Source organism: Carcharhinus amblyrhynchos, chromosome 16 (assembly GCF_965287045.1).
Source record: "Carcharhinus amblyrhynchos chromosome 16, sCarAmb.v2.hapA, whole genome shotgun sequence".
NCBI classification, from domain to species: domain Eukaryota; kingdom Metazoa; phylum Chordata; class Chondrichthyes; order Carcharhiniformes; family Carcharhinidae; genus Carcharhinus; species Carcharhinus amblyrhynchos.
In genome coordinates, this window is record NC_137339.1 from 34,274,920 (window position 1) to 34,527,221 (window position 252,302).

The 252,302-nt window shown below is 41.1% G+C and overlaps 2 protein-coding genes across 3 annotated transcripts; one reads left to right on the forward strand and one right to left on the reverse strand.

The window, feature by feature from the left end:
• Positions 1-54,457: 54,457 nt before the first annotated feature.
• On the reverse strand, positions 54,458-147,066 carry LOC145353948 (beta-1,4-galactosyltransferase 5-like). 2 transcript variants are annotated; one of them, XM_080204968.1, is made up of 9 exons: positions 146,695-147,066; positions 93,858-93,992; positions 86,157-86,270; positions 82,861-82,985; positions 76,100-76,216; positions 71,700-71,887; positions 70,200-70,322; positions 61,130-61,231; positions 54,458-57,482 (listed from the first exon to the last, which is right to left on the reverse strand). In XM_080204968.1, the coding sequence occupies exons 1-9, from the start codon at positions 146,795-146,797 to the stop codon at positions 57,335-57,337; spliced, it is 1,155 nt and encodes a 384-aa protein (XP_080061094.1). In that variant the 5' UTR covers positions 146,798-147,066; the 3' UTR covers positions 54,458-57,334. The 2 variants fall into 2 exon arrangements, with proteins under 2 accessions (XP_080061094.1, XP_080061095.1); XM_080204969.1 differs by having other exon boundaries at positions 93,864-93,992; positions 146,695-147,065.
• Positions 147,067-159,048: 11,982 nt separating this feature from the next.
• On the forward strand, positions 159,049-223,542 carry slc9a8 (solute carrier family 9 member 8). Its single transcript, XM_080205222.1, has 16 exons — positions 159,049-159,335; positions 167,723-167,907; positions 170,405-170,485; positions 172,946-173,004; positions 175,996-176,079; positions 189,025-189,126; positions 191,990-192,024; positions 194,451-194,594; positions 194,945-195,083; positions 196,465-196,570; positions 202,905-203,021; positions 206,933-207,015; positions 212,966-213,077; positions 213,888-214,108; positions 214,537-214,683; positions 221,626-223,542. The coding sequence occupies exons 1-16, from the start codon at positions 159,049-159,051 to the stop codon at positions 221,731-221,733; spliced, it is 2,010 nt and encodes a 669-aa protein (XP_080061348.1). The 3' UTR covers positions 221,734-223,542.
• Positions 223,543-252,302: the final 28,760 nt, after the last annotated feature.

Genomic DNA, 252,302 nt, shown 5'->3' on the forward strand with positions numbered 1-252,302 from the left:
AGATGATTGATGAGGGTAAGCAGTAGATTTGCCTACATGGGCTTCAGTAAGGCCTTTGACAAGGTCCCTCATAGCAGACTGGTGCAGAAGGTGAAGTCGCATGGGATCAGAGGTGAGCTGGCAAGGTAGATACAGAACTGGCTCAGTCAAAGAAGACAGGGGGTAACAGTGGAAGGGTACATTTTTAAATGGAGGGCTATGACAAGTGGTGTTCCTCAGGGATCAGTGTTGGAGATGTTTCTGTTTGTAATATATATATATATAAATGATTTGGAGGAAGATGTAACTGGTTTCAGAGTAAGTTTGGGGAAGACACAAAAGTTGGTGGATTTGAGGATAGCAATGAGGACCATCAGAGGATACAGCAGGATATCGATCAGTTGGAGACTTGGGCAGAGAGATGGCAGATGGAGTTTAATCTGGATAAATGTGAGGTAATGCATTTTGGAAGGTCTAACACAGATAGGAAATATGCAGTAAATGGCAGAACCCTTAAGAGTATTGATAGGCAAAGGGATCTGGGTGTATGTGTACACAGGTCACTGAAAGTGGCAATGCAGGTGGAGAAGGTAGTCAAGAAGATATACAGCCTGCTTGCCTTCATCGGCTGGGGCATTGAGTTTAAAAGTTGTTCATGATCAGCATTATAGAACCTAAGTTAGGCTGCCCTTGGAATACAGAGTTCAATTCTGGTTGCCACACTACCAAAAGGATGTGGAGGCTTTGGAGAAGGTACAGAAAAGATTTACCAGGATGTTGCCTGGTATGGAGGGCATTAGCTATGAGGAGAAGTTGGAGAAACTTAGTTTGTTCTCACTGGAACAATGGAGGTTATAGGGTGACCTGATAGAAGTTTATAAGATCATGAGAGGCATAGACAGACTGGATAGTCAGAAGCTTTTTCCCAGGGTGAAAGAGTCACTTACTAAGGGGCACAGGTTTAAGGTACGAGGGGGCAAGGTTGAAAGGAGATGTACGAGGCAGATTTTTTACACAGAGGATATGGGTGCCTGGTACCTGTTACCAGGGGAGGTAGTGGAAGCAGATACAGTCGTGACTTTTAAGGGGCATCTTGGCAAACACATGAATAGGATGGTAATGGAGGGATATGGTCCCCAGAAGGTAGGGAGTTTTAGTTAACTCGGGTAGCAAGGTCAGTGCAGGCTTGGAGGGCCGATGGGCCTGTTCTTGTGCTGTTATTTTCTTTGTTCTTAGTCTAAACAGTGCCTGGAAACAACAGGGTCACTTAGTCCGGGTTACCATGTTGACATTCCTAAGCTGGTAGATTGGTGCTTTGTGTCCCCCCATATCCAAGTAAGTGTTTAGAAAGGACCAGGATATGACCCTCAGCATGGTATAAAATAAAAAATGGACCCCCACAGGGTGACATATGGGCAAGGTGGTAACCATCCTGACACTCGTCATGTATTTATTGATCAGAATAGTTTGGATGGATCTTTGACACTGACTAAGTTACCAGCTCCCAGAAAAGAATCTATATTAACAAGTGCTCAGGCACACTGTCAAGGGGTGTCATTGTGTGGTTGCAGTGCTCACCATCAGCTGCCATCCTTAAAACTGGTAAGGAGAAAAAGACCACTCTGTATCAACAATTTGTCCATCATCAGGGATCAGTAAACTGCTTTTAACTGTCACAGGCTGTATACTTCTTCTGTTTAATCAATTCATCAGTATCAAACTGTTGTTTCTTCATAAACTATCTTAAAATTATTTATAAATAATCAACTGCCTAATTAGGTATCTTTGGCCTCAAAGCCCGTAATCTTACAAGAGGAATTTGCAAAATTAATACCAAACTGTTGGTAAAACAGGTAAAATTTCAAATATTTCTTTAGAGTCTTTCCAACCATGAAAAATGGTGTAGTACTCTCAAATCTGTTCATTTATCTGGACAAGTACTGTTTAATGATCTACTTCATTGACTGTGACTTCTTCTGGAAAGCCAGGGTTAGTCCCCACTGTACCTCCTGTTAAAGAACAAAGAACAAAGAAAATTACAGCAGAGGAACAGCCCTTCGGCCCTCCAGGCCTGCACCGACAATGCTGCCCAACTTAACTAAAACCCTCGACCCTTCCAGCGACCATATCCCTCTACTCCCATCCTATTCATATACTTGTCAAGCCGCCCCTTAAAAGTCACTACTGTATCTGCTGCCAATACCTCCCCCGACAAAGAGTTCCCAGCACCCACTACTCCCTGTGTAAAAAATTTGCCTCGTACGTCTCTTTTAAACTTTTCCCCATGCACCTTAAACCCTAGTAATTGACTCTTCCACCCTGGGAAAAACCCCTGACTATCCACTCTGTCTATGCTTCTCATAATCTTATAGACTTCTATCAGGCTGCCCCTCAACCTCCGTTGCTCCAGTGAGAACAAACCAAGTATCTCCAACCTCTCTTCATAGCTAATGCCATCCATACCAGGCAAATCCTGGTAAATCTTTTCTGTACCCTCTCCAAAGCCTCCACATCCTTCTGGTAGTGCGGCAACCGGAATTGAACATTATATTCCAAGTGCGGCCTAACTAAGATTCTATAAAACTGCAACATGACTTGCCAATTTTTGAACTCAATACCCTGGCCGATAAAGGCAAACGTGCTATATGCCTTCTTGACTACCTTCTCCACCTGCATTACCACTCTGTGTACACGTACACCCAGATTCCATTGCCTATCAATATTCTTAAGGGTTCTGCCATTTATTGTACATTTCCAATCTGTTCTATCAGTTTGCTACAACTAAGAGGCTTCCTAAACTGAGTCAGAGGTTACTTAAAGTTAGCTACATTGCATGGTGTGGGTTTAAAGTCACAGGAAAAACAACAGCACTGGACTGGTTTACGTTTCCATTATTGGACCCAGTTGGATTTATAAAACTACAGCAACCCAACAACCATTTTTTAACTGAATTCAAATTCTAAAACAGCCATGGTTAAGATTTGAATTATTTTCCTGGATTATTAGCTCAGAAACATAATCACTGTGTCAAATGTCAACAGCTACTCATAATCTGTACTAAACTGTGGTGTGGATTTGACAGAAGTGTTTGAAAATAGAAATATAAAAACATTGAAAATAGGAGCAGGAATAGTCCATTCATCCTTTCGAGCCTGCTCCACCATTCAATACGATCATTATTGATCCCTTATCTCAATGCCATAATTCTGCACTCTCCCCATAACCTTTGTCATCTTCAGAGTCTAGAAACATATCTCCTTTCATCTTAAATATATTCAGTGACTTGACCCCCACAGCCTTCTGTGGTAGAGAATTCCACAGGTTCACGAGGCTTTGAGTGAAAAGGTTTCTGCTCATCTCCTAAATGGACGATCCCATATCCTAAGACTTGTTCTAGACCCTCAGCCAGAAGAAACTATACCCTTGCATCCAGTCAGTCCAGCCTTGTCAGAATTTTATGTGTTGATCAGCTCCCCTCTCATTCTTCCAGATTCTAGTCAATATAGTTCCAGTTGATCCAATCTCTCCTCATATGACAATACTGCCATTCCAAGAATCAGTCTGCTGAAACTTTGCTGCACCCCTTCTGTGGCAAGTATATCCTTTCTTAGACAAGGAGACCAAAACTTCACATAATATTCCAGGTGTGGTCTCACCAAGATCTTGTACAGCTGCAGCAAGGTATCTTTGCTCCTGCACTCAAGTCCTCTTGCAATGAAGGCCAACATACCTTTTTAACTGCTTGCAGTACCTGCATGCTTGCTTTTAGTGACTGGTGTACATCCCTTTGTATGTCAACATTTTTCAGTCTATCACGGTTTAAATAATACTTTGCCATTTTGTTTCGACATTATAATGCATCTGCCCTGTATTTGCCCACTCATTCAACTTATCTAAACCATCGTGAAGCCTCTTAACATTCTCCTCACCATTCAAATTCTCACCAAGTTTCATGCTGTCAGCAAACTTGGAAAAATTACATTTGGTTCCTTTCTCCAAATTCTTGATGTATATCATGAATAGTTGGGGCCTGAGCACTGATCCCTGCAGGACCCCACTAGTCACCATCTGCCACTTTAAAAAAGACCCATTTACTCTTACTCTTTGTTTTCTGTCTGCTAACCAGTTCTCAATCCATACAATAATTACTTCCAATCCAACGTGCTTTAAATTTTGCATGCCAACCTCTTACAAAGGACTTCATCAAAAACTTTTTAAAAATCCAAATATATGACATTCAATAGTCACCCTTTTCTATTCTACTAGTTATGTCCTCAAAATACTCTAGGGGATTTGTCAAACATGATTTCCCTTCCGTAAATCCATGTTGACTTTATCTAATCATGTTCATATTTCTAAGTGTCCTGTTATTTAACATTTAAAAACAAACTGAACAGAAATTGTTTTTTTTAAATAGAATTCAATTTAAATTAAAGAGATTAGAAAAGACAAAGGAGAAGTATAAGTAAAAAATTGAACTTCAAACAAAGTTTGATTGATATAGAATGAAGAACATCGCAGATGCAAAAAAGAGTGAACAAAGAGCAAACGGGATGAAAGGATGAGAGAAAATTTGGCAAATTCGAGGCCATTGAGTAGGAGATTGTTAAATTCTCTACTACTGAGTTTTATCTTCAAGAACTCACCCCACAGATAAATGTCAGGGAACAAAGGTATTTATTGCAGGTTTTACACACTCCAAACTGGGGAGGTGCTGGCCAAGTGTGTTATCACTGGACTATTAATACAGAAACTCAATTAATGTTCTGGGGACCCGGGTTCAAATCCCGCCACAGCAGATGGTGGAATTTGATTACAATCAAAATATCTGGAATTAAAAATCTAATAATGACCATTGTTGATGGTCAAAAAAATCCCACCTGGTTTACTAATGCCCCTTAGGGAGGAAATCTGCCATCATTACTTGGTCTGGCCTACATGTGACAACAAAGCCACAGCAATGTGGTTGACTCTCAACTGCGCTCAGGCAACTAGGGATAGTCAAAAAATGCTGGCGAACCAGTGACATCCATATCTCACGAATGAGTTTAAAAAAACATTCCAATCTACAATTACATCTCATGGCAGGTCACCCCACACCCAGGATCACCTGACCTATTCCCTTAAAGGAGCTACCCCACCCCACATACATAACAGAGGCCACCAGCATCAAGTTAATGAGGAGGAAATTGCTTGCGAACTAGCAGAGAAACGTGCATAAACTTTGAATCTGATAAATGAAGGACATTTTCTGATCCCGTCACTGGGGGAATCATTGCGGCTGGCACAGAAAATTTGTCAGACTATAGGTCCGTTGACTTTGGGTGGGAATTTCTGGCTTTGGGGCAGGGGGGACAAAGGATCCACTATTTTAATCAAATCTTCCATCAAATTTGAAAGAGGCAAGTACTATCAATGGCTTTATCTGGCAATTTGAAATATTTGGCAGTAACCACAAGTGTGACAAAGGCAAATGAGTCAGTCAACCTTCAACTTCATTGCCAGAATTTACCTGCCTCGCTCACCCTAGGTTCCACCTGAAGCTAATGGACAAACCATTCTGTGAGTCTCGTCCACCCCAATTCTGGTAGAATTCCAGCCTATTGTGGATAGGCACTCACCCTCATCATGCCAAATTTGCTGAAGGCTTGCACTTTAATGATGAAAAACACAATATACCCATTCTCCAGAATATAACCACTGTTCATGCCAGTGGGACTTCCCTATCCCATTGCAGTGAATGGAGGTTTGGCTGGCCGCCAAATTCTCCGACTTTGATGCAGCGGTAGTGTGGTGTGCATGGGCAGTAAGATTGCATCCATGATATTTTATTTAACGACTGAAGCACATATACAGACATTGAAGAACCCAAGTCAGAGTCAGTTTAGTACTCATTAGAAATGGTTATTAAGTTCAACATGCATGAAAAATATGGCTGGAAAGCAATACAAATCAACAAAGGTCTTTGCCATTTAACACTACGAGGTGGAATTTGTATTGCCTGAACCACTTGCCAACCCAGCTCAAAAGGATAATTGGCAATTAAAATATTTTAAAAAACTAAGAAGCTTATCCACTTAATTGTATGGAACTAAGAAAGGAGTATTATTATCTGAGATATTATTGTTATTATCTGAGATACTGGAAAGCTTGGGTATATTGGAAGTTCATTTCATTGTTTTCTGCTATGCCCCTATTTCCCTATGTCTATTCCCTATTTACTGTATAACTGCCTCTCTGAACTTGTCAGGCTGTTCTTGCAGTTATTGCGTTTAAGAGATCCGTGGATAGGTTTATGGACGAGAAGGGATTGGTTTAGATTAGTGGGTCATTGTTTTTTAACTGGTCGGCGCAACATCGTGGGCCGAAGGGCCTGTTCTGCGCTGTAATGTTCTATGTTATTATCACAGTGGTTAGCACTGTTGCTCACAACACCAGGGACCTGGATTCAACTCCTGCCTTGGGTCACTGTCTATGTGGAATTGCATGATCTCCCCATGTCTGTGTGGGTTTCCTCCAGGTGCTCTGGTTTCCTCCCATAATCCAAAGATGTGCGAGTTAGATTGATTGGCCATGCTAGTGTCAGGGTTAGCAGGGTAAATACATGGAGTCAAGGAGATAGAGCCTCGGTGGGATTGAGGTCGCTGCAGACTCGATGGACTGAATGGCCTCCTTCTGCATTGTAAGGATTCTATTCTATTCTGTTCAATGATATGTTACACTGTTCCCCAGTCCAAAGCCTTAAATACAACTATTAATAGAAAGATTTTCAGCATGTTAGATTTACATAGGTAGCTTCCATTATAAATGTAGATACAGGATAATAAAGAAAAAAATAGTAACTTTTCAATGACACCTGCAGACTAGTTCATCGACAGATCCTTCTTTGTGATTACTATTATTCTAAACACTCCATGGATAATGCCATTGTTGACCCAGTGGTATAAATAAATACATAAAATCATAATCGACTTTACCAACCAGTAGTTATCAGCTTGAGCTAAAATCCTAATGCAACTGCAAATGATGTTTTCATCTTTTTTGCGTTAATTCTACTTACATGTTTCTTCCTAAAATGCATTTTCCTGCAAAAATCATGATATAAAATCAGAATGCTTTACTTACTGTGAGAAGGAAAAACAGCAAGATTCTTGTGCCCATTCTGTTGTGCACGATGCTACAGTGACTGCAATATGTAGAAAACACGTTCAGTCTCCAATTTATCTATGGGAGAAATCAGATTCGCTTTACAAAAAACAAACCATTTCAGCAAGTTTCAGCATGGATGAGATGAGGAATGGATGACTGCCAATATAGAATGTTTCCTCTGAAGGAACTTCACCCATTTTTCATCTGAAATATTGTAAAGGAATTCAAGTTGGCAGTATATATTGTCTCAAAACATTTAAAACATATTCATCACCTATTAGTAAGCAAGTGTTTGAAAGGTGGAAGCAGCTTCAATATCAATTTTCAAAAAAAGAGTAGCATAAATATTTGAGGAGGGGAATTACAGGGTGTTAAAGTAACAGTAGGGAATGGGACTAATTGTGTAGGTGTTCCAAAGAACTCACACAGGCACAATGGGCTATTTGACCTCCCTGTGAGCTGCATCGTCCAGGGGTCTAGTGCATTGAGATGGGGAAGGACTTAAACTGCAAAATTGAGCTCTGTAGCACCCACTTTTGGGGATCATTAGGCTTTGAGCATGACCACAGCAGCATAGAGCAGCCTAAAATAATCTGGGCTTCCTCTGCAGCACTCAGTCGCTGGCAAGTTGTAATTAAAGCTGAAGCGTACCCATCAGTGACTGGATAATGGCTCACTTCTCATATATTGGTGGAAATGGAGTCATAGAGGTTTACAGCATGGAAACAGGCCCTGCGGCCCAACTTGTCCATGCCGCACTTTTTTTTTTAAAAAGACCCCTAAGCTAATCCCAATTACCTACACTTGGCCCCTATCCTCTATACCCATCCTACCCATGTAACTATCAAAATGCTTTTTAAAAGATAAAATTGTACCCGCCTCTACGACTACCTCTGGCAGCTTGTTGCAGATACTCACCATCTCTGTGTGAAAAAATTGCCCCTCCGGACACTTTTGTATCTCTCCCCTCTCACCTTAAACCTATGCCCTCTAGTTTTAGACTCCCCTACCTTTGGGAAAAGACGTTGACTATCTACCTTGTCTAGGCCCTTCATCAATTTTATAGACCTCTATAAGGTCACCCCTCAGCCTTCTACGCTCCAGAGAAAAATAATCCCTGTCTATTTAGCCTCTCCTTATAAATCAATCCATCAAGTCCCAGTAGCATCCTAGTAAATGTTTTCTGCACTCTTTCTAGTTTAATAATATCTTTTCTATAATAGGGTGACCAGAATTGCACACAGTACTCCAAATGTGGCTTCACCAATGTCATGTACAACTTCAACAAGACGTTCCAACTCCTATATTCAATGTTCTGACCAATGAAACCAAGTATGCTGAATGCCTCCTTCACCACTCTGTCCACCTGTGACTCCACTTTCAAGGAGCTATGAACATGTACCCCTAGATCACTTTGTTCTGTAACTCTTCACAATGCCCTCCCATTAACTGAGTAACTCCTGCCCTGGTTCAATCCACCAAAATGCATCATCTCGCATTTATCTAAATTAAACTCCACCTGCCATTCGTCAGCCCACTGGCCCAATTGATCAAGATCCCATTGCAATCCGAGATAACTTTCTTCACTGTCCACTATGCCACCAATCTTGGTATCATCTGCAAACTTACTAACCATGCCTCCTATATTCTCATCCAAATCATTAATATAAATGACAAATAACAGTCGGCCCAGTACTGATCCCTGAGGCACACCGCTGGTCACAGGCCTCCAATTTGAAAAACATCTCTCTAAAACCACCCTCTGGCTTCTGTCAACAAGCCAATTTTGTGTCCATTTAGATTCCTCATCCTGGATCCCGTGAGATTTAACTATATGCAACAACCTATCATGTGGAATCTTGTGAAAGGCCTTGCTAAAGTCCATGTAGACAACATCAACTGCACTGCCCTCATCTACCTTCTTGGTTACCCCTTCAAAATACTCAATTAAATTTGTGAGACATGATTTTCCACTCACAAAGCCACGCTGACTGTCCCTACTCAGTCCTTGAATCTCTAAATGCCTGTAGATCCTATCCAATAGCTACTAGTTCATGTTAAATAGGATCCAAACTCTGTGACAAGCCCTGTTCCTGGAATAGTACGCTGGACTACTTCATGCTCCTTGACTTTGGGTGCCGTTTTGCTGGCAATCACCAAAATGCACCAAGTATGTGGACAAATACAGCCTTCAGTCTTTGTCTGCAACCTGGCCTATCGAAGTCCTGTTCTGAGTGCGCACAGCACAACCCAGTGATCTAACACTCCCGTGAGCTGATTCTTGTGCTACCCTTTCCCCAGTCCTTGCTCAGTGTCTCACTCCAGACAAATTCTTTGTCTATGCTATCCTGTAAGTTACACATTAATCTGGATTTTCCTCAGAGCTGGAGGCAATTTTGGAGGCAAGTGCATGAGATAATTGGAAAGGGTAAGTGCCGGGTCAGCTCCTCATCATAATGCCATCCTCAACTGCTTTTCCCAAACTAAAATCAGCAGGTGTTATGGCAACCCACCCAGCACTGGCAGGAAGCCAAATAAAGTGAGTCATTTGGTGTAATGAACTTGCTTACTGCTGACCAAAGGGACATGCTGATGAAACTTTTTGTCTTGCACTCATCAGGATCCAATTGCAAGAAGGACAGTCATTTTAAAATAAAGGCACTGAAAGAAAGGAAGACAATGCAAGTTAGTCAGCCAGTAGCAATGGATGAATGTGATTTATTGAGAGTCAGAATATAGACAGCATAGTTTTAATAAGCTCAATCTTATGTGGTATGGAAGTTGGGAGATCATCCAGGAGAGCCTTGGAATAGTTGAGTTTAAAGATAATAAAATTATGGATGGGAGTTTCAATAGCAGATGAACTGACGGTGGAGTCAGATGATGTTTCTTTATATTCATTTTTAGGATGTGGGCATCATTGGCAAGGGCAGTATTTATTGCCCAATGCTAATTGCCATTGAAAAGGTGGTGGTCAGATACCATCATGAACTGCTGCAGTTCATGTGGCATAGCTATACCATCCTACAATTTTCTCTATAATAGGTTGATAAAGCTGAATAGCTTGTGAGGTTATTTCAGAGAACAGCTAAGAGTCAACCAGCTCTGATGAAGGGTCATCCAGACTCGAAATGTTACCTCTATCCTTTCTCACAAATGCTGTCAGACCTGTTGAGATTTTCCAGCATTTTCTGCTTTTGGTTAAGTTAAAGCAGGGGTTTTGTTTAAAAGATAGTCTAAGCTCAAATACTTTGCAGCTGTTTCTTTCATCACGGAGCTGCTGAATACAGATTCTCAAGCAACTTCAAGTCATAAAACCATTAACTGGCAGCATCGGTAAGGAGAGAAAAGAGCTGACGTTTTGAGTCCAGGTGACTCTTTGACAAACCCAAAGCTTTGACAAAGGGTAATCTGGACTCAAAACATCAGCTCTTTTCTCCCCTTACAGATGCTGCCAGACCTGCTGAAATTTTCCAGTGTTTTCTCTTTTGGTTTCAGATTCCAGCATCTGCAGTAATTTGCTTTTATCCTTTAACTGTGGTTTCTCATAAGCAGCTGTAAAGTGCCTTAACCGCCAATTTTCTCACAAACAGAAATTCAAACCAAAATATTTTTTAAGAAGCTGAAAATAAAATCCATAGATGTTACGTTCAGAACATCAACAACCCCTAAAGAATTGTAGTACAAGCAAAACATTGTGACAGTTAACTGCCAAATATTTGTTTAAATTCTAACCAGGCAGCTCAACTCTGATTGGTCAAAGCATTGCCATGGGTACTGAACCAGAGAATGGCTGTCCTCCAAGCGTTTGTATAGTTGTAAAAGAACATAAGAACATAAGAAATAAGAGCAGGAGTAGGCCATCTGGCCCTTCGAGCCTGCCCCACCATTCAATAAGATCATGGCTGATCTGTCGCTGCTAAGTTCCACTTTCCCGCCCTCTCCCCATAACCCTTAATCCCCTCTCTTATCAAAAACCCATCAACCCGCTTCTTAAAAATATTTAGCGAGGCAGCCTCCACCACTTCAACGGGCAGGGAATTCCAGAGATTCACCACCCTTTGAGTGAAGAAGTTCCTCCTCAACTCCGTTATAAACCGCCCCCCCTTTATCTTGAGGCTGTGCCCCCTAGTCCTACTGTCTTTTTTGAGCGGGAAGAGTCTCTCCACCTCTATCCTATCCATCCCATTCATCATCTTATACGTCTCAATGAGATCTCCCCTCATTCTTCTAAACTCTAACGAGTACAAGCCTAGTTTATTCAGCCTCTCCTCATAGCTCAACCCCCTCAACTCCGGTATCAGCCTAGTAAACCTCCTCTGCACTCCCTCCAAGGCCAAAATATCCTTGCGCAGGTGCGGCGCCCAAAACTGCACACAGTACTCCAGCTGCGGCCTCACCAATGCCCTATACAGCTGCAGCAAGACCTCCCTACTTTTATATTCAATCCCCCTCGCTATGAAGGCCAGCATCCCATTCGCCTTCCTGACCACCTGCTGCACCTGCAGGCTGGGTTTTTGCGACTCATGCACAAGGACCCCGAGGTCCCTCTGCACCGTCGCCTGCTGCAGTTTTTCGCCACATAAGTAATAGTCCTTCCTACCATTCTTCCTACCAAAGTGGACCACCTCACACTTGCCAACATTAAATTCCATTTGCCATTTCCTGGCCCATTCGCCCAGCCTATCTAGATCCTTCTGCAGACTCTCCACACCCTCCGCACAATTTGCCTTTCCCCCAATCTTGGTGTCATCAGCAAATTTCGACACCCTACACTCGGTTCCCTCCTCCAGATCATCTATATAAATGGTAAATAGCTGAGGCCCCAGCACCGACCCCTGGGGCACCCCACTAGTCACCAACCGCCAATCCGAATAGCACCCATTGACCCCCACTCTCTGCCTCCTATTTGACAACCAATCCTCTATCCACGCTAACACCCTACCCCCAACTCCATGTCCCTCGACCTTCTGCAGTAACCTCTTGTGAGGTACCTTATCAAACGCCTTCTGAAAATCCAGAAAGACCACATCCACCGGCTCTCCTCTATCCACCGCCCTAGACACATCCTCATAGAACTCCAGTAAATTTGTCAGACACAACTTCCCTTTAATGAAACCGTGTTGCGTCTGCCCTATCAAGCAATTCCCTTCAAGATGCCTCGCAATTTCCTCCAATGTGTGGATATACTCCTTCTGTCAATGAAGGACAGGGTTGTGACTATATGCATCTTCTCGTACATCTAAGGAACCAACATGCCAAAACCTACTGATAAACAAACTGATTGTTTGTGTAATTCTTGGTACACCCAGGATTGTTCAGTAAATTGAAAAAGGTGCAAGTGAAACACTGCTTAATCTAGGATGGATGTTTTGGACGTTGGATGGTGAACATAGACGAGGTAAAGGGACAGGTGTTATACCTTCTGCAATTGCATGGGAAGGTGCCATGACAGAGAGGTATTGGGTATAGTGGAGGAGTGAACTAGGTTATCCGAGAGGGAACAGTCTCTGTGGAATGCTGACAGAGGGAGTGAAGGGAATATATGTTTGGTGGTGGCATCACACTGGAGTTGGCGAAAATGGTGGAGGATTTGCATGCAGAGGCTGGTGGGGTAAAATGTGAGCACAAGTGGGACTCTATATTTGTTCTAGGAGGGAAGGGAAGGGGTGAGTGTCATGGCGCGGGAGATGGACTGTATGCTGTTGAGGGCCCTATCGATAACTGTAGATGGGAATCCATGGTTGAGGACAAAGGAGCTCATATTAAAAGCACTACTTTGGAAAGTGGCATCATCAGAACAAATGCGATGGAGGTGAAGGAGCTGAGATAGTTTATTGCTAGAAATGAAGACAGAAAGGTCAAGGAAGGGAAGGGAAGTGTCTGAAATGGACCAGGTGAAGGCAATGGAGGAGCGGAAACTGGAAGTGAAGTTGTTGAATTTTGAGGTCTGGACGATGGCAGGAAGCAGTACCAAAATAGTCATTGACGTACTGGTAATAGAGTAACGGGAGTGGGCCTCGGTAGGCCTGGAAGAAGGAATGTTCCAAGTACCCCATAAAAAGACAAGGGTAGCTAGGACCTATGCAGGTAACCATGGCTACTCCATTGATTTAGAGAAAATGGGATGAGTTTAAGGAGAAGTTGTTGAGAGATAGAACGAGTTCAGTCAGTAGGATAAGAGTGGTGGTGGATGGGAATTGTTCAGGCCTCTTTTCAAGAAAGAAGTGAAGAGCTCTCCGGCTGTGCTAGTCTGAGATGGAGGACAGAGGTACCTGATCGCGCCATTGCAGCTTGCAAGCTGCTAAATCTCTGTGGGACCCGTGTACCTTGAACAAAATTCCAAACGCTGTTCAAAATCATAGTTAGTAATTCCTTAACAACTTCAGGTGGGTGCCTACCACTTGCTGGTGGATTCCTGTTCCATTCTGGGCTGCCCAATCACCCAATGGTGTCACAGTGCTATCCCAATGCATTCTCCCACTGTTAACCAACTTTATCGCCATCCCAAAGCCTTCCCCTCTGTCTCCAACACTGTCTCGATTCAGTTAAGGATAATCATAGAATCAATCATACAGTGCAGATCTAGGCCCATCAAGTCTGCACTGATGTACAAGAAACACCTGACCTCCGACCTATTCCCATTTACCAGCACTTTGCCCAAAGCCCTGAATGTTATAATGTGCCAAACGCTCATCCAAGTACTTTTTAAAAGATCTGAGGCAATCTGCCACACCCATCTTCCCAGGCAGCTCAGTCCAGTCCATCATCATACTCTGGGTAGAAAAGATTTTCCTCAAATGCCCCCTAAACCTCCTGCCCCTCACCTTGAACACATGTCCCCTCGTGACTGACTCTTCAATTAAGGGAAACAGAAGCTCCCTATCCATTCTGTCCATGCCCCTCATTATCTTCTACACCTCAATCAGGTCTCCCACCAATCTTCTCTGCTCTAACAAAAACAACACAAGCCTATTCAACTTCTCTTTACAACTTAAATGATCCACCCCAGGCAGCATCCTGGTGAATCTCTTCTGCATGCTCTCCAATGCCCTTGACATTCTTCCAATCACATCCTTCCTATAATGTGGTGACCAGAGCCACACACACTACTCAAGCTGTAGCCTCACCAAAGTTCTATACAACTCCAACATGACTTCCCTGCTTTTGTAATCTATGCCTCAATTGATAAAATCCCATATACTTCTTTCACCACCCTACTAACATGCCCTACTTCAATAACATTATAGTGTTATGACTGGCGTCAAGTCAAGCATTAGAATGCTCCCACATTATGGAGAGCAATGCCAAGACAAGAAAGGGCTTGTCAACAATAACGTTGACAGTGCAATTTGAGGAAATGATTATTATGAGAGTTAAAGTGATGACACAGCTATTGAATGTTACAATTGAGGATAATGTGATTAACTCAGCTATATCTTAATGTTTCCAGGAAGGGTGTGCAGTGGTTAGCACTGCTGCCTCATAGCGCCAGAATCCCAGGTTCAATTCCAGCCTCAGGTTCGCCCCATATCTGCATGAGTGTTCTCCCATTGTCCAAAGATGTGTGGGTTAGGTTGATTGACTAAATTGACTTCTGTGTCAGGGGGATTAGAAGGGTAAATATGTGGGGTTATGGGGAATAGGGCCTGTGTGGGATTGTGCTTGGTGTAGACCCAATGGACTAAATGGCCTCCCCCTGCACTGTAGGGATTCTATGGTCTTTAAAAAAATCATGAAGTTGAAATGAAACATGAAAGCAAAGTAGATTTCAATGTGCTGCCAATTTGCCAATTATCAAAACTGATTTTGTATATAGTGCTTGTACATACTGTTTAACTAGCATGAAATATACTGATTAACAGCTAAGAATTCAATAGTCCCATTATTGGGTTAAGTATGTGTTTTTGTTTTTTTTATTCTTTCATGAGATATGGGCTTTGCTGGCTGAGCCAACATTTATTGCCCATTCCCAATTGCCCTTGAAAAGTGGTGGTGAGGTGCCTGCTTAAGCTGCTGCAGTCCATGTGGTATAGGTACACTTACAATGCTGTTGTGGAGGGAGTTCCAGGATTTTGACTCAGCAACAGCGAATGAACGACAATGTATTTCCAAGTCAGGAATGGCTTGAAGGAGAACCGCCAGTTGGCGATGCTCCCAGGTATCTGCTGCTCTTGTCTTTCTAAATTGTAGTGCTCGTTTGGAAGATGCTGTCCGAGAAACCTTTGTGAGTTTCTGCATTGCATTTTGGAGGTGGTACATGCCGCTGTCACTGTATGTCGGCAGTGGAGGGAGTGAATGTTCATGGAAGGGGTGCCAATCAAGTGTAACATGCCACTGGGGTCACCTGGACTCGAAACGTCAGCTCTTTTCTCTCTACAGATACTGCGAGACCTGCTGAGATTTTCCAGCATTTTCTCTTTTGCTTTTATTGATTGTATTACCAGGGTTAGGGTAGAGAAACAGGACAGGTAGAGGTACTAAGTAGAGGGTAGGTGCTCATTCACATCTCTAAGGTAAAGAGCCTCTGGAATTGAAGGAATTTCTGTTTAAAAACAATTTTGAGCTAAAGAATGTAAAAGATGGAAGATTTCTCTGAAATTGTCTTCTGGCTAACACAATCTCTGAGCAACACAGAGATAAAGAATTCTAAGCTATCTTAAATCATCTCTGAGATCGCAGTGCCTTCCTGGTGTCTGGCCTGAATTTCAATAGTCTGGATTCTATTTTTCACCCCAACGCAACACAGCCACTTGGTTCAAAAATCACAGGATCAAAAGCACTTCAATGACCTTGTAAGGGCTAACAAGGTGAGTGGCATATATACGGGAAGATGATCAGCATGTATGATCAATATGGTAATCATAGCCATGCACAGCAATGCTGGATAGGTAGAGGTACTAAGTAGAGGGATGCACAGGGATTCAACAAGGATTAACATGTGCATGAGGATGGAGGGTAGTGTCACACCACAACACCATGGCCAATCATTAGCACTTGCTGCAGTGTAAACACTGATGAACACATGCAGCAGAGCTCTGGGTTGTGAAATGATGGCTTGAGGTTGATGCAGACACTTGACCAGCGTAGGGCAGGGGTGTTGTTTCTCTTTTAGTTGTTCAGAGGATGTGGGCATCATTAATGGGCTAGCACTTGTTGCTCATCACTAATTGCCCTTGAACTGGCTTTCAGGCCACTTCAGAGGGCATTTAACAGTCAACCACATTGCTATGCTTCTGCACATGTCAGCAGAACTAGGTAAGTATAGCAAATTTCCTTCCCTAAAGAGCACATTCTTTCTCTGTATCATGGTAGGGGCAGAGAGATCATAATGCAAAGGAGCAGAGATAAATGAGTGGTTGGTGCCCCTTCTTTCCGTTATAAAGCAGGTGGGGATTTGATAGCTGACAATAGGCCAGGTTTCTGCAAAGGCAAGGTGAGTGTGGAGGGCCCAGCAAAGTGAGAGATGCAATGGCAGCAAATGTCAATCTTTCCTTGCCTTCATCGGTTGGGAAACCATATTGCAGCTATATAAAAGCTTGGTTTGGTCGCATTTGGAGTGTTGAGAGTAGTTCTGGCCACCATATTACCGGAGGACGTGAAAGTTTTTGAAAGACTGCAAAGAAGGTTCGACAGGATGTCGACTAAGCTGTGATTGTTTTCTCTGGAAGGATGGAAGCTGAAGGGAGACCTGAGAGAGGGCTACAAAGTTACGAGAGGCATAAATAGATTGGTTAGTCAGAGGCTTTTTCCCCAGAGTGGAAGTATCAATTAGAAGGGGGCATAGGTTCAAGGTGAGGGGGGGAAAGTTTCAGGGAGATGTGTGGTTAGTTTTTTCATGCAGAGAGTGATGGGTGCCTGGAACACACTGCCAGAGGAGATAGTTGAAGCAGGGACATTAGCAACATTTAAAACGCATCTGGATGGATACATGAACAGGGAAGGAATAGAAGGATATGGACAGAGACATTTGCACACAGTACTCCAGCAGCTGGAGTACTGAGTGCAGTTTTGGGCACTGCACTTACGCAAGGATATTTTGGCCTTGGAGGGAGTGCAGAGGAGGTTTACTAGGCTGATACCGGAGTTGAGGGGGTTGAGCTATGAGGAGAGGCTGAATAAACTAGGCTTGTACTCGTTAGAGTTTAGAAGAATGAGGGGAGATCTCATTGAGACATATAAGATGATGAATGGGATGGATAGGATAGAGGTGGAGAGACTCTTCCCGCTCAGAAAGGACAGTAGGACTAGGGGGCACAGCCTCAAGATAAGGGGGGGGGCAGTTTAGAACGGAGTTGAGGAGGAACTTCTTCACTCAAAGGGTGGTGGATCTCTGGAATTCTCTGCCCATTGAAGTGGTGGAGGCTGCCTCACTAAATATATTTAAGACGCGGGTAGATAGGTTTTTGATAGGCGAGGGGATTAAGGGTTATGGGGAGAGGGCAGGAATGTGGAACTGAGCCACGACAGATCAGCCATGATCTTATTGAATGGCGGGGCAGGCTCGAAGGGCTAGATGGCCTACTCCTGCTCCTATTTCTTATGTTCTTATGTCTTTTTCTTTAGTTAGGGCATCATGATCGGCAGAGGTTTGCAGGGCTGAAGGGCTGTACTTATCTTTGTTCTTTGCTCCCAGTTTTCTTTTCTGTGCTGTCTCTGCGATCCATGATGATCACATGCAGTTCATGAACATGTACAGGCAAGAACATAGAACATTACAGCTCAATACAGACACTTTGGCCCTCGTTGTTGCGCCGACTGCGAAACCAATCTAAAGCCCATCTAACCTACACTGTCCCAATATCATCCACATGTTTATCCAATGACCATTTAAATGCCCTTAATGTTGGTGAATCCTCTACTGTTGCAGGCAGGGAATTCCACACCCTTACCACTCTCTGAATAAAGAACCTACCTCTGACATCTGTCCTATATCTATCAGCCCTCAATTTAAAGCTATGTCCCCTCGTGCTAGCCATCTCCATCTGAGGAAAAAGGTTCTCACTGTCCATCCTATCTAATCCTCTGATCATCTTATATGCCTCTATTAAGTCACCTCTTAACCTTCGTCTCTCTAATGAAAGCAACCTCAAGCCCCTCAGCCTTTCCTCATAAGACCTTCCCACCATACCAGGCAACATCCTGGTAGATCTCCTCTGCACCCTTTCTAATGATTCCACATCCTTCCTAAAATGCAGTGACCAGGACTGTATGCAATACTCCAAGTGCGGCCACACCAGAGTTTTGTACAGCTGCAACATGACCTCATGGCTCCGAAACTCAGTCCCTCTACCAATAAAAGCTAACACACTGTATGCCTTCTTAACAATCTTATCAACCTGGGTGCCAACTTTCAGGGATCTATGCACATGGAGGTCTCTCTGCTCATCCACACTACTAAGTAACTTAGCGTTGGTCCAGTACTCTGTCTTCCTGTTACTCCTTCCAAAGTGAATCACTTCACACTTTTCCGCAATAAACTCCATTTGCCACCTCTCAGCCCAGCTCTGCAGCTTATCTATGTCCCTCTGTAATCTGCAACATCCTTCCGCACTGTCCACAACTCCACCAACTTTAGTGTCATCCGGAAATTTACTAACCCATCCTTCTGCGCCTTCATCCAGGTCATTTATAAAAATGACAAACAGCAGTGGCCCGAAAACAGATCCTTGCAGTACACCACTAGTAACTGAACTCCAGGATGAACATTTTCCATCAACTACCACCCTCTGTTTTCTTACAGCTAGAAGTCTGACAACACCAGGTTTAAGTCCAACTGATTTATTTGATAGTAAACTCACAAGCTTTCGGGGTTTGTCCCTTCGTCAGGTGAATGGAGAGTTCTGGCCTCAGCCTGACTTCTTACTGTGTTTACCCCAGTCCAACGCCAGCATCTCCACATCATTCTTACAGCTAGTCAATTTCTGATCCAAACCGCTAAATCACCCTCAATCCCATGCCTCCATACCTTCTGTAATTGCTTACAGTGGGAAACCTTATCAATTACTTTACTGAAATCCATATACACTACATCAACTGCTTTACCCTCATCCACTTCTTTGGTCACCTTCTCAAAGAATCAATAAGGTTTGTGAGGCACGACCTTCCCTTCACAAAACCATGTTGACTATCCTTAATCAAATTATTCCTATCTCTTATAATCCTTTCCAAAACTTTGCCCTCCAGAAAAGTAACTCTCCCTGGTCTATAATTACCAGGGTTGTCTCTACTCCCCTTCTTGAACAAGGGAACAACATTTGCTATCCTCCAGTTTTCTGGCACTATTCCTGTAGACAATGACGACCTAAAGATCAAAGCCCAAGGCTCTACAATTTCCTCCCAAACCTCCCAGAGAATCCTAGGATAAATCCCATCCAACCCAGGGGACTTATCTTTTTTCATACTTTCCAGAATTGCTCCTTATGAACCTCAATCCCATCTAGTCTAATAGCCTGTATCTTAGTATCCTCCTCGACAACATTGTTTTTTTCCTGTGTGAATACTGTCAAAAAAATATTCATTTAGCTCCTCTCCTATTTCTTCAGACTCCATGCACAACTGTCCTTGACTGGCCCTAATCTTACCCTAGTCATTATTTTATGCCTGACGTTCCTATAGAAAGCTTTAGGGTTTTCCTTGATCCTACCTGCCAAAGACTTCTCATGTCCCCTCCTGGCTCTTCTTAGCTCATTCTTTAGGTCCTTCCCGGCTAACTTGTAAGTCTCAAGCGCCCTAACTGATTCTTCACATCTCATCTTGACACAAGTCTCTTTCTTTCTCTTCACAAGCACTTCTTTAGTAAACCATGGTTCCCTCTCTCAACCACTTCCTCCCTGCCTGATAGGTACATACTTGTCAAGGACACACAGTAGCTGTTCCTTGAACAAGCTCCACATTTCAATTGTGCCCATCCCCTGCAGTTTCCTTCTACATCCTGTGCATCCTAAATCTCACCTAATCGCATCATAATTTCCTTTCCCCCAGCTATAACTCTGCAAAGGAAGGGGAAAACACAGGGATGTTGTTAATTGCTTTTGTCTCTCCCTCAAGACCAGCGCAGTGCAGCAGATGCCACTGGAGTCAGTAGAGGCCATAGAGGAGGCTGCACCATCTGAGGATGTATTGTCACATCAGTTCAGTGCGTCATCCACCAGTGCAGATACTCTCATACCAGTACACAGGACACGCATTTACAACGAGTGACTCCAGTGGTCAATGTAGTCGTACACATGCAGGAGCATATGACCAGGATGTGATATCTGTGGCTAGTGCCCATCAAATGATTGAGAACGAGCCCAGCAATGCTCCAATCCATGCAGATGCTGAGCCTCAGGGGGTCATCAGGTGAAGTATGCGCTTAGAAAACAGCAGCAGGAATAATGTGGACATTTATTAGACTTCCCCAGAAATTGTTCACTCCAATGCATGGATGTTGGAGGAGTCCAATGATGCCATGAATGGTGCCATGTCTCCGGCTTATAAGATTGTGGCCTCCAGCATGGAGAAGGTGGTGACGCCTATGGAGAGCGAAAGATGGCAGGACATTGAAAGGATACCAGATGAGTGCACCACCCCTCCTCAATTCATCAACAATGAGCACTGAGTTGCTGCAATTACCCAGAGATGTATGGACCAGCTGCACAATCTAGCTACAACTCAGGTTTCTTCTGGTGTAGTTACACACGATCTAACATTCAGGAAGTCAAACTCCCTCCTATCAACAAAAGTAGCTGGTTCCTCTGAAGGAATCCTTAAGCCCCTCAAGCCTGACTCCAGTTCTTATAATGTTGTAATGCTGTAGAAAGATAGAAAAGAAAGGGCTACTATAAAATTGCCAGACTCTGCTAGGGTTTTTGTTTAATCAATTTGGATGTAGAATTCACTTTATCAATAAGGAGCAAGTTTGTTACTAATTGTTACTATCTGTTATTTTAAATACTTTGTAGTTTTAAAGGTACATGTAATACCGTTAATTAATCCATACATATAATTATATCTTCCATACCCTTTTAGAAGTTAAACAAAGAAACTTTGATGCACAGTTAGAGTGCCCCTTTGATACCAAACAGATGTTAGAAATGTTACTTTAAAACACCCAACTGTTGGGATCACAACGCCATAAAGGACACTTAATTGCCTCACCAGACACCTTATCAGAAACAACTGATACAAGAGTAAGTTTTAATGAAGCTGCCTTCAGTTTCTCATCAAAGCAGAGTCAGAAAGATATTAATGTCTAAGCTAACAAGAGAGTTATGGCAGGGGCCTGATTGGGAACTGACAAAAATTAATGATAACACAATGACGCCCCTCAAAATTGTAGGTGGTGATAGAAAGCTCAGTCACTAAATTGAAAAGCAATATAAACATGAGTTTCATTATTATGGCAATAAACAAACTTATCAGGGCTATAGTCAGGGAATATCCTGAAAGCAAGTTGAGTTGACCACATCCCTTAGAGATTCAGTTAACTTCACTGACAAGGCCATAAAATACTAATGGTTTTTGTGGGCCCCCTTTATCAATTAAAGGATGCCCACGTGAGACTGTTTTAGTGAGGATGTTTTGTGAGGCTGCTACCAAAATAGAGACATGATATCTGATTAAGAGACTAGAGGACAGGCTTAGGGATGATATATTAGGGTATCCTACGAGGTATCATGATCTCATAGATCAGGGTGGTTCAATATTTTTTCTATTGGATCAATACATAAAGTATGTCATTTTGATTGACTTGTGTCCAACTGACTGTGAGCTGCAGAATTGTATAAACTAGGGTGGTTTTATTTTTCCAGTGGAATGGTGTCTCTGACCCATTGTGTCAAGACTCTCCCCTTGCTAGCAGTAAATAAAAACAATCTGTCAGTTAAGTATCTTGTCTTAATGTGTGTTTGTATTAAAGTCAAACTCAGAAGTCGAGATTTCAACAGAGCAGAAGTACTCCTTTGCTCTTGTGTATATGGCACCTGCTTGACTATTATGTGTAGAGCCTGTGTACTCAGTAGCACATTCAGTTGTTGCATGTCTTATTGCCCCCTATGTATCCTGTTGTGGTGTGTTCCAGCACATGTTGATGCTGCTGTGCCCCCATGCCTGCTGCAGCCTTCCCAAGTGCTGCCGTTCCTCTCTCTCATTCACCTCCGAACTGAAGAAAACAAATTCTGAATACAGGACACCCATCTCTGTTTGCCGCCTCAATGGGTGCCATCCACTTGCCTTATCTGACTATGTTGCAAGAGTCCTGGGAAGAAACCTCTCAGTTATTGGCCTCTGCAGCCATCCTTCCACATGAATTGCATTCCCTTCCAATGGTAACTGAGCCTTTGTGCTTTCAGTCAATCACCTTGCACTGTGCTCTTGCCCCATTACAGCTCACAAGCTGCTAACTCTCTATGGGACCCGTGTACCTTGAACAAAATTCCAAACAGTGTTCGAAATCATAGTTAGTAATTCCTTAACAACTTCAATTGGGTGCCTGCCACTAGCTGGTGGGTTCCTGTCCCACTCTGGGCTGCCCAATGACTGGTAACAGGAAAATGTCACAGTGCCATCCCAAAGCCCTTCCCACTGTTTACCAACTTCATTGCCATCCCAAAGCCCTTTCCTCCAACTCCAACACTGCCTCGATTCCGTTAAGGATAATCATAGAATCAATCATACGGTACAGATCAAGGCCTATCGAGCCTGCACTGATGTACAAGAAACACCTGACCTCTCACCTATTCCATTGACCAGCACTTTGCCCATAGCCCTGAATGTTATAATGTGCCAAGTACTCACCAAGTACTTTTCAAAGGATGTGAGAAAATCTGCCTCCATTATCCTCCCACGCAACCCATTCCAGTCCATCATCATACTCTGGGTAAAAAAGATGTTCCTCAAATGCTCCCTAAACCTCCTGCCCCTCACCTTGAACATATGTCCCCTCATGACTGACTCTTCAATTAAGGGAAACAGAAGCTCCCTATCCGTTCTGTCCATGCCCCTCATTATCTTCTATGCCTCGGTCAGGTCACCCATCAATCTTCTCTGCTCTAACAAAAACAACACAAGCCTATTCAACTTCTCTTTACAACTTAAATGATCCACCCCAGGCAGCATCCTGGTGAATTTCTACTGCACGCTTTCCAATGCCCTTGACATTCTTCCAATCACATCCTTCCTATAATGTGGTGACCAGAGCCACACACACTACTCAAGCTGTAGCCCCACCAAAGTTCTATACAACTCCAACATGACTTCCCTGCTTTTGTAATCTATGCCTCAATTGATAAAATCCCATATACTTCTTTCACCACCCTACTAACATGCCCTACTTCAATAACATTATAGTGTTATGACTGGCGTCAAGTCAAGCATTAGAATGCTCCCACATTATGGAGAGCAATGCCAAGACAAGAAAGGGCTTGTCAACAATAACGTTGACAGTGCAATTCGGGGACATTATTATCATGTTATATTATTGAGAAATAAAGTGATTTATAGAGCTATTGAACTTTACAATTGAGGACAATGTGATTAACTCAATGACGCGTTAATGTTTCCAGGAAGGGTACACAGTAGTCAGCACTGCTGCGTCATAGCGCCAGAAACTCAGATTCAATTCTGGCCTCAGGTGACTGTCCGTGCACTTTTCACATTCGCCCCAAATCTGCATGAGTGTCGTCCCATTGTCCAAAGACATGTGGGTTAGGTTGATTGGCCATGCTAAATCGAACTTTGTGTCGGGGGATTAGCAGGGTAAATAAGTGGGGTTATGAGGAATGGGGCCTGGGTGGGATTGTGCTTGGTGTAGACCGAATGGACTAAATGGCCTCCCCCTGCACTGTAGGGATTCTATGATCTTAAAAAAAATCATGAAGTTGAAATGAAACATGAAAGCAAAGTAGATTTCAAATGTGCTGTCAGTTTTCCAATTATCAAAACTGATTTTGAATATAGTGCTTCTACATACTGTTTAACTGGCATGAAATATACTAATCAACAGCTAAGAATTCAATAGTCACATCACTGGGTTAAGTACATATCTTTGTTTTTTTTATTCTTTCATGAGATGTGGGCTTTGCTGGCTGGGTCAGCATTTATTGTCCATCCCCAGTTGCCCTCGAGAAAGTGGTGGTGAGCTGCTTTCTTGAACTGCTGCAGTCCATGTGGTGTAGGTGCACTCACAATGCTGTTGTGGAAGGAGTTCCAGGATTTTGACCCAGCGACAGTGAAGGAACAGCAATGTATTTCCAAATCAGGATGTTGAGTGGCTTGAAGGAGAACTGCCAATTGGTGATGTTTGTAGTTATCTGCTGCTCTTGTCCTTCTAGATGGCAGTGCTCATGAAGATACTATCCAAGAAACCTTGGTGAGTTGCTGCATTGCATTTGAGATGGTACATGCTGCTACCACTATATGTCAGCAGTGGAAGGAATGAATGTTTGTGGAAGTGGTGTCAATCAAGAGTGCTTTGTTTTAGATGCTGTCACGCTTCTTGTGTATTTTTGGAGCTGCAACAGCAGATTTACAAATTAGGGCCCTGTGCTCTGCTTCATTTTGGGCCTTTGCAGGACATCCCCCTTCCCCTCCCACTGCCCCCCAACCCCTGACACGAGCCAAAACTATGAGGAACTGGTTACTTCACAGTCTCTTCACAGTCACATAACTACTTCAGCACACTCAGTCAAAAAACCTTGGTGCCTCTAACAAGGTCATGCAATTTGAAATGCGTATGGAAACGATTGTTGCTTCCTCTTGTGACACAGTCAGTTAGTTAACACATGGCTCTCTAATGGAACGTGGATTGAGGCATGTGCAATGCCCAGGTTTTGAGTTCAAGCAAAATGGGCAGCACGGTGAAAGAGTGGTTAGCACTGCTGCCTCCCAATGCCAGGGGCCAGGTCACTGTCTATGTGGACTTTGCACATTTTTCCTGTGTCTGTGTGGGCTCCTCCAGGTGCTCCGGTTTCCTCCCACAGTCCAAAGTTATGCAGATTAAGTTGATTGGCCATGTTGAATTGATGCTGGAGTTAAGGGGATTAGCAAAGTAAATATGCGGGGGTTACAGGAATGGGGCCTGGGTGGAATTTTGGCCATTGCAGACTCGATGGGCCAGATTGGCTTCATTCTGCAATACAGTGATCCTACAATTCTGTTAAGCGGACAATGCTACAAAGGTGAACTTTGACTGGGTACGGAACAGGACATGGTACAATCTCACAATAAATTCATTCAACTGGAAGAGATAAGTTTTTGAGGAATAGGTGTCCCAATCAAGTGCAGCTGCAGCCGAGTGTTTTGTTTTCTCCAAATTAAGTAAAGCAAAAATGAGTAATAGGTTACCAAGAAAACCACAAATCCTGCAGGCAGCCCACAGGATGGAAAGAAAGTATTACATTTAAAATTCATTAAACGTTTTACCTTTGCTTACCTTTTGAAATTTCTGCTGGGTGATGCATTGACTGGATAAATATAAAGCCATGGAATAGCTTCATTGAAAACAATAAACTCTGAGGCAAAGAAGATATTAACAAATCACACAAATGAATCATTCATTGAATCATAGAACCCTACGGTCCATCAAGTCTGTACCGACCACAGTCCCACCCAGGCCCTACCCTCATATCCCTACATATTTTACCCACTAATCCCTCTAATCTACACTTCTCAGGACACTAAGGAGCAATTTTAGCATGGCCAATCAATCTAACCTGCACGTCTTTGGACGGTGGGAGGAAACCGGAGCACCCGGAGGAAACCCATGCAGACACAAAGAGAATGTGCAAACTCCACACAGACAGTAACCCAAGCCAGGAATCGAACCCAGGTCCCTGGAGCTGTGAAGCAGCAGTGCTATCCACTGTGCTATATCCCTCCCCAACTTTACAATACGCAGACGGGCAAATTGCCAGCTCGTAGCTGGTCTGACTGCCCTATTAATTCAACTTTTAGTTCGTCACATGTATTAGTATACAGCGAAAAGTATAGTTTCTTGCATGCTCTACAAACAAAACATACCATGCATAGGGAAGGAAAGGAGTGCAGAATGCAACATTACAGTCATGGCTAGGCAGTTGAGAAAGACCAACTTAATGTGAGGTAGGTCCATTCAAAGTCTGATAGCAGCAGCTGTTCTCGAGTCTGTTGATTCATGAGCACATATTTTGTATCTTTTTCCCGATGGAAGACTATGTTTTTGAACTCATGGTCACATCCCATATTCACAACTGCTCTCAGATAAACATACACTAGGAATGCATATCAATTTAAAAAACTTGTGACATTGTACCGAATACAAGGTTTAACAGTGTGTGTAGGTGTTTTATCACTCCAACTTTGCTTTTGCTATTTGTCTCTGAATCCCCAGCTACCATTTAGTGCAGTAATCAGACTGCAGTGAACACATGCTCCTCTCATCAGGAGTTTAATAACTGGTAATTTAATCATTAATAATAAACAAGAGTGACTTGGCCAGCTTGGTCTGTGGTGGTAATTCTGAGCCATTCTTGATGATTGGCATTGAAGTCCCCCAACCAGAATATGTTCTTGCCCTTGTCACCCTCTGTGCTTCCTCCAAGTTTGTTCAACACAGTACAGTTTCCATCAGCCGGGGGCGGGGGTGGGAGATGAGGCGGGGGCGGGGGGTGGGTGGGGTTGTTTCTTGCCCATGTTTGTCCTAATGTCATGAGTTTTCATGGAACCCAGACTCAAGGGGATCCCAGGGCAATTTCCTTCCAAACATATACCACTCTGCCCCTACACCGCTGCTGTGTCTATATTGCTGAGAGGATAGGGCATACCTAGGGTGTTCGAGACATTATCTGTAAGATATGATTCCATGAGTATGACAGTGCCAGACTGTTGCTTGACTAGTCTGAGAGACAGTTGGATTTTAGCACAAGCTCCCAGATATTCATAAGGAAGATTTTGCAGGGCCGACAGGGCTGACTTGTTGTTTCTGGTGTCTACGTCAATGCGAGGTGCTCCAACCAGTTTTGTTCCTTAAATGACCTCCGTTACACTTGGTGCTCAGATGAGAGTCCCCAGATTGTTAACCTGGATGAGACCCTGCTGTTTGTTAACTTCCAGCTATGACACCCCCCAATTTGTTATAAGTTGCGAGAGAGACAAACTAACCTCCTCTCTTTATTTGGCCTCTTCTGCCGGTCACAGCAAGATTAATGTAACAAAGAAACCACCCCCTTGAGGCTAATTTTCCCATCCCAATGTTTATGGTTGAAAAGGAACCAATTTAACAAGATTTTCTTGAATTAAGGAAAGAATGAGCACCAAATGCAAGAAAGTGATAACACACACACGTATTCATTCATACAGATTAGAAGTGATAAATGAATCCAAAGTAAGTTGTAAAATAAGGATATGAAATTGTTCTCGACTTGTCTGTGAGGAGTACATGATGAAACTGCAGCAGGTGAATAGTCAGTTCCACAATTCCAGTGTTCTGCAGTTTGGCTGAGAAACTGCCTCATTTCTGTTTCAGCTGTGGCTTAGCTAACGTGCCTTTCCTCAATAATCTGAGCGAGAGCGGGAGAGGGCAAGGGGAAGAGTGGGAGGAGGCGGGGAGGGCAGGGGGAGGGCGGAGAGAGGAGAGGGGAGAGAGGGGAGAGGATGGAGGGGTAGAGCAGGAGCAGGAGCGGACGGGCGATAGAGCGGGAGAGGGCAGGGGTGAAGTGGGCAAGCGGGAATGAGAACGAGAGGGAGCAGAGGGAGCAGAGGGAGAGGGAGCAAAGGGAGAGAGAGAGAGAGAGGGAGCAAAGGGAGAGAGAGCGAGAGGGAGCAAAGGGAGAGAGAGCGAGAGGGAGCAAAGGGAGAGAGAGCGCAAAAGGGAGAGAGAGAGAGAGCGCAAAAGGGAGAGAGAGAGAGAGCGCAAAAGGGAGAGAGAGAGAGAGCGCAAAAGGGAGAGAGAGAGAGAGCGCAAAAGGGAGAGAGAGAGAGAGCGCAAAAGGGAGAGAGAGAGAGAGCGCAAAAGGGAGAGAGAGAGAGAGCGCAAAAGGGAGAGAGAGAGAGAGCGCAAAAGGGAGAGAGAGAGAGAGCGCAAAAGGGAGAGAGAGAGAGAGCGCAAAAGGGAGAGAGAGAGAGAGCGCAAAAGGGAGAGAGAGAGAGAGCGCAAAAGGGAGAGAGAGAGAGAGAGCGCAAAAGGGAGAGAGAGAGAGAGCGCAAAAGGGAGAGAGAGAGAGAGCGCAAAAGGGAGAGAGAGAGAGAGCGCAAAAGGGAGAGAGAGAGAGAGCGCAAAAGGGAGAGAGAGAGAGAGCGCAAAAGGGAGAGAGAGAGAGAGCGCAAAAGGGAGAGAGAGAGAGAGCGCAAAAGGGAGAGAGAGAGAGCGCAAAAGGGAGAGAGAGAGAGCGCAAAAGGGAGAGAGAGAGCGCAAAAGGGAGAGAGAGAGAGCGCAAAAGGGAGAGAGAGAGAGCGCAAAAGGGAGAGAGAGAGAGCGCAAAAGGGAGAGAGAGAGAGCGCAAAAGGGAGAGAGAGAGAGCGCAAAAGGGAGAGAGAGAGAGCGCAAAAGGGAGAGAGAGAGCGCAAAAGGGAGAGAGAGAGCGCAAAAGGGAGAGAGAGAGCGCAAAAGGGAGAGAGAGAGCGCAAAAGGGAGAGAGAGAGCGCAAAAGGGAGAGAGAGAGCGCAAAAGGGAGAGAGAGAGCGCAAAAGGGAGAGAGAGAGCGCAAAAGGGAGAGAGAGAGCGCAAAAGGGAGAGAGAGAGCGCAAAAGGGAGAGAGAGAGCGCAAAAGGGAGAGAGAGAGCGCAAAAGGGAGAGAGAGAGCGCAAAAGGGAGAGAGAGAGCGCAAAAGGGAGAGAGAGAGCGCAAAAGGGAGAGAGAGAGCGCAAAAGGGAGAGAGAGAGCGCAAAAGGGAGAGAGAGAGCGCAAAAGGGAGAGAGAGAGCGCAAAAGGGAGAGAGAGAGCGCAAAAGGGAGAGAGAGAGCGCAAAAGGGAGAGAGAGAGCGCAAAAGGGAGAGAGAGAGCGCAAAAGGGAGAGAGAGAGCGCAAAAGGGAGAGAGAGAGCGCAAAAGGGAGAGAGAGAGCGCAAAAGGGAGAGAGAGAGCGCAAAAGGGAGAGAGAGAGCGCAAAAGGGAGAGAGAGAGCGCAAAAGGGAGAGAGAGAGCGCAAAAGGGAGAGAGAGAGCGCAAAAGGGAGAGAGAGAGCGCAAAAGGGAGAGAGAGAGCGCAAAAGGAAGAGAGAGAGAGCGCAAAAGGAAGAGAGAGAGAGAGCGCAAAAGGAAGAGAGAGAGAGAGCGCAAAAGGAAGAGAGAGAGCGCAAAAGGAAGAGAGAGAGCGCAAAAGGGAGAGAGAGAGAGCGCAAAAGGGAGAGAGAGAGAGCGCAAAAGGGAGAGAGAGAGAGCGCAAAAGGGAGAGAGAGAGAGCGCAAAAGGGAGAGAGAGAGAGCGCAAAAGGGAGAGAGAGAGAGCGCAAAAGGGAGAGAGAGAGAGCGCAAAAGGGAGAGAGAGAGAGAGAGAGAAAGGGAGAGAGAGAGAGAGAGAGAGAGAGAGCGCAAAAAAGAGAGAGAGAGCAGAAGAGAGGGAGAGGGAGAGGAAGAGGAAGACAGAATGTGTGTCCCACACTTAAACATCCAGCACTAGTCAACCCTGACCAAGCTTTGCAGCTGCTTTTGTCCCTGACTTTATACGTTTCTGGAAGACAAAACCCCCAAATCCATCTGGAACATTGCTCACCAGATATCATCCGTGCTGGGATGAATCCCATCTCCCATTGTCCCCATAGGAAACTGCAATTACTTTCTTGGATGGCTTTCACTCATCTTTGTCTGTGAGCAGGGTGTGATTCCATTCTCACTGTCATCTACTGGCAATTAAGCCAGTGACAAAATTTATATCCTTAGCCATAGAATCCCTACAGTGCAGAAAGAGGCCATTTGGCCCATTGAGTCTGCACCGATCATAATCCCACTCAGGCTACCCCCACATCCCTACATATTTACCCACTAATCCCTCTAACCTATGCACCTCAGGACACTATGGGGCAATTTTAGCATGGCCAATCAACATAACCTGCATGTCTTGGGACTGTGGGAGGAGACCAGAGCACCCAGAGGAAACCCACTTGTTTTCTCTGTGTTGGCCATCTTTAGTTAATGTCCATATTTTAAAATCCATAAATCTTAAATTCAATATTTTCTGCACAATACAATGGCCCATAATTTCCATAACCTGGCAGTGGAAACCATGGGCCACCAAAAACAGTTTATTTTGTGCACTTACCAAAGTTGAAAAACTGTGAACTCATTCCTGATGGGAGCAGCAGCCTTCAGCGGGACAATCCCAGTCGCCTCCAAAGTGATGTTAACTCCAGCCATAGCCCCTGTTGGCGGGACCTGACTGATAAGGCCCATTGAGGTCTGGCTTTGGGACAGCAGTTTTAAAGTAAATATAACTAGATTAAAATTATTTCCTCCTATAATAAAAGTACATTGTTTTTTTTGCTATTTCTTTTGAGCAGTTAATCCTATCATTATTGGTTCATTTAAAGTGTATTTTTAGGTATAAGTTAACAGTTTCACAGATACAAAAGAAACAAAGGCTTTTAAATCTGCATTATGTTATATAACTTCACATTTGTCATGAAGCGTGTGTCTTAATTTTGAATATGGAAATAAAATATAATTGGGAAGAGAAGTCAGAACTTGTCAGATCATGATTTGGATAGCTCATTGCACGAGGTTGAGCAAAGGAGCGTTCACATTTTGGGCTGTGAAAAATTTAAACCACAGCATGTTTATCATTAGCATTCTTCGGCCCTATTTAACTTATTTATAATTATCTCATATTTAACTGTTGTGTTTTGATGGGTTTAATAAACCATTTGTATCATTTCAGATTTTGAGTCAGAGTCATAAAGGTTTACAAGCCCTTCGGCCCAACTTGTCCATGACGCCTTTTTTTTTTAAAGCCCCAAAGCTAATCCTAATTGCCCACATTTATCCATCTCTCTCTATACCCATCTTACCTATGTAACCGTTTAAATGCTTTTTAAAAGACAAAATTGTACCCACCTCTGGCAGCTTGTTCCAGACACTCACCACCCTTTGTGTGCAAAAGTTGTCCCTCTGGACACTTTTGTATCTTTCCCCTCTCACCTTAAACCTATGCCCTTTAGTTATAGGCTCCCCCCGCTTTGGGGGAAAAATATTCACTATCTGGCTGATCTATGCCCCTCATTATTTTGTAGACCTGTATAAGAGCACCCCTCAGCCTTCTATGCTCCAGACAGAAAAAGGTCCCAATCTATCCTGCTTCTCCTTATAACTCAAACCATCAAGTCCCAGTAGGATCCTAATAACTCTTTTCTGCACTCTTCCTAGTTTAATAATATCCTTTCTATAATACGATGACCAGTATTCCAAATGTGACCTTATCAACGCTTTGTTGATCTTGAACAACACGTCCCAACTCCTGCATGCAATGTTCTGACCAATGAAACCAAACATGCTGAATGCCTTCTTCACCATCTGTCCACCTGTGACTCCACTTTCAAGGAGCTATGAACCCCTAGATCTCGGTCCTGTAACTCTCCCCAATGCCTACCATTAACTCAGTAGGTTCGATCTACCAAAATGTATCACCTCACATTTATCTAAATTAAATTCCATCTGTCATTCGTCAGCCCACTGGCCCAACTGATCAAGATCCTGCTGCAATCCGAGATTGTGCGAAGGCGGCCTTTATGACACACAACAACACAGAGTTGCTGAGCAGACACTGATAGCCAAGTTCTGCATACGTGAGGACGGCCTCAACCGGGACCTTGGATTCATGTCATACTATCTGTAACCCCCATGACTTGCCTGGACTTGCAAAATCTCACTAACTGTCCTGTCTGAAGACAATACATATCTCTAACCTGTGCTTAACGCTCTCTTCACTCACATTGTCTGTACCTTTAAGACTTGATTACCTGTAAAAACTCACATTCCAGTCATTATTTTGTAAATTGAGTTTGTGTCTTTATATGTCCTGTTTGTGAATAGAACTCCCACCCACCTGATGAAGAGGCAGTGCTCCGAAAGCTTTTGCTACCAAATAAACCTGTAACCTGGTGTTGTGAAACTTCTTACTGTGTTCTGCCATCAAGCCAATTTTGTATCCATTTAACTACCTCACTCTGCATCCCATGAAATTCAATCTTATGCAACAACCTACCATGCGGTACCTTGTCAAAAACCTTGCTAAAATCCATGTAGACATCATCAACTGCACTGCCCTCAACTAAAATCTTGGTTACCCCTTCTAAAAAACTCAATCAAATCTGTGAGACATGATTTTCCACTCACAAAGCTATGCTGACTGTCCCTAATTAGTCCTTGTGTCTATAAATGCCTGCAAATCCTGTCTTTCAGAACACTAACAACTTACCATCACAGATGTGATGCTCACTAGCCTGTAGGTCCTAGGCTTTTCCCTGCAGCCCTTTTTAAACAAAGGCACAACATTTGCCACCCTCCAGTCTTCAGGCACCTCATCTGTGACTATCGATGATTCAAAAATCTCTGCTAGGGGACCCACAATTTCCTCTCTATTCTCCCACAATGTCCTGGAACACACTTCATCAGGTTCCGGGGATTTGTCCACCTTGATGGGCTTTAAGACTTCCAGCACTTCCTTCTTTGTAATATGTACACTCCTCAAGATGTTTCCTAACATCCATGCTTTTCTCAACAGTAAATATCGAGAAATATTCATTTAGGATCTCATCCATCTCTTGTGGATCTGCACAATAATGACCTTTTTGATCCTCAAGAGGCTCTACTCTCTCCCTTGTTACTCTTTTACCCTTTATGTATTTGTAGAAGCTCTTTGGATTCTCCTTTGGCTTATCTGTCAAAACAATTTCGTGTCCCCTTTTTGCCCTCCTGATTTCTCTCTTAATTCTACTCCTAACCCCCTATACTCTTCAAGGGATTCACTTAATCCGAGCTGCCTATGCATGTCATGTGCCTCCTCCTTCTTCTTGGCCAAGGCCTCAATATCCCAAGTCATCCAGGGTTCCCTACTTCTACCAGCCTTGCCCTTCACTCAGAGGAATGTAATTACCCCGAACCCTGGTTAACACACTTTTGAAAGCCTCCCACTTACCAGACATCCCTTTGCCTTCCCACAGACTCCACCAATTAACTTTAGACAGTTTCTGCTTGAAACCATCAAAATTGGCCTTGTCCCAATTTAGAATTTTAACTTTTGGGTCACACCTATCATTCTCCATAGCTATCTTAAAACTAATAGAGCAATGGTTACTGGTCCCAAAGTGATCCCTCACTAACGCTTCTGTCACCTGCTCTTCTTTATTTCCCAAGAGGTCGTTAGGTTTTGCCCTGTCTCTAATCAGGTCATCCACACACAATGAGAAATTCCTCCTGAATACATTCAACAAATTTCTCTCCATCCAACCCTCTAAATACTGTGGCTGTCCCAATCAATGTTGGGAAAGTTAAAGTCCCCTACTATCACCACCCTATTTTTCTTGGAGCTACCTGTAATCTCCTTACATATTTGCTCCTCAATTTCCCACCAATTATTTGGAGGCCTATAGTACAACCCTATCAGTGATTTCTGCCTCCTTATTTCTCAGTTCTACCCATATAGACTCAGTGGCCGGATACATCCCCTGTCAGCACTGCCGTGATGTTTTCCCTAATCAAAAATGCAACTCCCCCTCCTCTTACTTCCTGTTCTATCTTTCCTTTAACATCTGTACCCTGAAACATTGAGCAGTCAGTCCTGTCCCTCCCTTAGCCATGTTTCAGTAATTGCTTCGATATCCCAGTTCCACATACCCATCCATGCCCTGAGTTCACTTGCCTTGCCCATCAGGTCTCTTGCATTGAAATAAATGCAATTTAATCTGGACTTCCCTTGCTCTCTGTCTTGCTTTTGCCTGATCTATCTGGTACTAGGATTGCTGACACTGCCTTTATGACTTAATGTGCTTTCTTTAACATCTGTGCTGTCCTCAACATTCTGTTCTGTCTCCCTACTGCTTTGGTTCCCACCGCCCTGACAAACTAGTTTAAACCGTCCCAAGTGGCTCTAACAAACCTCCCCTACAGGTTTAATTTAAATGTTTTTTAATGTTTCAGTAAAGCATTAGATGAATTTTGTGAAGGTTAATGGAAAACATTTATTAACAAAAACAATGTTATAAATACAAAACTTTGATACCATGTTAAGACTTTACTTTAGCAGCACTGACATTTTGTTTAATTAAGACTTCAAACATTTCTTTTACTTCAGCACAACAGTTCTTTTGTCCCTGTGAACAAGGAGATAAGGAAGGGAGTGAGCAACGAATGGGAGGGCGGCTGAGGGGAGGGGAGGGGAGGATTTGGACATATTAATTGTACATTTTACATGTAGTCCGTCTCTTCTCCCATGATTTCTGCACTGCTGTCGAAGCCTCAAAAGAACTTCAGTGATTTTAAGAAGCCCAGCTAAAAGTGTGATGTACCAGCAATGGTGGAACATGAGTCCAAATGTCCAATCTGCACTGGATTCTGCAATACCTATCAGAGAGATAGTTCACATCAGCTTACAGGTGTCTTGCATAAGTCATCTTAAAGAATACACTTTCCTGAAACGTTTGAAATAGCCAAGTTACATATTTCTCATTGTGAATGCAAAACTCATTTCATCCAATGTCTTAAAAGGGCATAAACAACACTGCTTAAAATACATAGCAAAATTTCAATGAATTTTAGTAGAAATTTATTAGACACTGCAAATCTACTTTGTTATAGATGAATGTACTTTTTACTGCAATTAACAGTATGCCATGACAAAGTGAAAAAAGTTCTGTGCATTACATATATTTTGAACACATTTACAAAAAGGTAACCCACCCAAAGAATGTCTGCCACTTCTAGTCACTGCAGCTAGAACAGAAAAAACATATGCAAATAAGTAAGCATTATACTCTCTTATTATCAAGGCAAGTAAGTAAAGTTAGGGGGACACTTCTGTATGGTGCATCACTCGTGACAGGTTTAAAAAAAGTGATCCGGAAATTTAGACACGGCACATTTCAGCACACGTGTTAGTGCGCTGGGACTTCCATTTTGTCCAAATATGCAATCCCTGTAAATCGGGATTCAGGCCAATATTTTCTTCCTCCGTTATCACAACACATTCAAGAAAATTAATATAACCGAATGGCTTGTTAGGCCACTTTGGACAATATCCAAGTCCTACGTAGTGCTCTGGATTTGGAGAGTCACATGTGGGGCACACCAAGTAAGGATAGTTATTTCCTTCCCCAAAACGCATTGGTGAACTGCATTACAACAATTGACAATGATCCTCATTAGGCTTTTGATTCTAAACATTTTGCCACTGAATTCAAATTCCACCGCCTACCATGGTGGGAGTCAAATCCAGGCCTGTAGAGCATTGGCCTAGATCACTATATCACCACAATACTATCCCACCCTTAATTCAAACTGGCACGCCTGAAAGAAAATAAGGCATGGAATTTCTCTTCATTAAAAAGCTTAAAAACAGTCACAGTTAATTCACAGGAGCAGCTTCCCAGTGATGGAAAGGTAGAGCAGCAGAAAGAAGCCAGAGCTGTTTTTCCTGATACGTGCTGCCACCTTATGACTGAATGATTAATAGACCTCCAAAACGTAAGAATTACCTTGAGCAGGTAGATTTTTAACACCATCAGCTAGGGCTCCTCAATCATGAAAAAAATTGAATGGGAAGTAATGCCGACATGCCACCCGCGCACTAGAAACATTCAAACATCGGCAGATTGCAATATCGTTCAGCGTCTGGCACACTAGCTATTTTGGCCTTCACAGTTCATATCAAACTCCTGTCTTAAATATGAGGGATCACCACTCCACCTTCCACCCATTCCCTCCCCACCACCACTAATGGTGGAGTGCTTAAAGACATCAGTGTGGAATGTTTAGGTGAAGTACTTTTTTGACTTTATGTTGCTGTTTCAGAGCTAGAGGAAGCAACGTCTACTGCATTGCAGTAAAATTTCTGAAGAGTTTTGGAATCAGAAGGGTGAGTGCTGAAATTTTCTACAATGTTTGCTGCCAGAATCATGCATCTGAAATACAAATAATTGAGGGTGAATAACCTCTTCTTCAGTGCTTCCTAATTGTTGCCCTGGTACAGAGTCATCTTTAATGTAGTTCCCTTCATTTGTCCACATTTCTCACCATCATCATTCACTATTATTACGGAATAAACTGGGAAAAACATTTGGAGTCCACACATGGAACTAGCCTTAAGAAGTGCGGGAAATTCTCTGCAGACTTGACAGCATCTGTGGAGAGAGAAACAAAATATAAAGTTTTAGTGATAAACGAGGGGAAGAGCATCCAGTAGAGGCAGCAGAAGGACTTCACTGGACCATTCTGGAAGGAGTTGGCCCAGCAACATCTATTAAGAGGTGGGAAGCAGAAGCAAAGATATTTTACTGCAGCTATACAGAGCCCTAGTAAAACCACACCTGGAGTATTGCATGCAGTTTTGGTCTCCCTACCAAAGAAAGGATATACTTGCCATATAGCGAATGCAGCAGAGGCTCACTAGGCTGATAACCAGGGTTGGTGCAATTATCCTATAAAGGAGAGATTAGTGAATATAGGCCCAATCAAGCCAGAGTTAGAGAGGATGAGAGAAGATCTGATCGACACAAAATTGCAACAGGACCAGACAGACTAGATGCAGGGAAGATGTTTTCTCTGTTTGGGAAATCTAGACCCAAGGGGACACAGTCTCAGAATATGGGATAGATCATTTAAGACAGATGTAGAAAGATTTCTTCACTCAAAGGTTAATGAACCTGTGGAATTCTCCACCACAGAAGGCGGTGGCAGGAATAACAGATGTGTAGAGTATAGGGCTAACGGTAGGACTCTGAATAGTGTGGATGAACAGAGGGATCTAGGTGTATGTGTACTTAGATCCCTGAAAGTTGGGAATCGAGTAGATAGGGTTGTTAGGAAGGCATACGGTGTCTTGGTGCTTATTGGTAGGGGGATTGAATTTAGGAGCCGCAGCGTCATGTTGCAACTGTACACAACTCTGGTGCAGCCGCACTTGGAGTATTGTGCGCAGTTCTGGTCCCGACATTATAGGATGTGGAGGCTTTGGAGAGGGTGCAGAGGAGGTTTACCAGGATGTTGCCTGGTATGGAGGGGAGGTCCTATGAGGAGAGACTGAGGGATTTGAGGTTGTTTTCGTTAGAAAGGCGGCGGCTAAGAGGGGACCTTATTGAAACATACAAGACGATTAGAGGTTTAGATAGGGTGGACAGTGATAGCCTTTTTCCTCGGATGGAGAAAGCTAGCACGAGGGGGCATAGCTTTAAATTAAGGGGTAGTAGTTATAGGACGGATGTCAGGGGTAGGTTCTTTACCCAGAGGGTGGTGAGGGATTGGAATGCCCTGCCTGCTGCAGTTGTAAATGCGCCTAGTTTGGGGGCGTTTAAGGGATCCGTGGATAGGTTTATGGATGGAAAGGGATTGGTTTAGGTTAGAGGGTCATTGCTTTTTAACTGGTCGGCACAACATCGTGGGCCGAAGGGCCTGTTCTGCGCTGTAACGTTCTATAAGTCACTGAATGCATTCAAGAAAGTGATAAATAACTTCAGAATGTAATGGCATCAAAGGAAATGGAGAGAAAACAGGAATATGACATTGAGATTGAAGAACTGCCATAATCATGTTGAAGGGCCAAATGGCCTATTCCTGTTCATAGTTTCACATTTCTATCTTTCAACTGTTCATAAATAAAAGAGGGAGGAAGTGACAAAAGAAAGAGAACCAACATTGGCTAGCCAGAGATCAAATTCTATTGTATAGGTTACTCAGTTTAAACAAAAATGGGCTAAGTAGCCTCAACTGTAAACATTTCACAAAACATGTGGACAATTGGCCTCTATTCCTACTTCATACTGTATAAAACAGAAAAGGTTTACAAAATTAATATTCCTTTAATAAGCAATACTTCCTACAGTCAGCCTTTAGTTTGGACATATTTCACTACATTTCATATTAGTCCCAAAAGTCAGTTCAAAATAGTGGTGCAGCAGCCACAATCTTCAATCGCCTGAGCAACTCATTCTCCAAGATACCACTGAACATACCAATGTCATTCTCCAAGTGAAGGATCGAACCAACTTAGTTTTACTGGAAGAAAATCAAAATGACAAAAATTGTTGCTATAATCAGTATCTGAAGAATTGTGAACCAGACTACATATTCTCAAATAAATGTTGAGTGATTAAAATGCCACCAGCAGATGGCAGATTGCATCTTACACCATGCAGTTGAGACACTGCATATTACTTTGCAGCCTAAATACTGCACCACAGAATTAATGCAAAGCTTGCGAATAACTATTATTAATTTTCAATGATTATGTTAAGTGATCATTTCTGATCATACAATAGTCTATTTAGAGAGTGTTCATATACACCAACAGAAATGAACTCATTTAGTCCCTCAAACCTATTCCACCAATTGGATTGGACCTGGTCTATTCAAGGTAACTATTGGCAAACATTTTTAATGATATCACCAGTATACTATGTGTGACCACATGCAGTGTTAAAAATAACAGGCCCCCCATTTAAATGGAGATGAGGAAACTTTTCTCCAAGTGTTATTTGTCTGTGGAATTCTGTTGCCAGAGAGCAGAGAAGGCAGGTTCATTGAATTTTTTAAGGCTGAGTTAGATTGAGGGTATAGCGCGTAGGCATGAAAGTGGATTGAGGCCATAATAAGATCATGTATGTTCTTATCAAATGGCAGAATAGGCTTGAAAGACTGAATTGTCTATTCTTATTCTTGGTATGTTTGTATAGACATTTCAATCCCTTTGTTCACCCACAGTTCCTAATCTCTCAACATTAAGATATTCCAGTTTAGGCCTCCCTACTTGAGCATATGCTTGGCATAGAGCGAGTGCAGTGGAGATTGTTAGGACGAAATCGAAGCGATGGACGCAGAGTGGTTACCTGGCACACAAAACGGACTCTGGGAAGGGACATTAAGAGACACTGACTTTGGGCACAGACATTTACACAGAGTTAAAACCTGTAGTGTTTAAATCGCTGCAGGAAACCGGTCAGACCTTGAGGCACCTTAAAACTTGAGATAAGATCAGACCCAGAACAATGAGTTTGACAACAAGATCAGCCACAGATGGGAAATAAATGTATATAACAAAACCAGTCATTGAAAGAGGACATAACTGCATAAATGTATCTACTCTATGTACAATGATATGTTGCCTATCAATGTCTGTACCTGTCTAGTTATAATGATGTGTTAATTGTCGTTGTCCGTATCTGTCTATTCAACTTGTAACGATGTGCTAATGGCTAATTTCCGTACTGTCTATTATTTTAAAAGTATAAAGATGCTCAACTGCCATTGTGTAGTTGAGAAGGTGGCTGCCAGTCCTGCGGAGTACCAACGCTTCTCCCAAAGCTTTGTCCGAATAAAGCTGTTTAGTTGAATCTCCAAGTCTGACTCCAAAGTGGTGAATTTCCCACAAGGTTCACTAGATTGACACTGGGGTTTGAGAGATTATACTACAAGGAGAGATTGGTTCAACTGGGCCTGTATTCACTAGAGTTTAGAAGAATGAGAGGTGATCTGACTGAAACACAAAATTCTAACACGGCTGGACAGACTAGACGCAGGAAGGACGTTTTTATTTAGAACCAGGGGACTGAGTCTCAGGATATGGCATAAACCAATTAGGACTGAGATGAGGAATTTTTTTTGTTTCAAAGTGTTGTGAACTTGTCAAATTCTCTCCTCCAGAAGATTGTGGAGGCCAAATCACTGAATATATTCAAGAAAGAGATAGATAATGTTTCAGATTTTAATGGCATCAAGCAATATAAGGGGAAAAGCAGGAATATGGCATTGAGATTGAGGATCGGCCATGACCATATTCAATGGTGTAGCAGTCTTGAAAGGCCAAATGGCCTACTCCTGCTCCTAGTTTTTATGTAAATGGACAGTTTCAAGCACAATGCTTACAACCCGACATTCTCATTACTCTTCTGGGACACTGTGGACTTGCAGTCTATTTAGTGGTAGCACACAAGCTGTTGCCATTGTCTCCAAATATAAACACCTTGTACCTTCTGCCCAGTAAAATAATCTGGGCTCCCTTTAATTTTGAACAATTAAACCACTCAAGTTTGCAGTCAGGCAGACTTCAGAACAGGTCACAAGACCTTCATTTAGTCTAACAAGACCTGCCCATCATAAATCCACGTTGACCGTCTTTGATTCCAATACACTGCCCACAGTAGATGTTAAGCAGACAGAGCTGTTGGCTATTTTCTCTCTTCTCTCCATTCTTAAAATAGTGGAGTGGCACATTCAATGTCCAATGGCACAATTTCTAAACTTGGAGAACTTTGTAATATGATTTTAAATCTCCTTTCATATTTAATACCAGCAGTAAAGACTATTATCTTGAACATTTGTCCATTTAAATTGTTACATTCTCCATTTTATTAAAATTTTAGTACATTTGCTAACAATTTATTTTTGACTTACTTACAGGTTTCTCAGCAGTGCTGATATTGTCTTCTTTCTACACAAAGTATTCAGTTTAAAAAACTGCTATTTTCTTATTAGTCATTCTCACCTTCCCTGCAGCCTTCTTTCATGGGCCCACATTCTCCTTTATCACTTCTCAATGTACTAAAATTTTTTGCTGAAGGCTTTGATATCCTTTTATTTTCCATATTCATTTTTACATCTCATTACTTTTTTTGTAACCCTTTGATTCTTTTTATATCTCTTCCAATCTGCTGGATTTCAATTTTTGGTGCATATAATTTTTGCTTTTTAGCCAAAACCATACACCCAGTGTGCCCGTATACCCAGATCCCTTTGCCTATCAATACTCTTAAGGGTTCTGCCGCTTACTGTAAATTTCCTATCTGTATTAGGCCTTCCAAAATGCATTACCTCACATCTGTCCCAGAGGAGTACTTACGCAGAAATTACAACAGGTTTAAATTGTTCAAACTTTTTCGGAGCAACTATAAGCGTAACCAAGGCCAAACGATCTGAAGTTAGCAATTTAAACTGTATTTTTAGTGAACTCCCCCAGTGCAGAGCAGCACAATTGTTAGCAATACTGCCTCAACTTCAGGGAACCAGGTTCAATTCCAGCCTTGGGTCACTATCTGTATGGAGTTTGCACATTCTCCACTTGTCTGTGTGGGTTTCCTCCAGGTGCTACAGTTTCCTCCCACAGTCCAAAAATGTGTGGGTTAGGTTCATTGGCCATGCTAAATTAACTCTAGTGTCAGAAGGATTAGTAGGATAAATATGAGGGGTTAAGGGGATAGGACTGGGATGGGACTGTGGTCGGTCAGAATCGATGGGCTGAATGGTCTCCTTCTGCACTAAATATTCTAAGTAGTTAGTATTTTTTGGCAAGTGCGATGCAAACCCTTACCTGTAAAATTCCAAGGTGGATTCCCCAGTGCACCTTTGGGAAACCCCTCCCAAATCTAACACTGGGAAGCTATGCCCACTTGGCATCCTGTTCACTTCTACTGAAATTCCTGCTTTCTACTGTGGATAATGTCTTTTATCAACATTACTACTTCTCATCCCTTTCCAAAATACATCTCCTTCTTAAAGGATGTGGATCTAACAATATTTAGTTCCCCATCATGCTCAGGTATAAACTGCTCTCTTTAATGGCCAATGCACCAAATCCTTCTGGCTGAGCTTCTACATCTAACTCACATGTTTTTACATCTTAAATGCTGTACGAGAAACCTCATCTTTCCTACCTATAAAACATATCTGACATTTACATGGGTAAAATGCAAGTATGAGGCAATTGGGACTAGCTTATTGGTTATAAAAAAGGCAGCATGAACAAGTTGGGCCAAAGGGCCCGTTTCCATACTGTAAACTTCTATGACTATTATGATTCTGATGATTAAACATCAGAATCATAATAGATGGGTGCATCAGCCATTGTATTTTACTAAGCTTACAAGCAGTATGACCACCATACAATTAACTTAGAAAATAAAAGCATTATTTATCTGGGTTTAAGCTCAACTGATATTTTATCAGCTGCTTGCTAACTACCAAAGTCCAAGAGAATTAAATTTTACTATTTAAACTTTTGAGCTTCTGGCATGCCATAAGGAATTCTGATCCTCCTCTTCAGTTTTTTAAAAAAAATATTGGTTACAACTACATATTTAGTTATTGCTGAACGCCCAGACCCCAGGGTGAAATCTGTCTCGGCGATCATGAACTTTTTTTTCCTGTTGTGAAACCAAGGAGGAAGAGCCACTGACCCCAAAAAGCACAGGACTCCAGTAATACCTTTTAGAATTTTTTTTAAAAAGTTAATTTAAAAGATAAAAATCCAAAGCACAAAAGATAAAAAGTTACCGTTAAAACAATCTTATTGAATAACTCCCGAAATGTAGTTGGTCAAAAGTACACCATCAAGCTTTTTTGGCAACAACTCCTTACAGATTTTAGTCATAAAAATCTGGTAAATATTACCAAAGCCAAGAAATTGTGTAACTTTAATAAACATACAGCTCATGATTTCTGATATGGAATTTCAAAACAGGGCTCAAGAAAAAATTGCTTCCTAAAACAAATCAATGATTCTAAATATTTTTCTGGCTTAACATGTGGTGGCTGCCTCCAATTCAAAACTTATGCAGTTTCTCAGGCTTTCCCCACAGCAATGTTACTCAGTTAAACATCCCTTTCTTTAATATGTTACTAATTTCATTGAGTTTAAATACCTCTGAATTCATCTTCTCCAAATATAAAAATGTTTTCATGTTTTCTATTTGCTTGTGCTTTAATATACAAACATCCTTGTCTGTCTCATTTTTGAAATTCAACAGCTGAAACAAAAAGGTTTCCCAGGTTATCTCACGGTTACCCCTACTGCTTCACAGCTCCAAGGACCTGGGTTCGATCCCTGGCTTGGGTCACTGTGTGGAGTTTGCACATTCTCCTTGTGTCTATGTGGGTTTCCTCCGGGTGCTCCAGTTTCCTCCCACAGTCTGAAGATGTGCGGGTTAGGTTGATTGGCCATGCTAGAAAATTGCCCCTTAGTGTTCTGAGATGCATAGGTTAGCTGGATTAGCAGGTAAGTGTGCAGGGACATGGGGGTAAGGCCATTTGGTTGGTGCAGACTTGATGGGCCAAATAGCCTCTTTCTGCACTGTAGGGTTTCTATGATTCTAATGATTCTCAATGCAAATTTTAGATCCAACCCATAACAAACCCACCACAAATCTCTCATTACAAATACACAAACACCTTTAAGCTTTAATTGCTTAAACAATCTAGCTCTAGAAACCTTACCCCCATTCAATTAACCTTGCACCCTATCCCCCGTCACAATTTTAAATGCACAGAAAATATAATCTCAGAAATATACAGCTCTAAACAATATCAGCTTGTAAAGCATAATTTTAAAAGATTTTGAGATACAAATAGTGAGGAGATAAACAATGCTTACTGTAATAGTGTAAAATCAGACAGTGGCCTTTGATATCTCAACATACACAACTAAACATAAAACATTGGAAATTGCTATCAGAGGCATCTTGTTCCTTCACTCGGTGCATCCTTGCATTGCTCATGAGACTTGACACTGAAAATAGCTTAAGTGTTTGAACTTGGGGTGGTTATCCGCTACAGTCATAGAAATGATTCCATCCCCATTGCTGGATCAAAATCCTGGAATTCCCTCCCTAATGGCAACATGAGTCAACCCATGACACTTGGACTGCAGCACTTCAAGAAGGCAACTCACCACCACCTTCAAGGACAACTAGGGATGCGCAATAAATGCTGGCCAGACAGTGATGCCCATGTCCCATGAACGAAGAATAAAACAGTCATAAGGAGGCCATTTGACCAACGTCCATGCCGCTTTACAGTGCAACAACTTAGCTACATCCTCTCAACCAATTCTCCAATTTTTTCCTAAGATAATTACCCAATTCCTTTCTGAAAGTCATGATTGAATCTGCCATCACCAAACTCTCAGACAACACATCCCAAAATGTAACCTCTCACTGCACAAAAGATACTCCTCATGTCATCTCCCTAGGTTATTTTTTGTCAAATCACTTTAACTTGTGTCCTTTGGTTCTTGACTCTTCCGCCACGGGAACAGTTTCTCCTTATCTATTCTGTTCAGACATGACTTCCAATATCTCAATCAAATCTTCTGTTACTTTTCGCTGCGTTAAGTAGAACAGCCGCAGCTTGACCGATCTACGTAACTAAAGCCACCTATCCCTGGAGCCACACACTTTTGCTGCATCTTATCCGATGCTTCAAGTTTTCCTTCCCAAGTGCCGTGCCCAGAATTAGATACAAGTGGGGAGGGGGGGGGGGGGGGGGGATTCTCCCAAAAGTGCTGAATTGGCAGAAAACTGTTCTAGATCGCAATAGTTCTGACAGTTCAGCTTCTCACCCGAATCTCTGTACTCTGTGCAATGCAGAGGGCCCGTTTGGGTATCTCATTAAAAACCCAAGGAGGACAGGGCATATACATGCCGGAGTTTGACAGTTCTGGAGCTCTGCACATGTGCAGTAGCCCCAAACTGTCAAACTCCCATTTGCTGGCAAGCCTGGGAACTCTGCAATGCTACCCCTCCAGCCCCCCTCATGGCCCAATCACAGCCCCCACAACAATCCCCGGTCAACACTGAATCCTCCTCTCCACCCCCCCGCCACAGAGTCCTGATGCTCAGGCCCCAACACCTCGGCAGAACCCCCCTCCCCCACCCCCCGAGGCAAGTCCAACCCCTGACCACCACCGGCCCCCCCCCCCCCCAACCCAAACCAACTCCAATAGAGTGGCAGAGGGACACCCCGCGCCCATCCCCACCCCTCACAGCTCTTCATTCCTGCACTCAGTTGTAGAACAAAACAGCACAAAAACAGACCCTTCAGCCCAACCAGTCCATGCCAACCATGGTGCCCTCTCAGCTAGCCCCAGTTGTCCACGTTTGGCCTATATTCCTCTAATACTTTTAGAATTTTATCCTTCATGTTGTACTGACCCTCATTGTTCTTCCTCATTTGTCTGACCAAAAAAAATTCACTTCATACATCTCTGCATTCATTTTTCATCCATCACATGTCCACCCATTACACCAGCTCACGTGTTTTCTAAATCTACACCCTTATTATAGTTCAAAATACTTCCAGGTTCTGTGTTACCTCCAAATTTTGAAACTGGTGGTAGCAACACAAACCTTTGGGACACCCCACTGTATAACATGTCCAGTCTGAAAAAAAGACGCTCACCTATTATCCAGGCTTTTTCAGATTCATGTTACTACAGTCCTTTTTTATTTTATGGACTTCTAACTTACTGCCAAGTCTATTAAGTGGCACATCAGACACCATTTGGCCCTCACTGTAAACTGCATCATTACATTACTCTCAACAACCCTGTGTTGGCTCATTGGAAAGCTCAATCAAATGAAACATGATTTGCCTTTTACAAATCCATGCTGGCTATTCTTAATTAAGGTGTGGAGATGCCAGCATTGGACTGAGGTAAGCACAATAAGAAATCTCACAACACCAGGTTAAAGTCCAACAGGTTTATTTGATAGCACAAGCCACATACCTTCTGAGTGCTGCCAAATCCCCAAGCTTTTGTCGCAACACTACGGACTTCCTACAGAAACTCAGCACACAGGGAGCAGTTGAACCAGGAGCACTCATCGTCACAATGGATGTCTCAGCACTCTACCAGCATCCCCCACGATGGTGTTGCTGCAACTGCCCCAGTACTCAACGCCAACAACTGCCCATCTCCAGATGCAATTTTACAATTCATCTGCTTCATCCTGGACCATAATGTCTTCACCTTCAAAAACCAGTTCTTCATCCAGACACACGGAACAGCCATGGGGATCAAATTCACACCACAATGCGCCATCATCATGCAGTTTCAAACAAGACTTCTTCACTGCACAGGATCTTCAACCGATGCTATGCACTAGATACATTGTTTACTGAGTCCAAAGGAAGAAAATGTCATCAATCACTAAAACAACTATATGACATCAACAAGTTCCATCCTACCATCAGGCTCACCATGGACTACTCTCCGGAATTGGTTGCATTCTTGGACACACACAGCTCCATCAAGGATGGTCACCCCAGCACTTCACTGAGTGAGCCCATGAATAACTTCATGATGCTCCAGTTCTCCAGCTTCCACCCTAAACATGTTAAAGAAGCCATCCCCTACGGACGAGGCCTCCGTATACACAGGATCTGCACAGATGAGGAGGATCACAACAGACATTTGCAGATGCTGAAAGATGCCCTCATAAGAGCAGAATACGGCACTCAACTCATCGATCGACAGTTTCAACGTGCCACAGTGAAAATACTCACCAACCTCCTCAGAAGACAAACACAGGACATGGTGGACGGAGTCCCTTTCATCGTCCAGCACTGCCCTGAAGCAGAGAAACTACGATATCTTCTCTGGAGCCTTCAACATGTCATTGATGAAGACAAACATCTCGCCAAGGCCATCCCCACACCCCCATTTCTTGCCTTCAAACTGCACAACCTCAAACAGACGATTGTCTACAGCAAACTACCCAGCCTTCAGGAGAATAGTGACCACAACACAACATAACCCTGCCAAAGCAACCTCTGCAAGACATGCCGGATCATCAACACTAATGCCATCATCTCATGGGAAAACACCATGTTGCATGGTATGTGGTACGTACACTTGAGACTTGGCCAATGTCATCTGCCTGATATGCTGCAGGAAAGGATGTCCCAAGGAATGGAACATTGGGGAGACCATGCAGACAACTAGACAACGGATGAATGAACACTGCTCAACAAATCACCAGGCAAGACTGTTCTCTTCCTGTTGGGGAAACACTACGGCCAAATGCCCGTGACTGCTGATCTTCGGGTAAGCGTTCTCCAAGGCAGCCTTCACGACACACAACGCAGAATTGCTGAGCAGAGACTGATAGCCAAGTTCCACACGAGGACGGCCTCAGCCAGAACCTTGGGTTCATGTCACACTATCTGTAACCCCTACGATTTGCCTGGGCTTGCATAAATCTCACTAACTGTCCTGGCTGGAGACAACACATCTCTTTAACCTGTGCTTAACCCTCTCTCCACTCACATTGTCTGTACCTTTAAGACTTGATTACCTGTAAAGGCTCTCATTCCAGCCATTTTGTAAACTGAGTTTGTGTCTTTATATGCCCTGTTTGTGAACAGAACTCTCACTTACCTGATGAAGGGGCAGTGCTCCAAAAGCTTGTGCTACCAAATAAACCTGTTGGACTTTAAGCTGGTGTTGGAAGATTTCTTATTCTTAATTAATCCAGATTTGTCCAAATAACTTGTAAATTTTGTTCTGGATTATAATTTCTAAAAAGCTTTCCCCACCAGAGATGTTAAACTGATGGGGATTATCCTTGCACCCTTTTTTCAAACATGGCATTTGCTAATTCCCAGTCCTCTAACACCATCTCTAACTCAAAAGTGGATTAGAGGATTAAATTTGATGCGTCCATAACGGCCACCTTTATTTCCCTTAGTATCCTCAGATGTAGCCCATTCAGTCCTGGGTGGCTTGTCAACTCTAGGCACAGCCAACTCAACATCTCAGCAACTTTTTGCACTCATCCATGTCTCAATTACATCTGCTTCACTACAAATTGGGCAACATCTTCTGCATTGGTAAAGGAAGAATACTTCAGTTGTGCCCACTACTTCAATGCGCAAATCATCTTTAGTCCTAAATTAGCCCTACACCTTTTAAGATCCCTTCATTATTTATATGGATATAGTAGATTGCTGGCTTCTTTTATGATGGCTATAAATCTGTTCTCACATCCGCTACTGTTCTTATTTATTTTTCACTTTTCTCACACAGCAGACACTTTCACATTCCTTGGGCCCAGTGCATCCGTATACAAAAAAAAGGCAGGTAAGGTGGCCACAAGCAGAGAACCAAAGAGTCCTGGGAAAAGATCCCAGTTCAGTTGGAGAGGAGCAGAGAAACAGGCTCCAAATAGGAAAAAGGGACGTGGAGACTAAACTGGAGGTGGAGCAGTCAGCCAGAAGTTAGTGACTCTGGTGTGCTGCAAACCATTGAAGGCAAAGGTTCCCCTTTGAAACAGTTGTGTATTGCTTAGTGCCATTGCAGAGCTGAAGTTGTGCTTACAAGTTGCCATTTGACTGCATACACAGAAATCCAGAACAGAAGGTGGAATTTTCCTGTCCCATCTACCACAGGAATGGTAGTGGGCAGGACAGAACCCTGCAAAGGTCTGTTGACCTTGGGCAGCATTCTCTGTCCTTGTGGTGATCATGGCCAGAAAGTCTCACCCAGAATCTCAGGTGATGAGATTGAAATCCTGCGAGGTGGACTGCTTGAATTGAAGTGACCTTGAAGAATTCCTAAGTTAGATCTTCAAAAGCTGAAGACTGGAATTCCTCATTAGAGCTTCAGCAAGATGTGTTAATGCAGTATTACTGATATCAGGGTAGGTTGTTGAGAAATCCATGAATCATCTTGACCGTGTCTTATCAAAGTTGGCTCATTAATGCAAAAGTATTTCATACTTACCCTGAATCTTAGATCTGCCTGATCTTGTATAGTCATGTTTATCTGTTTATTCAAAACCCATGGAATCCTTGGGACTCTATTCATTGAGAACATATTTTAAATATCAAATCTTAACTACTTTAAAAAAACCTCTTGGCCTTTAACCGGTTTTTAACCAAAATCTTGAGGGGCCGTGTGGCCTGGGATCATAACAACCAGTAAATTTAATTTGGATGGTGTCACATTTCCCCAGAACAATTTGCGTTGAAGGTGGGCAAGGCCTCTGGATGAGGTGCAGCAGGCTCTGTGGGAAAGGTGGTATCCAGTGCTGAGGAAGAGACCTCCTCCTGCAGAGGGAGGTAGGGAGAATCCCATGGATGAGATAGGCAGTTAGTCAGGGAGGCTTCTGGGAGATGAGGGATGTGGTGGGAATCAGTCTGGCTCTGAACAATTGTTATTGAGAGGTTAGAAGTAGTTTTAGTCCTCTATTCTCTACTAGGCTGTCAGAAGCTTTTTCTCAGGGTGGAAGAGTCAATTAGAAGAGGATGTAGGTTTAAGGTGAGGGCAATTTAAAAAGGAGATTATACAAGGCAAGTTGTCTTTTTAAACCACAGAGGGTGGTGGGTGCCTGGAACTCACTGCCGGGGGAGGTCATGGAAGCAGATATGATAGTGACTTTTAAGGGGCGTCTTGACAAATACACCAATAGGAAGAGAGAGAGGGATATAGTCCCTGGAAGAGTAGGAGGTTTTAATTCAGTCAGGCAGCAGGGTCGGTGCAGGCTTGGAGGCCCAAAGGGCCTGTTCCTGTGCTGTACTTTTTTGTTCTGTTTTCTGGAATTGTCTCTGTAATCCATGATGATCACATGCAGCTCATGAACATGTACAGGCAAAAGGAAGGGGGAAACATGGGGATGCTGTCAAATTGTTTCTCTCTCTCTCAAGGCCAGTGGTAAGGGCAGCCTAGCAGATGCCGTTGGAGCCATTAGTGACCACAGAGAAGGCTGCACCATCTGACAATGTATTGTCACATTAGTTCAGTACACCATCCATCAATGCAGATACTCATGCCAGTTGGCAAGATAGACATGCAGGAGCATATACAAGGATGTGATGTGACATGATGTGATATCTGCGGCCAGAGTCCATCAGATGATTGAGGCCAAGCCCAATTCTCCATGCACGCAGATGCAACGTCAGCATGCGCCACCTTCCCCCTCCGCAATGCCTACCTCCCAGTTGAGCAATTGTCATGTAAACTTTCCCTGGGAATTTCAAGGGGATTCTTCAACATTTCTCTGGAGTTTTGTCAACTTGCAACAATTCATTCTTTTCTGGCCTCGGGTGACTGCCTGGGTGGTGTTTGTACCTTCTCCTTGTGGCTACATGGGTTTCCTATGGTTTGCAACCGCAGTCCAAAGATGTGTAGGTTAGTGGATTTTCCACGGAAAATGCGTGGGGTTACGCAGATAGGGCAGGGCCTGGGTAAGATGCTTGTTTGGAGAGCTGTGCAAACTTGATATCCAAATGGCCTCCTTCTGCACGGGAGGGATTTGATGAATAATTTTCTACATTTTTACTGTTTATACGTTAAGAGACGATCACAATTTACTTAGCTGTTTCACTGAAAGTATCATTTTAAATCAAATTTGAATTCTACATATTTACTATAACTTCATATTTAAAACAATAAGCCATCTTACAGACCATAAATATCACTGGCGATACAAAAGCAGCAAAAGTTGATGCTTATTCCTGCAACGAATGGAGAGCCTAAAAAAGAATTGTTCCCCCAAAGTCATTTCAGCAGAACCAGTTCCATTCAGGCACAACAGCTGGCATTTACACTGTTGAGATTTACTGATTTTTTTTTTGCAACAGCAACTCTGATAATAATTTAAAGTACAATTGATGTTCATCACAGATTTGTATCTCGACAACTTGCGGTTCCACATACCCAAAGTGACAAGTAGAATTACTGGTCTTGGATTAACTGCTGTTCAAACCTTTCATTCAGGTGTACTTTCCATTGGATTCTATCCCATTTCTGCTCCTGGTCATTTTGACATTTTCAAATCATAGGTAATTCATCAGGACACTCATGCAGATTAACTTTCCTTCTTATGATTGAGGATTCTGTCAAAAGTATCACCAATGTGGACATGAGGATCATTCTTCTCTGGTAATAACATGGACGTTTTCTTTCGCTCTCTAGGCAGTCACTTATTTTCTTGTACTTACCTTGTGGCCATTCAGTATTTTCCACACACTTGTTAAGATATATTAAATGCTTTTAATTTATACAATACATAATATTAAAACCAGACTCTTGTAAAGATTAGGGCACCACCAATAACTTTATCAGTATTCTGAAAATAAGAAATGAATTACCAACACGTTGAAGTGATTATTTCTTAGATTGGTGGGGAAAATAATCATATTCATTTTGGTGATCAATGTTGCTAACACTCACTTTTTGAACTAAGAACCAACTTACAGAACCATAAATCCAATCCATGGGAGCTAATTTTTAATACACACTTAAGAATTCCAAGCATGCAATTTAATTGGATCTCTTTGCAGTCAGAGCTTGAAATGATCCAACAATTCTGTCACTTAATTAGCAGGTGAAGGGGCTGTCACATTCAGAAACTTTTATAAATATGGATAGATTTGGCATTAATCTGGTTACTATGTTAACCATCTAGAATAAAGCTTATACACACCCATTAACACATACAAAGGAAAATGTCCCAAAATGTCTCAGCGATTCACAGATTAAAATTGACCCAAAGGGGTACCTTGGGTCACAGAAATAGAAGGGTCAATGCTATACTTTGAGAATTAAGAGGGGAAAATAATGAGAGCAACAATTTAGAATGTCCAGTTATCATTCAGACCAAGAAAGTAAGTAGGATGGTCAGCAGTTTATTGGGAATAAAATCAAGAGAACATTTGGGCTTGATGTTCAGTCTGAGGTCAGAGGGGGTACAAAATGCAGAAGCTTCCAAAATCTATAGAATTAGGGGGCTAGGATGGGGAGAATCTTGGGAGGGCAAGGACAAGAGGTAGCTGAATGAATAATCATTCAATTGTCTTGGCAACAACGTGCATGAGCTCCTCATACTCGTTTATGAAGAGGATGGAGGGGGATGTGTTTAATTTCTTTATGCAAAGAATTATCTTTGAATAGCCTTCCAGGAAGATCCATGTGATTCAAATGGATCAGCAGATTAGAAGAGGGGATAGAAACGTCACTTCTCTTAAAAGTTGAGCTAAGATGTTCAAAAGAGCATCACACTTTTATCTGTGTGCTATCAAATGGGTTATAAGCACTTTCTGCATGCTTGCACCATTCCAGATGTTCTGGACCAAACAAAATTCGTGAAAGCTCCACCATCTACCACATTACTGGTTCAGGGACAGATATCACTTTTTATTTAGTGCAATTAACAGAAGAAACTATAGAATTGAGGATGCGTTCATTCTCTCTGGAAGATCTATTATCAAAAATCCTATCACCATGTCCAATTTTACATCTTCCTGGAACAAGCTTCTCACTTTCTGTGTGAATGAGAGGTATTTACTCCGTCGAATAGCAATTTATTTCACAAGGTCACAAGTGTAAGATAGTCTTAAGTAATCCTGTGATGCAGTGGTACTACCTCTTTAATACTGGTAGTACACTAGCACTAAATATTTCTGCTTCCAAATATCAAAATGATATCAATGGGGAGACCACATGAAAGGGATATTTTCCCAACATTCTATTCTGACTGCAGAACTATACTGATATACACACTTGTCCACAGTAAAGCAAAGATCATTTTTGACCCAATTTTCATAACTGCCTCACCTACAAATAGTACAGGAGTCTCTAGCTACTTTAATCAAAATACCATCAGTCCAATCAAACTAAAAATAAGGGCATATTGCCTTCCAAACCTTATTTTTGCGAAAATGAACAAGCAGGACTCTTCCCCTTCTACTCAAAACTCAACTTTTTCCAGGAAACCCACCACTAAGTGTTCTTGGCACAATAGCTAAAGTAAGTGGTATTAAATAAATGAACCATGCATCACAGAATGTTGTTTACCAGAATGGAATATGAAAAGGTCTATGAAATAACAGCTAGCAGTTTATCCAAGGTAGAAGTCAATTTTAGCCTTATTTCCTAGGCAACTAAATTCAGAATTGTTACAATGCAATAGGCCATTCGGCCCATAGTGCTTGCATCAGCTCTCCAAATGACTCGTCATTTTTCTGCTCATACGTTTACACGCTGTTTTCATTCAAAATCGTCAAATGACTCGATTGAAGCTGCCTCCATCACACATCCAGGCAGTACATTCCTGAAATACTAGTTGGAGAAAATTCCCTCTCTCATCACATTTGCTCGTTTTGCTAATCACTTTAAATCTGTCCACTTGCTCTCAATCCTTTTACGAGTAGGAACAGTTTCTCCCCATCTACTATATTCAGCCCTCTCACCATTCTGAACCCCTCTCTCAAATCTACTTTTAACCTTCTTCTCCAATCTAGCTTCATAACGGAAGTTTCTCATCCTTGAAGCCATTCTTGCATTTAGACTTGTCCTATACTGTGAAAGAACAAAGAAATAACTGCACAGGAACAGGCCTTTCAGCCTCCAAGTCTGCACCGACTGTGCCGCCCGACGGAACTAAGTCGGGTGCCTAGAACGGTACACAATACTCGAGCTGAGGTCCAAATAGTGTCTTGCACAAGTTTAGCAAAACCCCCTTGCTCTTGTACTCTATGCTCCTATTAATAGGTCCAGAATGCTTTAACTGTTTTCTCCTCCTATCATGCCATCTTCAATGATCAATGGATCTATACACCCAGGTCCTTCTGCTCCTGCATCACCTTAAGAATTGTGCCCTTCATTTTGTATTGTCTGCCCGTATTCCTCCTATCAAAATGCATTATCTGCAGCTTTTTAGTGCAATTACTGAAAGACGGTTGGAGTGGCAGTGGTTATACAGTGGGTGGGGGTTGGGCAAGACTCCACATTGGAGATGAAGAGCAAAGGCAGCCATTTAATCCTTTGAAAGAGCCATCCACATAATCCCACTCACCCCTCTCTTTCTCCCCCCCAAATCCCTATATTTTCTGTTGTATTCAGCACTGCAAGGTTACTGCAGATCATGGTCAACCAAGACTGGTACATGTGAATTAAGAAGTCCCTTAACTCCACAAGCAAGGATGAATGCTATTACATCAATGAATTTTGGAAACCAGAGTACATTCTGGAATTAAAACAGCAATAACCATATAATATTTTCTGAATGATCAGTTATCCAATAACACCTTGCAGTCTCGCCTCAATTCTTCCTCTATAGAAAATAACTGCAGTAGTGGAGGCAACATACTTACTCAGGCATCAGGCTGAGACAAACATTGTCACATTGCACGAACTGGCATCAGACAACAATGAACCAATTGTCAAAGCAAGATTTTTCATAGTACAGTGATCGATGTGGAGACTGGGGGTCAGATACTCTAAATACATCTATTCATGTTATACAAATTAATGTGGCTCAGTCAGAGCACTTTGTGTAACATTTTCTACAGAATTTTTTTTAAACTTCCCTCTTCACAAGGATATTTAAAATGTTTAATTTGAATTGTCTCATGGAATAAATACCCTGACATTTATGAATTAGTTGTAATCTACACATTGACTCATGGTGTCTTTCACATTTTATTGAAAAAATCATCCATAAATTAATACAAAAATGTATAACAAATGATCAAAGGTGTGAAAGGTGGGACAGAAGGCTTTGAGGTGAAAACTCTAATACTTTTCAATGCTTTTCAGTGCACAGGTCTAGAACTTTGCTGATCCGTCCCATTCTATTTGGAAACATGCAAAAACTAGACCATACAACAAAAATTTAAAAAGGAACCATATTCAATAACCAGTGCATGCCAACATTTGAAAAAAATTCTATCCAATTAGGCCTTATTCCTGCACACAAGTTTGATGGTTTTCTACTCTCTTGCATATTTACCAACTTACTTTGCATGCTATTTGGCTCACATACTAACATATTGTGAGTCTTGTGCACCAAATATGGCAAAAAGTGATCCAAATCAGGATTATCCTTCATCCCCACAACATGGAACATGTTTGTGAAATGGACAGGGGATTTTACCCAGTAGCTACATTGGAAAATTAAAATCTGTGGTTTGAATTGTTTCACACTGACTCAAAAGCTAAACCTAGTAAATACCTTTCTCGATGATTTTGAAGTTATTTTTTCCTCCCCAATTCTTAAACTATGGAATTTTTCAGAATGTTTTCTATATTATGTTGGAACATGCACATCACAATTTTCTCCTTTATACAAATACACAAAAACTCATTGGAGAGAAATCACCAAAACATGACCAGTACATATTTAAGTGCTTCATCAAAGCCATTTTGGGGAAGGAGTGGGAGTGGATCAGAAGGAAAAAATATAGAGGTGGAAAAAAGACAAACATATGGTTACATATAGCTATCAATCGAAACAAAATACAATCACAATTTTATTTCTGCAGTAAAGCAATATATCAGATTCAGAAATAGCAACACAAGTTACCATTGACAGCTGAAAATGAAACAAATCAGCCTTCTCTTTATTGCTATACACTCTTGACTGCATCATATTTGGTCTTCAGGATAATATCTGCAATATTCCTTTGTGAAACATTAGCTTTCAATGTGAACATAAAAACTAAATAAGGCTAGCAGCCTTTCAAGGACAAGTCTAGGAGCAAAATTCTTTACCTTGAGAATCTTTAGCAAAACAGGATCAGCAGAGAACAAAATAGGAGTTCTATTTTGTGTTCACACTAACAATTTAGCTAAAAAAATGGACAGGAGAAATTTCATCCTTAGATGTCCTTTCATATGGACTGATCATGACCTTGCAACAAAAGCTTCCATGCCGACTCACTTAGGTTGTTTCTCACTGCAAACAGCAGGGCCTGTGTCATCTCCCTACCATTTATTGTTGGATGCAATCATAAGACTCATAAAAGGCGTAAACTAAAGATTGATACAAAAATATACATACATATATACATATACACATATACATATACATATACCCCCACTTTAAAAAAAATTCTCTTTTCCCCCATCTCTTATCCTGGCACTTAAAGCAATGGATCACCAGCAGTTGTGTTAAAAGTTGCATGGTGTGCTCATCATATTTTACGTAACACTTCATTTATCCTTGGCATAAAAAACTGCAGAATCACGTGTGCAGTGCCACATCCTACCATTCTTGAGCAGTGATCATCTACAACATCTAATACTATAAACCATGTTTCTTTTAAAAATGGCTGAACAATTTAAACAGGCAATGGGCTTTAGCACCAAACTCATTAAGTTGACATTCTACAAACATGGTAAGGGCAAAAGGAGCTCACCAATTCAGACAGAGAAGCTGACATTAGCAGCTAAATGCCATAAACTAAGGAAGGCAGTTGAACCCCCAAATGCAGAATGTTAAAAGAAACACAGGCTTGACTTCACAAGTGCTAGGTGTTGCCATAAACCCAATTCATAAAGGTGGAAAATAGCTTTCTACATTTTAAGTGTAGTCATTTGAATTGATAGAACAAAATGCTACAGTGTTATTGGCACACATTTGCTTTTAACAAAACACTGATATTTCAAATATAATCAGTTACATTGAATAAAGTCAAGCAACCACAGTTTAACTAAGGCATGCATAAAACTGCCAAATTTTCTCAGAACAATCCATGAATATCAGCAGCATGAGAGAGTGTAGCAGTAAAGAGGGCTGAAACGGAACACTCATTAAGTCATATATTCGGGAACACATGCTAATAAAATCACCTCATGTTTACAAGGGGATTGTATTGTGTGTGTTCTGTGCCTTACATATACAACAGTGTCAGACTTAAATTGTTGATCTCAACATGTAAACCTTGTGGTTCAGTAGACTATAAATAAAAAAATATCTGGCAATTCACAGCTTATTTACAAAAACTTCATCCACTAGAAGTGTGTTAACAATTACTAGTGAATAAAAAAAGGTAATGGTATGCTTTTCAGCTAATTTAGTATTTGATCACAAGGTGATTGGAAAGGAAACTGCTCACTTCATTCCTATTGGCATCCAATGCCAAAATATGATACAATAGCTTCCAACTAGATCTGCAGTCTTGGAATTCAGTTTGATTCATTGCTCCAATGCTGCTATGTGGATTCACCAGTTTATTTTTCCTTCTTGATCAATGATGTACTATTATCCAATTGGAAAAGTGGGAATGAGGGGTTACACTCATGAAGTTCATGACACAAGGAATTTCAAGCCTGATTTTATCATGCTCACCAGCGCTTCTGCATAGGCATTGACCATTACCCAACCCGTTGTCAGAGTAAAATCAGGAGTGCTGGCCAATTCCACAAGACCACGCAACGGAACTTTTGTGTTGTCTCATTGCAGATTTTTTTTTTAAAAACCAGGTTTACAAGTCCATCAATTTTTTTTTCTGAGCAAGCAATCCTAACCCTCACTATACCATTATGCCTATTATAACTTAATAGTCACTCACTGGAGCCAGCTCCGGTGTCAAGTTTACAGTTATATTTTTATACAAGACTTCAACTGTGATATTTGGAAAGTACTTCAAGTTTTGCAGGCCATCAAGCTGTTGCCTCTCTTTAGAATGTCTCAACAAAGCATATCTGCAACAACAAATCAAAACGATAGTAAAACAGTTTGTTAAGGCGCTCATAACAGTTCAATGTTACTGAATTAACATGCAACTAACAATGAGCATTAGACAAGATAGATAGGTTTTTGGGGTCAGAGAGAGAGGGACGTGCCCACTTTCCTTCTTGTTCTCTTTTCATTTGATTCATGTCAAACCTTTGGTGACCCTTGTGATGCCTTGCCCTCATTGTGGCTTGTTGTCGTCTTGTCTCCTGGACTTTTTCCTTTGTTTTTAATGACTCACGTCAGTCTTTTCTTGTGAGGGGTAGTGGATGGGAGGAGGATGGAGTGGGTATTCTTGTTTATTAGGACATGGTGGGAGTTTCGGTACCTGAGAGAGATAGTAAGCCATGTGGAAAAAGGGGTGGGGGAGGTGGTGTTGGTCAAGGCCCTTGAAGAAAGGGAGTAATGGGTGTGTAGGTTCTGTCATATATTTTAGGTGTTTTGGGAGAGTGGTTATTGAGGTGGTGTGTTGGGGGAGGGGGCTGTCAGGTTGGGGACTTTTATTCAAGATAAATAGGTTCAGCTTTGCAGAATTAGAATCCTAACACCATTAGTACAAGTGAATTATTTACTTTAATTTTTAAAGTTTGTCCTAAGTATCTATTTACACAGCTATTTGCTGAATAAGTGGATATTATATTTTGTGGATGGGGGCGAGTGTGGCAAGAAGCATATTAAATAAGGTCAAAAAACAGAAAATGTTGGAAAATCTCAGCCGGTCTGATAGCATCTGTGAAGAGAGGGAATAGAGTCAACTTTGAGTCTGGGTGACCCAGAGTCCTGAGCTGTTCTGACAAAGGGTCAGCCAGACTCAAAACATAGGCTGTATTCTCTCTCTGCAGATGCTGTCAGACCGGCTAAGATTTTCAAATATTTTGTTTTTTGTTTCAGATCCCAGCACCCACAGTATTTTTTTAAAATCCCAATTCAATCAAGTCCAATTCAGAGTCTCAACAAGTTGAGACATTCCCGATCCAAGCTGACAAGACAGCACTCTCACCTCCTATCTTGGGCTTGATCTACATGATCCAAGCTGATTGGAGTAGGCATGGCATCTCCTCCAAGGCTTGATCTCTTCTGCATCTTAGCCAAAAATTTTAAAAATTGCTTGAAATGAAGCTAAAATGTAACCTAATGACTTCAACCAAGCACAGCACTTTGATACTACACTTGAGCTTAGCCAAAAGGCCAAATAAGATCAATTTTGGAATACATTTTGTTTATGTCACAATATCACATGACACCCAACCATTTGGTAAAATTAACAGCAAAGAACTGAAAATCAGCTCAATTATGAGTGACTCAAAAAAACCTACAATCTATTTTTAGTCCAAATGGTTATTTACTTGTTGACATTTGTTCTCCATTTGCCCAATAAAAGGAACAGACTCCAAGTCAAGAGATCAACAGTTTTGCACTATTAATAGGTTTATGTTTAAGGTATCCAGCACTATCTCCCACCAAATATTTGGATATTTCCAAAGGGAGTAATTTGTCATGAGATGTTAAGTGAAAATGAAATAAATAATTCACAAAACTGAAGAGGATAAACTCAAAAATCACACTGATATTCAGCTGTGTTCTACATTTGTAGAATGAGTGCTATGGAGACAAAATGCTTTGATGTTAATGTTGCCTTAATGATCAATGCACAATAAAGAAAACATTGGCCTGGATTTTGCAATGACAATGATAGCAAAAATGTCAGCAGCATCATTATACTCCACTGATACCAACAGTATCCAGGAGTTTGTATGTGTGCAGAATAATGTAAAAAGTCCAGAAGGTGACCAATGCTCCTCCAGGGGATGTGTTTTGAAGTCCCCTCAAACAATGAATTGACTGAAACATCCACTATAAGTTCTCTTCAAATATTACTAATTTCAATGGTGCACTAGCTAAACACCCATACTAAACAGGAAGAAATTTTATATTTGAGGAATGTGATAAAAGATTCTACATACTTTGAAAAAATAATCTTGTTATATTTATATTACAGCTAAACCCAATCATTAAATTTTGCTTGCTGAAAGTTTAAATTAAAATGAAGGATCAAGTACTTGGCTAGCACTGCTGCCTCACAGTGGCAGGGACATGGGTTCAATTCCTGGCTTGGGTCAGTGTGTGGCAAATCTGCATGTTCTCCCTGTGTCTGTGTGGGCTTCCTCTGGGTGCTCAGATTTCTTCCCGCAGTCCAAAGAAGTGTGGGTTAGGTTGATTGGCTATGCTAAATTTCAAGGGAACTAGCTAGGGTCAAGGCATGGGGTTATGGGGATAGGGCCTGGGTGGGACTGAGATCAGATGCAGACCTGATGGGCCGAATGGCCTCCTTCCACACTGTAGGATTCTATGATTCTAATTCCTGATTTGCTGTCTGAGAATATTTCAATGTAATTGATTCCTTGTTCTGCCTTATTCACTTTACTGCTTCTCACAACCAAAGTCCTCATCTTGATAAAACATTTAAAATGTTGCTAGGCAAGGGGAACAGCTACAATTTTATGGGCAGCTTTTTTCGTAGTCAACTGCAAGCACCACTGCTATATTGCTGACAGCAAAATCAAGCCTTTACTTCCCAAAAGTCAAATTGATAAATATGCAATTACTCCATTTACTGTCATCACTGTACTCAAGGGATTCAGAGTGAGCTGACATTGCTGTATAATAACCAGTCCTAATAATACACGCTCACCAAATGTTCACTGTGTGATGGCCTACCAAGACAAAGATGAATATTCTGAAGCCTGTTGGTAATATATTGCTTGGTGAGTGAATACCTAATTGTTTGCTTTCTGGATAAAGACAAATTTCACCACTCGTGCTGCATTCACAATTGAAGGATACTCTAGAAAATCTCAGTACTGAAACCCACCGTGATCAGGTTGTGTACTTGCTGTGCACTGCCAATTTAATCCCTATAGTTAAGAGTAACTCATTTACAACCCTTGTGCTCCAGGCCTGAAGATGTATGTTTATGCTTGGGTTTCCAGTATAAGTTTCTGCACTTCATTGATAAAAATGTGTGGATTTTGAAACAATAAGGAATAAATTAGACTAACCCACAATAGGCATGCTCTTAATTTAATACAATTCAGTCGCAATGCAAACCTCTGTGCCCAGACTTTACTTAATTTGCTTTACAATCTGATATGGTTTAGGGTTGTGTTGCCTAGATCTCAATGCTCTAAAAGGTTGGGAGCCTTAATGCCCATTCCTTGGATCAATTGCTGAAAGGGAGGGCTTAGAGGATTACATATGGTTACACAAGGTGGTAATTAAGTTCATGCATGCATGGAATGGAATTATACAAAAGGAGAGCTTTTTCAGATCAGCTTACCATTCAATGTTACGACAATAGCTTGTCTATAATGTAGAAGCGTGAGGAACACCATTCTTACAATAACTTTTTGAACATTTCATACGTGATACTAGAAATCACTGAGAATTTTCACTTTATTGTAATGTTAATATTGCCAAGTAGTGTTGTGATCAATATTTATTTTGAAATCGTTTCATAACCTTGGACAAGCCATTTTAAGAATGTTTTCTACCATCCCCTCTGAATCCAAATCCAGTAAGTACGTTCAAGCACAGTACCTGAAAAAGTGATACTCACCTTCCCAAGAACTGCACTTCCCCTCGATGGTGGTGAGGAACAGATTTGTATTTTCCTAAATCACCCCCTGGTCTTGTCACTGTCAGGCCAGCAAACTGAACCCTAAAAAAGCCACATAGATTCTTAAACACATTTTTAGCTACATCAAAATTAATGCACTTTATTTGAAGCAAGGCCAGAAAATTTATTCATTTTCAAAACAGGGATTTTTGTTGCAAATGATTAAGTGCAGCACATTCAAATTTGACAAAAATAGTCTGAAAGTATAAAAGGTTATAACCTTTGGCAGCTGTGCTGTTCATTCTTCCAACTTATTCTCCATTCACCAATGTATATGAGAAGGTGAGGAGGAAAACAAAGAACCTCATCCTAAAAAATGCCTTACTAACTATACTTACGTGATTCCCTCTCTGCAAGTCCCTACATGATATTGCTATCAATAATCCAAACAAAAAAAGGTGCAATTTCCTTTTTAAAAATACAGAGCACATAATTCCTAACAATTACTGGATAGGGATAATGTTTTGTCAGACCTGTCTCAAAGACAAACGAAAACAGATATACATCATGGCAATAGTGTAATTTAGAACTGCAAGGGAAATGACCAAAATTAACCCCATGTCTCTATTCATGGTAATTTAGCAATGACAGAGGCAGAATAACTCTAATATGTTCATATCTACAGTACTCAAATTCCACCAACTGCAGTAGCAATGACAACTGGATTGATCCCATACAGTGGCACGTTTGTGCCTTCAGTATTCCTGGAATATTTCATGTTCACAGCAGAGCCCGAGTAGTTGAATGGTTTCAAAAGGGTGGTAGACATAATTCTAATAAAAAAAAAGAGGGAAAGAGGGATATGGGGAACAGGTGGCAAGTTGGATTTGAGATGAGGGAGAGATCAGTCATGATCTGATTGAATAGCAGAGCAGGCTTGAAGGGCTGAATTTGCCCACTTTGATTCCTAATTCTTATGTTCCTATGTTCATTTCTAACAAGATATCTATCTGGACTCTAAATAGTTATACAAGTGTATCAGCAGGACTTACTGCCTGCATAATATATCCACCACATTTCAGCTCAGGAGAAAAATTCAAATGTCAATTTAACATTTACTCTCCATCTAGTATTCCCCCTCTTGTGCATGGGAATAAATACCTCGACTTCACATAGCATCACTGCAAGCAGCTTAAATCAAAATTGAACACCATGGGAGGTCAAACCTTCTTCACAAACCCTCTCCTTGGCCCTTGGCAATGGTAGCAGACAGCATTATATTCCACAACTTAGAATGAAAACCAGCTGAAATCTGACAAGCTCTTTTAATATCAAACTGAGAATGCTAGAAATATAAATTAAAACATTCTGTATACATAGGAGGATTGTCAGCATTGAAAGAGATCTAAAGCTAATGTTCCTGGCAAGACCATCCAGTAAAATATAAAAGCTTGAATAACAAGCATTAGCATGACCTGACTTTTGAACTTCCTTTTCCTTGTGTCAAGTGCTGTCTCCCCCACTGAAGTCAGGATGGTGAGCTGGGGACTTCTCCATCAGTGCAGCCCCTCTCCCTGACATTGTGTACCCTCTTCTACAAGGACAGACAAGAGAGATTAGGCAGTGCTGGCCCCTCTTCCCCAATTTCAGCAACTAATTTAAATGTGATGCTGCATTTAACAGTGCTGGTAGCTCTTCAGTTGTGCCAGAGATTTCAGCTTTGCTGATGGGTCAGTAATTACCCTGGGTACACTCCCATGTTCAGAAGAACCGTGCATCCTCTGTCTCTGCAGCTAGTGTGTCTGCTAGTGGCCGCAGACCAGGACGGCTATCATCCAAGTGTTGTGCTGCACTTAAAGGGCAGCATCACTAAATCATGGGGCAGTCCTGTCACAATTACCTAGTCTCTAACCCTTCTCCTCGCTTCTATCTGCCATTGCATTACAAAACGTGGCCATGATACTGGCTGCCGTTGTTGCTTTAAGCTGAGCCTGAACACTCGGCCTCCCCCACCTGCCATCCCTAATTGGCCACCAAACCTATCTTTAGAAAACTTCCAGGAAAATTGCGGCCTTTGACAGCTTCCTCCCTCGGAGTGTGGTCAGAACGTGGAAGTGATACTGACTGGTTGCAATCCTAAACAATTAATCTCGGTGTTAAAATGTCTTTTAAACTGTTCTAATGTCATGGAACTTTATGTATATGTATAGTTGAGTATCATACACAAACAAGTGCTGCTTCTCACATAGTATGTAAATCAAGGGTGCATGGAAGGCAATCATGTATGCACTGAAATTGTTTGATAGAGCAGACGCAGCACGGTTTTGTTAAGGGGAAGTCGTGTCTGACAAATTTATTGGAGTTCTATGGGGATGTGTCTAGGGCGGTGGATAGAGGAGAGCTGGTAGATGTGGTGTTTCTTGATTTTCAGAAGGTGTTTGATAAGGGGCCACACAAGAGGTTATTACAGAAGGTCAGGGGGCATGGAGTTGGGGGTAGTGTTAGCATGGATAGGGGATTGGCTGTCAAATAGGAGGCAGAGTGGGGATCAATGGGTGCTGTTCAGATTGGCGGTTGGTAACTAGTGCAGTGCCCCAGGGTTCGGTGCTGGGGCCTCAGCTATTTACCATTTATATAGATGATCTGGAGGAGGGAACCGAGTGTATGGTGTCGAAATTTGCTGATGATTCCAAGATTGGTGGAACGGCAAATTGTGTGGAGGGCGTGGAAAGTCTGCAGAAGGATCTAGATAGGCTGGGTGAATGGGCCAGGAACTGGCAAATGGAATTCAATGTTGGCAAGCGTGAAGTTGTCCACTTTGGTAGGAATAATGGTAGGAAGGACTATTGCTTACATGGTGAAAAACTGCAGCATGCGACGGTGCAGAGGGACCTCAGGGTCCTTGTGCATGAGTCGCTAAAAACCCAGCCTGCAGGTGCAGCAGGTGGTCAGGAAGGCGAATGGGATGCTGGCCTTCATAGCGAGGGGTCTTGCTGCAACTGTACAGGGCACTGGTGAGGCCGCAGCTGGAGTACTGTGTGCAGTTTTGGTCGCCGCACTTACGCAAGGATATTTTGGCCTTGGAGGAAGTGCAGAGGAGGTTTACTAGGCTGGTACCAGAGTTGAGGGGGTTGAACTATGAGGAGAGGCTGAATAAACTAGGCTTGTACTCGCTAGAGTTTAGAAGAATGAGGGGAGATCTCATTGAGACATATAAGATGATGAATGGGATGGATAGGATAGAGGTGGAGAGACTCTTCCCGCTCAGAAAGGACAGTAGGACTAGAGGGCACAGCCTCAAGATGGGGGGGGGCAGTTTAGAACAGAGTTGAGGAGGAACTTCTTCACTCAAAGGGTGGTGAATCTCTGGAATTCTCTGCCCGTTGAAATGGTGGAGGCTGCCTCGCTAAATATATTTAAGACGCGGGTAGATAGGTTTTTGATAGGCAAGGGGGTTAAGGGCTATGGGGAGAAGGCGGGAAAGTGGAACTGAGCCACGACAGATCAGCCATGATCTTATTGAATGGCGGGGCAGGCTCAAAGGGCTAGTTGGCCTACTCCTGCTCCTATTTCTTATGTTCTTATGTTCTTATGAAATAGCTTAAAAAAATCAATTATTTTACACAAATAAAAAGTAGTGTGCAACACCATATCTTGTAGTGAGGTTGTAGGATTAATTGGATGTTTTATTTTTAGTGCTACAGTATGCTACAAGGGGAGTTCTAGATGGAGTGTAAATGTTATACTAATATTTGAATTTTTCTTTCAAGCTGAAGTGTGGTGGGTATATTATTAAATTTAAGCTACTGAAAGAGTTTCCAATGGGATAGTAGCAATGATGTATGATGCCATACATCATCAGTAATGGAGAGAAGGTTTATCACCTTGGTCTGTTTGTGAAGAGTTTGGTCACATTGTGACCCAGGGTAGTTTTAAAGAGTCACATGCTTCTTAGGGTACTATCAAGTTGAGGCTGAAATCAGTATGTATTCCAGCTTGCAATCTATTGGATTAGAACTACGATACCTTGAATGGAGTTGTTCCAACTCCCCCTTTTGGAAGAAGGCAGAACCAGGTCTATTTTTGTTTGTAAAGCCAGGGGAGAGTGGGAACGCAGTCCTCCACTATCACAAATTTTGCAGTGGAGTATCCCGCATTTGGGGTCATCGCACGCATCAGCACACCCAAAGTGCAATGGGCTAGTCTCATCCTGGGCGAACTACCTGCTTAGGGACATATTCCTTTCCTCTACATGATTCTTGAACCTGTTGCCTTCCAGATCCGTAACCACCTCTCTCACTCAATTCCATTTGAAACTCTCCAATTTGGTTTCTACTCCTGCCACAATTCCAAACTTATTCTGATGAAACTCAAAAATGACATTCCTTTCAAAGCTGCCAGAAGTTATTATCCCACCTTGGCCTCATGCTCTGGATTCCCCCTAAAGCTCTGTCTCCCTCTCTCTCATCCTTTAAAAGATGCTTCTTAAAAAGAGTCACAAATTTGCATAAAAACTGGAGTAAATCATGCTACTTTTTTTCTCCCCCGCCCCCAGTAAGAAGTCTGACAACACCAGGTTTTAAGTCCAGCCGATTTATTTGATAGTAAGCTCACAAGCTTTCGAGGTTCCCCCCTTTGCCAGGTGAATGGAGAGTTCTGGCCTCAGACAGTACATATAACAGCACAGACAGTTTACAGATTACTGATTAGAACGCAAATCTTCACACCTAACCTGCTATTCAAGTCTTAAAAGTGGCTGACAATGTGAGTGGAAGGAGCACTGAGCACAGGTTAAAAGATGTGTATTGTCTCCAAACAGTACAGTAAGACTTCTCCAGAGTCTTCAACATATCATTAAGGAAGACGAACATCTCGCCAGGGCCATCCCCACATCCCCACTTCTTGCCTTCAGACAACCACGCAACCTCAAACAGACCATTGTTTGCAGCAAACTACCCAACCTTCAGGAGAACAGTGACCACAGTACCACACAACCCTGCCACAGCAACCTTTGCAAGACATGGCAAATCATCAACATGGATGACATCATCACACGTGAGAATACCATCCACCAGGTACACAGTAAATACTCTTACAACTTGGCTAACGTGGTCTACCTAATACGTTACAAGAAAGGATGTCCCGAAGCATGGTACACTGGGGAGACTATGCAGACGCTACAACAACGGATGAATGAACATCGCTTGACAATCACCACGCAAGACCGTTCCCTTCCTGTTGGCGAACACTTCAGTGGTCATGGGCATTCGGCCTCCGACCCTCGGGCAAGCATTCTCCCAGGTGGCCTTCACAACACACGACAGCGTAGAGTCGCTGAGCAGAAACCGATAGCCAAGTTCTGCACACGAGGATGGTCTCAACAGGGATCTTGGGTTCATGTTGCACTATCTGTAACCCCCATGACTTGCCTGGGTTTGCAAAACCTCACTTACTGTACTGTCTGGAGACAATACACATCTCTTTAACCTGTGCTCAGTGCTCCTTCCATTCACATTGTCAGCCACTTTAAGACTGGAATAGCAGGTTAGGTGTAAAGATTCGCATTCTAATCAGTAATCTGTAAACTGTCTGTGCTTTATATGTACTGTCTGAAGCCAGAACTCTCCATTCACCTGACAAAGAGGGGAACCTCAAAAGCTTGAGTTTACTATCAATCAAATCGGTTGGACTTGAACCTGGTGTTGTCAGGCTTCTTACTGTGTTTACTCCAGTCCAACGCCAGCATCTCCACATCATGACTTTTTTTCCCAGCAGGACTTTTAAAATGAATCTCCCACACTGCATTTTGGCAAATCACACTGCAAGTCAGTGGGCAGGGCTTACTCCCGATGATGAGACCAATAGCATAGTGCTGAGTGGGTCGCTGCATAGGCACCAATCAGCACTGAGATCAGCATATGAACCGCAGCCCCGCACTGGCCAGCGGCAAGACCCTGTATTGCCAGCCATGTGACACCCCTACGACTGATCGCTGGCCTCCCAGCCCTGACTGCGACCACCCCCCCCGCACCCCCAAGAGTCTTGACTCCCAATCCCACACCACCCTCCCCCCCCCTCAAATTTGAAACAGCATTTCATAATCATCTTTGAGAAAGATGCTGGATATTAAACTACCGGTGCTATATAAGATGCTGATCTTTCTGCAGCTTTCAACATTGTAAAATCGCACTCTGATATCTTCCATTAACTTACTAGCTCAGAAGCCAAAGAATCATAGAATCCCTACAGTGCAGAAGGAAGCCATTTAGCCTATTGGGTTTGCACTGACTCTGACAGAACTTCCCACCTAAGCCCTATCCCACAACCCCACGTATTTACCCTTCTAGTCCCCCTAACCTAAACATCTTGGGACATTAAGTGGTAACTGAGCAGGATCTATCCATGTACCTGCATGTCATTGGACTGTGGGAGGAAACTGGAGCACTCGGAGGAAACCAACCTAATATTGCTCTTTCTTGATTCTATTCTCAGCCATCTGACTGTAGCCAGAGCATTACCAGCAATGATGCTCTTCCAAACTGTTCAGACATCAGGAAGGGGCACGCTTTCCCTCCTCCGGCACTTTAGCACAGTGGTTGGCACTACTGCCCCTCAGTGCCAGGGACTCAGGTTTGATTGCCAGCTTGGGTCACTGTCTGTGTAGAGTTTGTACGTTCTCACCATGTCTGCATGGGTTTCCTCCAGGTGTTTCGGTTTCCTCCCACAGACAAACAGATGGAAGTTAAGTTGACTGGCCATGCCAAATTGACTTAGTGTCAGGGGACGTGGGGTTAAGGGGATAGGATCTGGTGGGATTGTTGTCAGTGCAGACTTGATAGGCTGAATGTACTGCACCATATGGATTCTATGATTCTCTTCTTCCTCATTTGTACATCAGGAGTCGGCTTCTATAATAGTGGTGGCACTCAGCAGCGCTTTCTGATTACTATTTTTGGACTTTCAATTCTAAAGGAACTGTCTTTTACTTCAGTGAAACAATAGGAAGACCAAAGCTATAGTTCCAGCTCCAACAACAAACTTCATAATCTTACTACCAATTCCGACCTCTCCCACTGATCACCTCAAAATAAACCAGACTATTTAAGCCTAATTTCTATTTAAAATTCCAAATTCACTGCACTGAAAAAAAAAATTTCCCCGACAGATAAAATCATTACATTCAAACCTTCCAACCCAATGAACTCAGTCTGGTCACCTACACTTCACCCTTCTTAAATTTCAGCTCACGTTAAACTCTTGCATGGGCCCTATTCCACACATTGCTCCCTTACCCATCATCTAAGTTTGCGCAGATCCAAGTTTAATTTTGAGATATTAGGAGATCAAAAGACAAACTTTTCATTATTGTATTCAAATCTCTCAATGTCTTAATCTGACTGCATTTATAACCTTGCAGCCTTACTCACTTACCCCTCCAAATTTTACTCTTGAGTCTAGCTTCTTTTGCTATCCTTTCACCACATCAACACATTAAAATAGAAGAGTGCTCCTAAAGCATGCTTCACATTCCATACAATTCTGATTGAGTTTTTGCCTCAACCCAAAATTTTCTTGCTTGCTCCTCCCCACATCTTTTCATTCCCCAAGAGATCAAAGCTCTATCAATCCCAGTCTCAAACATATTCAATGGTGGCACATAGACAATTTTCTTGGGCACATAGACAATTTTCTTGGGCACATAATGCCAAAGACTCATGACCCTCGGTAAGAAATTTCCCATTTTAGTCCTCATTATGAGGCTTAGCCCCATGTTCTAAGTACCTCAGTTAAGGGAAACAATTTCTTGTGCAGCACCAGGAATAGTTTTCTGTGTGAAAAGAAAGCACTACATTGAAGTCATCCGTATTGCCACCCTGATGCATGGAAAAATATTTAAAGTTGGAGAAGGTGGCAGGAGATGGGGAAAGATTTGTAGTTGGTGACTGCATTGCAGTGTGAACTGTCCAGCTTCTTTAAAGAATAAATCACTCATCATACACAAAAATATGTATTATTTCAGGAAAATATCTAAAAAGTCAGCTGCTAGAGCTCATGACAAGTTAAATTACTTCAATGTACAAACGACAACTTTTTATTTTCATCCATCTCAGAAAGCTACCAATGCCACAATTGCAATATTTGTATTTTGTAGGGGTAACAAACATGAATGCACCAATTATTAAATTTTATTATCTTTAATAAAAATTTCAGTCCTAAATTTCCTAGGTCTTCAAGATACAAGTTTTGGGCAGATTGAGGGAAGGGCAGAATTTGGAGAGGTAAGCTACAAGCTTAAATCCTTCTTTTCAAAAATGGAGATTGTTTTGGCAGATATTTCTTGCCTCTGCCACACTCACTGTACTGTTAGACGAGGTGGTCAACTTGGGGTAACATGAGCCACCATTAACTCCAGCAGTTTGCTCTCCTCAGCACCCAACCCCGCAATGTCAAACGAGAGTATACTTGCACAGGGCAGGCATACTTGCACTCACAGGTTATCTTGCTGATAGAAGTGGTGGGACCCACGATGCCAATTTCTTTAACATGATTGACCATCTCAAGGAAAAGGAGCTGCTCCATGATCAATATTTCTTGCACATTACTGCTGAGCGATTGGCCAGATTAGTGCACTGGCTTCCCCCAAACCTTCCAACAAAAGGTGTGGGATGGAAATTTTGCCTACATCAGGGCAGGTGCCCAAAATGCACCATAGATTTTCCAAATGATCATGCCCCAAAGGATTCAGGACAGTTAACCCCAGGGCAAACTGCCTGTTAGAAACCTGCCACACCACATTTCCAACAGCAGTGCAACTCTCCAAGATTTTCAGGCCCAATATATTTATGAACCTTTGATCTGTCCACACACACTAACAGTTCACTGGCTGTGATTTGAATACAAATTCAAATCCACTCGTTCTTGCTGGAGAAATCTAAGTCAAGCAAGATAACTTTCAACATGGTGTTCATTTGAATACACTTTAATTCTATCCATATGAAATGCGGTCTGGTTTAGTGACATATATGTACAAACTTAGATGCAACTCATTATTGTGTCATGCCCAACTAACCTTTTCCAGAGATCATCATCTTCACCTCCCCAACCCCAGAAAGCATTCGGGAATCCATTAATTTTCCTAAACTGTTCCACTGTTAATCCACTCACTCCACCAAAAAATTCATTATAAGGAAGCCTGTAGAAAAAAAACAGAACTATTAAAAAAAATGGAGGGGTCTGTACAGTTGCAGTTGAAGGAAAACAATGATTGAACCAGGGTGTGTCTACTACACATTGGAAGTACTAATTCATGGGTGCATCAGAGCAACCAACAAGGGAGTCACTGACAACTTTTCATGGCTTTCTTAATGATCTTACATGGAAGTATAAACATGGCTATCAGAACAAGCCACTTGCTTACAGCTTTCTGAAGAACTCAATTCAAAATGAAGGTTTGCTAGAATTTCACAAAGCTATATAAAGAGTAGGAATTAAAGGGTGCTTTTCAAATCAGCAGGCAGTCAATAGTTGGGTGCCAAAGGGATCGGTGCTGGGATCCCAGCTATTCACAATATAGATTAATGATTTGGATGAGGGAGCAAAACATAACATCTCAAAGTTTGCAGATGATACCAAGTTGGGTGGGAGGCTGAACTGTGACAAGGATGCAGAGATACTTCAGAATGATCTGGAACAGGTTGGTGAGTGGGCTAATCAATGGCAGATGCAGTATAATTTTGATTAAAATGTGAGGTTATTCACTTTGGAAGCAAAAACAAGAAAGTAGATTACTACCCAAATGTCTAAGTTGGTAGAGGGGAGAGTGCAGCGTGACGTGGGCGTCATTGTGCACCAGTCACTGAAGGTAAGCATGCAGATATAGCAAGCAGTAAATGGCATGTTGCCAGAGGTTTCGAGTACAGGAGCAGGGATATGTTGTTGCAACTATACAGGGCCTTGGTGAGACCACATTTAGAGTATTGCGTGCAGTTTTGATCTCCTTTTCTGAGGAAGAATGTTCTTGCTCTCGAGGAACTGCAGCAAAAGGTTTACCAAGCTGATTCTGGGGACGGTGGGATTTATGTCGGAGGAGAGATTGATTAGGTTAGGATTGTTTTCACTGGAGTTCAGACGAATGAGGGGACATCTCAGAGACTGATAAAATTCTAACAGGTCTAGGCAGGATAGATGCAGGGAGGGTGTTCCTGATGGTGGGGGAGTCCAGGACCAGGGGTCACAGTCTGAAGATTCAGGGTAGACCATTTAGGTGAGGAGGCTTTTCTTCACCAAAACTGGTGAGCCTGTGGAATTCATTACCACAGGAAGCAATTGATGCCAATCATTGAATGCATTTAAAAAAAAGGTGGCTGGATATAGCACCTGGGGCAAATAGGATAAAAAGGTTATGGGAAAAAGGAGGATTAGGCTATTGAGTTGGATGATCAGCCATGATCATAATGAATGGTGGCATAGGCTCAAAGAGCCAAATGGCCTCCTCTTCTTCCTATTTCAATGCTTCTAGTTTTCTAGTTCTATGTCTAGCGATTATCACAGATTAAGCAATAGGACGTACAGGTACATGTATTTATCTAACTTGGCTGCAAAGTGCCTTGGCATCTGTCCACAACCATAGTAATTGCGATCATTTTCAGGTATGTGATCAACATCATGAAAGATTATGCAATCCCAGTCCAAGTCTTTCAAAGCCTCCAGAAACCCAACATTGAAGAGCATTGCACGGTTAAATGGTTGAAACCCAGCCTGTAAGAGAGAGAAAACAGTTCATTTCTCCAGCAATGAGAACATTTTAAACAGCCAAGACTGGGAGGGATTCTTTTCTGTGTTACTTGCAACAAAATTGTAACTAGGTACATAAAATTGTTTACAAGGGGCTGCAGAGTTACAAGCACTGCTGCCTCACAGCGCTAGGGACTTGGGTTCAATTCTCAGCTCGGGTCACTGTGTGCACACTCTCCCCCGTGTCTGTGTGTGTGAGTTTCCTCCGGATGCTCCGATTTCCTCCCATAGTCCAAAAGATGTGCTGTTTACATGCAATGGCTCCAAATTCTCCCTCAATGTACCCAGAGTGTGGTAACTAGGGGATATTCACAGCAACTTCATTACTGCTATGAGTCTACTTGTGACGAATAAACAAACTTTAAAAACTTTTAAGTGAGCTCAAAGAAAATCTCAACTATCTTGACACATATTCTACCTGATCTTAAAATTTTGGACACTATGCATATCTCTTATCATTAGAATAAGGACATCTACATGGTGCAATATTAAAAAAACCAGAAAATGGAATAAAAAAAATTACTGAAATCATAGTAAACTTTGGTTAACATTGCTGAAAAGAAAGTGCAGTCCTGTTGCGAAGTTTATCAATGAACTCTGGCCAAAATTCTCCAGCCATTCAAGCCAGCAGGATTCTCTAGTCCTTTCGGCAGTACACCCCCACCTGCAGATTTCCCTACTGCGTGGGGTGGTTTCAATGAAAAAGCCCATTGATAGAGGCAAAAGCAGAGAATCCCACCGCCAAGGAACAGCAAGGCACCAAGAAACGTGTGGCTGATGGTCTGGAGAATCCTGCCCCTTAGTTCAATTCATATTGCAATTAATGGCACAAATAAATGGAAGAATGTACAGAAGAACAGTAAGGTCTGAAAGAAAAAAAATTGCACTTCTTTCCAGTAATGAAAAGTGCTAGAAGTGTTTTACAGCAGTCTAATCTAGTCACTGTAGTAACGCAGAAAACACAGCAAACTCCCAAAAACAATACAATAATGACCAGATAGTCTTATTTTATTTAAGATGTTGATTGAGGGATAAAAATTGGTCAGAACATAAAGGCTCTTAATAGTGCCACGAGGTCTTTTACATCCACTGTGCAAGCATGTGGGTGCTGGGTTTAAATTCATCAACCAAAAGAAGCAAAAAAAGTGTACCATTGCACAAGGTACGTTCTGTTGTAAAGCTCGATTTTATCCATAACCAACTAAAGTATAGTAATTGCAAGGCAACTTTTAAAAAGCCTTAATAAAACTATTTAGATACTTATTCCATTTTTGAATTTTAAATGCTTACATGTTATTTCAAAATTTTAGTTTTGAGGTGCAATATTTTTTCTTTAAACTAGGATGGGCAATAAAAAAATCTGGCCTGGCCAGCAACACTCAAATCCCATTAAAAAAACTAAGTCCTTCTGTGAATACAACTTGGATCAGTCATGCATACATCTAGATTCTGGGCAATAAACTGGAGAGAAAAGCTAGATGTGGGCCTCCAAAGCATGTTGAGCCTGAAGCCAGTTACTCCACAAAGACAGTGACCCAAGCCTTGAACAGTAACCAACTAATCCCTGGAACGGGTATGTTGTCTTATGAAAAAAGTTGGACAGGCTACTTGATTGAAACATAAGGTCCTGAGGGAGGATATTGACGTGGAGCTAACGTTTCCTCTTATGGGAAGATTAGTACGAGGGGCCACTGTTTAAAATGAGAAGTCATCCATTTAGGACCGATGAAGACAAATGTTTTCTCTCAAGATGGCTGAGTGTCTCTAAAAATCTCTTCCTGAAAAGATGGTGGAAGCAGATGCTGACTATTTTAAGGGAGAGGGTGAAAGCTTATGTGGGGTATGCAGGGTTGAGTTTACAATCAATCAGAAGAGCTTTGATCTGATTGAATGGCAGAGCAAGTTTGAAAGACCAAGTGGCCTATTCCTGCTCCTAGTTTGTATGGTCGCCCAACCACCTGATAATGACTGGATCAAATTGCACATTGCAGAGACCTTGAATTACTCTGCAGCAGACAGAATCAAATAACACATTCCAGACAAACTATAGGGTGTGACTTGCCTTCCAAAATGAATCAGAAATATGGTCTCGCCCACAAGCGCTGCAAATTGGCACAGACATAGCTTATGGATCCAACCCGTGTGTTATATACCCAGTTACACAGCTCCTCTTTACTTCTCACATCAAAATGGTCACTCACTGGAATTTGCCACTTCAATTTAATTTATGCTCCCCTTGTTATAACATTCCTCCACCAAAGGGAGGGGCCTATTTTTCTAGTATGAGAAACTGTACAAAGATTTGGTTCCATTCACAATTTTACATGCATTATACTTCTTCCACTGGTTCTCATTTAATGTTTTAATAAATTTCTAGGTTTAAAAAATCCTATCCCACCAGTCACAAGATAGGGAGAAATTGTTGGGCAATCGAGAACTGGACAGGCAAAAAGAGATTTATGTTAACTGGTTAAAGTGACATAAGCAAAATGTTCTCACACACTAAGTGATTAAGGTATGGAATCCACCATCTGAGTGTAGAGGAGGCAGATTCAATTGAGGCATTCAAGAGGGAATCAGCTGATGGTTTGACAAGAAACAATCTGCAAGGTTATAGGGAGAAGGCAGGAGAATACCCATAGGTGAAGCGCTCATTCAGAAAGCTAGTGGTGACAAAAATGATCTCCTCCTGTGTTGTAACAATTTGGAGATTGTGATTCACACTTTTGGTGATGATCCTAATATTTATTGTTCCGATTACAAATTCATCAGTTAATGGAAATGGTATTTGCAACGCACTGCAAACACTTCTGAGTGCCTTGTTTCTAACGAATATAATCCTTGCTCTATTATCTGTATATAATTAAAGCTTCTCATCTCTTCTACAATTATAATAATATCTTCTGCGGGTGCAAATGCATTTATCTTTTCAAAAGTAATGCTAAAAAAATTATTGTAGTATTCAAACTGCATCCAAATTTCTTTTATTACATTGGTTTAAATCATTTGGATTTTGCATCTTCTGCTGTGATTTATAGGATTTAGAATCCAGATATTGCCCCCCACCTTTGAAATAGTAGTTTAACTGTATCCTGATATTTCTCTGCTTCTTGCGATGTTTTATCAAAACTTTTACTCAAAATCTGTCATCTCACAATTCCCTGCAATATACCCATCATCTGCCCCATCAACTATGCTGTTCATTACTTCCTAAAGTCATTTACAGTTCTGATCAACCAAACACACTATTTTCCTGTCATCTTTAAATTTTGACTTGGTACCATTATAAGCAATTTCAGATCATTGTTTATAATATGCACACTATGAAAATGATAGCTGTTAATCACATCCACAAGATGATTCAAATATTAGGAAATATCTAATGCAGTAAGCTGCAAACAATACTTGAAAGCAATGTTCTCAGCAGTAAAATAGTTCATGTTAAAACTATTCATTGCTGATCATACAGGTCTTTGTGAATGGACAAAATAATACATCTCCAATTTCACCCTTTATGCTCTTGTTTGCAAGAGATTTGCTTAAGGGGTACAAACCTCAAGCTGGTATAGAGAAAACTCTCTTAACTTTGCAGATTAAAAAAAAGGAAACAAAATAAGCTTATTTTCCTCATGGACTGTGTAGTAGCAGCAAGGTACCCTGGAAGGCCAACATCTGGACAGTTTCTGAAGGGCAACTAGGGATGGGCAATAAATGCTGGCCTAACCTGTGTCACTCACATCCCATGAATGAACGATACAAAAGCTTTAGTGGGTTTCATCTGTTTTAAAAGAAGTTTCTTTACTTTTCCAAACACCTCTTTAATCACTAATGAGCCTCAATAGTGAGGATTAGTGGACAATTTGATAAAAGGTCACAGCAAAGATACATCTTCACACATTCAAATTTAAAATAAACTTCTAAATGTACTTCCAATTAACAAAGAGCCTGTAATTTACAGTGGTCAGTTGCAATAGTAATGATAGACTAGAATCCTGATATGATGAAATGCACAGGTGCACAACCTGCTCAACTAGAAGGTAGATATTTTGCAGTACTGGATAGTGACTAACAATCTGCAATTTATAAATTTGCCAGGGTTCACATCCAAGGGGGATATGCTGAAAATCTTGCATTGCAACCATGAACCATGAAACATTTCTTTTAGTCACCACTCACCTGTTCGATAACATAAAAAGCAAACTGTAAGCGTTGGTTCTGCAGCATTGGAATCAGATGTCTCAGCAGGATTGGGAGATGCTCATGACGATTGCGGAACGGGATCAAAATTGCAACCTGTAATGATACAGCTCAAATAAAGTTGCTTGCAATAACAGGTTGGCAGAATTAGGACAATTCTGGAGTCTCATTCAGAAGCTTCAAACACCCTGAAAATTAATTATTGCCAATGCTGCAAAGCACCGGAGAGACCGAGTGCTCCCTGGATCCTGCATTCTAGGAGGTGGTGACCCCATAGGCGGACAAAGAGGTGGGTAACCATTAGGGACAAAAGGGAAGAGGCAGGAAGTGCAGCAGTTTTTGGAGTATGGACCACTTTCAAACTAGTACTCAGCATTTTAGACTACTGACTGTGACAACACTTGAAAATCCAGACCATGGCGTCAATGGAAAAGATATGCATGGGACGGACACAGTAAAGTGTAAAACGTTGTTATAGAAGAATCCATAGTTAGGGGAAAGACAGGCATTTCTGTAACTGTTATGTTGAGTCCCACATGGCATGTTGCCTCTCTGGTGATAGGGTGAAGACATCACAGAAGGTGTGCAAAATATTCTACTGGGAGAAGGGAATGAGTTGTGGTACACATTGGTACCAGTGACAGGTGGCAGACATTGATATCCTACAGTCAGATTTTAAAGGAAGTTATCCCTTTTCAGATCCTACTTGTTAAATTTCTGATTACTCCCAATGCCACAGACTAGCAAGAGTATGGGGAGGTTAGGAAAGGTCAAAGTGCAGTTTCAGACATGGTGCAAGAGGGAAGGCATCAAATGTTTGGGCATTGAGACCAGTTCTGGGACAGGAGGTACCTTTTCCAAAGGGACAGGTTGCACCTCAACTGGATAGGGAATAAAGTTTATGTGGAGAGGTTCACCACTGTGGTTGGGAAGGGCATAAAACTAAACTGGTAAGGGTTTGGGCGGGGGGGTCAGCAGTATTTGGAATAGAAAAATGGAATAAGGTGCATTAAAAAAGGAGTGAACGTTGGATATAGAGTTGGACATGTTATCAGGTTAGATAGGAACAGACAAAGAAAGGCTACAAAAGGAAAAAGATGGGTTTACAATATGGTGAATATAGCTAAAGAGCTACAAGCACAAATAGCTGTGTGTAAACACAATGGGAGGGGCAATAATTAAAATGTGGCTAAAAAATGATGAGGACAGGGTGCTTAATAATCATCTTAATAATATGAAGTGCTCATTAGAAGTGTGGCAGGATGGCAGTACTGATTAGGGTACTGTTGTGTTTAAAAGAGGGGATTTTTGAAGAGCAGAAAAGAATGCCAGTGGGCAGCACAATGGTTAGTACTGCTGCCTTGCAGTGTTAGGAACCCAAGTTTGATTCTCAGCTTGGGTGACTGTGTAGAGTCTGCACGTTCTCATCTCTGCATGGGTTTCCCCCCCACGTGCTCCAGTTTCCTCCCACAGTCCAAATGACGTGCTGGTTTGGTGCACTGGCCATGCTAAATTGTCCCTTAATGTACCCAAGCAGGCGTCCGAGTGTGGCGACTAGGGAATTGTCAGAGTAACTTCATTGCAGTGTTAATGTAAGCCTCCATGTGGCACTATAAATAAATCTCTTAAACTTTGAATTCAGACACAAGAGGAATGACCATGCTACTCAGGGCATTCTACATTCTGGCAGAGTTGGGCAAGAGTGCCCATCACATCACATGAAGAGGAGCAAAGCCAATCTAAAGCTGACTTCTGAATTGGAAGAGGGCTAACTAGGGATTCATCATTGAGGCGAGGGGGAATCCAGCTGGTGTAAAATGGCTCCAAAGACTGACAAAGAAAACTAATGGAGCAGCAGCACGGTTTTGTTAAGGGGAAGTCGTGTCTGACAAATTTATTGGAGTTCTATGAGGATGTGTCTAGGGCGGTGGATAGAGGAGAGCCGGTGGATGTGGTCTTTCTTGATTCTCAGAAGGTGTTTGACAAGGTACCTCACAAGAGGTTATTGCAGAAGGTAAGGGGGCATGGAGTTGGGGGTAGGGTGTTAACGTGGATAGAGGATTGGTTGTCAAATAGGAGGCAGAGAGTGGGGGTTAATGGGTGCTATTCGGATTGGCGGTTGGTGACTAGTGGAGTGCCCCAGGGGTCGGTGCTGGGGCCTCAGCTATTTACCACTTAGAGAGATGATCTGGAGGAGGGAACCGAGTGTATGGTGTCGAAATTTGCTGATGACACCAAGATTGGTGGAACGGCAAATTGCGGAGGGTGTGGAGAGTCTGCAGAAGGATCTAGATAGGCTGGGCGAATGGGCCAGGAACTGACAAATGGAATTTAATGTTGGCAAGTGCGAGGTGGTCCACTTTGGTAGGAATAATGGTAGGAGGGACTATTACTTACGTGGAGAAAAACTGCAGCAGGCGACGATGCAGAGGGACCTCGGGGTCCTTGTGCATGAGTCGCAAAAACCCAGCTTGCAGGTGCAGCACGTGGTCAGGAAGGCTAATGGGATGCTGGCCTTCATAGCGAGGGGGATTGAATATAAAAGTAGGGAGGTCTTGCTGCAGCTGTATAGGGCATTGGTGAGGCCGCAGCTGGAGTACTGTGTGCAGTTTTGGTCGCTGCACTTACGCAAGGATATTTTGGCCTTGGAGGGAGTGCAGAGGAGGTTTACTAGGCTGATACCAGAGTTGAGGGGGTTGAGCTATGAGGAGAGGCTGAATAAACTAGGCTTGTACTCGTTAGAGTTTAGAAGAATGAGGGGAGATCCCATTGAGACATATAAGATGATGAATAGGATGGATAGGATAGAGGTGGAGAGACTCTTCCCGCTCAGAAAGGACAGTAGGACTAGGGGGCACAGCCTCAAGATAAAGGGGGGGCAGTTTAGAACAGAGTTGAGGAGGAACTTCTTCACTCAAAGGGTGGTGAATCTCTGGAATTCTCTGCCCGTTGAAGTGGTGGAGGCTGCCTCGCTAAATATTTTTAAGACATAAGAACATAAGAAATAGGAGCAGGAGTAGGCCATCTAGCCCTTCGAGCCTGCCCCGCCATTCAATAAGATCATGGCTGATCTGTTGTGGCTCAGTTCCACTTACCCGCCCTCTCCCCATAACCCTTAATCCCCTCTCTTATCAAGAACCCATCAACCCGCTTCTTAAAAATATTTAGCGAGGCAGCCTCCACCACTTCAAGATGCGGGTTGATGGGTTTTTGATGAGAGGGGATTAAGGGTTATGGGGAGAGGGCGGGAATGTGGAACTGAGCCATGACAGATCAGCCATGATCTTATTGAATGGCGGGGCAGGCTCGAAGGGCTAGATGACCTACTCCTGTTCCTATTTCTTATGTTCTTAGATGCTTCAGACACAAACTAAATTACATTCCAAGAGGAATAGTAGGAAGAACCAAAGCCTGGGCTCAAAAGGATGTTGCGAAAGCGAGCTAGAGAATATGAAGAAACAAAAAAAGGGACGTATTATTCTCAGCAGGTGAATTGTCAAGGAAGAAGCAGGTGAAATACAAAGAGTTGAAAGGGGGAACAATGAGGAAAATGTGGCAGCAAAGAGAGGAGAGTAAAATGGGAATCAACATAAAAACAGGAACCTAAAAAAAAACTTACCAGTAACCCATGTGAAAAAAAAGAGTAAATCAGTAATCAAAAGGCTGCCATGGCCTATTAGAGACAAAGGGGCCAATATATACCTGGAGGCACAGGACGTGGCTTGGATTCTTGCTATCAGCATTTACTAAGGAAGGGGATGCTAAAAAATGTACAAGTGGAGATGGTAGAGCTAATAGTTGGGGTGAAAATGAATAGGTAGGATGTACTGGAAAGGCTCGCTATGCTTAAAATAGATAACTTACCAAATGGTTTACCCAGGCTCCCCAGGGAAAGAAGGATGGAGATAACAAAAAGGATCACCATAACCTTTCAATCAGGTCTGATTGTGTTATTTTTCAGACGGGAGGGTGATAGACGTTTGTAATCGTGATGGTCAAGTGACAGAGCCACATTATGTCGAGTCTGCACTGACTCTCTAACAGAGTATCTTATCCAGGCCCTTCTCCCCCTCTATCCCCATAACCCCACACATATACCATGGTTAACCCACCACCTAACCTACACATCTTGGGACACAAAAGGGGCAATTTAGCATGGCCAATCTATCTAACCTTCACACCTTTGAACTGTGGGAGGAAACCAGAGCACCCTGAGGAAACCTATGCATGATGTGGGTATGCCAGCATTGGACTGGTGTAAACACAGTAAGAAGTCTGACAACACCAGGTTTTAGTCCAACCTATTTATTTGATAATAGACTCAAGCTTTCAGGTTAGTCCCTCCATCAGGTGAATGGAGAGTTCTGGCCTCATACGGAGCATATAAAGCACAGACAGTTTAGAGATTACTGATTAGAATGCAAATCCTTACACCTAGGTGTAAGGATTAACCTGAAAGCTTGTGAGTCTACTATCAAATAAATCGGTTGGACTAAAACCTGGTGTTGTCAGACTTGTTACTGTGAAACCTATGCAGACAGGGGGAGAATGTGCAAACTGCATAAAGATGAAAGACAGTCACCCAAGGCCTGAATTCAACCCAGGTCCCTGGCACTGAGAGGCAACAGTGCTAACCACTGAGCAGATAGACTGTCAACAACTTTTAGAGGAAACAAGATGGGAAATAAACTTCTAGGGCTAAGGAATAGAGTGTGAGGAATGTGATTGACTGGAGCACTCTACAGAAAGCTGGCATGGACTCAGTTGACAAAATGGCCTCCTTGTGTGCTGCAATGATGCCATGACTGCTATTTTTGGCACAGAAATAGGTCAGTCCCACAAGTGGAACTTTTCCACAAGTGAGCACAATGTCTACTGTACAAAACAATGCTAGACACTTTCTGAATGTATGAAGGCACAGACACTTGGCAGGCAAGGACTAAACAACACTATTATACAACGTTCTTGTACATCAGAACAGGGCACAGTTTAAGATTAAAAAAGGTGCTTAAATGACAACAGACTAGATTTTAGTTTGATAAAATAACCATGGTTTGAGAAACAAGGGGTCATAAAGAAATTGAAGGCTAAATTTCAGGAGTAAAAAAAAAATCAACATTTACAAAATTAACTGCAAAACTAAGTAAATCCAGCATTTTTATCTTTGAAGTTAGATTTCATGGATAAATGAATCAGTTAGAATTCCATATTTGTCTAGAAAAGCATAGCTTAAGTGATTTTGATTAGTTCCCTCAATTAATTTATCCATCATGTGAATGGACAGATGGTTTGTGCTTGTATTGTGGGTAATGAATTGATCATAAGGAACATCTCCAATACCAAACGAATAAGTGTAGCAAACCACGTCTGCCATTTCTCAACTTTTTTAAAACAAAATGGTGAATGAATCGAGCATGGCTAATCTGGGGAAAAATTCAAATGCCAGTGACTTCTATTTGAAATGTAATCTTTTATGGCTGGCTCTTGTGCACCAGGGGTTAAGCACAATAATTAGGGATAGTGGACAAGCTGTGAGAGCATGTACAGGATAACACAGGAATTAGCATGAGCCAAGGAGAAAATGCCAGTACTGTCACTACATACACAATAGGGATTTTCTTCTGTTTGCAGAAGTTTAATGAAGACAGATGTGAGCAAGATTGCACCAACAGAAGGTTACATTTATCTTTATAATATTAGTTGAAGAAACACAATTGATTCATGCCTCATTTCTCAAAAAAGTTCTTTCCACTGCAATATGATCTTGCCCAGCCCGAGTCACTGCTCTCACAACAGGCCTCGTACAGGTGCTGGAATCATACAATCCCTAAGTGCAGAAAGAGGACATTCAGCCCATTCAGCTTGCGCCAATAAAAATCCTACACAGGGCCTAGCCCTGTAACCCCATGTATTTACTCTGCAAATTCCCTGATACTGAAGGGCAATGTAGTACAGCCAATCAACCTAACCTGCACATCATTGGAACGTGGAAGGCAACTGGAGCACCCGGAAGAAACCCACGCAGACAGGGGAAGTATGTACAAGCTCCACACAGACAGTGACCGGAGGCCAGAATTGAACGCGTGTCCCTGGCGTTGTGGCAGCAGTGCCAACCACTGTCACCATGCCACCCCATATCTCTGGTTGATAGCTCTCGCATAAAGTGAAAGTCCCACATGAAAATCCAAATTTAATTCTCTGCAAATAGGCAGACACTTGCCATGTGTAATTACTGGATTGGAATTAGGAAGGAGAATTCAGATGATAATGTACAAAAAAAAAACTAGTATCGCAAGGTTCAGCAGTAAATTTCATGTGTGACTGCCGGATTAAAACATACCAACTCCTAGCCAATTAAGGGTACCATTTTGCACTACAATATTACAATTCTATGGAATAAATATTAAATTCAAAGTGAATGGATAGCTGTTACAGAAAGTACAGTTGACAAAGTCCAGAGACCTCAAAATCAACAATGTCTTTTGCAATAATCATCTGAATTTTAAAATACACCCATAGCTTACAGACATTTAATTCACGTGTGCACAAATTGTCTCTGCTCAATACATTGACTTTTGCAGTTTCTAAAATAGAAAAGTATATAATATTAATCTAAAAATATGATTAAACTCTTAAGGGTCACAAGTTCAGCTTAGTGTCTATGCAAGTTCACATCTTTCAAACATGCTAAAAAGTTAAGGAAAGGATCATTGCTTCATAACCATGCACCAATTTATTACCTTCCAACGAGGTATACAATCTCTTGGCTTCCAGTGACCACCAATCTGGATATAAGGATCCTTAGCAAATGATTCCTGAATCTCTTCCAATGAAATTTCAGTCATGTTTACATCGATTGGACCCGCTGTTTGGGAACATTGGAAATGAAAGTTAAGCTGCTCCAAATGTTGTCACCAGTCTATGTTGACTGCAGCATTTAGCAATTCTAGAATCAATGGCATACTACCCATCCAAGGATATAGCTACAGGCCCAAAGCTCTGCATCCACTAGGCACGAGAATTGTGCACTACCAAAACGCACAAGCTTACGGCTCAGCATATTCCTCACTTCTCCACCACTATCAACTTGTCAATGGGAAGTGGAGAGAAAGTGTGCCAGGTGCATTACCAGGCAAGGACCAGAAAGTAAGCTACAGCATTGAGCTACCTAGATACTAATTATCAAAGAGTTCCACAACTAACGGGTTAAAGAAAAGCTCTGTGTGATCTTACCATATCCAGCGAGAATGATGGTAACTAATGTTAGGAAGAAGCTCCATAAACATACATAGTTCTGGTGGAACATAGCATGCGAATGAAAGAGACCAAACAACATCTTCAATCAAAAGCTCCAAATCATAAAATGTCATTACTATCCACTGGTGTTGTTACATTTTGGAAGCTCTTTCTTCAGGCTTTTAAACTGCACATTCCTTTCTCCCCCCAAGATCCTAATCATAGATGCCAGTATTATGCCCATTTGCTTCTCTCCACATGACTTCAAGAAACTGAACAACTATCAAACCTGACAATATCTTTCGTATAGTAAAATCTTGCATACGAGAATTTGGTACTTCCATCGTTGAGCTATTCCACTGCAGCTGTGATACTGCTATCGCCCAGAAATGACATTTACGTAGGGTACATCCTATTTGTAAAGGCAAGACAAATCAAACTTGAGCAATTACCATCATCAGGTTCTTCCCAATTATCAATAAGGGGATTAAAGGAATCAACAATTATGCCGATAAATGATATCTACTCAGTATTATGCATACTGACCCTTAATTTCAGTTCTTCCTGAACCACTTGGCTCTAGATGTCAGACTCTTAAATAAGCAATGGTTGCAAGGACTGATTAATAAAAGGACACAAAAGCAATTGCATTTAACACTGAAAGCAACATGAGTGCAAAGGAGCCTGCATAATGTTGAAACCAATGGGAGGTCGCAATGAAAGTCTGTTCATGGCTGTAGACAGACATACTTCACAGGAATTAAAGGATGATTGACTCTATGATAAATTCAATCACTGTAACAAAAGTTCTTAGAAACTGATCTTGGTCCAACCATCATTGCCTTTCCCTCTATTACATTAGAAAAAAAGTGATACAGTTCAACAGCAATTCCACGGTATTCATACACCATTCACAACTCCTCCCATAATTAACTAACACAAGTTAGCCTACAGCAGGACCATCCAATTTTGAGGCACAAGTGACAAGCAACATTCACACCACAGGTGCCACAAAATGACCATATCCAACAAAAGGGAAACCACCTCTCGTCAGCCTTCAACACTGCTAGGTTCGCCCATTAACATGAAGGTTCAATCACTTTAACACAAGAGTAGGGCAATGAGTAGTACACACTGCACTTATTAAACCATTTACAAGACTTGATTTAGGCAAGTGGTCAATATTGCAACTACACAAGTGTAGTTATAAAGAAACTCATGAAGCATGACTCCATTTATGTATGAGTAGTTCACTTGATTGGCACCCCTGTCACTGGATTCCATATCCATCCTCACCTACTGTTAGGTAATTATCAAAAGGATTCATTACAGCTACATGTTAACAACACCTGTCAATCCTGTGGCCTCTACCATAAATAAAAGGTCAACAGCAGAAAGGTCACAAACTCCAAGTTCCTCTCCAAGTCTCTCACCATTCAGATTTGGACATAGGCCACCGGTTGCAAGCTTGTTGCCAAGTCAAAATCCTCCTGTACACTACCCAAGATGGGATCACCATTAGCACAAGGTTTGCAGTGGTGAAGGAAGGATTCCCACCTTAGGTAAATAAAGACAGCCAATAAATGGCAGTGTCATCTATATATTTGATAATAATGCAAGACAAATGAATTTCCTGAACTTATTGCTTTAAACTAATTGTCTAATCTGTGCAAATACAAAGTTACCAAAACTAACGCTAAATAGAATATTTGGGTTTGTATACACTCACACTGCAAACTTCCTTGCAACATACTCATGCTTACATTTGGTATAAAAATCATAGTATAAAATTGATATTCTACTGCTTTGCAACCAAAAAACCAAATATCTAATTCCATGACCTAAAAAAACAGAAAATGCTGGAAAAACTCAGCAGGTCTGACAGCTTCTGTGTCGTGTAAAGCAGTCACCCAATCTGCACTTAATCTCCCCAGTGTAGAGGGGACCACATTGGAAGCAGCGAGTACAGTAAACCAAATTGAAGGAAGTGCAAGTGAAGCGTTGCTTCACCTGAAAGGAATAGTTGAGGCCTTGGATGGGCAGACGTTGCACCTTCTGCAACTGCAAGGAAAGGTGCTGTGCTAAGGGATGAGGTATTGGGGTGATGGAGGAATGGACCAGGGATATCTCGGAAGGAGCGGTCCCTACAGAATGCTGATGGAGGGAGGCATGGTGGCAGCATGCTAGCGAATTTGCAGAAATTACATGATGACCCTTGTGAATGTGGAAGCTGGTGGGGTGAAAAATGAGGACAAAGGGACCCTATTGTGGTCCTGGAAGAGAGAGGGCAGAGTTGCAGGAACTGGGTCAACCATACTGCTGTGAAAGTCACATATAGGCCAAACCAGGTAAGGATAGCAGATTTCCTTCCCTAAAGGGCATTAGTGAGCCAAAAGGGTTTTTCTGACAACTGAATGGTTTCATGGTCATCAGTAGATTGTTAGTTTCAGATATTTTCCATTGAATTCAAATTCCACAACCCGCTAATGGCGAGGTTCAAACCCGGGTCCCCAGAATAGCTGCTGAGTTCCTGGATTAAGAGCCTAGTGATACTACCACTAGACTAGCGCCACCCCTTTGGGTTTAATTTTGCCATTACATTCAATACAGTGATCAATTTATAGATTTCCATCCACATATTCTATTGAGTGTTTTGGAATCGATGCTCAAATATTGTGGTATTTCTGTACTAGAGAAACACTTAGCTATAATTTGGAATTCATAATTTACATAGGTTAATTCCAACAATAATTTGATGTCTCATTAGTTTCACACTAATTTAACTCGTTCACATACTCACTCATAGAAGGAAGTCTTTCAGGACACACGAGGTTTGCTTGGTAGGTAAAATCTTCAGGAAGAAATGTTGTGGTTTGAAGATAAGTTTCACTATGGTTTAAATCATCTGGATAATCTGAGAAGAAGGTTGACAGCACTGTAAATTTCAGATCTTCAGGCATATTATAAGTAAAACTGCAACACAGTGATACTTGCAGGAAATCCTGACAATATTAGGTTAAACATGTTACATGCCATTCCAAATCTCCAACTTCACTTGCAATCCATTAAACATTAGGGATATCTAAGGGTTTATTATCTACCCGTTACATATGTGCAAAGATTTAAAGAGAGTACAAATAACGTCCCCCTACTTTATGCCTGTATTCCTGCTAAAAAGCAGAAGTACATTTTTGAATCGTCTGGAATAATTACAAATCAGTGTGATTCTCAACTTCATTGGGCAAAAAAAAAATAGGGAAATACGTGCGGAATGGAGGAAGTTGCTACGGCATAGAGGAAATTGCCTTTTCAAATTAAATTTGGATTGGTGCACTAATGGTGAAGTTGGTGTAATTTTGGGTAATCCTATTCTGACAATATTGTCTCCCAATTCATAGCTTACGAATGAAACTGGACCACGTGGCATGCTGAAGACCTTCATGGGCTGAATGGCCTCCTTCTGCACTGTAGGGATTGTATGTTCCAAGTCCTCAGTGGGTAACAAGGGGTGTGGGGAAATGGGAAAAATCACAAAAGACCAGTCACTGACCACAAAATTCGAAGCTGGAATGTTCTGTCAAAGCACGAGTGACACTTTTCTAGTTAGTTGAGTTATTTTTTCCCTTGCAATATTCTTGTACTATGACTTTCTAGCTATGATCTGGTAGAAAAATGTAAGACAAGACAGACGACCATGAGTACCAAGCTAACTGAGCAGAATTCTTAGCTACACCTTGCGCAAACAACCTGATAGATTCCACTCCAAACTTTTAGCAAGTGAAGAATACATTAGTAATAAATCTCAAAACAACTTCCAATTTGGAATTTGCACCTTGGATGGGAAAATTTAACATCTTTAAGAATAATGGGAGAGAGAAACCAGGTACTTACAGACCTGTCAGTCTAAATGTCATCTGTCATTGTATTATGGACAGGATTTAACTTAAACAGCCCTCATTTCTCCACTCACCATAAGCTCAAAGTATTTTTGATTTCTTCATTTTTTGAAGTGGTGGCACATTTTGCCAACTCCTCAGTTTAGGTGTGATCCAATTCTCTATTAATAACCCCACAGCAAACACACACGCAAAACACAGGAGGGAGTGTGACTACAACCTGTGGCACTTGCGTACAATAAAAGTGGGATAAAGGATAAAGTATAGGGCAAAGACCACATAGAAGATAAGAATTATTGTTTCACATGGATCCAGAATCAAATTTCAATGCTAACTTCTTTCAGAGTTGGCAGGTTGATGACTTGTGCTGGATAATTCACTTGTCCAGGAAAGATGACTTCCACAATGCAAAGGACTGACAGGGATGAACTAGTCTACTTAAATACTTAACCTTAAGAGATTAGCCACTTTAAATTGGGATTCCATTAAAAAAAACACTTTCCTCCTAGCTGGTTACCTATTCGATTCAAACAGCAGAATAATCTGAGGACCCATCATCAGAACTTGATCAAATTGGCCCTTGGTGATATCCAACAGTACAGAAGGAATTCAATAAACCACAAAAAAAGGGACTTGCTCTAGCTTGGAGAAGTCACAAATTATTAGAAAAGTCTCAAGTGAAAAGTTTCTCAATTTAATCTAATTCTCTAGAAACAATTCTGCAATGTCACTCAGGTTAGCAAAAGGAGAGACTTATTTTATTGACTTATGGATGTGTTGGGCTCATTGATGTAAAAGAAACCTGACTCTGAATGGAATAAGACCTGGCTAAACCAAGTATGTATGAAGGCTGCAATCCAGCAGTTACTCCATCCCTAAGTGAGCAGGAGTAAAGCTACAATATATTTCAGCTGGAATGATAATTTGTATATCTGCAATTTCTCTACTGTGGAGTCACCCGCATGGTTAAATTGTAACTATAAAAAGTACAGGAGGAACAATGCTCCTACTTGTTACAACTAAGGCTCCATTTTGTACTCGCATGGTACAGGAATCATTGGTATATTTCAACCAACATGAAGTTTCTGCAGAGACAGAACCCACTAAAATGTTATTTTGGAAAGGAAATAGAACATGACCAGTATCAGGAGTTTGGTGCATTAATTTTAGCCTTCATTTGAGTTTGCACATGCTTTGTGACAACTTGCTGAACTGGTGATCATAAAACTACTAGTGCAACCAATGCATCATTCCATCGCGGAGACTTTCAATCTGACAGGCTAACAGAGAAACAGTTCCTTTCTAGATATCTCTTGCAAACTTCCTCTTGCTGGGCCTGATTACGAATATTGGTTAGAGCAACAAAGTTGCATCTTTAGTCAGAATTGAGAACGCATTAGTTATGTTCACCAATTGTGCAACATTAGATGTCCCACACATCAAGGAAACTGTCAAGGTAAATGCAAATGCTGCAAGGTTTTACCTCTTCGATTTAAATATTGATTCCAACGAATCAAGAAATATAGTTAATAGAAGAAAATTAGAATACAATTTCTGCTATAAGAAAATTTTGCAACACTAACTAATAACGAGACTCTTGACTTTCCTCACCTGCACCTTTGCCTTAGGATCCAAAAGCCTCTATCTTTGCAGGTGTTTACTCAAGGGATTAGCAAGTGCTCCGTTGTGATAATTTGTTTAATGAACATAATGTATTACATCAACAAATTCCCTTTGGAAAAGATGGTGGTTATCACATCAGTTAACAAACTAAAGCAAATATAATTGCAACTAGTGATATGAGCCACAATAACTCAGCAAATACATGAGAAACACTCAAGGTTATAAAGAATTTCCCTTAGTCTTCATTGACAAAGATTTAAAAATTATTGATCAAATTTGTTTCTGAACAGTAAAATTAATCCATTTTTACCCTGAAAAAACAACTAAATTTTCATCGAAGGCGGCTTTTTCTCCCCCTCAGATGTGACAGCAACCATGCAGAAGTCAGTGAGGGAAACTTTGCCTGAGTGGGACAGAGGCCGAGTGAATATATTTAGGAATTTGTTTGAAAGTGGAATGATGTACTTCAGCTAAGGTTAAGAGTGCTGAGAATTGGGTAATTAAAGGTGTAAGGGAAGGACGGGCATGCGGTGTTCATATGCTTTTTGCTTTCCAACTTTGGCAATCTTCAGGATGTGGCCTTACAGGAGAAGCAGCTAATTATGGCAAGTGATTGCCATTTATTCTAACCCAAAGATTCAAAATAGTCTCAATTTGTAATATGATTAATAAAATACATAACAGCAGAAGTAAAACATACAATTGAATGAAATAATTAAATAGTTAATTAGAACACATTAAGGTTGGCATGACAGGTGATGTGTCACAGTTGCAGCACGTGGGAACTCGGGGTGCCAATTCGATCCAGGGTAAATACAGCCACAGAATGTTTAAACATGAGCAGCTGTGGCTCAGAGTTTATGAACTGGAGGCTGAACTACAGACACTGCAACATATCAAGTAACCTGGATTCTTTGTATCAGGAAATCGTCATATCTCTTGGGACAAGGTCTTCTGAATTGGTCAGTGGTCAGGGACAGGAGAATGAAGCAGATAAAGGGACTGAGGGCTGGTGTACATAAGAGACTCAACCTTTACAATTTTTGAACAGGTTTGAAGTCTTTCACGTTGTTTGGATGAAAGTGGGGACTGCAGGATAAAATCACCAACTGACTACAGCACCTTGGTATAAGAAGCCATTCAAAATGGGGAATGCAGAAAGAAAGGGAGTGGTAATAGGGCTAATATCGTCAGAGGGGTTGACATCATTCTCTGCAGCAAAGAATTCAAGTCCAGACAGTTATGCTGCCTGGCCGATACCAGGGTTCAAAACATTTGATCAGGGCTGGAGAGGAACTTGTAGTGGGTAGGGGGAAGATCCAGCTGTCTTGATCTACTTGGGTACAAATGACAGGAAAAAGAGTTCCTGCATAAACCAGTATGAAGACCTAGGTACCATATTAAGAAGCAAAACCTCAAAAGTCATAATCTCTGGATTACTATTAGCAACACACAAATTGGCATGGGGGGGGGGGGGGGGAGATAAAAAAAATTGGATTAGAGGAGATCTGAAATGCATAACTCAAAGAAGGGTGCGGGAGAAGAGAGTTCCACTTCGAGAGGCACCAGGACTGGGAAAAGTGACATCTGTATGTTGGGATGGCGTACATCTGAACTGTGCTGGGGATCAGTGTTCTTGTAAGCCACAAAACTAGACATTTAAAAAAAGTTTTGCATTCAAGGTGGTATTAGATTATTGTTTTACTTCAAATAACATGCAGCAGTTTGGGGAAAAGGGCAGGGAATGGCATTAATTCATGATGCTCATTTGGAGAGATGGTGCAGACACGATGGGCCAAATGGCCTCCTTCTGTGGCACAACAATTCCATAATTCTGAGAATTAGACTTTGAAGATCAAGACCTCTATTTGAAAATTACTGCTCTTTACGTAGATGCTAGATCTGATATTTCAGATGTTCCAACTTTGCAAATCTCAGCTTAAATACAAGACACTGATTTAAGCATGAATACTTAACAATTGGCAACCTAGACAGAGGTACTAACAATCCATTTGCTCCCTGAGTGGTGGAACGAAGATCTTTGTATTGGAATGCCAGTGTATTGGGCCACATGAAGTCCCTTTGTTAAATGCTGCAAAGCTATCTGATCTTAGGATACACAATCAGTTCACAAGTCCCAGTGCAAAACTGATCCGTTCTAGTGAAGAATAAAGATCCCCAATTCAATAGACAGTGGAATTGGGAGGATTACCAATTTTTAGAATATTCATAAATGACACCACATCTAGGTAGAAACAATATCAAAACACGAATGGAGCCGGACATGTTCTTGATTGATACTGGTTAACCTCTTGTTATGGAGTCCTTGAAAACTACCATTCCACCCCACCCCCCACCCCTCCAAACAGATGGGTTTTGTTTTGAGGGTTTGAGGATTTGAACAGGCATAGTAGCAATGGAAAGACCAAGTTTGGATTGCCAATTATGACTGAAATAATAGAATCCTACAGGGCAGAGAGAGGCCATTCAGGTCTGCACCCATCCTCCCAAAGAGCAATTGACCCACAATTTAGTGTCCAAAGCCATGTAGATTCGGTGGATTAATCATGGTAAATACACAAAGGGGAAAATTTGGCATAGCCAATCGACCTAATTTACTTATAGACTGTGGGAGGAAACTGGAGCATTTGAAGGAAACCCATGCAGATACAGGGAGAATGTGCAAACCCCACACAGATAGACAGTCAAAAGACCAGAATCGAATCTGGATCCCTGGTAGCAGCGCTGACTGCCACTGTAAACTTCACCAAACTCTTTAAGGTTCGCAGATGTGCAAAGTCAAAACCTCGAATGAAGTAAACTCAAAGAGGAATTGTGAAACACAACAGAAACTGAATGCATGAGCTAGGGGCTGCTTTCCCTTGTGACAGCAAATCGTTGCGCTTAATACCATACCAAACTATCCAATAAACTGCAGCAATCCCACGCCTGAATAATAGCTTACGATTTGACAACGCAATGCTATATAACGTCAGACTTGATACACAGTTAACTTGCACTGAAGCCATAATTCTGCAAACGTATTGCATTTTGCAACCAAGACCTGGCTCTATAATTCCAACACATCCTCCCTCTTCTCTATTTAGTTAGAGACTGAGCACAAGATGACCTTTTTTCCATGAGACCATGGAAATATTAGATAAAAGCTGAAAATTTGATTCTTTAAAAAACAAAGCAAGCACGATATATAAAAATTTTCCAGGCTGCAACTTAATTTCTATTAAAGCTGTAGTTCCTCAGGAGTACACAGATGGCAGCCTGAATAAACACATCAACCTTCTGATCCAGTTTAAAATTTTCCATGGGGAAGGAATGCATTCACATTAGATTGGAAAACAATGCACTGAAAAATTTACTAGATTTAGGTAATGAATCCATTGGCCTACAGACTTCATGCTAGGCAGTTATTCTTTTCATAGGACAGATGACATAGGACCTGGGAGTAGGAGTAGGCTATTTAGGCCTTTGAGCCTCCTTCACCATCCATTAAGATCATGGCTGATCTGGTTGTGGTCTTCACTCCACTTTATCTGCCCACTCCACCCCCCCAACTGCACGTAACTTTGGACCCCCTTATCAAACAAGAATGTAACTCTGCCTTGAATAAATTCAATGACCTAGCCTCCACTGTTTTCTAAGGAAGAGAATTCCACACACTGAGCAGGCAGAACAAAAGATTATCCTCCTCTCCATCTCAAACATTTCCCAGAGAATAGTGATCTTCAGGTGTACTGGGTGCCAATTCTTCAAGAGATAATAGTACCAGTTCTTGACTGAGGCCGGGATCACATTATTTGGAGGCCAAGTGCCTTTATAGATAACACTTGATCCATGTGATCCCCTGAATTGTTTTTGATCGCCTGAGGGATTTGGAAAGAAACGTTAGGGAATAATCCCCCTTGTTATTCTGTTTTATTCCTGCATCTCAGTAAATTGCATGGGTGACAAAAACCAAAATACTCAGGGGAAATAACGTGATATGAAGTGCTACATTTTGCATTCAAAATGCACTATATGGTCTGCCACCTTTCAGTACTTCTCAAGCTGCTGCACGTGACCTTTGTGCCTTTAGCAGATTACACAAATGTATTCAACTCCTCTACAAAGGATGAAAAATGACCTTGTGTTTATTTACACCTGACCACATCTTTCAAAATTCCCAAAGAACTTTACCTTTTGATGTGCAGTTACTTATCTAGGGGAATAAAACAATAGCCATTTGCACATAGCAAGATTTCATATCAGGTTGCTGACAAGTAGATGGTGTACACTGCTTGCCAGGGCATGGCAATGTCCCAGCTCTTCTTCAAATAGTGCCAGGAGATCTATGTCAGCATGAACAGACACAACTTTGGTTTTAACATCAGCCAAAAGCTGGCGCCAATGCAGAACACTGCCAGTATCACACTGAAGTGTCATCCAGATTAGGTGCTCATGTGAGTGAATTGACTTTAAATCTCAACTTTAATAAATAAAGGCAAAAGTGCTACCAACTAAAGCAAATGGAAATACTTCAAAATGAATAAATTAGATTACAAAATCATTGATGAATAGTATTTAATATGGAAAATAATTCTACTAAAGGAATTTTATTTTCACTGAAAAAAAGACAAACTTTGTCTGCACTCATCAGAACATTTACTACTAATATCAAACGTGTTTGCAATGCCTCTGCTAGTGTCCACGTACCAATTAGCACTCTTCTCATGAAGTATAATTACTGTTCCCTTTATATTTGGTGTCCTTGCAAATGACTTGATGAGTGCAAGATGAAAGCTTCGATGCATCATTTTTCCCCCCAAACAATACTCAAATTCTGTAACCAAACAGCTATTTGTGAAGAAATTATCATCTTTTTCAGGTGTACAATATCTATAGATGTTCAACAGAAATCAGTTATCCTGCACAAGTAGAATATATTTCTCCATTTTAGTTTGTTACCGTGGCTACTGCATAAATACCTGTACCATTAAGGCTGCTGTTCATCTTGGCATAAGTGCCACGAACCACCTGCTCATACATTTGGGATCCCATTGTTTTCACACTCTCTCTGATCATGATGCCTTGGGCTTGCATCATAAATAGATACGTGTTTACTGGAAAAGAAAACAAAGTGCACAATTAAATACAGTTCAGCAAAATTGCATAACTGGGAATTGCAGTTTTAATTAAGGTAAAGAGCAACAGCTGAATTTAGAAATAAATCAAATACCTCATTAAAATCAAAAACATAACTCAAGTCCAATAATACAAATTCAAAAACAGGTGCAGACTAACAGGGTGCATGCTCAAGTTTCAGACTCTGTGCATTACATTCCTGATCTCTGCCAAACTAAACGAGGGTTATGGGGAAAGGAATCTATAGCTATTCTAACAGCAGTCATAGAGCAACAGACACCCAGCAAGAGGTAAACACAACTCAAAAGGGAGTGGAAAAAAAAAGCTCCAATCCTTAAAGAGTCAAGGAAACAAAGGGCATTGGAAGGGTTCATAACAGACATCAAGAAACTCTTGTTCTCTATCAATACCTGGGGCATGCCATTAATCCTCTCTCAAATAAATCTGATGCCACTATGAGCCTCAACATATCAGTAAAGTGTAGCTCCAGTCTCAGGGAAGGCACCCACACATTTGCCTAACTGCCTTAAAAATGAAGGAATTTTGGGGCAGCAAGCATTCACTTGCATCATTGTTTTGGGGATCAGTAAGCAGCTCAGCAGTTGAGTTTCTCTCATTTCTCTTTTGAGATAGGGCATTTATATAAAAGTAGGGAGGTCTTGCTGCAGCTGTATAGGGCATTGGTGAGGCCGCAGCTGGAGTACTGTGTGCAGTTTTGGGCGCCGCACCTGCGCAAAGATATTTTGGCCTTGGAGGGAGTGCAGAGGAGGTTTACTAGGCTGATACGGAGTTGAGGGGGTTGAACTATGAGGAGAGGCTGAATAAACTAGGCTTGTACTCGTTGGAGTTTAGAAGAATGAGGGGAGATCTCATTGAGACGTATAAGATGATGAATGGGATGGATAGAGGTGGAGAGACTCTTCCCACTGAAAAAAGACAGTAGGACTAGGGGGCACAGCCTCAAGATAAAGGGGGGGCGTTTTAGAACGGAGTTGAGGAGGAACTTCTTCACTCAAAGGGTGGTGAATCTCTGGAATTCTCTACCCATTGAAGTGGCGGAGGCTGCCTCGCTAAATATTTTCAAGAAGCGGGTTGATGGGTTTTTGATAAGAGAGGGGATTAAGGGTTATGGGGAGAGGGCCGGAAAGTGGAACCGAGCCACGACAGATCAGCCATGATCTTATTGAATGGTGGGGCAGGCTCGAAGGGCTAGATGGCCTACTCCTGCTCCTATTTCTTATGTTCTTATGTTCTTATATCTTTAGCTGACAACATTCTGAATTGGGGAATGTAGGACCAATCTATAAACAGAAACTGCTCCCTCAGCTAATGAGTAATGAACGTGCATGAAACAAAATGAACCAAAAGCAAATCAAAAGGCAAATCTTTACAAATCACTTTAGGCCTCAGCTGGAGTACTGCATCTGATTCTAAGCTCCAAAATTTAGGAAGGACAGAGGGCTACTTTGTCAGAATGTCACCAAAGATTGAGGAATTCAGTTATGTGGAGACACAAACTTTTATTCCTGAAAGAGAAGATTGAAGGAAGATTTGAAGGGCTTTGGCAGAGTAGATTTGGAGAAAATGTTTCCAATAGCAGTATTGGTAATCAGAAGAGACAGATGTAGAACAATTGGCAAAATATCCAGGAGAGAAAACTTGATTTTTTTCTGGCTACAAACACAGTTACCATCTGGAACAAATCACCAGAAAATGGAGGAAGTAAATTCAAAAGCAAAATTTCAAAAAAGGGAGATTGCGTAGAGTGTACAATAGACCGAAAGAACTCAATGACCCTCAAAAGGAAACATGAGATGATCCTGTGATAGTTAGCATGGTGGCAAATCTCAACCATACTAATAATACAGCGCCTTAGGTGAAGATGATCAATTCTAGGTCAATCTCCAAGAGCAAAGCATAGCCTTAGGAGATTGCTAACGACACGTCAAGATAAAAAGAGCCACACTTCGTAACTGTGGCTACATACATATGTTGCGTCTCAAGGGGTGCCAGCAAGAAGTGTTGAGTAACAAAAGGAAATATTGGGAGGGGGGCAAAGAGAATTTGTTAGCTGTTTCACTCAGACTGGTGTTTAAATCAACTGTTTATACATTTTAGTTTAAAGATTTCACTAAGCCAATTTTTAGCATGGGCCTTTATTGGTTAAATCAAAGATTCAACAGCAAAACATCCCAGAAGATAACATCCTATAATCCAGCTAATCTTCAACAGGGAAAAAGAACGTAGCAGATATTTCAAACCTGGCAAACATTTAAAAACCTGCCTGAATTAATTCTCTTTCGTATCCAAGGGCCATGTACTGGAGCTGCTCATATTCTCTCCATTTTAAACCAAAACATTCAGTACTCAGTCTCAGGTATGCACAAGTAAGGACATGTTTACCCATTGGAACAAATAATTAAGCACAAGTCCACATAATGCACAACGAATGAAAAAAAATTAGCAGTCCATATCTTAGTTCACAGCCTGGGAACAGCATTCTTGCAAAGAACATTGCCTTGAAGCAGTCAGTTTCCGATATCAGAGAGCAAACAAGAACAGCAGCTCACCAGGCTGGCCTCTGCTCCTGAGGCAAAGCCAGCTGCCTGCCATGATTAGCAGTTGTGAGAGTTCCTGTCCTACAACAGAGCCGGGTCTCCAGTCATCTCCGATCTCTCTGCTTTTGGACCAAGACCTTTCTTTGTTGGGAAAGCGTGGCAGTTGGAGTGCATCAGCCATCCCACGTTACGTTACGTTACAAGAATCCATGCACAGGCTTCCTTCTGGGAAAGTGCCTGGAAAATAATCTTGTCGTAATGTTCAGTCAGAGGAGCAAGTACAAGATATTATGGCAACACTGCCATTCCAAATGGACACCTAATAGACGTATGCCATTATCCAAGGGAAGGAATGCCAGGAAGTCTATCTCACCCGCACCATGACTGGAGCTAATGATGGCCGAACCAATAACTCTAACTCATTCTCCCAACTCCACCAACATGACCACAAACTGGCAGAGGCAGAAAAAAAAAACAGGAGCATTAAATCACTGGATTCAAAAGACTGAGAAGCAAGATCGACTAAACCAACACCTCGCAACTAACCTGGCAGCCACTGCCAAGCCATAGTGTCCACAACAGCTGGTCCACCCTAAAAGCCACCATAATCAGCACCTGCATGGAGACGTTCAGTATCCCAACCAGGAATCAAGACTGGATCGGTGGGCACATCAGGAAATTCAGCATCATTTTTGACCACAAACACATAGCTTTTCTCAACTGACATCTCCACCAAAACTTGAGCAGGAGGACACAAACCTACAGCAGCTGAAGGCCAAGGTGCAACAAATAACTTGTGGCCTAAATAATCAATAGTAGGTGGAAACCAACTTGCCAATATCCATGACAAGTATAGCTTTTTCAGCACAATTAAAATCAGTTATGGCCTGAGTACCCAAGGGCCCACCTCGTTGAGAGCCAAAAATGGAGGCATGCTTAACATCAAAGAGGTAGCCAATGTCCAGTGAAGGGAATACTTAGAGGACATCCCCAACCAAGGTACAGACCTACACACGTTCCCTGCCACCATCTCCACACAATCTAGCTCACTGCGAGATCGTAAAAGCCATCTGACAGCTGAAAAACAAGGCCTCTTGTGTAGATGGAATCCCCATTGAAATACTAAAACACATCTTCTGTGAACTGGAAGAAAGAGACCATGTTGGGAAATCTGACACCCTGCAGTCATGAGCAGCCATGATCCCCACCGCCCCCGCTGTATGCAGAAGACAGGCAATGTACAAAAGACACATTAAATCCCTGGATATATAACACCAACACTGCCTCTGCAAAATCCTACAACACATTGGTACATTTGCCCTACCAATGTGGGCATTCTCTCCCAGGTTAATACTCTCAGTATCAAGGCACCAGGCATCTTTGACTAGCTGCAATGAGTGGGCCACATTGTCCACACGCCCAATACAAGACTCCCTAAACAAGTGCTCATTACGAGAGCAGATGCACCATAAAAAGGACACTGAAAGCCTCCTTAAGTGTGCGCAATATCCCCACTGACACATGGGAACGTTTGCCCTAAAAAAACACAAACTGGGGCAGCACTTGCTTCACAGCGTCAGGGACCTGGGTTCAATTCCCAACTTGGGTCACTGTCTGTGCAGAGTTTACATGTTCTCCCCTTGTGCTCCAGATTACTCCCACATTCTGAAAGATGTGCTGGTTAGGTGCATTGACCTGACCAGGTGCTGGACTGTGGCGCCTTGGGGAATTTCACTGCAACTTCATTGCAGTGTTAAGGTAAGCCTTATTTGTGGCCAATAAGTAAAATTTAACTGGAGAAGTATTCGCAAAAGGCACCAACGGCCAAGTATCACCAGGTGGAGTATTTAGAGGCCAAGTGTGCACAGTGGAAAGACAGCACAGAAATCAGGAGCGTCTCACCCACTCACCTCATCAAATACCACCTGCAATAGACTATGGCTCCAGGATTGGACCATTCAGCACCACCGCCACACCCCCACACAACAGAAGCAAATCCATCTCAACCCAGAGAGAATGCCAAAGAAAAACAAAGCTCACAAGACACTTGTTCTTTGTACTAGCAAGCAGCAGTGATCTCTTTGCACATCGGATTCTTTCACCATCTGGATATTATCCATCACTGGGTACTTGTCACCTACCGAGTCTATCCTTTATACTATGTTGCCCCAGGTTTCAATGTTTTCATCTCATCTCTCCAGTATACTGCATTTCAATGTTAACTTTAACTGTGCATATATCAGCTTTGTTTCAGCATTGGCATTACATTCTCCTGCGGTCAGAGGAATTTGCAGTCAGTGGCATACAAGAACACTTGCCCTCATATGTTTAGTGATGTTGGTGAAAACTTTTAACTTCCTCATACTGCAAAGATTGCAGTGTCTTTTTTTAAACTGTACATTCATGGAACAGCAGCGATATCATCAAGCTGTCCAAGCAGCCAGTTATAATGAAGAATTTTCACACACCCAACCAGGAAAAGGGAAGGCACGATAATAAAATTACAATTTTATTTTTGCAAAGAGCAAATCAAAGATTGGGGACATACAAACTGGGTGAAGGCAGAAGCTGCAACATTAAAAAACAGTTTAAAAATCTAATTGATCATAATGATGACAGATAACAACAGTCCGCAAATATAATTTGATTTCAGGTTGTATAGCAATAGTTTGATTAGTTCCAATAATATATGGAGAAAGGTTGAAGACACCGGATTTAGCAAAGGTTATGGGCCCTGACCACATCCCAGCTGCAGCAAGACTCATGCTGCAGGACTAACAGCTCAATTGCACAGTGGTTAGCACTGTTGCCTCATGGCACCAGGAACCTGGGTTCGATTCGCAGCTTGTGTCACTGTGTGGAGTTTGCAGGCTCTCACTGTCTGCGTGGGTTTCCTCCCACAGTCTGAAAGATGTGCTGGTTTGCAGCATTGACCTGAACAGGTGAGGGAGTGTGGCGACTAGGCAAATTTCACAGTAGCTTCATCACAGCGTTAATGTAAGCCTTACTTGAGACTAAAACAAACTTTTAACCTTGATCATGCCCTTAGCTGCACTGTTCTGGTACAGCTACAAGACTAATAGCTACTCAACACTGGAAAATTGCCCAGGTACACCCTGCCCAAAAAGACAAATCCAGTTAATTATCCCCACTCCCCCACATCAGTTCACTCTCAAATCACAAGACAGTGAAGAAAGGTACCATCAACAGTGCAATCAAATGGCACTTACTCAGCAAGAAAGTGCTGACAGGCACCCAGGCCTCCCAGCTTCAGATTTCATTACAGCCTTGATCCAAAAAGTGTTGAACCATTGAGGTGAAGAGATTGCCCTTGATATGGCATCCAGAAACTTGATCAAAATCACTTCAATGAAACGCAAGGAAAATCAAAAGATCAGAATTTGGAGGCTAATAAGCCCAGTTCCCAGCAGGCCTTGGGGGTTTCTGCACATGCACTAGTGTGGAAGGAGTGCAAAACTGTAGTTCATTCTTTACAATCTTTGGGCTGTGTTCTTGCTAGAGAGTGGCTGGTGTTTTAGGTTTCTAGGTTGGGATACACTGAGTTCACTGCTTTCCATATATTCAGATCAGGAAGTCAGCTTTGCACCAGTGTAGAAGTGAAACAAAGAAGAAAGTGAAACAGTGCAAAAAAGTCAGATGACTTAGAAGAGGAATGCCATTCTGAAGATTTTCAAAAGGACTATGATATGGAGAGCAGGTCACATTATGCAGGTCTAAAACCAGGGAGTGGGACAGAAAGAGGTCCCAATAAGACTAGTTAAGGGACAGGAAACTGAAAAAACGCCCGCTGACTGAAGTTAAATGTAAGGATTAGAGAAAAGGACACCAACTTAGAGAAAGAGCTGCAGGGAGCAGATTAAAGTCAAGCAGGCTCAAATTAAGTCAGAAGATCAGAGCAGGCAGCCAAAAGTTGAAGACTACTTAACATGGGTTGGAGCAAAGGGGTTCTGTTTGGCATGGCCAAAAAATTGAGTGTGCATAAAAATGAAGCCCCATATTCATACTGGGTTCCTGGGGAAGGGAATATCAGAAGAAGAGGTTGAAAACCTGGAGCTGGATCCTTGCTGAAAACATTCAACTGAATATATGTCACTTGGGAGGGAATTGCAAGGCATGTTCTTTGCACACCAAGATTGGAAACCCTCATGTGGCATTGTCAGTGTAGCAGTGAGACTCATTGGCTCATGGTGTAACAACTCCAAGGGAAAATGAGAAGACCATAGAATCTGTCATCTGGGTTGGGGGTATGGCATGTCTAACCATTATCTGTCTATTAACTTAGACGAGAATAAAGATTTGTAAATTGTGTTATCTTTACAAATTTGTATATGTCTGTACAGATGAAAAAAGCTATCATAGTCCAAGGGAACATCAGCTGTTCTTCCCTTCCCTGACAAGTAGTTATTTACTAGTGGTTACCACACCTCAGACAAGGGAGCAAGTTGAGAAGGCAGGGCCTTCATGGATAACCCTTGGCAGATATGGGAATTGAACCCACTGTTTGTGTTACTCTACATCATGAGCCAGTCATCTAGCCCACTGAACAAACTGCCCCTTGTAGTTGGGGAGAGGAAGTAGTGCAATTTGACACATTTATTGGTATTTGTATTGAAATTGCCTGCATTTTTGTCACGTGTGATATGTTTTGTTTTGGTTTAATAAATGTTTTATTCCTTTGTTAAAAGTATACTAATAGATTACTGAGACTGTGTTCAATAACTACCCTTCATGGTTTTGTACAAGTTAGGATTTATCAAGCCAGGTACCACCTAGTTTGTCAAGTAGTAACATCAGCAGAGATCACGAGAAAGCCCTCGGAATTATATCTAGCACAAAAGAGGCTGTTGGAAACCTTAATCCCCGGGTATATCACTACAGCAGGTCCCAAGGAAAGTGTCCTAGACCCAAATATCTTCAATTGCTTCAAGTGATATTGCCTTCAACAGAAAGGGCAGACGTGGGAATATTCAGAGGATTGTAAATTTGAACTTTTGAACAAGTACCATTAGCACCACTTTAAGTACTGAAGCAGTTAGTGCCTGTATGCAGTAAGATTTGGACAACATCCAGACTTGGGATTTTAAGTGGTAAAGAACATTTGCAGCATCTCTCTCTTTGACTTTCAATAGCATTACCACTGCTGAATCCCTCACCAACAGCATTCTGGGGTTGCAAACTGACCAGAAACTGAACAAGACCAGTCACACAAATACTGTTCCTATAAAAGGTAAGTCAGAAGCTAGGAAATTCTGTGGCTACTTTCTGACCACTTCCACCTAAAGTCTATTCACCATCGACATAAAACAAGTTGATAGCATGATGGAATACATTCAATTTGCAGCTCTAACAGTCGAATCTTGTCACCATCCAAAAAAAAACTCATTTGGCCAAAACTATCCATAAATATTTACTTCCTCTACTACTGGTGCACAGACAATAATATTCCTCATCTACAAGATGCACTATAGCAACCTGCCAAAGCCATCCAACTCCACAAATCCTACCGCTAAGAAAGGATACGATGCATGTGAACACAACACACACGATGTAGGTTCCGCTCCATGCCACTCACCTAGCCACGTGGAACTATCACACATCCCTTCATTGTCACAGATTCAAAAATCTATAACTCCCTTGCTATCAGTACTAAGAGTGTACTTGCATCATACGGGCTGCAGTTCATCCCCACTTTCTCCACGGCAATTAGGGATAGGCAATAAGTGCATGTCTTGCCCACAACACCTAATCTTTTTTATAAGTGTACTTACGTCACCTTTAAAGACCCAGTTACGCCCAACTGAAAAATGGGCAACATTTTAAGGGTTTCTAAAAGTGATGCGAACATGGACAAGGAGAGATTCTCACTAACCTCAATGCTTTCAGGCTTGTGGTGGGAGGGGTCCAAGCACAGCCTCTGATGGAGCACTGGGTGACAAACTGCAACTTCCGTGCTAATCTGCAGGTGCATTATATCCTGGGAGTTGCAGGAAGTTTGAGGTGTAATAATGATAGCAAATACCAGCAGAACCACTCCCCTTTGTAAAATCCACACCCTTATGTTATTCCAGATTCCCACGGCAACTTTTCCTCCCTTCTGTAACCCTGGGGCACCAGAGGTATAACTGACCTCTTGTGACTCCTGCCCAGGCCAAGAACATTGAATGTAGCAACTGGCAATCTACCCTACCTATCCAGCTCAACTGGGAGATTAAGGTCACTCACTCAAACACAGGAGAAGTTGAAGTGGAATGTGCCATAACCTAATCCAATAAGAATGCTCATATTTGTGACCTCATTATTCAAAATGTACAACAGGAAATATCATTAAAGATTTAATCACCACCAGACACCAATGGTGGCTGGACTCACTAGTGACAAGAAATATCTTAACATATAGGTAAACACCACCAGACACCAACGCTGGCTGCATTCACTAGCTTCTAACTTCAGACCAACACATTTTATTGCACACTAACATTGTGAACTGGCACTTCAATGGAAAGTTCTGAGCCCAGTGTTTGGTCATTTGTAGTATTTGCAAATCACATCAATATGCTCCAAAAATATCCAATATTTGAAAATGCTGCAAAGGTATTTAACAAAGCACGAAAAAGTCCAAGCATGGCAAGTAAAAAACAAAACTGCATTAAGTTTAAGAAACACTAATCAATCCAGGATTGTTAACGAAGCAATTATATATGCAAGTACAATTAAAATTGAGTATAATTTTAATGGGCATAATTTATTGTAACAAATTACATTTACTGTTGCAGCCTTTTGCACTGAAACTTAATGAATGTAATCATTGATATCCACTTTGCTATATAAGTAAACAATATTTATGTTTGAAAACAGAAACTGCTCAAATACTCAGCAGGTCTGGTTTATCTGTGTGGGGAGAAACAGAAGTAACGTTTCAGGTTGATGACTTGTTGTTAGTTCTGATATTTCAGGTCAGTGCCTCTCATCACAATTGACAGAGGGTCATTGACCTAAAATGTCAACTTTGTTCATCATCTCACAGATGAGTCAGACCTGATCATTTCCAGCATCATTTTCAAAGTTTCCAGAATCTGCAGCACTACGCTCTTGCATTAGTGCCAGTGTTTGATTTAATATGGTCAGAATGCCTGCTAACAAAAAAAGTTAGTAAATAAGCAAACTTTTATTAGGCACATTGGTAAGGGGCTGTAAAGAACTTAGCACTTAAACCAAGAAAATTTGACCTTAGCATTAGATCTCCAAGTCTCCAAAATAAAAAAAACGTACATCATGAGTCAGTACGAAAATGACTGACTTTGAAATTCTTAAAAAGTGTGAACCAAACACATCAAACAATGCTGAACATGGCTTATATTCTACAAAGAGATTGGCCTTGTGACTTTGTTCACAAGTTACAGTTCATACCATGAATACTGCCACACTTAAACACTAATAAATTTCATGTGGAGTTGAAGGACAGTTCAAAGCACATCATAGGCAAGCTAAAACTTTTGATGCAAGCATTAATTTCAAAAATGTGAAATATAATGATACCAATTTGACAGTGACTCTGTTTGCCCCTACAATTTTATCATTTCCAAACCCCTTCCCCGCAATTAAAAAAATCCTTTTCAAAATGCAATCCATTTCGTGAAATGTAAACCTATTGAAATGTGTCATGTGGCAGCTTTTACAATGTACTTGCCCAGTCTGTACAGTAATGAAAACAGTTTTATTAATCTGGTACATTTCCATAAGATTTTCCAGCTAAAATCCAAATCACGTGCTTTCTTTCCTTCAATTCAGAATATAGTGAGTGATCTTGTGCATGCAATTTTGCCACATTTATACTGTATGGAATACGATGTGGAACTCTGAACTAAGGAAAGCTCTGGTATCCTCCATTGCCTGTTACCCAGCATGGTATTCAAAAACATTTCAAAAATTTCTGAAGCAGAATTTGAGATGCGAAGCAATTCATCGACTGCATGTTAACTGATAATATCACATGGCAAGTATTAAATAGCTCAATTTAACTCTCACCATTCAGTCTAGTACCTGCAAACTAAATTGTCATTGGTACTGTTTGCTAAAAAGTAAAAGGACGCCTGGCGTGTTGGGAAAGGGCCTTTCATAACTGCTTACAGTCCATTCAATTTTTTTTAATGAAGTCCTGTCACTTCCTGATATGGGGAAAAACACTGATGAAAATTTGCAAATAGAGGTACAGATGGGAAGGAAATTTTGCAATTATGTTCCACACTGTACAATATTCCCTATTTGTTTTATAGTGCAAATCCACCACCGAAGATAAATCTTATTTATTAGTCACAAGTAAGGCTAACATTAACAATAACTTCATTGCGGTGTTAAATTCCCTTAGTCACCACGCTGATGCTTGTTCGGGTCAATGCACCCAACCAGCACACTTTCAGACTGGAAAGAAACCAGACTACCCGGAGAAAAACTACACAGACGTGGTGAGAACGTGCGAACTCCACACAGTGACCCAAGCCAGGAATCAAACCTGGGTCCCTGGCACAGAGGCAGCAGTGCTAAACACGGTGTCACGTCTTGGTCTTCCCTGTCACCTTTGTCTCCAATATTGCTGAACAAGTGTCGATTCCTCATTAAGGATTTGACTGCACAGGTACCAGACAATCTCTGGCACAGATTTCAATGCACAGTTTAATCTGCTACACTCAGTGAGTGTTGACATTGTGTGGCTTGAGTGAACAGGGGAAGTCCTGCATTGAATTTGATAACTTCCGTTGGCAACTTAGGAAGCCAATCCACAGCACACAGAGCAAAAGATCAAAAAAACAAGCTTTTGTTAATCACTAACAAAGTAGTCAGAGTAAATGAACGTCTTGACTACTGAAAGTGATTATTTTAAGCCATTAAGAAACTGCTCATATTTAAGTGATTTCAGTCCCATCATGGGGAAAAGCCATGATTATGAAACAAGTAGTGATAAAAAAAACTTACTGAACCTGTTGCATTAATTCCTGTATTACATACATTAATTTACAATTTAACCCATCTCATTGGAGTAATATTCAGTCCATAAGAATGGAGAAATAAAAAGGTGGCAACATCAGAGATGACAGTTTCTAGTGCACATAATTGGTGTTAGTATCTTGTGCCAGGGTTATGCCATTGCCATTATTTAACTTGATATTGAGCATAAAAGTGCTGGAGAAATTACACAAGTGGCAGCTCTAAACAAGTACACTGCTAGTGCAGACTCATTTGTAACACTGCCACATTTGCCTTGGACAGAAAACAATGCATGTCGAAATAAGTAACTGTGTGAAGCGTTTGAAACAAGAACCTGTATAAATGAAAGAATTTTATTCAATGTGTGAGTAGGATCTCTTTCTTGGGGAAGGAATTAGCAAAAATCAAATATTGTAACAAATGACAGATGATCAGATTTAAACATGAGTCTTCACAATGCCATAAATTTATAATGTCATTGGCCACTTAAAAAGCTGTGATCTACAATTTTAAAAATTCTAGCGCTGACATCACTGACAGTACCAGCAATTGTAAAGTTAGCATCAGTTATCTATAGCAAATCTGTAACCCACATTTTGTGGTCAGCAGCAAAAAAAAATGCAGTTCTCCATTCATAATGCTTGATACTGTTTAAAAGCTTGATATGACCATCCAAACATATGGATCAGCAGCAGGTGGTTCAGCTGCTCAAGCCTGTTCTGCATTTCAATAAGATCATGACTGATCCAATTGTGGCCTTCGCACCACTTTCCTCCCTGCCCCTTACCCTTCAATTCCCTTCTTAGTCAAGGATCTACCCAATTCAGCCTGAAAAATATTCCATAACCCTGTCTCCATTGGTCTCTGGGGAAGAGAGTGAAATCACTTTATACTCAGTATTCTGGAGAGTGAATTAGAATGATAACAGATTAACAAGGTTTCAGCATAAATAAGTGTTAACATGCAAACGCAAAAAGGTTGTGAAAGTTAATCTGAAGGACACAGATGGAACGTTGCAAAGTCGTCGTGGAATCTTGAAGTGTTCTGGTTTTCTCCCACAATCCAAAGATGTGCAGATTAGGTGGATTAACCATGGCAAATGTGCAGGATTACAGGCATAGTGTTAGTGGGCCTGGGTAAAATGCTCTTTGAAAGGTCAGTTCAAACCCAAAAGGAGGGTGATGTAAAAGCCTGGCTTCTCAAGAACAGAAGACATAAAACTCTAGAAGCACTCAGACGCTGGATAATGCAAGGGTGGGCTTTGACCCCATGGTTTAGACAAAAGAACCTGATATTATCCAATATCTGAGTGCTTCTAGAGCCTTTACACACTTTGTTCTTGAGAAACCAGGCCTTGACATCACCCTCCTTAATTCATCCAATTCTGTTCCCTCATGATCATAGAGCTATAGCACCCTTAGAGTGCAGAAGGAAGCCATTCAACCCATTGGGTTTACACTGACTTTCAAAGAGCATCTTACCTAGGCCCACTACCATCCTATTCCTGAAATCCTGCACCTTTAAGTCCTGTCAACATTCTGGGGCCACAAGTAATCAGTTACGCACAATAGCTGCCCTGCCCAATCTGGATCAGTAGTCGTGACTTGTACCACCAAAACACACAACAGTGACAATTAATTTGTTGTATTTGCTGATTAAACGTGACATATCCACCATATTGATTGCAGTTGATCCTGACTGACTAGATCACCAACTAAGTGTGCTTAAACCAGTTAAAATGTTTACAAGTTTAAAAGTTAAACAAGTTAAACATGGTTAAAAACTAACACCATTTACTGACTGCTCCCAACATGAGTTGACTTTGTAATTCAAGTATTTCAGCTTCACAAATAAGATATTGCATCACTGCTATACAGGAAAAAATTATTCTGTTTACAAAATGCCAATGGCCATAAATTGGGTGTGACTTTCAGCGATACAAGGAAACTAATCATCTTAACAAGATCACAACACAAATGAAGGAAGCTGCTTTGCCCATCTCAGCTCATCAGAAGAGTAAATTACATTTCCCCCATTACAAATATGTGCAACACTTCACTTCTCCAATAGTAACATTTAAAAAAAATCAGACCGACTACAAACTACAATTTATACCTTTTCCAAATTTAATGAAGGCTTGTTATTAATAGTTCAGAAATGAGCAGCAACTTGTCAAATTTTCTCCTGCATGTAATTGTAATGGAGATAAAACAAGATCGAGAGAAACGCAAGTAATTATGCTTTATTATGAAATCAGTAGCAGCTTTATGAAAATGATTGCTCTCACCAGCTAAGAGGAAGCAAAATAAAAGATATGAACAGGTTTCTCTGAAGCACTGAATAACAAAAAAAGGTAAGGAGCACTCCAAGCACATTTAAAACAATGTTTAATATGCAAAAATCAGTCCTGCATTATTTAATTAACACTATGAAACACAACTTTTCAATATTAAACTTTTCTAATGCAGAACAAACTGACCAACTTCTACCTCAACAATACCTTTCCATTAAAGCAAAATTGTGGCATGCTTTTTCCACATCACATTACAATTATCTGACATTTCCAACCAAAGACTCAAATAAGTTGACTCAAAGCAATTTGTCTTCTCATTTTTTACTACTGCCAATACAAATGCTGGTCTCAAGCCACAAAAGATGACACCAAAGAGGCTATATAATGAAATACATTTTTACATTACAAGATAAAATGTTTTTAATTTTGGGTGCAGCGTTAAGTACAAAATGAACATACACCTGCATTTATGTAGAGTCTTAAACTTGGCTTCCTCCCAGCACCCAAAGATGTGCAGGTTAGGTTGATTGGCTGTGCTAAATTGCCCCTTAGCGTCAGGGGGACTAGCAGGATAGAGCCTGGGTCGAATTGTGATCAGTGCAGACTCAATGGGCCAAATGGCCTCCTCCTGCACTGAAGGGATTCTACAGCTAAACTAGCCCAAGACAGTTTACAGGAGCATTATCATCAGGCATACATGAGGAACCCGATGGGTTTTTGGATCAGACTGCTGATTGGCAGCACATAGATGAGAAAGAGAGGATAGACTGTTGGGAAACAACAGAGGTAATCCTGCAGCAGGCAATTCTCAAGTTCCTAAAGGATAATTAAGAGTAAAACTAAGTGACAGCAATCCCACAGAGTTGGGCAATGGGGGAGATAGTATGCTCAACCATGTCAAAGCCTCCGTGTTACAATGATCAAGGAGAGTTACTTCACTATGGTCAACAGTGTCAGAAGATGTCAAGTGACTGCCGAGGGTCGTTTTGATAACATGGCAGAAACCTCATTGTCAGAATACAAACCAATTGTGGATTTTAGAAGAAAGGGAAGTTAGAAATTGGGTGGCAGTTTGCAAGGACTAAAAGATTAAGGTTTTTGTTTTAAAAAGAGAGAGTGGTGATTGTAGACTTGAAGGGGAGGGTGATTAGTATCTCGGAGTGGAATTTTTTTGGCATTTAAAAATATGAGGAGTCACATGTAATTAAGCTGGTGTTTAAAATTCTTCAATCAACTTCCACGGGGACCAGGAAGGGAAGTTGGGTGGTCTGCAGATTAGCAACTGAGACAAGGGAGACAAATATTACTTATGTATTACTGTTTGTGAAAATTCCAGAGTCAAAAAGGCAAGTACCTCCATGCTGTTCAACCTAGCAGACACATGGTTAGAATCAGCCAATCAGTAAAGCCAGATGCAACCAGGAAATACTGGCCAAAAGTGCCAGAAATCATCATGCTTAGGCTTCATAGCTCAAGTTTCCAGTAAAACATTTGCACAACCACAAACTTAAAACACCTCGAGTATTCAAACTTGTAACCTTCTGCCAGTTTAATTAAGCCTACTTTAAGCACTTAACACCTGAAACAAGCATTTTAGAAATTGCCCACTCCTCCACCTTCATACACATTTGTAACCTGAGTGAATTAAACACACACACACACACACACACACACACACACACGTGTCCAAGGGCAACAACACAATTCAAAGAGCTTTCTCTGATCACAATATCAATGCTTCCCAAGAGGAGCATTTATTTTGTGGCTGGGCTGTAAAAGATTGCAAAAAATATCAGGAAGCACAATTCCTATGTTTAAATTTTCCTCAATCTTAGGTACTCTGACATTTTGTCCTCTGTACCAATGGTTCCTAACCTTTTCAGTAACAAGGCACACTTCAATGGGACAAGCAATTCCATGGCCAAATACACTTTTTTCCAGCTGAATCAATTGCTCATAAACTTGACATTTGCTTGCATTTCCTTTGGTTATTTTTACTGGACAGGTTTGCAACATACAAGCTAAATTGCAATAATGCTTCAGATCCACTACAGAATACACCGTCCTCAACAGCAAGGAAAGACATTTTCAAAATCTACTCAACTCAATTATTTCAAACTAATTATAGCCCTAAATTTGTTCCCCATGCAGCAACTGGTTTAAGCATCTACATTTTAATCAGCTTGTGTTATGAGTTTCAACTTGTAACTATTCAGGTATAACTTTTATTAAACAATTGAACTAATAAACAATTGAAAAACCAGTGGATCAGAGCAAAACGCAAATGTAGAGTAAATAGCAACTTACTGGGATAGTGGGAAATCTTATCCATTACTTCATGGATCCAAGCAAAGAAATGTGGATATGGTAAATTTTGCTGCATCTGCCAGTTTGCTTTTGTCTTATTTTACTATCAATTTAAAAAAAAACACACAAATGCCATTGCTTGGTTTCTATGGTGACCAGCAAAAACTAGCATGCCATCTCAATTTCACCCACCTGTGTTTGGAATGTTCCTATTTCAGAATTGCAAGACCGATGCTTCACTTTTACACTATTTGATGATTAATGTTATGAGGTGTAATTTTTGTTGGATTAAATATTAAGAAACAATATGGGTTGTTTCACATGGATTTTCATTACCACTGCACAATATTATGCCAACATAACTGGTGTAAATCAAAGGTAGAGGTGGACTAACCTTGGTGAAAGTTGAGCTGGTGAGAGATTCAAACTTAGTAGGATTGGAAGAGAAATGGGGATGACTAACCAGAGGTGATGGAGAAGTGTGATCAAACAATATTGTGGCAGCCCCAAGAAAAGGAGAAGCCATGAAATGATAATAACTTTTTGATTTGTCACATGTATTGGGATACAGTGAAAAGTATTGTTTCTTGCATACTACACAGACAAGGCATATCATTCATTGGGTACATAGGGGAGGAGAGGGTGCAGCATATATAGTGTTCCAGTCACAGCTGGGGTGTAGAGAAAGATCAACTTAATATAAAGATAGGCCCATTCAAAGGTCTGATGACAGCAGGGAAGAAGCTACTCAAGTCGGTTGGTACGTGATCTCAGACTTGTGTATCTTTATCCCGACGGAAGGTAGTGTGCAAATGAGCAGAAACTCTATCCCAATATTTGAAGCATTCATTAACTGGTAACACAATAATCTGAACAATGACTAAATTAGGAATAACTACATTCAAAACTGAGGTGAGTTTAACAGTGGACATGTCTCTCTCATTTTATAACATTCAAGACTTCACACCTAGAGAGAACTTGGAGTTTTGGTCTCTTTACTTAAAGAAGAATATACTTGCAATGGAAGCAGAGAAAATTCACTCAGCTGATTCCTGGGACAAGGGGTGGTCTTATAAGAAAAGGTTGAACAGATTGGGTCTATACCCATTGGAGTCTAGCAGAATGAGAGGTGATCTCATTAAAACACAAGAATCTGAAGGGATTTAACTGAGTGGATGTTTGAAGATGTGGTAGAGACTACAGTTGGAACACAGTTTCAAGATAAGCAGTCTCACATTTGAGCAGAGGAAGACTTTCTTCTCTTTGAAAAGGAAGGAAACCAGAACTAGAGGGCACAGCCTCAAAAGAGGGGGACAGTTTAGAACAGAGTTGAGGAGGAACTTCTTCTCTTAGAGGGTGGTGAATCTCTGGAATTCTCTGCCCATTGAAGTGGTGGAGGCTACCTCATTGAATATGTTTAAGTCACAGGTAGATAGGTTTGATAGATCAGGGAATTAATGGTTACGGGGAGCAGGCGGTAAAGTGGAACTGATCCACTTCAGATCAGCCATGATCTTATTGAATGGCGTGGCAGGCTAGATGGCCTACCCCTGCTTCTATGTTCTTAAAACATAGGAAATAGAATGAGGCCATTCAGTCCTTCCAGGCCACTCCACCATTTGATGGGATCATGGCCGATCTTTCTGCACTATAACACGAAACTGGTCTCACAGCTGTCTTCTAGACTATTCCTTTCAAATTTAAGCATACTTTTCATCCAAGACTTCACTACACTTCCAATTAATCCAACCAAGCTAATTCATTGTATAATTTCCAACTGCACACTTCCATCTTCTATCACCACTGACCCAGGCTACTTGAAACTTGAAAACACATTTTCTCTAGACTTCACCCATTATCTTTACTCCTTCACCCAGATGCCTTTTTGGCATTATCCTTATATCACTTGATAATATGTAAAAATCTATTGATTTCAGTCTTAAACATATGCCCCCTGGCAAAGACATACCCAAAACATCTTCCACCCTCTGAATGATGAAATTCTTCCTCATCTCAGCCCTAATTGGTCTGCTCCTAATTCTGAGACTAGATTTCCTGATTCAAGGCCCCCATCCAGGAAAACATCTTTCCTGCATCAATCATGTTAAACACTGTCAGAATTGTGCATGTTTGAATGAGATTACTCTAAAATTCTTCTATGTGCCAATAAAGACGCAGTCCATTTAATCTTTCCTCACAGAAAGATCTTCATTCCAGGAATTAGTCAGGTGAAATTTTCTTGCGTGCAGTTTTGGTCTCCTTACCCAAGAAAATTATATACTTGCCACAGAGGGCATGCAACACTCCAGATGCGGTCTCAAAAGGTTCATATAATAGCAGCAAGGCATCTTTATCCCCATACTTGGCCCCCTTGTAATAAGGGCCACATACCATTTGTCATCTTAAATGGATTGAAAGTTAACATGCAAGTACAGCAGAGGGTCAATGGTCGATGGAAATTTCTTCCACAGATCAGAAGAGACTGGGTTATTGAAAATTTACAAGGCTGAGCTCAATATATTTCTGATTAACAAGAGAATCAAGGGTTATGGAGGAGACAAAGCGAAATAGCATTAAGGCCATAATCATAGAATCCCTATATTGCAGAAAGAGGCCATTCAACCCATGTCTGCACTGACAACAATCCCACATGTTGACCCTGCTTATCCTTTTAACCTATGCATCCTGGCACACTAAGGGGCAATTTGCCGTGGCCAATACACCTAACACGCACCTCATTTGTATCGTGGGGGAAAACCGGAACACCCAGAGGAGACCCACGCAGACACGGGAACAATACGCAGACTCCGCACAGTGACCCAAGCTGGGAATTGAACCCAGTTCCTTGGTGGTGTGAGGCAGCAGTGCTAACCACTGTGCCATGCTACCCAGATCAGTCACATCCTATTGAATGGTACAGCAGACCGTGGGGCCAAATGGCTTACTGCTGCTCCTATTTATCTTAGATTCTATTTATCCAAATGACCAGGCATTGCACAATTTATTTGTGCAACCTGATGGGTGAGGAGGAATGGCAATAAAATGAAATAGGTATTAAGACATTTAATAAAAACCAGTTGGTTTTCCCAAAGGATTTCTCTGTCCAAAATTATAAAAGTTTCCATCTTGGTGTTACTTTCCACTTCCTGCTGTCCTCTGTCATGTTTTAGAAACACTTAAAAGCTACTTGAATAGTTTATTCCATTCGCTCTCCTCTTCTCCGTCATGTCTTTCCTCCCCTTAGTCTTTCAACCACTATTTGATTTCTCTCTTTACATATTTCAGTTCTGTTTACTTAATGCACTAACAATTAGAATTAATTATCCTGAAATTTACTTACAAGGCACAGCGCTGCATTTGTATCTTTAAATTTTGGTTTCTATGACCCATTTTTCTCTGTTTCATTACATCTTGTAGCACAGAAGGCCACCATTCAATCCATCGTGCTTGTTCTGATGCTTTGAGGAAGTTACTGGTATCCAATTCATCATACTTCCCTGAGCTCTCCCCGAAATTATTTTCCATTCAAGCATTTATCAATTCCCCATTGAAAATTATGATCAAATCTGGTTCCTCCACCTTTCTAGGTTAGTCTATCGCATATCCTTCCATGCATTCATTCAGGTACAAAAGTAAGAAAAACTGGCAGCACAAATGTGTTTTTTTTTTAAAAAAGAGAGTACTGGGAGAGGGAGCCAGAAAACCAATTCTTACATTTGGGCCAAACTTGTGGAAAAGGATGCTGCAGGGCTCGGAGGCAGGTTCGACAGCATAGCTTAACAAGTGGGAATACATATCAAGAAGGACAGTGTGATGGAAATGGTGCTTAGTGGTGGAGCTCGACCCTCAATACACAAGAGGTGATGAATAAATAGGTAACGGTGTGCGAGAGAATTGGAGAGAGAACCAAGTTAACAGAGTCTTTACGAAAAAGTCACATGGACTCAAAAGGGGCAAATTTTCCCATTTCGTCCACCATGGGAATCCGGCAGGTGAGGGGCAGACCATGGAAAGGTCCGTTAACCTGATTTCTGGTTTTGGGGCGAGAGCAGCCAGAAAATCCTGCCCAAAATGTTTGCTTCTGTGGAGAGGAGACCTAGTGAGATTTTCCAGCAGTTTCTTACTTTTACTTTAGAGTTCCCTATAGTACAGAAGGCGGCCATTTGGCCCATTGAGCCTGCACAGACAACAATCCCACCCAGGCCCTATCCCCATGACCTCAAGTATTTAACCTGCTAATCCCCCCCAACACTGAGGGGCAGTTTAGCATGGCCAATCAACCTAACACACATCTCTTTTGGAGTATGGAAGGAAACCAGAGGACCCAAAGAAAGCCTACACAGACACAGGGAGAGTGTGCAAACTCCATATAGACAGTGGCCCAGGGTCAGAATTGAACCCAGTCCCTGGCGCTTTGAGGCAATAGTACTAACCATTGGATCACCATGCTGCCCTAACTCCAGCATCTGCAGTATCTTGCTATTATTTTAAAGCATGCGAAAGAGTGAATAAATAGGCAGCAAGAAATAACAAAGTACATTGGGGTCAATGAGGTAAACGTGATGTGAACCAAGGATAAAAACTAACTCCATTTCTCTGTACGCATTAGAGATTTGAAAGTTTGGGGTCTGTATGGTGTGGTCACCTAAAACAAAACAACTTGATGCTTTAGGAAACTGCATTTTACAAGGAAGGGAGCTCAGTGTTAATACTAAAATTTTTCAGAGATTAGATTCACAGGACAGTCACATGCAGGGCTTGTGGATCAGACAAAGCACGTGTTCAATGAGTTCAGATGGCTTCTGATAACTGGGGAGGTAGGATGACATTAAAACATTCCAGGAACATTCAGAAGTGGGAATTAGAGATTTGGTGCTTTATTACATTAAATTACTGCCAGCAAATAACAAGATGCTTTGTGCATGTATTGCTGTGTAAGCTAGGCAATGGGAATCCTCATGCAGTTATTTAGCTTAGCAACTGTTCAGCACACTTAACTGATGCCTAAAGGGTCAAATCAAGAGGTTTGGCAGTACTGGTCCCAAGATAGGAATTTCTCTGCAGGCAAGCTGAGCAGTTTATCAATGCAAAAAAGAACTGAAGCATTGCAAAGGGATGCAATTACAGCACAAGTTTACACAGGCAGGTTTCATTCGAAGCATGGACACAGGAAGTTATAATGGTTAAAGGAGACAGAAGTGCATGCAGATGTTAGCATCTTCATGACAGACTGGCTGATCATAAACCTGCCCTAGTATCAGAATAGCATTTTAGAATTTCTAAACAAAAAAAACTGGAAAGTATATTGGAAAAACGTTCCTATTTTCCAAGTGACCTGAAATCTCACATGAACAAGAATTCTTTTCCAAGTAAAATGCTGGCAAAAAATGCCATCTTCTGAATTCTTGAAAGAATGTTTTCAACTTAACCCAATTCTACCACTCCCCTCAACTGCTTCCTTAAACTGAACTCTGGCTTGCTAACTCATTGCTAGTTCACCGAACATATTCAACTCAATGTTACCAGGACCGCCTATTTGAATCACTTTGAGAAATGCTTTTATGACATCCCAAGGCTCAACCTTGTCAAGACTCTTTTCATCAACACATTACCTTCAACCTCCTAATCATTTGAGTTTCTCCTGCCCAAATATATTGCTTTTGAGACTGGACTGTGTCTCCCACCTTCACTATTAATGAAGGGGCTTGTTGCCTTCAGCTAATAATGATCATCAATTCTTGTGGGGGAAAAAAAATACTCCAACTGTGTAAGAAAATTTCTTTCAACTTCCCTTCTCACTTTGAATTGCAAGTTTAAGATGTAAAATTGCTTATCATCCCTATTCACTGTCAAAACAAGTGTGAAAGCTCCTCAAGTTTCATTGAAAATTGACCCAAAGTCAAATGTGTTCATATTGCTAGCTTCCTTCATTTGGCATTATCCAGACAATATATCCCATCAGGCTTTCATGTCCTTTATATAATGGGTCCCCAAAAACCTGTCTTAAGACAGGTGGGTGAAACAATTAAGCAAGCATGAAGAAAAATAAAGAGAAGAAAAGGAGAGAAAGGAGGGACAGAAAAAAAGAGACATATTTCTCCTAGCAGATCCCAAACAGCAGCCTCCAGAGACAGATAAACAAAGACACCTCTTGCTTCATTCAGAAGCTGGTAGTAACTGCCTGCTTTTCTCTTTCAAGTTAGCTCTTCACGTAAGCAAATTACTTCCTCCATCAATCATCCTCTGAAACCCCAGAGAAAAACCAAGAACAGAAATGCATCAACTCAGATTGAAGCAATGGAATCGGCTGCCGTCAGTGGTGGTGGAGGCGAACTCGCTGGGGTCTTTTAAAAGACTTCTGGATGAGTATATGGGGTTTAATGAGATTGAGGGTTATAGATAGGTCTGTAGGTAGGTAGGTGATGTGATCGGCGCAACTTGTGGGCCGAAGGGCCTGTTTGTGCTGTAGTGTTCTATGTTCTATGTTCAAACACATCCCTGGGTAAAATCATTAGCCTGCATTCTCAGCATTAGAGTTACCTGGTCCCCACACAAATTGGCACCATGAAAATCAGAGCTAAAAGTTTAAATATGCCCCTTACAAGAAACACGAAAACATGTCTTAAAGGCACAGTATCATTACAATATTGAGGGGCCAACAGGAAAATATACAATAAGTGATAACACTCCAGAGAAAGCATAAATAATTCAGATAAATAAATGTTTAAAAGACAAGCAAATAAATTGATACAAGTGTGGATGCAAACGTAGGAGGCAATACAGAGATTACAGTTAGATTACTATAACCAGGGTTGAATGCACCAAACAAGAAATTTACAAAGCTGGTACCAAAGATGAAGGTGGTTTTAATGAATGAGACGAAAGAAATCAGACATTGGAAAAAGCAGATCTGATTGAAGTATTTCAATTAACTTATTTAAGAATGTAGTTAAGAGAAAAGCTCAGCCCATCGGCCATGATCCTGCTCATGCTTTATATCTTCAATTTGAAAGGTTCCCTTCAGTCTGGTACTTCAGAATGCCTTTTGCCAAGAAAAATTTGTTCAAGAAGTCTTTTGTCCCAGTTCCATAAGCTTACTAAATAACAATGTAAATTCAATCTGCTGAATTTATTTATTTATTCCACTACAGTAAGTGAATTGTAGCAGTATAATATATACACACACACACCCCCACCCACCCACCACAGGAAAGTCATGTTTTTAATTAATGATTGTATGTTATACTGGAGGTGAAGCCAAAAGACAAATTTCTACTTTTGCATGGAGAATAAAGCTCTATTCTTATTGACCCATCAATTATACTAAAAGGCAATAAGTCATGTTGACCAATAAAGCATGCAAAATATTCTACCAATATAGTGAAAGCAAAATGGACAGACTTCTATAAAAAAAAAGGAAGATTTGAAAAAAATATTTGGAAAGTGCAACTAACCAGATAGCGCTGACACACAAAAATTATCTCCTTCTGTTGTATAAAGTTCGTAGATTCAAAGGTTTAGAATAAAACGGAGGTGTTTGAAGGATCGTCATGAAGTGTAATGGGACTAAAAACTGTGCAGGTTGATAAATGGAACAATTTTGCATTTGCTTTTGCTATAATACTGTCTGCAGAATATTTAAAAAGGCCAAGTCACTCATTGCAGCCTTACACAATGTCTGCAAATGCAAACACCATTTAATTAGTTGGCTTGCTTTACCTCTGACAATATAATTAGAACCCAGAAAATACAACATGTACATTTGGCAATCCATGTAAACCCTCCCTTTCAGGCCAACTACCCACTGTGTTAAATCAGGCCAGTCATCAACCCAAGCCACATTTGTATTCTTCAGGTAACTCAGACATTGTTTCATCAGTTTGTTTCTAAAGAATGTACATTTGAGAAATGAAAAAAAGAGATTAAATTTAATTTGTTGAGGCAGGAAACATGGATCTTAAACTTGAAGGAAATTAAACAGTTCAAAATACAATCTATATTTAAAATGCAGCTCGGAGGAGAGAGAGGCTCAACTCTAATAGCAGTTTCAAGGAGAAACATTCATCACCCTTAGAGTTGTGCAACAATGCCCAGGAAGAAGGCAACAGAAGTGGCAGATTTTAGAACTGGGAAGGAGAAGAAACAACACATTGCAAAGATAGTTGGCAGATTTGTGAATTTCCTGTATTCTGGTGCTCTAATTCAAAATTGAATTCTACTACAAATGATCTAAGTTACACCACAAAACTGTTTTTTCTTAAGAATGCCAGAATTGTGGGTTTTGGTTGTCAGATAGATCTGTCAGCCCTCTTGCGTGACATGCATGCAGGAAATTCGAGTTACTATCTTTTTTGTGAAGCGGTTAACATGTCCTCCACTGCAAACCTTTACACGCAACTTAAGTTCTGCAAACCAAATCACTTACTGAAATTGTAAAAATCTACAATATAGGCCAATTTAAATTCTTCTCACTTTTTTTTGACAAACACTGGTATTAGGGTTCCATCGTATCAGCGGCTTGTGCGAAATGCTGGCAAATCCAGCAAGTATTGCCTGTCCCTTTATTCTCAAGAAAGTCACAATGGGCTACCTGCCTGAAGCACTCCAGTCTGTGCAATACAAGTATCCCCAAACAACTATTGGGTGGGAAGTTCCAGAATTTTGACACAGCTGCAAGAACAATATATTTTGAAGTGGGCACAAAAGGGTATTGGAGATGATGTTCTCCGTTACCCTTGTTCTTTCAGTAGTCAGAATTACAAGCTACCAAACAAGCCTGAGTTGCTGAGGGACATCTCGTAGATGGCGCACATGACAGCTGCCTTGAACCAATGGTAAAAAGGAGTGAAAGGTGGATTGCCATCCAGCAAAACATTTTTATTCTGGGTGGTGTCAATTTAGAGTGTTTTTGGAGCTGCACTCATTCAGGCAAGGGGATGAGTATTCCATTACGCTCCTGACAAGTGACGTGCATTTGCTGGAGGGGCTCAGCAATGAGGAGGTAAGCCACCCACAATAAAATATCCAGCCCCTGTCTTACTCATCACATTATTTATGTGGCTAGTCCAAGTAAGTTTCTGGTCAATGGTGAACCATGTTAGCAGTGGGGGGATTTGACAGGTGGTTAGGTATGCTTCTTTGAGATGGTCATTACCTGGCACTTGTGGGATGTGGATGTTACCTGCCACTAATGAAGATGCTGCAGCAAACAGGCAAAAAGTGTTTCAATATAACCAGCAAACACTTCGAAGCAATTGAAGATGCTTCAGTTTAGGGTACTGCTTCGAAGACCAACTGCAGCAATACCCTGGACATTGTTTCACGTATTTTTAAGGGGGAATATTTCCAGAATTAATTTATTACAATGTTACATATTGCATCTAGCTATATCCATCAGATTTGGGAAAGAGACTCATTTATGGCTGGATGGTGTTGGCAGAACAAAGCACAAGATTGGCTGCTGAGACATTTGAATCAAATAAGACTTGTCTTGAAGCACCTCTCAATTCCATTCTGTGGACATATTGGGTTTTCATCTGCTGTATTACTAAAAATACCAGGAACATTTGTGATGGGAAAAGGAAATCAGTACGTTCCTATTGCAGTTTACAATATCTTTAAAGGCCCCGATGCTGTCAACTTCACTCTTCAACATAGGAGGTACATAAAAAAATCCAAAACACACAATTCAAATGGTGCATTCTCATGAAAAACACAGATAGGACAATGTGGCATTGCTTGTGTGCCTCAAAATTTAAGATATTTCATTACAGGAAGCATCCCTTGCAAAATCTTCTCCCCTGCATTCCAGAAAGGATCATCTGTGCTGGGTTATGCACTTCAAGGTTTCCTGCAGGCATCACCCACCAGACCAGTCAGTCTCAGCATCTTAATTGATAATCATGGACAATACAGAGAAATCAAATGTTATCTTTACATACTGCATAGACCTAACATTTTGCACTCAAGGTTAATTGACAGTTTGCTCTCATGACACTTACATCACCACTCCCCTTAACCCTACCCCATCCAGGACACTGGTGTCCCTCAGAATCCAAGTCCAGCTAATGCAGCTTTAATTGGGATCTTCCAACTCTATGGCTCTGTGCTATACTACACCAAGTATTTGCCCACTAGATCTTCAGAGCTTATTTTTGCTACTTAGTAATTACTAAACAATTCCATGCAAAAAGCCTTCAACAATTAAACAAAATACGCTGCAGATAATTTCTTTTATTCTTCCACAGATCTGGGTGTCACTGATGAAAGCAGAAGTTGTTGCTTCTTTGGAGAACATAAACAAATTGACATTTCAAGTGTGAACTCCATCAGAAATTGAACATTTTTCAGAATAACAGCATTTTTCAAAAATGCAAAATGAAATGGAGAGAACATGGAGAAACAAACACACGCTTACACAAGAGACAACATGAAGTACAGGAAATGATTCAATGGCAAATTTGACATTCATAAAAAGAGTGGAAGTCATGACAAAATTCACAAGAATGAGCAGGTGCAGAAAGTGTCAATCATGGAATGGGTTCAGAGGCAAATGTACCTTGAAGAACGAAAAGCTGGCAAAGTGGCAGATGACAGAACCTGGAAGAAAAAGTGCAGGGTGGCACAAATTGCAGACTGTCATCTCAGTAGAACATTCACATGGAAATTACCTCTAACAGCATAACAGTCCGACCACGTTCCACTCATCCTGCACTATCAGCAGCTCCTTAAAAAGGTCTGAAGTTATTCAAGACAATGTAGAGATGCTAATATTGGATTGGGGTGGGCACAACACCAAGGGTTACTTGGAATCATAAGCTTTCAGAGTGCTGCTCCTTCATCAGGTGAGTAAACTTGTTTCACTTTAACCTGGTGTTGTGAGACTTCTGACTGTAAAGTTATTCAAGACAGTACAACGGTTAGACTGCTATTAGGTCCCAAATAGGTCAACCAATAGGGAGTTTGAGATTATGCAAGTGGACAGAACTGTGTCTTTATTCCAATCATTAAGTCATCTTACACTGTCATGCAACCATCCTATTTTCTTTCTCACTGAAGAAATGTCTGTGTATGCATGTGCCAATATTTATTTTTTTCTCTTTGTTGTGTTTAGTTTTTTTTCAAAAAAACACACTTCATCTGAAATATCTTCCAGTTCTAGCAAAGGGTTCACAACACAAATATTAATCTCCATGCAGAAAAAGACAAGTTGCGCTTACATGTTTCCAAAAGTTCAAAACAACACTTGGCTAGATAAGAGCAGATCTTTAGTTGAGTACCTAGAAATTTACAGGTAATTTGTATTTACAAGAAACTTATGTTATCATTCACCTCAAGATGCCAGTTAGTAATATGGTTTTATTTTGAAAACAAATCTCTCTAAACATGATCAGCAAGTAATGTGGCACAAACACATTCAAGGAAAACAATTTCAAGGAAGATTAGATATCAAATACATGTGCCAATTTATTTCAAGTCATTTGTGACAGAAAGGAATATAATTCAAAGTTTAAGAGCAGCTTACGGTTCCAACTATCAGCAAAACAAAATCTTCACTAATGTGATAATCTCTGGTCCAGAATCCAGCAGGCTAACTGATTTGTACGTTTTCATAATAAATTGCCACGTCCTCATTTGTTTTCTTGTGGTAGGAAGGTTGTATCTTCTTTGGTATAAATGTAATTACATTACAATGGAAACTGTCTATATAAAAGTTATAAGTACAGACATGGGAACTTATAATGGAACATTGTGACAAGTACTGCCAATCTAAACCTTAATACAACATTTAAAGATATTACAGATTTTGTCATCAAGAGACACTCCAGCCATTAGCTGGCTAGAGTGGATGATTTTTGTTCTTGCATATTGCTGACAAAATAGGCAAGGTCTCCAATGTAAGCAAACAACATGACCTTTGAAGCAGTGAGTTTTATTAATTTGAAAAGCAGAAAATAGTGGTGTGTCACTTGACAGGATTTGCAAGTTATGTTCAGATGTGGATTTCTATAAGTGTGATTTAAAAATATAGTTTCATTATAATAATGGAGCCAGTTCTGCTATAAATACATTGTGTCAAAGCTGTTTATACTAGTTGTTGACTGGGAGAAAATAATCCTAAAGGTAATGGTGCTGCACAGAACAGGTGTTAAACGGTGATTCCCTGCAGCATCAGGAAATTGCTAGTATAAAAGCAAGATACTTTCCAATATTTTTGCTCTGTTGACTAAATTGAGAAAATCTTCTCATTTGCAGCTCAGGGAGGGTGACCAATGAGATGATATCATTTTGTGAACAATTTTCTGATGTAGGTTCAACAGTTGGTCATCTTTCCTTAAGTTAGCTACCAAAAGGTTCAAACTCAGAATCCCTACAGTGCAGAAGGAAGCCATTCGGCCCATCAAGTCTCCACTGACAATAATCCCACCCAAGCCCTATCCCTGTAACCCCATAACACTTAGGTTAGGTGGATTGGACATGCTAAATTGCCCCTGTGCACCTTCAGATAATTAATTAAAATTACTCACCCACTAGCTGATTTCAAAATACCTGGGTATATAAAGTACAAAAATCTAGATCATGTAAGGAAAAAAATAAACAGGAAAGTACAGTATTACATATCAAAAATTGCAATGTTTAACAGGTTATGAATAAAATCATAAGGCTTGGTCAGAGTTCCATAAAAGGAGGAGAGGAAATCAAAAGTTTAGGGCCTCAGCAGATTACCCAGAGAAAGATGGGGGGGGGGGGGGGCGGGGTGGGGGGGAACCAAAATATAAAAGGAATTTGAAATAGGCAACAAATTTAAAAATTGTGGGATGAAGGAGAGAAAAACCTTCATCTTTTCACAATAAAGAGTAGCTCAAAGTCTTTGCACATGAGATAACGAAAAAGCAGACAGTAATTCATTTACCAGACCATAAAAGATTAAGTAATCATAAAATTAACAATGTTTCCATTCTGTAGAATACATGGAAAAGATATTGAACAAAGAAAATGCTGGAAAATCTCAGCAGATCTGGCAGCGTCTGCTAGGAGAGAAAAGAACTGACACTGGACAAAGGGTCATCTAGACTCAAAAAAATATTAAAAAGTATTAAAATAAAGATATTAATCTCAGTCCAAAATGTTGCACTTGTACAGGATTGCATAAATGTAGACCGTCGCCTTAAAATACATCAGTTGAAAATAACGGGCACTATTGTTCCAATTTGTGTAGCTTCAGGTATTCAGTTGTTTCCCCATGTAGAAAAGAGTTCCCATGGTGTTTTATCTAGTTTGAAAAATATTCCATAATGTTGGTATAGTATAATCAGTAAAATATCAGTGCTTTTGCCTCAAACTACATGAGTAAAAGTCAAGCATCTTAAACTGTTGATTTCACACTTCCAAGGAAGACAACCTGTCAATGCATACATATTTAAACACTGTAGATGAGGTAATGAAAGCTGGAGGGCACACCTGTTGACACTACCTTGTTGCATTATTATTTAAAAGGAGGATCACTATCAAAACCAGTATCCAATCTACAGTTAAGTATCTAAACAACCAGAGCTGTGACGTTGTATTTCTTCATTTAACACTACTAAAAAGTCACAAAATAAATTAGACAAACGATTACTTGATAATCAGTAGAAAATTAGTAGTTTAAACCTTGGGAAGAGGCATTGCAACTCAGCTTCAAACTTAGCAGACAAGATTTCTTTGTTACATAGTTCTGAAGACTAAAATTCAAAATACCTGCCAAGTTATTTACTTAACCACAAAATACAATCCAGCCTACGTGTGGTAGCAGACTGTTGAATTGCCTATTTTCCCAACCTCCATTTCAAATCATAAACTATAAGACAGAACACATCAGGATGAAATTACAATTAAATCACCGCACAAACTGTTAATCTCCCTTTTCTAATGTTGACATACCTGTACATTCCCCAACATTTGTTTTTATTCAAAACAAGTAAAATGCAAAATGAAGGTCAATGGGGATAGAATGTCATTTCTTTTCTACTAAACACCTTCCTAACATTCACAATGGAAAATGCCAAATTGTCCTTTGCCTGATTCAAGGATGGCATCGACTCAGCATCATGAGTTTCTGCTGTGGGTCTTCTTATGACTGAACAGGTGGACTGTTGACTTGCAGATCATTGAGCGTATGAGGCAGGATATCCCATGAGGTGTGAGATTGATAGCACAGGATTTGGTTTCTTTTCTTTCCTTCTCTGCCACTGCTCTGCCTCATCATAAAGATATTGGGACTGTGATGCAGCTTGATGGACAAGTTGTCACCATTCAGAATGATTGGTAGCAAACTCTTCTCACGTTATTGTCAACGTTGCTGCGCTTAAAGACCTTCCTCTTTGAAGCATTTTCTTTGCCCTCTCCTGGAATGTTGCCCGTGGAAAGTTAGTACAACAGGACCTGGCTAAACAGTGGCTGACAAACCAACCGGAGATAACCAATACTGTGTGAACATTGAATTATTCTCCTTTCTTCCAACTCCTCACTCGTACAATTTTTCCTCTCAAAATGGTAGTAATTCAAATGGCATCAGGGTGAAATTATAATAAAAACTCCATCCACGATGTTATTTTGACTTGTAAAAATCTTTTCATGCCTGCATTTTTAACACATGCAGGTTCTGAAAATAAATAAGGACAATAAAGTTCAGGGAAGTCCTTTTCATCATCAATTGGTGAGCATTGCTGCCTACAATGGTAAGGATTAGAAAAAAAAAGGTGTCAGGAAGTGACATTAACACCACAAAGTTCTCGTGATCAGCTTCGCATTATTTAGGGAGACTTGCACGTAAAAGGAGGAATCTGGACATTTTGAAAAGGGCAGACGTTTGATACTCTTCAAAATGTATTATGAAATAAACCATCCATGTTTTGAACCAAGCTTTGCCATGCTTATTATCTTGATCAGCTTTACAGAACTGTTATGGCACCAGAGGCCATTCAGCCCATCTCATCTGCACTGGCTCTCTGAATGAGCAATTCACTTAGTGGCATCATCCTGCCTTCTCCTCACTGCAAAATCTTCCTTCAGGAAAGGAAATCTGCTATCCCAACCTGGTCTGGCCTACTTGTGGACGCCTCTTAAATGCCCTAGGGCTTGGGTGGGATTGTTGTCGGTGAAAGTTTGATAGACCAAATGGCCTCCTTCTGCACCTGTAGGGATTTGACGAGTCTATGAGAAATGGCCTAGCAAGCCACTCAGTTCAAGGGTAATTAAGGATGGGTAATAAATGCTGCTCCAGCCAGCAACACCCACATCCTATGAACAAATTTTTAAAAAGACCAAGATTAAAGACTTCATTTGCCAATTACTTCACGTCTGTGCCTGCTAGTTCTGAATCCTTCCATGAACAGAAAGGGATTTTGCAACCCCTCCCCCACAACCACCCCCCCCCCCAAAATCAACTTTGTCCAGTCCCTTCAATTTTAAAATCAAATCTCCTCTCACCCTTCTTTTTACCACCCCCCCCCCCCCCCCCACAGGGGAGCAGTCCTAACTTCTCCAATCCATTTTCATACCTGAAGTTATTCATCCCTAGAGCCATTTTCCTGAATTTTCCCTGCACTCCCTCCAACACCTTCACATCGTTCCTAAAAAGTGTGACACCAGGAAAAGGCCAAAAGACTCCAGATAAAAGGCAGAACTAGCATCATACACAAGTTTAACGCAACTGCTTAGCTCTTGTACTCTATGCCCCTAATAATGAAGCCTATGGTGCTGTATGCTTTATCAATCATGCTCTCAATGTGTCTGGCCACCTTTGATGACTTCCACACAGATTCCTGTCCCTGTACTCATGTTAGAATTGTGTCCTTCATTTTATATTGTCTTACTATAGTCTTCCTATCAAAAAAAAAATCAATCACTTCACACTTCTCCACATTGGGAGGACATGCAGCAGACTAAGAACATTCTTGTCTATGACCTTAAGTTCTATACTATCATAACGCTTTGCGTCAACTGCAAATACTGAAATTATGCACCATGGTTTAGGCCACCAATATACATTTGCTCAAGTGCAAGTCATCAAGTGATCTAATTGACAATGTTATTAAAGAGGTTAATTGGATAACAAGAGAAATTATTTCTTCTGTTTGGAGCAGGTTTGGCAGGGGGTAGGGAAATCAGTGGCGGAAGGGGTTGTTGTTCCAAAATGAGGATGAGGAACCTTATGTTAGAGCTAGGCTGTTCAAGGTAGATAATCAGGAAGCACTTCTTCAAACAAAGACAATTGTAAATCTGGAACTCCTGAAAAAAGCTGTGGAAGCTGGAAACCAATTATAAATTCAAAATAGTATGATTTCTGTTGGGCAAGTGCACTGAGGGTTATTGAATAAAAGGTGGCCAAGAATAGAATTAAAATTCCATTCTTAAGATGATCAGTCAAGATCTAACCAGGATAAGTTAGACTGGTTGAATGGCATCCTTTGGTTCCTCTGACAAATGCTTTAAATGTGTTCAAACCAGTTTGTTCTTTGTGAAAGCATCGCCTAGGAGATATGACCAGGCCCATTTCCTCACACGTGCATATTTTCCTACCGGTGCTCTATAAAAGACCGGACGCGAATAATGCTTGTTTTTCTATATCCTTCAAGTAGCAAACTATATTCTACATAAATAAAAATAATTTAAAAAAACATGAATTGCTGACTACCTGAAATTTAAGTAGAAAATACTGGAGACATACAGCAACATTCTCGTCATCTGATGCAGTACTAAAGCAAGTCATCTCCACTGAAATGATAAGCTGGGAGGAAATTTAACGAATGTGTCCAAAATCATTTTGTAGAATTTCAAGAAATACAAGTTCACAAACCTAGATGATCTTTTATTACTTCCAGATCACAATTATACAATACCAGGCAGAAGTCCCATAATCATAGGGTAACATTTTAAGGTTGGCACATGGAGAGTTGACATGTACAGGGGCTGCTCCATGAGGTATCAAGCATGGTAGAATTGGGTTTAGCAGAGCACCAATGTCTCAGAAGTCAGAGGGCCCCATGTCCTGCCCAACAGGCAGAACAGTTTATTTCTCTCTCTCTCTCTTCTATCCTATTCACACCAGTCTATAAATTGAGGCCATTGATCACTTACAATCCTTAACATGTAAGTCACCCAAAGCCCTGCCAGCTGAACAACAAAATCTCATCCATATAATTTTACACTCCCCTCAACTTCAGAGTTCTGCCCATAAACTGTTCCAATCACTTGTGGGATTAATTATGCCACTGAACAAAAGGGACCACCAATGTCAGGCCCAAATTATAGCAGAATAAGACTTTGTTCTTAAATTTTCAGGGAATATAATGTGCTAGTTATTCAAGGTTCTTTTGTTCTTTTCAGGATATTTGACTGAATTTAATCAACTTTGCAGCTGTACCAGGGACTAATCCAACAAACTAGTTTAACATCTCACAGAAGAGAATCAACTGGTATTGCCTTCAAGAGTAAATTTTAACTGCATCAGTCTTGCAAATTTGATTATTCCAACTGAATTAGTTCTCCAGTTAGCCAAAAGGAGAACCGATTTGTAACCAACTCCCAGCACACAAAACAACAAAAATGCTAATTTTCAATATTTCACAGTAATAACTGCTTGACCTCAAGAGTCGGTGAAAACTGTAGAGAAAATTGCAACAGATCGCTGAAGTCATTTCTAAATGTCCAGCTAACAGAGGAAACAATGGGTTCATCAAGTTGACTTTTAAAAAAAGCCTCAAGTTCAATCCTCAAAACTGATGCATTATTCAACTTTTGGCACAGAAGATTACACTTATTCCAAAATCCCAACACTGCTCCGAGGGAATTGAAATCAGATAACACTTCTTCCAGGTCATGATCAGAACAAGCTACATTGCATACCAATCATTTTAATGAACTAGCCATCTATAAAAGGATAACGCTGATCAGTAGTTAAATTCAACCTATCCAGAAGTAAACAATTCTAATGCCTAGCTTAACAGCAGCTTTGTCTAAAAAGAGAGATAGAATAAAATTTGCAGCCCAGCGATTGATCTGCAGTACTGGTACGAAATAATTTACATACTTGGGATAGAAGCGTCATCGCCTTATTACAAAGCATAATCATAAACATGAAACTCAAAATCATCTTGTAACATTTTGAACGGTACCTTTAACTCAAAGTGTAGAATTCTGGATAACACGGAGACAAGTCAACGTTATCAGGTTGCCAATAAGGAGAAAAGTCAAATGGAAGTTTACTGCAGTTCAATGGCCTTTGACCCAGAAGCAATAGTTGTCATTACTCCAAATAATTGGGGACCATATAATTGTCACGTTTGTCAAAGGACAGAGTTTATTTCATTTATAAAGAATTCTGAACAGAAGAAAAATTGGTCTTGTAAAATTGTAAATTTTTTAGATAAAAAATACTTTCCACCTGACCTGGTAACCCTTACTCTGGATGCTGTGCCAACTTGAAGTTAAATTACAGAACCCATATGGCACACAGACAAAAAAGAGAGGAGAAAGCTGGAAACAGGAGAGGTGGTCAACAAGCAAAATCAGAGGTGGAATCCTGAGTGGTTGGAAAACGCATTTTGGAAATGAAAGAAACAATCCTAACGATTGAATGCCAAGAATCAGCCATAACCGTGTGAAGGTAAAGACGGTTCTGGTGGAATAATGCCATCCCACCACTTGTCTGTAATTTCCACCAATTCAGACTAGCAGTGAAATTACAAAAAAGTGAAAGCTTGTCTGGTAATTTCTTCACTTAGGGTGGGGTGGGTCATTCTGTAAATTGTGTTACTTTGTTTAATGAATCCCTCCACAGGGACTGTAACAGCAGTAGACTTATCAAATTCAATGCATCTTCCTTACGAAGTGTTCAGTTTTTCTACACTTACATGCTGACTATGCTAGTGACAGAAATATCCTTAGATTGTTTTTTTTATTTCCGTTTCCTTCATTCATTCACAGGATATGGGTATCACTGGCAGGGTATTGCTCATCAAGGGATGATGAGATGCCTTGTGGAACTATTATGATTTGTTTGTTGAAGGTACTCCCACAGAGCTGTTAAGCAGGGAGTTCCAGGATTTTATCCCAATAAGGCCTCTGACAAGGTCCCCCGTGGCAGACTGATGCAGAAGGTGACGTTGCATGGGATCAGAGGTGAGCTGGCAAGGTGGATACAGAACTGGCTCGGTCATAGAAGACAGAAGGTAGCAGTGGAAGGGTGTGTTTCTGAATGAGGGGCTGCGAAAGCAGCATTCCTCAGGGAGCAGTGCTGGGACCTTTGCTGTTCGTAATATATATATTAAAAATGATCTGAAAGAAAACGTAACGGGTTTGATTAATAAGTTTGCGGATGACACAAAGGTTGGTGGATTTGCTGTTAGCAATGAGGACCAGAAGACATAGATCAGTTGGAGACTTGGGTGGAGAGGTGGCAGATGGTGTTTAATCTGGACAGATGTGAGGTAATGCATTTGGGAAGGTTTAATAAAGATAGGAAATATACAGTAAATGGTAGAACCTGCAAGCGTATTGCTAGGCAGAGGGATGTGGGTATACAGATCACAAAGTGGCAATGCAGGTGGAGAAGGTAATCAAGGAGGCATACAGCATGCTTGCCTTCGTAGGCCAGGGCATTGAGCTTAAAAATCTGTAAGTTCTGTTGCAGCTTTATAGAACCTTAGTTAGGCCGCACTTGGAATATAGTGTTCAATTCTGGTCATCACACTACCAGAAGGATGTGGAGGCTTTGGAGAGAGTACAGAAAAGATTTACTAGGATGTTGCCTGGCATGGAGGGCATTAGCTATGAGGAGAGGTTGGAGAAACTTGGTTTGTTCTCACTGGAACGATGGAAGTTGAGGAGCGACCTGATAAAAGTCTAAGACTATGAGGCACATGGACAGTGTATAGTCAGAAGATTTTTCCCAAAGGTAGAAGAGTCAATTACTAGGGGGTATAGGTTTAAGGTGCAAGAGGCAAGGTTTAAAAAGATTTTTTTTTTTAAAAAAACACAGGATGGTGGGTGCCTGGAACTCACTGCAAGGGGAGGTAGTAGAAACAGATACAATAGTGAGTTTTAAGGGGCGTCTTGACAAATACGTGACAAGAATGGGAACAGAGGGGTACAGTCCCTGGAAGGGTAAGAGGGTTTTAGTTCAGTTGGGTAGCATGGTCTGTGCAGGCTTGGGGGCCCGAAGGGCCTGTCCCTGTGCTGTAATTTATTTTGTTCATTGATGAAGGAAGAGCAATATATTCTCTGCTAAGGATAGTGTCCAGAACAAGATAGCAGCGATCCCATGCACCTTGTGAGGTTGTCCTTCAGTTGGTCAACGTCATAGGTTTGGAAGGTGCTGTCAAAGAAACTTCAAGTTGCTGTCATGCTTCCTGTGGATGCTACAGGAAGAAATGCCTTTATCCAAACCAGCAAGAATGTGAAATCCACTGGCATGGGGCAGTATTTGAGGTAGTGAGGAATAAAGAGTAATATTGAGAGTGAGAAGAGAATGGAAGGGATGGACTCGTTGCAAATGGTCTGTTTCTGTGCTGTATGGTCCAAGTAATTTTATTTAACACATTGTAGCCACATTGCAGTAGTGGCAAACACAATTTGCATTCTGTGCAAATCTGGTTTTCACAACTTGTTTAAACATCACCCCAGAAGACAACCTCATCCTCAAAAACACCTGCTGGAGGAGTCAAGGAGCTCCCACACTCTTAAAATTAAGCTGGTCCTTTTGGGCACAAGGGGTAATCGGCACATTTTAAAAGATTTTGAGAAGTAAGTTTAAAACTAAAGAAACTAACCATAGTACCCCAAATTAATGAGCAAGTGCTTATTTTCCCTAATGGCCATTTATGAACTGCAGAGGGGTGCAGCTGGTGCAATTGTATTTCAGCTAAGGCTGTGGTTTTGGCAAAGAATGGGGCATCGTGTCTAAAGGAACAATAGCGAATGAGTACATAAATGTGAAAGTGTTCAAAGAGCATTAGTATTCTTCTGTTATTATTTGCATTAGTATCAGATATGCACAGTATTGACTCACATCTTCCTGAACCTGAGAGCTCTGAGATCTATTTAGTGTAGGTGGAGAGGGAGGGATGAGGTAGAATGCTACTTGCAGCACATGGTCTTTGAAAATTGGTATCAACCAGCTTTCCAAATCAAACAGCATTAAGTCACCACAAGTGAGGGGATAGTTTTTAAAGGAATGTTTAAATTAATGTTTTAAAACACTGCCACGGGGTTCATGTGGCATGATGCAAATGAGCACCCAAGAACACAAGAAAAACTTCTCAAAACAAGAAGAAAAAAATGCCAATTTCACCCAAAATGAAATTTTTTTTTCTGTTTAGCACACACCATGTGCTTTAAAATATTTTTAGCATGCATTCATAGACATTCATACTATAACTTATCTTCCCTGAACTGCTTTGAGTTTATGAAACTAAAGATCAGTCATCTAACACGTTATTGACATCATACATACTCTCGGAAGATGACGCAAATGCATTATTTGCACACAAAGTGTAACGTTTCCCACACGTACATGGAGCTTTGCATATGGCTCTGCCCTTCTTTGGCAAGCTGGTTGATAGATTTCAAAGATCATACGCTGCAAGTAGCATTCTACCTCAACCCTCCCCATCCACCTACACTAAATAGATCTCAGGTCCAGAAAGATACAAATCAATACTGTGCATGTCTGATACTAATGCAAATAATAACAGAAGAATACTAACACTCTTTCAACATTTTCACATTTGCATACTCATTTGCTATTATTTGCTCCTTTAGACATGATGTCCCATTCTTTGCTGAAATACAATTGCACCGGCTGCACTCCTCTGCAGTTCATAAATGGAAATTTTCATGATGAATCTAGACATGGAAACAATGAGCCATTTGAATGTGAAAATCACTGTAGCTCGAATCTTTGCCCAACATGTACACACATTCAAGTAGGTCTCACTGGGACTAGGTTAAATGCACTAGGATCAAATACCTGACAGTTTGCCTCAGCTATTCCAATCTGTGATGTGCCCTTTTAATACTAACACTACAGAATTTAAAAACTGAACAGTATCTTACACCATTACTTCGTACTACATAATAATCTAATGAGTCATTGAAAGAAACAAAGTCAAAATTAAAAAGTGACCACTGAGCAGCTGCACAAAGCACCAGCTCCAGGAGAAGGGACATTAAGTCTAAAGGAGCAAATTGGAACATGGATAGACAATATTGAGAAGAAAAGGAATAAATGGCACTGAACAAGTGTACAAATGTAAAAATGATAAAAACAAAGGATAAAGTTCACCAACATTTCATTTTGTCATTTGCACCACAGAGAGATCACCCCTTTTCTGATAGAGGAGCTATTTGATGCAGAAATACACAAAAAAAGCTCAGAACAATATTTCAATGAAGCAAAACTAAAAGTCTGTTCACAGATAATTTCCTTCTCACTGCAAAACACATTCACGAAAGGGAATAAAGTGGAGGAGCAGAAAAAGGAAATTAAATTTAATGACTTAAAATATTTCAAACTTCACAAGTTTAAACATCTGAAAATTATACAGCCAGAAAAGTCAAATTACTGGTTTATTATAACTCTTAAAGATCATGTTACAACATGAGATTACTTGCTGTAGATGAAAGTTGATAAACTGCCTTTGGCCAAACCATATTGCTACGTGGCTGTTATTTTCAAGAAGTCTACGTGCAGTCTCTTCATAATAGTAGAACACTGCAGTTCTTGCCCTGGCAGCACATGATCAACATCCAAACTTTTTCAAGTGATAAGCAAACCAACTGCATACATTTTGGGCATTGATAGGATGATACATTAGGGAAAACGCATTGCGTCTGAGCAAATCAAGTGGCGACACAACTTTGCAATAAAGTAGTCAGGTTTAACTGCATTTGAATTAAACTTCTTGAAACATGAAATCAAAACTGCCTACAGTAAATTTGATGTGGATATGCCAGCGTTGGACTGGGGTAAACATAGTAAAAAGTAAAAACCTGGTGTTGTCAGACTTTTTACAGTAAATTTGCCTTCCGTATTTAAATGTACCTCAAGGAAAATCCAGGGAAGTGCAAGAGGATGACCAGGGAAAGAGTGGGGTCCATCCAAGACCAAAGGACGTGTGTGGTGCCAGAGGACATGGGCGAGATCTTAGTGAATATTTTTCATCTGTATTTACAAAGGAGAAAGATAATGTCACTGGAAATTTCAGTTGGGATGGTGAAATTCTAGAGTACATTGACGCTGATAAGGAGGAGGTATTAGATGTTTTAACAGGCATAAAGGTGGATAAATCCTCAGGGCCTGATGAAATGTGTCCAGGCTGCTATAGGAAGCAAGGGAGGAGATTGCAGGGACCCTGGCAGAGATCTTTAAATCTTCACTGGCCACTGGTGAAGTCATGATGTGGAGATGCTGGTGTTGGACTGGGGTAAACACAGTCAGAAGTCTCACAACACCAGGTTAAAGTCCAAAAGGTTTATTTGGAGGCTGTTGCTACCAAATAAACTTGTTGGACTTTAAGCTGGTGTTGTGAGACTTCTCATGGGTGAAGTGCCAGATGACTAGAGTAGAGCTAATGTGGAACCTTCATTCAAGAAGGGCACTAGGGATAAGTCAAGTTATTACAGACCAATTTAGTGTTTAGTTTCAGTGGCAGGTAAACAATTTGAAAAAAACTGAGGGACTGGGTAAATCAACACCTGGAAAGGCAAGGATTGATCAGAGATAATCAGCACAGGTGATCCTGTCTAACTTGAAAAGGTACATAATATATTGATGAGGATAGTGCAGTTGATGTACATGATATGGACTTCAGTAAGGCCTTTGACAAGGTCGCTCATGGAAGGCCGGTCCTAAAGATTTGTGCCCATGGGAAATTGGCTGGTTAAGAGGGCGATTCTAGAGGGCTGTTTTTATGATGGGAAGCCTGTGGCCAGTGTACAATAGTGATCAGTGCTGGGACCCTTGCTAATTGTTATATACATTACCAACTTGGATGTGAATGTAGAAGATATAAGTTTGCAGATGACAAAAATGGCTGTTGTTTATAGTGAGAAGGATAGTCTACAGACTGATATATCTTAGCTGCTAAGTTGGGCAGAGCAATGGCAGATGATGTTTAATCTTGATAAGTGTGAAGTAATGCATTTTGGGAGGTCAAATAAGGATAGGATAGAATATACACAATGAACAGTAGGGCCCTCAGGAGAATCAAGGAACAAATGAACCTTGTGTACAAGTGAAGGTGGCAGCACAGGTAGATACGGAGAAGGCGGCATATGGAATGCTTGCCTTCATTAGCTGGGGGCTTTGAATATAGGAGCAGGGAGGCATTGGTACAACTTAATAAAACATTGGTTAGGCCACAGATGGAGTATCGTATGCAGTTCTGACTGCCACTATATTGGAAGGACATGATTGCACTGGAGAGGGTACAGAGGAGACTCACCAGGATGTCACATAGGATAGAAAGTTTCAGTTATAAGGAGAGACTGAATAGGCTGCATTTGTTTTCCCTGGAGCAGAGGAGACAAAAGGGCAATCTGATAGAGTTATACAAAATTACGAGGGGCATAGATAGGGTAGATTGTAAAAATCTTTTCCTGATGGCAGAGGCATCTAAGACCAGAGGGCACAGGTTTAAGGTGAGGACTAAGTGGTTTAGAGGGGATCTGGGGAAAAAAAACAAATCACCCAGAAGGTAGTGGAAATGTGAGATGTGCTGCCTGGGACGGTGGCAGAGGCAGGTACTCACATTTAAGCAGCATTTGGATGAGCAGTTAAAATCACCAAGGCATAGTTGGCTATGCTTCAAGACCTGGTTAATGGGATTATTTGATAGTCAGAATAGACATGGTGGGCTGATGGGCTGTTTCTGCACTGGATAACTTCACAAGGCATTACGTACAAGTGCTTGAAAGCCAGGCTGCAGCATTAACTGCTTTATTTGATTTTCTCAGGCAAGAACGGGGGAAAAAAAAAGGGCATTTCAGTAAGTAAAAGTATGGTTCGCAAATCATTTCCACTTGCAAATACTGGGCTGAAAGCTTGCCTTTTGATCTAATAAAAAGCAAGTTGTAGCCAAGTCTACAAAAGAAAGTCTGGCAATTCAAGCTCAGCTGAGTACTCCAAACAGTTTTTGTCCCTGTCGTATATTAGAAGTTAAAGTGGATTTTTTTTTAAAAACCACTATACCTCTTGCTTCGCACTGCACTTACGGAAAATGCGCAAACTCTAGTTTAGTTCATTCAGGTTGATAACCTTAAAGTTTATTAGTGTCACAAGTAGGTTTACATTAACAGTAATTTCATTGCAGTGTTAAAAAAAATCCCCTCGACACCACACTCTGGGGCCGGAGGGAGAATTTAACATGATCAATGCACCTAAGCAGCAGATCTTTCAGACTGTGAGAGGAAACTGAAACACCTGGAGGAAACCCACGTCAGGACACGGAGAACATACAAACGCCACACAGAAAGTGACCCAAGCTGGGAATCAAACCCAAGTCCCTGGCATTTTGAAGCAGCAGTGCTAACCACTGTGCCATCACACAAAGAACTTTAACCAAGATACTGACTAAAAAAACCCAAAATACCTCCACCCTCAAGTGGAGAGACAATAGCAGATTCTTGAAACAGATGTGGTGAACTCCCAGATCCAATTAGAATATTGTATCAAGTGCCAAGTTCCTTCCTTCCTTAAATGGAAAGGAAAGTCAGTGCAACACTCAAATGTCTACCAGAAATTAATTACAAAGTGATCTATAACAGGATTTGACTTCCACTCTGGTGTAAAAAGTATCCATAAAGTGTGCATAAATTAAAACAATCTTAGGTTTAACCTTATGGTCACAAATGTAACTTTAAAAAAGTTATGTCACGAATAATGAGAATGTCGAGCACAAACTATTTAGTGGAGGTGGGAAGGTTCACGAAAGGAGATTTGGGAAGTTGAGAAAGAAAAGGGGCAGCACGGTGGCACAGTAGTTAGCACTGCTGCCTCACAGCACCAAGGAACCGAGCTCAATTCTAGCCTCGGGTCACTGTGCGTGCACGCAGTGTGTTTCTTCCAGGTGCTCCAGTTTCCTCCCACAGTCCAAAGATGTGCAGGTTAGTTGTATTGACCGTGCTAAATTGCCTGTTAGTTTCCAAAGATGTGTATGGTAGGGGGATTAGTGGGGTAAATACGTGGGATTATGAAGATAGGGTCTGGGTAAGATATTCTTTCGGAGAGTCAGTACCGACTTAAGGGGCCAAATGGCCTCCTTCTGCACTGTCAAGATTCTATGAAAAGAACAAGACAATCATGCCGGGTAGCGATCCGATCAATGATATCCAGAGGATGATTGGAAAAACAGTATATAAGCTTACCAGTGCACCAGCGAGATCACTGTAGGGAAAGTAAAGGTAAACATTCAGATTGTAAGTCTCTTTATATAAATGCACATAGCATTTGTAACAAGGTGGATGAATTGTAAAAATAAAGATGTAGTTGCAAAGTGACTGAAGATGGGGCCCGAATCCTCAAAAGGATATTTAATAGTTCAAAAAGACAGGAAGAAAGAGGAAAGAGATGAGGTGGCTCTTTTAAGGGATGAGGCCAGTACAGTGGTGAGCTATGATCCAGGTTCAGAGTATCAAACATAGAATCAGTTTGGGTGAAGGTAAGAAACAACCAGAGAAGGCAACATTGGTGGGATAGTTTGCCCCGTTGATGGTAACTATACTGTAGGACAGGAGTATAAATAAATTTATAAGAACTTGAAACAAAGGCACAGCAATAGTTACGGGAGATTTGAATCTCCCTAAGAAGAAATAGGAGCAGGAGTAGGCCATCTAGCCCTTCGAGCCTGCCCCGCCATGCAATAAGATCATGGCTGATCTGTCGTGGCTCAGTTCCACATTCCCGCCCTCTCCCCATAACCCTTAATCCCCTCGCTTATCAAAAACCCATCAACCCGCATCTTAAAAATATTTAGCGAGGCAGCCTCCACCACCTCAACGGGCAGAGAATTCCAGAGATTCACCACCCTTTGAGTGAAGAAGTTCCTCCTCAACTCCGTTCTAAACCGCCCCCCCTTTATCTTGAGGCTGTGCCCCCTAGTCCTACTGTCCTTTCTGAGCAGGAAGAGTCTCTCCACCTCTATCCTATCCATCCCATTCATCATCTTATACGTCTCAATGAGATCTCCCCTCATTCTTCTAAACTCTAACGAGTACAAGCCTAGTTTATTCAGCCTCTCCTCATAGCTCAACCCCCTCAACTCCGGAGTATCTACTCAACAGTATCTACCTGGCTTTCCTCTGGGTGCTCAGGTTTACTCCAAAATTTTCTTCAGATATGGGGAATCTAGCGTGGTTTCCAATAAAAACAGGAACTACCATTTAAGATAGAATTTCTTCTATCGAGGGGTTGTTAGTCTTTGGAATTCTCTTCCATAGAAAGCAGTGGGGGCTGAGTCATTGAATCTATTCAAAGCTGTGTTTGGCAGATTTCTGATCAACAAGGGAATCGAGGGTCATGGGAGGGCAGGCAGGAAAGTCGATTTAAGGCCGCAATCTGATCAGCCATCGTCTTATTGAATAAGGAGCAGGCTTTTGGCTTCTACTTGTGATCTTATGAGAATAAAGGAAAATATTGAATGTAAAATATATACACACACAAATCCCATATCTTTTGACTCAAATGCTAAATATTACTGAAGATTAATGGTCAATATTCGGTGTAAAGATGTTATAAAAATAAACAATGATGAGTGCTAGAGAGGACTGCTGTCAAATGTCTACAGGAATAGAATCCTCCAAGTCACAAAGTCAAGAAATAATGCAGCATAAGGCTATTCAACCCATCTGTGCTAGCTTTTGTCATAGAGCAGACCAGTGGGCCAAATTAAATGTCTCTTTCTCCACATCCCAATATCTCCCCAATTTCCTTTCAAAGAAAACCTTAATCTATTAACTCCAACCTATCAAGCCATATCGTCTAAATCCTAATCACTTATTATCTTAACTCTTTTCCCTCTTATTGCTTCTTGTTATTCTGCCAATCCAACACCACAGTAACACTTATTAAAGTGTAATCTATATAGTGATAACTCAGTTTAAAAAGTAAGCCTTGCAAGTTTTCAATTTTTAAACATGAGGAATTCACTTTTGTTTCAACCCAGCTTACTCCTTTTGTTCTGAGAGCATGGAGCTTTGAGCAAGCCAAACATCTGACCAGTCAATAGCAATTTAATTAGAGACAATGATTTAACAGATTGCCTCAAGAGGGGGCACAAAATTACCTATTTTATTTTCCTATTACTGACATGATTCGAGTGATCTGGTGATTTCAAGAGATAATCGTTTTGTAATTATTCCAACTGATCATTGTAGAACACGTGTCATCAAGTGCCAGTCACTTTCGAATACGCTGACAAATAAAGCAGGAGCAGCAAGTGATATTTTTACGGCTTGTAGAGAACTGGGCAGATATACAGCTGATTGTGTTACAACAACCTTCAGGGATATCTCCATAAGACTATGGAGAGATAATCTTGATCAATATGTTCAATCACCGGCTTTGCATTAAAATGACTTTATTTAAACAGTGCTTTTCAAAGTCCATATTGAAAGAGCTAGTTTAATTGTAGATTAGTTTAAATTTTGCATTTAAATGACTGAAGTTAGAGAGTCTGCAAATAGTGTAAAGGCAATTCAAAAGTGAAGTAGTTTAACCAGCTACTTATCCAATGTTAATGTCAATCAACTTCAGGATTTATAATCAGCTTTGAATACTTGATGTTTGAAACTATTCGGAGGATTATCTTCTGAACATATGAAGCCATAATAGCTATCAACTTCCCAGATGAATGGACAGAGTTTTAATGTTTTTTTAAAAAAAGCTACAATTTAGACACAGGATTTTTGCCTTATCCTAGACTGAATTACATTCACTGTCTGTATAAAAAGTGTCCCAATCAACCATCAGCAAAAAGCTGTTAGTAACTCAATTAGATTTAAAGTACCTTACTCAGAGTCTATGGGTAGTCTACATGCAAAATAAAATGCAGGTCATTTTGGCTCAGATGATAGCTTTCTGATCAATTACAGTTCAAACCCCCAAGCCTCAATCCAGGGCTGTCGATTCCAACCAGTGCTGAGAGATTGCAACATTGTGGGAATTATCGAATGCTGTCCTGACTCCAAACTGTTATCCATGGCATGCTGGTTGCACCATGAGTGAGGATGTCAGCACACACACCAGGAATGGTCAGAAGTATGCAGAGTTGGCAGCCCTGACATCACCCTGCAATAGCTGGAGCCTTGAGCTCCAAAAAACGTCCTTTTCTTAACCTTGTACAAATAAACCACCAGTTCAGCAAGAGGTTCCTCTCACCAAACACTGCTTAAAAAATTCAACTGCTTTCGGATTAGTTGCTGATTGTAGACGCTCTTTGTAGTTTCCAATCTCAGGAAAAGAAAGCAATTTTTTTTAAAAAGTGTTGCTGAAGTGTACGGGAAGTTGTGTGACACAATGAAGTTTGCCCTGCCTTTAAGGATTCACCACAGAACACTTGTTCTCAAGTATGGATGCAGTAGTTTGTACTCACTGACAGGGAGAATGAGATGAACACAGAGCAAGGCAAGGTACCAAAAGAGGAAGGATTGAAGATGGGGTGGAATGGGGTCTCAGTACAAGGCTGTAATCACTTATGCTGTTCAACAAGCAAATCTCCTACCTGTACGTCAGTAAGGACCAGTGTAATGCTTTTATTTTGTGGAGGCCCAATGTGCCATTTACGTTTGAACCATCGTAACAAACCAAGAAAATGACTACTGGATAGCAAATGGTATTCAATGGCACAAACTCCACAGTACACAACTCAGCACATGGGTTGTGTGCCTATAGCAAAAATCAATTCCACCACACGACAAGTAATTGAGCTGATCATCAGGGTGCTTAAGTAAAGCTCAGTTGCCTGGACTGCCCTAGACCCCTACAGTACACAGTAAACTGCACAAAATTTATAGTGAGTCTATATCATGTCATACAACTTTTCCAATGAGGCAACAGATCGTCAATCATCAGCAGCAGAAAGGGGAGGAAAGGAGAAAAGGAATAAACAGGCTTTTCTGGCCTAGTTGTCAGTGATTAGCTCATCTATAGTACCAGTCAAAGTAACTCCAAGGCAGCTCAGTGGCTAGCACTGCTGCTTCACAGCATCAGGGACCTGGGTTCAATCACTGTCTGAGAGGAGTCTGTTGTGTTTTCATGGGTTTCCTCCCACCGTCCAAAAGACGTGCTGGTTAGATGCATTGGCCATGCCAAATTCTCTCTCACTTGTCCCGAACATGCCCCAGAGTGTGGCAGCTATGACACTCTGCAAGTGGGGATGCGCTGATGTAGTGGTAATGTCACTGAACTAGAAACCCAGAGGCCCAGACTAATACTATGGTGACATGGGTTCAAATCACATCATGACAGCGGGTAGAGTTTAAGTTCAATCAATAACATTCGAATTATAAGCTAGTCTAACAGCAACCATGAAATGATTCTCAGTTGTTACAAGAACCATTTGGTTCACTAAATGTGCGCAAAGGAAGGAAACAGCCTGAAACATCCTTACCCGGTCTGGCCTACACGTGACTCCAGACCCACAGCAGAGATTGACGTGCCCTATAAAGCCACTATTATCAAACTGCTATGACATTTGTAAGGAATGTAACCAGATGGACCACCTGGCATCAACCTAGGCACCAGGAATGACACCTGCAAACACAGCTTGATAGCACTGTCAGCAACACCTGATGAAGTGTGGAGTAATTGGCCAGGTTGAATTTGTCCTGCTTTGTGAACAGGACATACTTGGGCCATTTTCCACATTGCCAGGTAGATGCCACTGGGGCACAGCTAGTTCCAGAGCACAAATCTTCAGTACCATTGCCAGAACGTTGTCAGGACAGTATTCAGTGTCTTCAGCCATTTCTTGACATCACGTGGGGTGAATCAAATTGACAGAAGATTGGCATCTACAAGGCTGGAGAGCCTGGGAAGAGGCACTGCAGGCTGAAGATGGTTGCAAATTCTTCAGCCTTCTTTTGCGCTGATGTACTGGGCCAACCCATCACTGAGGGCTGGGGTATTTGTAGAGCGGCCACCTCCTGCTTTAACTGTCCAGCATCATTCATGATTGGATGTAGGACTTCAGGGATTGGATATGATCAAGTGGTGGTGGAATACTTAGTCCTGTCTACTGCATTTGTATTGTAGATTCAGGTTAATGCCTTACTTTTTAAGGTATGCCTGGTATGCCCGGTGTATTCAGTGAACCATCTACAATACATATAGTCAAACACAATTCTGTTGTGCCTGATGAATGCCCATCTCAGTTCAAGAATATCATTGCAGGTGTTTCTCAGGGTAGTGTCCAAGGCCCAACTATCTTGAGCTGTTTCATTAAATGACCTTCCCACCATTATAAGGTCAGAAGCAGGAATGTTAACTGATGACTCTTGGCAGATAACAACAATGGCCACAAAAAGCATTGTAATTTGCTAGGAGTGAAGGACATTTCAGATAGCAGGACAATGAGAAATGTTATATCAATGCAAATTCTTCTACACTTCAACTAGGACATTATAGGTTTGAGGAAAAGAAGCTTTGGCAGTGTTAACCAATGATGGCAAAAATGGGAAATGTGGAATTCCTTGAACATGAAAGAATTATAAAAGCCTTAATTCAAGAACATTTGAGAAACATTACAGGGAATAGTACCAAACAAATTTGCAAAGCAATATGTTAGATTTAAGAGCTAATTCATACAATCTAAACAAATACAACAGTAACTGATTTTAAAATAATCATGTGCTGACATACAAACATTGAAATATGCTATTTAGCAAATGAGAGCACAGCTATCAGGAAGTTTTCTTTACACAAAAAGCTATCCTTGCTTGAACAAGATGCCACATCTGGTGGTGAATGTTAATTAATTGCAACAGTTCAAACAGGAACTGGACAAAATCCTTGCCATGGTGAATACCAGCATGTATAAAAACTGGCAAGATATCAGCTCTTTGTATTATGGCCACAACTCCCAAGTTCATGGAGAGAGCGTGAGCGCGCGAGAGAGCCCAGATGTTTTTTCCCCTTGAACTAACCTAGGATACTTGTGTATTGTTTCTCATCCCACACAGACATTACACACTGCAGACAGGGGAGAACTTGAGTTTTGAAGTAATAACTGTTTGGACCAGCCCTTAAGACATAGGCCAATCTTGTTCATCTTTTCACATGTTGCATATGCAAGAGCTTTGTGATAATTCCAATATATTTTTCAGTTGTGTTTTTCTTCCATGATTTTCCTATGTAAAAGTAACTTTCCAAAACAAATCCACATTGCTATACACTTTCAATATCATCTCATCCCATGATCCATGGCTCACGTGGCTTAGATTTCTGTTTTCAATCTGACCATTAAAGAGGTGGTAATGAAATTAAATTATAGTATCTTTCTAATGACTAGAAATGTATTCAGCATCCCCATCTAATTATATTCTTAAAAATAGTATCTGCAACACAAAGCCCAGTCTTCTGACAAGCTTCAAAGTGTGACCATTTGTAATTAAAATCTTAGCTCAAACATAGTGGCACTGGGGTTAAATACCAACTATACAAACAAACAACAGGCCTCCTGTCAGAATCCTAGCAAGAATAAATTGAACAGGCCTGAAAATATATGATTATTAAGCTAGGTGGTTTGATGGTCTGGTGGATTCTGTGCACCAAATTTAACTGGTAGCATGTACTTGGCTGAAAGATAGCTGGGAAAAAAAAGGATGGGGCAGAAAAAAAAGAGAAAATTACATGACCAATATGTTGGAAAGAAGATGATACATGTTTTGCAGTCTTAATCTCAGAGTTGCCAATTAGCATATGATCAGAGAACAGTGACAAGGGGATTAGCAGGGTAAACACTTGGGGTTGCAGAAATCGGGCCTGGATGGGATCATGGTCGGTGCAGACACGATGGGCCAAATGGCCTCCTTCTGTACCATAGGGATTCTATGCAAGACAATCCCTTTGTACCAATAATAAAAATAAATTCAGTATTTATGGAAAAAGTTATTCTTGCTGTAGTTGAAACATACATCCTTCTGATTTCACCCCTTTTTTGCATTTATTTCACACTTTATGACAGTCAGAAAACTGAGGAAGACAAAGTTATGGTGCCTCACCTACACAATTCTATGCTCATGAGTGTATGGGTGCTCCAGCAGTTCCTTTTTAAAACTGACAGGTATACTGTTACTTCATCTTGTAGCTGAGTAGCCTTAACATCAGCAAAACTTAAACTAACTCAAAACCTCAAAAGGAAATTGGTATTGTCAACTTGCACTTCTATTTAAAAATAAATATCATACCAAGATAACACTTTTGTTGATGAATATCAACAGTCGAATACTTTCTAGATAAATGTTTTTGACTCCTTACAAAATAAAAAACAAAATCACATTAATTGCATCAACATTTTCTCCACCGAACTCAGCTTGTGTGTCAATACTTAACATGTCAAATTGTTATAGTGGATGCCTGAATTTCACACCATCTCCAATAGTATTTTGTTTCAGGGAACCTTCACATAATGCATTAGTAATACAAATGTTAAATCTGCCTGAAATGGAACGTTGAATTAAAAAAAAACGCTTTCAAATGGTGAAGTGAAATAAATGCTATTAATTTCAGTTGAGATACTTTCAAACATTCATTTTCAAATTAAATTACATTGCTAAATTTAGTTGCATGTTGTATAGTAGATTAATAGTTTTTCATGCCCTTGTCTAATCTTAAAGTGTCTTAGTGGATAAATTTGTTTTTTCCAAAATGCTGACATGACTGAGATTTGCAATGGAACCTAGGTTTAAATCCTTACTGCCAATATTCAGGTAGTAATAATTTGGCTTTGTACCATTCTATCATGTTCAATCTAAAAAAAAATTAAAACAGTTTCCTTTCATGTCCCTTTCCCTATAAAATCCGAAACAATGGCTTATCGCTAATGACAGAGAGAAGGGAACTCTACTGTAGGGCCAGCCTTACACTAGACAATGTCAGTATATGGCTAGAGATATCACTAAACTTTTTGAATTTGCAACATTTTTCTAGCACACTTCCTCTCCGTCACTGTGGCATAACTACTGGAGTTAAGTGGGGAACAATGACAGCAGACATACAAAATGGTATAATTGCATAAAATTTCATTCATAATTAAAGTTATTATGTAACCCCCCTAAATTTGCAGAACTAATGGTCTCAGCTAAGAACAGTAGAAAGCCATTAATTGGCCCGAGTTTGAGCAGGTAAGAGGAAGAAAGCAAGAAAGGTAAAATTTGCCAGTGGTTCAACTTAGATCGGAAATAGTGAATCATAGACAAGGACATTGCCAAACAGCAATGATCTGAGATCAAACATTCCACTGATAAAGGGTACAGCCTCAGATGAGGACTGGTGCTGGTGTTTGTTGAATGGAACCTTAGTCAAACCTACTGGCTTCAGAAAAGGGGTCAAATGGTGGTTAATGGTGGCAGGGGAGTGGCAAGTATAGGTGATTTTTTCCAGCACAAACCCTGTTAAAGTAAAAGCTTGAAAACAATGCATAAAAGTGTGTCACCATCTCATCAAATAACCAAGTTCAAGGTGGCAACCCTTGCAACCTACACAGTGGGCTCAATTCACAACTGGCACAGCCTGTCAACTTCAACTGGAGCTGTCCATTCTTGACCACAATTTCTTCGTATCCATTTTCAAATACTCAGTTCTCTATTCAGTTGCAGAATAGTGTCAGTTTCATTAGTCAACTCAGTTAACATTACATTAATCTTCTATTAAAATGTTATAACTCCCAACATTAACCACAACCAAAAATTCACAAAACCATGCAAGAGTAAAATTTAAAAGTAACTTTTCATTCAAAACAGACATTTACAAAAACCCTCTGGAAAAACAAGTGGGGAGTTAGACATTTTACAGAATGGCAGTTTCTCCAACGGAATAATAAAGAGCAAGAAAGTCAAAGACAACCCTGATAAAGTTAAAACCCCAAAGACAGGGTAATAAAGAGGAAGAAAATTGCCTCATTATCAGAATCTTCACCATGTTCTGCAACAATCTTCTGATCTTACTAGCATTAGCTGGTTTTCATTTTCTTTTTGCTTAATGTGTACTTCCCACCATCCCAAATTCAAATCGAGTCAACCTCTCCAAATTGGACACAAAGAAAAACTCTTAGCTGACCTTGACTAAACAACATTTTTATCAGCTACAACTTTATGGCCATACACAGCCTTCTTAAATAAATTCAGAGCAGATAGGCAGCTCTTATGTCTGCAACTAAGAGATTTTTAATTTTTTTTTCCTGAAGCCAGTCCACGTATGGGTTTTAATTATTTTGTCTCATTAAATTAGCACTCATCATTCTGGAGGGTTCGAACTTTACAGGCAGCTTTGCGTGACTCCAATCCACAAGCACAACATCTTGGACTTTGAAAGATCTCTCTGTGCGAGTACATTTTGTGTAGGTTCGTACAATCATCCATGTTGTGACTGGCCACGCTGCTATCCCATCAGGATACCATTTACTGAAGGAACTAACTATCCTATCTGGAAATTTCTCTGCTCAGCTGACAAGCTCGTCAATCTCAGGGTTTGTGAATGACTCAGTGCACCAACCCATCGCAGCCCACCCTCCCCCCCTCCCTCGCCGAGGGCAACATTTTAAAGGCGTTAATTGTCTGCTGAGAGTTGCGAAATTCAACAATGTGATTCAACTGTTTCTAGTTATTTAAAAAAAACTTACGCAAACCAGGGCTGGCTTGGCTACAGCGTTTGATGAGGAGAGATACAATATGTATCAAAATGTTTTTAAAAATGTATAATTGAACGACACGGAGTCACTAAGGACAGGGCTGGAAATGAAATCTGTGGCTATGCTGATTTTATTTTAAAAAAAGACAAAACGTGTACGTTTTTAATCTGAATCCTCTTCTTAAAAATAGACCCATTCAGTAATGTAACGAAACTGTTGTTTCTTAGGGCGTCTCTTTTCAGCTCATGTCCGACCCAACCAGCACTTCCGCTAAAACCGCATTGGTTTCCCCATGTGTGTGTGTGTGTGTGTGTGCGTAAAAGAAAATCAATTCCTGTTCCCCCCACCCCCCCTTTGGGAAAGGCCATTCCCGGCTAAGAGCCTCAGATGAAGGTGACTGGGTACCCCGACCCCTTTCCTCCCTCATCTCCAGCAGGGTCTCCCCACCCCCCGCTTGCTTGTCCACTGGGCCCTGGGAATGTGACAGTCAGCTGCGTCTACCCCAGCACCCTCCCAAAAAAAATGACACCGGAGAAACCTCAGAAAATACAGATACACACACACACACACACACACACAGAAAGAGAAAAGAGAGAAAAAAAAATTAAAAAAAAACCAACTTGGCACTCACCTAATCCGGGCGCTACATATATGAAGTAGAGGAATGATGATGACAAGGAGAAGAGGAATAACAGAGCAAACACTGAGCGGTTCGGGATGCGTAAAATTCTCATATTACGCTCTAAAATAAATATGGGAAAAATTGCAGTCGCCCCCCGCCCCGTTAGAGAAAAAAAATTAACAAAATCCCCCCGCAGGCTTTATGGCGAAGAGGTCGGGGGGGAAACGCCAGCGAGGTCGGATTCAAGGGAGGGGGTAGAGCAGGGATAGCGGCAGGAAGGAAACTGCTCTCCGCACTCATGAATAAGGAGGAATCTGCCTTTAAACTGAGGGGGAATGCAGATCTTCCTTCAGCTTATTTTTTTCGAGCACTTCCGGCTGCGAGAGCCGGGACCGCCCTCTTGTTTAGTGAAAGGAAAAGGAAGAATTATGAGTTTCGGACGCAGTAATGCGTTTCCTGTTCGAAAACAATATTTACTTGTGATTAAACACACACCTTTACCCCCCGCCCCTTGTGAAATTGCAGCCTCCCCCTCCCATTCATTTTTTTCAAGGTTAAGGGCTCCCAGTGTCGCCCTTCCTCATTCATGTTGGGAAGGACAATTATTGCAACGCTAACAATTTCATTGGAAATCTACACGTGACGCCAGCTTTCGTTTTCAACCGTGCTTTATTCTCTTAATTGCTGCTCCTGATCTCACCGGGTTTCTAGGTGCCCGGTGTGTGTTTTTTTTGCATTATTCTGCTCATACAACCAGCGCCTCCCGCAAAGAAAAAGTCATTTTTCTTTCCAAAGCGTGGGTGTGGTTTTTCGGATTCCATGCGTCAAAAGCAAATGACACTCCAAAACGTGATTTCCCCTCTTGATAATGACTCAGGGCTCAACGTAAAGGGTGGCACAAACTTCCAGCACGTTTCACTTCAATGAGATCAATCTGGACGAGCCTGTCTGATAAAGGAAATCTTTTTTATAACAACAGCCACGACTTCATAGTAAAACCATCCATGACCGTGCCCCCTGTCGTAACTTCACTTGGTCTGTTCCAAATTTTTTTTAAAGTAGGATTTCTACTTGTTGGTCACCGAAAACTGCGACTGATTTAAACCAGGAAGTGTATAAAACTACAGTGCCTGTCACAACGCCTTGTTTCCCTTTTCCCCTCTCAGAACTTAAGGGTAGATTCAGAAAGAATGTTCCCAATGGCGGGGGAGTCCAGAACTAGGGGTCGAAGTTTGAGGATAAGGGATAAACCTTTTTTGAACTGAGGTGAGGAGAAATTTCTTCACCCAGGGGATGGTGAATGTGGGGAATTCACTATCACTGAATGTAACTGAGGGCAAAACGTCTGATTTCAGGAAGAAATTAGATATAGCTCTTGGGGCTAAAGGGATCAAAGGACATGGAGGGAGGTGGGGATCAGGATATCGAATTCGATAATTGGCCATGATCAAAATGAAAGACCCGAATGGCCTACTCCTGCTTCTAGTTTCTATGTTTCTATAAAGTTTTGTTTTTGATCAGCACCAGTGCGCTAAGATCAGGACAGGAAAGAGGATGCCTGCAGGAGAAGCAACAAAAAGGAGTTCATGGAAAATGCCATCCATAGCTCCGTAACACTGGAAACAACAAAGGGCACAGCAACCCCAAAGTGAAGAGGGCAGAGATGCCCAGTGCACCCAGCTCCAGGAAGCAGCAACTTCCTCGAGGAGAACAGAGTGGGAACATAGCACCAACAGATAACATCAAACATCCCCTCTGGCATGGCTCCTGGATGTCTCAAGGGAAGAACATCACTATCAGGGTAGACCAAGGTAGCTTTCTCAGCGCAACAATAATGAAACTGTTTATGGACACTATGGGCATGTGGGGACACCCAAGGGCCAGATGTATGGCAGAAAATTGATAAGCAACACAGTTTTAATGGGTCTAAAGATTGCCTTCATTGACATGTATCACGTTAAGTGTACCAAATAATGGGTTTCGACATTGGGGTATCTTATGAAGATCAAAGCTGACCTGCTGTTTCTGCAGGAGTGTGGAATACTGTACCTCACCACTGTAACCAATAGACAACAGTCACCATGGTGATTCCACAGGTATCGAACTAGTCAAGAGGAGATTATAGCCATTCCTCTAGTCTTCATGTTCTGCGGTGGGGAGACAACTTCACCCTAACAGGCATGGAGTGTGGCGACTAAGGGATTTTCATAGTAACTTCATTGCAATATTAATGTAAGCCTTCTTGTGACTAATAAATAAACTTATCTCTGAAATCTCTCCATCATAGAAGATATACAAAAGCGCTCCAAGGTAGTTAATCAATGCGTATATCCTGGCGAATATTGAGTCTGGCCAATGCTTCAGTCAAATTGACCATGCCATCCCACCTGTCCCTTATGGAAAAGTTTGTGCAGAAAAACAGCTTTAACCATGTCCATCAGGCAGTGGTCAACAAGTAACATCCTCAAGGGCCTGTGGGAAAAGGTGGATCCTGTCAGACGATTCTCTGAATAGATGGTTAAATTCATATGGCAAAATATTTCATCACCAGAACTTTCAAACAAACTCCAAGGCATAGCTTGGCTGGCAGTGAGAGGGGCCCTCCATGCCAAATTTTCCCTGCATTCCAGGGTCTCATCACCTCTGCAATGAGGAAGAGGTTGTCAGTTAGCTCCTAGAATGTGCCCTTTCAAATAAGCTTTGGAAAGAAATGCAGTGTCTTTTGTGAAGATACACCCCAAGCAGTTCTGTAAACCAGTATGGGCTGTTATTAGCAATGCACGCCAAGATAAATGCTACTGGAGGACTAACAACTTTTTGGTCTCAGGGAAAGTTGCTGATCTTCCAGTGTAAACAGCTGTCAAAGACTGAGTCTTGCGGACTGATACTTTCCAACTACATGCTCGGGGTCACAATAAAGGTTGGGGCAGACACCACAAAAGGTAAATGGGGAAATGCCACTGTCTTCTGCTGTTCTGCTGTTATCTACTGAGGGGCCGGACCATGTAAAACCACTCATGCTGTATGTTTCCGTGAAGTAAATATTGGGAATATAACCTGTAAGTGTAGTGAGGTACCTCAGAATGCCACATAATGCATGGAAAGATATGATTTGTTTTGGACTTTTACATCATATTAAATCTGAACTATTATATACTGGACCTTTTCAAATTTTATAGAGTATCCATTTGGGAAAAAAAAGTCAATGCACTAAAATGTTAAAGATTTAGAACACAACAAAACTGAAGCAGCAAGATCATATCCCATTACTCTGTGATACTTTGTTTTACTTTAGCAATAAAATTCATCTGATTTGAATTTCAAAATTCTAATCTCACTAGAACATAGGCTCATTTGAAACTCCTTCCATGCTTCATTCTTCCACAGAGCTGCCAAACATGCATCTCTTTCCTCATATTATGTATAAAAATACAAAAATATCCCATCTGCTACATATAGCATTGTCTTTATAGGAACTAAACACATAGCTAAACATGCATACCTGCAGATTTCAAGAGGGTGGTTAGAGATCCCAAGTACAAAATACTTGACCACGACTTATAAAATGGGCAGAGAATTGAAAGTTCAGATTTAATTTGTGGGTGGTGCTGTCCCAGATGTGGACTATGTGTAATTCCAGGCACACACCAATGTGGATTGGCTCTTAACAGTCCCCCAAAATGTAGCAAACAGCTATGCAAAAGTCTAATGGGTGGCATAGTGGTTCGCACTGTTGTCTCACAGTGCCAGGGACCCAGGTTTGATTCCCAGCTTGGGTCTGTACGAACTCTGCATATTCTCCCCATGTTTGTGGGGGTTTCCTCTGGCTGCTCCAGATTCCTCCCACAGTCTGAAAGACGTGCTGGTCAGATGCATTTGCCATGCTAAATTCTCCTTCAGTGTACCCGAACAGGCATTGAGTGTGGCAATTAGGCGATTTTCACAGTAACTTCATTGCAGTGTTAATGTAAGCCTACTTGTGACAATGATAAATAAACTTAACAAAACTTAAATAAACTAAAACTTAAAACAGAAAAGCAGGATAAGCCACCAGGCATCAGTCAAGGCACCAGACATGACAAAGGTCAACCCAATACTGTATGTTCAACAAAATCCTTCTGAATAATATCTGGAGACTTGAGCCAAAACAGGAAGTGGTGCTGAGGATAGTCAGGGCAAAGGATGTACTATGGGTGGAGAATTTGAGTGTTCATTAACAAGAATGGCTCAAAAGTACCACTATGACTAAGGCTAGCTGAATCCTGTAGGATACAGCTGCCAGACTAGCAATTACTGAGAGAACCAATCTACCTGTTGCAGATGCATATGTTCGTGACAACATTGGTAGGAATGCAAGCGCACAGTCAACTGTAATGATTCCAGCTGATGTTACTACTGGACATGTCAGATCCCGGGTGGAATCCAGCTTGACCTGTCTTTTGTTTAGGTACATGGAGGGCAGCTACTGGCCAGAATCACAGGAGTCAGCAGGTGAACTTTTAACAAAAGAACAGAACATTTATTAAACAAGAAAAGATTAACTATATTACACTATTGCTTCACTCTTAACTGTACCTTTACAGCTAGATAGATTCCTAAAGATAACACAAGTTATAAAATCTACCTTATACTCACAACAAGTACGAAGTCCATGCAAACAAATAGGTGAACTGTGGTCAGATACCACACTCTGAAATGCAAAGCAACTTCTACAGGTTTCTGATCAACTCCCCACGCAGCACCACCACCCCCCCCCCACCCCGCCCCAGCACTTGTCACATTGAGAGCAAACTGGTATCACAGAAGCCTAGTTTTTTAACTTTGCTGAAGTTCAAAGGACCTATCTCACACATGTAGTGGGTGAAGGACAAGTACTGCCCAAGCTGCAAAGGTATAAGCTGTAGCACAGTCCCCCATTCCCTCAATGAAACAGCAAATCATGAGGTTCTTTGGAATATGTGGATTTTACTGCAAGTTTGTCTCAAACGTCAGCACAGCGACTGATAGACCTACCACAGAGAAAGGAAAACAAAGGTTGTATTGATTAAGAAATGACAGCCAGCTTCTGAAAGCCTGAAGGCTATTTTAACAGTTGAGTCTATAGTTGCAGCTCTGAACTTTAACCAAATATTTAAAGTAACCATTGATACAACTGACATTGGGGTAGAAATGCAATGAAAGAAATGCAATGTAAACACAATGTAAAAATTGCTGTCATCTCCTGTGGTTGCAGAGATAATGGAGGCTGATTACCACCTCATGAGAAATCATCTCCTGTGAGTTATATCCCAGGATGTGGATTTGAGTTGGAAGAAAGCAGTTCTGAGCAAAAGACATGTTTGTTTTTTTTTCCCCCACCCAGGAATATATAAGAAAAAGGATTAAAAACCAACTGCAATCCTGGTCTCTTTGAGCTCATCTTGTGTTTTGGTTCTACTATACGAGTGTATGCTGTGAAAGTCACAGCTGAAGATCATCCACCAGGCATCCCCGCGCTTGGAGATAAAAATGTCTCTCCCTCTCCAATTGCTGGAAGCAAGTCACAAGTCAGCAAAGTCATAGTTGAAAAGGAAACAGGTGAACTCCTTTCAGCTAACCTGCAGAACCAAGAATCACCAAACTAACTGCTCAACTGCCAAAGTCAGTGCCACCGGAATCACCCAATTTAACAACTGCAACATTTCACCAGCTACTCCTCACAGACAAGCCAAGGATTGATTCATGTATTTTTTTTTAACTTTTATTTATGGACTCACTTCTTGTTTTTCATCTTGTGTTTGTGTGTTTCATTTTTATTATTTTTTTCTTGCGTTTTAGTAACTAATAAATTTTTTATTTAACTCAAGAGAGCCTGGTTAAATTGGCTCCTTTTAATATCATTTGGGGGCAGCATGGTGGCACAGTGGATAGCACTGCTGTCTCACAGCACTAGGGATTTGGGTTCAATTCTGGCCTCAGGTTACTATGTGGACTTTACACGTTCTCCCCGTACCTGCATGGATTTCCTTCTGGTGCTCTGATTTCCTCCTGCTGACCAAAAATGTGCAGGTTAGGGTGATTGGCCACAAAAAATTGCCTTTTAGTATCAGAGGGACTATCAGGGTATATATGTGGGATTATGGGGATAGGGTTTGAGATTATTGTCACTGCAAGCTCGATGGGCTGATTGGCCTCCTTCTGCACTGTAGGGATTCTATGATTTGGAATGACAAAAGGAGGGAAAGGATCCTTTTTTAATCTCCTTGTTACCAACCGAGGGTGCTAAACATTGATTGGGTGACAGTTCATCCCTCCTCAACAAGGAGCTTAACAATTTGGGGGTCCAATTTCTAGTCCAGAATCATAACAAATTGGGGGAGCTCACATGGTGACGGGCATTACAACTGCTGCCTCGGTTTTAGAAAATAATTAGCATATTGAACCTCAAACCTCTTTCTAGTCCCCTGTGGCCTCTGTTGCTAAGCAACAGCCCAGTTTTTATGCTCTGTGTTTGCTTAAACTTCCCTTCAAGGAAAACCTAATTAAAAATGCACGTTCCCTGCTCTGATGAAATTGATCGAGCTGTTGGATTCAATTCACTGAGTTCACATTGACAGACGAACTCAGGGTCTTCTTGGTACAAAGGTGGATTGCACCTGTCCTCTTCCATCATCACAGGTTGTAGGCCAATTGCGGCTTCGCTGGGGCCCTTCTCCAGATGTCTGTTTTTATCCCTTTCTCCAAGCCTTTCTGGAATGTTTTCTGGCTTTCAGCCAATGCAGTCACAGGGCAGGTGTCACAGCATCCAATGAGGGTTAGGCCAGGTCACGAAAGTGTCTATTTCTTGGGTGTAACTGACAGACCTATATCCCCCTTCTAAATTTTACACATTAGTGTCAGAGGTATGCTTGCATTATCACTGCAATGAAGTTACTGTGAAAATCCCCTAGTTGCCACACTCCAACTCCTGTTCGGATACACTGAGGGAGAATTTAGCATTGCAAGTGCACCTAACCAGCACGTCTTTCAGACTGTGGGAAAAAGCTGGAGCAGCCAGAGGAAACCCATGCATACACAGGGAAAATATGCAAACTCTGCACAAGATATGGTTCCAAGGAATCTGGCTGAAACTAAGGAATATACAAACATCATGTCTTCTATTCTGCTACCTGAGTACCTTTTGATGGATTTCGGGCCATAACGACTCTTCCATTGTTAAGGTTGAGCACTTCTATTCAATATGTAGGACAAGTCTGGGCTGGTCCCTGTTGACTTTTGACATGTTGTAATCTTGGCCCATTTGCATTCCGTCAGGCCTTGCTTGCAGAAGCTGTTTAGTTGTGTTTAATTTAGTGTTCAATTCTATGTTGGGTCTAGTTGCTTAGGCCATTGGCCACTTGGCCACATTTCCAGAGTGCAGTGCCCAGAATTAGAGACAATGCTCTCATTGAGGCTAAACCCCTGTTTTATAATGGTAAAGTACATCATAATTTCCTTGCTTTCATATTTTATGTCTCTATTTATAAAACCTAGGATCCCATTTATCTTTTTTAAAAACACTTCCTCAACGTGCCCTGCTTCCTTCAATGATTTGTGCAGATCAACCTTAGGATTTGCTGTTTCTGCACCTCTTTTAGAATTGTACCCTTCAGTTTATAATGCCTTACCTCATTCTGCCTCCAAAAATGTAGCACTTTGTACTTCTCTGCATTATATTTCATCTGCCATCTGCTCATCATGTGCTCTCTTACATTACTGTGTGGGTGCGGTGTAAGGGTCTATATGTGCCAGACCCTTACACCGCACCCCCAAGTCTTTATCTAATACATTTTAAATGATTCACAGAATCATAGAATCACTACAATGCAGAAGGAGGCCATTTGGCCCATCAAGTCTGCACTGTCTCTCTGACCTAGGTCCACCATTCCACCCTATCTCTGCAACCCTACACATTTCCCATGAGTAATCCATCTAATCTACACAACTTGGGATATGAAGGGTCAATTGTTTAGCATGGCCAATCCAACTAACCTGCATACTCTTGGACTGTGGGAGAAAACCGGAGCACCTGAAGGAAGCCTATGCAGACATGGCGAGAACATGCAAACTCCACATAGACAGTCACCCAAGGCCAATTGAAGCTGGGTCCCTGACACTGTGAGGCAGCGAGGCTAATCATTGTGGTGCCCTAAATTTATAGTGTACACTATGTTTTGTATTGTTATTACTATCACATTGTCATTTGCCATCTTATCCCTTCACGTCCTTGAATTCGAAGGTTCAGGTGGTCTGAAGACCATAAAACCCTTCCATATTTAACTTGCACTAATATCAGAGGAGTGGTGTCACTGCTGGTTCTTTCTGTAGGTTTGGAGGATGTTTTAGCATCTGTTCCTCGCAACCTCCCCATTGCACATTGAGGACAAGCAGTCTATCGATGAGGTGGAGACTCTTGTTTCTCCCAGCTGTGTTTCCTGTAGTGCCAGTCGGGTAGGAATAAGATTGGTCCTCATCTTTTCCAATAACAGTACCTTTTCTGTCAGTGTGTTTAAACCACACCTTGTCACCTTTCTATAATTGTGACAAGTGTTCGGTATAGTGCCTAGTGGAAGCCTACTTCTGCCTGCTTACTATGATGTCCTGGTAGTCCTTGGTTATCAGCATTGGTGTGAGTTTTTTTGGGCAGAATTGGGGGTTGTATCTTGAGTTTCCTGCCCATCATCGAATAAGGACAGATCTCATAGGAAAAGCATGGGCCTGTATGTGAGCGGTGCTGTGGGCAAGTCCTCATTCTTTTTCTGGGAGGACTTTTACTTTACGGGTCCCTCTTTCAGCCTCCCCATTTGACCGTAAGCATCTCCCATAGAGCTGGTGCAGTGGTGAAAGCTGGATGTGGTGGTAATGTACGCAAAGTACTCATTTGTAAATTGTGGCCTTATGCTTTGTAGTAGGCCTATTCCTGCTCCTAATTCATACATTTGTGCCCAGGTCCAGAATGATATGGCTCACAAAGAAAGCAAAATGTTTGACTTCACTTAAGAAGAATGCCTTTGTGTCTTCTGGGCTTGCCGTCTCAACTTTGTGGGTAACTTTAATGCATATTTGGACAGCACAGTGGTTAGTACTGCTGCCTCACACTGCCAGGGATCAGGTTCAATTTCCAGCCAAGAGTGACTATTTACGCGGAGTTTGCACATTGTCCCTATGTGTGTGTGGGTTTCCACCGGGTGCTCTTTTGTTCTCACACTCCAAAGACGCATGGGCTTCATTGATTAGCTGTGCTAAATTGCCCCTTAGAGTCAGGGGAACTGGAATAGTAAATATGTAGAGTTATGGGGCAGGCCCTAGGTATGATTGTTGTTGGTGCAGGTTCAATGGGCTGAATGGCTTCCTTCTGCACCATTGGAATTTTATGATTTCAGAGTTTTTGCCTTGCACTGTTTTCCATGGCATCCAATCCTATTGTATTGAAAGCTTTGGGCTGAACTCGCAAGGCATTGATCTCATCCGAGGGAGCACTTCATTTTATATTGTTCCATTGATCACTCTGCTAGCCAGATAAGGTATTGCTCTTCTTCATGTCAAGTGTCCTTATGTCATTGTTGTTTAACTAGCTGGATTAGGATTGACCTCTGCATGAACCACAATTTATTCTCTCCTCTCAAAATGATCTTGTGCGGCTCTTGAAGTTCTGACTGTCTAACTATCAGGTTGGTTTTTCCAGAGTTAGATCTTGCTTTGCCTGCAGGAGACAAAAGGGTGTGTCATCCAGTACTCCTATCATTCTTCTGTCTTTGATGTGTTGTGATTTCAAAATATCCGTACTTGCAACCTTCTGCCATCCTGTACAGATCATTGATGAATGAATCAACAGGATTTCCTGGCCATTGGATTTAGCTCTTTCAAGTATTTTATTACTTCATAGATTAAAATAAATGTCAAATGATTTTAATGGCCAGAACTCTACTACCTCGCCCACCTCAGAATCGGGTCCAACAACAGAAATCTCCATTGACCTCGGGTGGGAGTTTCCAGTCTCGCTCCAGCGAGGCCATAAAATCCTGCCCTGTGCCTCTTTGAATTTTGTAGATGATTCATTAATTCCTTCTTGCATTAATGCAATGCACAGTCAGATCTATAGAGTAAGGCAGCATGTTCATCTGCTCTTCTGACTTTTTATTTAAACATGAAGCAATGCTGTACTTTAAGAATCCTTTCCTCCAAAGTCCTCAATTTTGCACTTGATCTGGGCCTTGGATCACAGTCTGAACTGACTCGGAATTTTGATCCATGTTCAAAATTTTAAAAGTGTATGTTCTGCTTTAAGAGCTGTCTGACTTTTAAGAGGGCATCACTGTTCACTCAAAGACAGAGATTGCCCACACTTGTCGGGTTTGGTGGGCTCTGCAGCAATGGCAATGGCACTCAGTTTGAATTTATTTTAACAGTGGCCGCCTACAAACTCTTGTTCTGCATTTTACTTTTTGCCTTGCGAGTCAGTCAAATTCTAAATTCTACTTGCTTTTTACTAAATTGCACATCCATGATGTTCCCAAAATATTTAGTAATTCTTCCTTTTTTTCCCCATTTCTGGTAAGTGCAGATGCCACATGTTTGAAGAGTTGACTACTGGAACTATTTAAAATATACAGTGAAGGAAACATGCTAGGAGCTGTATCCATGCAGCTATGTTCATGTGGCTCTGTCCAATACCACACTAACTCAAGGGCGTAGGTCATATGCCCTTTTACATCATTGTGTAGGTGGTACTGTATGCAGTCTCACATTAACCCATTTGTGCCATACCTTTATACCACAGTTTTAAAACTACTCTGTAATTAATAGCATTTAAACTATTAGTCAACAGCTGTCGCAGATACAGATAAAACACTACTCTGTAATTAATAGCTGTTGAACTATTAGTCAAACTTCCCATGCTGAACTCCTTAATAGTTAAGGTATATGCAGCTCATTAGCAAAAAAAAACTTACAAAGCTTTCTACTATTTATTTTTTGGGGATACCTTAACCACTGGTAATTTAATTTGATTTATTATTATTGTCACCATGTATTGGTATGGAGTGATAAATATTGTTTCTGGCACACTATACAGATAAAACATACTGTTCATGGGGAGAAGGAAAGGAGAGGGTGCAGAATATAGTGTTACAGTCACAGCTAGGATGTAGAGAAAGATCAACTTAATAGGTGGGTCCATTCCAAAATATGATGGCAGCAGGGAAGAAGCTGTTTTAGAGTTGGCTGGTATGTGATCTCAGACTTTTGTATCTTTTTGCTAACATGGTCATAGATGTGCCATCAGATCTATGCCAGCAAGCTGAATGAATGGAGTAGAAGAATGAAGCAGGTTGGATGGCACGGTGGCACAGTGGTTAGCACTGCTGCCTCCAGCTCAAGGGACCTGGATTCAATTCCCGGGTCACTGTCAGTACAGAGCCTGCACATTCTCCCAGTGTCTGCATGGGTTTCCTCCGGGTGCTCCGGTTTCTTCCCTCTGTCTGAAAGACATGCTGGTTAGGTGCATTGGTCACGCGGAGTTCTCCCTCAGTGTGTCCGCACAGGCATCGGAGTGTGCAAATAGGGGATTTACACAGTAACTTCATTGCAATGTTAATGTCAGCATACTAGTGACACTAATAAATACATTTCAACTTACTATTTTCACATGTATTGAGAAACAGTGAAAAGTATTGTTTCTTGTGTGATATGCAGACAAAATATACCGTTTACAGAGTTCATAGGGGAGGAGAGGAGAGAGTGTAGAATGTAATGTTACAGCCATAGCTAGGGTGTAGAAAAAGGTCAGCTCAATATATGGTAGGTCTATTCAAAAGTCTGATGACAGCAGGGAAGGAGCTGTTCTGGAGCTAGCTGGTCTGTGATCTCAAACTTTTGTATCTTTTTGCTAACATGATCATAGATGTGCCATCAGATCTATGCCAGCAAGTTGAACGAATGGAGTAGCAGAATGAAGCAGGCCGGACGGCACGGTGGCACCGTGGTTAGCACTGCTGCCTCACAGCTCAAGGGACCTGGTGAAGAGGCTGTTCTGGAGTTGGTTAGTGCGTGTCAGGCTTTTGTATCTTTTTTGCTAACCTGAACATAGATATGCCACCAGGCTTATGGCAGCAAGCTGAATGAATGGAGTCGGCTGGAAGTGCCAATGCTGTGCTGAGCATGCCCCACAGGTAAGTGACTCTGCCCAGGGGCACTCTGGGATTTGTAGTTCTCCTCCCGGCGGGCGGACTACATCTCCCGGCAGGCTGTGCTGTGACCGGACGTGGTGAGACAGGCGGCCGGAGGCTGCGGTGGGATTTACTGATGAGCTCTCCGTACCTGCGGCCATAGCACCCAGCGGGAGGGATGGCGGCTGTGGCAGGGGCCGGGAGTTGCGCTGTTAACCTCGTGGCGGTGGTGGTCGCCGTCTTACTGGCGGCTCGTTGCAGCAGGTGCGACTGGCTGCTGGCGGACGGTCAAGCCGGGGCCGGGCAGGTAGCGGCTGGAGCTGCGGCACTGCCATCGCCTCACCTGGACCAGCCCAAGAGCAGTCAGCAGCGGGATGCTCTTCCGTCCCAGCCGGACCCTAAACCTGCCAGCGGCCACACATCTGCCCAAGGTGGCGGCTCAGCATCCAAAGGACACGCAGACAGGTGAGGCAGAAAATGGACAATAAGGCCCCAAAGTGGCTGCTGCCAGGAGGGTGGTTAAACTCCTCCAACTTGTATTTTGTTGTGGTTTGTAAAATCATTCACAGTCTTTTAAAGCAAGCTGTAAGAAGCAGAACCAAAACTTTTTCACGACTTTTAAAGATGTTTTGCGATGCTTTTGCATATTTTAAACATGAATGCAAAGTGACTTAGTAGAGTGGCAGTTAACATCGGGGCAGCACGGTGACACGATGGTTAATGCTGTCTCTCAGTGCCAGGAACCTGGGTTCAATTCTGGCCTTGGGTGATATGGAGTTTGTATGTTCTCCTCATGTCTGCGTGCGATTCCTCTGGGTGCTCCAGTTTCCTTCCACAGTGCAAAGATGTGCAGGTTAGTTTGATCAGTCATGCTATATTGTCCCTTAGTGTCAAGAGGATTGGCAGGGTAAATATGTGGGGGCTGCGGGAACAGGGCCTGTGTGGGATTGTTGTCACTGCAGGCTCAATGGGCCCAATAGCTGTCTTCTGCACTGTAGGAACTTTGGTTCACTGGTTTCAAAATAAATTACTGAACAATGCTTGGTTTATTCGTATTGAATTGGTGACCAGACCATTTATATACTTCTAACGTGCTCCTTCACTGCTTTCAAATTTTAATTTTTGTACAGGAATGCTAGTAATCTGTTGAAGAATTATTCATTCACTATAACAGTGCAGTGTTGTGAAGACTTCAAAGTCTGACATGAATACTGTCAGCAACTCTTGTACAGACTTAAGTCAGCTGAGAACCACTGGGTTGAACCACTGCTTTGTCGGTGGCAAGGTGGCACAATTGTTAGCATCGTTGCCTCATAGCGCCAGGAACCAGGGTTTGGTTCCTGGCTTGGGTCACTGTCTTGAGTGGAGTTTGTATGTTCTTCCTGTGATGTGTGGGTTTTCTCCAGGTGCTCTCGTTTCCTCCCAGAGTCTAAAGATGCGTGGGTTAGGTTGATTCGCCATGCTAAATTGGCCTTAGTTTTGTGGGGAAAATTAGCAAGGTAAATATATGGAGTTACGAGGATAAGGTGGGATGGCTGTCAGTAGAGGCCCAATGGGCTGAATGGATTCCTCCTGTACTATATAGGGATTCTATGAAGTCTTCAGTCATACTTTCTAATTTGGGAATTTTGTTCTCAATACCGAAGATCCTGGCATGAAATTGTCTTGATGTATATTAGGACAAGACCTATTGCTGACTTTTTCTTGGCAATGCAGTGCAATTTATTGAAGGTGCTGCTATTTGAATAGGATGACACGTCACTTGGTTACACCCAGAGATACAACAGTACTCTGAATTTTTTTAACTGCCTCCATTTTACCAAGTAATATTGCTTTGGATTGACAGGATTGTAAAACTAAGTAGCATGCTATCCTCTGAGTCATAAGGTTCTCTGTTCGGGCCCCACTCCAGGAAGTAGAAATTTCAGAGTAGCACTTCATTGCTGAATGGACACAGTACTGCTCTGTCAATGCAGATAAGATGTTAAACCAAGAGTCTGTCTTTCTGGTTGGTGAATGTAAAAGATCCTAAGACACTCCAAAGATTAGGGAAATCTCTCATCCCTCAACCAACTGAAAATTGATTACCTGCCCATGTATTTTATTGCTCTTCATGGAACCCGTCTCTATACAAACTGACTGCCATTTTTCCTACATTGCAATGATAAGCACATAGCAAGATTACTTTGACAGCAAAAGCATTTTGTTGCCTCCTAAGACCATGTAAGATGCTATGTACACTCAAGTCCTTTCTTCAGTCATCAATTAATAAGTCCAATAAAAGCAATGTCGTAGTTTTTCAAATAGATTCTGTACATTCTGACCTATACCAGGCCATTGTGATTTATTTGGCTGGTACAAATACCTGGGAACTATTATATTACATATCATTTGTCAAACCCTTCCAGCAAATGTTTCAATAGATGTTCATCGCTTGAACTTGCTGATATAATTATCCACTACTGATGGCAGTGCATTCCATGCATATGTCACCCACTGAGTAAAGTTGCAAAATCTAACTTGACTCTCCAACCTCTCCTTGAAGTCATTACTTCTTATAGAATTGACGTAACTAAACCAGTCTGGAATTTAAATAAGCCATGGCTGATCCGTAGCTTTTAGTCCACTTGCCAGGCTTTGTTTCATATTACTTGACATTCTCTTAATCTATGAATTAAAAATGTAAATCGATCCAGAATCCTCTCAGTGGAGGAAAACATGACATCCTTTGTGCAAAAGTCCTTCCTGATTTCACTCCTAAATGACTAGCTCTAATTGTATGATTGTATCTTCTTGTTCTGGATCCCCCCAGTAGGACAAATACAGAAGGTGAATCTTCCAACCTTCCCTTCCTCAATCTCTTGTTGTTCGCTACTTTAAGGCCTCACTCTTTTTGACCTTCCTCCCAAGTGGAAGAGGCCTTCACCCCATCTGGGCACAGCTTTTCTCATAGGCCTTCAATATAAGGGAAAAAGTTAGGCCCACTCAAACTGAAAATAACGTACATCCTGGAAGGACTCTGGCATTCACTAGTGAACCCAGACTCTTGGCCCTAATCCCCTTCTAGTGCTTTAGGACAAAGAGATGCACGCCTTTACCTCATTGACACAAGATCTGGGATTCGGTGGCAACTGAAACACACAAGTCAGACATGAGCAGTAGCTGAGAAGCATCAGAGCTTTCCTCAGAGTTGTCAACATCTTCCTGCATTGATCGGCTAAGCATGCCCAAATGCTCCCCAGGCCTTGCACCCAGATGAGATGGGTGGTTACAAAGGTCTTGTGGGGCGGAAGCGGGGGGGAGAGGAAGAGGAGGAGGAGTGCTTGTAGAGCTGTTGGACAACATTGATGGTTTTATTGTGCGAAGCGGGGAACCATTACGGCATCCCTGATCCTCTTGCCCATGCAAACCCTCACCTAGCCTCCATCTTGTAGCTTCTCTTCAGCCTCTCCATACGCTTCCTACTGGACATCTTCCTCATCGGAGGAAGCGTTTAGCTCTTCCTGGGGGAAGCACCTGCTGCTACGCTAAGTTATGCAGCTCTTAGCAAATAGTTATGATGTAGGACACTCTCTGGCAACTGTACTGCAGGGCCCCACCAGACCTGTCAAGCAGAGAAACATATCTGAAGCAAGCTGATGAACCGCTCGATCGCAGACCAGGTGACACTGTGAACCTCCTTGTCGCATGGCTCTACCTCAGGCCTCTGCACTGGCATCATCAACCAAGACCTCAGTGGGTATCACTTGACACCGAAGAGCCATGTCTGCGGCCTGGGGTGGATATTGAATATCACAGGGATGTATGACTGCCCAAGGATAAAGCTATCATGCACACTCTCTGGATAATGTGTACACGTGTGCACAATCCTCACCTGGTAGCCACACAGCAGCTGGACATTAAGGGAGTGGAATATCTTCCTGTTAATATATGGGACTACTTGATGCCTTGGGATGCATAGTACCACAAGTGCCATCGATGATCCTCCTGCACCTGTGGCACACCGGTTTTTGTGACAAATCCCACAGCCCTTGTGTCCTGATGGGCCTCGTTCAGCCCCTCACCCCTCCCCGGCTTATACTGCAGCCAGCCTATAATCCTGGCCTGCGCATTCTGGCCTCCTGGCTGCTTATAGTTGCTGGAGTCTATGCTTATCTAGCACAGTTATAAGCAGAATTACTAACTCCACTGGTTCCATCCCAAAACATCTCGGAAAGCTGCAAGAGATGAGATAGTTTGGTATCCCAGACAGTTAGCTTTGGACCCTACCAAAATCCTTTGTCTTCCTGGTCCTGGAAGCAGCCAGTCCTACATCTGATCCAGTGGCTGTCACTGACTTGCATCCCTTTGAACTTTATCGCTTGACCGACCCCAATCAATGTCTTCGCCCCTTCAGAGTCAGTGTAGCTTTCCATCTGGTTGTTTCCTCCCTTAATCTCTTCATCACTGAGGATCTGACAGGCTGTTTCAATGGTCTCCCATTCCTCATGGGCAGGGTCAATTGGATGTCTACGTATAACTTGAGGGCTAATGGCAGGCGCTGGGATCCAGCGACTATGCTCACATGTTCCCTGTCGATTCCCTGTACTCAAACATCAACCTTGAAACGTGAGCTTTCACCCGTATCCTCAACTTTGAGACTGTGGGCAGCTGACATAGTTAAGGCCAATTTGTTTAAACATGAGTTTCAGGAATGTTAAAGGGCACAAATACTCAATTATTCTCTGAACCAGGGTTAGGAAAGGTTAATGGGCACCATTCTTTCTTGGGCTGCACCATTCTGACACTTCATTGCTGTTATACCTTTATACTTAAGATTCCTGGACAGCCACTACATGATTTCAAAATGCTTGCCAATGCCTGGTTCCCCAATTTAAAAAGTGGCAGTAAGTTGTGCCCATGTAACATCATGCTGATGGACAAGAAGATTCATTGGTGCCTGAAGATTTGACTGTAACCTCATTAAAGCCATTGAAATGCATTCACATCTGATTTTCACACCTTCCTGGGCATGAACCTGATAGCGTCATCAGAGAGGGCCTGGAAGATCACGATCAGAGATTTCGCTGGCACAACCTCATTTCTGGCCTGTTGCGATATTTTGCGGCCATGATGGAATTTGTGCCTGCGACTAATGGGCCCACAAAATCATGCCCCTTGAATAAAGTTTCCTCGAAATTACATTACATAATTGAGCAAATTTGCACATTAGCTGGTTCCGTGAAGGTGCTTCCTTTTGGGTTGTTTGCCAAAATGTGTAAACATGAACATTAGGTAATAAAGTGAAGTGAATGATGCAATTAGAAGTAAAGGCAAATGTTAAGATAGCTTTGTTATTCATCAGATTATTGTTGCTTTCAATGTTACATTCAATGTTTGCAGAATTGAAACCACAATGATTGCATTGTCAAAGTACTAAAAGTCTTTGAGATCACATTGCACAATTTCACTTTGGTAACTGTTCATATTGCTGGCAATTACAATATCTCCATTGTATGAAGTTCAGATGTAAAGAGCTAACTTTTGAAAGGCAGAAAATTAGGTGGGTTTTGGATGTAACATTTGACCTAATGGGTCAGTGTGAGGAAATAAACAAATTGTTTAGTATTTTCCGGGTAGTTTTTCCTATCTCAGTATTTCAGCCTATTAGCATAGTTACATACAAAAATAGAAAATAGGAGCAGAATGAGGCCATTTGACCCTTTGCACCCCATCTGCCATTCATTATGATCATGGCGATCATCCAACTCAGTTGCTTGATCCTGCCTACCCCCATCCCATATCCTTTGATTTCCATTGCCCCAGTTGCTGTATCTAGCTCCATCTTGAAAAGATTAAAGGTTTCGGGATCAGCTGCTTTCTGTGGTAGCGAGTTCCATAGATTTACTGCAATCTGGGTGAAGAAATATCTCCTTTTAATCCTAAAAGGTTTACCCTTTATCCATAGATTATGATCCCTGGCTCTGGACACTCCCACCATTGGGAACATCCTTCCTGCATAGTCCAGTTATAATTTTATAGATTTCTATGAGATCCCCCCCCCCCACTCATTATTCTAAATTCTAGCGAATATAATCCTAACTAACTCAATTTCTCCTTGTACGTCAATCCTGTCATCCGAGGAATCAGTCTGATATAACGTCTGTGCGCTCCCTCTGTATCAAGAACATCATTCCTCAGATAAGAAGACCAAAACTGCACATTGTATTCCAGGTATAGCCTCACCACCAAGGCCCTGTATAAATACAGCAATGATGTATATAAATACAGCAATGACGTCACAGGTGGATAGGGTTGTGAAGAGTGCTTTTGGTACATTGGCCTTTATGAATCGGAGTATCGAGTATAAAAGTTGGAGTGTTATGGTAAGGTTATATAAGGCCTTGGTGAGGCTGAATTCAGAGTATTGTGTACAGTTTTGGTCACCTCGTTACAGGAAGGATGTAAATAAGGTCGAAAGAGTGCAGAGAAAGTTCATGAGGATGTTGCCGGGACTTGAGAAGCTGAGTTACAGAGAGAGATTGAATAGGTTAGGGCTTTATTCCCTGGAGCTTAGAAGAATGAGGGGAGATTTGATACAGGTGTATAAGATTTTGATGGGTATAGATAGAGTGAATGCAAGCAGGCTTTTTCCACTGAGGCTAGGGGAGCAAAAAACCAGAGGGCATGGGTTAAGGGTGAAAGGAGAAAAGTTTAAAGGGAATATTAGGGGGGGCTTCTTCACAGAGAGTGGTGGGAGTGTGGAATGAGCTGCCGGATAAAGTGGTAAATGCGGGGTCATTTTTAACATTTAAGGAAAACTTGGACGGGCTCATGGATGAGGGGTGTGGAGGGATATGGTCCAAGTGCAGGTCAGTGGGACGAGGCAAAAAATGGTCCAGCGCAGACAAGAAGGCCAAAAGGCCTGTTTCTGAGCTGTAATTTTCTATGGTTCTATGTGGAGATGCCAGCGTTGGACTGGGGTAAACACAGTAAGAAATCTCACAACACCAGGTTAAAGTTTATTTGGTAGCAAAAGCCACTCGGGCAAGTGGGATTTCAGTTCACAGAGCATATAAAGACACAAACTCAATTTACAAAATAATAGCTGGAATGTGAGCCTTTATAGGTAATCAAATCTTAAAGGTACAGACAGTGTGAGTGGAGAGAAGGTTAAGCACAGGTTAAAGAGATGTGTATTATTTCCAGCCAGGACAATTAATGAGATTTTGCAAACCCAGGCAAGTCGTGGGGGTTACAGATAGTGTGACGTTAACCCAAAATCCCAGTTAAGACCGTCCTCGTGTGTGGAACTTGGCTGTCAGTCTCTGCTCAGCGACTCTGCGCTGTCGAGTGTTGTGAAGACTGCCTTTGAGAACGCTTACCTGAAGATCAGAGACGAATGCTCGTGACCGCTGAAGTGTTCCCCAGCAGGAAGAGAACACTGCAGGAAAGGATGTCCGAGGTATGGGGAGACCCTGCAGATGCTGCGACAACAGATGAATGAACACTGCTCGACAATCGCTAGGCAAGAGTGTTTTGTTCCTGTTGGGGAATATCTCAGCGGTCACGGTCATTTGGCCTCTGATCTTCGGGTAAGCGTTCTCGAAGGTAGCCTTCATGACACACAGTAGTGCAGAGTCGCTGAGCAGAGACTGATAGCCAAGTTCCGCGCACGAGGACAGCCTCAACTGGGATCTTGGGTTCATGTCACACTATGTGTAACCCCCCATGACTTGTCTGGGCTTGCAAATCTCACTTACTGTCCTGGCTGGAGACAATACACATCTTTAACCTGCGCTTAATCTTCTCTCCGCTCACTTTATCTGTACCTTTAAGACTTGATTACCTGTAAAGACTTGCATTCCAGCCATTATTTTGTAAATTGAGTTTGTGTCTTTATATGCTCTGTTTGTGAACTGAAATCCCACTCACCTGACGAAGGACTAATGTTCCGAAAGCTAGTGGCTTTTGGTACCAAATGAACCTGTTGGACTTTAACCTGGTGTTGTGAGACTTCTTACTGTAAATACAGCAAGACATCCCTATTCCTGGACTCAAATCCTCTTGTTATGAGGCCAACATATTATTTGCATTCTTTACTACCTGCCTGCTTACCTTCAGCGACTGCAGTATAAGAACACCAGACCTTGTTGCATATTCCTTTCTTAATTTATAGCCATTCAAATAATCTGTCGTCCTGCTTTTGCCACCAAATTGGATAGCCTCACGTTTGTCAACATTATACTGCATTTTGCTCACTCTTTCAGCTCATCCAAATCACCCTGGAGTATTTGTGCATCTCCTCACAGCTCACCCTCCCACCCAACTTTGTATCATCTGCAAACTTGGAGATATTACATATAGTTATCCTACTAGGTAATGGTTCTTTATTGCCAACCAGAAAAGTTCAAAATTTTAAGAAGCACCTTTAAGGATGAAAGAGAGATTAAGGGAGTGAATTCCGGAGCTTAAAACCTAGATTGTTAAAAATATAGTAATCATATTGGAGAAATTGCTATCATGGATGCTCAAGAAATCAGAATTAGATGGGCGCAGATATGAGGGTTCTGGATCGAGAGATTGCTGAGAGAAGGAGGGGTGAAGACATGCCAGGGTGAATTTGAAAACAAGGATGAGTATTTTAAAATTGAGGTGTTGCTTGATCTAGAGGCAGTATAGGTCAGTGAACACAGAGGTGATGAGTGAATTGTATTCTTTGTCTATCTGGCTTATTTAGACACATTTAATTTGGGAGTCAGTTAATTGGATAAATATCCAACATTTATAAGTGACAAATGTTTGTATTGTAATCAGCGCCAAAAAATGAGCCAATTGTTTTCAAACCAATGTTGCTGTTTCATTAATTTCAGGTTGTCAAGTAACACTACAGAACAAAATGTCACCCTGCAAGCCACCTCAGTTTCTATTACCACCGTCACTACTCCAATTCCACCAACTCCACCAAAACCGATATTGCCTCTGCAGACAGGGGCTGAAGCACAACAAGAAGAACAGTCAAGTGGAATGACTATATTCTTTAGTCTGCTTATATTAGGTTTGTCACAATGCATAAGACTAACGTGTTCTGAATTTTCATTTCATGTTTTCTCTGAAGTCTTAATCATCAAACTCTCGAATAAAAGCAAAATTCTACGGGTGCTTGAAATCTGAACTAAAAACAGAAAATGCTGGATAAACTGAGCAGGTCTGGCAGCATTAGTGGAGTGAGAAACAGATAATGTTTCAATCCATATGATCCTTCTACGGAATAGTTAACTGTTTCTGCTGAGTTTATCTGGCATTTTCTGTTTTTATTAATAATCATTAAGCTATTGTCTATGATTAACCCCATTGACCCTAAACTAGTAATTTTTTTCCCTGCTGTCAAACTAATGCCGAGAGAAATGTTGATGTTTAGTAATAAAGCTCCTCAGATATCAGTAATTATACAATTATTAACTGTTTTCTTTGATCTGATATTGTCTATTCTAATTGGGCGGCCTGGTGGTACAGTGGTTAGCACTACTGCCTCACAGCGCCAGGAACCCGGGTTTCATTCCCAACTTGAGTCACTGTCTGTGCGGAGTGTGTTCATTTCCCCCCATGTCTGCATTGGTTTCCTCTGGGTGCTTTAGTTTCCCCCCTCAGTTCGAAAAAACATGCTAGTTAGGTGCATTCTCCCTCATGCTAAATTCTTCCTCAGTGTACCCAAACAGACGCTGGAGTGTGGTGACTAGGAGATTTTCACAGTGACTTTTTTGCAGTGTTAATGTAAGCGTACTTGTGACTAACAAAAAAACTTTACTTTTACTTTTAAAAATAATGATGTAGAATGGTTTACTGCAATAGGCAAAAATTATATGTACTGAAAATTCTATCAATGCATGAATGACAGTTCTTCCAAAAGCCTCATTGTTCATTTAGAGAAGTAAATAACTCTTACAAACAATCTTTGTGATTACAAGGTTGTTTTAATTCTGGCTGGTCAAACTCTGAGAAATGATGCATTGACTTCATACCTGTAAAGAAGTTTATTTTTTCCTCTTATGTCTTTGTTAACACACTTGTCCCTTAATCACAAGGTTTAGGTTCAAGACCCACTCAAAGCTTTGAGCATTACAATCTAGGCTGCACTCAAAGGTGCTGTCTTTTGGTTGAGATGTTAAACCAAGCCACTGACTTTTCTCATTTTTATTTTGTTAGTCTCACAAATAGGCTTACATTAACACTGCAGTGAAATTACTGGGGAAATCCCCTAGTCGCCACATTCTGGCACCTGTTCGGGGACACTGAGGGAGAATTTAGCATGGCCAATCCACCGAAACAGCACATCTTTTGGAGTTGTGGGAGGAAACCGGAGCACCCAGAGGAAATCCACGCAGACACGGGAGAACATGCAGACACTGCACAGACATTCACCCAAGCCAGGAAACAAACCCAGGTCTCTGGCACTGTGAGGTAGCAGTGCTAACCACATGGACTAGTGGTTCAACAAAACAGCTTGCTGCCACCACCTGATGGGCAATTAGGGATGGGCAACAAATTGATGGTTGAGCCAGTAACATCCAAGTCCCATGAAATACTTATTTTTTAATCAGTCTTTGAGCCTGAAATGGCACAATGACCTGTGCTTATTAAAATCATCTGTTCTGTAGCATTATTACATATTTGGCACAGTTTGTTTTGTGGTTTCGGTAATGGTCTTAAGTCTTTGCTACTTGCAGATTTTCTTGGCAATTCATACAAAACTCTTAACTATTGATGTAACATTATGCTTCATAATTCTGTATCGTATTTACATAATTTAAACTGTGACAATTAATGAATGCCATTTGCTGCATATGTTATGAAGTATTGTTTTCTGAAAGGTACTGCAGTCATTGAGCAGTGTGTTGGCTGTTTAGTTCTGGATGCAGTAAATGGGCTTATTTACAAACTACTATGAAAACTAAGGAAATACCAGATAATTTCCCTTTTGAGAATTATTGAAATGTGCTGTTGTGGCATGCAGGCAGTGTTTTAGCTATATTAGGACAGTTTTGTAAACATAGGATAAAGCCTGCCACTTGCGTTTTTTTTCTAAGTCAAGTTTATTATGATTTCCTTACAAATTTAGTTAGAGACTTTTTTGGACAAAAATCAATAACAAACAGTTGTTGGTAGTTCTGTGTATCTAGTCCGATGTACTGATGGTAGTTGTGTGTATCTAGTCCAAACAAAGTCTTCATGTTTGCAGATTTGAAAAATTACAATCTATAACTTTATTATGCTTAGCATGTTGTTAACTATGTCTAAATATCAAAGTAGTGTAATTTTGCATTGTGGTTTGAGTAGTTGCTTTTGTGCAGTGAACAATTTTTGAACTTGTAGAAAGTTGATGCACTGAACAATTGAATTTTGAAAATTCTGAGGTTGGTTTTATAGGAAATACTATGTATAGGAAGTAGAGTGGACCTTTGTCCAAAAATAATGTTTACTTGAGGTGCTGAGATATTGACATATTATGTATGATGCTATTTATGCATAACTTGCATTGTATTTTAATTTCACAGCTATTTGCATCATATTGGTGCGACTGCTGATCAAGTATAAACTACATTTTCTGCCAGAAAGTGTGGCAGTTGTGTCATTAGGTAAGTGAACTGTCATTTTTTTAAAATTTAATGCATTGAACAAGATCATTTTTATTTTTTAGGATGGCATTTATATGCTTAAAGGGAGCCTTTTTTCTATAAGCTACTTGAAATTCCATAGCACGCAATAGGTGTATTTGATATTTACAATTCTTGACTTGGGCATCTTTAAATTGGAGTCCCTTCTGTGTGACCCAAGTTCTAATTGCTCTTTGAAGCCACATTCTCTTGGTACAGCCAGTGTAATTGCAATATCTTACCATTGCTAAGATTAGAAATAGTGGATCATCATGTAAAGTAACCAAACCATTAACTCTAACTTCAAAAAGACATGACCTTATCATTGCATCAAGTCAGGCAGACCTCCTATTCTGATTAGGCTGATGACCGAGATAAAAAGGAGTTTTTACCAAAAAACCCAAGTATGATCTGCTGGATATAAAAATAGTACACAGGATAAGTTTAATTAGCTATGGAAGATAGAGAATTGATGCTTCTATGAAGTCTTGACTTGTTCTATTTTAAGCATCGTAGCCCTCTGTTTTTTGATCCACTGTTGCACTATATAGTTACATAAATCTTTTTATGGTTGCTACTACTTTCATAAAATCCATTCATGTGTGTACACAAAATCAATAAAGGCAATAAATTATTTTGTTAGAATTTTCATATCTCGGCTTAAAAGGAAAGAATTGCATAACCTTCGGTGTGGTTTACCTCTTTTTGTGTTGCATGGAGAATAATCTGTGTTGAAAATAAGAGTAGACAATCTAACCATTTTTATTTTTGCCAAGAAATACCAATCCTTTCCTTAATGTCCTCTCTTCAACCTTTGATCAGAAGTGCAAATAATTTGAGTTGTACTAATGTGATGGGGAAGATCATGGGATTGTTTGGAAGGAAAGGAGAAAGAGTCATCAGTACAATTTTTTCCCCCTACTGGCTTACTGCCAAAATGTTGACACTGAGAGGTTAGTTTATAATTAAGCAATAAGAAAGTAATGACTCTTTTAAACAAAGTATCTTTTATGAACTTTGCTCAATATGCACCAACCAAAATTGTTCTCAAACAGCCTGCTTTGTTTCACAATTGCAATAAACTTCCATCTGTTTTTCACAATTTGAAGGTTTTGTGATTTGCAGTCCTACACTGCATTGGGGAACTGAGCGGTTTGAAGAAACAACATTTCACAAGCTGATTGTTCTTAACGGTGATGGATGCTGTGGCTTGTTTCTTTGTGGTTAAATAAATGCAATGGAGTAACTTCAGGGAAATGGGAATGTGGGTAATTCTTGCAAAAAATTGCACAAACAGACCAAACAGCCAACATTGTAAACTGTAAAATTCTTTGATTTGTATTTTAGTTTCCATTCCTTCGGTGAAATGTACCTCGCCAAATGCACCGCTTTACAATACAGTGATGTAAAAAAATATCTCTGCTCACTATTCTGAAGCTCTACTGCACTGGATAGCACCGTCAAAGAGGACAGAAAAGAGCAGTGTGATACTTGAATCAATAATATCCAGCCTGATATAACACCTGTTGCTTTAAAATGAACTCTCTGGAAATATTATGGTTTTATGCAAACAGAAATTGAATATCTACTTCTGGTTGTACTATATTTTAGTACTACTCCTTTGGATACCAGTTGAGAGAGTTATTGAAACCAAAAGTGTAGAAAGAGGCCATTCAATACATCGAGGCTACTCTGACGGAATATTTTAACCAGGCCCCTCTCTCAACTATCCCTGTAACACCACATGTTTACCATGTATAATCCATCTCACCTCAACCTCTTGGGACACTAAGAGGCAATTTTATCATAGCAGAGGGGAAGACGATAGCCCAGTGGTATTATGGCTAGAATATTAATCCAGAAAATTCAACTAATGTTCTGAGGACCCAGGTTTGAATCCTGTCAAAACAGATGGTGGAATTTGAATTCAATAAAAAATGTCTGGAATTAAGAATCTATCAATGACCATGGAACCGTTGTCGATTGTCGAAAAAACCCATCTGGGAAGGAAATCTGCCGTCCTTACCCGGTCTGACCTACATGCGACTCCGGAGTCACAGCAATGTGGTTAACTCTCACCTGCCCTCAGGCAACTAGAGATGGACAATAAATGCTGGCCAGCCAGTGACACCCTATCTCACAAATGAATTTTTAAAAAAACCACCTAACCAGCACATCTTTGGACTGTGGGAGGAAACCAGAGCACCCGGAGGAAACCCATGCAGACACGAGAAGAACGTTCATATTCTACAAACAGCCGCCCAAAGATGGAATTAAACCCTGGAGCTGTGAGGCTACAGTACTTGCCTCTGTGTTTTAATTGGTTTCAGATCATGTGTCCAATTTAAAACAATTTGTTAATTTATTTAAGAGGACAATTATCTAAGATGATCGTATTGCAATAATATCAATATATTGTTACCCTTTTCTTTTTTTTCTCAGGGATCTTAATGGGAGCCGTGATTAAAATTATAGAATCTCAGCACTGGGCTAACTGGAAGGTAGGTTTTCAATTGTTGTGTGATGAAACACAAAGTAGATAATTAATCCCAATCGTGAAAATCAGATCAGAATCTTTATTTTAGGATGGAATTTATGTATTTTTGTTACTTATTCATTCCTGGAAAGCTTGAATTGACACCTCTAGCAACGCTAACCAAACAAGTTGCTCAACCAAACAACACTTTTAAATGAATCACCTAAATTTGGGTAGTGGTAACTTGTGGCCACAATTTTTCACATCTTAAAGAAATTTGAAAGAGAACTTTTTTTCCCAATGTTTTTCTTTTTAAAGAACAAATGGCTGTGATTTGTAGACATGAAAATCATGCATTACACAAAATCCCATCTAGAGTTCTTGCTTGATATGTATAATATCTGTCCACTTAGCATTGGCTGGGGATTAAACAGATTCCCCGTTGTTACTCCCCCGGTCTTCTAGTTTTTCAATATCAGAAAAATAACCACGATCAGATTTTGACTTGATGTGTGAGCTACAAACCAGATTTATTAAAAGAAGATGTTAAACAATGACATACGTTCAGATTTGATTTAAAACATTTAACTTCATTTCCATGGAAATTCAGAATCAACAGAAAAGCACCACTTTGCAAATTCCTCTGTTCATAATGTGTCATTTTGGAGATTTTGTCTATTTTGTCAGTCTGGTCTATACCTGTCACAATTATTTTAGCTTAATTTGAAATCAAGAAAGCAAAATGTTCTCTTCATAGTTGTTCAACTATGCAGATATTAAAAATTGCCCCTCAACTCTACCTAGATGCGAGACATGAGGTGGTTTTTACACTTTACAAAACGCTGAAGCTTTAAATTGGTTTCAAAATGAAGCAGTGTAAAATGTCTTTTAAATGTCTCTTTGTCTTTTAGGAGGTTCACTAGGCTGATACCGGAGATCAGGGGGTTGGACTATGAAGAGAGACTAAATAGACTGGGTCTGTACTCGGAGTTTAGAAGGATGAGGGAGGATCTTATAGAGACGTATAAGATAATGAAGGGGATGGATAGGGTAGAGGTAGGGAGATTCTTCCCGCTTAGAAAGGATAGCAGGATTCGAGGGCACAGCCTCAAGATAAGGGGGTGGGGCAGTTTAGATCAGAGTTGAGGAGGAACTTCTTCACTCAAAGGCTGGTGAACCTCTGGAATTCTCTGATGTGGCGGAGGCTACCTCGCTAAATATACTTAAGTCATGGGTAGATAGGTTTTTGATAGACAAAGGAATTAAGGGTTATGGGGAGAGAGCGGGAAAGTGGAACTGATCCACTTCAGATCAGCCATGATCTTAATGAATGGCGGGGCAGGCTCGAAGGGCTAGATGGCCCACTCCTGCTCCTATTTCTTATGTTCTTATGTCTTTTACTTAATCATTATGTAATAAGCAGATGGTGTTTTCACTGAAACCTGCCCCATGCTATCCTATCCCACTCGTAGATGCCCGGATCTTCAGCAGAGATCAGATATAACCCTCACTCCTCAAAATGCACATCAGAACCTGCGAAGTCCCAACTCAGAGTACAAGGGAATTAGCTGGGAATTGAACTTAAAATGCCCTTAAATTCCCATGTTCTCCAGGGTGCTCCAGAAATTTTGACTGACTTACCAGGAAATGTTACGCCAAAAATCCTTGTCTAATTCCTGGGGAACTATGGAATCCATTTAGTGCAGAAAGAGGCCATTCAGCAATCGAGTCTACACTGACAAGAGTCCCATCCAGACCCTATCCCTGTAACCTCACACATGTACCCTGCTAATGTTCCTGACACTAAAGGACAATTAAGCATGCCGATTAACGTAACCCGCACATCATTAGACTTATGAGGCAACCGGAGCACCTGGTGGAAACTCTCTCAGGCAGGGAGAACGTACAAACTCCACACAGTGACCTGAGGCCAGAACTGAACCCAGGTGCCGTGAGGCAGCAGTCCCAAGCACTGTGCTACCATCTTGCCCCTGGCATGCCACTTGATTTTTTTTTCCCCCTTGCCAATGCACTCCAATAACAACCTGACTAGCCCCTACCACCTGAATCCACCCCCTCAATCCACTTAGATATTCCAGACCATCGTATCAAGAAGGCAGTACAGCTGTTTGGACTTGCTCTTGGCAGCAGACAACTGTGTATATTACCAATGCTGTACTGTCTTGTACTACCATTGCATTCCTCAAAACTCTCCCTGTTTGGTTTCCTGTACAGTGGTAAATTTGCTCATCCACTTTCATCGATGCATGTTGCAAGAGCCTTGAGCCTCTTGGCCAGTTGTAAAGGCTGAGAATCCTCTACTTCTACCTTCTAGGCCCCAGTACCTGCTGTCTCTTGCAGTTAAAACCTCCTTTTCTTGACCACTGACCAAACCAAAAAATTCTATCTTAAGTGGTGTGCTACCTCCTGGTACAAAGTGTTCAGTAACTTTTCCTCTCCCAGATACATCACAGCTTGGCCTCCAGCTCAGCGACTCTTGAGTCAAAGCTCCCAGACAGTTACTACAGATGTGTTTTCCATGGATTACACGGGCATGAATGAGAACCATGTTCTGTAGTTGTAACACTTCACCTGCCTTGCTGTCTTTATTATGTGTTAATTAATTAATTTACAATTAATGAACACTGCTGTTCCCACCACCCTTTACTATTACTAATATATTTTAGTCCAAGCGCAACTTGCATTTATATTACTCTTGTTGCATAAAAAATCATGGGTAAGAGTATTGGCGGGGCAGAGTGGGGGCAGCATAAGTAGCCAGCAGCTATCTGCAGCTATATCCTTGCAGCATTATGCTTCCCCTTCCCCTAGTCTATGCAGCTTCTATAAATGAGAAATATAGTTATGCTGGAAGAATTTTTAAGTTAGTGGACAAGGAGAACAGCGGGTGACCAAAAGTTTTTGTTCATCAATGTCCACCCGTCCTTCCCTGCTCTACAAGAACTGTGGGGCCATAGATCTTCAGCCATTATATGTTTGATCTCCTTCTGCACAGGAAGAAGAAATGTTTCGACCAAACATGTTCTTTCTGCTGTTGCTTCCACCCATTATATTTGAGTCTGGATATTCATTACACAAGGTAAGTGAGACAGTGAAACAAGTGTGAGAAATCATAAGGACACAATTGTGTTTGTGTGTGCTAGTTTATTTTGTAAATAGTATTTTTAAACCAATTTGGGAACAAAAAATGCGTAGTGTTATTCCTGTGTTTGTTTCTTGCATAATTGTACAACTGATTTAAAATAAGGCAATTTTGGGGTGAATGTTCAGCTTTAGATCAGTGCTGTGTCCTTTCCTTGCTTTTACCCCTGTCTCCCGTAATTAAAGCTGCATCTCAAGTAGCACATCTGCTTAACTATTTCAAACGTCGTGCTTCCAACACTACAGAAAAATCTTCAATTTGTGATTTGCAATTAAACTTAATTGGCAGATAAAAACACAGTTCCGGATCTATTCTGAGTTAAGTACTTTTGAATATTATCCATTTTGTACTTGACAGTCAGTTCTTGCTAAGAGAAAACACAATTTTGGCTAAGATCAAGAGCAAGATGTGATGCAATGCCTCATTTTGTCAGCTTGAATCTTGTTTGTCTTTCTTATGGGGACCTTAAATTGGACTCAGTTGGATTTTGAATTTGGTGTTTGCTGCAAGCAGGAAATGGATTTGGGTTTGCCCTGTCTATAAGGAGCATTGGCTTTGTAACTTTAAGGGTGCAGTAAAAAAAAATTTAAAAATGCACAATTGTAGTGAGTTGGTTACTGAGCTTAATTAACCTTGTAGTTTTGTACTTCCATCTGAAGCACTTTGTATTTTGAAATATTGCTGCCTAGATCAAACCTGTGATGTCTAAAGGTTTTTTCATAAATTGCAAACAAAGATGCATGTGAATTAGTTACATTAAAAAGTACAGTACATAGAATTTTATGGAAAAAGAGCACTAGAGGTTGTGTTGTTTTTTTTAAAGATCTCTGCAGTACTTGAAAACTGACTTCCATTTTTGGGTGGTTGCAGCTATTAATCCAAATTATAGAAAATGTTGGAGAGAAATCAAGTGCAGAGAGGACCAAAGTGGGGATGAAAGAGGAGGGTTTCAGTGAAAGAGGTAAGGGTAGAGCTTGAACTTCCCAATATTCAGTTGGAAAATCATAAAGCAAGTTATCACTACATCTGGCAAGTTGCCAGATGTAGATGTTGCCTACATCTGGCAGCCATTCTATAGGTGATGTCACTGAGGGATAGATGAGAAAGGGGGTACCTAATTATCTTCTTTAGCAACTGTGATGGTGAACAAGGAAGTGAACACATTTACTCGATTTGCTGGCTGCACTGGCACAGGCATAACTAGCAGCATGTGAAGACAGTCCACAATAGTGGACTGCAGAAGAGAGACATTGTGAATGATATAGGCACGCAAATCAAGTATTTTGGAGAGACTGAGGAATGAAAAGAAGGTGGATGACATCATACGCAGAGAAGGTGTCGCTTGTGACTTTGGCCAAGTCGTTTTAGTACTCTTAGCAAAGTAGAAACCGAAACTAAGGCATTTGAGAAAAAGTTTGGAAGAATTGGGAAACATTCAGCCTGCTTGGAAAGGAAAGGGAACTTGGTAATGTGGCAATTTTAAACAGTGAGGGATCAGGTTAGACCTTTTGACAAAAAAGTGATGGTGAATATAAAAAGATTAAGTATTAAGTAAGTGCACTAGGCTCCAGGTGGGGCATTTGACTGATCAGGAGTTGAGTGAAACAGGAAATGAGCAAAGATATTCCCCCACACTTTGAAGTGAAAGACAGACAGAATTCAGTTGTAAAGGAAATGGGATGGTGCAAGAGCATAGCTCTGCATATTTGTTTCACAGATCATTTTTTTAATATGGTTTGAAGTAGATATTTCACTGCACTCCCTCCACTCAAGCTTTGGAAATGTGATGTTGAAGTGTTAAATTCATTATAAAATACTCATTCACTTAGGCGCATGCAAATTGGCACAGAGTGCATCAAATTAGAGAGATGAATATGTGGCTCAAAGGTGTGGGAGAAGTGTGTTCTAATTTTTGGTGTACTGGCACCAGTATTGGGAAAAGCGAGGACTTTACCGCTGGGACAGTCAACACCTAAAGCCTGCTGGCACTGCTGTTCTAGCAAGCTGCATAACTACGGAAGTAAAGTGAATTTTAAACAAAATACTGCCGACAGGGGATCAAATTTTGGAAGATATGGCAAGAGTTGAGACATGGCAAAAAAGAAAGCTGCTAATATTATAAATGACCATGTCAGGAAGATGCAGGTAGATAGAAGGAATTGATTTAATTTGGTGTCATGCTCAGCACAGCATTGTGAACCGAAGGGCCTGTTTCTGTGCTGTACTGTTCTATGTACTATGCTTTCAGGTGGTCATAATCACCTTTATTACTAGTCTTAGACCCACTGTGTCCCTCAAATTGAATGTAAAACTCAATCATATTATGAGCACTGCTACCTAGAGACATCTTCACTATGGGATCATTAAACATATCTTGTTGCACAATACCACATATAGTTTAACCTGGTGTCTGGTTGGTGCCAGAAACTACCCAAAATAGTCTATGAATTCCTCACCCAGGTTATGTTTGGCCATCACAAATCCACGAGTACAAATCAGCAGATAATGCTAGCAGTAATAAAAAATTAAAATGACAAACTAAAGGTTTTGTATCTGAATACATATATAATTTGAAACAAAACAGATGAATAGACATTGCTATTAGGAATAAATACATATAATCTGAAAACTTACAAAGACAAGGCTGCAAAAAGACATCGATCAGGGCCTGAATATTGAAACATACAAGGACAGGAAGCTGGGAAAAATTGGAAGGGTGGCTTTTTTCATTAAGGTTGGTGCTAAAACAATAGAGGGTGACCTAAAGTCAGGAAACCAGGATGTGGAAGCAGTTTGGATAGAGATGAAAAATGATAAAGGCAAAAGTCACCTATGGAAGTGGTGTACAGGCCCCTTAACAGTAACCATGGGGATTTTAATCTACATATAAACAGGAGAAACCAGATGGCCAAACATAACCTGGGTGAGGAATTCATAGATTATTTTGGGCAGTTTCTGGCACCAACCTGACACCAGATTAAACTATATGTGGTATTGTGCAACAAGATATGTTTAATGACCTCGTAGTGAAGATGCCTCTAGGTAGCAGTGCTCATAATATGATTGAGGTTTACATTCAATTTGAGGGACATGGTGGGTCTAAGACTCGTAATAAAGGTGATTATGACCACCTGAAAGCATAGAACATACAGTACAGAACAGAAACTGGCCCTTCAGCCCACAATGTTGTACTGAGCACAACACCAAATTTAAATGAATTCTTTCTGCCTGCCCTTGGTTCTTATCCCTCTATTCCTTGTATAGTCATGTGCTTATCTAAAAGCCCCTTAAACACTCCTATCATATATCTGCCTGCACCACTACCCCCTGGCAGCATGTTCCAGACACATATCACTCTGTGTATAAAAGTTGCCCCTCACATCTCCTTTGAACTCTCTCTCTCCCCCCCCCACCCCCCACCCCACCACCACCCCTCACCTTAAGTGCATGCCCCCTAGTATTTCAACTCTGGGGGAAAAAGGTTCTGACTGTCAACCTATCTATGCTCTCATAATTCTGTAGCCTTCTAACAGGTCTCCCCTCTGTCTCTGCTGCTCCAGAGAAAACAACCCTAGTTTGTCCAGCCTTTCCTTAAAGCTCATAGCCTCTGAGCCTCTAATCTAGGCAGCATTCTGATAAACCTCTTCCCACTCTTTACAAAGCTTCCACGTCCTTCCTGTGATATCAGAATTGAAAGCAATATTCTGCAGCCTAACCAAAATTTTATAAAGCTGCAACATGACATCCTGACTTCTGTACTCAATGCTCCAGTCAATAAAGGCAAACATGTCATACACCTTCTTTACTACACTATCTACTTTCAGAGAGCTATGGACTTGAACCTCACGATCCACACTGTTCAGCATCCTGTTATTCTACAGTTAGCTTTTAACATTTGATCTCTCAAAGTACAGCATTTCAAACTTTCCCAGATTAAACACCATCTGCCATTTCTCTGCCCATTATAAGACCATAAGACACAGGAGCAGAATTAGACCAATCGACCCATCAAGTCTGCTCCGCCATTCAGTCGTGGCTGACATTTTTCTTATCCCCATTCTCCTGCCGTCTCCCCATAGCCCCTGATCCCCTTATTAATCAATAACCTCTGTCTTAAAGACACTAATGACCTGATCTCCACAGCCTTCTGTGGCAGAGTTCCACAGATTCACTGCTGTCTGGCTGAGGAAATTCCTGTTCATCTCTGTTTTAAAGGATTGTCCCTTTAGCCTGAGGTTGTGCCCTCTGGTTCTAGTTTTTCCTACTAGTGGAAACATCCTCTCCATGTCCACTCTATCCAGGCCCCTCGGTATCCTGTAAGTTTCAATACGATCCCCCCTCACTCCCATCCCTCTGAACTCCAATGAGTACAGATCCAGAATCCTCAACCATTCCTCATATGACAAGCTCTGCAACATCATATCTACAACTGATCAATATCCAGTTGTATCCTTTGACAACTTCTACACTATCCACAACTAGCAAGAAATGTAAAGAAATATAGTAAGGGGTTCTATAGATATTTTAAAAAGAAAGTTAACAAGGAGCATTGGTCCTATAGGAAGTCACTCTGGGGAACTAATAATAGAAAATAAGGAGATGATAGATGAATTAAACAGGTATATAAAGGATACAAATAATATCCAACAAATAGCTGTAAATCAGGAAATGGAAGAGAAGGAGAGACCCAAGAAAATTGTGCAATCATCAGGAAGTGTTACTGAGCAAATTGTTGGAGCTGCAAGCTGACAAGTCCATGGGTGCTGAAGGATTTCATCCTAGGAACTTAAAACAGTGGATAGGGAGATAATTGAGTTTGTTTTAATTTTCAAATTCCCTATGTTTAGGGCAAGTGACTTTAGATTGGAAAATAGTGAATATAACTACTTTTACTTAAAAAGGGAGGGAAACGAAGTGGGAAACTATAGGCCTGCATAACATCTGTCATTGGGAAAATTTAAAAAAAGTGTTAGAGTCACATTAAGGAAGGGCACTTGGGAAAAAAAAATCCAAGAAATTGGGCAGAGTTGGCATGGTTTTGTGAAAGGGGAATCATGTTAACCAATTTATCAGAGTTGTTTGAAGAAGTCACGTGCTGCGGCTAAATAAAACCAGTGGATACACTTTCCAGAAGGCATTTGACAAAGTGCCACTTCAAAGATTATTGTGATGTTAAGATTACAATTGATGTTAGGGTATTCCAAATTCCAGAAAGGAAGTTTGAAATGCCTGCTCTCAACCATATTTTGCAATTTGGTATAATGAAAAATGTGAAGATCAGTAAGGGATATCCCTAATCTTTTTGTGGTGGTTTTAAACAAAATAAACGTTTATTAAACAATGAAACACAAAGTCAACCAGAAATGCACTTAACTACCTTGTTGGCTATACACAGTGGATGGAATTCTCCCAAAAAAAATTCTAAGGGCTGAATTCAAATAAAAACTGGAGTAAATCCCAGTGCTGTTTTCAGCAGGATTTTCAAAATGAATCTCCCACGTCTTGTGTCACAGAGCACAAACGTGAATCAGATTGGAAAGCTGGGGCAAGGCCTATTTCCACTGGAGAGCTGGCAACATAGCGCTCAATGGGCCACTGCACATGCGACGGTCTGTCAACATTGAGATGGGTGCATGTTCAGGGGCGCACGCTTAGTAGCCCTTCACTGATGGCCAGCCCTGTGACTCCTGCAATGCTGTTCCTCTGATCCCCTCAACCTCCTGATAGTGGTTCTCCAGGCCAGCTCTGATCTCCTGATTTGGTCCCCCCGCCCCTCACCCCGATGGACAGCCTTGGTCATTGTCCTCCCTCCCTCCACACCGATCCCGACTGCAGAATGGCAGTGAGTCCGTTCCTCCACCACCCCCCCCCCCCCCCCCCCCCACCCCAACAATCCCCTTGACACTGCTTGATGCTCGGTGGACATTGCCACTTTGCTTCTTGGGCAGTGTCAGGGGCCCGGCTGCACTGTCAAGCTGGAAATACCAAGGGGGCACACCCCCTCTTGCCCCGACCACCGGGGGGCTTCATGGCACTCCCCCTTCACTCTAACAGGGTTGGGCCACCAGCATCCTGCTATTTGGAAGCTGTTGTAAACCCCACTGGAGTTAAATAATCCTGCCAGGGATGGAGGTGCTGGTGGGCCCAAAGACTTCAGTCCTGGGTCCACTAATTGGATGCAAAGCCTGATTTAAAGAAGTTATTCAGCTCTGCGTCGATTTGTCGAGCGGAACTGGTGATGCTGGAAATCTGGCAGCTGGAGACATGGGGAGACTCTGGCACCCAGTGCGAAGCCCACTACGTAGCCTTCACTGATGTCTCCCAGCCCACTATGCTAAATTGGGAGAACCCCCCCAGTATCTTTAAATTTACCCAGTTCCAAATCCCTCCAAATTTTCCTCATGCAACATCCCATAAGTTTTAAAACAAAGGCGAAATCCAGCAATAGTACCGTATCCGGCAATTGCATGTTTTGGGGTTGCTTCTGACTTGGGCTGGGACCAGAAGACATAGGAGCAGAAATAGGCCATTCTGCCCATCCAGTCAGCTCCACCATTCAATGAATTCATGATTGATTTGATATGATAATCCTTAGCTCCACTTTTCTGCCTTATTCCCGTAACCCTTGATTCCCTTACTGATTAACAATCTGTCTATCCCAGCCTTAAATGATCCAGTCTCTACAGTATTCTGCGGTAAAGAATTCCATGGATTTGCTACCTTCAGAAGAAATTCCTCTTCTGTCTTAAATGGTGATCTTACTCTGAGATTATGCCCAGTGGTCCTTGACTCTCCCACAAGGGGCAACAATTTCTCAGCATTTGCCTTGTTGAGCCCCCTGAGGGCTTCTATGTCTCAATAAGGTCACCTCTCATTCATTCTAAACTCTGAGTACAGGCCCAACCTACTTGATCTGTTCTCAGAAGAAATTCTCCCCATTCCAGGGATCAACTTAGTGAACCTTCTCTGACTGCCTCCAATGCCAGTATATCTGCTCTTGGACAAGGGGACCAAAACTGCACAGCATGCCAGATGTGATCTAACTTGTGCTTTCTGTAGTTTTAGCAAGACTTCCCGGGGTTTATATTCCATTCCCTTTGAAATAAAGGCCAAACAAGAAACAACAGCTCATTTCTCAGATGAGCTTTTCTCCAGGCCCAGCTTTTGGGAATTGACTTAGCTTCCTGCTTTGGGCGGTATTCTTACAGCTAGCTTGCATAGCTTGAACTTGTCCCTGAAATATGGGTTTCCCTTTTGATCTCTTATCTGAACCAACCTTAGAAGTCACGTTCATTTTGAAGTTCACCTTTTAGAATGCAATTGTGAAATTTGTACATCACCACTTCCTTTGAACTTCTTTACTTACACCTTTCGACATTATATTCACCATTGTTACCAACTTGCCTCGAGTAAAAATCCATTTATAATGTGGCTAGGCTTAACAATATATCAAAACATTAGTTCCGCTAACCCAGCCAACCCATCTCTGTTACAGTTTTCATTTTTAAATACTTTTTTTTTAAATATGCAACCAACAGAATACCTCCCAATTCCTGGATTATCTTGGTTTTCACTTTAACACAATTCCCTGACTGCAAAGTAATAAAAGCTTATGGTGTAGAGGGCAACATTTTGGCATAGATAGAAGATTGGCCAGCTAATAGGAAGCAACGCATAGGCATAAATGGGTCATTTTCTGATTGGCAGGATATAATGAGTGGTGTGCCATAGGGATCAGTGCTGGGGCTTGAACTTCATCTCATTTATAGGATCTTATTATATGGCAGAGCCGGCTTCTGAAGGGCCAAGTGGTCTGTCTCCTGGTTCTCCTAATTGTGTATCTTTGCACTGTGTCTCAACTAGTGGCTTGATGTTATAAATATCAAAATGTAAAGCCCTTAATTTATTCGGTTGCAATTTCATGTGAGGGTTGGGAGAAGTGGGAGAGTAGGAATTGGACACAGTCTGATTTTGCTGTTGTTCCCAATTTGGAAACCTTGCCGATATTTGCAGTTTCATCTTACCAGACAAGTAAAGGTTTATTTTTAAATGTTTCTAATTCAATGTTTTCCATATTAGATTTGCTGCAAAATGCAACAAATCCCCAAAATTTAGTGTGGTGATCATTATTTCACATAATCAAGCAGAAAAGGCTAGCAAATATTTAATACAGATTGTTCCAATTATCATTCATTGCAATCATTGTAGTCAGCGTTGTCTCTTGTATGGATAAAGAAAGGATACAAAGATCTCAGGATACAGTCATGAGCACATGGCCCCATGTTGCACATCCTCCTCCACAGGCTAACAGAGAACTGCTCCCAGGAGCCCTTGTGGGGTAATATACGACCAACCAGCGCCTAACTCAAGATCTCAGGACATCCAAGAATTGAAAGTATAACCCAGAAGAAGAGGAACCTCAGGATACCACCGTCGGTACAGGATGTGGTGCGCCAGCATACACTCTTTTTATGTATAGGAATCAGTAAGCCAAGGATTCAAACACCTTGCCTAAGCTCACAACACAAAAACCTCCCCCCTCTGCAGCCATATCAGAGGCACTGATTAGGCTCCTTATCACTGGAAAATTTTAACCACTTTCCTCCAAGGAAACCCTATTAACAAGGAGAAGAATCATCATCAAGACACCCATCAACAGGGTGGAACCTCCCCCTCCCTCCCAGGAAGATAATGGAAACCCTTTGATTAATTATAACAAATCGGAGCCTATACCTATGCAGATGAAGAAAGCAAGCCCCAGAGAGAGACGAACATCAGAATTATCTGAAAGGTGTCAGACATAGATTTAATGCAAATAATTTTGCAGAAAGGATACCAGAAACAGAGACTCATGTGGAACAGGTCACTGCACTCACCCCACATACCCAGGGGAGCCCAAACTTCGAAGCCAGACAGACTGGAATTCTCAATATATACCACTTGGAGGAGGCAGCCTAATTGCCACCTGAAGAAAGAATCCCAACAATGCTGAATTGAAGCTTCCAGACTCGCACAAAATTGAAGATTAACAATGAACTGCAGGCTAATATAACCATCCACCGAGTTTGAAAAAATGATGAGATTACTGAGAAACATCCAGGATCCATCTGGAGTTTCATCAAAGCCTCTGCACCTCCACCATGTTGTTGCCGAATCCAAAGCTAAGAAAATTCTAAACCCCTAAAGGTGGCAAGGACCCGTGTCCAGCCTCCTCCAGTCCTTCCCGACGAGCACCAACGACAAGGTAAGATCAGAGGTTGGCAACTTTGATCGACTCTAAGCTTCAAAGACCGGATACAATGTACTTCTTTGAATTCGATGTCTAGCCCTCAATTTGAGATTCTGAAAGCAGCCAGTTCTCAAATTCGTCTAGGGATTCATCCCCAGCCCTCCTCCGGATGCTCCTTCCCTGACCCCATCTCACCAAGTATGACACCATGCAACAGGATTTCAAGAACTGAAGTTGAGCTTTCACTGAGGAAGCTGCCTTCTTCATTGGTAGGATTGTTTTCTCTGCTTCATCCATTCACTTTAGATATCTTGCAGCTCATCAATGAGCACCAAAGATTTGTGCCAGGGGATCCAAGAGCATTGTCCACACCTTCAGTAACAAGGTTGTTGTAGTGGGAGCTATGTTGATTGGGACAAATTTGTAAGGAGCATTTAGCAGGGCTTCTTGAAACAGTACATAGTTCAACTCGGGAAGGGATCATAGTGGACCTGGTATTGGGGAATGAGCCCAGCCAAGTGGGCGATGTTTCAGTAGGAGAGCAGTTTGGGAACAGTAACCACAACTCGGTGAGTGTTCAAGTACTGATGGATAAGTGTAATCCTCATATTAAGGTGCTAAATTGGGAGAAGGCTAATTATAACAATATTAGGCAGGAACTGAAAAATGTAGATTGGGGGCAGATATTTGAGTGCAAATCCACACCTGACATGTGGGAGATTTTCAAGTGTAAGTTGATAGGGATTCAGGACTGGCACATTCCTGTGAGGATGAAGGATAAGTATGGCAAGTTTTGGGAACCTTGGACATGAGAGAGTTTGTGAGTCTAATCAAAGAGAAAAAGGAAGCATTTGTCAAAGCTAGGAGGTTGGGAACACCATGAAGCAAGTGTGGAATGCAAGGAAAGTAGAAAGAAACTTAAGCAAGGAGTAAGGAGGGCTAAAGAGCAAGAGGGTAGCTGGGAAGAGGGTTCACCCACTCGAGGACAAGGGAGGGAATCTATGCGAGGAGCCAGAGGAAATGAGCGAGGTATTATATTAGTACCTTGCATCAGTATTCATCAGACAGAAAGATTTGGTGGATGATGAGTCTGGGAAAGGGTGTGTAGATAGTTTGAATCATGCTGAAATCAAAAAGGAGGTATTGGTGTTCTTGAGAAACATTAAGGTAGACAAGTCCCTGGGGCCTGATGGGATATACCCCAGAATACAGAGGGGCAAGGGAGGAAATTGCTGGGGCCCTGAGAGAAGTCTTTGTATCCTCTTTGGCTACAGGGGAGGTCCCAGAGGATTGGTGATTAGCCAATGTTGTTCCTTTGTTTAAGAAGGATGGCAAGAATAATCCAGGAAAGGCTGGTGAGCCTTACATCAGTGGTAGGGAAATTATTAGAGAAGATTCTTCAAGACAGGATTTACTCCCATCTGGAAATAAGTGGACATATTCGTGAGAGGCAGTACGGTTTTATAAAGAGAAGGTTGTGTCTCACAAACTTGATCGGGTTTTTTGAGGAAGTGACAAAAATGATTGAGGGTAGGGCAGTGGATGTTGTCTACATGGACTTCAGTAAGGCCTTTGACAAGACTGGTGACTTTGACAAGACTGGAGAAGTCGCATGGTATCAGAGGTGAGCTGGATACAAAACTGGCTCGGCCAAAGAAGACAGAAGGTAGCAGTGGAAGGGTATGTTTCTGAATTAAGGGCTGTGACAAGCGGCATTCCTTAGGGATCAGTGCTGGGACCTTTGCTGTTTATATAAATAATTTGAAGGAAAATGTAACTGGTTTGATTAGTAAATTTGCAGATGACACAAAGATTGGTGGATTGCAGATAGCGACGAGGACCATAAAGGATACAGCAGGATATAGATCAGTTAGAGACTTGGGTGGAGAGATAGCAGATGGAGTTTAATCCAGACAAATGTGAAGTAATGCATTTTGGAAGGTCCAATACAGATAGGAAATATACACTAAATGGCAGAACCCTTAAGAATATTGATAGGCAGAGGCATCTGAGTGCACAGGTACACAGGCTACTAAAAATGGCAATGCAGGTGGAGAAGGTAGTCAAGAAGGCATGTGGCATGCTTGCCTTCAGCAGTCAGGGGGTTGAGTTTAAAAATTGGCAAGTCATGTTGCAGCTTTATAAAACCTTAGTTAGGCCACACTTGGAATATAGTGTTCAATTCTGGTCGCCATACTACCAGAAGGATGTGGAGGCTTTAGATAGGGTACCTGGTCTGGAGGGCATTAATTATGAAGAGAGGTTGGAGAAACTTGGTTTGATCTTACTGGAACAATGGAGGTTGAGGGGTGACCTGATGAAAGTCTACAAAATTATGAGAGACATGGACAGAGTGGATAGTCAAAAGTTTGTCCCCAGGGTGGAAGAGTCAATTACTAGAGGGCACGGGTTTAAAGTGCGAGGGGCAAGATTTAAAGGAGATGCACAAGGCACATTTTTCCTTTAGAGGGTGGTGGGTGCCTGGAACTTGTTGCTGGGGGAGGTAGTGGAAGCGGATATGGTAGTGAGTTTTACGGGACGTCTTGACAAATACATGAATAGGATGGAAATAGAGGGATATGGTTCCCGGAAGGGTAGGGGGTTTTAATTAAGTCAGGCAGTATGGTTGGTGCAGACTTGGAGAGCCAAAGGACCTGTTCCTATGCTGTAATTTTCTTTTTCTTTGTTCATTCATAATGGCGGCCATCATCTCGACACAATAGCATTGGCCTAGTGGCACAGCATTTCGCAGTACTGCCTCATAGCTTGGGTTCAATTCTGGCCTTGAATGACTGTGGAGTTTGTACGTTCTCCCTGTGCCTGTGTGGGATTTCTCCGCGTGCTCTGGTTTCCAGCCAGTCTGAAAGATGCGCCAGTTAGGCGGACTGGCCGTGCTAAACTATCCTGTCGTGCTCCAAGATATGAGGGAATTAGTGGGGTAAATTTGTTACGGTGATAGGGCCTGGATAAGATGCTCTGTCAGACTTAGTACACAGCCGTTGGGCCAGATGAATACCTCCTATGCTGTAGGGATTCTGAGTCTATGATAGGCCCACTCACCATCAAGACTGCCACTGCGAACTAAGTCCTGCCCATCTCTGAGCATCTTGATCAAAAAAGGATTTTCTTGACATAACTCTGTTTCCCTTCACCAAACTTCAGTGACGATCTTCCAGGATGATAGCACAGATTATACACATCAGAATCGAGTAATTGTGGACTGTGCATCAGGATAAAAAACGGATTAAAAGATGAGTAGCACTGGAGCTCGTGAGAACGCAACCACTTCTGCACTTAGATTACGTGTTTCTTCCCCCCGCCCCCCCGCATTATTTGTATAACTTGTTGCATTCTGTAGCTCATAAACATGGCTAATTGTGCTTTGACATCATTCCCTCAAAGTCCAACACCATCCTGACTTTGAATTATATCATCATTGCTTTACTGTTACTGGGTGAAAGTCCTTGAAAATCCCTTCCTACCAGTACTGTGGGTGTTCCAACAATACAGGACCACAGCGACTCGAAGGTGGCTCACCACCACCTTCTGAAGGGCAATTGGGTTTGGGTAATAAATGCTGGCATTGCTAGCAACTCCCATATCTCGTGAAAAGATGGAATCTATGTTTTATTGGTCATTGTTTTCATTTTCAGGGCAACTTCTTCCAAAATATTGGCTCCATTACCCTCTTTGCAGTATTTGGCACAGCAATATCTGCTTTCATTGTAGGTGGTGGAGTGTACTTTCTCGGTAAGGTGAGTGTTGACTGCAATAACTTACAACCTTGATTAAATCTTAATTTTCTGCTTGAATTTATGCTTGTGGGAGAAATTCAGAGCATCATGTGAATGCACAGACATGTACATGACTCATGACCTGCGCGTGTGCTTAGAAATTATAAACTCAGAATTGAAAGGAAACTCAAATATAAAAATATATGTGGCTAGACTGATGTGAACTGTGGTTAAAAGAATACTACATCATCATCCCTAATTTACTGAAACCATTGTTTAGACTTTATAGATTGATATAACACTGCTTCAGCAAAAGAGTATAATGGGATATTTCTGATGATATGTTCTGGCTGTGGATGTCTATGCTTGGCACATGAATGGTGGAAGCTTTGTGCAAATTATGTAGCAGAATCATGTCGCCTGTTTTTTACAGCTAGGATATGTTGGTTTCACATGAGGTGCATGCACTCTGACACAGATCAGTTTCATTAAGGCTTTGAAAAATGCAGCCAGCTTCTTTCTAGTTGTCTCATTGACATCAATCACTGCATATATTAGCTGACTGAAGTGCTTTTTTGTTACCAGAACTAATGACTTGTTCACTTTTTCCATGAAAATCAGCAGGTGATGGCACTGCAGTTTTTCAATCTGTGCTTCCAACAGTGCAAGGCCTCATTAGTGGAACCATGTTACAATGAGGTACCTTCAACAGTATGGTATCCCTAAAAGAAAGGAATGAGCTCTGTTAGTTACATGAACCTGTACCCTATCAGCACCACATTATTGGGGTGCTGGACCAGAAGTGCAAGTTATTTTAGGAAACCAGACTAAACCCCAACATTTTTTTTAGCATAAACGTGAGGGTTGGATGTATCTCTCCAGGCGTGATTCCACTGACAAAGTATGGATTTTCTATAGTAAAAATAATTTTATTTAATAACAAAGTTTAAATATAACTCTAGGAAACTAATCAGCTTAACCATTAACAGTTAAAGAATATTTACAAATGAAAGTAAGCAGCTTTACTTTCTAGCTTATGACTGTTCCAGTTCCAAATAAACCCCATTCATGCAAAGATCAAAACCACTTTTAAATAAATAGCTAGCAAACTCAGGCATATTTGCTATAAATTGTGTTAAGAATCTTGAAGCTTTCAAAGAGAGATTTTGTGGAGAGAGAGCGAATTCTCGGGAACAACCTGCAAGTCCCTCTGACTTCAGCAGAACTCCAACAGCAAATGCTTAACTTTTCTCTCTGCTATAGCCCAGCTCTGCACATTAACCACATTATCACATGACCGTGTCAATTAACTTAATCCACAGGAAATTGACATCTATAAACAAACATCCATTGCTGTATCCTAAGTAAACACTATATGGCCAAAATGAGTAATTATCCTGCTCTTCCAGCATCTGAGCAGCATTCCCCCCAAACACCCTGACTATCTATAGAATAGGGTGGCACAATGGTTAGCACTGCTGCCTCTGAGTCAGAGAACGAAGTTCGATTCCTGGTTTGGGTCACTGTCTGTTCTGCGTGTTCTCCCTCTGTATGCGTGGGTTTCCTCCGAGCGCTCCAGTTTCCTCCCACAGTCTGAAAATGTGCTGGTTAGGTGCATAAGTCATGCTAAATTCTCCGTCAGTGTACCTGAAGAGGCACCGGAGTGTGGCGACTACGGGATTTTCACAGTAACTTCTTTGTAGTGTTAATGTAAGCCTACTTCTGACACTAATAAATAAAGTAAAGCTGAGTTGTTAGAAGTTACTGTAATATACTTATTCTGCAACAGTCAACAATGTAATCATGATTTCATGAAATATCTAGATGAACCAAATGGATATTTTGGAAGTATTAGAATTTTTCAGTCTGTTGTTAATACACCGTAAACCTGTTAAAATAAAAATGCTGCTACTTGGATAGGTCAGAATGTATGCTATTGTAGGTCTCCACTAGACTTTCCAAAGTAATAATGTTATACAGCCCAATTATATTTTGGAAGGGGAGACACCATGCTACAGTTAGAAGAGGAGGCTTAGACATACCCTGAAGAGGGCAATGGGAATGCATCTGAGGCTGAAGAGGGCGTTGCGGTTGCAACAAGGCAGATAAATCCAGCAATGTCCACTTTCCATTATAAGTCAGTCATCTCAGTTCAAATATGGCTGAAAAAATGCTCCCCACGAACTGGCGATTATCGTCTAATTTGATCTTGACTAACATGCTATCTATTCACCTTCTACAAAAATTCTGCACTGTACCTAGTGCAAGGTATGTTGCATTGATATGGTACCTTTCACATCTTCAAGATGTTACTAAGTGCTTCACAAGTTGATGGCACATTTCTGAAGTGTAGCAACTATTGTATTGTAGGTCAATGGGGCATGCAACTTGCACACCTTAAAGTCCCACAAGCAACCATGAGATAAAATGCAAATTAATATGACTTGGTGGTTATTGGTGTTTGAGGATAGGTTGCTGGTCAGGACGCTAGCAGAACTCAGCTGGTCTTTTTTGAGTAGGCCTCTGGAATATTCCATTTGTCAACCTGGTTGATCAGAATGCCAGTGGAGTCCTGTATGATCTTAAGTGTTGATTAAGATTATATATACTAAGGTTGTCGACTGAAAATTGAGTCAGAAGTAAATGCCAACACTAAGCCAAGCCGGCTCTTGTCTCAATCATTCTTGACAGTGGACACTTAAATAACAATTTTAGTCCTTGTCTTGCAGCATTGCTTTCTGCGAATTTAACCTCTTGATAGCTATGTTTAGCTTTAATATAAATAATATCAATTATCTTGCTATGGCAAAATAGTCACAAAACTTTGATTTTTAGAAAAAGAAGTATACTTCTGATCTTTTATTTCACTTCCCTCTCGTTTTAGGCTGAAGTTATCTATAAACTCACAGTGACAGACAGGTAATTATTTTGCACATTATCATTCTGTAAATGGATCATTTTACACTTGATCGAATAATGTTTGAATTTGTGCATTTGGCATTTTAAATCATTTTCAGGCCCTAATATTGCCAACTTGAGTGCTGTCAGAAATGAGCGTGTTCAATCACTATAACATAACCTCTTTTCAAGAGGTGAGATGTGATGATGGGAGTTATTCATTAATCTGAAGATGTTTCTGGAGAATTTAAAAACACATTCAAGAGCTTTCACAATTTTTATTAATCACAATAAAATTAATCATTTTATTAATCATAACTTTCTGTGGGTTTTGACAGAGACCAGTACATTTTTAAAGAAGGATTTAAAAATGCCTAGTGACCAACACTAAGGAATCACATAGCAAGGTTTCACATCGTAAGACTTTTAATGAAACAAACCAATTTAAAATCCATTTCATAAAGTATTAATGAGTATATAATCAGTACCATAAAATGCCCCAAAAAAGATACCCCCAGTAACTAGTTAACACAACCATATATTACTTTAAAGCACATTCTGAGCAGACGAGTGGTCTTATATTTAAAGTCCCACTATGTATGCCCGCTATTCAACAGGCTCTCCTCTCTGCTGTACCAGGATGAATTTTCAATGTCCTCTTCATTCAATTTTCTGAGCAATTTTGAATGGGCTTCCAGTAGCAAGGCACCCACTGGTGAAAATATGACTATCTTATAAAGTCCAGTAGTCATAACGTTTCATAGATTATGTAGAAAGTTTTAAGCTTTTCGTGGATGATTCTGAGAGGATACCACATCAAAGACTACAGACTTTTTTACTGTAAAAATGTTACAATTGAGTGAGATCTTCATCTTTTTCTATTGGAATACAGGCTTTCCAATTGGCATTATTGGTTAATATTTTCCCTCTCTAAGGGCATTGAGTTCCATTGTATGCAATATTCAGATAGATAACGACGTGCAGATTAGTGGTCAGAGTGGGAATACGTAATCCACAATAACTCAGCACATCAAACAATGCATTTGCAATTAAGAAAGGCTCAGTTATTTGTTAGAAAGTTTTAGATGCTTTTCATTCAGAGTTATGATGGTATCTCATGGCCTGTTATTCTTTGTGCTTGTCGAAACGCAAGTAAAATGAACAGTTAACAATTAGATAAATCATGTGAAGTGTTTTCCTTGAATTTGTTGTTGCTAACAAATTGTGCTTTTGCACTGTTTGGTGTTATCAAGGGTATTTTGTTTGGGAATAAAACTGCAGTCTTACAAAATAGCCTGTAGTAAATTGGGTAATAAAATGCATACTAACTAGCCACAATCCATATGTACAGATTACTCTTGATTTTGCACATGAATAAACATCCATCAGCAAACTTTGTTTACTGTTTGCATAGGATGATTAACATTTTGTGTTAGCTGCTCAACCTGATTTTGAAGCTGGGCCTAGTTGACCACCATGGTTACTGTAAAACCCAAGTAGAATTAATTTGTACCAAGATTTGGAAAAAAAATTGAGAATGTTCAATAACCTGTTGTAAATCAGTTGATGGTGCTCATCTGAAATGAGAATACAAATTAGTGGCCAGATAACATTGCATAAGTAAACATGCATTTTGTAAGATAACTGTCAGATATGCTTGCTTTGTAAAGCCAGTTTTCCAGCTAGTCAAATGATGTCATTTCACTAATTTCAGTCATTCCAATTAAATTATCTCCTGCAGCAGTATGGGCATGCATGTAAACCTTGGAAGAGAACTGTTTTTAAGAGCCTCAGTTAAGTTGCGGCAAGATGGAGGAAAATTCTAGCTACCTTGCATTCTTTGTCTAACTACTTGATATGTTGCAGTGCTGGCCAACTCTGCCTTGGCAGGCTTCCTCATCCAAATCTTCTGAATGTTTATTTACTCTGACTGTTACCTCCTGTCAAGCAAAAATACATTGGTAGTTATTTTGAGAGGACGGTATGCTGGAGTGACAAAGTGAGCAAACTTTCTTCAGAGAAAATCCCAAAATTTGCATCCAACGATCGAACACATTTCTTCCTGGTTACCCCCTTTCCCTTCAGCAGTGCTTAATTCCAAGTTATTGTAGCAGCATGCCATTCCCTTCAACAGCAAGTTGTTGCAGACTGACTTGCTTTGTATTGGGTACTTAGCTTGAATGTGTAACTAACCAATCTCAATGAACCTTGAAAGATTAGCCAGCAGGATTTTGAAGAGCAAAAGTTTTAATCTCACAACTCAAATGTTCCTATAATATACACCCGTGTTATCTTGCAGTTTGAAATGATACTGCATTTTTCAGTTAGCTTTTCTTGTGCTGAAAAATATAAACTGCCATTCAAAAGCTATCTTTTGCAGTTCTTTAGAATAAATATTTATTCTAATAAGAAATGATTGAAATTTTTAAACTGTTTATATTTTGCAGTTTTGCATTTGGTTCCCTAATATCGGCTGTTGACCCGGTAGCAACAATTGCCATTTTTAATGCTTTGAATGTGGATCCTGTTCTGAACATGTTGGTATTCGGGGAGAGCATCCTCAATGATGCAGTTTCTATAGTTCTTACAAAGTAAGCTTTCATTTCCTCTTCTTCCATTTTTATATCCCTCTACAGTGTATTGAACATTGAGTTATTAAATTTGCAACATTGTTACAACAGATATTTATTCTGGAACATTAATTGTCTGATACTGCACTGAACAGATCGTGAAGCTATTTTCATAATACTTGGACTGTTTGTTAATTTTGGCTTTTTAGTTTACATTTTGCAAAATTTACATTTTGCATGTAATTTCCCTGACCAGGGATATATCCTGTTTCTTATCAATTCTGACAAATATTAGTTAGCTTGCAAAGTGATGCAAATGCTGAATAATTTAACATTATTTTAACAATCTATGTCCAAATACTTTATTCTAGTACAGCAGAAGGTTTAGCCAGGGAAAATGCACCTGATGTAAGTGGATGGCAGACCTTCTTACAAGCATTGGGCTACTTCTTGAAGATGTTTTTTGGATCTGCAGCACTTGGAACACTCACTGGTCTCATCTCTGCATTGATATCTTTTTTTGCCTATCAGGAATATTAGCATTCCAGTTGATATATTCTTGGTATTCAGTATTTTAACAAAAAAAAGCAAAGAAATGACTTGATAAAAAGAAAATTCTTTGAAAATTAAATTGAAAATTCTTACCAAACTATCTTAAGAAGCCGTAACTTCCTGGCTCTTCGGCATCACATTTGGGGGGTACCCCATTGATGTGCTGGGTAATCCCTCTAGGTTTACTGCTAATTGTCCAGAAGGGCTAGCTTTGCTTGAACAACTGCGCTGGGCTGGCCTTTTGGCTAAAATCAAGTGTCAGATCAAGCCCAAGATGTGATGCAGTGGCTTGTCAACTTGGATCTTGTTTGCCTTTCTTGCAGGGACCATGAATTGGATTCATTTGGAATTTGAATTTGTTTTTTGGACCAAGCAAAGATTAGATTTGGGTTTGCCTGGTCCATTCTGAGCATCGCCTTAGTAATTTTAAGACCGAAGTAAATAATTTTTTTTTGAAATTGTGCTGGGTTGGGAACCATCCAACAAAGTGATTTAAATCACTAACTTTGGATGGTTTTGCCAGTTTTACCCTCATTGTTACTCTGAAATTAGAACTGCTTTTTCCCTTCTAATTCTTTCAGAGTGACTATTTTAAAGACCCAGAATGAGCCCTGCAGAGGATACTGTGCACAGTTTGCATGTTCTCCATGTGTCTGTGTAGGTTTCCTCTGACAGTTCAAAAATATGCAGGTTAGGTGGATTGGCAATGCTAAATTGTCCCTAGATATATAGATGAGCGAGGGAAATATTTGGGGTTCTGGGGTATGCCTGGGTAAGAATCAGTGCATAATTGATCGGATGACCGGTTGGCCTCCTTCTGCAGTGTAGGGATTCTATGAAATCTTGCATACTTAGACTGTCTGGATATACAATACCCTTTTAGTGTAAGGTACTATCAAGGGAAAGAGTAACAACTTGATAATTTTTTTTAAATTTACTCTTTCACGGGATGTGGCTAGGCCAGCATTAATTGCTTATTCCCTAGCTACCATTGACATGATTGGCCTCCTTGAACTGATACAGTCCATGCAGTGCAAGTACATCCACGAATATTGCAGGGGAAGCTGAAGCATTTTGACCCAGTGACAGTGAAGAAATGATGTTATAGTTCCAAGTCAGGATGGTGTGTGGCTTGGAGTGGAACTTGCACTTGGTGCTGTTCCCACCATAAATAGAACTTTGATATCTGCCCCCCTCCCACCATCACCTTCAATTTGGAGTGGGGATTTTGGATATGCAAAACTGGGGACTGAACACAACTCACAAGCTAAAATTGCTTATTTATACTTGTGTGCCTAAATAAGTAAGCATTCATTTTTCTTAATATCAAAGTATTTACCTGTTAAAGCATATAGACCTCCGAAAGACTCCATCCCTCGAGTTTGGGATGATGATAATCTTTGCTTACCTTCCCTATGGACTTGCAGAGGGTATAAAGTTGTCTGGTAAGTGTTCATCATCTTAAATGTGTATGAAAATAATTCCTTGATCTTTACCCTATAATGAGAATGTAAAAGATTTGTTTGAAGAGAAAATCACTGAGGAGGTTCAGAATGTTACTACTTAATGGCATTGCATTTTATTTTACATTACCCATATACTTTGTCTATAGGCATGCTTAAAGCAGTTTTAAAGAGGTATGTCATTTTTTGTGTTTAGAAAGTAAATGTAACTGAATCTTTAAAGGCTAAAATGTTTTTATTAACTTGTGAAGTTCTAGTACAGTCTTCTGGTAATCATCCAGAGGAACATAGGGCTAGGCCATTTAGCTCATCAAACCCACTCTGCCATTCAGTATGATCATGGTTGATTGGACACTTCAATGCCTTTTCAACACATTTTCTCCAAAACCCTTTACTTTACTGTTAATCAGAAATTTATCAATTTCCATCTTCAATATATTCAACAACTGCACTTTAACAGCCCTCGGGTATCAGAATCCCAAATATTCACAACTCCTTGTGAAAAGAAATCTTTCCTCATTTTGGTTCTAAGCAGCATCCCTCTTTTTTTTTTGAAATTGTGTTCCCTGGTTTTAGACTCCCCAACCAAGGGAAGCCATCTTATCTGTCTATTCCTTTTAAATATTTTGTGGATTTCAATGAGATCATTCTTCAAAACTCTAGAAAATACAGGCCCAGTTTGCCCAACCTCTCTCTTCATAAGACAATCCCGTCATTGCCAGAACAAGCCTGATGAACCTTTGTTGCAACTGCTCTATGGCAATAATTTACTTCCTGAAGGAGACCAAAACTGCACATAGTACTCCAGGTGCAGTCTAACCAATGCATCCCAATGTGTTTTCTTGTTTTCATTTGGTCAATACACCAATTTCCCTTATCTGCATTCAGATTGTAAACCTGCAGCGTGTTTTGTGTTCAACTTCCTTTTGCAGCTCTTGCTGTGATTATCAAGTGGCTCTTTTTTGATCCTCTTGTGTTTTCCTGTGAGAAGGTTAGCCAATTAAAACCATGGTAATTCCCACAGAATTTTTACAATTGTTCTTAATGCCTATGTTCTTAATGCTGCAATGATTGGCTGGAATGAAAGTAAATTGGAGTAAACAGAATAGGCCAATCATAAAATCATAATTTCTTTGTGATGCATTATAAGGCTATGGCAAAGTTAAAAGATTCACTTTACATCTTACATAATGGAAAACATCAAAGTTAATTTACTCATAATAACTTGTATTTGTATTGTGCCTTTATTGTAATGCAATATCAAGATACTTCACAGGATTATTTTAAAGCAAACTTTGATACTGAACTGCATATGAAATTCAGGCTGATGACCAAATGGTGGTGGGTAGTGACAGATGATCCTTGCTGACAATTCATAGGGTCAACAATGGGAGGGGTGGGTTAGACGGAAGACTGGCAAGGCTAGACCCCAGCCAGCATGCTGGGTGGGAAGGTCAACAAGATATGTAAAAAGGAGCAGTTGGGACTCCTTGTAAGGTGACAATGCTGAATGCCTTGATGTACCCTTCAGAGGATGCTGAGAGGTGATGTGGGCTTACCTAAGATGGAATCAAGTTTGGGATGGCAGAGGAGAATAAGATGGTTAAAAAAACACTGAAGGATTGGAGAGGTGATTTGGAGCAGAGTACCTAAGAGGGGAGAAATGAAAAGAGGCCCAATGACAGAAGAGAGAGGAAACTAGAAAGAGTAAAGACAAAGGGTGTTGTTTTTTGCTAAAAAGGAATAAAATGCAAAATAGAATTGGTGTGCTCAGATCTGACGTGGCTGTCAAAATGCACTTGTGAATGGGCACAATGAAAAGTTGAGATAAATGGGCATTGTTACGTAAATTGTAAAATTTGTCCACGTATTACTTATGACACAGGAATGAAGAGTTTAAATACTAAAACCAGCAAACTGATATAAGTTTATTTACATCTTCTGAATGTGGCAATTATGTTGAAATGGTATCTTAAGAGCTTCCTTAATGAGTTAGCTAGAAGTAGCTTTGGCAGAAGGATGGTGCAATTGCCGTCCTTGGCACTTTTCTCTGAAATAGAATCTGCCCAGGGTTCTTTGTGGACTGCTAACCTTTAATGCGAATGCGCACATGCAGCAGATGACGACAGGGTCAGGCTGGATTGGAATATCACCTGTAATGAAAGTGTTTCCACTATGCTATAGACTACCAACTCTCTCGCGCAGTGCCACCAACCATGTCCCCCCTTCCCCCCGACTGTCCCCTTCATCTCTCGGGTGTTCACTCAGCCAGTGATGCCTATTTCCTCCTCCCTTCCTGGCAGGCACCTGGTTCCTGTTTTTAAAGAGCAGTGGTTTCATGCTGGCATGGATGGGAAGATTCAATGAGGGCAAAAGTAGTAGATGCTAATGGTTTCAAATTCATTTTAATCAGGTTCGCATGTTTCCTGGGCATGAATCTGATCGCATCATCAGAAAGAGCCTGGACACATTGCGATTGGAAGTCTCATCAGTGCAAATGCTGTTTCTATCACCCCATCATTGGCTGGCAGCAGGATTTTCCTCTCGTTTGCACCCTCCACTACTGGGAGGTTTCTGTCGATGGGACCGTAAGATCCCACTAATGGGAAAGTTTAGGCCATAGTTACACGAATAATGTAAAGAAAATGAACAAACATATTATTTGCCCTGAAGGCCAAGTGCAATTACCAAGGCAAACATTGATGTTTTAAAATTCATCTAAACACAAAACTTTGTGCCTTAATGAAAGCAAATTACTATGATTGCTGGAAATCTGAAATAAAAATTGAAAGTACTGGAATCACTCAGCAGGTCAGATAGTATTCGTTCTCCAAGAAACTTTTCATCAGAATTGGAAGGTGTTAAAGATTAGTAAGTTTTAAGTGAGATAAGTGTGTTGTAGATAAGCTTTATGTACATATATACACAGTAGGTTTGTGTGTTTCCATAATTGGATCATATTTCCGAGTTGAAACCTTATCAGTCATTTATTTTGATATGAAGTTTCAAGTAGTATTTTAATCTTAGTACATTGAAACCTTTTGTTATTAGTCATGTTTTTACAGTTTCAATGAATGATCTTAATAGCAAATTTGGAAGATTGAAGTAAAATTAATGCTGAAATACATCAATTAACTAATTTGTAATAATTAAAACCAAGTTGTCTAGTTTTTCTAAACACATTTATTTGTTACGATAAAATCTTGAGTTGTCTCTCTTTATCTTGATTTTTTTTTTCCAGTCTTTATAATTTGAGTGCTAAGACAGTATTGGTGGTCATCAACAATAAGAAACTACTTTTTATGGTTAAAGCCAACCTCGTTTAGATTCTCAAAAACCACCGGTGCAATCTCTTGTTTAGAATTATTTACTGTTGGGGGAGATCAATAACTGTTCCGCATACCTTCCACAGTCAAGTGTTTCCTTGTGTAGGTCATCTATACTCGTCCAATATCTCTCAACTAAGAGTGCAAATTGGAAATGAAATCTGGGATTTTCTTGGCTTTTTGTTTGGCTCAGCTCTTCATAAACCTTAACCTGTTAAGCCACTGATGCTGGTAATAATGTTATAAGGAGCAGATACATTAAAATCATTAATATTCAAATTAACTTCATGTTTCCAGCTCAAAGTACACTTGATAATTACTGAACAATGGTAACAAACAAATAGGATAAAACAACTTAGCACTCTTTCTCTGACAGCCTTCAAATAACGTTTCTTCCCTTTCCTAAGTTTTACAATGTTGCCTTTCAGTTGTTTTTTATTTTGTTTCATTGGGAAACTTCATTCAATAACTTTTACAATTGTGTATGTGATACACAAGGTTTACCTAAGAGTTTTCTTTCATGGAATAGATATTCAAAGTGTATACTGTTCCAAGAATATCTAGATGGAATTAGTACTTTAAGAAATATAGAACACTATGATAAAATGTAATTGTTGGAGCAACATTTGATTTGGTTAATCTTGCTTGGGCAATTAAGATGCTACATTAAGGAAATTACATGTTTCAGTCCACTTGTAAGTAATATTTCTGTTGTTGAAATCATAGGGAGTTGGTTAAAAAAGTGCATTTGATTAAGATAGCGTGCTAATTTTAATGTCTGGAAGATATAAATAAATGTTCAAATACAAAAAAAAAATTAGATCAAAGTCTGTCTTTGCTCGTAGCTTATTTACAATTATAAATTACTTAGTTTGTGGCAGTCTCTGGTAAAGCTTTTCAGTATGATCCGTGCATTGCTGGAATGATCCTGATTTAATATTCAGTATGATGCACATCTTTGTGATGTGCTGTGTGGGGATGGAGGTGAGTTTCTGGCCTGAATTTTGTCTTTGTAATGACAAGTACGCTTTATCAATGCTGACCGTTACTAAGCTGTAAATCAGACAGCAACCTCTGACACAGAGCATGTACATAAGTAAATACAGAAATCTGCAAGTTTCTGTCCAACTTTCCAAGCTCCTTCAGATGCTTTTCCATTACAGCACCTCACTGAAAAAATTCATTCAAAAACTTGGAAGGACATGGTATAGTGGTTTTTACTCATTAATCATGGCAAAATAAGTCAGTGCATGTTGTTTTTCAACTGTGCAGTAAGTTTTGATGTGTGTCAAATAACCTCTACGGATACTAAAAGTTCACTTTAATAAATATGGAGTTCCATTCCTTCACATTTCAATAATTATTGGGGACTTTATGGAAAATTTAAAAAAGAACCAAGAACTACTAGCGCAGGAACAGGCCATTCAGCCCTCCAAGCCTGTGCCGTTCATAATGCCCTAAATAAACGAAAAACAAACTTCTGTCCTTACTTGGTCCATATCCCTCTATTCCTTCCCTCCCTCATGTAACCATCCAGATGCTTCTTAAATGTTGATAATATACCTGCTTCCACCACCACCTCTGGCAGCGTGTTCCAGGCACCCACCACTTACCCTGCACATCTCCTTTAAACTTTCCCCCTTGGAATTGACACTTCCACCCTAAGAAAAAACCTCTGACTATCCATACTGTCTATGCCTGTCATAATTTTGCAGACCTCTCAGGTCTCCCCTCAGCCTCAGTCTTTCCAGTGAAAACAATCCCAGTCTATTCAACGTCTCATCATAGTCAACACCCTTGAGATGAGGTAACATTTTGGTGAACCTTCTTTTTGCTCCCTCCAAAGCTTCCAGTCCTTCCGGTAGTATGGTGACCAGAATTGTGCGCAATCCTCCAAATGCAGCCTAACCAAGGTTTCATGTTACTGCAGCACGACTTCTCAACTCTTGTACTCAATGCCCCGACTGATGAAGTATGTTGTCTCACAACACCACGTTAAAGTCCAACAGGTTGATTTGGTAGCACAAGATTTCGTAGCACTGCCCCTTTATCAGAGGAGTCTGATGACTGATGAAGACAAACATGCCATCTGCTTTCTTAATCATCTTGGCCACCTAAGTTGCCGTTTTCAGGGAACTGTGGGCCTGAACACCCAGATCCCTCTGTTAATATTTGGCTTTGGCTTTTTCTTTGTTTCTTCAATCTTTCTCATTTATTTGCCTTTCTATTTTTTTGGAGATGATTTTCACTGAATTAACCATTCTAAGTTATGCTTCCTGGCTTAACCTACAGAGCTCAATAAGGATTTGTCACTACTTTTGGTTGAGGATATACTCTGCCATTTGCCCTGATCGCACAGGTCCCAGATTCCCTGTAGAAGGCAGCATGTTGTTTAGACTGGCTGACAACTGCATATTGCAGTATGAAAACTCAGAGGAATCCTGTGGGCAAGCATAATCAGTGGTATGTACCATTCATTTACTGCTGGCCACAAATCCGGGCCAGATTTTTGCAGCCATGTGTGATGATTGAATCTTTTTCAACTTCATCCATTTCACAAAACAAAAATGCCCATATTCTATGGTGAATTTTTGTCATTAATTGTTTCATAGCTGTGCTGATGTATCAGCAAGTGCATGCTTTGGCAATTACATTGTTACATTGCCTTATTAAAGACTGGTGATAATTCTTGGCTCAACTTCAGAGTAGAAATGGACAAAGCTGGAACAGTTGGTGTGGGGAAACCATAAGCTAGTGAGCTGTATATAGAATAAACTTGCTGAAAGTAAAAGACAAGCTGCTGTATTATTCCTGCATCATTATCATTAAGGCTGGCATGGACAAGTTGGGCCGAAGGGCTTGTTTCCATGCTGTAAATCTGTATGACTGTATATACTAGCATTGGAATTAACAGTTGCAGTAATTAACTGCCATTTTAGGAATTTTTGAAAAATTTTGTGTCAAAATCTTGTTTCCTTGTTTATATTTAGGAATCATGGCGATTCTATTTTCTGGCATCGTGATGTCGCACTACGCTCACCATAACCTTTCTCCAGTTACTCAAATCCTAATGCAGCAGACACTGCGCACTGTTGCTTTTATGTGTGGTATGTATTTTTAGGGGAGGCTTATATTACAATGGTCTTCACAATTGTGTGGATTTTTTTTTAAATTGCAGTAACATGATTTTAATTTGGCTGAAAAAGTAACTAACTTTAATCCAATTTGAAAAATGTCAGCAGATTATTTGACTTTAATATCCTAGTATGACAGCAATATTTTTCAAAAAAATTAACACCTTGAAAAAAAATGAAGGCCCTTTCCATGCAAATGATCTTTTTGTATATAAATATAATATTCTTTCAATGATATTTATGTAAAATGAAGCTATCTTTGATGTTTCATTACGTCTTTTTCTTGGGTTTTGCTGTGCTATGCTTGTTTCCGAGCCACTGGGATAGTAGAGCTGTTAAAACACCTGTATCCTTAGCATATTTGTACCACTGAAAGGTGCCTATATCTCAGGATCAGGAATTTTCAATATATGAAGTTGAAGAAGTGAGCACAATACATCATGCTTTTGGAATTTAAATGCAATTATTTAAATTTCAACTTTTTGAAGAAAGTTCTGCTCTTCAGCTTTGTGCTGGAAAAAGAATAATTATTTTTCTTTCTAGTGCAGCACCTGTCTGTCAGGTATTGGACCGTATCAGGTGCTGACTAAGTCTACCTCAGCTGCACTCCCGCAACATGCCTCAGCCTCAAAAGCAACATCAATTATTATACAATCATCTTGCTTTACCTAATTATGTTATCAGTTTGTTTTGTGTTGCGTTCTTTAGGAATTGTGTTCATGCTATCCACACTTTTCGTATAGGTAAGAACATAAGAACATAAGAAATAGGAGCAGGAGTAGGCCATCTAGCCCTTCGAGCCTGCCCCGCCATTCAATAAGATCATGGCTGATCTGTCGTGGCTCAGTTCCACATTCCTGCCCTCTCCCCATAACCCTTAATCCCCTCTCTTATCAAAAACCCATCTTAAAAATATTTAGCGAGGTAGCCTCCACCACTTCAACGGGCAGAGAATTCCAGAGATTCACCACCCTTTGAGTGAAGAAGTTCCTCCTCAACTCCGTTCTAAACCGCCCCCCCCTTTATCTTGAGGCTGTGCCCCCTAGTCCTACTATCCTTTCTGAGCGGGAAGAATCTCTCCACCTCTATCCTATCCACCCCATTCATCATCTTATACATCTCAATGAGATCTCCCCTCATTCTTCTAAACTCTAACGAGTACAAGCCTAGTTTATTCAGCCTCTCCTCATAGCTCAACCCCCTCAACTCCAGTATCAGCCTAGTAAACCTCCTCTGCACTCCCTCCAAGGCCAAAATATCTTTGCATAAGTACGGCGCCCAAAACTGCACACAGTACTCCAACTGCGGCCTCACCAATGCCCTATACAGCCGCAGCAAGACCTCCCTACTTTTATATTCAATCCCCCTCACTATGAAGGCCAGCATCCCAGTTGCCTTCCTGACCACCTGTTGCACCTGCAAGCTGGGTTTTTGCGACTCATGCACAAGGACCCCAAGGTCCCTCTGCACTGTCGCCTGCTGCAGTTTTTCGCCATGTAAGTAATAATCCTTCCTACCATTATTCCTACCAAAGTGGACCACCTCGCACTTGCCAACATTAAGTTCCATTTGCCAGTTCCTGGCCCATTCGCCCAGCCTATCTAGATCCTTCTGTAGACTCTCCACACCCTCCGCACAATTTGCCGTTCCACCAATCTTGGTGTCATCAGCAAATTTCGACACCCTACACTCGGTTCCCTCCTCCAGATCATCTATATAAATGGTAAATAGCTGAGGCCCCAGCACCGACCCCTGGGGCACTCCACTAGTCACCAACCGCCAATCCGAATAGCACCCATTAACCCCCACTCTCTGCCTCCTATTTGACAACCAATCCTCTATCCACGCTAACACCCTACCCCCAACTCCATGCCCCCTTACCATCTGCAATAACCTCTTGAGGTACCTTGTCAAACGCCTTCTGAAAATCAAGAAAGACCACATCCACCGGCTCTCCTCTATCCACCACCCTAGACACATCCTCATAGAACTCCAGTAAATTTGTCAGACACAACTTCCCTTTAATGAAACCGTGCTGCGTCCGCTCTATCAAGCAATTCCTCTCAAGATGCCTCGCTATTTCCTCCTTGATGACGGATTCTAACATTTTACCTACAACAGACATTAAACTAACTGGCCTATAATTCCCTGCCTTTTGCCTGGCACCCTTCTTAAACAACGGCGTAACATTAGCCGCGTTCCAATCTTCCGGCACTTCCCCGGAATCCAGCGACTTCTGGAAAATAACCACCAAGGCATCCGCTATCACCTCTGCCATTTCTTTCAGAACCCTCGGATGCATTCCATCCGGTCCTGACGACTTGTCCACAATCACTTGTACTCGTTAGAGTTTAGAAGAATGAGGGGAGATCTCATTGAGACGTATAAGATGATGAATGGGATGGATAGGATAGAGGTGGAGAGACTCTTCCCGCTCAGAAAGGACAGTAGGACTAGGGGGCACAGCCTCAAGATAAAGGGGGGGGCGGTTTAGAACGGAGTTGAGGAGGAACTTCTTCACTCAAAGGGTGGTGAATCTCTGGAATTCTCTGCCCGTTGAAGTGGTGGAGGCTGCCTCGCTAAATATTTTTAAGACGCGGGTTGATGGGTTTTTGATAGGAGAGGGGATTAAGGGTTATGGGGAGAGGGCGGGAAAGTGGAACTGAGCAGCGACAGATCAGCCATGATCTTATTGAATGGCAGGGCAGGCTCGAAGGGCTGGATGGCCTACTCCTGCTCCTATTTCTTATGTTCTTAATTTCTTAATCAGCCCCTCCAGTCTGTCGAGCACCGCCTCTCTCGTAACAGTAATGTCATTAAGACCCTCCAGTCCTACCCCCTTTCCATCTCTAACACCCGGCAAATTATTCACGTCCTCCTCCGTGAAGACAGAAACAAAAAAGTTATTCAGGACCTCAGCCATATCCCCATCCCCTACCACTAAGTCCCCCTTCTCATCCTGTAAGGGACCAACGTTCACCCTAGCCAGCCTCTTCCTTTTTATATATTTATAAAAACTCTTGCTATCCTTTTTTTATATTAAGCGCTAGCCCAGCTTCATAGTTTCTCCTACCCTTCTTTATCAACTTCTTTGTCAATCTTTGTTGACATTTAAACCTCTCCCAATCCTCACCCACTACTCTTAGCTACTCTAAACGCCTCCGCTTTTAATTTAACACTTTCCTTCACCTCCTTCGTTATCCACGGCTTATTACCTCTCCTCCTACTGTCCTTTTTGACCATCGGAATAAATTTCTGCTGCGCACCAAGAAAGATCTCCTTAAAGATTCTCCACTGCTCCTCAGCAGACGTACCTTCCAACGCGCTCCCCCAGTCCACATTCGCCAATTCGTCTCTCATCCTACCGTACTCCCCTCTGTTCAAACAAAGGACGCGCGTCCGGGAACCCACTTTCTCCTCCTCCATCTGCACCAGAAACTCCACCATACAATGATCACTCTCCCCAAGAGGATCCTTCACCGCAAGGTCCCTAATTCTACCCGCCTCATTACATAACACCAGATCCAAGATAGCTCGCTCCCTCGTCGGCTCCAACACACACTGTTCAAGGAAACTATCCCGGCAGCATTCCAAGAACTCCTCCTCGAGCCCTCCGCGTCCAACATGGGTCGACCAATCTATACGTAGATTGAAATCCCCCATAAATACGGCCGTCCCATTCCTGCACGCTGCACTTATTTGCGCGTTAACAGCCCGCCCCACCTCCAGATCATTAAAGCCTCATTACATTTGACAGGACAAGAGGAATTTCATGCTTACATTGAGGCAAAAGAGCAGTTTGCAAAGCCTTGCTAGGTTGCACCACTATCTTAATATCTTGTTAATAGCGTTTTTATCCAATAACATGGAACTTTTTTTTTCAGAGACTTGTGTTTTTGCTTATATTGGCCTGGCAATATTCAGTTTTCCTCACAAGTTTGAGATCTCCTTTGTTATCTGGTGTATTGTGAGTACATATTTTAACAATTCTTTATATTAATTAACCTTTTTAATCCAGTACAGTTTATCATTCACTACAGTATGATTTAATTTATTACCTCGCTAGAAAAGAACAGAATAACAGCACATTGAAAGTGTACAGTGAGTAAGTCAAACAACTGAGTCATTCAGAGCAAAGTCATTTGACAAGCTGATTTTTTTTTTTGTTTTTTTTTTGTTCACCACCATTGAAACAAAAAAATCCTAAAAATATCAAGGTCAACTATCTTCTTTTTATCTATCCATTTTGATTTCCTCAAAAAACTTAAACTTAAAGCTAAATTAGTTTTTATTTATTAATGACACATATAGGCTTACGTTAACACTCCAATGAAATTACTGTGAAAATTCCCTATCTGCTACATTCTGGTGACTGTTCGGGTACAGGGGTAGAATTTAGCACACCAGTGCACCTAACCGGCACATCTTTCAGACTGTGGGAGGAAACCAGAGCACCCAGATATGGGGAGAAACCCACACAGATATGGGGAGAACTTTGCACAGACAGTGATCCAAGTCAAGAACCAAACCAGGGTTCCTGGGGCTGTGAGGCACAGTGCTAACCACTGCCATCCTATCCATAGTATTTGCTGTATTTGCTCACTTTGTTATGCTGTTGATTCTAGTTTGCCTAAAATAATTGGGGCCTATAATTCCCTGCTTATTCCTGTACCTTTTCTTGAACAAGGGTGCAATGTCTGACATCCACAAATATGCTGGCACTAGTTTGGTTTCCAAATCTTTTGTGTTTGGGAAAATTGCTGGGAATATCTTTATTGGTTTCTGTCCAAATTTATCTGAATATTCTAAGGTGCACAATTTCTCAAGTTTGTGATTCAAGCAACTTGTTTTCTTAACTTGCTCAGCTGCCTCTTAATTTTGAAAGCCTGAATCAAAGGAAGAAACTAGGATAGACTTTACTATTTACATATTGCATGCTGGAAAAGTAAGCAATGACTGACAAAAGGCACTGATGTGGTCTTACTTCAGGGTGCATGTTCTTTGGAAATATTGGGAGGAAATAGTGGAAGTAAATGACAATGTAGAAGGCTAACACCGCCCTTCTCCCCACCAATCCCCAAACATGGTAACAGGTCAAGTCACAGTGGACCAATAATCAGCAAATAGAATGCTCAAATTTATTGTTAATTCAGTGAGAGATGAGCTAGAGTGTGTTGGACCGAAACCATTTTGGACAAAACGTATCTTCTGTTTTGCATGTCAAGACACAAAGGAAATATTTACACCAGTGCCAGTGCAGTTAAGTCATGAGGTTGACACACTACCTGAGGGGTCTGAGTTTTAGGCAAGGGTACAGGAATTGATGCTGTTCAGCTTTGAACAAAGATTGAACTCGGACCTTGCAGAAGTTTAAGATATTAGCAGCATGGAACTGGTAAATCTTGGCATGCTTTAGCAAGGTTCAGACTGGTGAGAGTTGGATTTAGTACTGATCGCAAGAAGAATTTCTTCACAAAAGTAGCCAACACGGGGCTAACCTCCGGGTAGAATATTGTTGAAAACTTTATATCCATTCACCCTACGTTGGATACTGTGCCAAAGGTTTTGCTTTCTGGGCATCTGGAACCCGTGATGTCTTATGTCTTTATATACTCGTATACTTTGAAACAATTATCTTATTACTGTATAGGGGTTAGTTGGTCACTACTGATGTGGTTTGTGACTTCAAGCAAGCTTTTGAAACTAGCTGCACTACAGTATGCTTTATTTAGTTGTCTAGTCTGTGAACTCTAGATTAAAGAGGAATGATCTATTGCTTTTAAATCTTGCTGACTACTATGCCATTTTGATGCCTGTTGATAGTCTTTCATATAACAAAAATGTCCTTTATGTAACTAGCACTACATAGACTGTTAATCCTCAAAATTGTGCAACTCGGCCTTGTATATCCTATATTTCTCATTTGCTGACTTCTGGAAAAGGCATATTGTTAGTGTTGTTGCCACAATAGGAGATAAATCCTTAACTGTTTGCCTTAGCTGTTTGAGATGTACATTCCCTCTAATTTAGATCAAAGTAAATGTTGTGTCCCCCGAGATCTGACGCCATTCACAAAGAAATGTCTAATGTTGGGCATTCTTCCATTTCAAGCTCCCATGTTATCTGCATTATAATTGTGAGGCTAACTGGCCAACAAGGTCTTCACTCCAGTTCGTTATACGAATATGTGTTCGGCTGTCTTGCACTGCTTCCCTGTCCATTGATATTTTAAAAATGTTCATCGGAATGCAGCCTATTTTCCTTAGGAATGTCATGAGCATTTTAAGCAACTAGCTGATTACTTGTTAACTAGCATTAACTTGATAAATCTTCATGCTGTTGAGGGGAGGTGCATTTTAATTGGCAGGAGAGAATGCAATGGTGCAGTTTTATGGCATTCATGACCATTCTAATTATGACTTCTATTTTTAATTAACCAAATTTACAATGTAATTTGTACCAACTTGCGTAAATGTAAATAACTATGTCCTGTACCTGTTTTAAAGATATTGACGGTAGAAGGGGTGGAACAGTGGTTAGCACTGCTGCCTCACAGCACCAGGGACCTGGGTTTGATGCCCATTTTGGGTCACTGTCTGTGTGGAGTTTGTACATTCTCTGCATGAATTTCCTCCTGGTGCTCTGGTTTCCTCCCACAGTCCAAAGATGAGTGGGTTAGGTGGATTGGCCATACTAAATTGCCCCTTAGAATCAGGGGGATTAGTTAGAGTAAATGCATGGGGTTATGGGGATAGGGCATGGGTGGGATCATGGTTGGTGCCAACTCAATGGGCCAAATAGCTTCCTTCTGCAGTATTCTATGAATTTTAACCTAACCAGCTGGTCAGGAAACTGGTGGATTTGGATGGGGTGCCAGTCTTGCATCCTGGCCAAGTTATCCCCAGAATCTTTTGGAAGAAATATAGGAATTGCTAGATGAGGAAATATCAAGATTCAGTTAATTTTACTTGTATCCTAATATTCACATCTTACAATAGTAATGGACCTGTTAACCAATCATAGAGATCAACTTCTATCAATACATCTACCACAGATCCAGAGATGACATCAGAAAATCCCCTAGTGTGCAAAGCTTTGACAGTTAAGGCCAATAAATCTGGCTGCTCAAGCACCTGTTACTTAACTGCTAAGCCCCCAGTGTGATGGCCAGGAAGCCCAAGCATTCTTCTTGCCTAAATTGCACTGCCCACCAATTTGTGAAGAAAGATAGGTATCAAGGCCCTGAATTAGTTGCAAGGGACTTTATCTTGGCTATGTGGAGACCCCATGCGAGATTGGTTTGTCTTTAGGTAGTCAATACCAGACCTTGGGACTGCCACTTCTAAAAGTGTCTTTGGAATTTACTTACCTGAATATGGCATTGGGAGGAGTGATTCACTTAAGTCTGTATCTAAATAACTATGTTCTGCTTCCACCACTACATGAAAGTTGTCTTGACTATCTGATATATATAAAACAAGGTGGCTGTGTCCAGATTACATTCTGACTGCTGAAGTTATTTTCATTAAGTAATTTATTTGAAAATTTGTTTAAATTGATAGTCTGATTATATATAGCGAATTTAATTCAGTTATGTCCAGTTTTATAATCCAAGCCTGGGAGAGTTTTCTTTTGCTAAAGACTGTTTGGCACAACTACCTATTAAGTACATTGTCTGTTTTCAGCTATCTAATGAGTATTACATTTTAGATTGAACATTACAATTAATCTTTAAAATACATGTTTAAACTGAACTTGGGAAGAATTAATAACATACTGTGGAAAGAGTTTACAGAGACTTTGTGCAATTAAAGACCAATGTTAACCTATTTAAAATACATTGGTTAACTCTTCCATTTAAAAAAAAACATGTGAAGGATGATTAGGAATGGGAAAAAATGTTAGTCTTTGCTTGCTTACCCACATCCCATGATAGACTAAAGGAATGTGTTTTATGTTAACGTTTATATACAAGTTTCAGGATCTTTAATGTTTAAGCATTTGAGCAGTGTGCGCATTTTGTGTTACTAGTCTCAGTAGTTAACCTATTCTACAGAGTTTTATTCAGGTTAGTGATTGTTATGGTCATTTATAGAGAACTGAAAAAGAAGGAATCCTCAAATGACCCCAATGAAAGAAGCCAACAAGATTTCATTTTAAAAAATTTTACTGTGACAATTGAACCCAAAATCAACATAAAATTTAGCATGCATTACCAGATATTTGGAATTTCAGTAGAAATAGAATATCATTTTAAAAAGGCAATACAACAAGGATATGTCTTGCAATTCAGCCAGCATCACTCACTGCGCCACATGCAGTCTTTCAAACTCTACCTCCAGTACGTTGGATCTCTCACTTTTGCCACTGACTGGATTTGGCACTCGAGTTGTTTTTATTGACGTGTCCCAAGATGCACTTAATGCTGGCAAGGTGCCTTTCTACAAACCCTCTCTCTCCCAATGTCACAACAGCCCTGATGGCATAGCTTTCCCGAGTTCCTTTTCAACTGACCAACAAACAACTTCAGGTTCACAGTCTGGCAGCCTCTACTACAAACACTCTGCTCTTTAGTAGATGTGTGCCATTCACACCGCTTTTAGGTTTCTGTCCCTTTTAACTCACTTGCACATTGTTTGAGAAGAACACCACGAGTTCTCTTCCTGCCAAACAGAAAACTGACCTTTTATGGAAGGGAGCACTGCTTGCCTCTCCTGAGTAACCCATACGTTCATTGTGATGAGTTCCGAACTTTGCAAAAAGCTTGTATTTGTGAGATATCTCTTAACCCAAAGTGAAACTGAGACAATTCTGAATAGGATGGTTATAATTGGATTTTCTAGCTGCAAAATCACTTCTGAGAAGTGACCCAGTGACTGATGTTGCTATGAGGGTGAAAGCTAGGAAACAAAAAAGGCAAATGAAAGTTAATGAGGGGTGGGAGGAGGGGTATGATGGTTTAGGCTGTTGTGCCACAGCAGACCAAATAACTTCTGGTGTGAACGTAAGAACATAAGAAATAGGAGCAGGAGTAGGCCATCTAGCCCTTCGAGCCTGCCCCGCCATTCAATAAGATCATGGCTGATCTGTCGTGGCTCAGTTCCACTTTCCCGCCCTCTCCCCATAACCCTTAATCCCCTCTCTTATCAAAAGCCCATTGACGCGGGTTGATGGGTTTTTGATAAAAGAGGGGATTAAGGGTTATGGGGAGAGGGCGGGAAAGTGGAACTGAGCCACGACAGATCAGCCATGATCTTATTGAATGGCGGGGCAGGCTCGAAGGGCTAGATGGCCTACTCCTGCTCCTATTTCTTATGTTCTTATGTTCACACCAGAAGTTATTTGGTCTGCTGTGGCACAACAGCCTAAACCATCATACCCCTCCTCCCACCCCTCATTAACTTTCATTTGCCTTTTTTGTTTCCTAGCTTTCACCCTCATAGCAACATCAGTTACTGGGTCACTTCTCAGAAGTGATTTTGCAGCTAGAAAATCCAATTATAACCATCCTATTCAGAATTGTCTCAGTTTCACTTTGGGTTAAGAGATATCTCACAAATACAAGCTTTTTGCAAAGTTCGGAGCTCATCACAATGAACGTATGGGTTACTATAGCATTGAATCCTTACAGCCTTCATTTTAAGCTACTTAGCTTTACAAGTCAAAGAGAATCCTTAATGGTACACCTAATCATACCCACATTACACATTTTTTGATCTTTTATTCACCAAATCTCAAACATGGTAGGTGCTGATATTGAAATTAAATTACATTCTCCATTTGTAGTCAGTAAACCATATATTGGGGAAAATGCATTGCTGTCAGCAAGTCCTGTATTTGATGAAATAAATACAGATAAATATTTTAAAGCATTTATTATCCATATTTCATTCCACTAAAAAGACTTTGATTTTCAGGTTCTTGTCTTATTTGGAAGAGCAGTGAATATATTTCCCCTCTCCTACCTTCTGAACTTCTTTCGAGATCATAAAATTACCCCAAAAATGATGTTTGTTATGTGGTTTAGCGGTAAGTGGATATTCAAGATGTTGCTTTAAATGGTTGATTACAGCATACCTGTAAATTTCAATTTTGGATTTTACATAACATCATAATATGAATTAAGAAAATTCATTAAAAGTGGAATATTTTGTTCATTAAAATCCACAAGTTTTTCTCTATTGTAAGCTTTTTTTTTTGTAAGGTCTGGTGATTTTGTAAAAAAGTCTCCCCATACTGAGTTGCACTCTCCCATGTTGCAGTGCAAGTAGCTCCAGTCCAAAGGTATGAAGATGATTTTACCTTATAGAGGAGGTTTACTAGGCTGATACCGGAGTTGAGGGGATTGAGCTATGAGGAGAGGCTGAATAAACTAGGCTTGTACTCGTTAGAGTTTAGAAGAATGAGGGGAGATCTCATTGAGACGTATAAGATGATGAATGGGATGGATAGGATAGAGGTGGAGAGACTCTTCCCGCTCAAAAAAGACAGTAGGACTAGGGGGCACAGCCTCAAGATAAAGGGGAGGCGGTTTAGAACGGAGTTGAGGAGGAACTTCTTCACTCAAAGGGTGGTGAATCTCTGGAATTCTCTGCCCGTTGAAGTGGTGGAGGCTGCCTTGCTAAATATTTTTAAGAAGCGGGTTGATGGGTTCTTGATAAGAGAGGGGATTAAGGGTTATGGGGAGAGGGCGGGAAAGTGGAACTGAGCCACAACAGATCAGCCATGATCTTATTGAATGGCGGGGCAGGCTCGAAGGGCTAGATGGCCTACTCCTGCTCCTATTTCTTATGTTCTTATGTTCCTACTAGTTGATTTATTCATTCTGTTTAATGTCAGGTCTACGTGGTGCCATTCCTTATGCTTTGAGTCTACATTTGGAGATGGAGCCAATAGAGAAGCGTCAACTTATTGGAACAACCACAATAGTTATTGTGCTTTTCACAATTCTGGTTTTGGGTGGAGGAACAATGCCTCTCATCAGGCTGATGGATATAGAGGATCCCAAAACTCGTAGAAGAAACAAGAAAGATATTACTCTTAGTAAAACTGAAAAGATGGTAATTGATTTGCCTTGTTTGTCTTCTCATCTTTTTTACACTTTGTGCTTTGACAGAGGAACTGTACTGTAGGCATTAGATCAGAAAATTGAAGACAATCATTTTGAGTATCATGATCTTATTGAATGGCGGGGCAGGCTCGAAGGGCTAGATGGCCTACTCCTCCTATTTCTTATGTTCTTATAAGACTGGGTAGTTGATTTGTAACTAAGATATAACATTTTCTTAGCTGCTGTTTGGTATGAGCTTATTAATCCTTTGAATTTGCTATCTAGCTTCCATTTTATTTAGTGATAATGTGCAAGTAATATAACTTGGTACAAATTGTAGCCCAGATTTCCGGAATGTAATGAAGTTGTAGCTAGCAAACCAATTTATTAAAAAGTCAGAGTCATATGATGGTTCTAATTGGTTACTGTTGTTTCCAGGGAAACACCATTGAATCTGAACACTTATCAGAGCTAACTGAAGAAGAGTATGAAGCACAGTACATCAAAAGGCATGATCTCAAAGGTTTCATGTGGCTGGATGCTAAATATTTTAACCCATTTTTTACACGAAGACTTACTCCTGAGGTTGGTCATTCTAAATTTCTCTGACTGATGAATAAAACAATATTTTACGTAAAACTGTTAATATTGTGTGACAAGTGTAAGAGTTTACATTTTAATAAGGGAACAGGAAGTTAAAGGTCATTTTTATAACTAAATTCAAGAGGATCTTCCCCCCCCACCCCTGCACTCCCCTGTCCAACATGCAATTTGATGTAGTGAAGTTCAGTGCACAAAACCATTGCTTTTTATCTATTTGAATCCCATACAAAGCACAAATCAATGTTCAAGGAAATGTTAAACCAAAAGAGAAAATGCTGAAAAATCTCAGCAGATCTGGCAGCATATGTCAGGAGAGAAAAGAGCTGACGTTTCAAGCTCGGATGACCCTTTGTCAGAGCTGTATTTTCAGCTTTCCAGCACTTTCTCTTTTGGTTTCAGATTCCAGCATCCGCAGTAATTCGCTTTTATTCGTGGAAATGTTTTCAGGCTATTAAGGCAAACTGATAAAGTCAATAAAAGGAAAATAATTTCTGCTGATTGAGGATTCTAGGATTAAAAACCTAAAACTTAGAATTTGATTTTCCTCAAGTGAGGTGGGGAATCATTTCTACAAATAAAGGATGATAAAAGTTTGGAACACTCTTTTACGGGTTTATGATACTGAGCAATTGTGAATACATGGATTTAGGTCACACATCAGCCACCATGATCTCATTGAATGGTGGAACAGGTTCAAGGGTCTAAATGGGCTATTGCGTTTCCTATTTCCCTATGTCCATTAAACTCAGTGTGATGATAAAAGCTGTCATCTATTTCGTCAGTCACTGGCTGTAATGTGTCGGATTATTGCCCGAGAAAATTTGGGTAACTTCGTATTAAGATATTTCTAGCCTAAATTCAGCTTGCAAAGGATTAAAGGCACTGATGATTCCACATGCTGGGAATGTAAATTAGTCACTTTTGCAGATGGTGCTTGGGATGCTGTTCCCTGCAAACCATTAAGGTGCCATAACATATCATACATCATTTACCTCTACTCCAAGTTCAAGGACTCTGATATTTAAACATTGTCGCGTTTTCTTTATTAAATCAAGTCAATGAGGTGATAAATCAACCCTTTGCATGCAGTATGTATGAGACTGGTACCAATTATAGCATTTTATGTCATAAACCAAAGATCTGTTCAGGAGATTCAAAATATGTCATCATTAATTGCTTAACCTCAACAAGACAAGGAAAATCCCCAAGAGAACTCCAGTGCCTGTGCTTTTTTATAAGAACATAAGAACATAAGAAATAGGAGCAGGAGTAGGCCATCTAGCCCTTCGAGCCTGCCCCGCCATTCAATAAGATCATGGCTGATCTGTCGTGGCTCAGTTCCACTTTCCCGCCCTCTCCCCATAACCCTTAATCCCTTCTCTTATCAAAAACCCATCAACCCGCTTCTTAAAAATATTTAGCGAGGCAGCCTCCACCACTTCAACGGGCAGAGAATTCCAGAGATTCACCACCCTTTGAGTGAAGAAGTTCCTCCTCAACTCCGTTCTAAACCGCCTCCCCTTTATCTTGAGGCTGTGCCCCCTAGTCCTACTGTCTTTTTTGAGCGGGAAGAGTCTCTCCACCTCTATCCTATCCATCCCATTCATCATCTTATACGTCTCAATGAGATCTCCCCTCATTCTTCTAAACTCTAACGAGTACAAGCCTAGTTTATTCAGCCTCTCCTCATAGCTCAATCCCCTCAACTCCGGTATCAGCCTAGTAAACCTCCTCTGCACTCCCTCCAGGGCCAAAATATCCTTGCGCAGGTGCGGCGCCCAAAACTGCACACAGTACTCCAGCTGCGGCCTCACCAATGCCCTATACAGCTGCAGCAAGACCTCCCTACTTTTATATTCAATCCCCCTCGCTATGAAGGCCAGCATCCCATTCGCCTTCCTGACCACCTGCTGCACCTGCAAGCTGGGTTTTTGCGATTCATGCACAAGGACCCCGAGGTCCCTCTGCACCGTCGCCTGCTGCAGTTTTTCGCCACGTAAGTAATAGTCCTTCCTACCATTCTTCCTACCAAAGTGGACCACCTCACACTTGCCAACATTAAATTCCATTTGCCATTTCCTGGCCCATTCGCCCAGCCTATCTAGATCCTTCTGCAGACTCTCCACACCCTCCGCACAATTTGCCGTTCCCCCAATCTTGGTGTCATCAGCAAATTTCGACACCCTGCACTCGGTTCCCTCCTCCAGATCATCTATATAAATGGTAAATAGTATATATAAATGGTAAATGGTATATATGTAATTGTGTCCCCCGGCAATGTCATTATATTAACAACACTCTAACTACATCTGGTTAATCTTCATTGAGGGTGGCACAGAGGCACAGTGGTTAGCACTGCTGCCTCACCGCCAGGGATCTGGGTTCAATTCCGGATCAGGCAACTGTGAGGAGTTTGCACATTCTCCCCATGTCTGTGTGAGTTTCCTCTCACAGTCCTAAGATGTGCAGGTTCTGTTGATTGACCATGCTAAATTGACCCTCGTATCAGGGGCTTAGGGTAAGTATGTAGGGTTACGGGAATAGGGCCTGGGTGAGATTGTGGTTGGTGCAGACTCGAATGGCCACCTCCTACGCTGTAGGGATTCTGAGTCTATGCAGTAAGATCTGTCTAATCAATCATTAATAACATTCTTGCACCACATGCTGATCACCCAATTTCCCTTTCTGGCTCCCATGATACTTTTAATTCATTTATGGGATGTGGATCAGCGTGTATTGGCCATTCCTGATTGCACTCCAGAAGACGATGCTGTGCTGCCATCTTGAACTATGCAGTCCATGTGTTGATCTAGCACCCACAGTGCTGTTACAGAGGGAGTACCAGAATTTTGACCTAGTGACAGTGAAGGAATGGTGATTTTAGCTCCAAGTCAGGCTGGTGCCTGAATTGCAGGCCTTGAAGACAGTGGTGTTCCCATGCATTGGCTGCCTGTCATTCTAGTCGAAAGATGTCTTGGGTTTGGAAGATGCTATTAAAGGAACCTTGGTGAATTGCTGCAGTTTATCTTGTGGATGTTACATACTGCTGGCACTGCATTGGTGGTGGAGCAAGTAAATGTTTAATATGACGAATGCGATGTCAATCAAGGGGGTTATTTTGTCCTGAATGATTTTGAGCTCCTTTGACTATTTGTTGGAGCTGCATTCATCCAGGCAAGTAATGAGTATTCCAACACACCTCTAACTTGTGTATTGTATGTGGTAGACAAAGTCCGGAAGTGAGTAATTCTTCAGCATAATTCCCAGTCTCTGACTTGCTCTTGTAGCCACCATATTTATCTGGTTGGCCCATTTCAATTTCTGGTCATTGATAACCAGCGGGATTTTGATATTGGGGTTTCAGCTATAGTAATACCATTGAATGCAGATAGGAAATAGTGAGATTCTCTTTTGTTAGTGATATTAATTGCCTTACTCTTTTTTGTGGTGTGAATGTTACTTGGCACTTACCCAAGTCTTGCTGTATTTGGACATGGGCTATCATTATTTAAAGAGTTGTGAGTGATGCTCAGCATTGTGCAATCATCCGCAAACATCTCTCTTTGACGGAGGGAAGTTCATTGATGAAAAAGCTGAAGGTGGTTGAGCCTTGGACACTGCTCTGAGGACCTCATGCAGCAATGTCCCAGGATTGAGATGATTACCCTCCTTCTACCAGAATCATCTCCCTTTTGTGGTAGGTATGACTCCATTCAGTGGAGGGTTTTCCCCTGATTTCCAATGACTTCAGTTTTGCTTGGGCGCTTTGATACCTCACTTGGTCAAATGATGCTTTGATCTCAAGTGCAATTCTCACCTCATCTCTTGAGTTCAGCCCTTCTTTTCCATTTTTGGACTAAATCTGTAATGAGGTCAGGAGCTGGATGCCTTGGATGAACCCAAACTGGATGTCACTGAATGGGATATTGCTGAGCAAGTGCTGCTTAATAGCACTGTCGATGACACCTTCCATCACTTTGATGATTAAGAGTAGATTTATGGGATGATGATTGGCTGGGTTAGCTTTGTCCTGTTCTTTGTGGACAGGACAGGCAATTTTTCATGATGTTAGATAGATGCCAGTGTTGTAACTGTACTGATCAGCTTGGTTAGGAGCGTGGCAAGTTCTGGAGCACAAGTCTTTAGTGCTATTGCAGGGCCCGTTGCCTTTGCAGTATCCAATGCCTTCAGCCATTTCTTGGTATTGTGTGGAGTGAACTAAATTGGCTGGAGACTGGCATTTGTTACACTGGGGGCCTCTGGAGGAGGTTGAGATGGATCATTCACTCAGCACTTCTGGCTGCAAATACTTCAGTGTTAACTTTTGCACTGATGTGCTGGGCTCCCACCTCATTGAAGATGGGGATGTTAGTTACTATATTTATTATTTTGTTTGACGTGAACATCCTTAATCTTGCAGAATAAATTGAATTAAGTATTTAGCCGTACTGGAACTACAACTTAATTTCCACAGAGTTGTCTCCTCCAGTGAGTTGTTTATTTATCCACCACCATTCATGTCTGGGTGTGGCAGGACAGCAGAGCTTAGATTGATTGCAGGATCACTTAGCTTTGTCTATCATATTTTGTTTCCGCTGATTGGCATATTGGTGATCCTTTGTTGTAGTTTCATCAAATTAAAACCTTTATTTTTAGGTATGCCTGGTGCTACTCCTGCACTCTTCTTCAAACCTTCAGAGTTAACCCCTGGGCTTGATGATAACGTTAGTGAGGGATATGCGGGGCAGTGCTGTTACAGATTATATTTGTATACAATTCCACTGCAGCTGAAGTCCACCATTCCTCACGGATGCCTATTTTTGAGTTGTTGGATCAGTTCAAAAGGTATCTCATTTAGCATCTGTTAGAGATGTTGGACAGGATTCTCTCCCCGCAGCATGTATCTCAGTGTCGGGAGCTGGCCTGCCATTGACAGGCAGCGATCAATGAGATTTCCCATTGAATCCACCCCATGAGAAACCCAATGGTGAGCTGTCAGCAAGACCAAAAGATCTTGCTGGTGAGAGGGGCTGAAAAATCCCACGTTTGCAGAAAATGCTGGAAATCCTCAGCAGCTGTGGCAGTATCTGTGGAGAAGGAAACGAAGTTAAGATTTCACACCAGTGACCTTTTGCCAGACCTGAAAAATTCCCTGATGCTACCAGACCTGCTGAGTATGTCCAGCATTTTCTGTTCTAAATTTCAGTTTTCCTACATTGCTGTATTTTTTTTTTGCCTGCCTGTTAGTGCAGGGATACCTTGATGTGAGTGGAAAGTTTCCTGAGCCCGAGTAACAAGTGTAGTCCTTATAGATTCTATTAATGAAACAGGCTGGCTGATCAGTCAGCAGCAGTGCTGTTTTCCCAGGGTGGAAGAGTCACTTTATTTAAGGGGGCAAGGCTTAAAGGCGATGTACAGGGCAAGTTTTTTAGAGGTTGGTGGGTGCCTGGAATTCACTGCTGGGGAGATAGTGGAAGCAGATAGAATAGTGAGTTCTAAGGGGCGTCTTGACAAATACATGAATAGGATGGGGAGTCGAGGGATATGGCCCTTGGAAGGGTAGGGGGTTTTATTCAGATGGGCAGCATGGTCAGTGGAGGTTTGGCAGGCCGAAGGGCCTGTTCCTCTGCTGTAATTTTCTTTGTTCTTTGAGTACTGTCCAATTCAGGTTTCAGTTACCAAGTCTACCAAATGGTCAGTTTAGTTTGAACTTCTGTGATACATTACATCCCTGCTTCCATAGAGGATGATCATTATTATATTGAATTCTTAAATAATCATTATTGTATTGCATAATTTAGTGTTGAGCATGGCAAACCAATAGCATTTTATAGTAAATGTCAATAATTTCAGCCTGGTTGTGTTTCAACCTAGTTTACTCCGATATGGATACGCAATAGATGCAATACATTGGTTGAATACATGAATGATGTTGTTTCCTTTTCAATGATATTTGAAGTAAAATATTGCTATTATTTGATGTTTAGATGGTTCATTGGCACAAATGGTTATCGTAGCTGTAACCATGTTACATTTTGCAGATGTTTTATTTTACAGTCAAATTGACCAGCAGAAAGGAAAAGGCATATTCAGGAGAAATAGCACTACTTACAGCTGGAGAAAGAGTTTAAATAAACAGCTGAGTTTGTTTAATCAAAGTTTATTTAAGCAAATCATTTTGGTTACACTAAACATTGTTGCCGACATAGCAGGGAGCAAAGCTACAAATCAATTTGCATTTTCGTGTGTTTTTGTCATTTTGTCAAAAAATTCCAGTCCAAAACAGATAGAATTATTTATTTTATCTTCTAAGTTGCAAGTTGCTGTAAGTAGGATTTCTCAAAATATTTGCAGAGATGTGTACTATATTCATGTATTTTTCATACCTTTAAATATGGAAGGAACATAGAAGCAACAGAATTACAAAATACCATTTAAAGTTCAATGCTAAAATTGCTCATTTCTTAAAATGGAGGATTAATGTGACTTGTTACTTTGCTTTATGCATTGCAGGCCAGGTGAATGGAGATCTTAATTCTGCATCTCTGTGATTTTGGTTTCCTGGGAAAATATCTACTTTCTGAATGTTGTCATCTGACTTTTGATGACCAAACTCGCATCACGAAATTCTGATTTGCTGACTAAAAGCATTTATTTTAACCATACTGAGCTTATGCCCATTGCATGGTAAAGAAACATGCTTAAATGCTTTATGTTGTAACTGTCCAGCAGAGTACAGAATGCCAAACTGGAATTCTGCAGTGCCTTTGCCATTTGGCAAATGGGTGACTCTTCTGATTTGAGTGTATGTATGGTCTTAATAGAATGCTGCCCTTGTTTCAACTCATAAATATCTAGCTTATTGAAGTAGCTTAAACTTTCTATGCAATACTAAGATGTGTTCATATTTCACATATGCTTCAGGATCTTCATCATGGACGCATACAGATGAAAACATTAACCAACAAGTGGTATGAGGAGGTGCGTCAAGGACCATCAGGCTCTGAAGATGATGAACAGGAGCTGCTGTAGCGTATGGATTGATTAATCATTGGAGGTTTACTCTAGATTTTGCACCATTGTGTTTCCGTAAAGATTCAGAAAAAGGGCTGGCACCAATTACATTCAATTACACGGCATTGCAATCTGAGCCTCTTAAAATGTACCTAGTGCCATCTGTTGGCTGTTCTGATATTTCAAAAAAAGATAAAATAAATCTGTGCACTTAATTCTTCTAGATAATGTTTTGCATGTTTAGCTTATTATGAAGGTGAGCAATTAAATCTAAGGAATATCTTTAAAAAGAACTGTAGGTGTAAATGAACATTTGTATAACACAAAGACATGCACTTTATTGTAAATAAGATTACACTTTTACATGATCCCCACTTTCTCTGAGCATTCTGATACTGCAGAAATTTACAGACTCTGGTTAGTCTATTTGGTCAGTCTATTTAGCTGCTGAATAGGAAACTGTATTTTTTTTCTTCTCGCTGCTGTCATGAGATGGATTTGCTTTCTATTTTTGCTTCGTAATTCATCTCAACCTAGACTAAATCAGTCATTTGGTAAGGAGTGATACTATGACGTAAATTTCAACTCAAGTAGTATTCAGACCCAGTTCTGGCAGATTTTGTTTTGTTTGCTGCGTCACCAGATTGTCCACTTTTCCTATTAGGTACCACGAACAAAAGTTTCAAGTAAGTTATATTTACAAAGGGATTTTTCATTAAGTAGCAATTGATTTGAAACTAGAATATTTGAAGCATTGCAGATTTAAGTATACCATCGCGATGAGCACATTCTGACTTGCAAGTTTTCCAGGCCAAACCAAGCTTAGTCTAATTGAGAACAATTTAACCTTTGTGCTGTTAAAGGGACACAGCAGCACTTCAGAAAATAGTGTACATTACTATGAAAACATTCTTGCTTTCATAAAATACCATATCATCTGACTTGAGAGTAATGCCATGCGATTATTATTACATTTTTGATGCTGTATCTAATGTGTGTCCATTGCGTACCAAAATATTGCACTTCTGTTAAGGATACAATAGTTTTTTTAAATAAAGTAACAGCGATAAGAATGCTGCACTATTTTGAGAGTTCTGACCTGGAGACAATTTTACAAATACGGTTCCATTTTCACTCTGACATCAAGGTTTACAAGCAGATAAAATCAAACCACTTCCCAGAAGAGTATAGCCACTAAACATCACAATTGCGTTCAAAAAAACTGTTGTCCTGTGTGAAGTGTCACAGAGAACTATTAATATATATTATGCATGCAAATGAACTTGTTTCCCCATGCAATAAGATCCTAGCTGATCTGATTGTGGCCTTAACTTCACTTTTGTGCCTGTTGTCCATAATCCTTAACCCTATTACAGATCAGAAATCTGTCCAGCTCAGCCTTGGAGAAATCCAACTGCACAGCTCTCTTGGGTAGAGAAATCCAAAGATTAAAAATCCTCCGAAGAAATTCCTCCTCTTCTGTCTTAAATGGGAGGCCCCTTTTTTTGAAATTGGGCCTGCTTGTTCTAGATTCCCCAGAAACATACTCTTGGCATCTACACTGTCAGGCCTTCTCGATTCTTGCATCTTTCAGTAAGATCATCTTTCATTCTTCTAACTCCATAGGCTCAACCTTTCATCATAAGACAACCCCTTCATCCCAGGAATCAGTGAACCTTTTCTAAACTGTCACCCGGTATATGTAATCCCTCCTTAAGTAAGGATACCAAAACTGTGTGCAGGTGTGGTCTGACCAGTGCCCTATATCTGTTTTTGTACCTTTATTCTCCCTTTTAATAAAAGCAAACATTCAGTTTACCTTCCTAATTACTGCATGCCATAACTTTGATTTATTTACCAGGACACTCAGATCCCTCAGTACCACAGCATTCTCTCTCCATTTAAATAATATTCTGAAATAAGTTATATAATTTTCAGGTCAGTGTTTTCAGTTTGCTATCATTTATAAGTGAAAGCTGCATTTCAGATTAGCCTTAATACAAGTTTCATATTAAGTTTCTAAAGTTGGTGAAATATTTATTGGCAGAAGCTGACGATGTGGTGCTATCCGTCCATTTTGTATTCCAGCTTGAGATGGAAATATTTCAAAGTAAAGATTGCAAACCCCGTTCATACAAGAATCAAATACTGTAATTATGTAGTAATTAAGAGTGGGCAGAATGTCACCTTTTACTTTTTAAGAAGAGTATCGATCAACGTGATATTTGATTATAAATTAAAAATAGTGGTGACTCACCAAGAAGAAAATAGGATACTGTACCCAAAAAATAATAAAAAAGGAGTGGAAAATTTAGTCCATGCCCTATATTTTCACTTGCTTGGTAAACAATTAAATCATGTACCTTGATTTCAGTCATTTGTGTTTTTTAGTCCCCTATCCTTTCAACCTCTTCCCAAAATCATTGTGCTTCAGGAATTAACCATCTTTTTGGCATTTGATTATAACATGTTTCAAGCTCTGTGTTTTAAAATCACGCCGCACTCTCTCAAATTAAAGCACTGCATTTAAAGTAAAATATTAAATACTATAGCCCCTTTCAGGCTTTCCAAAGTTTAACCATTTGAAATTGAGGGCTGCACAGATTTCCTGTGAATTCTGCTGTTGAGTTACTGGTAGTCATTTCCACAGTGCCACGAACTGGAATATCCAAGCTCTTATGAATGCCTATAATCTGACATAATTAGATAAATGAAAAATCACAAGTTTTAGTGAATGAAATGGTTCAGGTTAGAAACTCCAAAGTGTTTTATGAAGCCCGCCTGTATGACAAGTTTTGCATCTTGAATTTGGCTAGGATAAGCATGATATGTTCCCCACTGGGGAGATTTTATCAAACAAAGTTTATTTAAGAATATAGTTAACATGTATGGAAATATTAGCAATAACTTCTAATAATTACAAACAAAACAACCACTACAATGTGTATACCCCTTAACAAAAATATCTAAAGTGTTCCAATCGAACCAAAACCCTTGCCATAGACAAAACCCTTTAACCAGGTTCAATACAACATAAACTAATGTTCACACAATACTGGGATTGAGGCCATTAGTTGAATTATGTAGTCAAATGCTCTTGAGAGTCAGAACAGTTTGAAGACAAAACAGCTTCCCAAAACACCAGAAGGCACTCTGGTCCAGCCCCCGATAACAGCAGGGTTTTATCCTTCAGGAAAACAAAATCTTGTTTTCAGCTAACCAACAGAATTTTCAAAATAATAGGGAGAGGGAAAATACTTTTTAGCTTGGTGTCCCTTCTAAAATTAAAGTTCAAACCTGTAGCTCCAAAATGAAACTGAAACTGTCACCTGACCTGCCCAGTTCTTTTCTTCTCCCAACAATATCATCACTTAAGGCTGTGAGCATGAATTTATAAAAAACTCTTAAAGGTACACTAATATAACACAGATGTTAAGTAGACAACTTTCAGTATTAAAACATGCTCTCGGAAAATAATATTTATAAAATGTGGTCTGGTTAATGAGGTAGAATTACTGAAACATTTCTTCAAACAGCTCAAACTCTTCCAACAGAAAAATGTTTACCAAATATTCATAAGAAGCCATTAAAATGTTTAGATTAAATGGCTTCCAGTTCAGGCCCTTGGACAGTAAAAATTTAACTTTTTAACACCAAACTCATTTCATTTACATTTTAAGATCCTGCCAGTTTCTCAAGGGGACCTTCCTAAACACTACATCTCCTTGTAGTAAACTTAACTTGAGCAATATAGTTTCTCTTTCTAGTCAATGCTTAATTTAGCATTTCCAGTTAGAGATGGCTTGTACAAAAACAAAATAACGTGATGCTATAAATCTGAAATGGAAGCAAATGTGAAAATACTCAATTGTGGAGAGAGAAACAGGAGTTGTTAACATTTCAGGTCAACGACCATGCTCCGGAATTGACCTGAGACGCTAACCTTTTCTCTTTCCAAGTCTGCTGAATGTTTCCAACATTTTCTGTTTTTATAGGAGAGAGAAAATGTTCCCACCTTTTGGCTAAAGACAACATCAGAATTTTTATTGTCTTGATTCAATTATGCTTGTTCAATGTCAATTACACTCAATTTTCCAAAAATGTTAAAATAATTATTCAATCTTTGCTCGCATTATCTTCAAGCTTCAAAACGCAAATCATATCACTTGATCACTGTCCATCGCCCAATTTTAAAATGGTATTTTGTGGGCAAGGTTTTATTTAAGAGGGGCATTGTGCACGGAAGCCTAATAACAACAAGATTAAAATGTCAGTTTTACAGGCAGTTGCTGCACATATTGAACTCTAGAATATCTGTGATTAGTTTTTTCTTTTCTGAACAACATGCTGAAATGAGAAATAACCATAACCAAATTAGCAAAAATGTAAATTGCCAATTTAGTTGTGCATAATTCTCTACCATGTCTGTGATTTAATTTGTTGATTGCATTTTTAATTTGAAGAGCCTTTTTTAGTATATTAATTTCTATTGGTTAGCAAAATGTAACTATTCATGAAAGCTTGCACTGTTATTTCAAGCTCTGTCAGCATATTTTTAGAACACCATTAATTAAGTAATTAAAGCCCACATTTATAGAAACATGCTGAGAATTGAGCATTTTATTTATGAATACCAAACCATATTTGTGGAAGCAACAAGCATTTGCTCAAAATAGACATTAATTGTGATGCTGATAATCTTCTTTTGAAACCATAATCTCCAGAAGTATAACTTTCCCATTCAAAGCATTCTTGCGTCATAATAGAAATTGAAACAGTCTGCCACTGTAATACGTCCAATATCAATGAGAAATTTCATTTCTCCAGACAGTTGTGTGTTCCAGAAATGTGGAATTTTTGGGTAATTTAAGATGTCATTAATTTTTACCACTTCTAGTTTTAAAAAAAAGTTGAAATTATAAATCTGTTTCCATTTAGATTAATTGAGCTAGAAATAAATTACATATTATTTTGGCTAATCAAGCCTATGTCTTTCCTTCATATTTAGTCATGTTTAATGTTGGAACTTGTACGTGAATGTATCAGTTAGGAACAGAAGTGGGCCATTCAGCGTCTTGAGCATGCTCTGCCATTCAATAAGATCATGAGTGATCTGATTGTGGCCTCAATTTCCCTTTCGTTCCTACCCCCCTTAATTCCCTTGTTAATCAAGAATCTATCTTAATTTAGCCTTGAAATAGTCAATGACTGTGCCCCCAACACTCTGGGAAAAGGGAGTTACACAGACTCATGACCCTCTGAGATAAACTACTTCTGCATCTTAAATTGGAAACCTCTTATTTTTAAATGGTCTCATTCTTCTAAACTCCACTAGATACATGTACAACCTTTCTTCCTCTCATTCCAGGAATGAGTCAAGTGAACCTTCTCCGAGTTGCTTCTATTACAACTATGTTCCCTTTTAAAATAAGGAGACCAAAACTTTGCACAGTGCTTTCGATGTGTCCTCACCAATGCAACCATGGCAAAATGTCCTGACTTTTCTATTCCATTCCCTTTGCAATAAATGAAAACATTCCATTTTCCTTCCTAATCACTTGCTGTACCCGCATAGTAACTTTGTGATCCACGTACCAGGACATCCAGATCCCTCTTTACTTTGGTGTTTTGCAGTCTTTCCTCATTTAAATAATATGCTTTTTTTATTCTTCCTGCCAAATGGGCTAGTTCACGTTTTCTCATATTATAGCCCACTAGCAAATTTTAGCCCATTCACTTCTTAATCTATTATGATACTGTTATCAGAACTTTAATGTTAGTACAGGCTTTTACAAGTGTGGGGACATTTTGATAATTCCACTACCTTGGCTATAAAGGTGACTTGTATTGAGTGCTTACAGGCAAGTAGCTCCATGATGAATTTTGTAGTTCAATTTCCTGACATCTTCTTTGAGATTGAAAGCAAATCCACAAAAACAAGGAATCTCACCTATGGAAATGTGAAGAAGATTTGAAGATTAGGAATTGAAGTAATAATTTGGGGATATTACTGAAATTAAAATGATTTAAGCATACAGAATTTCTGCAAAGTTACTTAACACTAATCAGAAATGAAAACAAAAACAGGAAATGCTTGAAATACAAAGTTCAGTCAGAACTGTCACAAAGGAGTACATCTAACACATTAACTTGTCTTTTTTTCTTTATTCAAGCTGACTGTGTTGTTCATTTCCAACACTTTGTTTCTTTATTCCATCCATCACCATTTGGTTTAAGCAGGCAGAATTTTGTGCTGAATTAAGCTTATCATTAATATTGTAATTATATCCACATGATTTTGAAAATATTTTATGATGAACTGGAAACAAATTATGAAAGAGTATTTTATAATTTAATGTTTTGGGATTTATGAAACAAGATAGCTGCTGAACTTTAAAATTGTCTTCTGAAAGAGCATCATAAAGCCGTGGTTGTAGTTTCAACTTGTCTACGTAAATTATTGTGAAAAAGTCACTTCACTTCCTGGTATATCTAATAGTAATAGTACTGAAATAGATCAGCAATATTGATTTGAACTATTAACACATTATCCAAATGGATTATTGGTAAATAAATCAATCCATAAATTAACTGGAAGCTTTTTGCAGAAACTAGAAAAAGGCCTTTTTGCAAAATGTTTTTATGTAGCATTAAATATTTGCAGGTATAAAACATTAGACTTTTTTCCTTTTGATTTGGTTGGAATTGCATCTTTTGTGATCACCTGACTGGTGGATTGTATCCTGCTTTATACCTGGGGGGGATTGCTCCATCTAGTCCATTTGAGTACAAATAGATGCTTACAGCATTCTACACAGATTAAACTTTGGGACAAGCTGGAATCTCAGCTGAATTTGCAGTAGCTGTGAAATTGCCACTATTGCTGCACTGCTTCTGGCTGATATTTTTCCTATTCGCATGGATTTGCAATAAATTGTATGAATGAATCTTTAATTTGTAATTAAAATGCTGGTTGGTCACTGTCAACATTTCATTTTTCAGCTGTTTACTGTCTGCATACAGCATTGTGGTTAATTCATAACTTGGCTGTGTATCTTGAAGATTTAGGCATGAGTGCAAAATTTACATTCCCTTATATGAAATGTTTATACAAGAAATGTTTCCCTTTAATGTTTTTGTATATTTATAAGATTTTCACATTTCACATTGTTGAATATGGGGACATATGATTTAAAATAAATCTTTACATTAATTACTAATGAAGCATTTCTGACTTTTTGTATTGGACTATAGAATTCTGATAAAAAGACTTATTTGGATCTGTCAATTCTGTGTCAGTGTTGTTCTCCACATGATTTGTCTGTCCTAATCCATTCATCTCTAAAAGTTTATGCCAAAAGTTGGTGTATTATTATGTTTAAATTTCCTACTGCACCTTAAACAGGTTAAACATCACTAATAATCACTAATAAACTCTTTCAAGGATCTTTTTGATTAATACTGTTTTACAACAGTTTCCTTTCTACAGGCACCTAAATTACAGCAGTAAAGATTGTTATAAGCAAATTAAACTTTAATGGTGATGGTGTATCACAGAACACTTGGAACCCATGTTGCTTGTGGCAACGTCAACTTTTACATGGTTGTTATAGGCTGGAGCTTTGGATAGTTCTGCAATTGGCTGCAACTTTCCTTCCATCACGTGGCTGACCAGGAATTTTCTTACTCTTAATGCTTGCCGTTGGCATGTGTTGGAAAAGTTTGTAGATTGAGTAGCAATTTACTACTTCCAATTTAGTTTACTGTGTTCACTGCTCACATTATGATCTCCTCAACACTAGGAGATGGAAAACAGACTGGGTGACTGCTTTACAGGATACATTTGGTCAGTCCACAAGCATGACAGTGACCTTCCTGTCACTTGCTATTTCACATTACCATTGCTCTCGTGTTGACATTTCTGTCCTTGGTATGCTACAATATTCCAGTGAAACCCAACACAAACAGAGTTGAGGAGGAACTTCTTCTCCCAGAGGGTAGTGAATCTTTGGAATTCTCTGCCCATTGAAGCAGTGAAGGCTACCTCGTTAAATGTGTTTTAAGATTTTTGACCAATAAGGGAATTAAGGGTTATGGGGAGCAGGTGGGTAAGTGGAACTGAACCACTATCAGATCAGCCATGATCTTATTGAATGGTGGGGCAGGCTTGAGGGGCTAGATGGCCTACTCCTGCTCCTATTCCTTATGTTCAAACTGGAGGAACAGCACCTCAACTTGCAGTTAGGCACTTTACAGTCTTTAGATTCAACACTGAATTCAACAACTCCAGGCCATTGTCATGAGCCATGCTGATATCTGCAAGGGTGTCCCAACTTAACACCAGTTCATGGTGGTGTCTAGTTTTGTTTTTAAAATGATGTGAGGAGTCACATGAAACCCCAGTGAGAAGGACCAGACCAGTTATATAACAGCTATTAAAGACTATTTATCAAATTAAAGGCAAATGACAGACAAACAGGAGTACAATACTCTAAGACAATTAAGTATATGAATCACAATGCACACAGTTTATGTAGAAATTACCACCGTTCCAAAACACATTGCCAACCCCCACATTCTTTTAAGACTTCCCCTTCCCAAACAACATCCAAATTAAATAAATCTGTAAATCAAATCCAGCTTGTTACCACACAATGCAATGCTGAGGAACAGGTCTGGGAAACATATTTTCCTGGTCCAGTGAAGATATTTAAACTCCTTGCGTGAATGTTTGTGCATTGCCTTGGCTCTAAGACTTAGATGTGAACCTAGCTTCCTGGATGAAAGTTGTGAACTGGTGCCTCTCAGGCTGTTGGATGTAAACTTGCCTCTCAGCTGCCGGGTGTTATCTGGCCTGCCTACTTCTGACGGTGCTGGCAATTATATAATTTTCCTCTTTGATTCTTCCTTTTGTGTATTTGGCTGCCTTGATTTCTCAAAGTCCTTGACTCTAGAAATTAGCATGTGTATATCTCTACTGACCCCTCAATCAGCAAGGTGAATTGTTTTCTACCAACAGGGCTATTTATACTTGATCCTGTTGAGATGCCTGCTAATCTTTTGAATGCTACCTACAGCTGTCACTAGGCAGATTTCTACTTGTTGATCAAATCGCATCCTATATATCATTATATCCCTAATATTATATTCTTGTTACTACTGTTCGTAGGCAGATCCATGATACAATGAACTTTGCCTCCATTTTGAAATCCCCCCCTCTTGCCAATCTGTGTCTTGTTCTCATGTTTTCACTTTCAGATGGCACTGATCCTTTTTCTGCAATTAACACATTCTGCTATTTTGTTTCCAGCTAGTGCTGACGTTTATTCTGCTATTAACACCTACTCTGGACCAAAACTTTAGACTATTACTATCATTACAAAGCCCTTTGTCTTGACATAATTGTTGTTTAATTTCTCCTGCCATCTAACCTATCCCTGACCTTTTATTTTGCTCCCCTTCCCCTCTCTCCCCTTTTTCAACAATATGAAGCACATCAAATTTCTACCTCTCCCCAGTTCCAAAGAGGAGTCATATTGAAGTTGACTTGTTAACTCTCCCTCCTGACCAAACCTGCTGAGTTCTTCCAGCAGTTGGTTGTTATTTCAGATTTCCAGTGTTTGAAGTATTTAACTTTAATATGATCAACCTGTTTGGCCCTGTAATGAACACAGCTTTTTTAACCACCAAGTCCTAGAGGCGGACTCAACCCAGAGCTCCTGACTGAGAGGCAGAGACACTACTCACTATATCAGGACACCTCCGTATTAAACTTGAATATCAAAACTTAATGCAGACTGCTGCCTTTGATCAATAGAGGACATTTGACTTATAAAATATCAATTTGTCTATAATTAATACAATTCTCTGCCAACAGGATTGCATTTGTTACTGTTCAATCCTAAGGCAAAGCTTTTTATTATTTATTAGTTTCACAAGTAGGTTTACATTAACACTGTAATGAAGCTACTGTGAAATCCTCTAGTTACCATACTCTGGCGCCTGTTTGGGTACACTGAGGGAGAATTTAGCATGGACGATGTGCCTAACCAGCACGTCTTTCAGACTGAGGGAGGAAACTGGAGCATCTGGAGGAAACCCACACAGACACGGGGAGAACATGCAAACTCTGCACAGATAGTGACCCAAGCTGGGAATCAAACTCCAGTCCCTAGAGCTGTGAGGCATCCACATCCCTGTCCTATACTTCCCACATAACTCATTGATTTAACATCTAGTACCATATTTATTGCCTTGTTGACTTGCCCATGTGCTTAAACTCTATTTCTTGGTATCCACTCATCAGCAAACAAGTATAAGTATGATATAAAATAACAGAAAAGGCTGTAAAAACTCAACATGTTTGGCAGCATCTGTAGGGTGAGAAAGTTAACTTTTAAAATGTGAACTCTGTTTCACACTCCACAAATACTGCTAAGCCTGTTAAGTTTTTCCAGCATTTTCTGTTTTTTTTTATTTCTGATTTCCAGCATTCGCAGTATTTTTCTTTTATATCAGTATTATATCCCTTGCCTTAGATTCTGCAGACTAATTCCATATTTGAATGTACAGTTTCATTTTCAATGAATGTTGGACTAATGCAAACTATAGCTTTAAAAGTTGTAGCACATTTAATCCTAGACTATTCCTCATGCAATACATACAATTTTATCACTATTATGTTCCAAATTTTAATTTCTCACAACAGACATCTATTTATTTGGTTTCATTCAGAAATGTTTGTCCCCTTTAAATGGGTGTCAGCCTTGACTCAATGGTGACACTCTTAGCTGAGGTCAAAGGTTGTGACTTAAAACTTAACTCAAGATTTGAACACATTTTCTAAGCTGACACTTCAGTGCTGTCTTGTACTGTCCAAGACTCCCTTTAAGGGAATGGATCATGTAACCTTGGGTGTGGGGTGAGCTGGTTGGGAATCACCCTGTGTGGACAGTCAATGTTTGGAGTGTGGAGCGAATAGACATAATTAAGAGCTGTGTTCCCTGACACTTGACTGTGGAGTAGTTATTGAGGAGAAGCCTCAGCACAACAGGATTTAACACCTCATTCAACTGCTGCCCTGATGTCAAGGGCAATTGCTCTCATGTCGCCTCTAGAATTCGGCACTTTGGTTCATGCTTGGACCAAGGCTGGACTTGAGTGGCCCTGGCAGACAAAGCATTTGCTATTGCTTAGTAAGTGTTTCTCAATAGCACTGTCAATGCCCTCCATCGCTTCTCCAATGGTTAAATGAAAATTGATCAGGTGGTAATTGGCCAGATTGAATGTCCTGCTTTTTGTGCACTTAGGCAATTTGCACTTTGTTGGATAGATGCCAGTGTTGTTGCTCTGTAGAGTATCAGGACATCAGCTAAGTGCTGGTACTTCTGGATCATGATCTTCAGTAATATGGTCAGGATGTTCTGAGGGCCCAAAGCCTTATCTGCATTCAGTGCTTTCAGCCATTCCTTATCACAATGAATTGAATTCTCTGAAGACTGGCATCTGTGTTGGAGCACACCTCAGCTATTATTGTTAGCCCCAGTTGGTATCTCTTTCGTCTACAAGATTCCAATTTCAAGTCCACTTCAGAGACAGACTAAGGTGAACTCTAGCAAGTTGCTGAGGGAGTGCTGCACTGTGTGAGGATCCATCTTCTGGATGAGATGTTAAACTGCGGCTGCCTTGGATCGTAGTAAAACATCCTATGGCACTCCTTTTGAAGAGCAGGGGGAGTTATCCCTGATGTCTTGGTCAATCTTCCACATCGCAAGAACAAATTATCTGATCATATTGCTGTTTGTGGGAGTTAGCTGAGTCCAAATTGGCTGCTGTGTTTCCTGCAATACAACAGCGATTACACTTCAAAAATACTTCCATAGCCTTGAAGGATTTTGAGATGTAACAAAGATTGCAAAGTACTTTATAAATGCAATTCTTTTTCTATCAGTATGTAGTTTCTGCCTGTTTGAAGATTAGTCCGTAGAAGGGGAGAGTTCCTCACAGAATATGTCTTAGTTTTGCGTAGTCGTCTAATAATTGAACTGTTCATATGCCCTTTTGTTTCTTATGAACTTTGGATTAAAAGGAGAATTGCCTCACTAATGCAATTCAAAAGTATAAAGCTATTAAATATTCAGCAGAATCTCACCCAATGGTTAGGTTTCCTCTCCTTTCCGACTTGAAACAGTCAGACAACAGTAAAATATGCATCTTTCACTACAGCAGATGGCAGTATTTAGATATTATTTTCAGCTTTAAATTACAAAATTTGTGTAACAAATTAGTCAGGTAATGACTATATAACTATATAAAATGTTGCAATTCGCTACATATTATGCAATGGTATATCGAGTTCATGAATAGGAAAGAAAATCCTTGGGGATAACGCTTTATTCAAGGTAGTATCCGTCTGAGAGGCTCCTTACAACTGAACTTACTGAATCATTGTTCAGTAACTTTTTATCAGTTGGTGAGGATCAAGTGGATTTTAGCCCTACGTATCACATGGTAGCACGAGAAAGGAATGTTCTGTCGATAGTATCCCTGTTTTACAGCATCCAAACCTGCTGCTAATGATTGCAACGGACCTAAATCTGTTAAGATGTGCTGTTCACCTCCAGGAGCAGTTACTCTGAGCAAATGGATGAAGAAATAGTATATCAGCCTGCTGGGAAATGAGGCAGTAAATTTGGTTCTGAAACGTCTCCAGGTCATAATTCTAGATGAATCAGCGTGCATGTAGGCAAACAATATTATGATAATCTGTTGCGTCAACCAATCAATGATCATATAGCTTACTGATGTTACGATCCAATATAGTATATTAAGGTAATGGTTTACTGGAGTAAAAAGCATATCAGCAGACATTCTCCATCATTTCATGATTTACCTTTTACAAGTGGAAGATCCTGATATTCTGGATATGGGGGTGGCCAAAGATAATGCACAAGACCATATTCATATTGATGATGGATTCTCCTTATCTTGGATATGAAGGTTTTAGCTCTGTCTCCATTTTCTTCTGAACCAATGCAGAAGAAATCAGAAAATTACCCTTACGATACTTTTATGGTTTCTCGAGACAATGTTATTTGAAATCCTGGTAATCTGAAAGGACACAAATTATCTTATCTCACCACTGGGATAAGAGTCGGTATGAAATATTGGCCAGATTTCTCTGACCTTGATTGTTGCTGGGATTCTCCAGTCCAGCTGCTGTTTTTTTGAGATGTGGCTGAGCACCAAATTCTCCGTTCTTGCTGGCAGTTGTGACGGGGGCGTACGAGACCAGAGAACTATGATCAAAATCAGGAATATTCCAGTTGACAGCCTGGCTATTGAAAAACAACGAACAAACAAATGCTGAAATGGTTCCTCGGCTTTGAAATAAAAGCAGAAAATGCTGGAGAAACTCAGCAGGTCTGGTAGCATCAGTGGAGAGAGAAACAGAGTTAAGGTTTGATGTTAGATACCGAGGTCAATGTACACAAAATGGATAGTAATGAGGCTTACAAAGCAAAATAGAAAAGCTTCATGGAAAGGCAATCTGGAAAGCCAATTAGCCATATTTTATCTGAAGTCCCAAACATTCCAGAGTATATCAATTATTTGAACTTGATTTAAAAGTAAATTCTATTTTGGTTCACATTGTGACTAATTTGGTCAGTCTTAACTTGTAAGTATTTGGCTTGGTAGAGAGCCTGTTTTTTGCAATTGACTTGTGAAGGTGCACCCCGGTATAACTTACAATTTCCCAAGAAGAACTTTGTTTTGCCCATCCATGAATTTTTGTGTTTACTGCTTAGGTTTGATTTCTCAATATCATGGCCATATCTTTGTCATCTCCTGATTCTGCTTAGCTTTTTCTTAGTTCTACCTTTGTGATATTTTGGTTTCAGCTTTATAATAATCAAAGCATAGCAATTTGTTGGTTCTCAGCCACTTACCCAATTATGTGCGAGTGTACAAGTCTTACTTTTAACTCTGGCCACCCCTCCATCACCAGGACACACAAATATTAAACTGCTTTAAACATCTGGCAGAATTTGCACTTATCCACTTGCATTACAGTATGCTCCCAGTCAATTATTCACCCTTTATTTTCTTGGTAGATGCATTATAATGTGGATTCATTGTAGGCACAATCAGGCCTGAGGGGTGAGGGGGAGTCCCATGAGGGTATTGGCCTCAGTGTTTAAAATAGTTATGTAGGAGTTAGAAGTGGTTTGATTTCTTCTAACTTTTCTGTTGTACTACCATTATTATAACACTGGCAGAGCCATCTGAAGTCAGTGATTTAAATTGCTTTGTCGAATGGTTCCCAGCGCAGAAAAGGAAAGAATGCCTTCTCTTCCATATCTTTCACTGCATGGAATATGTATGACCATTCAAGCTTGTGTTTAGGTCCAGTTGGCAACAATCACAGATGGAAACAGTTTCTTCAAACTGGAACTGGCAAACCTGTTCCTCGCCATTATCGGTTAAATAGTGTGTGCACTGGAGTCTTATTTCTTGCTGTGGTCAGGCAGGGTGCTTCTTGAAGGCAGAGAAACATAGTCTTCTTCAGTTCTCTGCTCAAAGGCAGCTCTGATACACAGAGCCAAGGTCTCCACTAAGGGTAGGCAAGGAGGCAGGTACTGAACCCTGTTCTGTGTTAGCACCAGAGAGCTGAACTCTAGAGGTGAGATGAGAGTGACTGCCCTTAACATCAAGCAGCACTTGACCGAGTCTGACATCAAGCAGCCCCAGCAAAACTGGAGTCATTGAGAATCAGTGAAAAGCTCTCTGCTGGTTAGTGTCATACCTAGTACAAAGGAAGATGGTTGTGTTTGTTGGAGGTCAATCATCTCAGTTCCAGGATATCATTGTCAGAATTGCTCAGGGTAGTGTCCAAGGCCTAGCCATTTTGAGTTGCTTCATTAATGACCTTCCCGCCATCATAAAGTAAATGGGGGATGTTCACGAATGACTGCACAAAGTTCAGCATCATTCATAACTCCCCAGGAATTCAAGCAGTCCATGTCCAATTACAGCATAACCTGGGCAATAGCCAGGCATACATTGTCAACTAATGTTTACACCACACAATTACCATATAATGACTATCTCAAACAAGAGAAAATCTCACCATTGCCCCTTGGCATTCAATGGCATTACCATTGCTGAAACCCCCACTATTGACATCCTGGGATTACCACCGACAGAGACTGAACTGGACTAGCCATATAAATACTGTGGACCCAAGAGCAGGTTACAGTCTAGGAACCCTGCAGCAAGCAACTTACCTCCTGACTCTCCAAAGCCTGTTCCGCAATCCGTAAGGCATGAGTAATGATGGAATACTCCCCGTGGCTGAATGAGTGCAGCTCCAACAACATTCAGGAACCTTGACACCATCCAGGACAAAGTAGCCCACTTGATTGGCACTAGTTCCACCAATGTACACATGCACTGCAGAAACTTACCAAGGCTCCTTAGACAGTATCCTCCAAACTCACCACCATTGCCACCTCGAAGGACAAGGGCAGCAGATCCCTGCATCTATCTGGAGGATCCCCTCCAAGTTACTCACCACCCTGACTTGGAAATATATTAAAAAGTCTGACAACACCAGGTTTTAGTCCAACCGATTTATTTGATAATAGACTCACAAGCTTTCGGGGTTAGCCTCTTCGTCAGGTGAAAAGGGGCTAACCCCGAAAGCTTGTGAGTCTATTATCAAATAAATCGGTTGGACTAAAACCTGGTGTTGTCAGACTTTTTACTGTGTTTACGCCAGTCTAACGCCGGCATACCCACATCTTGGAAATATATTACCATTCCTTCACTGTCACTGGATCAAAATCCTGGAACTCCCTCACTAATAGCACTGCGAGTGTGTCTTAACCACATGGATTGCAGCAGTTCAAGAAGACAGCTCACCATCACCTTCTCAAGATATTAAGAAATGCACAATAAATGCTGGCCTAGCTAGTGACACCCACATCCCTTGAAAGAATTTTTAAAAGAGTCTGATACATACTTGGCTGTGCAACCAATTGAGCCACATACGCAGGTTCCTCAGCCATGGAGTCCAAGTTGCTGTGGCAACAAAAATTAGTGCACTGGGAGATCAGGCCAGCTGCGTAATAGCACACCAAGCACTCTACAGCTGGCTTCACTGGCATGTTTAGGCTCAGCCGCAGATCCTTCTCCAACCCTCAACCACGCCTGCTCCACCAACGCCGCCCCCCATCCCCCACTCAACACATAGACGAGAATCGCATCCGGGCTCTTATTTTGCACTGAGTGCCATAAGATTATGACTCATGATTCACCGAAAAAACTGACACCATCCTCTCTCCTGTTTTCTTGCTTGTTCGGCACTTAGAATAATTTTTGTAAGATCGCGCCCATCAAATTGTTGGCCCACATTTGATTGCTTGCAACTTTTCACATGAACAAGATGGAAAAGGAAATGCCAATTTCTTAATTACAAAGTGTAGCAAAAGGATGAACAATTTGAGCTGCAAATTTGATGAAGTGTACAGAGTCCTTCTGCTACTGCAATTTTGGGAAGTGAATGCTCAATTGATGTATTCTCTGGGCTGTTAATAGGATGCCATGATTTTAAGTGCGAAATATGTTGAATTTACAAGAAGACTTGTTCATTGTGTCAGAAGCCTGAATTTTTAAAAATTACATTTTAGTATGGAGAGGCTGATGATTCCAATGGCTTTATGGTATTTGGGCATGAATTTGCTCTTAGCAAATTGTTACTGATGTGTGAATGTGGTTTTTTTGTTTCCCTGAATGCAATAATAACACTGGTGTACATTTCAAACTAAAATGAGCCACCTGATCAATATTAATATGAAGTTGTTACAGTTAGCAATCATAGAACCCTACAGTGCAGAAAGAGGCCCTTCGGCCCATTGAGTCCACACCAAACACAATCCCACCCAGGCCCTACCCCCATATCCCTACATATTATACTCACTAATCCCTCTAACCTACGCATCCCTGGACACTAAGGGGCAATTTCTTAGCACAGCCAATCAACCTAACCGGCACATCTTTGGACTGTGGGAGGAAACCGGAGTAATCGGAGGAAACCTACGCTGACACGAGGAGAATGTGCAAACTCCACACAGACAGTGACCTGAACTGGGAATGGAATCCAGGACCTTGGAGCTGTGAAGCAGCTGTGCTAACCACTGTGCTAACCACAATAATGCAAAAAAATGAAGCAAAGTGGGAAACCTTAGCTAAAAATTCCCCTTCACCAGCAGTACCTTGGCTAAAATTGCCCCCAAGGGAAATAGAGGGAAGCAGGGAAACTGAACCTGCATCACTCACAAAAATGATTGTTAATTAGTAGCAAAGGTAAATCAGTGAACATGAACATTACATACAGAAAACAAGGGATAGCCCAACTGTACAGCAGAAGGAATAACACAACCACCAGCTGCCAGTGAAATAATCATCTGTGGAATTTCTTGAATTGAATGGGTGGAAGATTTTAAAATTGCCAACATTTTACTTTCCTTATGCAGATAAATAATTTGGACCCTTGACCACATAATGACCTAACCATTGTGTGAAAGCCAGTTGGCAGCAGATTGTTGATTAAATCGGTGCCCTTGGCAGCATACTGATATTATCAGCCAAATAACTAATGCTGTTGACAGCTACGAAACATGGAGGACTTCCCTCAAGGCCTGCAACTTCTGAAATTAGAGGCAACCCATATGTACCACTCCACTTCAGAGCTTCCTAGAAGTAATGGCCTGAATTTTTGAAATCTCATGGTGAGCGCTTGGGGATGGATATATTTTCCTTCACCCTTCAATAATTAATCTTTTTGCTGCAAGTTGCTGGAAGTGCAAATTGATATTCCTCAACTGGGCATTAGTTGCACGTTTTATGTGCAAAGCAATTAACTGCTAGCTGGTTTAAAATCTGAGGGCTATTGGAAACGCAATACCATTAAATTCCATGGGTGGCATAGTGACACAATGGGTGGCATGGTGGCACATGGGTGGCACATGGGTGGCACAGTGCCTCAGAGGACCAGGTACTTGGTTTCGATTCCCAGCATGGGTCATTGTGTGTATGGAGTTTGCACATTCTCCCCATGTCTGTGTGGGTTTCCTCCGAGTGCTCAGGTTTTCTCCCACACTCCTAAAGATATATGGGTTAGGTGGATTGGCCAAGATAAATTGCCCCTTGGGGTCGGGGGAATTAGAGTAAATTTGTGGGGTTGCAGGGGTGGGATTGTTGTTGGTGTAGGCTCGATGGCCTGTTTTTGCACTGTAGGGATTCTATAATTCTATGAAAATGCTTACACAGTGAAATAACAGCTGTAACTTTCTGTGGGAGATTAATTCATTTTTACAGCACAAATACAGCCATTTCTTGACACTGAAAGAATAGTTAATAGTGAGCTTTGTTTTTTGTCTAGTTAATGGAGTGTCCAGCAATTTCTGGTGGCTCACGACTTACTTAACAACTCTTCCTCACAACATTAATTTTAATGCGTTAATAGTGGCATGTGCCATCAACTTGCTCTAGCAACACAATGGGCCAAGAGACTGTTTACTGGGTCCCCACAGGATGCCATGGCCTCCACACATCTCTGGGACCTGGATTTCTGGCATTTTTCTGTTGCCATTTAAATCTGATTAGTGGGCCCAGGACTGAAGTCTCCAGGTCGCTAGCATCTCCCCCCTGCCAGTAGTGATTCACTCCAGCGGGGTTTACAACGGCTCTCCACTAATGGGGAACATGTGGCCCACCCTGCTGGAGTGAAGGAAGGCCATGAAGGTCTCCCAGGAGGCTGGAGATAAGTGGGGGGGTGTCCCCGGACATTGCTAGCCTGGTAGTGCCAGCCTAACCCCCTGGCACTACTCAAGGGGCAAAGTGCCAATACCCAAGGGGCACCTTGGCATTGGCATTTTGGGCATCGGGCAGTGTCAAAGGGTCAGGGCCATAGCGGGTGGTGCCTATTGGAAGCAGGCCTATGAGGACAGCAGTGGGTGAGGGTGTGGGGTCCCACTGCTACTCTGCATTGGGGTCAGTGGCAAAGGGAGGGAACAAGCTGATCGGGGCTGGCCATCAGGATAGAGAATGGGGGGTGGTTGGGATTGCCGAGGATGGGGGGATGTTGGGGCTGCTATGGGGGGGAGCATTGAGGAGATCGGGATTGTGGGGTGGGGAAGTTCTGGGCTGGTCTGGAGAAGTCCAGGAGGCCAGCAATTGGGGGTGTGGTGGGGGGGCGGGACGGGGGGTGGGTGAAGGGGTCAGTAAGCCAGCAATGGGGAGTTGCTGTGCTGGCCAGCAATTGAGCACATGCGCAGTGGCCCAGTCAGCACCAAGCTGCCAGCCCCTCCAGCAGGAATAGGCCCAACTCTGCATTTTCATTGTGAATCTCACTAGGGCACTGTGACGCACAGAGTGTGGGAGTTCATTTTGAAAATCCCGTTGAAAATGCAGCAAGAGTTACTCCGGTTTTTACACAAATTTGGCACTTAGAATGTTTCTAGGAGAATGCCGCCCCTATTTTGCAACAAATTCTGGGCTAATGTTTTGAACCAACCAGGTTAGATTTACCCATTCTCCCCTGGTTAGTTTGCTTGATAGCAATATAGTTTTTACACACTGCTCTTTTGCAACAAATAACTCCCCATCAAAAAAAAAATCAACATGTTAGAAACATGTAAAAAACTTTTTGCCGCACAGACTATGATAAGTGTTTTCCACATCAGGCATGATATGCATTTTTGTGCATTCTTCAAGTACTTTGTGACAGTACAAAACTATGTCTTGGACCTGAATAATACACAGATTGGGCTGTATGAGTGTTGGGAGCACAAATATTTATTTGCTCCAGCAAAGGACACCAATCTATTTTGAACAATGTACAATTATTTGTGCACCTTCTTTTAAAGCATGATTTCTATAAATACCAATGAATTATGTCTATTTATCTGTGGACAAATTAAATGCATTTAAGCACAGAGTCTTGGTGAGATCGTATCTAGAGTATTGTGTACAGTTTTGGTCTCCTTATTTTAGGAGGGATATACCTGCATTGGAGACAGCTCAGAGATAATTGCTAGATTGATTCTTGGGATTAAGGCATTGCCTTATGAGGAAAGGCTGAGCAGGTTGGGCCTATACTCATTGGAGTTCAGAAGATTATTATTGAAAAATATAGGTGAGAGATTGTCAAGATAGATGCTGAGATGATGTTGTGGGGAAAGCTAGAACTAGGGACATAGTTTCAGAATAATAGGTTTTCCTATTAATACAAAGATGAGGAGGATCTTCTCTCAGAAGGTTATGGATTTCTGGGATTCTCTGCTGATAGGAGTGTGGAAATGGATTTCTTTAATCTATTTAAGGTTGAGATAGGTAGATTTTTGAACTTTAAGGGTGTCATGAGTTATGGAGAACAACAAGTGGGATAATGGAGTTTTGGCCAAGATCAGCTGGATGGACCATACCCAGCACTTGCAATCTTTTATTGCATGAAGTTTAAAGGGAGGGTGTAGGTTATTTCCTTATTTAATGTTCTCTGTTATCTAGCTCTCAAACAATGAACGGTCATCACTATCACCTTTCCTTCCTGCCTTATTCCTGTTCCCAGTAATTAAACCACCCAGCTACTGTGAATTTCCTGTGAATTTTAATCTTCTAACACTAAACATTTGTGGACACTGACCCATTTATGCCACCTTTTTGTGAGAATTGCTGGCAATGTCAGCATTTGTTGCCTCTCCCTAATTATCCTTGGCAGGTGATTGCCGCAATCTATCTGGTGTAAGTACACCTTCAGTGCAATTAGGAAGAGAGTTCCAGAATTTTGACGTAAAGGGATGACAATAACTCCAAGTCAGGATGATGTGCAGAGATGAACTTGCAGGTGGTGGTGTTCCAATCTATCTGCTGCCTGTGTCCTTCAAGGAAATAGATTTCATAGATTTGCAAGATTTATCTTGTAGGTTGGACATCTTGCTGTGACTGTGCACTGGTGGTGGAGGGAGAGAATGTGTAAGGCAGTGGATGGCATGCCAAACAGGGAGGCGGCATTGCTTTGGATGGTGTCAAGCTTCTCGAGGGTTGTTGGAGCTGCACTCATCTAGACAAGTAGAGAAAAATTCATCACACTCCTGACTTGCGCATTTTGGGCTGTGGACAATCTTCAAGGAGTCAGGAGGTGAGTCATGCGCTGCAGAATTCCCAGCCTCTGATTTGCTTTTCTAGTCATAGTGTTTATATTGCTGGCCCAGTTAAATTTCTGGTCAATGGTGGCCAACAGGATGCTGATGATGGGAGATTTGATTATACTGATGCCATTGAATGTCAAGGGGAAACATTTAAATACACCTTTGTTGGAAATGGGCATTGCTTGGCACCTGTGAGGCATGAACGTGACTTGTCACAACTCAGCCCAAGTCTGAATGCTGTCCAGGCCTTGCTACATATGAACATTGATGCTTTCAGTATCTGAGGAGTTGTGATTGGTGCTGAACCTTGCGCAATCGTCAGTGAACATCCCATTTCTGACCTTATGATGGAAGGAAGGTCATCGATGAAGCAGCTGAAGGCGGTTGGGCCTAGGTCACTATGCCGAAGAACTTCTTCAGTAATGTTCTGGGACTGAAATTATTGGCCTCCAGTAACTACAACAATCTTCCTTTTGTGCAAGGGATGACTTCAATATTCATAGTCTTCCTCCACCTTGGCCTTATCATCCAAAATTCCATCCCTATGCACGATGGCACAGTGGTGAGCACTGCTGCCTCACAGGCCAGAGGCCCAGGTTCGATTCCCGGCTTGGGTCACTGTCTGTGTGGACTCTGCACTTACTCCCTATTTCTGCATGGGTTTCCTCCGGATCCTCCAGTTTCCTTCCACAGACCGAATGAAGTACTGGTTAGGCGTATTGGCCATACTAAATTGTCCCTCAGTATACCTGAACAGGCACCAGAGTATGGCATCTAGGGGATTTTCACAGTAAGTTAATTGCAGCATTAATGTGATACTAATGAATAAACTTTAAACTTTAAATTACTGAACATCAATACATCCTTCCTTATCTTCCAACATATCTTTCACCCACACTTTTGATCAACTCTCCTAACGCTCTAACAAATGTGGTTTTCTGTTTCTTTTCCCTCTGTTAAACTATTTTCAGAAGGTTATATATGTGAAAAGTATGGTACAATTAAAAAGTCGTTGTTATCTGCAATTCCTTCTGAACAAAATGTCAACATGTGAACACTTTTATAATGCTGGATTGTCCTTAAACCTAGATTAAACCAACCTTAATATCCTCACTGTTCAACACATAACTTGAGATGGAAAAACTAATTGGATGAATTTCAAATTGTTTTTCATTGCATTTGAAATGTTATTTTAATTAGCAGAAGCACTAAGTCCTTGCGACTGCGTGAGTTTGGTCTTCCAGAAGAGTTGACTGACATCTGTATGATTTCCATGTGGATCTATATTTGGTTGGATGGCGGTTGCTGTCAGATAAAATGATTGAGTGTAAGTGCCTCTGCAACTGTTTTACACCTATTTATTGGACCCCTCCGATTGGACCATAAAGCAGGTGTGTTGCTGACTATTGATGGTCAGTGGACCTCAACTCTTTCCTGATCAAGTATAAAATCATAGAATCCTGCAGAAGGAGGCCATTTGGCCCATTGAGCCTGCATAGGCTTGCACTCGTTAGAGTTTAGAAGAATGAAAGGAGATCTCATTGAGACGTATAAGATGTTGAATGGGATGGATAGGATAGAGGTGGAGAGGCTCTTCCCGCTCAGAAAGGACAGTAGGACTAGAGGGCACAGCCTCAGGATAAAGGGGGGGCGGTTTAGAATGGAGTTGAGGAGGAACTTCTTCACTGAAAGGGTGGTGAATCTCTGGAATTCTCTGCCCGTTGAAGTGGTGGAGGCTGCCTCGCTCAATATTTTTAAGATGGGGGTTGATGGGTTTTTGATAGGCAAGGGGATTAAGGGTTATGGGGAGAGGGCGGGAATGTGGAACTGAGCCATGACAGATCAGCCATGATCTTATTGAATGGCGGGGCAGGCTCGAGGGGCTAGATGGCCTACTCCTGCTCCTATTTCTTATGTTCTTATGTTTATCGACCACAATCCCACCCAGGCTCTAGCCCTGTAAGCCCACATATTTACCCTGCTAATCCCCCTGATACTAGGGCTAATTTAGCATGGCCAATCAACCTAACCCACACATTGTTGGACTGTGGGAGGAAACCAGAGCACTTGGAGAAAACCCACGCAGGTACAGGGAGAACATGCAAACTCCAACCAGACAGTGACCTAAGGCCGGAACTAAACCTGGGTCTCTGGCGCTGTGAGGCAGTAGTGCTAACCACTGTGTCACTATGGCAAGTTTTAAGAGTAAAGCTTCCTAACATAAACCTCTTATGTTCCTTTAGCGGAGCAGATTCTACCTCACCAATTAAAACAAAACTCACAAGAGATCCATGAATAGTTCTGACTGAGAGAGGCAACATGTTGAGTTTAGGCACTGCAAAACTCAGTGTAATTTCTACTGCGATGAAGATAAAAGGAAAATAATTGGAAATGATGCAAAACACATCTAAATGTGTCATTTGAGCTATGCTTTCCAACATGATCTCCGTTGTGTCGGATTTCTCACTTCCCAATCAATTCCTTCAATCCTTGAGTCCCAGTCACCAGCAGCCAAAGTCCCTGGACATGGTTAACACCGAGAAGGCACAGATTTATGAATCCTCTTTATTCAGGTGACAGCGATCCTGATGGCATAGCTATTCCCAGAGTTCCTTTTTAACCAACAGGCCAAAAAATCTGCTTTATGGTCCAGTTGGAGGGTGCCGATAAATAGGTGTGAAACAGTTGCAGAGACACTTACACTCGCTCGTTTTGTCTGACAGCAACAGCCATCCAACCAAATATAAATCGACATGGAAATCACATAGATGTCACTCAATTCTTCTGGAAGACCAAACCCACTCAGTCGCAAGCACCTAGTGCTACTGCAATGTGCAAATGATGACACACATACACAAACTGTGGTCACCCCTACCCCTGTCCTTGGGGAGAGACATACCATTCCTGTGGCGCTAGATAGATGGAAACTTTCATAAACCAAATCAGACATTTATTCCACTAATCATCACACACAAGCAGAGAAGCATTACCTGTCTACTTGCTGCTGAGGCCCAACTACACTCAGTGTGTTTTCGTAATTCTTTAATGTGATGCTCCCACTTCACTGCCAGCTGTGTTGGAAACAGTTTGCTGACTTTGCTGCCTGTGGCTTAGTAGACCTTGGTGGTTATCCTCTGGCTGCCTGAGAGCTAGAGGGCTCCGGCACACTTAGGAGCTCCTGCAACAACTCTGCTCTGTTGCTTCAGCACCTTGAGGCATTGATACCACTAGATGATGGACTGAGAGGCTCCATTTACACTTGAAGCACTCTGAGAGGAGTTCGCCACAAACAGGGGGTGGCTTCAAACAAGTCCTCCCTTGAACTGCAGATAGGATTCCTACAGTGTAGAATTTAATATTTATTGATATACATATTTACCATTATGGTTAGACAGACTAGGCCAGTCTCAATCACATGAACTTCCTTTCTTCAGATTTCATGCTGTACATCACTGACTTGGGGGGAAATAGTGGTGTCGTGGTATAGTCACTGGATTAGTAATCCAGAGACCCAGGGTAATGCACTGGTGACTGGGGTTCAAATCCCAGAATGGCAGATGATGACATTTGAATTCAATAGAAATCTGGAATTAAAAGTCTAATGATGACCATGAAACTATTGTTGATTGTTGTAAAAACCCATCACTGACCTGTCCGCTGGATCTGCGTCTCTGTGAATCACCGATCTCTCGATGATGTGGCCACCTGCACAGATGAGAGAAAGCTTGTAGCATTCATGGCCTGGGTGCATTCATCCAACTTCAGAATCAGCATGTGGATAGCAACTGGAATTTTTACGTGTACCTTGTAATGACTTAAATCAGGCCATTGAGATTGGCCTAATGAAATATGAGCTCCCTGATTAAGGATCCAATTGTTGGGCCAATCAGAGTGTCTTTGCCTTGTACTTACACAGAAGGAAGAAGGCTATTTGGCTCATTGAGCCTGCACCGAGCACAATCCCACACAGCCCCTATCCCCATAGCCCCACGTATTTACCCTTCTACTCTTCCTGACATTAAGTGGCAATTTAGCATGGCCAATCAATCTAATCCACACACCTTTGGACTCTGGGAGGAAACCCACACAGACATGGGGAGAATGTGCAAACTCCACACCGACAGTGACCCAAGCTGGGAATTGAACCCGAGTCCCTGGCACTGTGAGGCAACAGTGCTAACCACTGTGCCATCATGTTGCCCAGTGCACATTAGTATCACCCAGCTGACTTAAGAAAGATGAGGACCTGATAGAGACTCCAGTCACCTCATCCCCTCTAACAGTGCCACTGCACCCTTCAGCCCATGCAAAATGATAGCACATGGAGCTGCGTATATCTACACCATTCACCATGATACCCTTCTCCAGCCTAGCAGGTTCAGGGGCTCTGACCTGAGAATTACAGAAATAATGAGACCACATTCAAAATTAACCATCAAAAACCTTTACTGCTCTTTTGCAATGCGCTGTTGGTCAATTGATAAAACACACAGAAATATAGAGAATACAAGTCACCCATTGCTGGTTAATTCTGTGCTGATCGTAGAATTCAGTGATTGAATCATCTCTCTGTCTTGACACTCAGCATGGAAGATTACAAGTCACCGTGTTTTGGATAGTTAAGATCAGCGTGTGCTAATTTGGGGGCAAATCTCGCTTTCCAATGTCCTTCAGTAGAACTCGATTAGGCAGCTGTCCAGATAAACCGCCCGAGTGCCTCAGTTACTGGCGAGCTATTAATTGCCTTTATCAAGTCTCAGGGACACGACGTGATCTTTCTAGAGTCTCAAGGCCTGTTTTCAAAGTATCTTAATAGCCCTTCTTACTCCTTTTCCAATCAGATTGTCTGAGAACAAATTACTTCTCACAGATCAGCAGTTTTGAGATAACAAGCTGTCTCCCATCAGTCCTGCTTCCAATGCCTCAAAGCATGATGGTTTAAGATAGTCAGACTTTAGTATTTACTGATATATATATTTACCATTACGGTTAGGCAGACTAGGCCAGTCTCAATCACTTGAACTTCCTTTCTTCAGATTTCGTGCCGTACGTCACTGACTTGGGGCAATATAGTGGTGCAGTGGTATGGTCACTGGATTAGTAATCTGGAGAGCCGGGGAATGCTCTGGTGACTGGGGTTCAAATCCCAGCATGGCAGATGATGACTTTGAATTCAATAGAAATCTGGAATTAAAAGTCTAATGATGAACATGAAACTATTGTTGATTGTTGTAAAAACCCATCACTGACCTGTCCGCTGGATCTGCGTCTCCATGAATCACCGATCTCTCGATGATGTGGCCACCTGCACAGATGAGAGAAAGCTTGTAGCATTCATGGCCTGGGTGGATTCATCCAACTTCAGAATCAGCATGTGGATAGCAACTGGAATATTTATGTATACCTTGTAATGACTTCAATCAGGCCATTGAGATTGGCCTATTGAAGTATGAGCTCCCTGATTAAGGTTCCAATTGTTGGGCCAATCAGAGAGTCTTTGCCTTGTACTTAAACAGAAGTGTCAGTTTCTCTGACCACGCCCCCACCTCTACCCCCACCCCCACCTCCACCCCCCACCGCCCACCCCCACCCTAGAGGTAGACTGCTAACTATTAGCACTCTGTGTACTGCTGTTAGAGTTTGTAAATAAAGGGATTTTTGTGAAGGGGCTTCAGCCTCAGCAGGCTTATTACAACCTCATGTTGCTGCACTACAAGCATCTGGCATGTCACGAGTACTTCATCAGTCTGAGAGTCGTCATGGGCCTGGCCTCCCATCATCCTCTGACCATAAGTGGCCTTGGCTGTTACAGCCTCCGACAGCTGGTCAGGCACCTGCAATAATGCTGGTTAAGCACCTGCAGTGACGATATCAGTTTGTGTTCTTGAATCCAAGTACCAGCACATACAAATCATAGAAACCCTACAGTGCAGGAGGCGGCCACTCGGTCCATCGAGTCTGTACCAACAACAATCCCACCCAGGCCCCATCCCCATAATCCCACACACCCATCCACTAATCCCTCTAACCTTTGCAACCCAGGACACTAAGAGGCAATTTAGCCTGTCCAATATGCCTCACGTACCTAGCCCGGACATCTTTGAACTATGGGAGGAAACCAGAGCATCCGGAGAAAAATCACACACGTATGGACCAAGATGAAAGTATCTGCATTGGTGAAGTGTGGATGGGGGTGGGATGGGGCATAAGATTGATGAGTTCTCATCCTTCTTGTTAGTGGATGAAAGTCTACCAGAGATGGCTGTTCTTTATTTCTTGACCTGAGATAGAGAACAGAATGGAAGTCCACAGAGTAGACTGGACTTCACATCAATGTCTGTAAGTTGGAGAACAGTGAACGCCATCCCTCGTACCCGCCTGTGGCTTCCTTCATACCCAGTGAACAGGCTGCTTACCCATTTATGACTGCACTCTGGCCTCACTGTATGCAATGGAGGGGCGGTCCTGATTCCTTGACAGTGCCAGTACCTTGTCCTCAGTGGAAGTGAGCGCCAACAGGCTTGTATACCCTGACAGAGCTGCAGCCATTCCTTTCTTCAGAAATGCTGCAGCATCCAGTCACTGTCACTAACACGGTGAGCACCCCCCCCCACCCCAGCATCCACACCCTCACGTTTATCCATTCGCCAAAGGGAACTGAGGTTTTTTTCTCTCACTCTATGGAGCAGAGAATATTGTTGATCCACTGATACAGAACCATAATTATTCATCAAATCAAGTCAGATGGAGAAAGGAAAAACAGAGATTTGAGTTGCTTATTCATGCATTCTGTAATGGTGTATGTAGATCAACAATATATTCTTTAGTCTATCTATCTCCTAGCATGACGGTGGCAGAAAGAGGTTGCTCGCAGCATTGGTCAGATTTTAATTCCTCAAAACAGCACCAGGGACCCGGGCTCGATTCCCAGCTTGGGTGACTGTGCGGAATCTACAGGTTCTCCTTCTGTCTGTGTGAATTTCCTCCGGGTGCTCCAGTTTTCTCCCACAGTCTGAAAGATGTGCTGGTTAGGTGTATTGGCCATGCTAAATTCTCCCTCAGTGTACCTGAAAAGGCACCAGAGTGTGGTGACTAAGGGTTTTTCACAGTAACTTCATTGCATTGTTAATGTAAGCCTACTTGGGACACTAACAAAATAAACTTTAAAACTTTAAACCCATTTATGGACATAAGAGTAAAAATTGTTTCTCACAATTAATTGCCATGTTCAAAATATTATCGCGTTAGCAGACTGGCTCCTGATTCATGGGCCCTGCACAGATACGTAAAGCTGCGAGGGTTCACTATGGACAGTTAGCAGCAGACTCCAGCAAAGTAAAAAATATTCCCATCCAGCAATGAGTGCAAACCTGGCAGGTTTACTTTAGTGTTGCTGCCAGCTATGCCTGCCTCACCTGTTAGAGGAATTGTGGATAACTATCTGTATAGTACTTATCCAAATAGAAACAGTTGTTGATTAACAATAAACGGAGTCACGACTGAACTGATAACTTGAAACAGTTTTCAGGAAGACCATTTTCTAGGTAATATGAAGCACCTCCATTCTGAGTTAATGGAAAAACTTATCAGATTGACTGAAGGCAGCTGTCTCACTATTCTGGGCAAGCTCAAAACAGTATAATTGTTTTTCTGGTTTGGTCAATTGAACTTGAAGGGAAGTGATTGAACCTGCCAAAATTCTGATATAGTACAACCTTATTTACCAAACATAAGTCACCGTAGTAGCTTAGCCAATGCTATTGTAATCGCTTCCAGGTGGTCAAAAGACCCAGGAGCCAAAACATTAATTACTGCTGCCATCACTGTCACTTTAATCCTTACAACACTGGTGCTACCAGGGAGTTCTGTATTTCTGTGCTGCTATTTGTTTAAGTTTTCAGCTCTTACACTGTGATGCCTAAGAATCATTTTATTATCGCAATGGTAATTTTTTGTCTGCCTACTCAAGTATGTTCTTTCTTATCTTTTTAAACCTTGATGTTATCACTTATCCGTGTTTATTAATTTTCCCATCTTTTTGTATCTGCTGCTTTATGAACTTCACTCAGTGACTATACTGACATCATATATTTAAAAAAAAAGAATAAATAAATGGTCATTGTAGCAATTTGGTCAAATTCCTGACCTCAGTTTTCAGGTGATGGTGGAAGTCACTAAAGCAGGTGACAATCTCAGCATGAATTCATTTGTTATTAAGGAACGATGCATCAGAAAATTAAATATTCAAATGATGATATTCCATTTCCCATCTGGAAGCATTTGCTGAACTTTGCTTTCAGTGCTGTGACGCACAAACTCATTCTTTTTTGACATGAATTCATTAACCTTGAATCAAATTGGCATTTGATTATAACTGATTTGAATACAAAGTTCTCAATTACTGAACACCACGCTTGATTTTCAATCAATCAACCCTTCCTCTGGGTGATTCTTTGAGCCTTCGAACTATGACAGGCAATGTTGTTACCTGTGGTTTTGGGTCATTACTGAATAAACAGCAAGCGTATGAGACCTGTGGATTGGCCATGCTAAATTGCCCCAAAGATTTTAAGGGGTATTTTGACAATTACATGAATGGGATGGGAATAGATCCCCAGGAGAGTACAGGGTTTTGGTTAAGTTGGGTAGCATAGTCAGTGCAAATTTGGAGGGCTGAAGGGCCTGTTCCTGCACTGTAATTTTCTTTGTTCTAGATGTACAGGTTAGGTGACTTAGTCATGGTAAATGCTTAGAGTTACAGGCATAGGGTGGAGGGGAGGAGGGTAAGATGGTCTTTGCAGGGATTCTATGATTCTATTGAGCGACTTGGTAAGCAACTCAATCAGCAGGATTTTTCCAATGGTGCGGTTTCCAACCCACACACAAAAAGATCAAAAGGGAGCACATTTCCACTGATGTTGACAGCCCTGCAGCTGTTTGAGCATTAATTGGTGAGAAACCCTCACTTAGGAGAAAGTCCAACCTCCCACCTCAATCTGATTGGCCAGCAGCTCTGTAGTCCCAGCTATGCCACCAGGGGCAGTGGTCAATGCTAGAACTACAGGCAGTCCTAGTTTCTAAGTGCCAGGAGCACTTCAAGATTATTGGGGGTAGGCAGAATCTGGGGTCGAGGCCACAATCAGATGAGTCACAATCTTATTGAATGACCTACTCCTGCTCCTAATTCATGTGTTCAGATTTTTGGGGCCAAGACAAAGATATGTCTGGGGGGTCTTATGGGGGGGGGGGAGGGGGACAGGAGTGGAGAGTAGATATGAAAGGGAGTGCAGGCTCTTAGAGGGGGAGGTAGGTCAAGGAGCATGGAGTAGTTTTGGAAAGACTAGTGGAGGAAGGAAAAGGGAGGGGGAAGGAGAG

Bases quoted from the DNA above. Each gene is read 5' to 3' on its own strand.
- slc9a8 (XM_080205222.1), top strand. From the start codon at position 159,049: ATGGCGGCTGTGGCAGGGGCCGGGAGTTGCGCTGTTAACCTCGTGGCG. The intron at 207,016-212,965 runs GTGAGTACATAT...TTTGATTTTCAG, and splicing joins CCTTTGTTATCTGGTGTATT to GTTCTTGTCTTATTTGGAAG. The intron at 214,684-221,625 runs GTTGGTCATTCT...CATATGCTTCAG, and splicing joins CACGAAGACTTACTCCTGAG to GATCTTCATCATGGACGCAT.
- LOC145353948 (XM_080204968.1), bottom strand. From the start codon at position 146,797: ATGAGAATTTTACGCATCCCGAACCGCTCAGTGTTTGCTCTGTTATTC. The intron at 61,232-70,199 runs GTTAGTTGGGCA...TGGCTTTTTTAG, and splicing joins GATGATGATCTCTGGAAAAG to GGTTCAGTTTGCTGGCCTGA. The intron at 57,483-61,129 runs GTGAGTATCACT...TTGTTGTTGCAG, and splicing joins GAAGTGCAGTTCTTGGGAAG to ATATGCTTTGTTGAGACATT.